General features: G+C 45.1%; 2 protein-coding genes and 1 long non-coding RNA gene across 7 annotated transcripts; 2 read left to right on the top strand and 1 right to left on the bottom strand.

Moving 5' to 3' along the window:
- The first annotated feature begins 48,108 nt into the window (after positions 1–48,108).
- LOC137371854 (tubulin alpha chain) lies at positions 48,109–76,263 on the top strand. The gene is made up of 4 exons (XM_068034805.1): positions 48,109–48,313; positions 73,268–73,490; positions 74,881–75,029; positions 75,132–76,263. The coding sequence occupies exons 1-4, from the start codon at positions 48,311–48,313 to the stop codon at positions 76,107–76,109; spliced, it is 1,353 nt and encodes a 450-aa protein (XP_067890906.1). The 5' UTR covers positions 48,109–48,310; the 3' UTR covers positions 76,110–76,263.
- stk16 (serine/threonine kinase 16) lies at positions 60,730–125,258 on the bottom strand. Of its 4 annotated transcripts, XR_010975290.1 has the most exons (10): positions 125,219–125,258; positions 118,633–118,743; positions 114,964–115,183; positions 107,040–107,173; positions 106,378–106,498; positions 104,921–105,016; positions 102,436–102,557; positions 94,812–100,417; positions 84,259–84,399; positions 60,730–61,038 (listed from the first exon to the last, which is right to left on the bottom strand). XR_010975290.1 is itself a non-coding variant. In XM_068034807.1 (8 exons), the coding sequence occupies exons 2-8, from the start codon at positions 118,716–118,718 to the stop codon at positions 100,279–100,281; spliced, it is 918 nt and encodes a 305-aa protein (XP_067890908.1). In that variant the 5' UTR covers positions 118,719–118,743; positions 125,219–125,258; the 3' UTR covers positions 94,695–100,278. The 4 variants fall into 4 exon arrangements, 2 of the variants coding, with proteins under 2 accessions (XP_067890908.1, XP_067890909.1); XR_010975291.1 differs by lacking the exon at positions 84,259–84,399; XM_068034807.1 differs by lacking the exons at positions 60,730–61,038; positions 84,259–84,399 and having other exon boundaries at positions 94,695–100,417.
- On the top strand, positions 125,015–184,569 carry LOC137371856 (uncharacterized). Of its 2 annotated transcripts, none has more exons than XR_010975292.1 (4): positions 125,015–125,107; positions 156,708–156,816; positions 157,893–157,972; positions 184,321–184,569. It is a non-coding gene; the product is annotated as an uncharacterized lncRNA (long non-coding RNA). The 2 variants fall into 2 exon arrangements; XR_010975293.1 differs by lacking the exon at positions 184,321–184,569 and adding an exon at positions 164,748–167,163.
- Positions 184,570–288,358: the final 103,789 nt, after the last annotated feature.

The raw sequence follows: 288,358 nt of genomic DNA on the forward strand, positions 1-288,358 counted from the left end.
TGCCTGGTGGTCAACCATTCCCTTCCTTCCTCAAGTCCCTTCAGCTGCGGTGTGACCACCTCTCTATATGCGCTATCCACGATGCTCTCAGACTCGCGGATGCTCCACAGTGTTTCCAGCCGCATTCCAGCTCTGAAACCCAAGCTTCCAGGAGCTGCAGCTGGACACACTTCCTGCACACACATGCTGGTCCCGGGGAATGGAAATGTTCCCGGATTCCCACATGCAGCAAGAGGAGCAAACCACGGCTTTAAGCTCTCCTGCCATGACTAAACCCTTTAAATTTAAAACTTTAGAAGACCATTATAATAAAAAATTCAACTACGTCTTGCTAAAACAATGACTTACAATTCAATCCAGTTTGAAAAATACCCACCAGGACTTACTCACCAGTCAGATGTGCTCTTTGGAAACTCTCAGCTCCCCTCATGCTCTTTGAGGACAGGTAGGAAATGAAAGGAGCTCCTTGCTCCCTCCTCACCGAACTCCCTCAGTCATGAAACTCCCACTTTAGCACTCTAATACAGCCCCAAGTCAGCACTCCAGTGCAAACGAAGTCAGCACTGTAAGATGGCCCACTTTTATACTGTCTGACTCTAGCCCCTGAAAACTGGTTTAAGCCAATTCTCTAATTAACAAGGTGCAGCTGCAAGCAGAGCCTAAGTGAACTCTGTTTAAAGCTGGTCTCAAACTCACCTTCTCCAACCCAAACAGCAACTGTTAAGTTAACCTCAGAGAAACAAAAAAAAGGGAGAGACTTTAATGGAACTTTAAATATATCTATGTGTTTCATATATGGGAACCTTTGGAGTGGTAGTTGGATAGAGAGACAGACTGGTCAAAAACAGAAACACATTTCAGCTCAAGCCCACCAGAATAGATAGACAGACACTTCCTCTGCAAGGAGGGCAGTGCCCGACCAACTGAACTCCAACCCAGGCAAACAGGGCTTAGCACAGCCATCCAATTGGAAAATTATTTACTTCCCCCAAATTAAAATTTACTTACTCCCATGTTTTCTCATCAAGTTCCCCCTTTACCACCCCACCCCACCCCATACCCTATTGGGGTTCAAGTCCCACTGCAGGAACTAGAGTACAAAAGCCTAGGCAGACACTTTGGGATGCAATATTTATCCAACATCAATAAAATAGATGATTTATCTCTGCCATTTCTGGGATCTTGATGTGTGCAAATTGGCTACCACGTTTCCTACATTACAAGAGTGACTATATTTCAAAAGATACTTCATTGGCTGTAAAGTGCTTTGGGATATCTTGAGATTATGAAAGGTGCTATATAAATGCAAGTCTTTCTTTCTTGAGATGGCTGTGTCTTAACTGGCACCAAGTCCCTTTCACCTATCACCCCTGTGCTCGCTGACCTACATCGGCTCCTGGTCAAGAAACATCTTGATTTTAAAATCCTAAGACAGTATATAAATGCAAATGTATCGTTGTTGCTTATTTAAACTTCCAAAGTAATGCATCTGTTAAAATTGGAATGATCTTTGTTCATTGTAGCATTGTGCTGTACAGTACTCATTGTCAGGTTCAACCCCTACGAGAGGGTTTGGGCAAGATTTTCAATACATAAACCATCAGGTAAATAATTTTTCTGAAGCGCCTTGGAACATTTTACTATGCTAAAGGCGCTATACGAATGCAAGCCATTGTTGTTGAGCCCTTTCTGCTATGACTTCAGAAAGCATGTTCGCAATGATTGCATTTGGAGACCCTCTGCTTTCGGTCTCTCCATTACTGGGAGCCTTCTTCCACTGCCTCACCCTTTCTCTCCAACTCCAGCACTCGCTCCATTCTCAGCCCTCCCACCACAGTCCCCCCTCACTCCCTCACCAGTCGGTTGAATATTTCAGGAGTATTTCCAGCTGTAAATGCTTTGCTTCACCATGTCTGACCTCCCCACCTCACGTTGTATTCCTCTGAGCTCAGACCCTGCTCTCTCACACCTCCCACCCCAGACAAAATAAGTTCTTTGTACCTTCGAGGCAGCTTTGCATAAAGCATGACAGGATCTGCAACTCATATTAATCTTTCACGGAGATTAAAAATGCAAATCTATTTTGCCAAATGCAAAAGATGTCACCCAGTGATCCCGAGCTGAGAGGGCAGATAAGGCCCTGGTCCAACAGTGCAGCACTCCCTCAGTACTGGCACTTTAATGTCAGCATTGATTTTTGTGCTCAATTCCTGGAGCAGGGTTTGAACAGAAACATCTGACTTAGAGGGGGCAGCGGTACCAACTGAGTCACAACTGACATCTGGTCAGGGCTACTAATCCAGAAGCCTGTCCTAATGACAGAAGCAAAATACTGCAGATGTTGGAAATCTGAAATAAAAACAGAAAATGCTGGACATACTCAGCAGATCTGGCAGTATCTGTGGAGAGAGAAACAGAGTTAACATTTCGGGCCGATGATCTTCCATCAGAAGGACTAGACTAATAACCCAGAGAAATGAATTCAAATCCCACCATAGCAACTGGGGAATTTAAATTGAGTTTATTAAATAAATCTGGAATATAAGGGTGGAGATGATCAATGACTTCAAGGGGAAGTTGGATGGCCACCTGAGAGAAATAGACTTGCAGGGTTACAGGGATCGAGCTGGGGAGTTGGACTGACTGCATAGCTCCATGGAGAGCCAGCATGGACTCAATGGGCTGAATTGCCTCCTTCTGTGCCATAAATGACTCTATGACTCCAACAGTAACGATGACCATTAAACTACCAGACTGTTGCAAAAACCCATCTGGTTCACTAATCTCCTTTAGGGAAGGAGATCTGCTGTCCTTACCTGGTCTGACCTACACGTGACTCCAGACCCACAGCAATGTGGTTGACTCTGAAATGCAAGCTGTCTCAAGGACAATTAGGGATGGGCAATAAATGCTAGACTTGTCAGCGATGCCCACATCCTGTGAATGAATAAAAAAATGAATTTACACACATATAATTTTAAAACATCAATCCCAAATGACAGTACAGAGTAGTTTGCAATAAAACTGAGAAAAAGGGCTTTTCCTCTTAAATGAAAATAATGTGATTCCTAAACTTATTAGAGATTTCAAAAATGACAAATAAAATGGGAATTTTTTGCTTGACCATGTGTCAGGAGCACACATCAGTGTATTGCTCCATTCCTTTGTTTATGAATTATATTAAAAGTGGAAAATCTCCCCTAAGTATAAAAAAATTTAAATTTTCTTCAGAAGGTATTTTCCCACTCCCCTCCCCCCCCCCAAAATATAAATCTGCTGCTTCCATCTACCTGTGTATTTCTTTTCCTCTCCAACATGAATTAATGAACATTGGTTATACCTACAATTTGAACTCTTTATCCCACTGCACTTTCAGTGTAATTACCTCTTTTTCACACCTTGTAGATTTATACTCACGGGTGTTTTGAGGTGGTAAATAGCTATTTTACGAGGTTGGTTGTGGAGATACACATTGAAAAAATAAATTTTGAGTCCATAAAGCGTGGGAAATATTTTTGTAGAGCAGAAAGCATTCTAATTTAATAAAATTTTCCAAGAACCATTCAAAAAACCGTTAATATCGATTCTCTCTTCCTCCCCTGTGCTTGTGGACCTACATTGGCTCTCAGTCTCCCAATGCCTCAAATGTAAAACAACAACAACAGCTTGCATTTGTTTGGTGCCTTTAACATAGTAAAGCATCTCAAGGTGCTTCACAAGAACATTAGCAAAAGTCGAAATCGAGCCACATTAGGGAAAGTGACCAAAAGCTTTGTCAAAGAGCTAGTTCCTAAGAACGGTCTTAAAGGAGATGAGAGAGGCAGAGAGGTTTAGGGAGGGAATTTCAGAGCTTATAGCCCAGGCTGCTGAAGATGGAATGATTAAAACTGGGAATGTGCAAGAGGCCAGAATTAGAGGAGCACAGAGATCACGGAGCGTGTGGGACTGGAGGAGATTACAGAAATAGGGAGGGGTGAGGCTATGGAGGGATTTGAAAACAAAGATGAGAATTTTAAAATCGAGGTGTTGTCAGAGTGGGAACCAATGTCACTCGGTAAGCACAGGGGCGATGGGTGAATGGGTCTTGTGAGAGTTAGGATACAGGCAGCAGAGTTTTGGATGAACTCAAGATTACGGAAGGTGGAAGATGGGAAACGCTCCAGGAGTGCATTGGAATAGTAGAGGTAACAAAAGCACAGATGAGAGTTTCAGCAGCAGATGAGCTGAGACAGGAGTAGAGACAGGCAAAGTTGCGGAGGGCGATGCAGGTGGTGATGGAGAGAATATGGGGTCAGAAGCTCATCTCAGGGTCAATATGATGGCACAGTGGTGCAGTGGTTAGTGGCGCAGTGGTTAGCACCACAGCCTCACAGCTCCTGTGACCTGGGTTCGATTCTGGGTACTGTCTGTGTGGAGTTTGCAAGTTCTCCCTGTAGCTGCGTGGGTTTCCGCCGGGTGCTCCAGTTTCCTCCCACAGCCAAAGACTTGCAGGTTGATATGTAAATCGGCCATTGTAAATTGCCCCTAGTATAGGTACATGGTGGGGAAATTGTGGGGATGTGGTAGGAATATGGGATTAATGTGGGATTAATATAAATGGGTGGTTGATGGTTGGCACAGACTCGGTGGGCCAAAGGGCCTGTTTCAGTGCTGTATCTCTAAATAAACAAAATGACACCAAGGTTGCGAACTGTCTGGTTTAGCCTTAGACAGTTGCTAGGGAGAACGATTGAGTTGGTGGATAGGGAACTCGTGGTGAGGACTGAAGACAATGGCTTCAAGTCTTCCCAATATTTAATTGGAGGAATTTTCCACTCCAGTACTAGATGTTGGACAAGCAGTGTGGCATTTCAGAGACAGTGGAGGGATTGAGAGAAGTCTTCTTTGGCCTCCTTGTCTCGAGAGACAATGGGTAAGCGCCTGGAGGTGGTCAGTGGTTATTGAAGCAGTGCCTGGAGTGGCTATAAAGGCCAATTCTAGAGTGACAGGCTCTTCCACAGGTGCTGCAGAGAAATTTGTTTGTCGGGGCTGTTACACAGTTGACTCTCCCCTTGCGCCTCTGTCTTTTTTCCTGCCAACTACTAAGTCTCTTCGACTCGCCACACTTTAGCCCCGCCTTTATGGTTGCCCGCCAGCTCTGGCGATCGCTGGCAACTGACTCCCACGACTTGTGATCAATGTCACAGGATTTCATGTCGCGTTTGCAGACGTCTTTAAAGCGGAGACATGGACGGCCGGTGGGTCTGATACCAGTGGCGAGCTCGCTGTACAATGTGTCCTTGGGGATCCTGCCATCTTCCATGCGGCTCACATGGCCAAGCCATCTCAAGCCCCACTGACTCAGTAGTGTGTATAAGCTGGGATGTTGGCCGCCTCGAGGACTTCTGTATTGGAGATACAGTCCTGCCACCTGATGCCAAGTATTCTCCGGAGGCAGCGAAGATAGAATGAATTGAGATGTCGCTCTTGGCTGACATACATTGTCCAGGCCTCGCTGCCATAGAGCAAGGTACTGAGCAAGGTATTGAGAGAAGTGATGGCGAGGTAAAGCTGGGTGTCGTCAGTGTACTTGTGAAAACTAACGTTGTACTTTTGGATGAGATCACCAAGGGGCACCATATAGATGAGAAATAGGAGGGGTCAAAGATAGATTCTTGGAATAGATTCAGAGGTAACAGTGCAGGAGTGGGAAGTGAAGCCACTGTAAGTGAAACTCTGGCTAAATCAGATAGATAAAAATAGAACCAGGTGAGAGGAGTCCCACCCAGCTGGACGACTGTGGAGAGGCGTTGGAGGAGGATGGTGTGGTCAACCATGTCACAGGCTGAACACAGGTCGAGAAGGACAAGGAGGGAAAGTTTACCTTTGTCACAGTCACAAAGGGTGTCATTTGTGACTTTGATAAAAGGATGTTTCGGTACTGTGGCAGGGGCAGAAACCTGATTGCAGGGATTCAAACATGGAGTTCTGGGAAAGATGGGCACGGATTTGGGTAATGACAGTATGGTGAAGGACTTTAGAGAGGAAAGGGAGGTTGGAGATGAGGGCGGTAGTTTGCAAGGACAGTGAACCCAAAGGTGGTTTTTTTTGAGGTGTGGGATGATGATAGCAGATTTGAAGGAGGGAGGGACAGGACCTGAGGAGAGAAATTGGAGGTTGGAGATTGGCATCCTTCCATCTACGAAAGATGATGGACACACAGGAAACAATCCATTTAGGTGGGAAAGGAGGAGAGAAAACCAGTAACAATATCAGCTAACATATTAACCAGGAAGGGAATTAGGCTGGTCAATAGTTTAATGGGAATGGGGTCGCGGGAGCAGGAGGTGGGTCTGATGGACAAGATGAGCTCGGTGTGGCATGAGGGGAGATCGGAGAGAAACTAGAGAAAGATGCGAGTTCAGGGCTAGGCCAGAGGGAGCTTTAGATGGAAATTTTGCCCAGTGAGTTAGTGGAGGGGTGGGAAGCAGCAGAGGCACCTGAATGGATGATCTCAATCTTAGTGACAAAGATGTGCATGAGCTTCTTCCTCTGATCTTTGGAGGTGAGGGTAGAGGAGACAGGGGAGAGGGGTTTAAGAAGATGGTTTGCTGCAGAGAGAAGAAGCCGGGGGCTATCCTTGCATTCCAGGATGAATAGTGAGCAGTTTTAGAAGTTTAGAACAAGACCAGATAGTGCTTTATGTGGTCCAGCCAGATCTGGTAATGAATGGCTAAACCAGTTGTCCACCAGAAATATTTGAATTGTAAAGAAAGAAGAACAAAAGAGTTTTACAGCCAATAAAGTGCTGTCACTGTTGTAATGTGGGAAAAACAGCAGCCAATTTGTGCACAGCAAGATCCCATAAAGCAATGTGATAATGACCAGATAATCTGTTTTAGTGATGTTAAGGGGTAACTATGGGCCAGGGCACTGGGGAACACTCCCTTGCTCTTCTTTGAAACAGTGGCCATGGGACCTCTTTTATGTTTCTGAGATGGAAGACGGGGCCTTCACTTAATGTCTCCTCCAAACACATGGCACCTCCAATGGTGTAGCACTCCCTCACATTGGGAGTGCTAGCTGGGATTTATACACTCAAGTTTCTGGCGTAGGACTTAAAACCCCACCCTTCTGGCACAAAGGTGTGAATACTATTCATTAGGCCAAGGCCAGATCGACCCATCTGAGTAGTGATGGGGGCCATACCAAGGTGAACAACCAGGCTTTTAAAAAAAACTATCACTGTCATGTTTAAATCCATCTCTGTAATCTCCTCCAGCCCTACAACCCTCCAAGATCTCTGTGCTCCTCTAAATCTGCCCTCTTGCGCATCCCCAATTTTAATCACTCCACCATTGATGGCCGTGCCATCAGCTGCCTGGGCCCTAAGCTCTGGAATTCCCTCCCTAAACCTCTCTGCCTCTCTGTCTCTTTCCTCCTTTAAACCCTCCTTAAAACCGACCTCTTTGGCCAAGCTTTTAGTCATTGTCCTAATATCTCCTTCTTTGGCTGGGTGTGAATTTTTGCCTGATTACTCTCCTGGGAAGTGCTGTGGGATGTTTTGCTATCTTAAAGATGCTATATAAATGTAAGTTGTTGTCAGACCTAGCCTATGCTAATGCAAACACAGAAGAGAACAAAGACGCAGATTTCATATCACAAGATTCTATTTGCTTGTGAAAATTATACTATCAATATGGTTGTTAAATAGATTTGCATGCATGCATGTACGTAAAAAGATTAGTGATAAAAGTTTCTATAGAGCAAGGATAGAACTTGGAATTCTCTAGTTGAAAACAATTCTTGAAGTAAAATCTTTTAAAAGCAGAATTAGATAATTACTCTAAATGCATGAATATTAACAGAGATTGAGGGTGGGGAGCGAATAGGAGAGTGGGATTACAAAGCAACTAATAAAGCACGTGGGATCCTGGGCTTTTTAAATAGAGTACAAAAGGGATGAAGGTTTGCTCAACCTTTATAAAACACTAGTTTGGCCCCAGTTGCAGTATTGTGTCCAATTCTAGGCACCACACTTTAGGAAGGACGTGAAGGCTTTGGAGATGGTATAGAAGAGTTTTACTAGAAAGGCTCCAGGGCTGAAGAATTACTGTTATGTGGATATACGGAAAAGCTGGGATTGTTTTCCTCCGAGCAGAGAAGACTAAGAGGAGAGTTGATAGAGCTGTTTAAAACCATGAAAGGTTAGATAGAGTTAGTAAAGAGAAAATGTTTCCAATGGCTGAAGGATCAATAACCAGACGGCAAAGATTTAAAGTGATTGGCAAAAGAACCAGAGGCAACAAGAGGAAACCCTTTATTATGCAATGAGTGGTTAGGATTCGGAATGCACTGCCTGATAGGCTGGTGGATACTGAGTCAATAATAGCCTTCAAAAGGGAATTGGATAGATACTTGAGGGAGAAAAGGTTGCAGGAATATGGGGAAACAGCGGTGGGGGGGGGGGGCGTGGTGGGACTAATTAGATTGCTCTTTGAAACAGACAGTAAGACTCGATGAGCCGAATGGCCTCCTTCTGTGCTGTACTGTTTCTGATTCTATGATTAGACTGCATGCTTATGTAGAAAAAAAAGGCTTGATGTGCATTCCAGATTGTAACAAATTGCTGCATTAAAAGAACTGAGAGGTGATTTGATAGAGGAATTCAAAATCATGAGGGGTCTGGACAGAGCAGATAGAGAGAAACTGTTCCCACTGGTGAAAGGATCGAGAACGAGAGGACACAGATTTAAAGTAATTGGTAAGAGAAGCAAAAGCGACACGAGGAAAAACTTTTTCACACAGCGAGTGGTTAAGGTCTGGAATGCGCGGCCTGAGAACGTGTGATTCTGTGAACCCCTCTTAATTTGCTTCCAGTTCTTTTGTCAATTATCTTAGATCTGTCCGTCCTTTCATTACCCGCCCTCCTACCAGTGGCTACAGCTTCAACTTATTTACTTATTTATTGTGTTAAACTGGAAATGCAAGCTGTGGCTCAGTTGGTAGCATTCTTACCTCTGAGTCAGGGGATTGTGGGTTCAAATCCCACTCCAGGGGCTGGATTTTACAGCACCCACCCCCCCACCCCCCCAGACGTTGGGGGGTCATGGTGCAGGTGGCTAGAAAATGTCTCTGGCAGAGGCCTGCCAGGGCCGGTGGCCGGCACTCCTGCACCTTCGGATACCCTTCCGGAGATCCGAGGCGTGACACTTGTTGGGAGGGGGAGCAGGTAAGATTTTCAGTGCAGGGGGGAAGGGGTGGAGGACTGGCATCGGAGTGATTTGATTGGAGTAGGGGATGGTGGGCAGGGGTAAAGATTAAAGGTTGTGAACTTTGTGGGGGTGGGGGGAAGGTCAGGTGCACAAGGTGTGTGTTTTGTGGGGGGAAGAGGGCAGGTACTTAATTCTATGATGATTGGTGGGGGGGGGGTGCTTGTGGGAGAGGGTCAGGATTAAGTTATTTAACTTTTTATAACATGTGTCCCTTTAAATATTAAATGGCAATGTAGGGCTCAAAGCCCTTTAAAATGGCCTGACGCCACTGCCAGGTACGGACAGCCCGCCCCCTCCTCGTCATCGGGGGTGGGGGAGGGGGCAGTCCACCCTGGCCACTTAAATAAGCCACTACGCTGAATATCGTGGCCACTCCGCGCAGGCGGACGGCCATTTTTGAAGCTTTAAAGTCCAGCCCCAGGACTTGAGCACAATAACCTAGGCTGATATTCCAGTACAGTACTGAGGGAGTGCTGCACTGTTGAAGGTGTTGTCTTTTGGATGCAACATTAAACCGAGACCAAGGCCATATCTAGTCTTTCAGGTGGATTCCATAGCACTATTTTGAGCAGGGTCATCAGACGTGGTCTCTTCAGACTACTAGCAAAGATTGGATGTCCACCAAAGCTACTAAGTATCATCACCTCATTCCATGACAATACGAAAGGCACAATTCAGCATAGCGACGCCTCATCAGACCTCTTTCCTATCCTGAATGGCGTGAAACAGGGCTGTGTTCTCGCACCCACAGTGTTTGGGATCTTCTTCTCCCTGCTTCTCTCAAACGCGTTCAAGTCTTCAGAAGAAGGAATATTCCTCCACACAAGATCAGGTGGTAGGTTGTTCAACCTTGCCCGCCTAAGAGCGAAGACCAAAGTACGGAAAGTCCTCATCGGGGAACTCCTCTTTGCTGACAATGCTACATTAACATCTCACACTGAAAGGTGTCTGCAGAGTCTCATCGACAGGTTTGCAGCTGCCTGCATCGAATTTGGCCTAACCATCAGCCTCAAGAAAACGAACATCATGGGACAGGACGTCAGAAATGCTCCATCCATCAATATCAGCGATCACACTCTGGAAGTGGTTCAAGAGTTCACCTACCTAGGCTCAACTATCACCAGTAACCTGTCTCTCGATGCAGAAATCAACAAACACATGGGAAAGGCGTCCGCTGCTATGTCCAGACTGGCCAAGAGGGTGTGGGAAAATGGCGTACTGAGACGGAACACAAAAGTCCGATTGTTTCAAGCCTGTGTCCTCAGTACCTTGCTCTATGGCAGTGAGGCCTGGACAACATATGTCAGCCAAGAGCAACGTCTCAACTCATACCATCTTCGTTGCCTCCGGAGAATCCTTGGCATCAGGTGGCAGGACTGTAACTCCAACACAGAAGTCCTCAAGGCGGCCAACATCCCCAGCGTATACACCCTACTGAGCCAGCGGCGCTTGAGATGGCTTGGCCATGTGAGCCGCATGGAAGATGGCAGGATCCCCAAGGACACATCGTACAGCGGGCTCGTCACTGGTATCAGACCCACTGGCCGTCCATGACTCCGCTTTAAAGACGTCTGCAAACGCGACATGAAGTCCTGTAACATTGACCACAAGTTGTGGGAGTCAGTTGCCAGCAATCGCCAGAGCTGGCGGGCAGCCATAAAGGCGGGGCTAAAGTGTGGCGAGCCGAAGAGACTTAGTAGTTGGCAGGAAAAAAGACAGAAGTGCAAGGGGAGAGCCAACTGTGTAACAGCCCCGACAAACCAATCTTATCTGCAGAACCTGTGGAAGAGTCTGTCACTCTAGTATTGGCCTTTATAGCCACTCCAGGCGCTGCTTCACAAACCTCTGACCACCTCCAGGTGCTTACCCATTGTCTCCCGAGACAAGGAGGCCAAAGAAGAAGAAGAAGAAGATTTTGAAGAGCAGGGGCGTTCCCCCCAATTTCCTGGTCAATATTTATTCCTCAACCAACATTACAAAACACAGATTATCTGCTCATTATCACGTTGCTATTTGTGGGAGCTTGCTGTGCACAACTTGGCTGCCATGTTTCCTGCATTACAAGCGACTACATTTCAAAAATACTTAATTGCCTGTGAAGTGCTTGGGGACATCCGGAAGTCATTAAAGGCACTATATAAATGCAGCAATCATTATTTTGAACACCTCTATTCCCCAGAGAGCATTTCTCAAGAGTAGGCAGCAGAGGGAGTTGGGGCATCGAAACATTGATGACAGAAACTCTCCCAAATATAAATGATGCTAAAATGGCCTCAAATGCTGCATTTGTAGAATTTGACCCATTTTCACTGTTTGGGTCCTGACAACATTCCGGCAATAGTACTGAAGACCTGTGCTCCAGAATTTGCCGCAAGCTGTTCCAGTACAGCTACAACACTGGCATCTATCTGGCAATATGAAAAATTGCCCAGGTATGCCCTGCACACAAAAAGCAGGAAGGTCCAATTACCGCCCCATCAGTCTACTCTCAATCATCAGCAAAGTGATGGAAGGTGTCATCGACAGTGCCATCAAGCGGCACTTGCTTAGCAATAACCTGCTCACTGATGCTCAGTTTGAGTTGCGGACAAAAGAGCTGAACTCAAGAGGTGAGGTGAGAGTGACTGCCCTTGACATCAAAGCAGCATGTGACTGAGTATGGCATCAAGGAGCCCTAGCAAAACTGGAGTCAATGGGAATCAGGGGGAAAACTCTCCGCTAGTTGGAGTCATACTTAGCGCAAACGAAGATGGTTGTGGTGTTGGACGTCAATCATCTGAGCTCCAGGACATCACTGCAGGAGTTCCTCAGGGTAGTGTCCTCGGCCCAACCATCTTCAGCTGCTTCATCAATGACATTCCGTCAATTATAAGGTCAGAAGTGGGGATGGTCACTGATGATTGCATAATGTTCAGCACCATTCGCAACTCCTCAGATACTGAAGCAGTCCATGTAGAAATGCAATGTTGGCGAGGGGCTGCAAGAAGTACTGAATCTGTTACAAACTGCTGGATAGCTTGTGAACTGAAGTAACCTGAGCTCAGACACTGCTGAACAGCTCGTGAACTAAAGTAACCTGAGCTCATTCACCGGCCTGTGCTGGTAAAAACCAGTTTGAACTAATTTTTAATGTGACAAGACAAGGAGAGAGATTATTTGAACACGGAGTGATACCGGGGTCTTTGGGCCTGGGCCAATAAGGAGAAGATACGAAAACAAGAAATGCTGGATTCACTCAGCAGGTCTGGCAGCATCTGTGGAAAGAGAAGCAGAGTTAACGTTTCGGGTCAGTGACCCTTCTTCGGAACCGAATGAGGTGAGCAGGCCGAAACCAACGGGAAAGAGACAGCACAGCTCGAAGAGATAAGAAAGAGAATAAGTATGGAGAATCTCGGGTATAGAGCCAGCGAGAAATTCCGGAGACCAACCATCACGGAAGTGGAATACCCTGCGTGAGCAACGCGGCGAAGACCTAAAAGAGAGAGAGAACGGAACGCCTGGCCAGTGTCAGCTCTCCCCTTTTTCAGGTATTATCCTTTGTTTTCTGTGACTAGGTCAGGGAAAGGTCAGAGGAACCTAGTGGGTGTGCTTATCAATTCCAGCTAGCTTTGTCATTAACTGTATAACCCAGTTTGAGTTGCATGCTTTTGTCTAAACAAGTGTATAAGCCTTATTCTTACATTGTACAACAATGTGAATAAAATAAATTGATAGTTAAAGAAAGGACTGAGTTTCCTCCTCTTTGTACTAAGCCATTAACCGTAGCCGGTGGATTAGGTGGAGGGTGGCTCTCCTGTAACCCCGACATCCCAAACACCCAGCCTGAGCCTGAATTAACAGGACTTAATCCCACGTGATGGCCAGGATCAAGTGGGTGAAGGGAATAAAGGGGCCAAAGGAGAGTTGACTCTGCGCCACGGTCTACAGCAGCAAGACCTGGACAATATCCAGGCGTGGGCTGATATGTGGCAAGTAACATTCGTGCCACACAAGTGCCAGGCAATGACTATCTCCAACAAGAGAGAATATAACCACCTCCCCATAGCATTTGATCGCTGAATCCAAGAACACAAGAACTAGGAGCAGAAGTAGACCATATGGCCCATCGAGCCTGCTCCGCCATTCAATACTATCATGGCTGATCTTGGGCTTCAATTCCACTTTCCTGCCCGTTACCCATATCCCTTGATTCCCTGCGAGACCAAAAATCTATCTATCTCAGCCTTAAATTTATTCAATGATGGAGCATCCACAACCCTCTGGGGTAGAGAATTCCAAAGATTCACAACCCTTTGAGTGTAGTAATTTATCCTCATCTCAATCCTGAATGATTGACCCCTTATCCTGGGACTGTGTCCCCATGTTCTAGATTCCCTGACCAGTGGGAACAATCTCTCAGCTTCTATCCTATCAAGCCCCTTCAGAATCTCGTATGTCTCAATTAGATCGCCTCTCAGTCATCTAAACTCCAGAGAGTATAGGGACCCAATTTACTCAGCCTCTCATCCTAGGACAACCTGCTCATCTCAGAGACCAATCTAGTAACATCCACTATCAACCTCTTGGGGTTACCATTGACCAGAAACTGATCTGGAGTAGCATATAAATACGGTGGCTACAAGAGCAGGTCAGAGGCTAGGAATTTTGCAGCAAGTAACTCACCTCCTGATTCCTCAAAGCCTCATCTACAAGGCACAAGTCAGGAGTGTGATGGAATACTCTCCACTTGCCTGGATGGGTGCAGCTCCAACAACACTCAAGAAGCTCGACACCATCCAGGACAAAGCAGCCCGCTTGATTGGCACCCCATCCAGAAACATTCACTCCCTCCACCACCGACGCACAGTGGCAGCAGTGTGTACCATCTACAAGATGCACTGCAATAACGCACCAAAGCTCCTTAGACAGCACCATCCAAACCTACGACCTCTACAACCTAGAAGGACAAGGGCAGCAGTTGCAGGGGAACACCACAACCTGCAAGTTCCCCTCCAAGCCACACACCATCCTGACTTGGAACTATATCGCCATTCCTGCACTGTTGCTGGGTCAAAATCCTGGAACTCCCTTCCTAACAGCACTGTGGTGTACCTACCCCAAATGGACTGCAGCGGTTCAAGAAGGCAGCTCACCACCACCTTCTCAAGGGCAATTAGGGATGGGCCATAAATGCTGGCCTGGCCAGTGACGCCCACATCCCAGGAACGAATAATAAAAAAAAGGAGTGCAGTCCACAGAATCAATCAGGCACAATCTTCCCATCTGTACGCTTGCTCCAAAGTGGCGATCTACAGAAGGAATATACTTGCATTAGAGGGAGTGCAACAAAGGTTCAGAAGACTGATGACTGATGACTGGGATGAGAGGGTTGTCCTATGAGGACAGATTGAGTAGAATGGGCCTATGCTCTTTGGAGTTTAGAAGAATGCAAGGCGATCTCATTGAAATGTATAAAATTCTTGGAGGGCTTGACAGGGTAGAATCATAGAATCTTGCAGCACCAAAGGAGGCCATTTGGCCTGACGTGGCAGTGCTGGATCTTTGAAAGAGCTGGGGGTTCGATTGGGATAGACGCTTAGGCTGAGAAGACTATAACTCAGAGTCAAGGTCTGAGAATAAAGGGTCAGCCATTTTGGATTGAAATGAGTAGAAACATTTTCAATCTGAGGGTTGTGAATCTTTGGAATTCTGTATCCCAGAGGACTGTAGATACTCAGTCATTGAGTGTATTCAAGACAATGATTGATAGGTTTTTGGACAGTCGCCAAACCCGTGACCTCTGCCATCTAGAAAGACAAGGGCCCGGAGCGGATGCAGGGGAACACTATCGCCTGCAAGTTCCCCTCCAATGACACACCATCCTGACTTGGAATTATATCACCGTTCCTTCTTTGTCAATGGATCAATATCCTGGAATAGCCCTATGGGTGTAACTACACCACATGCACTGCAGGGGTTCAAGAAGGTGCAATTTGGGATGGGCAATAAATGTTGTCCTTGCCATTGACGCCCACATCCCGTGAATGAATAAGAATACTAAAGTAATCTACTCAATAAGGAGATAGGGTGGGAAAGTGGAGCAGGGACAAACGTTTAACCATGATCTTTTTGAATGGCAGAATAGGTTTGAGGTGCTTACTCCTGCTCCTATTTCTTATGTTATTAAGTTCTTGCGTTGAGGAAATAGACTTGCAGGGCTACGGGGATCGAGCGGTGGGGTGGGACTGACTGGATTACTCCATGGAGAGCCAGCATGGATTCGATGGGCCAAATGGTCTCCTTCTGTGCTGTAAATGACTCTATGACACTCAACGGACAACCTTCTACAGGCCCTCTCCACAGGAAGCTCAGGGGCAACTGATGACCCAAGGAGCACCCCCCCCCCCACCCCCACCCCCTGAATAACTAATTCTCACCAGCTATTTATCTCAAGTTTTTAATTCCACTTACAGGTTTTAATTTATTTACCTGATGATTTACATATTGAACATATTGCCCAAGTCCTCTCCCAAGGTTTGACCCTGACAATGAATAATGTACAGAACGATGCGACAATTTACTAAGATCATTTCTGTATTAATACAGAAGTTTAAATAAACTTCCATTGATATAGCACTTTAAACATAGTAAAATTTCCCAAAGCACTTCACAGGAGGGATTATCAAACAAAATCTGGCACCCATCCACATAAGGCGAGATTAGGACAGGTGACCAAAAGTGAACAGAATGCCGGCATGGACTCGATGGGCCGAATGGTGACCTTCAGTGCCATAATCACTCTATGACTCTATGACATAAGGTGATAGTAGGGCAGGTGCCCTGAAGCTTGGCTGAAGATGTACATTCTAAGATGTATCTTCAAGGAGGAGAGTGAGGCGGAAAGGTTAGGGAGGGAATTCCAGAGCTTAGGGCCGATGCACCTGAAGGCACAGCCGCCAATAGTGAAGTGATTAAAATTGGGTAAGGCCAGAATTGGAAGAGCACAAAAATCTCAGAGGGCTGTGGGGCTGGAGGAGAGTTCAGAGATGGGGTAGTGGGGGTGCGAGGCCATGAAGGGATTTGAAAACAAGGATGAGAATTTTAAAATTGAAGCCTTGCTGGATTGGGAGCCAATAGGTCAGCAAATGAAAGGGGGGATGGTTGAATGGGACTTGGTGCGAGTTAGGACATGGGCAGCAGAATTTTTGGATGAGCTCAGGTTTACGGATAGTGCAAGGTGGGAGGCCAACCGGGAGAGCATTGGAACAGTTGGGTCTAAGTCTGAGGTAGCAAAGGCATGGATGAGGATTCCAGCAGCAGATGAGCTGAGCTGGAGTGGAGTTGGGCGATGTTACGGAGGTGCAAATAGCTGGTCTTAGTTATTGCACAGATATGTGATCAGAAGCTCATCTCAGGCGAATGGTCTGGTTCAACTTGAGACATTAGCCAGGGAGAGGGATGGAGTCAGTGACGAGGGAACATAATTTGTGGCGAAGATTGAGCTCAATGGTTTTGCCCTTCCAAATACTAAGCTGGAGGAAATTTCTGCTCAACTAATACTGGATGTCGGACAAACAGAGTGACAAATCAGAGACAGTGGAAGAGCGGAGAGAGCTGCTGGTGAGGTAGAGCTTGGTGTCATCAGCGTATATAAAAAAAAAGCTCATTGCCTTGCTCAGGATATCCTAAATGCATGTTAAACTTAATTAAGTACTTTTTATGAAATGCAGTCACTGTTATGATGGCAAGCATGCCGGCCATTTTGCACAGAAAGCAAAGCCCCACAAAAAGGGTCAAGATGGGTAACCAACTAATGCGCTTCATTAGTGCTAGCATTGGGTTGTGGGGGAATCTATGCCCATTGTGCAATAAGATAGGATTAACTGATGACCTCATAGTGAAGGCGCCCCTAGGCAGCAGTGATCACAACATGATTAAATTTTACATTCAGTTTGAGGGAGAGAAGAATGGGTCCAAGACCAGTATTTTAAACTTAAATATGAGGGCATAAAAGCAGAGTGAACTAAAGTGAACTGGCAAAGTAGGCTAAGGGATAAGTCAATAGTGATGCAGCGGCAGACATTTAAGGGGATATTTCAGAATAGATACATTCCAATGAGAAAGAAAAATTCCAAGAGAGGACCCACTATCCGTGGTTAATGAAAAAAGTTAAAGATAGTATTAAACCTTTTTTTAAAAAAGCATATAATTGTGCAAAGATGGGAGGCAGGTCAGAAGATTGGACAGAATATAAAAAAAAGCAAAGAATGACTAAAAGATAGATAAGGAGAGAAAAATTAGTGTATGAGAGAAAGCTAGCTACAAATATAAAAACAGATCGTAAGAGCTTCTATAGATATTTAAAGAAGAAAAGAGCTGTTAACAAAGTGAGCATTGGACCTGTAGAAAGTGAGTCTGGGTAATTAATAAGGGAAATAAGGAGATGGCAAATCTTCACTATAGAGGATACAGATAACATCCCAGAACTAGCTGTAAATCAGGATATGGGAGGAAGGAACTCAAGAAACTTACAATCACCAGGGAAGTGGTACTGAACAAATTGTTGGAGCTGTGGCTGACAAGTCCCCGGGTCCTGATGGACTTCATCCTAGGGTCTTAAAAGAAGTGGCTAGTGAGATAGTTGATGCGTTGGTTTTAATTTTCCAAAATTCCTTCGATTCGGGGAAGGTTCCATTAGATTGGAAAATAGGGAATGTAACTGCTTTATTCAAAAAGGGAGGGAGACAGAAAGCAGGAAACTATAGGCCAGTTAGCTTAACATCTGTCATAGGGAAAATGTTAGAAGCAATTATTAACGACAGTATAACAAAGCACTTAGAAAAATTTAAGATAATCAGACAGAATCAACATGATGTTGTGAAAGGGAAATTATGTTTAACCAATTCATTAGAGTTCTTTGAAGAAGTAACATGTGCTGTGGGTAAAAGGGAACCGGTGGATGTACTGTACTTTTATTTCCAGAAAGCATTTGATAAGGTGCCACATCAAAGGTTATTGCGGAAAATAAAAGCTCATGGTATATGGGGTAACATATTGGCAGAGATAGAAGATTGGCTAGCTAACAGGAAACAGAGAGTAGGCATAAATGGGTAAGAGTAGGCATAAATGGGTAAGATGTAATGAGTGGTGTGCCACAGGGATCTGTGCTGGGGACTCAACTTTTTACAATTTATGTAAATGACTTGGATGAAGGCACCAAAGGTATGGTTGCTAAATTTGCTGATGACACAAAGATAGGTAGTAAGTTGTAAAGAAGACATAAGGAGGCTACAAATGGATATAGATAGGGTAAGTGAGTGGCAAAGATCTGGCAAATGGAGTATAATGTGGGAAAATGTGAAATTGTCTGTTTTGGCAGGAAGAATAAAAATGAAGCATATTATCTAAATAATGACAGATTGCAGAGCTCTGAGATGCAGAGGAATCTGGGTGTCCTAGTGCATGAATCACAAAAAGTTAGTATGCAGGTTCAGCAAGTAATTAGGAAAGCTAATAGAAGGTTATCGTTTAATGTGAGGGGAATCGAATACAAAAGTAGAGAGGTTATGCTTCAGTTGTAAAGGGCATTGGTGAGACCACATCTGGAGTACTGTGGTCCAGATGTGGTCTCCGTAGTTAAGGAAGGATGTAAATGCATTGGAAGCAGTTCAGAGAAGGTTTACTAGACTAATACCTGGAATGGGTGGGTTGTCTTATGAGGAAAGGTTGGACAGGCTAGGATTGTATCCGCTGGAGTTTAGAAGAGTAAGAGGCGACTTGATTGAAACATATAAGATTCTGAGGGGTCTTGACAGGGTGGATGTGGAAAGGATGTTTCCTCCTGTGGGAGAATCTAGACCTGGCGGGTCACCATGTAAAAATAAGGGGTCACCCATTTAAGACAGAGATGAGGGGAAATTTATTCTCTCAGAGGGTCGTGAGTCTTTGGAACTCTCTTCCTCAAAAGGCAGTGGAAGCAGAGTCTTTGAATATTTTTAAGGTAGAGGTGGATAGATTCTTGAAAATCATGGGGATGAAAGGTCATTGGTGGTAGGCGGGAATGTGGGGTCGAGGTTACAATCAGATCAGCCATGATCTTATTGTATGACGGAGCAGGCTCGAGGGGCTGAGTGACCGACTCCCGCTCCTTTCTTAAAAGAAAAGGCCTATAAAGTTGCCAGAAATAGTAGTAAACCTGAGGATTGGAAGGATTTTAGAATACAGCAAAGGAGAACGAAGAAACTGATAAAGAAAGGGAGAATAGAATATGAATGTCAGCTAGCAAAAAAAACGGACTGTAAAAGCTTCTATAGGCACATAAAAAGTAAACGTTTGGCTAAAACAAATGTGGGTCCATTACAGGCAGAGTCAGGAGAATTTATAATGGCGAATAGAGAAATGGCAGAGAAGCTAAATGATTACTTTGTGTCTGTCTTCACTGAGGAAGATACAAGAAATCTCCCAGAATTAGAGATCCAAGGGATATGGGGGAATGAGGAATTGAAGGAAATTAGTATTAGTAAGAAGGTTGTTTTGGAGAAATTAATGCGGCTGAAGGCCGATAAGTCCCCAAGACCTGATATTCTACATCCCAGAGTGTTGAAAAAGGTAGCTATGGGGATAGTAGATGCATTGGTGATCATCTTCCAAAATCCTATAAATTCTGGAGTGGTTCCTGTAGATTGGAAGATCGCAAATGTCACCCCACTATTTAAGGGGTGGAGAGAAAACAGGGAATTACAGACCTGTTATTATAGAGTCATATAGTCGTACAGCATAGAAACAGGCCCTTCGGCCCACCGCGTCCATGCTGACCATAATGCCTATCTATACTAATCCCACCTGCCTGCATTAATTCCATATCCCTCTATGCCTTGCTCATTCAAGTACCTGTCCAGATGCCTCTTAAATGTCACTACTGTTCCTGCCTCCACCACCTCCTCAGGCAGCTCATTCCAGATACCCACTATTCTTTGTGTGAAAAATTTACCCCTTTGATCCCCTTTAAACCTCCTCCCTCTCACCTTAAATCTATGCCCTCGAGTTTTACTCACCCCTACCATGGGAAACAGACTCTGGCTATCTACCTTATCTATGCCTCTCATAATTTTATATACCTGTAACATGTCCCCTCTCAGCCTCCTTCGCTCCAGGGAAAACAGACCCAGCCTATCCAATCTCTCTTTATAACTCAAGCCCTCCAAACCAGGCAACATCCTTGTGAATCTTTTCTGCACCCTCTCTAGCTTAATCACATCTTTCCTGTAGTGCGGCGACCAGAACTGCACACAGTACTCCAAATGCGGCCTAACCAACATTATGTACAACTGTAACATGACGTCCCAACTCTTGTACTCAATGCCTCGGCTGATGATGGCAAGCATGCCATAGGCCTTCTTCACCACCCTGTCTACCTGTGTTGCCACTTTCAGGGAACTATGTACTTGCACCCCAAGGTCTCTCTGCTGAACAACACTCCCCAGGGCCCTGCCATTCACTGTATATGTCCTGCCCTGGTTTAACTTCCCAAAATGCATCACTTCACACTTGTCTGCGTTAAATTCCATTTGCCAATCCCTTGCCCACTTTCCCAGTTGATCTATATCCTGTTGTAACCTTAGACAACCTTCTTCACTGTCCACTATACCACCAATTTTGGTGTCATCTGCAAATTTACTAATCATGCCCCCTACATTCACATCCAAGTCATTAATATATATGACAAACAACAGAGAGCCCAGCACCGATCCCTGCGGCACACCACTTGTCACCAGCCTCCAATCTGAAAAACAACCCTCCACTAGCACCGTCTGCCTCCTATCATCAAGCCAATTTTGTATCCAATTGGCTAGCTCACCCTGGATCCCATGTGTTCAAACTTCTAGACCAACCTACCATGCAGGACCTTGTCAAAGACCTTGTAAAGTCCATGTAGACAACGTCCATCGCCCTGCCCTCGTCAATCCTCTTGGTCACCTCCTCAAAAAACTCAATCAAATTCGTGAGACATGATTTCCCATGCACAAAGCCATGCTGACTATCCCTAATCAGACTATGCCTTTCCAGATGCATATAAATCCTGTCTCTCAGAATCCCTTCCAATAACTTTCCCACCACTGATGTAAGGTTCACCGGCCTGTAGTTTCCTAGCTTATCCCAGCTGCCCTTCTTAAATAAAGGCACAACATTAGCTATCCTCCAGTTTTCCAGTACCTCACCCATGGCTAATGATGATACAAAAGTCTCTGCCAGGGCCCCAGCAATCTCCTCCCTTGCTTCCCATAGCATCCTAGGATACACCTGGTCAGGCCCTGGGGATTTATCCACCTTAATACGCTTCAAAACCTCCAACACCTCCTCCTTTGTAATGTTGATATGCTCCAGGATATCGCTGTTCCTTCCCTTGAACTCACTAGCTTCCACGACCTTCTCCACAGTAAATACGGATGAGAAATATTCATTTAAGACCTCGCCCATTTCCCGTGGCTCCACACATAGGTTGCCACACTGATCCTTAAGGGGACCTACTCTCACCCTTGCTACCCTTTTACTCTTAATATACTTATAGAATCTTTTAGGATTCTCCTTTATCTTATCTGCCAGGGAAATCTCATGGCCCCTTTTCGCCCTCCTAATTTCCTTCTTAAGTGTACTCTACATCCCCTGTACTCCTCGAGGGACTCGCTCAATCCCAGCTGCCTATACCTGACATATGCCTCCTTCTTTGTCCTGACCAGACCCTCAATATCCCTGGTCAACCAAGGTTCCCTAAACTTGGCAGCCTTGCCCTTCCATCTAACAGGAACATGCCGGCCCTGAACTCATCCTATCTCACTTTTAAAAACCTCCCACTTGCCAGACGTCCCTTTACCTGTAAACAGCCTCTCCCATTCAACTTTTGAGAGTTCCTGTCTGATGCTATCGAAATTTAAGACTTCAACCTGAGGACCAGTCCTATCCTTTTCCATAACTATCTTGAAGCTAATAGAGTTATGGTCACTGGTCCCAAAGTGCTCCCCCACTGACACATCAACCACCTGCCCAGCCTCATTTCCTAAGAGGAGGTCGAGTGTAGCCCCTTCTCTAGTAGGGTCATCCACATACTGCTTCAGAAAACTATCCCAGACACACTTAACAAATTCTTCCCCATCTGATCCCTTAGCACTAAGGCAGTCCCAGTCAATATTAGGGAAGTTAAAATCACCTACTATTACAACCCTATAATTCCTACACCTATCTGTGATTTCCCTACATATTCGCTCCTCCACTTCCCTCTGACTATTGAGGGGCCTATAGTATAATCCTATCAAAGTGATCACCCCTTTCTTATTTCTAAGTTCTACCCATATGGCCTCGCTGGACGTTCCCCCCGAGATATCCCCAATAAGTACTGCCATGATGTCCTCCCTAATCAATAGTGCAACTCCTCCTCCTCTCTTACCTCCACCTCTGTCATGCCAGAAAGATCGGTACCCCGGAACATTGAGCTGCCAATCCTGCCCATTCCTCAACTACGTTTCTGTAATAGCTGTAATATCACAATCCCATGTACCGATCCATGCTCTGAGTTCATCTGCCTTACCTGTAAGGCTTCTTACATTAAAGTAATTGCAGTTTAGCCTACCAGACCTTCCACATTCCCTGTCCTGCCCCTGCCCGGCCTGCCTACTAGACGTGCTTGCTTTAACCTCTACATTTGCCACAACTATCACATCGGAGAGACTACTACTTTGGGTCCCACCCCCCCGCAAGACTTGTTTAAACCTCCTGAGTAGTGCTAGCAAACCTCCCGGCAAAGATATTCGTCCCCCTCCAGTTTAGATGCAACCCATCCCTCTTGTACAGGTCACCCCTGAACCAGAAGAGATCCCAATAATCCAAGTAGCAGAAGCCCTCCTGCCTACACCAGCTCTTCAGTCACGCATTCATTTGCCTAATCCTCCTATTCCTACCCTCACTAGCACGTGGCACAGGGAGTAATCCTGAGATTACAACCCGAGGTCCTGCTTTATAACCTTCTACCTTACTCCCTATATTCACTTTGCAGGATCTCATCTCTCTCCCTGCCTATGTCATTAGTACCAATATGGACCACGATCTCTGGCTGCTCACCCTCCCCTTTCAGAATGTCCTGCAGCCGCTCCGAGACATCCTTGACCCTAGCACCAGGGAGGCAACATACCATCCTGGAGTCTTGTTTGTGGCCCCAGAAACACCTATCTGCACCCCTCACGATAGAATCCCCTATCACTATAGCTCTTCCAACCCTTTTCCTCCCCTGCTGTGCAGCAGAGCCCTCCGTGGTGCCACGCACTTGGCTGTTGCTGCCTTCCCCTGGGAGGTCATCCCCCCCAACAGTATCCAAAGCGGTGTATCTGTTTGAGAGGGGGATGACCACAGGGGACTCCTGAACTACCTGCCTGTGCCTACTACTCTGTCTGGTGGTCTTTTCTGCCTGTGCAGCCATTACCTGCGGTGTGACCACCTCACTAAACATGCTATGCACGACGTCCTCAGCATTGCGGATGCTCCACAGTGAATCCACCCGTAGCTCCAGCTCCATAATGCGGGTAGCCAGTAGCTGCAGATGGATACACTTCCTGCACACATGGTCGTTAGGGACACTGGAAGCGTCCCTGATTTCCCACATAGCGTAGGAGGAGCTTATCACGGGTACGAGCTCTCCTGCCATGACTTACCCTTAGGTTAATTAGTTACTCCCTTAATTTAAAAAAAAGATTCTTACATCAATTGTTGGGAAAATGCTAGAATCTGTTCTGTGGATTTGATAAATGGACACTTGGATAATAATGATCTGATTGGGCATAGTCAACACGGATTTATGAATGGGAAATCATGTTTAGCGAACCTGTTGTGGTTTTTTGAGGATGTTACTAACAGAATTGATAAAGGGGAATCGGTGGACGTGGTATACTTGGATTTTCAGAAGGCTTTTGATAAAGTCCCCCACTGGAGGTTGGTTAGCAAAATTAAAGCACATGGGATAGGAGGCAATGGATTAAGGATTGGTTAACAGGCAGAAAATGGAGAGTAGGAATAAATGGGTCATTCTCGCATTGGCAGGCTGCGACTAGTGGGGTACCATAGGGATCAGTGCTTGGGCCCCAGCTGTTCACAATATATATCAGTGATTTGGATGTGGGGATAACACAAAACTAGATGGGAATGTGTGTTGTGAGGAAGATGCAAAGCAGCTTCAAGGGGATTTGGACAGACTTAGTGAGTGGGCAACAACATGGCAGATGGAATATAATGTGGAAAAATGTGAGGTTATCCATTTTGGTAGGAGGAATAGATGTGCAGAGTATTTCTTAAATGGTAAGAGATTAGAAAGTGTAGATGTACAAAGGGACCTGGGTGTCCTTGTCAATAAGTCACTGAAAGCTAACATGCAGGTGCAGCAAGCAGTTAAGAAGGCTAATGGTATGTTAGCCTTTATTGCAAGACGATTTGAGTACAGGAGTAGTGAAGTCTTGCTTCAATTATATAGAACCTTGGTTAGACCACACCTGGAATACTGTGTGCAGTTTTGGTCCCCTTACCTTAGGAAGGATATTATTGCCATACAGGGAGTGCAACAAAGGTTCACCAGACTTGTTCCCGGGATGGTGGGATTGTCCTATGAAGAGAAATTGGGGAAACTGGGCTTGTATTGTCTAGAGTTTCGAAGAATGAGAGGTGATCTCATCGAAACCTACAAAATACTTAAAGGGATAGACAGGGTAGATGCAAGTAAGATGTTTCCTCTGGTTGGGGAATCTAGAACCAGGGGACACAATTTCAAAATAAGGGGGAAGCCACTTAGAACCGAGATGAGGAGAAATTTCTTTACTCAGAGGGTTGTGAATCTTTGGAATTCTCTACCCCAGAGGGCTGTGGAAGTTCAGTCGTTATGTTTAAAGCAGAGATTGACAGATTTCTAAATACAAATAACCTAAGGGGACATGAGGACAGTGTGGGAAAAAGGCATTGAAGTGGAAGATCAGCCATGATTGTATTGAGTGGCGGGGCAGGCTCGATGGGCTGAATGGCCTACTCCTGCTCCTACGTTCCTAATTCGTATGTCCGTGGGGCTCCATACTCCAAAGGTTCACGAGAATGATTCCAGGGATGAGGAATTTCAGTTATGAAGATAGATTGGAGAAGTTGGGACTGTTTTTAAGGAGAAGAGAAGGCTGAGAGGTGATTTGATAGAGGTATTCAAAATCATGAGGGGTCTGGACAGAGTAGATAGAGAGAAACTGTTCCCACTCATGAAAGGATCGAGAATGAGAGGGCACAGATTTAAAGTATTTGATAAGAGAAGCAATGGGGACAAGCGAAAAAGCTTTTTCACTCAGCGAGTGGTTAGGATCTGGAATGCACTGCCTGAGACTGTGGTGGAGGCAGATTCAATTGAGGCTTTCAAGAGGGAATTGGATTGTTATCTGAAAGGAAGAATGTGCAGGGCTACGGGGAGAAGGCAGGAGAGAACGGCACAAGGTAAATTGCTCTTGCGGGCAACCAGCAGACACGATAGGCCGAATGACCATCTCCATGCTGTAACAATTCTGTGATTCTTCTTCCATAGTTCCGTGGGATCATTCACATTGGCCTGAACCACTGGAGTAGGCAGATGTGGCACCATTTACTTGGGGAATTTCAGCCTGTTCTCCCTAGGCTTAATAGTAAGGTGAAATCTGCACCAGGCCAGTGGTAAAAAAAAAAATCCACAGCTGAGACAGTGAGCATTCAATATGTCTCGTAAAAAGTCAGTGTCAGGCCTGAGGAGGAAGAAAAATAGAGGGATTCAACTGGAGTGAAAAATTATTTGGATTTCGAAATTGAAACCTCTGCAACTGTTGTAATGTCTTATAATTGCCACCATGTGGCGCTCTAACAGCATGTTGTAGGACCTGGTTTCAGCCACTTGATGGCGCTGTGCTGTAGTGTCACTATCTTTAAACTTTAATCAAACCAACCCTGAACCTTGTAAATTCCGGGGAATACAACCCAGTTTGTGTAATCTCTCAATAGTGAGTTAATGTAGCAAGGAACCTGTAATGGACCATCCATATAAATACTGTGGCTACAAGAGGCAAGGAATCCTGCAGCGAGTAACTCACCTCCTGACTCCCCAAAGCCTGTCCACCATCTACAAGGCACAAGTCAGGAGTGTGATGGAATACTCTCCACTTGCCTGGATGGGGGGAGCTCCAACAACACTCAAGAAGCTCGACACCATCCAGGAAAAAGCCCGCTTGATTGGCACCTTCAACATTCACTCCCTCTACCACCGTCGTACAGTGACATCAGTGTGTACCATCTACAAGATGGAATGCTCACCAAGGCTCCTTAGACAGCACCTTCCAAACCCGTAACTTCTACCACCTGGAAGGACAAGGGCAGCAGTTACATGATAACACCACCACCTGCAAGTTCCCTTCCAAGTCACACACCATCCTGACTTGGAACTATATCGCCGTTCCTTCACTGTCACTGGATCAAAATCCTGGAACTCCCTTGCTAACAGCACTGTGGGTGTACCCGCACCTCATTGGCCAGGACACCGGGGAGAACACCCCTGCTCGCATAGGAACACACACATGCTAACGTGATTTCTCAGTCAAATTCAGCCTCATTCGTGATCTCATGAGAGGGCTCAGAAATCTCAGGATTTTTCTGCTGCTGACATTTGAACTGGATAATTATCTGAAAAGATTTGCCGGGCTACGGAGAAAAGGCGGGGAAGTGGGGCGAGCTGAATTGCTCTCTCAGAGAGCCAGCACCGAAACGATGGGCCGAATGGCCTCCTTCTGTGTTGTAACCATTCTATGATTTGCTTGGGGAGCTGGGCCAGGACTGGGTTACTGACTCTCTGTCTCCTAATCGGTGAACTGGTTACACAGAGCAACTCTGCACGACCCTGAAGCTGCTGCTAACTCTCCCCGTTCTTCCTAACAGTGATCGTGAGATCATTTACGTCTGCCTGACAGGGCAGACAGGGATTCGATTTAACATCTCAGCTGAAAGACAGCCTCTCCAACAGTGCAGCACTCCCTCAGTACTGCATTGGAGTCTCAGCCAAGACTCTAGTGGAACCCAAACCCACAATCTTCTGACTCAGAGGCAAGAGTGTGACCCATGGTACCAGAGCTGGCCAAACCATGGTGACCATGGTGCCACAGCTGGCCAAACCACGAGCAGGAAGGACATCTTAAAGAGTGATAAATGTTTTGAATAATCTGTCAGGTGGAGATAGAAAGGGTGGCTGTTGCAATGGATAAGTTACAGTACAAGAAGAGAGCCTTCATGGTTAAGTAGTCTTTGCTCACCTTTATGGGTTTTTTTTCCCTTTAACCAATAAGGACAAGTTGGAAAAAGTGCACAAGTTGATTTTGAGTGCGATGGGGGATTAGATATGATAAGCCCCTCCCTCCCCCATATGATGAAATAACCCTACTGACCCTGTCCATGACCTCTTGGGTAAGGTACCAGAGGGTAGCCATCATTATAGAAAGGCAACACAGCAAGAGCTATAGAGAAGCACAGAGCGGGTGGGGAGTAAGGGGAGAAACATGCAAACGAGCCTCGTGGTCTTTCCGTGTCCCTTTCCAGCCATTCAGGGGTGATGTCTGCAAGCATTTCTTCATCTTTATAAAGCACTAGTCAGACGCTATCTGGAGCACTGTGTTCAGTCTGGGCACTGTAACTCAGGAAGGATATATAGTCCCTGGAGGTGGTGTAATGAAGATTCATCAGAATGATACCAGGACTGAAAGGGTTAAAGTATGAGGAGAGGTTGCATAGGTTAGGCTCGTATTCCCTCGAGTTTCGGAGATTAAGTTGGGGGTGGGCGGGGTGGGGGGGGGTGGTGGAATCCCCTCATGTCCCCTCTGGTTCTTTTGCCAATCACCTTAAATCTTGATTCCGGACCCTTCTGCCAGAAGATTAAGGGGTGATCTAATTGAGGTGTTAAAGATGATTAAAGGAGTTGATATGATAGAAACAATTTCCTTTGGTGGGGGAGTCCAGAACAAGGGGGTATAACCTTAAAATTAGAGCCAGGACATTCAGGGGTGATGTCACACAAAGGGTAGTGGAAATCTGGAACTCTCTCCCCCAAAACACTGTTGAAGTTGGGGGTGGGGGAGGGGCATCGAAAATTTCAAAACAGAGATTGATAAATCGGTAATGGTGTAAGGGGATTAAAGGTTACAGAACCACGGTGTGTAAATCGGCCATAATTGACTGGTTAGACAGGCTAGAGGGGCTGAATGGCTTCCTCCTGTTCTAATGTATTTTTCAAATATAAATGAAGAGAGTGAAAGCTAGCTGTTGCAGAATTATTTACCGTCCATTGCAGACCCTTCATGTTCAGTGAATGCTCTCGCAACCTGCATAAGCTCAGGGGGGTAGTGGGGGGCAGGAATCTGTGTGCAGCACATTCTCCCAGACCAAAAGGAAGATTCCGGACTCCTCTTGTATTTCGATGCAAGGCTCCGTGGATTTGTGATTTCCCCAAAGAGCTGAAAGTTTGACATCTTGGTATGTGGTGAAGGACGGCTTGTAAACAGCTGCCTGACAGCCAGTCTGCAAACTAACCCTCACTCAATTACTGTCACACGCCAGCCCAGTTTAGCACTGTTGCTAGGCAGGCTTAACAGACAGGTGGTCTCCAACTGCAAGATCAAAGTCAAAGTCAATCATTCATCACTGGGGTTGATGGTGGTGTCTATATTTTGTCACCCTTTCTCTGCCAACCCCGCACCTCCCCCAACTTAATTCCCCACTTTCTTCCTGAAGCCACGAATGCGTCATTGGGTGAGGATGCACAGGTATACACATCGAGGGAGGCTCAGTGCCTAGCACTCTTGACTCTGAAGTTCCACTGCAGAGACGAGAGCACCTAATCCAGGCTGGCATTCGGTGCCAGTACTGAGCCAGTGGCTTAAACAAAGTTTCTGAGAGCATTTCCTTCTGTGACTTTTGCTGCTTGCAAGCAAAAACTGTGCATTGTCTGCCTGCACAGAGAGCAATTAGTGAGAAGGGCAGTTTATAGGATCAAAGGAACAGAAGGAGGCCTTTCAGCCCCTCAAGCTCCTACCGCAGCTGCTGTAAATTAGCAGATCAGTGCAATTTGGAGCAGTTTAAGCCGTGGGAAGTTGCTGCAAATTCGAGCACTGCTGATTGAGAAAAGCCACTCTGATTTTCCAGAAGTCCTACCCGAGCAGAGAGGGTACATTCTTCAATGGGTAAATAGACCCTTCTCATTACACTCTAATTGCACTTGTCATGGGAGGAAGCAGCAGAATACACCCATAAAACGAAAGACCTTGCATTTTATACGTGCCTTTCATGGCTTTGGGATGTCCCAGGGCATCCCACGACCAATTAACTATTTTTTGAAGTCTAGTCACTGTTGTAATGCAGGAAACTATTCCCAACACTGCCACCCATGTGATCTGTTCACATGCAGTCCTCATTCTCAGCGAGGTCTAGAGTTATCAGAATCCTAAGAGGTGTATCATCACATTTACAGCTTCCTCAAGGCAGTGAAACAAACACCAGGCAGCAGTGACGTTCCAACTCAAACCCACAACATTCACATTCACAACCTGAGGATATAAGTGGCCTACCATGGGGTTTGAACGCATTGTGCTGAGTGTTTATATGTCATTGGGGCTCCAGAGGAACATAGGAGCTGGAGGAGGCTATTCAGCCCATTGAGCTATTCAATTAGATCATGGCTGATCATCCATATCAACACCACTTTCCTGTGCTATCCCCATATCCCTTGATGTCATTAGTATCTAGATATCTATTGATTTCTATCCTGAACATGCTCAATGATTGAGCTTCCACAGCCCACTGAGGTAGAGAATTCCAAAGATTCACCACCCTCTGAGTGAAGAAATTCCTCCTCATCTCAGTCTTAAATGGCCTGCCCCTTATTCTGAGACTATGTCCCCAGTTCTAGACTCAGCAGCCCGGGGAAACGTCCACCCTGTCGTGCCCTAAAATATCACCTCTCATTTTTCAAAACTCTAGAGAATACAGGCCCAATTTTCTCAATCTCTCCTCACAAGACAATCTTGCCATCCCAGGGATTAGTCTGGTGAACCTCCACTGCACTCCCTCTATGGCAAGGATATCCTTCCTTAGATGAGGAGACCAAAACTGTACACAATACTCCAGGTGCAGTCTCACCAACACTCTGTACAATTGCAACAAGACCTCTTTACTCCTGTACTCAAAACCCCTTACGATGAAGCCCAACATACTATTTGCCTTTGTAATTGCTGTTGTACCTGCATGTTAGCTTTTAATGACTCATGAACAAGGACACCCAGGTCCCTTTGGACATTAACACTTCCCAACCTCTCACCATATAAGAAATACTCTGTCTTTCTGTTTTTTCTAACAAAGTGGAAAATAAAAATCATTTACATAGATTGTGAACAGCTGTGGCCCATGCACTGATCCTACCGCACTAGTAACAGCCTGCCATCCTGAGAATGACCCATTTATTCCTACCCTCTGTTTCTGTCTGTTAACCAATTCTCAATCCATACCAACATATTACCATTGTGTTGTGTGGCACTACCACTGTGCTAAATAGGATAGATTTCAAACAGATCTAGCAATGCAAAACTGGGCATTCATGAGGCGCTGTGGGTCATCATCAACAGCAGAATTGTACTCAACCACAATCTATAACCTCATGGCCCGGCATATCCCCCACTCTACCATTACCATCAAGCCGGGGGACCAATCCTGGTTCATTGAAGACTGGAGAAGGGCATGTCAGGAGCAGCACCAGGCATACCTCAAAATGAGGTGTCAACCTGATGAAGCTACAACCTAGGACTACTTGCATGCCAAACAATGTTAGCAGCATGCGATAGGCAGAGCTAAGCGATCCCATAGCCAACGGATCAGATCTTAGCTCTGCAGTCCTGCCATATGCAGTCGTGAATGGTGGTGGACAATTAAGCAACTAACTGGAGTAGATGGCTCCACAAATATCCCCATCCTCAATGATGGGGGAGCCCAGCACATCAGTGGAAAAGATAAGGCTGAAGCATTTGCAACAATCTTCAGCCAGAAGTGCCAAGTTGATGATCCATCTCGGCCTCCTGAAGTCTCCAGCATCACAGATGCCAGACTTCAGCCAATTCGATTCACTTTGCGTGATATGAAGAAATGACTGAAGGTACTGGATACTGCAAAGGCTATGGGCCCTGACAACATTCCAGCAAAAGTATGAAGACCTGTGCTCCAGAAATTGCCCCTCCCCTAGCCAAGCTTTTCCAGTATAGCTACAACATTGGCATCTACCTGGCAATGTAGAAAATTGCCCAGGTATGTCCTGTACACAAAAAGCATTTACCGCCCCATCAGTCTACTCTCAATTATCAGTAAAGTGATGGAAGGTGTCGTCGACAGTGCCATCAAGCAGTACTTGCTTAGCAATAACCTGCTCAGTAACATTCAGTTTGGGTTCCGCCAAGGCCACTCAGCTCCTGACCTCATTACAGCCTTGGTTCCATGAACGAATGTAAAAAAAATTACTCCCAATCCCTTGTGCTCTAATTTTGTTTACTAACCTCCTGTGTGGGACCTTATCAAAAGCCTTCTGAAAATCCAAATACACCACAACCACTGGTTCTCCTTTATCTATGCTACAAGTAACATCCTCAAAAAACTCCAACAGGTTTATCAAACATGATTTCCTTTTCATAAATCCATGTTGACTCTGCCTAATCATTATTATTATATCATTATTTTCTAAGTGTCTTGTTATCAAATCCTTTATAATAGATTTGAACATTTTCCCTACTACTGACGTCAAACTAACAGGTCTGTCGTTCCCTATTTTTTCTGTCCCTCCTTTCTTAAATAGTGGGGTTGCATTTGCTACTTTCCATTCTGCAGGAACCCTTCCAGAATCTATAGAATTTTGAAAGATAACAACCAATGCATCCACTATCTCTACAGCCACCTCCTTCAACACTTGGGATGTAGCTCATCTGGCCCAGGGGATTTATCAACTTTCAATCCAGTTAATTTTAGACTACTACCTCCTTATCAACACTAATTTCTCTCAGTTCCTCAGTTTCACAAGTCCCTTGGTTCCCGAGTATTTATGGGAGATTTTCTGTCTCTTCCTCCGTTAAGACAGACACAAAGTTTCTCAGCCATTTCCTTATTACCATTATAAATTCTCCTGTCTCTGCCTGTAATGGACCCACATTTGTCTTTGCTAATCTTTTCCTTTTCACATACCTAAAGAAGCTTTTAGAGTACACTTTTATGTTTCTCGCTAGCTTGCATTCATATTCTCTTTTCCCTTTATCAGTTTCTTGGTTATCCTTTACTGGATTTTAAATTGCTCCCAATCTTTGGGTTTACCACTTTTTCTGGTAACCTTATAAGCCACTTCTTTTGATCTAATACAACCTTTAATTTCTTTTGTTAGCCACGGTTGATTCGTCTTTCTTGTTGGGTTTTTGTGCCTTAGAGGAATGTACTCCAACTGAGTAGCAGCCCAGCATCGGATGGCAATAGATGGTATTTTCCTACATTACAACAGTGACTAGACTTCAAAAGTACTTCATTGGCTGTAAAGCGCTTTGGAAAGTCCTGGGGTCATGAAAGGCGCTTTGGAAATGCAAGTCTTTCTTTTTTAAGAAGAAAATATGAAAACATGGGACAAGGTGGTCCATCAGCTGACGTGGCCTGGCCCTTTAAGAGATGGTGTAGCTGTAGCCAGCCTCGGAAGGCATCTGGAATTAGTTCCAGCATTGACCACCAGCCTCGCGACATCGCTGTTGATTAGCCGTCTCACACTCTTACCCTTCCTCTCATAGAGCTGCTTGCTTCATAGCCAAGCCTAAAGGAGTATATCCAAGAGTCAAGCACCAGCTGACCATTTTGCTGGCAACTCTGCTGCTCTAATCAGTCCAGACTTGTCAAGACATTGCTGCAAGTGCCCAGTCTGTGGCTCAATGGCTAGTACTTCTACCTCTGAGCTTGTGGGTTCAAGTCCCACGCCAAAGACCTGAGTGAAAAAGACGAGGCTGACACTCCCATGCAGTACTGAGGGAGTGCTGCACTGTTGGAGGTACCCTCTTTCCAATGTGACCTTAAATTGAGGACCTATCTGCCCTTTCAGATAGATGTAAAAGATCCCACAGTGCTATTTCCAATATTTATTGCTGAATCAACATCAGCAAATTATCTGGTCAATATCACATTGTTGTTTGTGGGAGCTTACTGTGTGCAAATTGGTTGCTGTGTTTTCGGCATTACAACAGTGAATACACTTCCAAAATGCTTCGTTGTCTGGAAAGCGCTTTGGGATGTCCTGTGGTTGTGAAAGGTGCCATGTAAATGCAAGCCTCCCCTTTTTGGAAGTAGGGGTACGGTAGTGTAGTGATTATGTCCAGGACAAGCAATCCAGAAACCTCCATTAATAATCCAGAAAAGGTGAGTTCAGTTCCCACCATGGCAGTTTGAGAATTTGAATGGAAATTAATAGGCCAGTATTGGTATAAGTGACTATGAAACCATTGTTGTTTAAAAACCCAAATGGTTCACTAATGTCCCTTTAGGGAAGGAAACCCACCAGTCTATATGTGACTAGTCCTACACCAATGTAGTTGACTCTTAATTGCCCTCTGAAGTGGCCTAGCAAGTCACTCAGTTCAGGGTAATCAAGGATGGGCAACAAATGTCAGCTTTGCCGGTGACACCCACATCCCGAAAATGAATAAATAAAAATAATTCTGAATGTAGCATGAGCTTCTCAGCTTCTGCCTGTGCTCAGTAAAAAAGAATCATGAGCCACGGATTTAGTCTCCCTGATAACGTCTCTTCATTCTCCTTTAAAAATTTGGGCGTTAAGATGACCCGTGTGTTTCTACGTTGCTGGTCACATATCATCCCCATACTGGGGAGATGGTGGCGTAGTGGTAATGTCACTGAGATAATAATCCAGAGGCCCAGGCTAAGCCCCTGGGGGCAGGGGTTAAAATCCCTCCATGGCAGCTGATGGAATTTAAATTCAATTAATTCAAATAATTCATGATTTTAAAAAAACTCTGGACGTGAAAGCTTGTCTCGGTAATGGTACCATGAAACTATCATTGATTGTTGTAAAAATCCATCTGGTTCACTAATGTCCTTTTGGGAAGGAAATCTGCCATCCTTACCTGGTCTGGCCGACACGTGACTCCAGACCCACAGCAATGTGGTTGACTCTTAACTGCCCTCAAGTCAAGGGCAACAAATGCTGGCTTTGCCACTTACATCCCATAAAAGTGTACAAAAAAAATAAACAAATCCCTTTGTAATTTTACAAAGGACCAAATAATGGTATAGTAACAATTTCAGACAGGATAAGACATTCAGCCCATTGAGCCCCACCTATCCATAGTATTCCCATGGTGTATTTCTAATAACCAAAAGGACAATGGGATCATTTTTACAAGTTAAGTGAAACAAAAGATAATTGGAAATGCAGGAGTAGCATTTTTTGCTATTAGGGTGTTAAGTATGTGAAACATTACCAGCACGGGTAGTGGAGAAGGAAACCTTATTGGGTTTCAAGAAGGAATTAGGCATATATAGGAACACAGGAACAGGCGGAGGCCCTTCAGCCCCTTGAGCCTGTTCTGCGTTCAATGAGTTCATTGTTGATCTGTGATCGAGCTCCATGTACCTTGGCTCCATATCCTTAATACCCTTGGCTAGCAAAAATCTATTGATCTTAGATATAAAATTATTATCCAAGGTAATGTTAACCGCCTTTTGTGGGAGACAGTTCCACAATTCTAGCACCCTGTGTGTGAAGAAGTGTTTCCTAATTTGTCTCCTAAATGACTCTGATTTTAAGGTTATGTTCCTGTTACGCAGGCCATCACTGGCCAAGAATGAGGCACATTAATTTCTCAACATAAACATTAAATTTCAAATTGTTGCTGGGAAGAAGAGAAGGCCTGTTACAAGGGGTTGCCAGGCCCCTGGCTGGAAAGACATTTTTGCATATTAACAGACAGTGTTTGTAGACAAGGACCATTCCCTGACCTACACAATACACAAAGCCAGAAGTGGTTATACCAGTCGGTCACGTGACTCCCCTGCTTGCCAACTTGGGGAGTTTTAAATTGTAGAGACAGTGTTTGAACTGGCAAAAAGCTTTTTGCTCATGGATTGAAAAGATCTCTCCTGGCTGGCCCGCCACAGCCTCTCCTGCCTGCTCCCATCTCTTTCTCACGGAACTCCAAAAACCCACTGAAGACACATGAACCCCAAGAGAGAAAAGTCTCCTACAGTGAACAAGGTTTAAGAAGAATACTGGGCCCCAATGAAATGCAAGATCTACCTACAATCAAGGACTCTACAGTGAGCTTGAAGAACCGTAACCACAACTCTTCAGATATTGCCTCAATCCTTTCCACTTTAATTTTTCTTCTGCTCTTTTCTGTCTCTATTTGCATGTGTGTATCGCGTATGCATGCTAGCGTGGGCATGTCATGTATCCGTAGGCGTTAACCAAATTAGAGTTTAAGTTTAAAATTTAATAAAATTTCACATTTCTTCTTTAAACCTAAGAAAACCTGTTTCTTTACCTTATAATTGGAAAGCGGTGAACAAGGATTCACCAAGGGAGAGCTCAAAACATTTTGTGTTTAAAATTAAATCCTGTTACAAAAAGACCAGGTGAAGGCTGAAAGGGAACCCTAGACCTCTTTCTCACCCGGTCGTAACAGTCCTGTTGTCCTAGACTCCCCAGCCAGCGGATAAAGTTCCTTTCAAAATCCTAAAAAACCTCAGTCCATTCACACCTTAGCCTTCTATATTCCAAATAATTTAACCCTTGGAGCCCTGGAACATTCTGATGAATCTGCACTCCTTTCAACACCAATATATCCTTTCTAAGGTGCGGTGCCCAGAACTGCTCACATTACCCCAGGTGTGGTCTAACTAGGGCTTTGTATATCTGTAGAAACCTCTGCCCCTTTGTATTCTAGCCTTGCAGTTGTAAAGTCTAGCATTCCATTGGCCTTTTTGATCACTATTCTCACCTGACCTCTGCATTTTAGTGATAGGTGTACATGGACCCCTAAATCTCTTTGGACCTCCAATTTCCCTAGTTTTTCATATTTAAAAGATACATGACCCAAATATATATATGTTTTAAATTCTTCTTCTTCTTTGGCCTCCTTATCTCGAGAGACAATGGGTAAGCGCCTGGAGGTGGTCAGTGGTGTGTGAAGCAGCGCCTGGAGTGGCTATAAAGGCCAATTCTAGAGTGACAGACTCTTCCACAGGTGCTGCAGAGAAATTTGTTTGTTGGGGCTGTTACACAGTTGGCTCTCCCCTTGCGCCTCTGTCTTTTTTCCTGCCAACTACTAAGTCTCTTCGACTCGCTACACTTTAACCCCGTCTTTATGGCTGCCCGCCAGCTCTGGCGAACGCTGGCAACTGACTCCCACGACTTCTGATCAATGTCACAGGATTTCATGTCGTGTTTTCAGACGTCTTGAAAGCGGAGACATGGACGGGCGGTGGGTCTGATACCAGTGGCGAGCTCGCTGTACAATGTGTCTTTGGGGATCCTGCCTTCTTCCATGCGGCTCACATGGCCAAGCCATCTCAAGCGCCGCTGACTCAGTAGTGTGTATAAGCTGGGGATGTTGACCGCCTCGAGGACTTCTGTGTTGGACATACGGTCCTGCCACCTGGTGCCAAGGATTCTCCGGAGGCAGCGAAGATGGAATGAATTGAGATGTCGCTCTTGGCTGACATACATTGTCCAGGCCTCGCTGCCGTAGAGCAAGGTACTGAGGACACAGGCTTGATACACTTGGACTTTTGTGTTCCGTGTCAGTGCGCCATTTTCCCACACTCTCTTGGCCAGTCTGGACATAGCAGTGGAAGCCTTTCCCATGCGCTTGTTGATTTCTGCATCTAGAGACAGGTTACTGGTGATAGTTGAGCCTAGGTAGGTGAACTCTTGAACCACTTCCAGAGCGTGGTCGCCAATATTGATGGATGGAGCATTTCTGACGTCCTGCCCCATGATGTTCATTTTCTTGAGGCTGATGGTTAGGCCAAATTCATTGCAGGCAGCCGCAAACCTGTCGATGAGACTCTGCAGGCACTCTTCAGTGTGAGATGTTAAAGCAGCATCGTCAGCAAAGAGGAGTTCCCTGATGAGGACTTTCCGTACTTTGGACTTCGCTCTTAGACGGGCAAGGTTGAACAACCTGCCCCCTGATCTTGTGTGGAGGAAAATATATACATTATGTTTCTTCTCTTGGTGCGCCTTTGATGATGGCTGTGAAGGCCATTCCTTGAGAGGCAGGTTCTGCCACAAGTGCCACACGTGAAGCTGCAAAGTGACGCTGTGAGTTGTTGTTTTTGACGTTGGTGCCTGTTGCCAAGCTGCTGTAGCAACTGGTCATCGTGGTAGTTCACAGCAGTCCACCGAATGCATCACCATTTCCCTCTTTCACCAGCTCGTGACTCCCTGGTGCAATAGTTGATTTAAAAAAAAATTTCCATCATAAAATCTGTAAAAAATACATTGCCAAACAGTTTCACACAGCACCAAAAAAATACAAACATTGCAAGGGAGATCAGTTTCCTTCAATACAATCATGAATTGCTTCACAAGCCTTCCATTTCACATTTGTCATGCCAATTACATTTTTACATGTACAGCAAATGAAAATTTTCCCGATACAGTTCGAGGGGTTTCCCATGGATCCAGTCCCTCAGTTCAGCTTGGTGGGGGGACCTTACACTGTGGTCTTTCCCCATTGAGCCTTTGCTGCGGCTGCCCCAAGCTTTAGTGCGTCCCTCAGCACGTAGTCCTGGACCTTGGAATGTGCCAGTCTGCAACATTCGGTGGTGGACAACTCTTTGCGCTGGAAGACCAGGGCCTTCATGTCCTGCTTGCAAACATCCTTGAAGCGGAGCTTTGGGCACCCCACTGGTCGTCTGGCCCTGGCCGCCTCACCATACAGAAGGTCTTTGGGTTTGCGACCATCCTCCATCCTGCAGACGTCTCCGATCCACTAAAGCCGCCTCTGTTTGATTAGTACCAACACACTTGGGAGCTCTGCCTTAGAGAGGACTGCCACATTTGTGATTTTGTCCTGCCAGGATATACCCATAATGCACCGCAAGCAGCGAAGATGGAAATTATTGAGCTTCTTTTCCTGGGAGCTGTAAGTTCATCTTTCGTAGATGGAAGGATGTCAACCAATAAATATAAAATGCTTACCTGTGTTGAAAACTTATGCCCACTTACTTAATCTATCTTAATAAAGTAAAGGCTAATAAATGAAAGTCAGCATGATTTGTTAAAGGCAAATAGTGTTTGACTAACTTGATCAAGTTATTTGAAGAAGTAATGGAGAGGGTTAATGAGGGTACTGTAGTTAATGTGTAAAGGCACTTTCAAAAAGGCATTTGACAAAGTACCACATAATAGACTTGTTAACAAAATTAAAGCAGAGGAGATTAAAGGGCAGTGGCAGTATGGATACAAAACTAACAAGGAGGCAGAGTAGTGGTGAATGGTTGTTTATCATGCTGGGGGGAAGGTGTACAGTGGTGATCCCCACATGTTGGTATTCGAATTACTGCTTTTTAAAATCTATATTAATGACCTGGACTTGAGTTTACAGAGAATGATTTCAAAGTTTGCAGATGATACCAAAATTTGGAAATGTAGTAACAATGAGACAGTTAGTAACAGACTTCAGGAGGGTGTTGATAGACTGGTAAAATTGGCAGACACATGGCAGATGAAATTTAGAGCAGAGAGGAGTGAAGTGATATATTTTGGTAGGAAGATTGAGGAGAGGCAATATAAACTAAATGGTCCAATTTTAAAGAGGGTGCAGGAACAGAATCACAGAATAATACAGTGCAGAAGAGGCCCTTCGGCCCATCGAGTCTGCACCAATGCATTAAATACACCCGACCTGTCTACCTAATCCCATTAGCCAGCACTTGGCCCATAGCCTTGAATGTTATGACGTGCCAAGTGCTCATCCAGGTACTTTTTAAAGGGTGTGAGGCAACCCGCCTCTACCACCCTCCCAGGCAGGGCATTCCAGACCGTCAACACCCTCTGGGTAAAAAGGTTCTTCCTCAAATCCCCCTTAAACCTCCCGCCCCTCACCTTAAACTTGTGACCCCTCGTAACTGACCCTTCAACTAAGGGGAACAGCTGCTCCCGATCCACCCTGTCCATGCCCCTCATAATCTTGTACACCTCGATCAGGAACAGTGAGAGCGGGGATGAATGTACACAAATCTTTGAAGATGGCAGGACAAGTCGAGAAGGCTGTTAAAAAAAAACACGAGATCCTTGGCTTTATTAATAGAGGAATAGAGTACAAATCAAGGATGTTGTGCTGAACCTTTATAAATCATTGGCCTTGTTAGGCCCCAGCTGAGTATTGTCTCCAATTCTGGATATCACACTTTAAGAAGGATGTCAAGGCCTTGGAGAGGATGCAGAGGAGATTTACTAGAATGGTACCAGGGATGAGGGAGTTCAGTTAATGTGGAGAGACTGGAGAAGCTGGGATTGTTCTCCTTAGAGCAGAGAAGATTTGATACAGGTGTTCATAATCATGAATGGTTTTGATGCAGAAATGAAGAAGAAACGGTTTCCAGTAGCAGGAGAGTTGGTCACCGGAGGACACAGATTTAAAGTGATCTTTAAATCATGAGTGCATCCTGGTACTCAGCTCGTGACCATACCAAGATCTTAAAGGAACATTACTCTTAAAGACAATCACACAGCAGCTGAAAGAACCAGAGGGGGAGATAAGGATTTTTTTTTTAATACAGTGAGTTGTTGTGATCTGGAATGCGCTGCCTGAAAGGGCGGTGGAAGCAGATTCAATAGTAACTTTCAAAAGGGGATTGGATAAATACTTGAAGGAAAAAAAAGTACAGGGCTAGGGAAAGAGCAGAAGAGATGGATTAATTGGATAGCTCCAAACAGCTAGCACAGATTTGATGAGCTGAATGGCCTTCTTCTGCACTATATCATATGATTCTATCACTGTTTCTTTGTAAATTGTTGCTCCTATTTACACTACTTACTATACCAGCAAACTGAAGTGTCATCAGAAAATCTGGCTCTCCATTGTGTTATCTGAGACATTAATAAGTATGGTGAATAGTTGAGACCCTCAACACAGATCCTTGTGGGACATGACTAGTCACTTTCTTGCAACTCAATAAGATTCTTATTGTCCCTACTCTCTACTACTACCCTTGGCAAGGGCAAAAAATGTACTCTGGGTGGGGGACTTCAATGTCCATCACCAAGAGTGGCTCGGTAGCACCACTACTGACCGAGCTGGCCGAGTACTAAAGAACATAGCTGCTAGACTGGGTCTGCGGCAGGTGGTGGGGGAACCAACACGAGGGAAAAACATACTTGACCTCGTCCTCACCAATCTGCCTGCTGCAGATGCTTCTGTCCATGACTGTATTGGTAGGAGTGACCACCGCACAGTCCTTGTGGAGATGAAGTGCCGCCTTCACATTGAGGATACCCTCCATCGTGTTGTGTGGCACTATCACCGTGCTAAATGGGATAGATTTCAAACAGATCTAGCAATGCAAAACTGGGCCTCCATGAGGCGCTGTGGACCATCATCAGCAGCAGAATTGTACTCAACCACAATCTGTAACCTCATGGCCCGGCATATCCCCCACTCTACCATTACCATCAAGCCAGGAGACCAACCCTGGTTCAATGAAGAGTGCAGGAGGGCATGCCAGGAGCAGCACCAGGCATACCTCAAAATGAGGTGTCAACCTGGTGAAGCTACAACACAGGACTATCTGCATGCCAAACTGCATAAGCAGCATGCGATAGACAGAGCTAAGCGATCCCATAACCAACGGATCATATCTAAGCTCTGCAATCCTGCCACATCCAGTCATGAATGCTGGTGGAAAATTAAACAACTAACTGGAGGAGGTGGCTCCACAAATATCCCCATCCTCAATGATGGAGGAGCCCAGCACATCAGTGCGAAAGATAAGGCTGAAGCCTTTGCAACAATCTTTAGCCAGAAGTGCCGAGTTGATGATCCATCTTGGCCTCCTCCTGAAGTCCCCAGCATCACAGATGCCAGACTTCAGCCAATTCGATTCACTCCACGTGATATCAAGAAACGACTGAAGGCACTGGATACTGCAAAAGCTATGGGCCCATACAATATTCCGGCAATAGTACTGAAGACCTGTGCTCCAGAACTTGCCGTGCCCCTAGCCTAGCTGTTCCAGTACAGCTACAACACAGGCATCTACCCTGCAATGTGGAAAATTGCCCAAGTATGTCCTGTACACAAAAAGCAGGACAAGTCCAACCCGGCCAATTACTGGCCCATCAGCCTACTCTCAATCATCAGTAAAGTGATGGAAGGCGTCATCAACAGTGCCATCAAGCAGCACTTGCTTAGCAATAACCTGCTCAGTGACGCTCAGTTTGGGTTCCGCCAGGGCCACTCAGTTCCTGACCTCATTACAGCCTTGGTTCAAACATGGACAAAAGGGCTAAACTCAAGAGGTGAGGTGAGAGTGACTGCCCTTGACATCAAGGCAGCATTTGACCGTGTATGGCATCAAGGAGCCCTAGCAAAACTGAGGTCAATGGGAATCAGGGGGAAAACTCTCCGCTGGCTGGAGTCATACCCAGCACAAAGGAAGATGGTTGTGGCTGTTGGAGGTCAATCATCTGAACCCCAGGACATCACTGCAGGAGTTCCTTAGGGTAGTGTCCTAGGCCCAACCATCTTCAGCTGCTTCATCAATGACCTTCCTTCAATCATAAGGTCAGAAGTGGGGATGTTCACGGATGATAGCACAATATTCAGCACCGTTCATGACTCCTCAGATACTGAAGCAGTCCGTGTAGAAATGCAGCAAGACTTGGATAATATCCAGGCTTGGGCTGATAAGTAACATTCGCGCCACACAAATGCCAGGCAATGACCATCTCCAACAAGAGAGAATCTAATCATCTCCCCTTGACATTCAACAGCATTACCATCGCTGAATGCCCCAATATCAACATCCTAGGGGTTACCATTGACCAGAAACTGAACTGGAGTAGTCATATAAATACCGTGGCTACAAGAGCAGGTCAGAGGCTAGGAATCCTGAGGCGAGTAACTCACCTCCTGACTCCCCAAAGCTTGTCCACCATCTCCAAGGCACAAGTCAGGAGTGTGATGGAATACTCTCCACTTGCCTGGATGGGTGCAGCTCCAACAACACTCAAGAAGCTCGACACCATCCAGGACAAAGCAGCCCGCTTGATTAGCACCCCATCTACAAACATTCACTCCCTCCACCACTGACGCACACTGGCAGAAGTGTGTACCATCTACAAGATGCACTGCAGTAATGCACCAAGGCTCCTTAAACATCCAAACCCGCGACCTCTACCAACTAGTAGGACAAGGCCAGCAAATGCATGGGAACACCACCACCTGCAAGTTCCCCTCCAAGTCACACACCATCCTGACTTGGAACTATATCGCCGTTCCTTCACTGTCGCTGGGTCAAAATCCTGGAACTCCCTTCCTGACAGCACTGTGGGTATACCTACCCCACATGGACTGCAGCGGTTCAAGAAGGCAGCTCACCACCACCTTCTCAAGGGCAATTAGGGATGGGCAATAAATGCTGGCCTGGCCAGCGTCGCCCACATCCCATGAATGAATTTTTAAAAAAGAGCTTTAATTTTAGCTAACAGTCTCTTCTGTGGAAACTTATCGAATGCCTCCTGGAAGTCCTTATAACCTACATCTATAGATATGCCCCTATCTACTACTTTAGATATTTTCTCAAAAAGTTCAATTAGTTTTGTTACACATAACCTACTCTTTACAAAACCATGTTGGTTCTCTCTAATCAGCTTAAATTTCTCAAGATGTTCAGCCACTCTGAATTATAGATTCCAATAACTTGCCATCAACTTCCCCTCAAATGAAGCCATATGGGTAGAACTTAAAGCAAAAAGGGGGCAATCACTTTGCTGGGAGTGTACTACAGGCCTCCAAATAGTCAGGCAGAGATAGAGGAGCAGATATGCAGGCAAATCTCAGACAGATGTAAAAATAATAGTAGGGGATTTCAACTTCCCCAATATTAACTGGGATAGTCTTCGTGCAGAAGGCTTAAAGGGGGCGGAATTCTTAAAGGGCATCCAGGAGAGCTTTTTGAGCCAGCATGTAGAAAGTCCTACAAGAGAAGGGGCGGTACTGGACCTAATCTTAGGGAATGAAGCCGGACAAGTGGTAGAAGTGTCAGTGGGGGAGCATTTTGGGAATAGTGACCAAAACTCTGTAAGATTTAAGGTGGTTATGGAAAAGGATAAAGATGGACCAGAAATAAAGGTACTGAAATGGGGGAAGGTTGATTTCAATAAGTATAGAGTTATTTAAGTAAAGAAGTATTTAGATGAGCATTTGAAATACCATAGCATACAAGGCTACGGGCCAAGTGCTGGAAAATGGGATTAGAATAGTTAGGTGCTTGATGGCCGGCACAGACACGATGGGCCGAAGGGCCTGTTTCTGTGCTGTGTAACTCTATGACTCTATGTGTGTATAAGCACCAGAACAGACCTGTTGGGTCGAATGGTCTCTGCTGTAAATACTCTGTATTATCTTGACTTCAATTAAAAAGAAAGTACTTCATTGCCTGAAAAATGCTTTATGACTCTAATGCGATAAAACAGGATCTGGCCAAAGTGGACTCGGAGCAGTTACTTGTAGGAAAGTCTACATCAGACTAGTGGGATTCATTCAAAAAGGAAATAATGAGAGTTCAGGGCCAACATGTTCCCATAAAGGTGAAGGGTAGGACCAACAAGTCCAGGGAACCCTGGATGTCAAGGGATATAGAGGATTGGCTAAGGGAAAAAAAGGAGGCTTATGGCAGATTCAGAGGGCTGAAAACAGCGGTAGCCCTAGAGGAGTATAGAAAGTGTAGGCGGGGAGGTACTTAAAAACATAATTAGGAGAGCGAAGAGGGGGCATGAAAAACACTGGTGGGCAAGACAAAGGAAAATCCCAAGGCAGTTTATAAGTATATTAATGGCAAGAGGATAACCAGGGAAAGAATAGGGCCCATTAAGGACCAAAGTGGCAATGTGGAGTCAGAGGATGTAGGTGAGGCTTTAAATGATTACTTTTCATCTGTGTTCACTATGGAGAAGGACGATGTAGGTGTAGAGATCAGAGTACTTGAACAAATTAGCATTGAAAGGGAGGCGGTTTTAGCAGGCTTAAAAGCGGATAAATCCCCAGACCCAGATGAGATGTATCCCAGGCTGCTATTTGAAGCAAGGGAGGAGATTGCAGGAGCTCTGACACAAATTTTCAAATCCTCTCTGGCCACAGGAGAGGTACGAGAGGACTGGAGGACAGTGAATGTGGTACCATTATTCAAGAAGGGTAGTAGGGATAAACCAGGTAATTAGAGTCTAACATCAGTGGTAGGGAAACTATTGGAAAAACATCTGAGGGTCAGGAGTAATTTACACTTGCAGAGGCAGGGATTAATCAAGAATAGTCAGCATGGCTTTGTCAGGGGAAGATCATGTCTAACAAATTTGATTGATTTTTTTGAGGAGGTGACTAGGTGTGTCTTCTTCTTCTTCTTTGGCCTCCTTGCCTAGAGGTGGTCAATGGTTTGTGAAGCAGTGCCTGGAGTGGCTATAAAGGCCAATTCTAGAGTGACAGACTCTTCCACAGGTGCTGCAGATAAAATTTGATTGTCGGGGCTGTTACACAGTTGGCTCTCCCCTTGCGCTTCTATCTTTTTTCCTGCCAACTGCTAAGTTTCTTCGACTCGCCACTCTTTAGCCCCGCCTTTATGGTTGTCCGCCAGCTCTGGAGAACGCTGGCAACTGACTCCCACAACTTGTGGTCAATGTCACAGGACTTCATGTTGTGTTTGCAGATGTCTTTAAAGCGGAGACATGGACGGCCGGTGGGTCTGATACTAGTGACGAGCTTGCTGTACAATGCATCCTTGGGGATCCTGCCATCTTCCATGCGGCTCACATGGCCAAGTCATCTCAAGCGCCGCTGGCTCAGTAGGGTGTATATGCTGGGGATGTTGGCCACCTCGAGGACTTCTGTGTTGGAGATACGGTCCTGCCACCTGATGCCAAGGATTCTCCGGAGGCAACAAAGATGGAATGAATTGAGACGTCGCTCTTGGCTGACATATGTTGTTCAGGCCTCGCTGCCGTAGAGCAAGGTACTGAGGACACAGGCTTGAAACACTCGGACCTTTGTGTTCCGTGTCAGTACGCCATTTTCCCACACCCTCTTGGCCAGTCTAGACATAGCAGTGGACGCCCTTCCCATGTGCTTTTTGATTTCTGCATCTAGAGACAGGTTACTGGTGATAGTCGAGCCGAGGTAGATGAACTCTTGAACCACTTCCAGAGTGTGATTGCCGATATTGATGGATGGAGCATTTCTGACGTCCTGTCCCATGATGTTCGTTTTCTTGAGGCTGATGGTTAGGCTAAATTCGTTGCAGGCAGCTGCAATCCTGTCGATGAGTCTTTGCAGATACTCTTCTGTGTGGGTTGTTAATGCAGCATCGTCAGCAAAGAGGAGTTCCCTGATGAGGACCTTCCGTACTTTGGTCTTCGCTCTAAGATGGGCAAGGTTGAATAACCTGCCATCTGATCTTGTGTGGAGGAAAATTCCTTCTTCTGAAGACTTGAACACATGTGAGAGCAGCAGGGAGAAGAAAATCCCAAACAGTGTGGGTGCGAGAACACAGCCCTGTTTCACGCCATCAGGATAGGAAAGGGGTCTGATGAGGTGCCGCTATGCTGAATTGTGCCTTTCATATTGTCATGGAATGAGGTGATGATACTTAGTAGCTTTGGTGAACATCTGATCTTTGCTAGTAGTCTGAAGAGACCACGCCTGCTGACAAGTTCAAAGGCTTTGGTAAGATCTATGAAAGCAACGTAGAGGGGCATCTGTTGTTCGCGGCATTTCTCCTGTAGCAGGTGAAGGGAGAACAGCATGTCAATGGTCGATCTCTCTGCTCGAAAGCCACACTGTGCCTCAGGGTAGACACGCTCAGCCAGCTTCTGGAGTCTGTTTAAAACGACTCAAGTGAAGACCTTCCTCACTATGCTGAGCTGGGAGATTCCACGGTAGTTGTTGCAGTCACCACGGTCACCCTTGAGTGTAGATGAGGGTAAAGCAGTTGATGTAGTCTACATGGACTTCAGTAAGGCTTTTGATAAAGTCCCACATGGGAGATTGGTTAAGAAGGTAAGTGCCCAAGAGATCTAGGGCAATTTGGCAAATTGGATGCAAAATTGGCTTAGTGGCAGAAGGCAGAGGGTGATGGTTGAGGGTTGTTTTTGCGAGTGGAAGCCTGTGACTGGTGTTGTACCACAGGGATCGGTGCTGGGGCCCTTGCTGTTTGTATTGTACATTAATGATTTAGACGTGAATATAGGAGGTATGATCAGTAAGTTTGCAGATGACATGAAAATTGGTGGTGTTGTCAATAGGAAGGAGGAAAGCCTTAGATTACAGGACGATATAGATGGGCTGGGAAGATGGGTGGAGCAGTGGCAAATGGAATTTAATCCTGAGAAGTGTGAGGTGTTGCATTTTGGGAGGACTAACAAGGCAAGGGAATATACAATGGATGGTAGGACCCTCAGAAGTACAGCGGGTCAGAGAGACCTTGGTGTACTTGTCCATAGATCACTGAAGGCGGCAGCACAGGTAGATAAGGTGGTTAGGAAGGCACATGGGATACTTGCTTTTATTAGCTGAGGCATAGAATATAAGAGCAGGGAGGTTATGATGGAGCTGTATAAAATGCTAGTTAGGCCACAGCTGGAGTACTGTGTACAGTTCTGGGCACCACACTATAGGAAGGATGTGATTGCACTGGAGAGGGTGCAGAGGAGATTCACCAGGATGTTGCCTGGGCTGGAGCATTTCAGCTATGAAGAGAGATTGGATAGGCTACAGTTGTTTTCCTTTGAGCAGAGAAGGTTGAGGGGGGACCTGATTGAGGTATACAAAATTATGAGGGGCATAGATAGGTTAGATAGGAAGAAACATTTTCCCTTAATGGAGGTGTCAATAACCAGGGGGCATAGATTTAAGGTAAGGGACAGGAGGTTTAGAGGAGATTTGAGGAAAATCTTTTTCACCCAGAGGGTGGTTGGAATCTGGAACGCACTGCCTGAAGAGGTTGTTAGAGGCAGGAACCCTCACACCGTTTCAGAAATATTCAGATGAGCACTTGAAATGCCATAGCATACAAGGCTACGGGCCAGGTGCTGGAAAATGGGATTAGAATAGATTGTGCTTGATGGCTGGCATGGACATGGTGGGCCGAAGGGCCTGTTTCTGTGCTGTATAACTCTATGAACAGATATTGGACAGCATGTCTATAATTTCATGGTGTCTCTATCACCTTTCTTTAAAGTTACAGTTTCAATTATCCAATCAAAAGGGACTATTTCTGAATCCAGTGAGCGTTGGGAGATTGTCGCTAAAGCGTCTGCAATTTCCTCTCTTGTGTGGAAAGCATCAGATCCTGGCTATTTGTTCGGCTTTCATGCTGTTGTATTCTTATTTTGTATTTATTTATACCTGTTGAGTGGATCCCATTGATTTGGACACACCTGGTGAAGAGATCTTGGTTGGTTATGATACCTTATTTAAACACGAGCCTAATCCACATGACTCCTACACCACGTCAAAGGCTGGGCACGATTACATCTGATTGAGTGATCCATACCTGTGGGCGTGTGGGCGGCAGGAGACAAATCCAAGCTCCTCCTTTTCCCCCAGAGTGGCTCTGAAGGTTAAATAGGCAGACAGAGGAACAGTGTCCATAACCCAGCGCTCACAGAGACCCTTTATCGGTTCAAAGTGTGAGACCAGCGTGGAGAATTAACCCCAAAAATAAAATACACGCGAGGAAACTGAGAAAAGCAGATCGCCGGGATCATGGTAAGTCAGCCTGAACAGACCAATAACTTCGTAAAAATCTGAAATGGACGATAATTTAAAAAAAAAACCTCCTGCAAATAATTTTGGGTAAGGGTTGAAAATGTGGCACAGATACTGACTTCTGAATATCCATGTCGATATTTCCGTTCAGAAATCGAGCTGAGTTTGTGGTTAGAAGCGGCGGGAAATCGAACTTCGTACTTTTCGACAAGTTGGCGGATTTGTACAAAAATGTGACTTCGATTTCACTTAATTCCATTTGTTTTAATTTTAAAAAATAATATTGAATGTAGCGAGTGGAGGGGAAATGAATGCAGCGTGTTTATGAATGCATATGTTAGTGTGTGTGAGAGAGAGAGTGTTACACTGGGGAAGGAATTGACAAGCTGGGGAACTGAGTGAAATTGACACGTAGACATATAGAATTGACTTGTAGACGGGCTTGTTTATATATTAACATTGACACCATCTCGCCTGGGACACCTGCACAGCTGTTGGGGCCGGAGGAGACGCGGAGGGCCGATCATGGGCTTTATCCCAGGAGATACAGTAATAATTTGTATTGGTCACTATGGGGGGGGATCTCAGCCCTGTAACAGGAGCTGGTCTCTCAACTCCGCACCTGATCCCTCTGCGTCCCGTCCCCCCGCAAAAGTAGCCAGCTACCAAAATAGGTAATCGTTTGCATCGGAGATTCACAAGCCAGAGAGATATCATCAGAGACGGACTCTCCCTGCAACCAACACACACACACTCACTCTCTTTAAATAGATACAGCCACTGCAAAGACCTTGAGCCTGAACTCTTATGGGCTGGGTTTCACTTCATGACAGCCGAGATGACAACGCGCCGGATGACTGAAAGACCGTCAGACCAGGCTCCATTTCATCGTAGATGCATTTCTGCTGTAATTCCATCGGTTGCAAGATTCCCTGCCAATGGTGCAAGGATTCCTCTGGGCGCAAGTTGCGGCGCAGTCTATTTTCTGGTGGAAATTTCCTCTATTCCAGCCTCTAGTAGCGGCGGAATCATACGCCGTCCTTTTTTTTTTACCCAAAGGCGGGAATGGTAAATGGTTTCTCTTTGAAAAGCTGTGACATCCTTTCCAGAAGTAACGAACGAACAGAGGAAATCGTCACAACCCCATTTACGCTGCAACGACGCCGACGGGACTCCCTTCCCTCCTTTTTCATTCTCGACCTAGTGATTAAAGTGTCCGTTATTGCATCTAAATTTATTTATATGTTTTAATCACGGTTCCATGCAATATTGATGTTAAATGTAGGCGGGAATGTGGCGTTTTTAATGTTAAATGTAGAATTTGTGTAAAATTGGGTACAGGGGGCGGTTAACTGCAATGTACAGTATAACAGGGGAGGAACCAAATGTTCGTGGTAACTGCGACATTGACAGCCTCTGTTTATTTGAACTTCTTCAGGATCTGCCCTGTGTCCTCTATAGGGAGACCCAGAGGGCAAACTGAAAGGCCCAACTGCTGTTCTCTTCCTGGAGGCTTTACCCCCCTCAGTACAGCTGTGCTTACAGTAGCTCAACATCACACCAGGAGGGATCTGGAGAGCTCGTTTTATGTATGGAATGACACAGCACTGAGGGAGGCCATTTGGCCCATGAGGGCCTGTGCTGGCTATGAACTTGCGTATAAGGAGTAGGCCACTTGCACCGCCCCCAAGCCTGCTCGTCATTCATTACAATCTTGATTGTAACCTCAACACCATGTTCCTGCCTACCTCGATTAACCTTCCACCCCCTGGCTTATCAAGAATCTATCTACCTCTGCCTTAAAAATATTGAAAGACTCTGCTTCCACTGCCTTTTGAGGAAGAGAATTCCAAAGACTCACAACTCTCAGAGAAATAATGTCTCTGTCTTGAATGGGTGACCTCTTATTTTTAAACAGTGACCCCTAGTTCTAGATTCTCTTACAAGGGGAAACATCCTTTCCACATCCACCCTGTCAAGACCCCTTAGGATCTTATATGTTTCAATCAAGTCACCTCTCCCTCTTCTAAACTCCAGCAGATACAAGCCTAACCTGTCCGACCTTTCCTCATCAGACAACCCGCCCATTCCAGACATTAGTCTAGTAAACCTTCTCTGAACTGCTTCCAGTGCATTTATATCTCTCCTTAAATAAGACCAATACTGTACACAGTACTCCAGATGTGGTCTCGCCAATGCCCTGTATAACTGAAGCATAACCTCCCTACTTTGTATCCAATTCCCTTTGAAAGAGTAGACCCACCCCCTGCTCTTTCTCCATAGCCCTGTACATTTTTTCCCTTCATATTATTTATTCAATTCTCTTTTAAGAGTTCCCATTGAATCTGCTTCCACCGCCCTTTCAGGCAGCGCATTCCAGATCACAACAACTCACTGCATTTAAAATAAAATCCTCACGGTCACCTCTAGTTCTTTTGCCAAACACTTTATATCTGTGTCCTCCGGCAACTGATCTGGCTGCCAGAAGATTAAGGAGTGATCTAATGGTGATATTTAAGATGGTTTTAAAGGAGTTTATGCATTGGAGAGAAACTATTTCCTCTGATGGGTGGGAGTCCAGAACAAGGGCGAAATAACCTCTAAAATTCGAGCCAGGCCATTCAGGGGTGATGTCAGGAAGCACTTCTTCACACAAAGGGTAGCGGAAACCTGGAACTCCCTCCCCCAAAAACTGTTGAGGCTGGAGGTCCATTGAAAATGTTAATACTGAGATTGCTGGGTTTTTGTTGGGTAAGGTACCAAGGTGGGTAGCCGGAATTAAAAGATCTAGATTGGCTATGTTCCAGTTCAGGACAAGTTTGAAGGGCTGAATGGCCTCCTCTTGTTCCTCTGTTTGTTGCATTATCATTTTGTTTTTTTTTGGCTTGGAATAAAACGAGTTGAGACTGCCAGGATGAAATCCTCCTCCATTCTGTAGGGTCCAATGGAGAATGAGTGTGGTCTCTTCTCTCTACAGTTACCACTCGGGCTAGTTTTCAACTGCCCTCAAATGGTGCTAAATCGCTGGTATCAGTCAGGTAAACCACAAGCCATTGGAAGAGTTGCTGTAAGGTTAGGGTTGGTGCAGTGAGCTTCAGTCTTGTATTTGCTTAATGTTGGTAACCGTGTCAGCTGTGGCTCAGTGAGTAGCACTCTCTCCTCTGTCAGAAGATTGTGGGTTTAAATCCCACTCCAGGTACCTGAGTAGAGAATCCAAGCTGAAGTTCACAACTTGTTGAAGAATCTTCCTTTCTGATAAAGTGTGGCCCCATCTTCCTCTTCAGGCAGGTATAAAAGATCCCACAGCCACTATATGGAAGAAGAGCAAGGGAGTTCTCATGGGCTGGGCCAATATTTATCTCTCAACTAATAATTATATAGATTTTAAATAAAATCAAGCCACTATCACATTGGTTGCTGCTACTCATACATTACAACAGTAATGACACTTCCAAAGTATTTCATTGGCTATAAAGCACTTTGGGAAGTCCTGAGGTTGTGAAAGGAGCTATATAAATGCAAGGTTTTTCCTTTCCCTCCTTCCCTGTTAAAGTTCCTTACTTAACTGACATCCCCTCATTTCAATCCAAGTACAAAAATATATATTTTATATAATGAAATAAATGAAAGGTTATATTTATATGGAAGCTTATCACATCACTCAAACACTAAGCACTCGATGGCTGCAGTTTCCTCTTGGGTGCAACTCGGAAGTTAGACCCAAAAATATGCGCAGTGCACCCAGTTTACCGATGGCAAATATTCTCCGAATCTCATTGAATACTCCAAAACTTAAAATCGCTATAAATCAACGAACAATCAGGTTGCCTACTCTGGTTGTATATTATCCTGGAGATGTCATCACGTGATCTCCTGTCTCTGACTGCCCATCCCCGCACTCTTGCCATCAGTTTCCCAACATATCCATCCTTGCAGTGCTCGCCTACCCACAGCCCATTGGAAAGCAAACAGACTCTCCAAACTGATTGCATGATTGTTAACTCAAACAGTTAGACCATGCACCTCACACCGCCCCCCACACCCCCACCCCCCCAGTATTTTCATAATTCGTAAACAGGCTAGATGTAGGAAGGATGTTCCCGATGGCTGTGGAATCCAGTACCAGGGGGTCACAGTCTCCGGTTACAGGGTATGCCATTTAGAACCAAGATGAGGAGAAATTTCTTTCACAGGTTCACCACCCTCTGAGTGAATTCTCGACTGCAAAAGGCAGTGGAGGCCAAGTCATTAAATATATTCAAGAAGGAGATGGATATATTAATTCCAAAGTGATCTAGGAATATGGGGAGAAAGCAGGAACAGGGTACAGAATTAGACGATCAGCCATGATCTTCTGTTGAATGGTGGAGCAGGCCCGAATGGCTCCTGCTCCTATTTTCTATGTTTCTATGTAAAATTGTTCAAAGAATTGAATTTAGGAGTCTTCTCTCAGCAGTATCCTGGAGATTAATCTCTAATTCTTAGAGAATCCTGGAGGGTTGACAACACAAGAGCCCAAGAAACCTGAACCCATCTATTTCTTCTTTGTTAAAATTTAAATTTTTCAATTCATTTATCCATCATTTAGGCACACCATGTTTACGAATCTACAATTTGGGGATGCATTTCAATCTTACTTGCACGTAGGCCATAAAAATGTATTAAAAGAAACAAAACAAGGCTCAAAATTACAATGAAAAGACTAGGAAAATTACTGTTTGCTTCTACACCTGATCACAGTGTTGCTCCCAACATGTGCAATTAGACAACTCTCGCATTTGAGAGTCTGGGAGTGTGGTCAGTCTTGTGGGTGTAGAGTTGTTCTGACGTAGGGTTTGATAAACAGACAAAAGTTGAAGAGGTTTGGGCTTATTTTAGTTATATGTGTAACAAGCGACCTTTTAATTCATGTCAGTTTGTTTGTGTCCAGTGGAAATTCCAGGCCTGTATACATTGAATGACTTTGAACTGCAGTGGCTGTTATGTATGTAATCTAGGCTGGCACTCCTGGTGTGGTACTGGGAGAGTGTTGCAATGTTGCACATGCCATCTTTCGGATGAGACGTTAAACCGAGGCCCCGTCTGCCCTCTCAGGTGGACATAAAAGATTGTGTGGCACTATTTCAAAAGAAAAGCAGGAGAGTTATCCCTAGTGTGGTGGGCAATATTTATCCATCAATCAAAATAACTTTTATATATTTAAAAAAAAAAGATTATCTAGTCATTATCCCGTTGCTGTTGTGGGAGCATTTGTGGACAAATTGGCTGCCCTGTTTCCTACATTACAACAGTGACGCCAAAAGTATATAACTGACTGTGAAGCGCTTTGAGATGTCCTGAGGTTGTGAAAGGGGCTATATAAATGCAAATTCACCGCAGCATACTTACCCTGTTTTTTTTTATAATGTAATACCTGAGAATTTGTATTTTGCTCTGATAGTGCATACTATAGGGACTATCACCTCAATCTAATTTGTAAATAATTGGGAAATACTTAAGCGACAAGATACATTCCATTGCAGTGTTGTAAACACGAGCACCAGTCAGTTTGGATGTACCCAGTGACTGTTTGTATCTCTATCCAAGTGAAGGGCTTGTGTAAACGTGCATAGTTGAGTTTGCTTCAGCACTCCGATACAAGAACATTGTCATTCCAACATGGTGCAACTTTAATTTTTTTCACTCTATTTTCACAATTCCAATTTTTCCTTTGAGCACTTCCTGCCTTCTATCTGTCACGCCCTGTAGTACCAACAGTTTTTGGCTATTAATATTTGCAGAGAAAAATGGGATCTTGCACAAATCACTAGAAGCTAGCAAAATGAATGATCCAAAATAAGCACTAATTGAGTTGATACCAATTATAAAATTTTAAGGACTGAGCTTTAATATATGTAAACTTTTTTTTAAATTTGTACTTGGGATGTTAAACGTTCTGGCATTTATTGCCTATCCTAAGTTGTGGTGATGGTGGGCTGCATTCTTGAAATCGTTGTAGTCTGCATGGTGCTAGTGCTCCTATATCGGTGCTAGGAAGGGAATTCCAGGGTATTGACCCAGTGACAGTGAAGTAACGGTGATTGTATATTTCTAAGTCACGATGGGGTGTACTTTTTGGAGGGGAACATGGAGGTGATGGTCTTCCCATGTCATTGCTGCTCTTGTCCTTCTGTGTTGGAGGATGCAGGGCTGGGAGATGCTGCTGGCGTCTTGACTGAGTACAGGGCATTCCCACTGAGTTATTATACTGCTTGAGATATTATAGACCTGTTCTGTTAGTGTTTCTGCATCTGTTCTACAACTGTGAATATTATTGCAGTGACACACTATACATTATGATGCTATTAAGCTTTGCATTTTAACCTGTGATCATGGAGGAAAGACCATTTTGTTCATCAAAGCCCACCCATCTAGTACACTAACTCTCCCACTGTGGTTTTTCATCAGTTGTTTTACCCCCTTTCCTTGCTTGGTCGATTGTTCCAAACATTTCTCTCTTTTTAGTAATGAAGTGGTATCTTGAAAAAATTGCCCTATAATACTGTGATGTAACAAACTGAGGAAAATCAGAACCGTATACATAAAACATAAGAATCATAAGAAATAGGAGCAGGAGTAGGCCATTCAGCCCCACGAGCCTGCTGTCCATTCAATAAGATCGTGGCTGATCTGACTGTGGCCTTAACTCCACTATAACAGCCCCTGCAAGCCTTGACTCCCTTGTGGATCAAAAACCTGTCTAACTTCGCCTTGAACATATTCAATGACCCAGCCTCCACTGTCCTTGGGGGAAGAGAAGCAACATTTCTTGCATTGATGACAACATAAAATTGTATTTTTTTTTGGTACACATCTTTCAGACTATAGGAACAGGAGGAGGCCATTCAGTCCCTCTAGCCTGTTCTGCCATTCAATTGGCTGATCTGTACCTCAACTTCGTTTATTTGCCCATTGTTCCATATCCCTTGATACCCTTACCTAACAAATCTATCAATCTCGGTCTTTTAACATTTCCAATTGACCCCAAGCTTCCGCATTGTTTTTGGAGGCAGGAGCTCCACATTTCCACCACACTTTGTGTGGAAAAAGTACTTCCTGATTTCACTCCTGAGCATCTTAGCTCTAATTTTAAGATTATGCCTTCTTGTTCTGGACTCGTCCCACCAGGAAATAGAGGAACCAGTTCCTCTGTAACTACCCTACTGAATACTTTAACAACTTAAACACTTTTTGATTTGAGATAACGCCTCAACCTTCTAAACTCTAAGGAATACAAGTCACGTTTATGCAATCTGTTCTCCTAATTTAACATTCTAAGCTCCGGTATCACTGCTATTTGAGTTCCCTGTACTTGCCTTCCACTGTGAGATTGCTCAGATTAATGTGTTCCGTTTGCTGGCCATTAGAATTCTGAGGTAAGAACTTCCATTCTGCAAGATTGAGTTTAATGTGCCTTGGAATGTCTGTATAATAAAACACACCCTGATCTACTCCACTATATCTGATAGCTTTGTGTGCTTCTTGACACTGTGATACTGTGTAGGCTTTGAGACTGGCATCTGAGGACCTTGCTAAGGTTGTGTGCGGGGTGGGGGGAGAGGGGGGGGCGGGGTTGGTCAGCTAAGACATTTGGGGTTAATTTGTTACGAATTAAGTGCCAGTGGGGAGCTTCACCCCACTAGGTGCACATTTTGTGGATGTGCTCCCTACAATCCTGATATAATTGGCTGGTGGACCAGACTCCTTGCCAGCTTTCTGTGCTTGGCAACTCAACTCTAATAAAGTACTTCATTAGCTATAAAGCACTTAAAGACACGCTGAGGTTGTGACAGGTGCTATATAAATGCAAGTCTGTCTTTCAGTATCTCTAGAATTTTGTCTGTATTTCTCTCTTTTTTTTTTGACTTGCCAGTATCCTGGCCTGCACTGAGTGCTGCCTGTTGATCTACACCCCAAGTCCCTGTCCCCTAACTCCTCAAATTCTAAATCCACAACACCCTTCTTCAAATGCTGCCATGGTCTTTCCCCACCATATCTTGGTAGCCTTCCACACCCTGCAACATCCTTTGACATCTTTAGCTCTGGCCTGGTGTGTATTTCGCCCTTACCTTTGTGCCTCATCAGTGATGGTACAGCCTTCACCTGCCTCAGCTCTCAGTCTCCAACTCACTCCCAGGCCCATCTTGTCTGTCTGTCTGTCTAAAACTCATCTTTTTGACTAAACGTTCAAATCTTGCCTACCATCTCTCTGTGGTTGGGTATCCATTGGTAATGAAGAGCACTGGGTCATTTTCTATATTAAACCTGCTATGTAGATACAAGTTGTTACTTCATCAGCACATTACTCCTGTACTTGCTGCCACCATTTTCGTATGTTCCTTTCCCAGCAGTTACATGTCCTTTTAGAAGTCCAGACAGAATTGCATCAGCATTCACAGGGGCCTCTGCCCTGGGGTATTTGTCTGTATTTGCAGAGCAGCTCCAGGAGTGTGTCAATAATTACAAGGGGTGTAAACATAGCTTTGAAAACAACTAGTCCATAAGCTTGGCGCTGTAGACTTGATCCATATTGGGCTCTGCAGAAATAATCTCCTAGTATTACAGTTGTTTGTGTCACTCACTACTTCCTCATTACTGCAAGGTCGTTCCTCTTTTATATTACCATCTGCTCTGTCCCTTCACCATTGCTTAGAATGAAACGCTACAGTTCGATTTATGGTTGTTTGTTTTTAAAAAGCGTAATCTTCCTGTGTTTGCAAATTGCTTTATTCTAATGAGATTATTCATTGTATATCCTGGGTCAATAATCCTTTCTCATCAGTTGAATCTCACAAGCAACTTTTTTTTTAACCTAAAAAAAAATTGAACTTGCATTTATATAGCACTTTTTGCGACCTCAGGACGTTCCTCTATACAATGGGCACCATGCCCATCTGGGGCTGGGTGAGTGCACAATGTGCACACGAAATTGAGCAACGACAGGATGGACCTGGGACTGGGAGGCTAGGCAATAACAGCTGGGGGTCCCCAGGACTATGGTATTTGCAGGGATGTGGGTGGTATTCCCGGGAGTGGGTCAGTGTTTGTGGAGCTTGGGTCCCAGGGAGCGAGTTGGCATTTCCTGTTGGGTGGGGGGAAGGGGGTGGCGGGTTCAGTGTTATCAGGGGAGTGTGGGAGGTGTCAATATTTTATGACAAGAGCATCTATTTTTGTGGGGCTAGCAGTACAGCTGGGTAGTCCACTCCATGCCAGCGACCAACGGGCAGGTGTTGTATGCCCCCCTATCACCTGTTGCCACATTAGAATTGCGTTGGTGTCTTGCGTTGGACTTGGACCTGATTAGTTAAATAAGGCTGTTTCGGGTGGGAAGCACTGACTGTCTAATTCTGAGATCCTCTCCAGGATCACACTGGGAGCACCACCCTGCCCCCCACCTCCATACCCCCCACCACCACATTCTGGGTGGGGTGCAAGTCGCACTGATTTTTCATGCCACTGTTCACCCATGTTGTTGCCAAGAACAAGGGCTGACGGCAGGAGATAATCAACCTCAAGAAGTTCTGGGAGTGACTTCATTCGGAAAATATTTAGGATCATTAGAATGATTCAGTCCATTGTGCAGGTTCCATGAAAGAACTTTGCCCTTTTGTTTCTTACCCCACCCCCCCCCCCAACCAATAGCCTGCAATTTCTTTCCCTTTTTTTCAAATGTTTATCCAACTCCCTTTTGAAAGTTACTCTTGAATCTGATTCCACCAGCTTTTTTAGACTGTGCCTTCCAGATGAAGGCCATTCAGCCTTTCTTAATTCACCCATCCAGGGAAAGGACCCTCCATCATTGCATCTAATCGATTCCTAAATGATTCCAGGGTTCTCAACTCTGGCTCTCGAGCTGTGATGTCATGCGCTTTTGTTTTAGCAGCCTGACTCACAGGAAACCTTGAGGACTGACTGGTTGACATGGAAACCAGTGTGGGCAGGGCAGGCGGCCTAAATTTATCTGTGCAGAATCTTGTTTTGCAGAATGTGTTGACATTATGCAAGGGAGTGGGGGTTGGGGGGGGGGGGGGGATGGGTGGAATAAAAGGAAACCAGAGGAAATTATTTCTTTCTTTCTCGACGCCTATCAACTTTTTTAATCATCTTAAACACCTCCATTTCATCATCCTTTAATCGTCTATACGCGAGGGAATACAAATTTAGTCTATACAACCTACCCTCCTAATTTAACCCTCTTAGCACCAGTATCATTCTGGTGAATCTGCACTGCGCACTCTCGAATGCCAATATATTCTTCCTGAAGTGCAATGTCTGGAACTGAACACAGTTACTCCACGTGATCTAATTAGAGCTTTGCACAACTGTATCATCAATTCTTCCCTTTTTATATTCCAATGCCCTTGACAGAGGTCAATATTCCATTAACCTCTTTAAATTTTTTTTTTGTACCTGTCTGCTACCTTTTAGTGTACAGAGCCCTGAATTGGGCAAACAGCACTGACCATTTTTCGTTATCAATTACAAAGGAGGCAATTAAACCGTACTAAATGCGCCAGCTATGTCACGCAGTTCAGTCCTTTACTAATAGTCAGGACTTCGATCAGCTGTTGACAACAATAGGAGTCAGTCAGAAAGTGGAGACTTTGGGCAGCTTCATTTTCCAATGGTTTTACCATCAACAACATCTTTCATTAATATATCAACAGAGTTAACGTTTCGAGTCGGATATTACTCTAAAGAATTTCTCTCTCCACAGATGCTGCCAGATCTGCTGCGTATTTCCAGCACTTTCTATTTTTATTTCAGATTTCCAGCAGCCACAGTATTTTGCTTTTATTTTTGCATTTATATAGCACCTTTTTTCAATAGTATGATGTCACAAGGTGCTTCACCGGTGCCTTCTTGACACCGACCCAAAGAAGGAAACATTAGGACAGGTGACCAAAAGTTTGGGTGAAAGGCAGATTTTAAGAAGCGGAGAGCACTGGAGAGGTTCCAGGAGGGAATTTGAGCTTGAGGGCGAGGTAACTGAAGGTGTGTCTGCTGAGGGTGGAGTGGAGAAAGTGGGGGATGCTCAAGAGGCCAGAATTGATGGAGCTGGAGAGTTACCAGAGGATTGGAGGAGATTAGAGATAGGGAGGTGTGAGGCCATGGAGGAATTTGAACACCATAATGAGATGATTAAAGCAGAGGCATTACTAGACCGGATGGGAGCCAATATCCAGTGAGTACAGGGTACTTCAGGGATAATGAAACAGCTGAAACAATGAAACTGCACACCATACAGATGAAAAACCTGAAGCTAAAAGTGGCAACTGTAAACTTGCTGTAGTTTTTTTTTATAGTGAGTGCTTAAAGGTCAATAATGGTATGAAGAGTTTTTGAATCTGAGGCAGCCAAAACTGGTCTCATTAAAAGAAGGAGCTGTGAGAAAGAACTAAATTTTAGCCTATAAAGGTATGATTGAGGCAGATTTGGAAAGGACTCTGTGCAGAAATGAGAGCAGAAAGCAGGCTTTGATTTGTAAATGGAATGGTACATGAGAAAAACATACACTAAATATTGTGATCTTGTTGTGGCACAGTGGTTAGCACCACAGCCTCACAGCTCTAGTGACCCAGGTTTGGTTCTGGGTACTGCCTGTGTGGCGTTTGAAAGTTCTCCCTGTGACTGTGGGTTTCCTCCCACATGCCAAAGACTTGTGGGTTGATAGGTAAATTGGCCATTGTTTTTTTTTTAAAAATTGCTCCTAGTGTAGGTAGGTGGTAGGAGAATTGTGGGGATGTGAGAGGGAAACATGGGATTAATGTAGGATTAGTATAAATGGGTGGTTGATGGTCAGTGCAGACTCTGGGCTGAAGGGCCTGTTTCGGTGCTGTATCTCTCTCTGACTCTATCTGGAATGCGCTGCCTGAAAGGGTGGTAGAAGCAGATTCATTAATAACTTTCAAAAGGGAATTGGATAAATATTTGAAAAGGTGAGATTTGCAGGGGAGTGGGACTAATTGGATAGTTCTTTCAAACAGCTGGCACAGACATGATGGGCTGAATGGCCTCCTGTGCTGTAAGATTCTGTGAAATAGCATACACCTTGTCGACAGTGCCTTGGGGTGTGGGTGGCTTAAATTGGATTTGGCCCAGTTCCACCCAACACTAATTCTATAGAGTTTTGCTCAAACTTGCTTCACCAGATGTTTGGAGACTTGTTATTTGGAAAGGACATTCCTAAACATTAAAAACCCCGTGCTTTCTGATTTTTAAAGAGTATAAACAGGAAGATGAGATAAATACAGATGAGGATGTGGCTCATTCTTTCAGAGTGACAGTCCTCCCTCCCATCACAGTATCCAGCTGAATCGTGATCAATTGGAAGATTTTTCGCCCTCCACTATCCAATATGGAAGACTATTGCAAAGGCTTGATTCCTGCTTGTCTGGACAAATTCTTCCTGCTGTCCATCTAAATCCACTTTTCATCCAGTATCAAGGCTTACATGGAATGAGTGCTTTTTTAAAAAAAAAAAACATGGTTTAATATACTTTCTGTTGAATGGAATACTGTAGACTGCCACCCAGCTCTGCAAAAGAAGGGCTGGACTTCTCCACGGCCTTTGGGACCCCTACGTCGGGATCAAATGGGGGTCCCGAGTCCACACGCAGGCAGCGAGATTGTCTCAGCAAACTTGAGACGGTGCCTCCGAACTGGCCACCTCCGAGCTCACCATCCTATTAAAGAGTGAGAATTTATTATGTCAACAGTGAACACAAGGGAGTTTTGTTTGGAGGTAACTCTACAGTCCTTCCTTAAAAGCACTTTGCCTGTTTCTTATGAAATCATCCTTTTGTCTTCTGTTAGTACTTGGGAACAGGAGGAGACTGTTCAGCCCTTCAAATGCCATTCAGTTAGGTCATGGCTGATCTGTATCTTAACTCCACCTATCCTCTTTTGCTCCCCATTCCTTGATACCCTTTGCCCAAAAAAAAATCTGTCATATTCTTAAAATGTCAGTCGACTCTCAGCTGTTTTTCAGCAGAGAAAGAGTTGCAGATTTCTCCCAGCTTTTAGGTGCAGAAAGTGCTTCTGATTTCATGTTTAACTGAACTTATTCTAATTTTGAAGATTATGCCTCCTTGTTTTGGATACCCGAGGGGCGCAACTACCTATTGAAGCATCATTGGTAAGCAGCGCTTGACCTGGTTACCAAGTCTGTTGGTGAGAATGATTTCATGATCTTAGTCAATCTGTTGTGAACACAGAATATCGTGTATTAATTTAGTAAGTGAGTCATCAGCAATTGAAGCTCTGACCCAGTGGGAGAGCTACCGATTGAAGATTCAGTGCGAACCCCAGTACACTTGCCTGTCCTTCTGTTCATGTCTCACTCCGAAGAAATGAGCATAAAATCTAGGCCGACATTCCCAGTGCAGTACGGAGGGAGTGTGGCACTGTCATAGGTGCTGTCTTTCAAATGAAATGCTAGAACAAGGCCCCATCCGCCCTCTCAGCTGGATGTACAAGATCCCATGGTACTATCTCAGAAGAGCAGGGAGCATCTCACCTGTGACCTTCCCAGTGTTTACTTCTCAATCAATGTCACTAAAGCAGATTATCTGGCCATTATCACATTGCTGTTTTGTGGGAGCTTGCTGTGTGCAAATTGGCTGTTGCATTTCCTACATTACAACAGTGACACTTCAAAAGTACTTTATTGGCTGTAAAGCGCTTTGAGACATCCTGAGGTTGTGGAAGGAGCTATATATTTTTATGCAAGTTCTTTCTTTATCCTCCTGTCAGCTTTACATTTAGTTTGAAGAGCATGTTAAGAGGAAGGAAAGTCTTTCCTCATTGTGCTGGTCATGAGGACTGGCTCTCGGACACCTCCAGAAGCGAGCTCTGTTGACAATGGCCTGGGAACAGGTTGTCTCCCTAGCTTCTTGCACTGAGAATGTCAAATAGCACCTGAGATGTGGGTGGGGAGGGGGGGGGTGGGTGTAAATGTGAAGGCTTCACTGATGGCTTGTTTGGCTGGAGCCATGTGTAGTTGTACACCACAGCTCGGGAAATAGAGGTCAGTCCTTGTAAGGAAGACAAAAGGAAGGTCCTGCATTTATATAGCAGCTTTCATGACCTTGGACATTGCAAAGCACTTTACAGCCGATAAATTATTATTTTTTTAAGTGTCATCGCTGCTGCGTTTCCTACATTACAGCTAATTTTTGCACAGCAAGTTTCAACCAGCAATGTGATAAATGACCAGATCATCTGTTTTTAATGATCTTGGTTCAGGGATAAATATTGGTCATGACCAGGGGGTGCAGACCTGCTCTTTGAAATTGTGCCATGGGATCTTTTACATCCACCTAAGGGGGTAGATGGGATTTTTTTTTTGTATTCTTTCGCGGGATGTGGGTGTCGCTGGCTCAGCCAGCATTTATTGCCCATCCCCAATTGCCCTTGAAGGTGGTGGTGAGTTGCCTTCTTGAACCGCTGCAGTCCATGTGTTTTAGGTACACCCACAGTGCAGTATACAAAGGGAGTTCCAGGATCTTGACCCAGTGACAGTGATATAGTTCTAAGTCAGGATGGTGTGTGGCTTAGAGGGGGAACTTGCAGGCGGTGGTGTTCCCATGCATCTGCTGCCCTTCTCTTTCTAGGTGGGAGAGGTTGTGGGTTTGGAAGGTGCTGTCGAAGGAGCATTGGTGAGTTGCTGCAGTGCATCTTGTAGATGGTACACACTGCTGCTGCCGTGCGTCGGTGGTGGAGGGAGTGAATGTTGAAGGTGTGGATGGGGTGCCAACGAAGTGGGCTGCTTTGGCCTGGATGGTGTCGAGCTTCTTGAGTGTTGTTGGTGCTGCACCCATCCAGGCAAGTGGAGAGTTTTCCATCACACTCCTGACTTGGGCCTTGTAGATGGTGGACAGGCTTTGGGGAGTCGGGAGGTGAGTTATTCACTGCAGGATACCCGGCCTCTGACCTGCTCTTATAGCCACAGTATTTATATGGCTACTCCAGTTCAGTTTCTGATCAATGGTAGCTCCTAGGATGTTGGTGGGGGATTCAGCGATGGTAATGCCATTGAATGTGAAGGGAAGATGGTTGGATTTTCTCTTGTTGGAGATGGTCATTGCCTGGTACTTGTGTGGCGCGAATGTAACTTGCCACTTAACATCTGAAGGATGGCATTTCCAACACTGCAGCTCTCCCTCAGTACTGGCACTGGAAGTGTTGGCCTGGATTTTGTGCTCCAGTTTCTGGAGGGAGGATCTTGAACCTACAGCATTCTGACTTGGGTAAGAGTGCTACCCGCTGAGCTACGACTAACTTAATGGAGCCACGGCTGTAGGTATGAGGGTTTTTTTTTTAAAAAAAGAAACTGGACTTCATTACTTAATTTAAAAAGTAAGACTTTAGTTTCTTTTTTTTTGGGTTCCTTGCTGAGCCAGAACAAGGTCGTTGAAGACCTCATGTTGGAGGAGAAAGTGAGTCTTGCAGTCCCAGAATAACGATTGGGAACCAGCAGAGGGGGAGGGGCGGCAGCAAGTTCATGTGATATTTCTGTCAGCAGAATTTTTGTTTATTGCCTCGTGAGCAGCAGCTGATGAACAAGTTTTCCAAAGGAGTGTCCTCAGCCTGTTGGTGCAGCTGCTCTGGGTCTAGTTACACCCAACACTGTACATTCCCTCCGATTATCCTGTGATTGAATTTTCTTTCTGGATTAGGGGAGGTGGGTGGAGAAAGGAGTCATCAAAGTGATTGAGGGGCTTGGGCAGGGCTGAAGTGTTGCCACATGGTAGGGTGACTGCAAACTCTCATGAGCAATGAGTCAAACTGCTACAGCAGGCTTCCAAAAGCAGGTGTTTCCAAGCCTGTATTTTCACTCCCTAAGGTTGTTCCTGTGATCTTTAACTTTTTCACTAAATGGCACCATGAAGGCTCCTTACACAGCATGTTCCTGAAGGTTGCAAAATTCTGAGCTGCAGCCATTTTTTTATTAATTCATGGGATGTGGGCATCGCTGGCTAGGACAATATTCATTGCCCATCCCTAATTAATTGCTTTCGAGAAGGTGGTGGTGAGCTGTCTTCTTGATCGGCTGTAGTGATGTGGTCTAGGTATACCCAGAGTGCTGTAAGGTAGAGACTTTCAGGATTTTGACCCACGACAGTGAAGGAACGGCGATATAGTTCCAAGTCAGGATGGTGTGTGACTTGAAGGGGAACTTGCAGGTGATGGTGTTCCCATGCATCTGCTGCCCTTGTTCTTTTAGGTGGTAGAGGTTGTAGGTTTGGAAAGTGCTGTTGAAGGAGCCTTGGTGCATTGCTGCAGTGCATCTTGTAGATGGTACACACTGCTGCCACTGTGCGTCGGTGGTGGAGGGAGTGAATGTTTGTGGATGGGGTGCCAATCAAGCGGGCTGCTTTGTCCTGGATGGTGTCGAGCTTCTTGTGTGTTGGAGCTGCACCCATCCAGGCAAGTGGAGAGTATTCCATCACACTCCTGACTTTTGCCTTGATGTTGAATGTCAAGGGCAGGTGAGGGTGTGAGCTGTGGCTCAGCGGATAGCGCACTTGCCTCTTGAGTTAGAAGGTCATGGGTTTAAATCCTACTCCAGATGCTCGAGCACGGCTAGGCCAATGCTGCCAGTGCTGGGGGAATGCTGCACCTGTTGGAGGTGCCATTTATCAGATGTGACATTAAAGTGAGGCCCTCTCGGGTGGATGGAAAAGATCCATGGTACTATTTTGAAGAGGAGTAGTGGAGTTCTCACCTGTATCCTGGCCAATGTTTGTTTATCCCTCAACCAACGTTGTGAAAAACAGAATATGTGATCGTTAACACATGGCTGTTTGTGGGATCTTGCTGTGTGCAAACTGGTTGCCACTTTTCCTTCCATACAAAGTGACTATATTTCAAAAGTAATTTGTTGGCTGTGAAGCACTTTGGGATGTCCTGCGGTCATGAAAGGTGCTATATAAATGCAAGTCTGTCTTTCATCCACTTGGATGTAAGCAGTTGAATGCACGTTTCTTACCCATGTTACACAGAATCCTTTTGACCTTTTTATTTAATGTTTTATTTACATATTTTCTCCCACATTTTCCAGGTCATTAAAGCAGGTTAGCAGCAAGGGCATTGCATGCCCAGTGGAGCTGACTAGCCATGAATTACTATAGCTGTTAATCATTAAACAATTTGTGCTAACAAAAAGGTGAACAAAGTTTTGGGCCTTGGGGAGCTGGTATGTAGCTCCTCTGTGTAGTTCTGTGCTAGAGCTGCCAACTCTGCTTGGACCGAGTCCAGGATTGATCACATGACCAACTGTCCCATCCCCGCACTCTCATCATTGGTCAATTGACCTGTCCATCATCACGTGCTCCGCCTTCCCATGCCAATTGCAAAGTGAACAGAGGTTTCTTTATCTGATTGACAGTCAAGAATTATGCAATCAATTTTTTCCCCATCAATTTTTTTTTCACAAAAGAAAATAGAGGAAATAAAGCTTTTTCTGATGGCCTTATGATTTTTCTCCTGGGTTTTGTTTTTGCAGCAGTGGCCTGGAGATTATCTGGAGACATCAGGACAATTCTGGAGGGTTGGCGCCTCCATGACCGTAAAGTCTTCAGTGGGTAGCTGAGCAGATAATTAGGGCAGGTGGACTTTACCTTTTTTGTCCTCCCTCTCCTGACCACCACTCTCCAATAGTATAGCTAGTATCTATATGGCAGAAGGGTCTGGTCACAATTTCAGAATCAGTCATCTACAAATCCTTTCTACACTGCTATGATATCAAGGAACAAAGAACAGTACAGCACAGGAACAGGCCATTCGGCCCTCCAAGCCTGCGCCGATCTTGATGCCTGCCTAAACTAAAACCTTCTGCACTTCCAGGGACCGTATCCCTCTATTCCCATCCTATTCATGTATTTGTCAAGATGCCTCTTAAACGTCGCTATCGTACCTGCTTCCACCACCTCCCCCAGCAGCAAGTTCAAGGCACTCACCACCCTCTGTGTAAAAAAACTTGCCTCGCACATCCCCTCTAAACTTTGCCCCTCTCACCTTAAACCTATGCCCCCTAGTAAGTGACTCTTCCACCCTGGGAAAAAGCTTCTGACTATCCACTCTGTCCATGCCGCTCATAACTTTGTAAACCTCCATCATGTCGCCCCTCCACCATTCCGGTGAAAACAATCCGAGTTTATCCAACCTCTCCTCATAGCTAATGCTCTCCAGACCAGGCAACATCCTGGTAAACTTCTTCTGTACCCTCTCCAAAGCCTCCACGTCCTTCTGGTAGTGTGGCGACCAGAATTGCACAGAATATCCTTCACTTTCACATTCCCATATGTTTCCTTTTTTTGTTGTTTCATTACAGGGCCCTGTAATGAATCATTCCCAGTCTAAGGTTGCCAACCCCTCCCCACCGCCCTCACCAGATTAGGAACAGAAGGCCACCCTTTAATAATTTGAGCCTGCCTCATCGTTCAATTAGATTACGCCTGATCTGTATATCTACACCTTTTATCTGCCTTAGTTCCATGTTCCTTACCCATCAAAAATCTATTGACCACCATAACGAAATTTTCAATTGACCAATAGCTGTGAGAGTTTCAGAATTGTACAGGAGTCTCCCAGGATGGAAAATACATTTTCTGGGCTCAGCTGCTAGCAATCCTGAAGTAAAACCACTGGTTTGTGCTGACGTACTTCAACCCACATGCTCTTCCACCAAAACTCCTTGTACTTCACTCCCCATTGGACTCTTGCACAGCAGGTTTGGAGCACACCACTGCCTCTCTTTGCCTAACATGCAAAGGAGTTATGAGACGCAGGGATGATTGCTAAGTTAAAGCAGCAGCCATGACCTGACAGGACAAGGGCAGCAGCTGCATGCAAACACCACCTGCAAATTCCCCTTTTAAAAAAAAAACTAATTTCTAGGATGTGGGCTAGGTCTGCATTTATTGCCCATCCCTAATTGCCCTTGAGAAGGTGGTGGTGAGCTGCCTTATTGAACCGCTGCAGTGCATGTGGTGCAGGTGCATCCACAGTGCTGTTAGGAAGGGAGTTCCAGGATTTTGACCCAGCGACAGTGAAGGAACGGCGATATAGTTCCAAGTCAGGATGGTGTGTGACGCGGAGGGGAATTTGCAGGTGGTGGTGTTCCATGCAGCTGCTGCCCTTGTTCTTCTAGGTAGTAGAAGTCACAGGTTTGGAAGGTGTTGTCAAAGCAGCCTTGGTGAGTTACTGCAGTGCATCTTTGTAGATGGCACACACTGCTGCCACTGTGTGCAAGTCAGGAGGGACTGAATATTGAAGGTTGTGGATGGGATGCCTATCAAGTGGGCTGTTTTGTCCTGGATGGTGTTGAGCTTCTCAAATATTGCTGGAGCTGCACCCGTCCAGACAAGTGGAGAGTATTCCATCACACTCCTGACTTGTGCCTTTGTAGATGGTGGACAGGCTTTGGGGAGTCGGGAGGTGAGTTACTCACCGCAGGATTCCTAGCCTCTGACCTGCTCTTGTAGCCAAAGCATTTATGTGACCGCTCCAGTTCAGTTTCTGGTCAGTGGAAACCCCCAAGATTTTGATAGTGGGGGATTCAACACTGGTAATGCAGATTGGTTGGATTCTCTTTTGTTGGAGATGGTCATTGCCTGGCACTTAAGTAGCAAGTTACATTCACGCCACACATCAGCCCAAGCCTGAACATTGTCCAGGTCTTGTTGCATATGGATACAGACTGTTTCAGTATCTGAGACGTCGCGAATGGTGCAATATTGTGCAATCATCAGTGAACATCCCCTCTTCTGACCTTTATCACAGAATCATTAAAGTTGTTACAAGAGATTTATTTTTGTCCTAAAATCTTAGAATTCTGTGTATTGTAAAAAAACTGAAAAAGGGATTTTCAGTGGACATGGACACCTGTAAATAGCTGAAATTTTTGGACGTTAATTTTGATAAATGGGAGGATATTGAGAGGGGTAGAAGTGAGAGACCTTGGAGTTAATGTCCACAGGTCCCTGAAGGTGGCAGGACAGATAGATAGAGCGGTGAAGAAGGCATATGGAATGCTTTCCTTTATTGACCGAGGTATCGAATACAAAAGCAGGGGATGTGATGCTGGAACTGTATAAAATGCGGGTTGGGCCATAGCTGAGTAATGCCTACAGTTCTGGTCACCACATTTGAGAAAGGACATAATTGCTCTGGAGAGAGTACAGAGGAGATTTACAAGAATGTTGCCAGGGCTTGAAAGTTGCAGCTATGAGGAAAGATTGGATAGGCTAGGGTTGTTTTCGCTGGAATTGAGGAGGTTGAGGGGTGACTTAATTGAGGTGCACAAAATTATCAGGGGCCTAGATAGAGTGGACAGTATGGACCTGTTTCCCCTGGGGGTGGGGGAGGGGGGGGGGGTCAGATTTAAGGTGATTGGTAGAAGGATTAGAGGGGACATGAGGAAAACTTTTTCACCCAGAGGGTGGTGGGTATCTGGAATTCACTGCCAGGAATGGTGGTGGAGGCAGAAACCCTCAACTCTTTTAAAAGGTACCTGGACATGCACCTGAAGTGCTGTAACCTGCAGGGCTATGGACCAGGTGCTGGTAGGTGGGATTAGACTGGGTGGCCAGTTTTTTCAGCCTGCATGGATACGATGGGCTGACGGCCTCCTCCTTCTGTGCCCTAATTGTTCTATGACTTTTTGTACAAGAATAGGAAAAGCAAGAGGTTCCAAGGAAGCCAGCCAGAGGGTTTTTAACCTCCTCAGAGCAACACTTTGAATGACAGAGGAGACACTGTGTCTGGTCATGTGACTGGCTCAGGAAGGTTGACTTTCACCTTGGACCCTTTTTTTAAAAACTAGTGAGTTGGACACAAAGAGCAGGTATTTGAAACCTAGACATGACATGCTTGAAGACTCTGTAAAGGAAACCTGCATCTCTTGAAAAGAAATCCTGTATTTGATTCCTGTTGCCTCCTGTCTCTGAAGAATTCCTGCATCCAGTGTGGTTCCTGTTTTCTCCTGTGTTTGGGAAATCCTGGAACTTGAAGAAAGCTTCTGCTGCTGTATTGCTACTGTCAGTCCTAAGCAGACCTGTTGCTGCACCCCTGCTGAAAGACCTATGATGCCTTCTGTAGCCGAATTGCCTTGAACACCTACCCATCACAGACTGTTCATCAACCTTGCCTGGAGAGACAGAGTGACATCTGACCATTTGACTCTGGGATATTTCACCCAACCAAAGAATTTCCTACTGGAATGTGACAAAGTGAATTATTTTATTCCTTTTATTCATATGAAACAGCTGTAAACGAGAATCCTTTTTTCCCCCAGTTAACTTTTTTTTTGAATGTGTGAATGAGGGCTCGGGAAATAAGGAGCTTTTCATATATATAGATTTATCTCATCAGTAGCTAAGACTTATTATTTTTTCTAATAAATATTTAATGTTATTTAAAGAAAGCTGGTTTGGTGTGCTTTATTGTAGGACACAAATAGAGTTTCTAATTGGCTATTCTTCGGTAGGTGGGAAAATTCATTGTGCGGTGACCCGTGGAGAAGTGAGACTGAACTAACACTGCAGTTCTCCCCCCTTGGTCATAACACAGTGCAGATCCAACCACTCGATGTGTGAAGTTTTTCTTCATGTTGCTTTTGCGTTTTTTGCCAATCATTTTTAATCTGTGCCCTCTCGTTTTCAATCCTTTCATGAGTGGGAACAGCTTTCCTCTGTCCAGAACCCCCATGATTTTCAATACCTCTATCAAATATCCTCTTCTCCAAGGAAAACTGTTCCAACTCTCTGATCTGTCCTCCTACCTGAAGTTCCTCATACTTGGAACCATTCTCGTGAATCTTTTCTGTACACTCTCCAACGCCTTCACGTCTTTCCTAAAGTGTGGTGCCCAGAACTGGATGCAATACTCCAGTTGAGGCTGAACTAAAGTCTTACACAAGTTCAACATAACTTTCTCTTGTACTCTCTATTAATAAAGCCCAGGATACTGTATGCTTTACTAACTGCACTTTCCAACCTGTCCTGCCACTTTCAGTGACTTAGGCACATATACACCCAGGTCCCTCTGTTCTTGCACCCCTTGCTACCAAAATGAATGACTTCGCATTTCTCTGCACTGAACTTCATCTGCCACTTGTCCGCCCATTCCATCAGCTTGTCTATGTCCTCTTGAAGTTCTATACTGTCCTCCTCTCAGTTCACAATTTTTGTTATGATGGAGAGAAGGTCATTGAAGTAGCTGAAGATGGTTGGGCCGAGGATAACACCCTGAGGAACTCCTGCAGCAATGTTCTGGGGCTGAGATGATTGGTGTTACGACCGAGGTGCGAGGAGTACACTGTTAATTCAGTCCCACTTCTCCATAAGTCACATCTCAATAAAATTTCCCACTTACCAAAACAGCCGATTACATACTTTGTCCCCAGAATAAAGTACACTAACCAGGTTTCTTTAATAAACAAGAACATTATCCATTTATTCTAAAACCACATCTTTACCAATAATGAAGTAAATATGAACGCGAATTGAAATATTAAAGCCCTTTATTATTATCCTAGCCCTCTCTCTCTCTCTCTCACACACACACACACACACACACACACATGCATACAAAAAACGATTAACTTGGGGGGGGGGAAAAAGGGATTTTTGTTCACAGCTGTTATGAAGAAATAGAAGGAATAAAAAAATAATTTTTTTTTTACTGAAAAGAAATGGAAGGAAGTCCTTTGGATTCACAAGGTGTCCCAAAGTCGAATAGTTGACGGCCATTAGGAGTCTTTCCAGGCGAGGTTGATGAATAGTCTGTTTTGGGTAGGCGTTCGAAGAAATTCAACTGCAGAAGGCTTCAGATAGGTCTTCCATCAAGTGTGCAGCAACAAGTCAGTTCTCACACATTTGATACAATTTTTTTTTAAAGATGCAAGGTTTCTGTGAATATTCAGTGTTTCTTAAAATACAGGAGGCAAGAGTACCACTTCATACAAGCTTTTGCCTTTCAAAGCAGGTATTCTTCAAAGAGAGGCAATAGTTTTCTTCTGAACTCCTGGCAGGTCCATCTCAAATTCCAATTGCCTACCTGCTTTAGTCAGTTCAAAATGAAACCACTTTTCCAAGCAAGTCTCATGCTAATCATATATTCTCGCTTGTCACATCAAAGGTCTGCTCATAAGTCAACCCACCTGTGGTGTTTACTTGAAATCATCTGGTTTCTAGTATTTGTTTACTGGTTGAAGCCAGGAACCTCTTGTTGACTTTCCTTTTTTTAAAAAAAAAAATCCATAAAGTTCAGCTATCTCCAGATGTTTCAATATCCATGAAATCCTTTTTTAGTTTTTAGAAATATAGATTCCCAAGTTTTACACAAAAAAAAATGGCAATTCTGTAACATTGGTCTCCAACAACCACAACCATCTTCCTTTGTGCTAGGTATGACTCCAACCAGTGGAGCGTCTTCCCCAATTCCCATTGACTCCAGTTTTGCTAGGACTCTTTGATGCCTTACTTGGTCAAATGCTGCCTTGATGCCAAAGGCAATCACTCTCCCCTCACCTCTGGAGTTCAGCATGTTTGGACCAAGGCTGTAATGAGGTCAGGAGCTGAGTGGCTCTGGCGGAACCCAAACTGAGCATCAGTGAGCAGGTGTTTGAGTAAGTGCCACTTGATAGCACTGTTGACAACACCTCCCAATTTGTGAACCGTAAGGTCCTACAAAACCAAATAAATGGTCACTTAATTTCTGGTGATGGTAGTGAAGGGTAAGTGTTGGCCAGGATATAAGGAGAACTCCCGTCCTCTTCAAATGGCGTTATGGGGTTTTTTACATCAACCTGAACCGACTGATTCCGTTTCATGTATTTGACTAGAGGACAATAGCTTCAACAATGCAGCACTCCCTTCGTAATGCGCTGAAGTGATAGCATAGATTACATAACTTGTATTTATATAACCTCTTTTTTTAATGTAGTAAAATGCCCCAATGTGCTTCATGGTTGTGTAATCAAATAAAAAATTAACAGAGTTAAAGGAGATGTTGTAACAGTTGACCAAATGTGGCATTTAAGCAAAGTCTTGAAGGGGTGGAGAGGCTTGGGATTGGAATTCCAGAGCTTGGGATACTGACGGCTGAAAGCACAGCCATCAATAGTGGACCGGAGGAGGTGGGGGATGTGCAAGAGGCCAGAATTGGAGAAATGCAGGGATCTCGGGGTTGTAGGTCTGGAGGACGTTAGATACTGATAGGGGCGAGACCGTGGAGGGATATGGCCATGAGCAAGAGACTTTTTAAATCAAGGGACAGGTGGACTGCAAGATTAAATTGTGTAATGTGGTAATAAACCTATAACCTTCTAACAAGCTCTCTGTGTATAGACAGCAAAAGTTGAAAGGACAGTGGTTTTCCTCAATGTAAATGAACTGCGTAATAACTAGCTATCAAGCTGTGTATTTATAACTTAGCAAAGTAGTGTCATGTTTCCAGTCCTTTGAGCTGTTTTTTTCTTCTCTCTTGGGCTATGTTTAGTTTCCAGTAGTACATTGTTCATTTCACAGTTTTAAGCATCTTACAATCGGAGTCTGGGTGGACACCTCCATTCATGAAGTATTTGACATTTTTCCCCATAAGGGGATGCATTTATTGATTCATCTTGGTGGGATCGGGCTGTGCTCTTTCCCTCTGATCAGCCCCTCCACTGGCAGCACCTGTTGCCGTGGGAGACCAGAACTTGGACTGAACAGGGAGAACAGAGTGTAGGGCTGCTATAATTTCTAAAGAAAGGTGAGGAATGTAATGGCAGTGAGTAAATAGTAAACTACCATTTTGTGTAAAAGAAATGGCTGATGTAATTTCAGGGGCAAGGTTGTTCTGTTCATTTCTTCTTGTCCCTTTTTCATGTCTAATTGAGTTGTGATGTTTCCTGCTTATTCCCAGCGTGAGTGTATCTCCATCCATGTTGGCCAGGCTGGTGTCCAGATGGGCAATGCCTGTTGGGAGCTGTACTGTCTGGAGCATGGCATCCAGCCTGATGGACAGATGATGGGCGACAAGTCCCTTGGAGGCGGGGATGACTCCTACACCACGTTCTTCAGCCAGACGGGAGCTGGCAAACACGTACCCAGAGCTGTGTTTGTGGATCTGGAGCCCACTGTGATCGGTTTGTATTCTGCTGATTGAGCTTGGCTAATCCTTGTGTTCTCTTCCCAGATGTGTAAATGGCTCTGGACCTCTGCAATTACAGTGCTTGAAGCAGTCACTAGGAGTGGCCTAGCTCAGATTTAGCCTAGGTCTGAAATGAACAAGCTAAGACTGTTTGTTTGTTTGTTTCTATTAGAAAAGAGAAAATCTGAGCAGTGGCCGGGATAGAGCTCTTTAAAATTTTATGAAGTAGTAACCATAAATAAAAGATTGTCATTAAAAAATCCAGTAGAGAATTCAGGAGAAACTTCTTTCCAGAGTGGTGAGAATGTAGAACTCGCTGTACATGGAGTGATTGAGGTGAATAGCATAGATGCCTTTAAGGGGAAGCTAGATAAACACAAGGGATAAAGGAAGAGAAGGATAAGTTGAATGAAGGAGGGTGGGAAGAAGCTCACCTGGAGCACAAACACCCGCATAGACCCATTGGGCTGAAAGGCTGCTTAGTGCAGTAGACTATATGTAATTCTATGTTGATTCACTACTTTAAGTAACACTAAGTTCCTTCCACTACCTCCCCCTCCCCATAGAAGAAAATAAATCCAGCAGTGTCATTAATATCTCTCTAACTCTCAATTATCCTCCTCAACTGACCTTGACCAAGCATAATCTTCAAGGTGTTAACTAACCCCATGTCAACTATTTACTCTGGGACTCTGTTCCTCATTCGCATTATGCTATGTGTGTGGAATTTTTTTTTTTTTTTAAATCCCTAAATTTGCTCAAGGCCATTTTTTATGTGTGCTTTTTATTCATCCTCAGAATGTGAGCATTTATTGCCCGTCCAAAGTTGCCTTGAGAAGGTAGGGATACACATTTTTAAACCACTGCTTGTGGTTTGGTACAACTGGGGTGGATTGCTAGGCTAGAAGGGCAACTATGTTGGTGTGAGATTGACATCATATGGGCCAGACTGGGTAAGGATGACTCTCGTCCTCCCTAAAGGGACACTATAGAATCATTTTTGTGGTTTTACAACAATCCATTAATTTGATGGTCAGTTGTACCTATGGCACTTTTTATTTGCACATTTAAAAATAAAACTACTCAAATCCTCAAACTGCCAAGATAGTCTAGAGCAAGTGAGTTTGAATCCTTTTCAGTCAAGATCTCTGGGTAACTAGCTCAGTAGCACAATCGCTAACTATGCCACTTTAACGTGTGTTATCTAGTCTAATGCTCATTGTCCAAATTAAATAGTTTACTTCAACCTTTTTTTCCTTTTTGTGACCTTTTTTTTGAAGACCTTTTTATTGTCTCCCTTCAGTCTTCTCACCGGTGAGAGTACAGTTAGCTGTTCAAGGTTATTGGATTGTAAGCTGACCTCCACCTACTGTTCTGAATTCCAGATGAGATCCGTAGTGGTACCTATCGCCAGCTATACCACCCTGAGCAGCTCATCACTGGGAAGGAAGATGCTGCCAACAACTACGCCCGTGGGCACTACACCATCGGCAAGGAGCTGATTGATTCAGTCTTAGACAGGATCCGTAAACTGGTTAGTGAGCACTTCCTGCAGTAGCTACAAGTACATCAATAATCGTTAATTACTATTCCTTGCTATGACTGATGGTACTGCTACTTATGATCTCTTCCACAGGCTGACCAGTGCACAGGACTCCAGGGTTTCCTTGTGTTTCACAGCTTTGGTGGAGGCACTGGCTCTGGATTCACTTCCCTGCTGATGGAACGTCTCTCTGTTGACTTTGGCAAGAAGTCCAAGCTTGAGTTTTCCATCTACCCAGCTCCACAGGTCTCCACAGCTGTAGTCGAACCCTACAACTCAATTCTAACAACCCACACCACCCTCGAGCACTCAGACTGTGCCTTCATGGTAGACAATGAAGCCATCTATGATATCTGCCGCAGAAACCTGGACATTGAGCGCCCAACCTACACCAACCTTAACCGACTCATTAGTCAGATTGTATCCTCCATTACTGCCTCCCTTCGCTTTGACGGTGCTTTGAATGTTGATCTAACGGAGTTCCAGACCAATTTGGTTCCGTACCCCCGTATCCACTTCCCTCTAGCTACCTATGCCCCTGTGATCTCAGCTGAGAAAGCTTACCATGAACAACTGTCTGTGGCCGAGATCACCAATGCCTGCTTTGAGCCAGCCAATCAGATGGTCAAGTGTGACCCTCGCCATGGCAAATACATGGCTTGCTGTCTGCTCTACCGGGGTGATGTGGTGCCAAAAGATGTCAATGTTGCCATTGGTGCCATCAAGACCAAACGCAGCATTCAGTTTGTTGACTGGTGCCCAACTGGTTTCAAGGTTGGCATCAACTACCAGCCTCCCACTGCAGTACCAGGTGGGGACTTGGCCAAGGTGAAGCGTGCTGTGTGTATGCTGAGCAACACCACGGCCATCGCTGAAGCCTGGGCTCGCCTCGATCACAAGTTTGATCTGATGTACGCCAAGCGTGCCTTTGTGCATTGGTATGTGGGTGAGGGGATGGAGGAAGGGGAGTTCTCGGAGGCCCGTGAAGACATGGCAGCCTTGGAGAAAGATTATGAAGAGGTTGGCATTGACTCCTTTGAGGGTGATGAAGAGGGAGAGGAGGAGTATTAGTCAACACGTCATCCTTAACCAACGATGTATAATCTTTTTAGAATGAGTCTCAGTTTTATAACTTTGTAAAAGCTATCAATATTGTGTAACCATACTGGACTGATGTAATTATTGACTTCTGATCTGTTACTTAGTAAAACATGTCTTGAGCCAACACTTGTCGCAAACTTTCATTGTCTCATTTTGAATTATTGCAGTCCTACTGATCTGAAGGAAATTGGAGTGGAGTGACATTTTTTAAAAGAAAATGTAAGGGCTCCTCTTAAGAGCCTGGAGTTGAAACACATCGTTGAGGGAGGTTCACTCTGTATTTAACATGTGTGGTGTCACACCTGGAAACTTGATTCAATTCCCCAACTCCTGGCTTAGATAGTAGCAGGCTTGCATCTGAGTCAGAGGTTTGTGGATCTAAGCCTCACTCTACAGAATTGAGGACATAATCTAGGTCCACAAGCCGTGCAGTACAGGAGTAGTGCTGGGCTGTTGGAGCTGATGCCATTCAGAGATGAGGCCCTGCTTGCCCTGTTCAGGTGGATGAAAAGATCACATGGCACTTGAACAAGATGAATTTTCCTAGTATCCTAAAATTTATCCATCAACCAATACCACCAGAAACTGATTATCTGGTTACTTATGGCATTACTGTTTGTGGGACCTTGCTGTGTGCAAATTGGATGCCTGATTTCCTATTTTACTACAATAACTATATTTCAAAAGATCTTCATTGGCTGTGAATCATAGTGGGGTGCCATGAGGTTATGAATGCTGTTGTGCTGTATACATAGTCCTTTCTATAAAGAGGAGGGGAAATGTCATTCAAAACAAAGTGGAAATTACCCTTTGGAAGCTATGTACATGTTTATATTTACTCTGTGTTCCCTCAGTGGGTGTGTCAGTCTAGTTCATTTGGTGGCACGGAGTCAGAAGATTGTGGGTTTGAGTTCTACATGAAGACATGAGCACATAATCCAGACGACACTGCAGTACAGAGGGAGCGTTGTATTGTTTGGTGTACAGAACTTCTGGATAAGACTATCTGCCTGTTCCCCTGGTTCAGTTATGTGTTTTAAAAATCCCGTGGTACTATTCCACGAAGAGTAAAGGTTCCCTTCGTGTCCTGGACAACTTTCAACCGCTGCAGAAAGATGAGGCATTAAACTGAGGTCCTGTCTGTTCTTTTGTTTTTGAAAGTGTTAACTGGGAGACAGTAGGATTGGAATTCTGGAAGGATGAGATCAAATAGGCTAGAGGGACTTCCCACATCCCAAACAACTAATTTAAAAAAAAAACACTGCTTCCTATATCAATTGAACTGAAAGGGACACTTAGTGATTCACTATACCATATGTTGTGTTTGTAGCCTGACCTCCAATTACAATCAGTACAGAATTTCCAACTGTTCAGCATTTTCAGCTGCAGTAGCAAATGAGCTTTCCCTTAAAATAAACCTGTAATTTTGTGTGTAGCATGTTGGTACAGTGCATTGGAACCCCAATCTGTGGCCTCTAAGTGGTGTGGTCTGCCTTAAAATATGGTTTGCTAGCTTCGGCTCAGTAATATTGCACTCACCTTGGGGGAAGAAGTGTCACTTCAGAGGTTTGAGCGCAGAATCCAGATCGACATAGATTCATAGTTATACAGCACAGAAACAGGCCCTTCGGCCCATTCGTGGGATTCCAGTGCTGTTTTCAGGGCATCCCCGAGGGGGCTTGACAGCCAGTGAAGTTTGAAGTGTAAGCATTCTTTGTAACATGGGAAATGTGGCAGCCTATTTGCACACAGCAAGCTCCGACAAACGGCAACGTCATAATAACCAAGTAAATCTCTTTTTAGTGATATTGTTTGAGGGCTAAATACATTGGGGTGAACTCCTCTTTGCAATAATGCCTTGGGACCTATTACGTCTGCCTGAGAGGGCAGACAGGGGCCTTGGTTTAACGTTTCACTTGAAAGACGGCATCTCTGACAGGGCAGCACTCCCTCACCATCCATGTCAGTTTAGATTTTTTTTTTTAATGTTTTTTGTAGGGTAGGGGACTGAGCCATTAGGAATGTGCCATGTGTGATCTCTAGTCACCTACATTAACTAATTGATGTACACCACATGGTCTGGCCCTATCTACAGGAGGAAGATGGATATGAATACTAACTCCTTGTCCCAGTATCTCCAATAGTTCTGTCGGAGTGTCTGCTTTTGTACAAGTATAAGAAGCTGCACCTTGGAAGATGAAATTGGAAGTGAAGTCATTGAAACTTGCAGTAATTATTTACTTTCCCAAGGCTGACACTTCAACCTTTAAATTATCACAGAAACAACTCCTTCTGCTCTGCTGGTTTTATGTGTTTTCAGCACATTCATTGCCATTTTAAAACACAGAACCTAACTTTACAGTAATAAACCTACTCAACTGTGAAGTGGGCTTTACTGTAGTCATTTTTTATTCATTCATGATGTGGGCATCACTGGTGTTTATTGCCCATGCCTGATTGCCCTTGAGAAGGAGATGGTGAATACAACTAACTGGTTTACTTGGTCATTTCAAGGGTACTTAAGAGTCAACCAAATTGCTGTGGGTCTGGAGTCACATATTGAGCACCAGGTAAGGACAGCAGATTTCCTTCTCAAAAGAACATTACTGAACCAGATGGGTTTTCTTAACAATCCAGTAATTTCATGGTTACCATTACTGACACTAACTTTTTATTCCAGATTTATTTAATTAAACTGAATTTCAATTTCCCAGCTGCCTCGGTGGGATTTGAACTCATGTCTCTCGATCATTAGTCCAGGCCTCTGGATTAATAGTCCACTAGCATAACCACTATGCCACTGTATCCTTAATGTACTATAGCTTTAAAACAAGTACTTGATCTGCTCCTAACTCTCTCCCAGGTATCCATTGTTCTAAATATAAATCATAGGAAGTTTAAGGCACAGAAAGAGGCCACTTGGCCCATCATGCCTGTGAAGGCTGAAAAACGATCCACCTATTCTAACCCCAACTTCCAGCATTTGGTCCGTAGCCCTGCAGCTTACGACACTTGAGGTGCATATCCAGACTCCTTTTGAATGAGTTGAGGATCTCTGCCTCAACTACCCTTTCAGGCAGTGAGTTCCAGAACATCACCACCCTCTGGGTGAAAAGGTTTTGCCTCATCTCCCCTCTAATGTTTCTACCAATCACTTTAAATCTATGACCCCTCGTCACTGACCACCCAAGCTCTTTGACTAGATTCCAGTCTGTAACTCAATCCCAGATATTCATTATTCTATATATAAACTACCTAAACCCCTCAGTTAGATTTCAGATTGTAACTTACTCTAGGCTATGTAAAGCTGCATTTGCGTGTGCTGTTTTCACATTTGTTTATGGTTCTACTGTGTTTAATAAAATGTAGAACAAATCAGCTCTGGGACTGACGTGAGTTATTCAGGACAGCGGATCCATGTGAATATTTTCTAAGCATCTCCCCAAAGCATAGACGACTCAAATGACGGTGGTGGAGGGGCAGTGGTTATTGTGTCCTGTTCCTCTCTGATTCGCCCAACTGCATGTGGACTTTAATCTCCCACTCAAAACTGTACAACAAACAAACCTTTGGAATCTTTATTCAATCTCTTTGGACTTGTCTCCTCCATCTGGGTGTGTTGGGTAAAGAGTTTCAATATGAACAACAACTTGCATTTATATAGCACCTTTAAATAGAAAAACACCCCATGGTGTTTTACAGGAGTGTTAACAAACAAAACGACACTGAGCCACAAAATGTTACATCAGGACAGGTGACTGAAAGCCGTGGGTTTTTGCAGAGTGTTTTAAAAGGAGGGTAGAAAGGTGGAGAGGCAGATAGGTTTAGGGAGTGAACTGCAGAGCTTAGGGTCTGGGCTGCTGAAGACACAGCTGCCAATGATGGGTTGGAGGAAATCCAGGATGCGAGAGGGCAGAATTTTAAGAGTGCAGAGGAGGATAAGGTTGGAGGAGGTTATAGAGATGGGGAGGTGATGAGACCAGGAAGGGATTTGAACAGAAGCATGGGAATTTTTAAATTAAGGCATTGCCAGACAGCTTTAAAAGGTGTGCTCTAGCAACAAATGCTAACTATCTGCAAGTCTTTTAAAAAAAAATTACAGTTAACATGTTAGAAAAAAAAAACTCAAAGTAGATATATAGCCCAAAAAAACATGTTCCAGAGGCAGGTAGAATGGGTATGCTCGTGCCTCAACTGTGCAATGGTCTGCGATATGCCAGGGGAAAGGGAACATTGATGGATACCTGGGTGTGAGTTACAGGCTGGAATCTAAACAAGGGATTCGGATAAATAATGGATGCCGCGGGAGTGAGTTACAGACTCGTTAAGAGGTTCAGCTGCTTTATTTAAGTGCTTGTTTTAGCTAATACTGTAGTAAAGCTCTCTTTACAGTTAAGTAGTTTTATAACTGTTAGTGCACACACTGAAAAGTGTAAAACCAGCAGAGTGGGAGTTATTTTAATTCAAAGAGGAACGATCCCTAGCAAGGGCAATGTGATCAATTTGTGTAAAGTCGAGAATGTAAGTAAACACTATTTCCCCAGTAACACAGCAGTGACCGTATTGCACAGGCTGCAATACAGCCAGTTTCCCTGTTGCCTTTTACAAAGTATTAAAGTATTTACAGCACAGAGAGAGGCCATTTGGCTGTTAATCCTTGCTGATGTCTGTGCTCCACACGAGCCTCCTCCCAGCTGCCTTCATCTCACCCTAACAGGATATTCTTCTATACCTTTCTCCATCATGTGCTTATCTAGCTTCCCCTTAAATACATGGCACCTTCCACATTCTCACCATTCTCATACTGTTAAGCACAGTAGCTTAGTGGTTATGTTACTGCACTAGTAATCCAGAGCCAGGTGATCAAATTCAATCAAGGGAGCTGGAGAATTTAAATTCAGTTCACAGAACTGTTACAGCACAGAAGGTGGCCATTCGGCCCATCGTGTCTGCACTGCCTATCCAAAAGAGCTATTTATCTAGTACCACTCCCCCGCCTTCTCCCCATAGCCCTGCAAATTCTTCCCTTTCAGATAACAGACCAATTCCCTCTTGCATTCCTCAACTGAACCTGCCTCCAACACACACTCAGACAGTGCATTCCAGTCTTAACCACACGCTGCATGAAAAAGTTTTTCCTCGTGTTGCCATTGCTTCTTTTGCCAATCACCTTAAATCTGTGCCCTCTTGTTCTCGATCCTTCCACCAATGGGAACAGTTTTTCCTTACCTACCCTGTCCAGACCCCTCATGATTTTGAACACCTCTATCAAATATCCTCTCAACCGTCTCTTCTTTAAGGAGCCCCAGCTTCTCTAATCTATTCCTGTAACTGAAGACTTCAACCCTGGAACCATTCTCGTGAATCTTTTCTGTACTCACTCTAATGCCTAAAGTGTCGTGCCCAGAACCGGACACAATATTCCAGTTCAGGCCAAACCAGTGTTCTATACAAGTTTAACATAACTTCCTCGCTTTTCTACTCGATGCCTCTATTAATAAAGTAAAGGATACTGTATCCTCTATTAACCGCTCTCTTAACCTGTCCTGCCACCTTCAATGATTTATGAGCATATACACCTAGATCCCTCTGCTCCTGCACCTCCTTTAGAACTTTATTTTATATTGTCTCTTGCGTTCTTCCTATCAATGAAATTGATATTAGATCAATTGTAAATTTTAGATCTGAGATTGCTAGATTTATGTCATTCAAAGGTATTAAGTGATATGGGGCAATGACAGATGTGTGGAGTTAGTTTGCAGATCAGCCATGATCTCATTGAATGGCAGCACTGACTCGAGGGGCTAAATGGCCTCCCCCTATTCCTATGCCTGGAGACCACCCTGCAGTAAGTGACTGGGATTAATTTTATGCACATAATTTGTGTTATGTAGCTATCCTCCGCTCATTGCATTTTTCTGGTGAAATGATCCTACCGTTTTTTCCGTGGAAACTTTGCTGCAGTTTTGGTCATGGGTTCTTTTTGCTATTGTTTTGTAGAGTCTCTGTCTGAATAGACTGTTTGCTGCAAGTTTGGCCACAAGTCCTGCTCCACCTGCAGCTCATTGGCTGGCAGTTGTGTTCATGCACACAGTGGTATAAGATATGGTCGTGTCAGAGCTGAAGGGAATAGCAGGCAAAGCCATTAAGGCACACAGTCCCAAATTGTTTACATAGTTACATGCAACTCAGACTGAATTGTGGGTTAATAAAAGCAAAATACTGCGGATGCTGGAAATCTGAAAATAAATCAAGAAATGCTGGAAATACTCAGCAGGTCTGGCAGCATCTCTGGAGGAGAAGCCGAGTTAACATTTCAGGTCAGTGACCCTTCTTCAGAACTGGCAAATATTAGAAATTTGCAGGGGTGGGGCAAGAGATAACATAAGAGAAGGTGCTGACAGGACAAGGTCACAGAGAATAACTGACCAGAAGGTCATGGAGCAAAGGCAATCAATATGTTAATGGTGTGTTGAAAGACAAAGCATTAGTAGATAGGGTGTTAACGAACTGAAAACTGAACAGCCACAAGCACAAACATGAAAACAAACTGAACAAACTAAGATTAAAATAAAAGAAACACAAATATAAAAAAAGAACTAAAAGTAAAATGGGGGCCCATCATGCTCTGAAATGATTGAACTCAATGTTCAGTCTGGCAGGCTGTAGCGTGCCTAATCGGTAAATGAGATGCTGTTCCTCGAGCTTGCGTTGATGCTCACTGGAACACTGCAGCAATCCCAGGACAGAGATGTGAGCATGAGAGCAGGGGGGAATGTTGAAATGGCAAGCAACCGGAAGCTCGGGGTCATTCTTTCGGACTGAGCGGAGGTGTTCCACAAAGCGGTCACCCAATCTGCGTTTGGTCTCCCCAATGTAGAGGAGATCACATTGTGAGCAGTGAATACAATATACTACATTGAAAAAAGTACAAGTAAATCACTGCTTCACCTGAAAGGAGTGTTTGGGGCCTTGGATAGTGAGGAGAGAGGAGGTAAATGGGCAGGTATTACACCTCCTGCGATTGTAGGGGAAGGTGCTGTGGGAAGGGGATGAGGTGGTGGGGGTAATGGAGGAGTGGACCAGGGTGTCGCGGAGGGAATGATCCCTTCGGAATGCTGACAGGAGAAGGGAGGGGAAGATGCGTTTGGTAGTGGCATCACGTTGAAGGTGGCGGAACTGGCGGAGGATGATCCTTTTGGATATGGAGGCTGATGGGGTGGTAAGTGAGGACAAGGGGAACCCTGTCGTGATTCTGGGAGGAAGGGGAAGGGTTGAGGGTAGAGGTGCGGGAAATGGGCCGGACACGGTTGAGGGCCCTGTCAACCACAGAGGGGGGGGAATCCTACGTTGGCCAGACCAGCTAAGAGTGGCGGGTCCCTCCCTGAAGGACGTTTGTGAACCGGATGAGATAACGGCACAGGAACAACGTCAAAGGTATATAATACTGTTTTCAATTGGGTGAGGTCATAGAGGGAAACCAGCACCTGTGGAATCGTAACTCAGCAAGGTCCAGCATCTTGACCAGAATGATACTGGTGCTTAAAAGGGTTAAATTATGAGGACACGCTGCACAGACTATGCTTGCGTTTGCTCGTGTACAGAAAATTAGGGAGGGATCTGAATGAAGGGTTTAAGATGATTAAAGGATTTGATAGGGTACAGAGTGAAGAAACTGTTTGGTGGGGGAGTCCAGAACAAAGGGGCATAACTTTAAGATTAGAACTAGGCTGTTTAAAGATCACGGGTACATAACCCTTAATAACATTGGCTAACAAAAAATCTCAGTCTCAGTTCTGACATTTTCAATTGACCCCCAGCCTCAACAACTTTTTGGGGGAAGAGTTCCAAATTTCCACCATCCTTTGTGTGAAGAATTGTTTCCTGTCATCACTCCTGAATGGCCTGGCTCTAATTTTAAGGTTATCCCTCCCAGAGGAAATAGAGTAGATGGAGAGAAACAATCAAAACCTTTATTAGAGATCTCAATTTGATCACCCTTTAAGCTTCTACATTTAAGGGACTACAAGCCTAGTCGATGAAACATTTCCTTTTTAGTCCCTCTGAATTTAACCATTTTACAACAGTAAAATGTGCTCAATAGTTTTGCAATACTTACACCGAAAGCTGCTGATTCGCCCCGGGTAAATTTTCCACTGCTTTCTAAACTGGCTTGTTGAGTTCTGCACTTATTTAATTTTCCGTTTTCGTTTACAAGCCCATGCAGCTCCTCCCAGTCAGTGACAACTACGATAGCAGCCTGTAGACAAGGCAGCAGTGAAATAGCAGGGCATTTTACAAACAATACATCACAGAAGCACACACTATTGGATCTCACAGCAAGTCCAAGTACAGATGCAGCTCTTACCTATTTATGTGTTGCACTTGTGTCAACTATTTTCGCTGCCTCTCCTCTTCTGCTTCTTTGAGTCTTTTTGTTCTCTCTTTTTAAGTGGGGTTGGGGTGTCGTGTTCTGAAGAAGGGTCACTGAACTGAAATGTTAACTCTGCTTCTTAGTTTAGCTTAGTTTAGTTTAGAGATACAGCACTGAAACAGGCCCTTCGGCCCACCGAGTCTGTGCCGACCATCAACCACCCATTTATACTAATCCTACCCTAATTCCATATTCCTACCACATCCCCACCTGTCCCTATATTTCCCTACCACCTACCTATACTAGGGGCAATTTATAATGGCCAATTAACCTATCACCCTGCAAGTCTTTGGCATGTGGGAGGAAACCGGAGCACCCGGAGGAAACCCACGCAGACACTTACTGACCATTTTGAACAGTGTCTTTACTCAGTCCACATTTGCTGAATCGCTGCTTGCCCAGGGGGCAGTCTGCTTTCTCTTCCCTCATGATCACTGCTCCCTCCATCTGTTTATTGGCTTCCTGCTGTCTCTGTCCTACATTTCTCTCCGATTCCCCAATCTCTCTCCACAGATGCTGCCAGATCTGCTGAGTATTTCCAGCATTTCTTGTTTTTATTTCAGATTTCCAGCATCCACAGTATTTTGCTTTTATTATATTGGGGTGTCGTGAACTGTCCTCCCTCGCATGCATGGTAACTTTTGGTTCCCTGCATCTCGTCATTCCCATTGTTTCACTCCTGAAGACTTACTGACCATTTTGAACAGTGTCTTTACTCAGTCCACACTTGCTGAATCGCTGCTTGCCCAGGGGGCAGTCTGCTTTCTCTTCCCTCGTGATCACTGCTCCCTCCATCTGTTCATTGGCTTCTTGCTGTCTCTGTCCTACATTTCTCTCTGATTCCCCAATCTCTCTCTCTGCTGTTTGCAGTATCTTTATATTGCTAATGGATACATTCTGTGCGCCTGCCAAACAAATGTTCACCTCTCAACCAATAAGCCATGTTCTGTTTCTCCTGTAAACTTTCTTTCTCTGTTCTTGTTCTCCATCTCTCCCTGGTGTCTTGCCAAATTCGATATTGTTGTTTCTTTTCCAGATTGATCTCTCTTTCTTTGCCCCGAGGTCTCTCTCTCTCACCACCGCCCTGGCCCCGAACTACTTTCTGGCACACCTGTCTACACTGAGATATTACTCCGTATATTTTGTCCTCTCTTTTTCTTTCCAATCCTTCTCTCTCATCTCTACATTCCCGAGGCTGTACACACACCAGGATCTGGGAACGGTTTGAGAAAGGCCATACAGTGGGAGGGGTCAGGGAGGTGGCCGAACCGCGATGGTCAGAGGCTCAGGAGAAAGAAATAAAGAACTTGCATTTCAATAGCGCCTTTGATCATAAGACACTGCAAAGGGCTTTACAGCCAATTAAGTACTTTTGAAATGCAGTCACATATTTATTTTTTGATACAGCACTGAAACAGGCCCTTCGGCCCACCGAGTCTGTGCCAACCAACAACCACCCACTTATACTAATCCTACATTAATCCCATATTCCCTACCACATCCTCACCATTCTCCTACCTACACTAGGGGCAATTTACAATGGCCAATTTACCTATCAACCTGCAAGTCTTTGGTTGTGGGAGGAAACCGGAGCACCTGGCAGAAACCCACGCGGTCACAGGGAGAACTTGCAAACTCTGCACAGGCAGTACCCAAAACTGAACCCGGGTCGCTGGAGCTGTGAGGCTGCAGTGCTAACCACTGCGCCGCCCAATATAATATTGGGAAACGTGGCAGCCAATTTGCACACAGCAAGATTTCACAAACAGCGCGGTAATAATGGCCAGATAATACATTTTCATTAATCTGATGTTGTTTGAAGGATCAATATTAGCCAGGACACTGGGTACAACTCCCCTGCTCTTCTCCAAAATAGTGGGTGTGGGATCTTTTACATCCAGCTGAGAGGGCAGACGGGGCCTCAGTTGAATGTCCCAATGGAAAGATGATATCTCTGGCAGTGTAGTGCTCCCTTAGTAGTACACTGGGAGCGTGAGCCTAGATTATGGCCTCACGTCTCCAGAACGATATTCAAATGCAACACCTTTTGACCTAGAGGCAAGAATGCTAACAAACAAGTCACAGCAGAAGCCCAAGGCTGTCGCCGCAACACAGAAGAGTAGCCGAAAGCATCACAACAGAAGGCCTGGGAGTGATTGCAGGCAGGTCACAGGAGCAAATGAAAGTAGAGGGTAGCAGGAGACCCGGAAACAACTGTGGAAAATGAGGGGAGGGGCGGGGCGGGTAAAAACAGACACAGTCAGCAGGGCCAAGGAGATTAGCAAGACCACAAAAGCAGCAGATGGCCTGAGCTTGAGCGGTGTTGTGCCTAATCTGCACTTACTCTTAAAGAATTCACAAAAGCGGACTGGTGAAAGGTATGTTTTAGCCACACATTGAATCATTAAGTACAAGCTCTCACAACTTGCACGAGCATTGAAAGGAAGTATTAGCTGTTTTAGCGAGCTTAAAAGTGGATAAATCCCCAGGCCCAGATGAGATGTATCCCAGGCAAGGGAGGAGTTAGCAGGGGCTCTGACACAAATTTTCATATCCTCTCTGGCCACAGGAGAGGTACCAGAGGATTGGAGGACAGCGAATGTGGTACCATTATTCAAGAAGGGTAGCAGGGATAAACCAGGTGATTACAGGCTGGTGAATCTAACATCAGTGGTTGGGAAACTATTGGAAAAAATTCTGAGGGACAGGATTAATCTCCACTTGGAGAGGCAGGGATTAATCAGGGATAGTCAGCATGACTTTGTCAGGGGGAGATCATGTCTAACTAACTTGACTGAATTTTTTGAGGCGGTGACTAGATGTGTAGATGAGGGTAAAGCAGTTGATGTAGTCTACACGCACCTCAGTAAGGCTTTTGATAAGGTCCCGCGTGGGAGATTAGTTAAGAAGGTAAGATCCCATGGGATCCAGGGCAATTTGGCAAATTGGATGCAAAATTGGCTTAGTGGCAGGAGGCAGAGGGTGATAGTCAAGGGTTGTTTTTGCGAATGGAAGCCTGTGACCAGTGGTGTATGACAGGAATCGGTGCTGGGACCCTTGCTGTTTGTAGTGTACATTAATTATTTAGTCGTGAATATAGGAGGTATGATCAGTAAGTTCGCATATGACGTGAAAATTGGTGGTGTCCTAAATAGGGAGGAGGAAAGCCTTAGATTACAGGACCATATAGATGGGCTGGTAAGATGGGCGGGGCAGTGGCAAATGGAATTTAATCCTGAGAAGTGTGAGGTGATGCATTTTGGGAGGACTAACAAGGCAAGGGAATATACAATGGATGGTAGGACCCTTGGAAGTACAGAGGGTCAGAGGGACCTTGGTGTACTTGTCCATCGATCACTGAAGGTAGCAGCATTGGTAGATAATGTAGTTAGAAAGGCATATGGGATACTTGCCTTTATTAGCCGAGGCATAAAATACAACAACAGGAAGGTTATGATGGAGCTCTCTGAAATGCTAGTTAGGTCACAGCTGGAGTACTGTGTACAGGTCTGGGCACCACACTACAGGAAGGATGTGATTGCACTGGAGATTCAGTTCTAACCTGAGCTGGAGCATTTCAGCTATGAAGAGAGACTGATAAGGCTAGGGTTGTTTTCCTCAGAGCAGAGAAGGCTGAGGTGGGACCTGATTGAGGTATACAAAATTATGAGGGGCATTGATAGGGTAGATAGGAAGAAACTTTTTCCCTTAGCAGAAGGGTCAATAACCAGGGGCCACAGATTTAAGGTAAGGTCAGGAGGTTTAGGGGGATTTGAGGAAATGTTTTTTCACTGAGAGGGTGGTTGGAATCTGGAACGCACTGCCTGAAGAGGTGGTAGAGGCAGGAACCTTCACAACATTTAAGTATTTAGAAGAGCACTTGAAATGCCATAGCATACAAGGTTATGGGCCAAGTGCTGGAAAATGGGATTAGAATAGTTAGATGCTTGATGGTCGGCACAGACACGATGGGCTGAAGGGCCTGTTTCTCTGCTGTATAACTCTATGAGTACACTACCCCTCAAGACACGAGGTGATCAGTCTCAAACTTGTGGCTGCTCTTCTGTTCTCTGAGCCCTTGACTCAGGGTACCTTCTCGAGTGTTCTTCCCTGGGGTTCTCATGCTGTCCCCAGTTGCAGTTAGGGGTTAAATCTTGTTTCCAAGACCCTCCCCCCTTACTTAGTCAGTGGGGTCTGGTATAATGACATAATGATAATTCCTTATTTGGTTCAGCGAGAACCTGGTCAGCAGTTCTTGTTTCTTTACAATTTCCCATTGTCTACTGTGAGTCTAATCATATCTCCTGTCAATAGCAACACCTTTATCTGGTGCGTGCAAGGACACTGGTTGCATCTTTGTTGTTTCGTCCTGTATTTCTGTACTGTCTACAATTCCTTGGCCATCTGTGTGCTGTGGCCCCTTTCTACCCAGCCCCTCTATGGTTACACACACTGTGTATTGTTGCATGATTAGACCTTTGTAACAACTCAGTTCTTATGTTTTTACTGGGTCTACAGTTGCAGCAGGAAATCATAGGAACGTGTGGGATTCACATGAGAGAAAGGGAAGGAGAAACATGGGCAGCGTAGGGTGGAGAAATATTTTTAAATGGAAACAACTATTATAGCTCAGGTGAGCAACTGAAAGGGGGTAGAGACCTGGGGCTGGATTTTCAATGCCTTTTGGGAGCGGACACGGATGCAGGCTCGAATTGACGATTGCGTTACGGAAGGCATCTCTGGATCCGACACCACTAGAACACGTTGCAATTTTCAAAGAGAGGTTGGGGGCGGGGAGAACCAGGAACTTGCTCCTCTCCAATTAACGGCCTGTGAAGCTCCTTGAGGATTTTGTTGATGGGCAGATTGGCAATCCCAAACCCAGCTGTTGGGCGCAATGCAGGGAGCCATCAAGCAATGTTTCTCCTGAAGAAAACATTTTTGGCATGAAGGGTTTTCACCTCAGATCAGGTTCAGCACCTTTTAGTTGGCTCTTTGGCCACTTCTCTGCACCTTCAGCTGCTGGCCCTCCATTATCTTGCCTCCTCTATTGAGCAAGGCTGCAGCAAGCCCTGTGATGGTGGCCGTCTGCCTTTGAGGATCATGCTGAACAGGTAGCTCCCACCTCCTGGCAGAGCTCAGTGCCAGAAATTGGGCCTCTGGCCCAATTAGGGCATTTGAAAAACGAAGGTAGTGTTGCATGAGCGATGAAGAGTAAGATGAGCGAGAAGGATACGGAATTTATCCGGGTGTCGGGTTCCCGACCTTGGACTGAAAATTAAGCCCCTGCTGTTGAGTCCTTCTGCTTTGTGCCTGGGAACTAAGCCTCCTTCAGGTGCAGAGGGAAATTTAGTCTCCAAGTGCCTTCGATAGCTTTGAGATTCCAAAGGTAGTTCCAGGCCAAAGGAAGTGTGGATAGTGCTGATATGATGTGAGGGGAAGCCAACAGGTGCATCCTGCTGGGTGTTGCTTCTAACGCTCCTATGTATCACCATTGCAGAGGAAGATATCTGTTGAATACTCTGTAATCAAATGCTGAAGAAATTGAGGCTATGCTGCAGCCTGCAACCCAGCATTTGGGTTTGATGCTCCCTGCTTCACCTTTGCAACTCAAGTGTATCAAGGAAACAGATTGCTGGCCTCTTGTGCACCTTCTGCACTTCCTTTGCCCCATCATTGCCAACAGTGGATGAAGCGGTCTAGGCCCCAAGCTCTGGAATTTCCTCCCTAAACCTCTCTGTTCTCCTTTTAAGATGCTCCTTAAAACCTTTCTCATTGACCATCTCAATATCTCCCAATGTGGCTTGGTGTCAATTTAGAGTCATAATGGCATCGGAGGCCTTTGGGCCCAATGTGTCCACGTAGAGCAATCCAGTCAGTCCCATTCCCCCACTCTAGCCCTGCAAATCTATTTCTCTCAAACGCCCATCCAATTTCCTTTTGAAATCACTGATTGTCTCCATTTCAACCATCCTTGCAGGTAGTGACTTCCAGGTCATTACCACTTGGTGAAAAAGATTCCTGCCCAATCTCTTGCCCAAAACCATAAATCTGTGTCCCCTGGTCCTTATACCGTCAGCTAATGGGAACAGCTTTTCTTTATCTATCTTATTTAAAATTCATATTATTTATTTATATTAGAAATATATTTTCGAGCTGATAACACTCCTGTGAAGCATCTTGGGGCATTTTACTATGTAAATGATGTTTTATAAGTATTTCTCCTGAGGTGCACTGGAACTAATGCAATTTTCTAGTTCACAGCTACATATAAGGGGCAGTATACATGCAACCTTTTTTTTTAAATCCATGTCACATGAAAGCCTGTGATTTAAATGTGGACAAGACTTAGGAACATGTGGAGGCCATTCAGCCCTTTGAGACTGTTCTGCCATTCAATTAGATCATGGCCATTTTGTACCTCAACTCCATATCCCTTAAAACCCTTCCCGAACAAAAATCTATCAATCTCAGTTTTGAAATTTTCAACTGACTGTCTCCCCCACCTTGCCACAATCCGACAACACCACCCAGCCTCAACAGCTTTTTAGGGGAAGAGAGCTCCAGATTTCCACTAACCTTTGTGTGAAGAATTGCTTCCCAACATCACCCCTGAATGGCCTGGCCCTAATTTTAAGGTTATGCCCCCTTATTCTGGACACCACCTCCTCACAAGAAATACCGATCAACTCCCCTCATCATCCTGGGGTAGGCAGTGGCGTAGTGGTACTTTCACTGGACTAGTAACCCAGAGACCCAGGGTATTCCTCTGGGGACATGGGTTCGAATCCCACCACAGCAGAAGGTGGCATTTGAATTTAATTAATAAATCAGGAATTAAAAGCGAGTCTAATGATGGCCATGAAACCATTGTCGATTGTTGTAAAAACCTATCTGGTTCACTAATGTACTTTAGGGAAGGAAATCTGCTGTCCTTACCTGGTCTGGCCGACATGTGACTCCAGACCCACAGCAATGTGGTTAACTCTTACATGCCCTCTGAAATGGCCTAGCAAGCCACTCAGTTGTACCTAACCGCTACAAAGTCAATAAAAAAAGCAATGAAACCGGGCGGACCACCCGGCATCGACCTAGGCACCGGAAATGACAATGGCAAACCCAGCCCTGTCGACCCTGCAAAGTCCTCCTTACTAATATCTGGGGGCTTGTGCTAAAGTTGGGAGAGCTGTCCCACAGACTAGTCGAGTAACAGCCTGACATAGTCATGATCACGGAATCATACCTGACAATGTCCCAGACACTGCCATCGGTATGCCTAGGTGGCGGCACAGTGGTATACAGTAGGGAGGGAGTTGCTCTGGGAATCCTCAACATCGACTCTGGACCCCATGAAGCCTCATGGCATCAGATCAAACACGGGCAAGGTAACCTCCTACTGATTACCACCTACCGCTCTCCTTCAGCTGATGAGTCAATACTCCTCCATGTTGAACACCACTTGGAGCAAGCACTGAGGGTGGCAAGGGCATAAAATGTACTCTGGGTGGAGGACTTCAATATCCATCACCAAGAGTGGCTCGGTAGCACCACTACTGACCGAACTGGCCGAGTCCTAAAGGACATAGCTGCTAGACTGGGTCTGCGGCAGGTGGTGGGGGAACCAACACAAGGGAAAAACATACTTGACCTCGTCCTCACCAATCTGCCTTCCGCAGATGCTTCTGTCCATGACTGTATTGGTAGGAGTGACCACCGCACAGTCCTTGTGGAGATGAAGTCCCACCTTCACATTGAGGATACCGTCCGTCGTGTTATGTGGCACTATCACCATGCTAAATGGGATAGATTTTGAACAGATCTGGCAATCCCAAACTGGGCATCCATGAGGTGCTGTGGGCCATCAGTAGCAGCAAAATTGTACTCAACCACAATCTGTAACCTCATGGCCCAGCATATCCCCCACTCTACCATTACCATCAAGCCAGGAGACCAACCCTGGTTCAATGAAGAGTGCAGGAGGGCATGCCAGGAGCCGCACCAGATATATCTCAAAATGAGGTGTCAACCTGGTGACGCTACAACACAGGACTATCTGCATGCCAAACTGCATAAGCAGCATGCGATAGACAGAGCTAAGCGATCCCATAACCAACGGATTAGATCGAAGCTCTGCAGTCCTGCCACATCCAGCCGTGAATGGTGGTGGACAATTAACAAACTAACTGGAGGAGGTGGCTCCACAAATATCCCCATCCTCAATGATGGGGGAGCCCAGCACATCAGTGCGAAAGATAAGGCTGAAGCATTTGCAACAATCTTCAGCCAGAAGTGCCGAGTTGATGATCCATCTTGGCCTCCTCCTGAAGTCCCCAGCATCACAGATGCCAGACTTCAGCCAATTCAATTCACTTCGCGTGATATCAAGAAATGACTGAAGACACTGGATACTGCAAAAGCTACGGGCCCTGACAATATTCCGGCAATAGTACTGAAGACCTGTGCTCCAGAACCTGCCGCGCTCCTAGCCAAGCTGTTCCAGTACAGCTACAACACAGGCATCTACCCTGCAATGTGGAAAATTGCCCAGGTATGTCCTGTACACAAAAAGCAGGACAAGTCCAACCCGGCCAATTACCGCCCCATCAGTGTACTCTCAATCATCAGTAAAGTGATGGAAGGCGTCATCAACAGTGCCATCAAGCGGCACTTGCTTAGCAATAACCTGCTCAGTGACGCTCAGTTTGGGTTCCGTCAGGGCTACTCAGCTCCTGACCTCATTACAGCCTTGGTTTAAAAATGGACAAAAGGGCTAAACTCAAGAGGTGAGGTGAGAGTGACTGCCCTTGACATCAAGGCAGCATTTGACCAAGTATGGCATCAACGAGCCCCAGCAAAACTAAGGTCAATGGGAATCAGGGGGAAAACCCTCCGCTGGCTGGAGTCATACCTAGCGCAAAGGAAGATGGTTGTGGTTGTTGGAGGTCAATCATTTCAGCTCCAGGACATCACTGCAGGAGTTCCTCAGGGTAGTGTCCTGGGCCCAACCATCTTCAGCTGCTTTATCAATGACCTTCCTTCCATCATAAGGTCAGAAGTGGGGATGTACGCTGATGAGTGCACAATGTTCAGCACCATTCGTGACTCCTCAGGTACTGAAGCAGTCCGTGTAGAAATGCAGCAAGACCTGGACAATATCCAGGCTTGGGCTGATAAGTGGCAAGTAACATTCGTACCACACAAGTGCTAGGCAATGACCATCTCCAACAAGAGAGAATCTAACCATCTCCCCTTGACATTCACCAGCATTACCATCGCTGAATCCCCCACTATCAACATCTTAGTGGCTACCATTGACCAGAAACTGAACTGGAGTAACCATATAAATACCGTGGCTACAAGAGCAGGTCAGAGGCTAGGAATCCTGAGGCAAGTAACTCACTTCCTGACTCCCCAAAGCTTGTCCACCATCTCCAAGGCACAAGTCAGGAGTGTGATGGAATACTCACCACTTGCCTGGATGGGTGCAGCTCCAACAACACTCAAGAAGCTCGACACCATCCAGGACAAAGCAGCCCGCTTGATTGGCACCCCATCTACAAACATTTACTCCCTCCACCACCGACGCACAGTGGCAGCAGTCTGTACCATCTACAAAATGCACTGCAGCAATGCACCAAGGCTCCTTCGACAGCACCTTCCAAACCCACGACCTCTAGCAGCGAGAAGGACAAGGGCAGCAAATACATGGGAACACCACCACCTGCAAGTTCCCCTCCAAGTCACACACCATCCTGACTTGGAACTATATCGCCATTCCTTCACTGTCGCTGGGTCAAAATCCTGGAACTCCCTTCCTAACAGGACTGTGGATGTACCTACCCCAAATGGACTGCAGCGGTTCAAGAATGCAGCTCACCACCACCTTCTCAAGGGCAATTAGGGATGGGCAATAAATGCTGGCCTGGCCAGCATCGCCCACATCCCATGAATGAATAAAAAAAAAAATCCTAAACTCCTCTATTATCCCTGCTTACTTGGTTTACTGTATGGTTTCCCACTGTGCAACAGGAAAAGTCATTCTACAAAGATGTAAACACACTTTTTCTCTTCTTCGTAATGACACGGTTGTCACTGGATAAAAAAAGACAAACAATATTGAATAAAGTGCAAAAGCAACATTTTGTTTTAAATTTTCCATACTTCCAGAATGAAATACAGAAACTATGATTGAAATAAACTTTAAAAGGACTTAAAACAGATTTGAGAGAGAAAAATACCTGGTCGCATTCCACTCAGGTATGTAATCCCCAACAGTATTGTGAGTTAAAGTTAAATGGTACCGATGCTAAAACCACTTTGTCTACTACCGGACGCAGAGTGGTTTCAAGGGTGCAGAGAATTGCTCGGGTTATTACAGTAAACATACACACTGCAAAGGGGAAATGAAAGTCTAATCCACCCTGCTCAAGTGCAAAGATTACGTAATTAGTCCACTGTGCAGAGAGGGAGGTAATAGTGAGATTGTCATAAAAGGAAGTGGGGGTGGGGGGTCAGCAGTGTCACAAGTCATGCCGTTATCCTAAGATCTAGGAGGAAAAACTGACCACTGAATCACTTTCAAACTACCAAGACATACAGGGCAATTCTCAGCAAAGACCCCTTGTAGTATCGATCTATCGCGAATGAGATACTTACAATCTCAGATCCAGACAGACCCAGAAGATTGTGCAAAAATTCACGATAGATCCATTTAAGCTTTTGATACAATAGGTTAAAAATAAACACACAGAATTTTTAACAGATGAGATTCATGAATTTAAGATCTATGTTAAACCCTGGGTTTTTCTAACCACGCAGTTTTTTGTTTCTAAAGTTGAGGTAAACTTAACACACACACTTCGCAATCCACATAAAACCCAATGGCTGCCAGAAGTTATGGGATGCCAGTGCACAAATGCTTATTGCACTTGTTGACTCTCCGCTTTTTTGTTTTAAACGAGCTAACGCCCGAGGACAAAGTAATCCTGGACAAATGCAGTAAGCACACATACACCAGTAATACGCCTCGGAGCTTTAGTGCCTTCATTCAGGAAATCCCACAGCAAATCTAACAAGCCTGTTAAAAGGAGAAAAGACAGGTTAACGTTTTGGGGGACAGCCTCAGAATTTTCTGGCAAACGCTTGACCCTGAGGTTTCTCCTCCTTTTTAGGCGCTGACCAACCTGGTCTGTTTTTCTGCTTTTCATTGTGGATCTCACCTCACTTCACCTGCAGTTACCTAACAACACGGTTTGCACTTTAAAACATGCAAATAATTGGTGGGGGAAGGGGAATAAACCAAATCTCAAATATGAAATGGAGGAAGAGGTTTTCAAACAGTAAGATCGACAAACTACAGTGGGGAAGGGGGGGGGGGGGGGCGGGGTCAAAGGGCACACAGAGTAAAACAGGTAATTTCAACTATTCATTGTATCTTAAAAACATGCAAATGACCCAATAGCTGGATTGCAGACAGAGTACAATAATTATATACACAAGGTTATAACAGATGAAACAGTGAAAAAACAAGCACAAGGCATCGGTGGAGTGGGTGGGGAACATATAAGCCACAGAATGAGACCAAAGACCCATACATCTGCTCACCGATGTCACATCAAGTTAGTTTAAGGAAAGTGAAGGCTGTGACTATGGAATGAAATTAGATGCAAACTAATATGGGTAACTTATAATCAAACCTGCTCCCAACAAATGGACATACTTGAAACTACTGCATCTGATTATATCTCAAGTGTTTCTCACAATGAATTAAAAGCAGTGTTCCATCGGGCAGTGTGTGCTATTTTGTGCAGAGCAAAATCAACAAACAGCAAACAAATGCGACAAGACTGCACTTTGGCCTGTACTTTGCTGGACATATGACAGCATGTTTAAAAAAATATATGTTCTTGATAAATAACTGCACTGCACAATGCAGTACTGGACGGGCTTTTTTGGTATGGCTTGATTCTTGCCTTTCAAAGGAAAAACGGAAAGTCGAACTGAAAATATAAAGAAATTTAACAATGGACATATCCTCTCTTTCTCTGGAGCACATTCCTTGTTCCAGTCCTACTCAGGCCCCCTCCCCAACTCTTTTTCCGGTACATTGATGACTGAATCGGTGTCGTTTCCTGCTCCCGGCCCGAACTAGAAAACTTTATCAACTTTGTTTCCAATTTCCACCCTTCCCTCACCTTTACATGGTCCATCTCCGACATTTCCCTTCCCTTCCTTGACTTCACCTCTGGGGATAGGCTGTCTACTAATATTCATTAGAAGCCCACCAACTCCCACAGCTACCTCGACTACACTTCTTCACACCCTGCTTCCTCTAAGGACTCCATCCATTCTCCCAGTTTCTCACTCTCCGACGCATCTGCTCTGATGATGCAAACTTCCACAATAGCACTTTTGATATGTCTTCTTTTTTCCTCAACTGAGGATTCCCCCCCACTGTGGTTGACAGGGCCTTCAATCGTGTCCGGCCCATTTCTCGCATCTCTACCCTCACCCCTTCCCCTCCCTCCCAGAACCGCGACAGAGTTCCCCTTGTCCTCACTTTCCACCCCACCAGCCTCCACATCTAATGGATCATCCTCTGCCATTTCCGCCACCTCCAGCGTGATGCCACTACCAAACGCATCTTCTCCTCCATTTCCCTGTCAGCATTCCGAAGAGATCGTTCCCTCCGCGACACCATGATCCACTCCTCCATTACCTCGACACCTTCCCCTGCAATCACAGGAGGTGTAATACTTGCCCTTTTACTCCTCTCTCCTCACTATCCAAGGTCCCAAACACTCCTTTCAGGTAAAGCAGCGACTTACTTGTACTTTCAATTTAGTATACTGTATTCGCTGCTCACAATGCAGTCTCCTCTACATTGGGGAGACAAAACGCAGATTTGCAGAACACCTTCACTCAGTCTGAAAACATGACCCCGAGCTTCCTGTCGCTTGCCATTTCAACTCTCATGCCCACAGCTCTGTCCTGGGCTTGCTGCAATGTTCCAGTGAACATCAACGCAAGCTCGGGGAACATCTCATTTACTGATTAGGCATGCTACAGCCTACCGGACTGAACATTGAGTTAAATAATTTCAGAGCATGACTGGCCGCCCTTTTTTATTTTTATTTTATTTTAGCTGGTTTCATCATTCATTTTTTTACCATGTGCCTGCCCACTATTTTTTTTCACGTTTGTGTTTTTGGCCAAGGCGGCTGTTCATTATTCTGTCATTTAACACCCTCTCTGCACTAACGCTTTGTCTTTCACCACACCCTTTGCCTTTGCTCCATGACCTTCTTGTCAGTTATTCTCTGCGACCCTCTGTCCTATCAACACCTTCCCTTTTGTTATCTTTTGCCTCACCTCCATTTTATTTGCTTAAAACCTTTCTAACCTTTGCTAGTTCCGATGAAAGGTCACTGACGTGAAACGTTAACTCTGCTTCTCCCTCCACAGATGCTGCTAGACTTGCTGAGTATTTCCAGCATTTTTTGCTTATTTTTCAGATTTCCAGCATCTGCAGTATTTAGCTTTTATTTTAGAGTAAATTAACTGGATTGCTCTTCGAACTGACGGACTCGATGGGTCGAATGGCTTCCTTCTGTGCTGTACTATTCCAAGATAATGTCGGTTAAAAATAATATCCACCCTATAACAGACATTTTGTTTTCATTCCTTCCCTGGCCAACCACATCCCCTCCAATCAGTCTCTGTACTTGCTTAAACGCCACTGATCTCTAACACCTTCGAGTTCTGACGAAAGGTCATCAACCTAAAACGCCAACTCCAGCTTCTCTTTCTACTCTGCTTCCAGCACCTTTTTTTATTTCAAGTTTCCAGTTGCAGTACTTTGTTTTTGTTATAAATAACATGTGCGTACAAGTGTGCAAGCCCAGTCTTCTGACAAGGAACTGAAACATTACCACGACTAAAGATTTTGATTGAAGAGGTCTCGTGGTTTCATGTTTTTACTTGCGGAAGTGAAAAGGAAGCTTCACACAAGGTGGAGATTGGCAGTTTGATATTTTTTACAAAAAGGATTGTCCATTTTGAGGAGGCACAGTCAGGTGCTTGGAACACAGCAGGGAAAAGGTCTAAATAAGCTGGCGCAGAAAGAAATGGTCAGAGATGGAGCAGGAACTTAAAGGGTGGCAGGCACTCAAGAAAATATTTATTTGGTTTAGCTCTGACCTGCAGTTTTCGTTCCCTGTTTGGCTGTGGGCATGGGCGGGGGTGTGGTTTTAGGGTTCTTACCAGTTTGCTTGGACTGGGTTGATTTCAACTTGGTCACTCGCTCTACGTTAGTCCTCAATAGAAGCACGGTACTCTATCTTGGTGAGGGGGGAGTGATGAGGTAAAGGGGAAGAGAAGCAGAGCCTGTTCGGAACTGCCCAGTGTTCAACTGCGAGTGTCGCCGCACAACTTTGCAGGAATAACACTGGAAAAGATGGTCGGGGTGGACTCAGCTCTCTCATGATCCCAAATAAAGCACAGGTGAGATACAAAGTTCTACTTTGACTGCACATTTTAAAAGCATCACAAGCTGGGGTTGGGGATGTGGCAGGGCTGTGCTGCATGGGAAAGGTTAATAAGGTTTTTACACGTGCTGTTAAAACTTCTAATGATCATCAAGGTAGCTCTCTCAGTTGCATACATGAAAATAGAAGTTCAACAAGCTGTATCGGACTTTTCCCTTATAAATGCAATGTTTTAAAATGTGCCCTTTCTGCAGTGCAAGGCCACCTCTTCAACTGCACCTTGACAGTCCGGCAGCCCCATATAGGACAGCTGGAGTTGGTGCAGGGCAAAAGATCATGCAGAGTGAATATTAATACCATATGTCAGCCTATGAATTGGAAGCAGGGGCAGGACTTCAGTCTCCAAACTCTTCACCAACTTTACAACAGACAGAAGCTCCCAGGTACAGCAGGATTATTACTCCAGCAAGATGCCATGAGCCAGGGATAGTTACAGAATATGAATTATTTACGTAAAATCAATCCCAGTCATTTACAGTAGTGACTGATGGGGAATTACCCGATAATCTTCACTCTGGCTGGGACTTGTAGTGTCAGTACCAATACTGAAAGTCCAGAGTAAACTAGAGCAATACAAGTGATGGATCATGGCTACCTGCTGCCACCTGGCTACTGAGATTAGGATTGGGCTTCCTTATGGAGAAAGGTGATTGACATTTCCTATCAGATTGAAGGCAGCAGGTGAACAATGATTATTTCAGGCACCAGCAATCGCTATTCTCTAAAAATAAACACAGTGCATGACCAACCAACCCCCACCCGGCTTCTTTGCCTCAAAGACGTAAAACTGTCCAGGATTTTTCACCGTTCTTCAAAGCTTCAAAGGTACCTCTGGGTTTGGTGGGTAAATATCGATTCAAATGCAAGAACGTGAAAAAGCACAGGAAGAGGTAATGGAGCAAAACGAGCAGCCAATTGCCTTTGGAAAGAAGAAAAAATATGCAATTCTTTGTCCCCCTCCTCTCAACTGAAAATTTTAAAAAACTCGAGTCCATATGGTTTGGGAATACAATGAATACATGAGGTTCAGTCCTGTTGCCAGATCTGCTGATGGTATGATTTTATATGTTGTGTGTAGCAGCTTCAAAAGGTCTGAGAGCCGATAAACTCAAGGCGCTCCCAAGGATAAATCAAGCCACTCGTGTTTGCGGTGCCAAAATCAGATCATATTAGTCTCCTGGACGGCTCCTACCGGCAGCAGCTGTTTGGTCTGGTTCAACACCCAGGTAATATTTGGTCGCTCTTGGGGGTTAGTAACCATCGTAGAGGTCAGCAGATGTTGCAAGGACTGTGTGTATCTACGATATAAAGAAGCAGTGAATTCAGTTCACAACAGAAATTACATACAAAAATATATTTTGCATAGAATTTACAGCACAGAAACAGGCCATTCAGCTCATTATGCTAGTGTTTATGCTCCATGCTAGCCCCCTCCCACCCACTACTTTATCTAACCCAACCACCATATTCTTCTATTCCTTTCTCCCTCATGTACTTATCTAGCGTCCCCTTAAATACATCTATGCTTTTCACCTCAACCAATCCTTGGGCAGCGAGTTCCACATTCCCACCACTCTCTGAGTAAAGACGTTTCTCCTGAATTCACGATTGGATTTATTAGTGACTATCTTATATTTATGGCCCCTAGTTCTGGATCACAAGTGGAAACAACTTCTCTGCATCAACCCTATCGCATCCTTTCATATTTTTATTGACCTCTATTAGGTCACCCCAAATGTAAAAATATTTTTAGATGAACAGATCTATTTTCAGGACAGGACAACTCCATTGCAATGATCTGTCCTGGATTCAAATTCAAAAAACGTACCACATTATTAATAAAACATTTCTTTCACCAAAAGCTCTTTGCTGAATACATCACTAGTGGCAGATCTGTACCCATAAGTACATCTGTGGTATAGGTAACTACATTGTGGGTAATCATGGTCACCGGAAATTGGCATGCTTGCCTTTGGCAGTTGGGGAGAGTCATTTAAAGCACAGAATGAGGCCATTCAGCCCATCGCGTCCATGCCTGATCTCCATGGAGAAATCCAGTCAGTCCCACTCCACCACTTGATCCCCATACCCCTGCAAGTTTATTTCCTTCAAGTGTCCATCCAATTTCCTTTTGAAATCATTGATTGTCTCAGTCACTGCTTCCACCACCCTCGTGGGCAGCGAATTTCAGATCATTATCACACAGCATAGAAAAGCTCTTCCTCACATTCCCCCTGTCGTTTCTCAGAGCTTTGCCTGAAATTTTTTCTCCACCACTTCCATCTCCCACTCTAGAAGGCAGCATTTCAGCCAGACGGGGAGTGCGATGCACTAGTTTGCACAATCTAAAGAAAGAATTTGCATTTGTATAGCACCTTTCATGACCTCATGATGTTCCAAAGTGCTTTACAGCCAATGAAATACTTTCTGAAGCTTAGTGACTGTTATAATGTAGGAAACGTGGCACAGCAAGCTCCCACAAACAACAATGAAATAATGATCAAATAATCTCTTTTTTTTAAATGATGTTGGTTGAAGGCTAAATATGTCTTCGAAGTAATGGGTGTGGGATCTTTTACATCCATCTGAGAGGGCAGACAGTGCCTTGGTTTAATATCTCATCTAATGATACCCCCTCTGACAGTACAGTGCTCCCACAATTACTACACAGGGGTGTCAGTCTAGATTTTGCATTGAAGTCTCTGCAGTGGGACTTAAACCGAACACTTCTGACTCAGAGGTAAGAGCGCGACTCAGTGAGTCACAGTTGGATACGGTGACTGTCTGTTCTCACTTTTCTTCTCGGATGCTTTCTTGTTGCTTGACTCTGGTGTTAATGCTCTCTCCAGAGACAACCCATGTTGGCAAGGAAAGAATCTATCATTGTTGTTCACTCTTCAAGATTTTAGCGTATGGACATCCCACACGCCTCCCATTATAGTTTTACTGAAATCCGAGTGACCACACTGGAAATGGCAGCTACAAAATGCAGTCAATATTTGATAATGTGCACTTGTACATTGTGTCACACCACACAGTGATAAAAAATAGGTTTGTGTCTATGATGCATCAATCTTCAGCTGGAACATCTGGTAGAACACACCCCGCAACAAAGACAGTGCAAAACAATTACTATGAATCTATGGCACTCAACAGAGATGTGGAGAAAGCTGGAGAGAAGGTTAATTTAAAGCAGTTAAGTATTTTCACTTACGCCTTTTAAACTGTACCTCCCAAATCTTTACAACAGGTAATTCTCCCGACCAAAAACAAATGCTCGCAAAAAACAAACAGCAATTTACCAACTGATCCTTACCTGCAGTTTTCTGGAATGGTTATTGCATTCTGTACGGCCAATGCAACACAATCTCCCCTGTGAAAGATGCTATCATACGGCCCTTCCAGGAACATCATAGCATACAGCACACAGCCTAAGGACTGAAAATAAATAAATCAGTCACTGCAACACAGTGCAAGAGACCAGAGTTTATATTCTCTGGAGTTTAGAAGAATGAGAGGCGATCTAATTGAGAAATACAAGATTCTGAAAGGGCTTGATAGGGTAGAAGCTGAGAGATTGTTCCCACTGGTCAGGGAATCTAGAACACGGGGACACAGTCTCAGGATAAGGGGTCAATCATTTAGGACTGAGATGAGGAGAAATTACTTCACTCAAAGGTTTGTGAATCTTTGGAATTCTCTGTCCCAGAGGATTGTGGATGCTCCATCATTGAATACATTTAAGGCTGAGATAGATAGATTTTTGGCCTCGCAGGGATTCAAGGGTTATGGGGAGCGGGCAGGAAAGTGGAATTGAAGCCAAAGATCAGACCGTATTGAATGGCGGAGCAGGCTCGATGGACCATATGGTCTACTTCTGCTCCTATTTCTTGAGTTTTTGTACATACATCATGGCACAGTCGCACAAATCATGGACTGAAAACAAAGCAGTCAATAGCAGTAGGAACTGAATCCTACCTATATAGAATCATAGAATAGTATAGCACCAACAGGCCATTAGGCCTATCAAGTCTGTGCTGGCTCTTTTGAAGAGCAATCCAGTTAGTCCCACACCCGACGTCTCTGCAATTTTTCCTCCTTCAAGCATTTATCCAATTCCCTTTTGAAGGGTAACAATTGGATCCGTTTCCACCGCCCTTTCCAGGCAGTGCATTCCAAAACCTAACCACTCGTTGCCTAAAAAGATTTTTCTTCATGTTACCTCTGCTTCTTTTGCCAATCACCTTAAATCTGAGTCCATGGGTTATTGACCCTTCAGCCACTGGAAATAGTTTATTTTTATCTAAACCCTTCATGATTTTCAACACCTCTGTCAAATCACCTCTTAGCCTTCTCTGCTCTAAGGAGAACAACCCCAGCTTCTCCCAGTCTTTCCATGTAACTGTAATCCCTCAACCCTGGAACCATTCCAGTATACATTGTAGAATATGGACTAAATGACTCAGAAACCTCACACTTCCATGATGCTACTGCTTTTGGAGAACTGTGGGAGTGTGGGCGATGCATTTACAGAGGCATAACTCTCCAGGGAGAGGGTGTGGAAACAACACCTGGAGATGAGAGCCGTATACTTTCCATCCTTCACATCATCTGGCATCTTGTACTTGCTGTGTGGAGAGGACAGAACTGAAAGTAGTCCAGTACCTTCCTGATATGCAAACAAATTTTAGCTTGGACTGTTGATCAGCTCTGGCCACCCACACTTCAGTCTGAGTTGCATGTAACTATGTAAACAATTTGGAACTGTGTGCCCTAATGGCTTTGTCTGCTATTCCCTTCAGTTCTGATGTGACCATATCTGTGTCCACTGTGTGTGCACAGTACACAACTGCCAGCTAATGAGTTGGAAGTGGGGCAGGACTTATGGACGGACTTGTAGCAGTTTATTTTACAGCAGTCTATTCAGACAGGGACTCTACAAAACAACAGCAAAAAGAACCAATAACCAAAACTGCAGCAAAGTTTCCATATTAAAAAAATGCAGGATCATTTCACCAGAAAAATGCAATGAGCGGAGGATAGCTACATAACACAAATTATGTGCATAAAATTAATCCCAGTCACTTACTGCAGGGTGGTCTCCAGGCAGAGGAATAGGGGAAGGCCATTTAGCCCCTCGAGTCAGTGCTGCCATTCAATGAGATCATGGCTGATCTGCAAACTAACTCCACACATCTGTCATTGCCCCATATCCCTTAATACCTTTGAATGACAAAAATCTATCAATCTCAGATCTAAAATTTACAACTCATCTAACATCAATTTTCAGTGGTGGAAAAGAGTTCCAAACTTCTACCAAAAGGAATTGGATGGGCACTTGAGGAAAATAAACTTACAGGGCTGCGGGGATAGAGTCGGGGAATGGGACTGACTGGATTGCTCTACAGAGAACTGCATGGACTCAATGGGCTGAATGGCCTCCTACTGTGCTTTTCTGACACCATTACCCTGTATATGTAGAAGTGTTTCCTAATGTCACTCCTGAAAAGTCGTGATTGTTGAGGAAATTACCCAATCCTCTCCATTCTGGCGAGGGCTTGTGGTGTCATTACATGCAGGCATCATATCTAGGCCAGGCTTTTTTGGTGCCCTTATCGATCAGTTTTCAATTGGTCTAGCAAAGAACCAGCACAGACAGAACAGGCCAAACAGCCTCCTCCTGTGCTGTAAATCCTATGGTTCAAATCCATTCAGAATTAACTCCTGTGGTGATTGGGTTCTGGGGTGCCTGTTTAAAATCAACGGCGTTTGAACATAAGCACAGTAGTTTTGTGACATACCCATATGTCAGTGCGCTCATCTATGATGCAGTGACTCGCAACGCTGAAGAGCTCAGGAGCTCGGTACGATATGGTGCAACGCTGAGCTGCCCAGTCCTGGAACAGAACAACTAAATATCAACACAGCAGTGAGTTATATGGAATATACAGCACGGAAACATGCCATTCAGCTAAACAGATCCATATCCATCCAGTTTCTCCTAAATTCCCTAGTGGATTTATTAGTGACTACCTTATATTTATGGTCCCTAGGAACCATCTTCTCTATGTCTACCTTATTAAACCCCTTCATAATCTTAAAAGCCTCTATCAGGTCAGCCCCAGTGCCTCTGTATCCTTTTTATAACAAGGAGGCCATAACTATGTACAGTTCTCTCATGTGGTCTAACCAAGGTTCCCTACAAGTTTAACTTAACTTCTCTGCTTTTCAATTCTATCCCTCTGGAAATGAATTCCAGTGCTTTGTTTGCTTTTTACGGTCTTATTAACCTGCGTCGCTACTTTTAGTGATTTGTATATCTGTAACCCTAGATACCTTTGCTCCTGTCCCCAATTTAGACGCTTATTTTCCAAGGGGTATGTGGCCTCCTTATACTTCCTACCAAAATGCACCACCCCACACTTACCTACATCCACTGCACACTTAGCTACATTGAAATTAATTTACCAATTGCACACCCATTCTGAAAGTTTATTAATGTCTTCTTGTATTTTGGGACAGTCTTCCTCAGTTTCAACTATGTCCCCCAATTCGATGTCGTCCGCAAATTTTGAGAAGACAAGGTGGTTGCTGTGTTAGTACAAAGCTTTATGGCTGTGATACTCTAAAATCCTCAACAGTTCAGTTGATCTGGTTCTGCTCTGGGTACCAGAGGCATCTGGGCTTGAATCCTGACAGCTTTCATTTGATCATTCATCCATCCTAAGTGAATGAAATTATTTCATGTCTTAGGATGTGAGGAGACTGTAGGGACTTGTGTGCAAGTGCTTCCACACTGTCACAGTGTAAGCTTTGGACACTCAAGGCTTCTAACTATAGAAAAGGAGATCAGCGACTCTTCATGCTACCATTTGGTGGGCACAAGATTTCTGTCAACATGCTCAGGGACCAATACTGATTTTACACAGCGTACTTTAGAAGTATCATTCTTTTTTGCTCTGAATTGTTTCACTTCAAAGTTTGATCATCTTTGGCTCTAGTTTTCAGAAACTGCACACAATTTGCAGGGAGGTGGGGAAAGAGCAGGAGAGTGGGACTAATTGAATAGCTCTTGCAAGCAGACTGCATTGACATGACGGCTGAATGGCCTCCTTCTGTGCTGTAAGATTCTATGCAATCAAGTAGTTAGCAATTATAAGGGCTGGACTATACAATAAAATGCAAAACAAAATAATTGGCAAGGGGAGAAAAACAAGCCAAACAAAAATAATCCATTTCCTTCACCCGTCACTTTTACCTGGATTGTCATGGCTTCTCGTGACCCTTTGACCTCAATCCTTGCCTTATTCATTGACCCCAGGTCCATCAACACAGGTTGCTCATTGTCATCTAGGAGAACATTGGTGGGCTTCAAGTCCCTGAGAGAACGTAAATAATTGAGCAAAAGAAAAGAACTTGCATTTAAATAGCGCCTTTCACAACCTCAGGACGTCCCAAAGCACTTTACAGCCAATGAAGCACTTTTGATGTGCAGTCACTGTTATAATGTAGAAATGCAGCAATTGCGCAAAGCAAGATCCCACAAACAGCCATGTGGTAATGACCAGATAATCTGGTTTTAGTGCTGTTGGTTGAGGGAAAAATATTGAGCAGGACGCTGGGGAGAAGTCCCCTGCTCTTTTGCAAAATAGTGCGATGGGATCTTTGACATCCACCACGGGAGTTCAGACAGGGTCTCAGTTTAAATCTTGTATGAAGACGGCAGCTCTGTAAGTGCAGGACTCGCTCATCACTGCACTGGAAGTTTCAGCCTGGATTGTGGGTTCAATACTCTGGAGTGGGATCTGGATCCACAGCCTCTCGAGTCGGAAGCAAAAATGCTACCTGCTGTGGAATGGCTGTCACGCACACACATCTCCCTGACGTACACAGACCACCAACATTAAGAGGACTATTTACCTGTGAGCGTAGCCCTTGTCGTGGATGGCCTTCAGCCCCCTGCAGAGTCCATGGAAGATGTTGAGTATCCGTTCCTCAGACATGAAGCTGTTGGCGTCCCTGAGCTTCTCCAGCTCTGCCCACAGTGAGCCATTCTGTGAGGGGAAAATCCAAATGGTGTTACTCTCATTATTAAAATAATTCCAGGAATTAGGCGCACAATCCAGGCTGACTGTCTAATGCAATGCTGTTTTGTCAACCATGGCTCAGTGGATAGCACTCTCACCTGTGTCTGAAGGTTGTGGGTTCAAGTCCCACTCTAGAAACCTCAGCACATACTCTCGGCTGACACTCCTCTAGAAGTGCCGTCTTTCAGAAGTGACGTTAAACCGAGGTCCCATCTACCCTCTCAAGTGTAGAAAGAAGATCCCACGTCAACAAACGGCAGGGAGTTTCTCCCCAGTGTCCTGGCCAATATTCTTCCTTTAAACAACATTACTATAAAAAGATTACCTGGTCATTATCACGTTGCTGTTTATGGGAGCTTGCTGTGCACAAATCAGCCGTTGCATTTCCTACATTACAAATGGCTGTAAAGCACTTTGGGATGTCTGATGTTGTGAAAGGCGCTACAGAAATGCAACTTCTTTCTTTATTCTGAGGAGCAGTCTTTCAGGTGAGATATGAAACTGAGGCCCTATTTGCCTATGCTGGTAGACATAAAAGATCCAATGGCACTACCCAATCCAGAGCAGGGAGTTCTCCCCATATCCTTCACCAGCAATAACTAATCAGGTGCTCATTCGTCCTATCTCCTGCTTCTGGAATCTTTCTATGTGCAACTGGCTGCTGTGTTTGCCTGCATGCTTCCAAAGTAAATCAATGGATATGAAACGCTGAGACATAGATGATAGGATAGGCACTGTATAAACCCAAGTCATTCACATAAACATAGAATATACAACACAAAAATAGATTAACCAGCCCAACTAAGTCGTAATGATGTCTATACTCCATGAGTCTCTTCCCATTCTACCTCATCTCAGCCTTTCAGCATATCTTTCCTTTTTCTCTCATGTACTTGTCTAGTTTCCTTACTAGCAGTTCCATTACCACCAAAGCCTGAAGCTCTGGAATTTCCTCCCTAAACCGCTTTCCTCCTTTAAGACACTCCTTAAAACCTAAATTTTTGACCAAGCTTTGAGTCATCTCTTTATGTGGCTCAGTGCCAAATTTTGTTTAATGATGTTCCTGTGAAATGCCTTGAGATGTTTTATTATGTTAAAGGTGCTACATAAATTCAAGTAGCTGTTGTTTTGAAAACATCTAAACCATCTGCCTCTCGATTTATTTACTTATTTCAAATGATTATTGTTCAATTTTTTTTGTATTGATTTTTTAAAAAATCATCTCTTTATCATTGCTGTTACATTCACAAACACATTTTAGCACCGCTCCTGGTTTGAGTACTCGATGGCACAGTGTAAGGATAGATGCACAGCACCATCAGCGTTTGAAAACCAGTCACTTCAAAAATGCAATGGATGGGGAGATTAAAGAGAGAAACTGGAGTAACTGGAAATGTGCAACTAAAGGTTGGCAATGCCCAGTGGATCAGTCAGCACCTGCCTATTTTTCAGGAACAGACTCAGATGAGCCCCACCCGAGATGCTAATCCTGTCTTTCCACAGATTCTGACTGAAGTGCTGCACAACTCCATTGTGTATTTTGATAAAAAGATCTTGTATTTATATGGGTCCTTTCACAACCTCAGGACTTCCCAAAGCATTTTACAGCCAATGAATTACTGCTGAAGTGTAGCCAATGTAGGAAACGCAGCAGCCAATTTTCACACAGCAAGATCCCACAAAACAGCAATGAGATCAACAGAAACATAGAAAAATCTACGTCACAGAAGATTATTTCCCGATCAGTCTGCCACGCGGATCCTTATCAAAAGCCTTACTAAAATCCACGAAGGCTATATCAAATGTGCTATCCTCATCGACTCTACTTGTTACTTCTTCAGAAAATTATATCAAGTTAGTCAAACACAATTTTCCCTTAACAAATCCATGCTGAATGTCCTCGATTAATCCGTGTCTCTCTAAATGATGGTTTATACCGTCTTTCTGAATTTTTTTCCAATAATTTGCCCATCACCGAGGTTACGTTGACTGATCTGTACTCACTTGGGCTATCTCTTTCTAAACAACGGTACAACATTACCAGTCCTCTAGCACCATGCCTGTAGCCAGAGATGACTGGAAAATGATGGTCAAAGCCTCTGTCACTTCTTCCTTTAACAGCCTAAAATAGATTTCAATCTGGACCTGGTGATTTATCCACTTTTAAGGATGCGAAATATTTTAATATTTCCCCCCTCACTCTGTTTATCCCATCTAATATTACACACCCTCCTCAACTACACTGTATATTTCGTGTCTCCTTTGTAAAAACAGATTCAAATTATTCATTAAGAACCATGTCCACGTCTTGTGTCTCTACACAAGTTACCTTTTTGGTCTCTCATTGGCCCTAATCTTTCCTTAGTTATTCTCTTGCTCTTTATGTATTTATAAAACAAGTTTGGGTTTTCCTTGATTTTGCTTGCCAGTACTTTTTCATGCCCTCTCTTTGCTTTCCTAATTTCCTTTTTAATTTCATGCCTGCATCTTCTGTACTCCCCTAGGCTTTCTGCAGGATCGAGCTCTCAGTATCTGGCATAAGCTTTCACTTTTTGCCTTATCCAACTCTGTGTGCTCTTTCATATCCTGCAGGGGGGTGAGGGTGGTCCAGATTTGTGAGTCCGACCCTTTTTCTTTGTGGAAACGTATTTATTCTGAACCCTCTTCAGCATCTCCTTGAATACATCCCCTGACCTTCAAGTAGCTGCTTCCAGTCCACTTTCTGAGTAAGCTTTATTTTAACTAGTGAACTGTATTGATTTTTATTAGGATTATCAGTACTAGTAAGGTTTTATTGATAATTCTAAGGTGTTGTAGTATTGGTAAGATTTTTTTAGCAGTAGCAAAGGGTCAACTAATTATTAAAGGAATGGCAGGGGTGCTTCAACCTCAACAGTGCACCCCCTGTGCTATGTGGGAGCTCCAGGATGCTTCCCTTATCCTGGAGAACTATTTGTGCAGTAAGTGTTGTCAATTGCAGCAGCTTGAGCTCCAGGATTTGGAACTTGAGTGGCACCTGGCGACACTGCGGTGTATTCGTGAGGATGAGAGCTATGTGGTCACCCCACAGCTTAAGAGCATGCAGGAAGAGAGGGAATGGGTGACCCCCAGGCAGTCAAAAATAATCAGGCAGGTAGTGCAGGAGACCCCTGAGTGCAAGTCACTCTCCAACAGGTATTCAGTACTGAATACTGAGGAAAGTGATGCTTCACCTGGGAAATGCAGCCAGAGTCATGTCCATAGCACCACGGGTGGCTCAGCTGCACAGGGGGGTACAGGGAAGACTGGAAGAGCCATAGTGATAAGTGATTCAATAGTTAGGGGAACAGACAGGCATTTCTGTGGCTGCAGATGTGAATCCAGGATGGTGTGTTGCCACCCTAGTGCCAGGGTCAAGGATGTCACCGAGCAGCTGCAGAGCATCCTGAAGGGGGAGGGTGAACAGCCAGCAGTCACGGTCCACATCAGAACCAACGACATTGGTAGAAAGGGGGATGTGGTCCTGCAGTCAGAATTTAGGGAGCTAGGTAAGAAATTAGCAAGCAGGACCTCAAAAGTAGTAATCTCCGCATTACTCCCAGCGACACGTGCAAGTGAGTATAAAAACAGAAGTATAAGACAGATGAATGCGTGACTGGAAAGATGGTGCAGGAGGGAGGGATTTAGATTCCTGGGACATTGGGACTGACTCTGGGGGAGATGGGACCGGCTCTGGGGGAGATGGGACCTGTACAGGCCCGACGGGTTGCACCTGAACAGAGCCAGGACAGAGTTCCTTGCGGGACGTTTTGCTAGTGCTATTGGGGAGGGTTTATTTATTTATTTATTTAGAGATGCAGCACTGAAACAGGCCCTTCGGCCCACCGAGTCTGTGCCGACCAACAGCCACCCATTTATACTAACCCTACAGTAATCCCATATTCCCTATCACCTCCTTACACTAGGGACAATTTACAATGGCCAATTTACCTATCACCTGCAAGTCTTTGGATGTGGGAGGAAACCGGAGCACCCGGCGAAAACCCACGCAGACACAGGGAGAACTTGCAAACTCCGCACAGGCAGTACCCAGAATCGAACCCAGGTCCCTGGAGCTGTGAGGCTGCGGTGCTAACCACTGCGCCACTGTGCTGCTAAACTAGTTTGGCAGAGGGATAGGGACCTGAGGGTAGATTCAGTTGGGACAAAATCAGAAATGAAAATGGAAGGGAGAAAATTAATGGATGAGTCTGGAAGATTGAGGAAACAAAGGTTAGAAAATAAAACAAAGAGTTTGGCAGTGCACAAGGGTAGCTATTTCAATGCAAGGAGTACAGAAAAATAAAGCAGATGAGCTGAGGGCACAGATAGACATGTGGCAGTATGATATCATAGCTATTACAGAAACATGGCTTAAGCAGGGACAGGAATGGCAGCTCAACGTTCTTGGTTACAGGCTTTTCAGACGAGATAGGGAGGGGGATAAGAAAGGAGGGGGAGTGGCAAATTTGGTCAAAGAAACTATTACAGCTGTGAGGAGGGATGATATGTTGGAAGGTTCATCAAATGAGGCCATATGGGTTGAGGTAAGGAACAAAAAAGGGGCAATCACACTGCTGGAAGTGTACTATAGACCCCCAAACAGTCAGAGAGAGATAGAAGAGCAGATATATTGGCTAATCTCTGAGAAGTGCAAGAACAATAGGGCAGTAACAGTAGGGGATTTTAACTACCCCAATATTAACTGGGATAATTTTAGTGTGAAAGGAATTGAGGGAACAGAATTCTTGAGGTGCATTCATGAAAACTTTTTTACCCAGTATGTAGCAAGTCCAAAAAGAGAGGGTACAGTTTTAGACTTAGTTTTAGGAAATGAAGATGGGCAGGTGGAAGGAGTGGCAGTGGGAGAGCATTTTGGTGGTAGTGATCATAATTCAGTTTTAACATAATTATGGAAAAGGACAGAGATACAACAGGAGTTAGAGTTTTCAATTGGGGCAAGGCCAATTTTACTAAGTTGAGGAGTGATTTAGTGAAAGTGGACTAGAAACAGCTACTTGAAGGTAAATCAGTATCAGAACAGTGGGAGACATTCAAAGTGGAGATTCAGGGGGTTCACAGTAAACATGTTCCCACAAAGAAAAAGGGTACGACGGCCAAATCCAGAGCCCATGGATGTCAAGGAGCTCCCAGGGTATGATAAGGCAGAAAAGGAAAGCCTATGTCCGATACCGAGAATGCAATGCTGCAGAAAGCCAAGAGAAGTACAGAAAGTGGAGGGATGAAATAAAAAAGGAAATTAGGAAAGCAAAGAGAGGGCATGAAAGAATATTGGCAAACAAAATCAAGGTGAACCCGAAGATGTTTTATCAATATATTAAGAGTAAGAGGATAACTAAGGAGAGAGTAGGGCCCATAAATGACCAAATAGGTAACCTATGTTTAGGAGCGGAAGATGTTGGTATTGTTCTTAATGAATACTTTGTATTGGTCTTCACAAAAGAGGGGGATTATGCAGATATTGTAGGTAAGGAAGAGGGATGTGAAGTATTGGATGTGATAAACATAGGGAGAGAGGAAGTATTAGCATCCTTGAAAGTTGATAATTCACCAGGGCCAGATGAAATGTACCCCAGGTTGTTGAAAGAAGCGAGAGGAAATAGCGGTAGGACTGACCATCATTTTCCAGTCCTCAGTGGAAACAGGTGTGGTGCCAGATGATTGGAAAAATGCTAACGTTGTACCTCTGTTTAAAAAGGGAGCAAGTGATAGAGTGAATAATTACAGGCCAGTCAGTCTAACCTCAGTAGTGGGCAAATTATTGGAAGCTATTCTGAGAGGATAAACTGTCACTTGGAAAGGCAAGGTTAATCAAGGATAGTCAGCATGGATTTGTTAAGGGAAGAACTTATTTGACCAACTTGATCGAACTGTTTGAAGAAGTAACAAGGAAGATAGACGAGGGCAGTACAATTAATGTGGCCTACATGGATTTTAGCAAAGCTTTTGACAAGATCCCACATGGCAGACTAGTTAAAAAAATAAAATACCATGGGACACAGGGAAATGCACCAAGGTGGATACAAAACTGGCACAGTGGCAGGAAACAAAGAGTAATTGTTGACAGGTGTTTTTGCAACAGGAGGGCTGTTTCCAGTGGCGTTCTGCAGGATCAATACTGGGTCCCCTGCTTTTTGTGGCATATGTTAACGATTTGGACGTAAATGTAGAGGGCATGATCAAGAAGTTTGCTTATGACACAAAGATTGGCCGTGAGGTAGACAGCGAGGATAGCTGTAGGCTGCAGGAAGATATTGATGGTCTGGTCAGATGGGCAGAAAAGTGGCAAATGGAATTCAACCCGGAGAAGTGTGAGGTGATGCATTTGGGGAAGTCAAACAAGGCAAAGGAATACACAATTAATGGGAAAATACTGAGAAGTGTAGAGGAAGTGAGGGACCTTGGAGTGAATGTCCACAGATCCCTGAAGGTAGCAGGACAGGTCAATAGGGTGGTTAAGAAGGCACATGGAATCCTTTCCTTTATTAGCCAAGGTATAGAATACAAGAGCAGGGAGGTTATGCTGGAACTGGATAACTCATTGGTTAGGCCACAACATGAGTACTGTGTGCAGTTCTGGTCACCTCATGACAGAAAGGATGTAATTGCACTAGAGAGGGTACAGAGGAGATTTACAAGGATGTGGCCAGGACTGGAAAAATGCAGCAATGAAGACAGATTGGATAGGCTGGGATTGTTCTCCTTGGAACAGAGAAGGCTGAAGGGAGATCTGATTAAAATGTACAAAATTCTGAGAGGCCTGGATAGAGAGGAGGTGAAGGGTCTATTCAGCTTAGCGGAGAGGTCAGTGACCAGGAGGCACAGATTAGAGGGGAGATGAGGAAAAATATTTGCACTCAGAGGGTGGTGGGGGGTCTGGAACTCACTGCCTGAAAGGGTAGTTGAGGCAGAAACCCTCACCTCATTCCAAAGGAGTCTGGGTATGCACCTCATGTGGAGTAATGTGTAGGGCTGCAGACCAGATGCTGGAAGGTGGGATTAGAATGGGTGGATCATTTTTCGGCCGGCACAGACACGATGGGCCGAGTGGCCTCTTTCTGTGCTTAAACTTTCTGTGATCCTATGATTCCACTTTTGCCAAATCACATCTCAGCTTAATAAAATTAGCCCTTCCCCAATTTAAAACTTTTTAATCTTGGTCTATCTTTATCCTTTCCATAAATACTCTAAATCTAAATGAATTATCACTACCACTACAACGCTCTCCACAGATACCCTTTCCACCTGCCCAGATTCATTCCCCAAAATTAAATCCAGTACTGCCGTTCTCTTGTTGGGCTTGCTATGAGTGTAGTAATATTGCTTGAGGGACACATATTAATCACCAAGGAGGACTCCATAATGTTCTACGGGATCTATGGGAGGTAGATAAGGCATCAGTTTTAGGTCTCATCTGAAAGATGGCACCTCCGACAGTGCAACAATGAAGTGTCAGCCAAGACTATGTGCACAGGCCTCTGAAGTGGAACTTGAACCCATAAACATCTGACTCAGAGGCGAGAGTTCCCAACTGAGCTAAGGCTGACATTTATGTTAAGGGTTAATTCCATGATATGATGGAAACCTATACTTGCAGGGATACTGGGCTGGAGAATTAAAGACTATACTGTGTATCTCTGTCTCTAAGCCCCTTGCTGGGGTGCAGAGTCATCCTTACACAGAACTGTTTCTCTAAGTGGAGAAACAGCCAGACCCACCTTAATATAAGGCAGCAACAGCCAGCCCTCACACTTTGGACCTTTGTCCATGATGCAGTGCGCCTCCAAATGCAGGATGTTTGGGTGGTTGAACATCCGATGCATCTCCACCTCATTAAGTGCATTCTTGCAGTCTTCTTTGTCATGGCAGATGATGCGCTTCAGGGCGTAGAACTGGCCATTCTGAACGCTCTCCACCAGGTCCACATAGCTGAAACCCCTGAAACAGAAAGGGAGAATACAGCTGAGTGCGTTGACATAGTATTCAAAGTAACATTCTCCCCCTTCTTTAACATCTCCCTCAACAGAGCAAGCAGTAGGAGGCTGATACTCATTCCAAATTCAGAGAGATAATCAGTAGAGGAGAATATTCTACGATGAGCACATTGCAAATAATACTCATCCTTCTGTTGAAATCACTCCTCTAACACAGAAAAATATCCCAAGGTGCACCACAGCATCAGTCAGACAAAATTTGAAACTGTGCATTTTGGGGAGGTCAAACAAGGCAAAGAAATACACAATTAATGGGAAAATACTGAGAAGTATAGAAGAAGTGAGGGACCTTGGAGTAAATGTTCACAAATCCCTGAAGGTAGCAGGACTGGTCGATAAGATGGTTAAGAAGGCAAATGAAACCCTTCCTTTATTAGCCGAGGTACAGAATACAAGAGCAGGGAGGTTATGCTGGAACTGGATAACTCATAGGTTGGGCTACAACTTGAGTACTGTGTGCAGTTCTGGTCACCTCATTACAGAAAGGATGTAATTGCACTAGAGAGGGTACAGAGGAGATTTACGACAATGTTGCCAGGACTGGAAAAATGCAGCTATGAGAAAAGATTGGGTAGGCTGTGGTTGTTCTCCTTGAAACAGAGAAGGCTGAGGGGAGATCTGACTGAAATGTACAAAATTTTGAGGGGCTTGGATAGAGTGGAGGTGAAGGGCCTATTTACCTTAGCAGAGAGGTCAGTGACTAGGGGACATAGATTTAAAGTGATTGGTAGAAAAATTAGATGGAGATGAGGACAATTTCTTTCACCCAGAGGGTGGTGATGGTCTGGAATTCACTGCCTGAAAGGGTAGTTGAGGCAGAAACCCTCAGCTCATTCAAAAGGAGTCTGGATATGCATTTTAAGTGCCTTAATTTAAAGGGTTACGGACCAAATGCTGGAAGGTGGGATTAGAATGGGCGGATCGTTTTTCAGCCAGCACAGACACGATGGGCCAAGTGGCCTCTTTCTGTGCCTTGAACTTTCTATGATTCCGAGGAGATACAAGACAGGTGATGAAAAGCTGCCTATCTCTGTAACCTCTTCCAGCCCTACAACTCTCTAAGATCTTTGCACGCCTCCAATTCTGGCCTCTTGCATATCCTCGATTTTTAATTGTTCCACCACTGGCGGCCATGCCGTCAGCTGCCTGGGCCCTAAGCTCTAGAATTCCCTCCCTAAACCTCGTCACCTCTCTTTTCTCCTTTAAGAAGCTCCTTAAAACCTACTTCTTTGACCAAATTTTTGGTCACCTGTTCTCCTTGTGGCTTGGTCTCAAATTTGGTTTGTTAACGACTCCTGCGAAACACCTTGGAATGTTTCACTAGGTTAAAAGTGCCATATAAATGCAATTGTTGTCAGAATTTAGAGGGTGTAGATCTTCATGCTATCACTAACAGCACAGTGCGCTGAGTGCCCAACCCACTGTGCTACTGCACTGTCTGTATTTCATGCAGTACTGTCAAAGTCTTCTGCAAGTCTTTCTTTCATTCTTTATCAGGATGTATCTCAGCTGAAACTGATCCCGCCCTGATGATATGCTCAGAATGCATACTCTCCAGGAGACATCATTGGACAGTGGTCAGGAACTGAAACCATGGCTCAAGTAATGTCCCAAATGCTGCTCAAGGTGACTCATAGAAACACAGAAAAAGAGTAGGCCATTCGGCCCTTCGAGCCTGCTCCGCCATTCAATCCGATCATGGCTGATCCTCCAAACTCAGTAACCTGTTCCCGCTTTCACCCTGTATCCCTTGATCTCATTAGCCCTAAGAACTGTATCTAGCTCTTTCTTGAATATATTTAATGATTTGGCCTCACTGCTTTCCGTGGTAGAGAATTCCACAGGTTCACCACTCTCTGGATGAAGAAATCTTTCCTCATCTCAGTCCTAAATGGCTTGCCCCTTATCCTTAGACTGTGACCCCTGGTCCTGGACTCCCCCACCATCGGGAACATCCTTCCTGCATCTAGTCTCTCCAGTCCTGTTAGAATTTTGTAGGTTTCTATGAGATCCCCTCTCATTCTTCTAAACTCTAGCGAATACAAGCCTAATCTACCCAATCTCTCTTCATATGTCAGTCCTGCCATCCCAGGAATCAGTCTGGTGAACCTTCACTGCACTCCCTCCATAGCAAGAACATCCTTCCTCTGATAAGGAGACCAAAACTGCACACAATACTCCAAATGTAGTTTCACCAAGGCCTTGTATAATTGCAGCAAGACATCCTTGCTCTTGTACTTGAATCCTCTTGCTTTGAAGGCTAACATACCATTTGCAGGCCTGGGACTAAACCTCAGAGGACCCTGCTGGTCTGTACGGCTGAAATACATTTTATTTTTCAAATAATCTTGAAGGTGAAAGAGCACATGGACAATTTGAAAAGCCAGTTGAGAAAATATACAGTATATTTGGTTTTATAAATAGGAGTGTTTAATAAAAAAAGTCATGTTAAACGTTTACAAATCACTGGTGAGGCCTCAGCTGGAATAATGTGTCCAATTCTGGGCACATAGGAACATATGAATTAGGAGCAGGAGTGGGCCACTTGGCCCTTCGAGCCTGCTCCGCCATTCAATAAGTTCATGGCTGAACTGATTACCCGACATTTCCACCTACCCCTGAATAACCTTTCACCCCCTTGCTTATCAAGAATCTATCTACCTCTGCCTTAAAAATATTCAAAGACTCTGCTTCCACCGCCTTTTGAGGAAGAGAATTCCAAAGACTCACGACCCTCTGAGAGAAAAAAAATTTCTCCTCATCTCTGTCTTAAATGGGCGACCCCTTATTTTTAAACAGTGACCCCTAGTTCTAGATTCTCCCACAAAGGGAAACATCCTTTCCACATCCACCCTGTCAAGACCCTTCAGGATCTTATATGCTTCAATCAAGTGGCACCACACTTCAGAATGGATGTCAAGGCCTTGGATAGATTGTAGAGGGGGTTTACCAGGACATTGGGATTATTTCCTTACAGCAGAAAAGGTTAAGGAAAAAACTAATAGAGGTATTGAAGATTATGAGCAAGTAGGACTGCTTCTTCTGGTCATGGATTTAATATTAATTGGCAAATGAATTAGAGGGGAATTTAGGAGAAATTTCTTGACACAGAGAGGTGTTAAGATCTGGAATGCACTACCTCAAAGAGTGATAGATTTCATGGGAACTTTCACAAGGCAACTGGGCATGTACTTGAAGAGGGCTACTTTGCAGGTTTATGGGAAGAAAGCTGAAATGTCGGACTAAACGGAACAGCTCTTTCAAAGAGCCAGCACAGGCTAGATGATCGCATGGCCCCCTCCTGTGCTGTAAGAGGCTATTCTATGATTATAATCTTTCAGCGCAAAGTGAATCACAAGAAAACAAGACATATTAGTGGCCGAGATCACGTACCCTTCGTCCAGCTTCTGGATAAAGAAATAGCGCTTATTATCGATGGTGATTGTCCCACGTGAGCAGATGCAGACAGTTTGGCCCATGGTCCAAGGGACATCCTTTAGGTTGCTATGGATATGAAAAAAAGAATTATTTTCAAAACATACCGGAATCTAAATGTTCATGGATTATATTTCCTCCCCATCCCACCAAACCCAACCTACACGAGAGGATTCTGAATCATCTTATTGAGCCCCTGCTATTGCAGGTAAACCTCCTGACTGGGTTAGGGGGATTGCATGCCACAGCATAAGGAATTTGCACGGGTGATCCAAAACTTCATGGACAGATCAAGTAAAATATAACATAGGAAAAGGAGGAGCCCATTTCACTCCTTGAGCTTGTTATGCCATTCAACTAGAAAATGGCTGATCTGTAACTTAACTCCATTTACCTGCCTATGTTTCAGATCACTTAGCCAATAAACATCTATCTGCCTCAGTCTTGAAAATTTCAATTGACCTCCAGCCTCAACAGCCTTTTGGGGGAGTTCCAGATCCCCTTTAATCATTTTAATGACCTCAATTAGGTTGCCCCTCAACCGTCTAAACTCAAGTGTATCCAAGCTGTCCTCCTAATTTAGCCCTAACTTCAGTGTTCAAAATCAGGTGCCTCCAAGGTCTTTGACTATAGAAGTGTGTACGATAGAGCTTGAATCAGGCTGCTATTAATTTGCACACACCTCAAGTTGCTGATACGAATAGATCTTGGTGTTTTGATTTTGAATTTACCTACCAGAGAGCCAGCTTCACTAAAAACAGCCCTTCCCAAACCTCCAGGCTTCCATAATTCAAAAAGGATACACTAGTGATGTTGATGGAAGGACAAATATTAGCCAGGCCACCAGAGAGAATTCCCTGCTTTTCTGCAAACACTTGAGAGATTAGACAGGGCAACACTCAAGACAAAGGTAAGGGACAGAGTACGAAATATACCTTTAAACACCTTCCTCTTCCATAACACAGTCAACATTAGGGAAATATTAAGGGTCAGTTTTGTTAAAAGGTTAGACAAATTTCCCACATAATCATTACACTTTCCAGTCTATAAACCAATCTGAGATGCGGTAAAGCACAAAATAAATGACATTACAAAGATAACAAGACTTTGCACACAGATGAGCGAACTGACCACAGCACTGTCGTTCAGAGCGCCATTCAAGTGGGGAGAGAAAAAAGAAATGTAGCAGTAATAGGGGACAGCACAGTTAGGGAATTAGATACTGCTCTCTGCAGCAAAGACAGGGAGTCCCGAAGGCTGTGTTGCCCACCTGCTGCCAAGGTTAAGGACATCTCTTCTGGGCTGGAGAGGAACTTGGAGCGGGAGGGGAAGGATCCAGTTGTCGTGGTCCACGTAGGTACCAACAACATAGATAGGACTAGGAAAGAGGTTCTGCTGAGGACTATGAGCAGCTCGGGGCTAAACTAAAAAGCAGAACCACAAAAGTAATAATCTCTGGATTACTACCTGAGCACGTGCAAATTGGCATAGGGTAAATAAGATTAGAGAGGTAAACGAGTGGCTCAAAGACTGGTGTGGGAGAAATGGGTTCTGATTCATGGGGCATAGCACCAATACTGGGGAAGGAGAGAGCTGTTCCGTTGGGACGGGCTTCATTTGAACCATGCTGGGACCAGTGTCCTGGCGAATTGTATAACAAGGGTTGTAGGTAGGACTTTAAACTAATTAGTTCGGGGGTGGGGGTTCAATTGAAGGGAAGTTTCAAAAATCAAAAAGAAACGAGAGAGCAGAGGTGCAGGGTAGTGAAGAGGTGGACGGTAATCAAAGTGTGACAGGAAGGGGCAGAAAATATAAGCAGAAGAGTGCAGCAGAAATAAGAACCAGAATGAATAATAAAAAGTCAAAACTTAAGGCTCTTCATCTGAATGCACGCAGCATTTGTAACAAGATAGATGAGTTGACGGCACAAATAGAAATAAATGAATATGATTTGATAGCTATCACAGAGATGTAGTTGCAGGGTGACCAATGCTCAAGGGTATTCGACGTTCGAGAAAAATAGGCAAAAAGGAAAAGGAGATGGGGTAGCTTTGTTAATAAAGGAAGATATCAGTGCAGTGGTGAATAGCGATATAGGTGTAACAGATCGTGATGTGGAATCAGTTTGGGGGGAAATAAGGAATAGCAAGGGGAAGAAGTCACGGGTAGGAGTCGTCTACAGGCCCCCAAAGAGTTGCCTCACTGTAGGACAAAGTATAAAATCAGGAAATAACGGAGGCGTGTAAGAAGGGCGCTACTATTGTCATGGGTGATTTTAATCTGCATATTGATTGGACAAATCAGATTGTCAGAGGTAACATGGAAGACGAATTTATAGAGTGCATCACGGATTGTTACTTAGAGCAATACGTTGCAGAACCTACCTGGGAACAGGCTATTTTAGATCTAGTAATGTGTAATGAGGTAGGATTAATAAGAGATATTGTGGATAAGGATCCTCTAGAGGGTAGCGATCACAACATGGCAGAATTTCAAATTCAGTTTGAGGGCGAGCAACTCGCGTCTCAAACCAGTGTTTTCAACTTAAACAAGGGCAATTACAGAGGTATGAAGAAAGAGTTGTCTAAAGTGGGCTGGGAAGATAGACTAAGGGGAAGGTCAGTGGATGAGCAGTGGCAGACATTTAAGCAGATATTTCATAACGCTCAGCAAAAGTTTATCCTGGTAAAAAAGAAGGATATGATGAGAAGGATGAATCACCTGTGGTCAACAAAGGCGGTCAAGGAGAGTATCCGATCAAAAGCTAAGGCATACAAAGTGGCGAAAACTAGTGGTAGGCCAGAGGATTGGGAATTTTTTAGGAACCAGCAGCGGATGACTAAAAAGCTAATAAAGAGGGAGAAAATTGATTATGAAAGTAAATTGGCAAGAAATATAAAAACAAACAGCAAGAGCTTCTACCGGTATATAAAAAGAGAGTAGCTAAAGTGAGCGTGGGACCCTTGGAGGACGTGACTGGAGAATTGATAACGGGGAACAGGGAAATGGCAGATAATTTAAACTGATATTTTGCATCGGTCTTCACGGTGCAGGACACTATAAACATCCCACAGATATCAGATAAGCAAGGAGCTAATGGGAGGAAAGATCTTGTAACAGTCTCTATCACGAGGGACAAAGTATTTGACAAACTAATGGGACTAAAGGCAGACAAGTCACCAGGACCTGATGGCCTACATCCAAGGGTTTTAAAGGAAGTGGCTACAGAGATAGTGGAGGCGTCGGTTGAAATATTCCAGAATTCACTGGATTCTGGGAGGGTCCCAGTAGATTGGAAAACTGCTAATGTGATGCCCCTGTTCAAGAAGGGAGGGAGACAAAAAGCAGGAAACTGTAGATCAGTCAGCTTAATATCGGTCGTTGGGAAAATGCACAAATACATTATTAAGGAAGAAATAGCAGGACATTTAGAAAAGCTTAATGCAATCAAACAGAATCAACATGGTTTTGTGAAAGGAAAATCATGTTTGACAAATTTGCTAGAGTTCTCTGAGGATAAAACAAGCAGAGCTGATAAAGGGGAATCGGTAGATGTAGTATATTTGGATTTCCAGAAGGCATTTGATAAAGGTGCTACATAAAAGATTATTGCACGGTATTGGGTAATGCATTAGCATGGATTGAGGGTTGGTTAACACACAGAAGACAGAGAGTCGGGATTAATGGGTCCTTTTCAGGTTGGAAAGACGTATCTAATGGAGTGCCACAAGGATCCGTCCTAGGGCCTCAATTAATTACTATCTATATTAATGACTTGGAGGAGGGGGCAGAGTGTAATATATCCAAATTTGCTGATGATACAAAAATAGGTGGGAGGGTATGTTGTGAAGAGGACATAAGGAATCTGCAAGGGGATATAGATAGGTTGAGTGAGTGGGCAAAAACTTGGCAGATGGAGTTTCATGTAGGAAAGTGTGAGGTCATGCATTTTGGTAGGAAGAATCAAAAGGTAGACTATTATTTAAATGGAGAGAGACTCCAAAAGAGTGCAGCACAGAGGGATCTGGGTGTTCTTGTGCATGAAACACAACAAGTTAGCATGCAGGTGCAGCAAGTAATTAAGGCGGCAAATGGAATTTTGGCCTTTATTGAGTTTAAAAATAGGGAAGTCTTGTTACAATTGTACAGGGTGTTGGTGAGGCCGCACCTGGAGTACTGTGTACAGTTTTGGTCCCTGTATTTAAGAAAGGATATACTGGCATTGGAGGCAGTTCAAAAGAGATTCACCCAGCTGATTCCTGGGATGAAGGGGTTGGCTTATCAAGAACGGCTAAACAGGTTAGGCCTTTATTCATTAGAGTTTAGAGGAATGGGGGGGGTGATCTTATTGAAATGTACAAGATTCTGAGGGGGCTTGACTGGGTAGATGTTGAGAAGATGTTTTCACTAGTGGGGAAGTCTTGAACTAGGGGACATAGTTACAGAATAAGGGGACACTCATTTAAAACTGAGATGCGAAGGAATTTCTTCTCTCAAAGGGTGGTGAATCTCTGGAATTCTCTACCTCAGACAGTTGTGGAGGCTAGATCACAGGAAGTATTGAAAGAGGAGGGAGATAGATTTTTGAAATATCGGAGAGTTGAGGGCTATGAGGAGCTGGCATGAAAGAGCAGTTGAGGTCTTGAGCAGATCAGCCATTATCATTGAATGGTGGGGCAGACTTGAGGGGCCAAATGGCCTACTCCTGCTCCTATTTCTTATGTTCTTATGATATCTATGATATAGAATCACACAAATTCATGAAACAGAAGGAGACCATTTGGGCCAGAGTGTCTATGCCAGCCGAGAAAGAGAAATCCAGCTTAATCCTACTTTCTAGTTCAATCCCACTTTACAGCTCTTGGTCTATAGCCCTGTAGGTTAAGACATATCCAAGTACTTTTTTTAAAAAAGTGAAGGGAGTTTCTGGCTCTTCCACCCTTTTAGGGTAGTGAGTTCCAGACTCCCACTATGCTCTGGGTAAAAATAAAAATCAAATCCCCTCTCAACCTTCTACCAATGACTTTAAATCTCTTTCCCCTAGCTAGTGACCTCTCTGCTAAGGGAAACAGGTCCTTCCTATCCACTCTACCTAGGCTCTTCATAATTTTATATACCTCAATTAAATCTCCCCTCAGCCTCCTCTTTTCCAAAGAAAACAAACCCAGCCTATCCAACCTTTCCTCATAGCTACAATTCTCCAGTCCTGGTGACATCCTCCTAAATCTCCTCTGTATCGTCTTCAGTGTGATCTCATCCGTCCTGTAATCAGAGTTTTATACAGTACTTGAGTTGTGGTCTAACTATGTATTGCATCTTTAATGTAGAAAAATAAGGAACTTCACAAAAGTGTAATCAGGAAAAAAAAGGGCACTGGGCCAAAGACAGGAACAGAAAATCATTTAGCCCCTCGAGCCTATTCCGCCACCATTCACTGAGATTATAGCTAATCTGCAGCCAAACTCCATCTACCCACCATCGTCCCAGCACCTTTAATACCTTTGGATAACAAAAAAAAACTATCAATCCCAGTTTTAAAGTGAACAATTTCATCAACTGCCGTTTGCAGTTGAGTTCCAGCTCCTAGCACCCTTTGTATTTGGGAGCATTTCCTAATTTTACTCCAGAAAGATTTGGCTCTCATTCTTAGACTGCGCCCCCTGGTCCTAACAGACGTTAGAAGGATCAAAGAAGTGTGTGTTTTAAAGAGGTTCTGAAATCCAGATAACACAGAGTGTCAGAGTACAGCATAGGAGGCCATTCCGCCTCTCATGTCCATGCCAGCTCTCTGTACAGCAATCCAAACAGTCCCAATCCCCCAAGCTATCACATAGCACTGCAAGTTTATTTCCCTCAATAGTCCGTGCAATTTCCTTTTGAAATCATTGATCATCTCTGCTTCCCATCACCCTTGTAGGCAGTGAGTTCCAGATCATTGGCACTCAGAGTAAAAAAGTTCTTCCTCACATCCCCAAATACATCTCTTGCCTAAAACCTTAAATCTGTGTCTCTTACTCCTTGTACCATCAGCTAATGGGTACAGCTGGTCTTTGTCTACCTTATCTAAACGTTTCATAATGTTGCACACCTCTACCAAATCTCCACTCAATCTCCTTTACTCCTAGGAGAACCCAAGTAACTGTATTTAATTGTGTTTGGGAATATATAAAGGAGACCATACCTTTGAGCCTGAATGAGAATCAGAGGCAATCTCAAGGACAAACACAACTCCCCGCAGCGCACAACTGAGCATGCGCAACCTAGTCGCTTCGTTTGCATGCCCGAGGCAGAGCAATCTACGCATGCGCACCAGAATAGACGCCCCGACATACGCATGCGCCACCCCAGGTTCCGCTGGGAGTTGTAGTTCCCCATCTCGCCCTCCGCTTTAACCGAACTGTTGTCAGGACAGCGACGCATCTCAGAGCCCTCAGTAAGTACGAACCGAGCCAAGGTTGGCTGTGTTTTTAAAAAATCCCTTTCTGCTCCTCTCCCACTTATCAATAACCTTCCTTCAGCCTTTCCCGGCGACAATTTCACCTGCCTCAGAAACGCCGTCACTGCCACCTCAGCTGGGTCGTCAGATCTCGCGAGGGGAGGAACGGGTTTCCCACACCAGCCCTGTTAAGATCTCGCGAGAGGTGGGGCCTTGCTGCATGTGCTCCTGCTCTGCGGATCCTGGGGTTTGCAAGCTAAGAGATATCCTGAACACGGAGACACAAATCTCAAACTGTATCCTGACAGATGGGGATGCATTTAAGGTTACTGTTTGTTGGATAAAATTACCTGGAATCAACAGCACAGAAACAGTCTACTGGAGTCATTCTGTTTATAGGAACAGGAGTAGGCCATTCAGCCTGCCCCGTTAGTCAATATGATCATGGCTGATATTAGTCTAGTAAACCTTCTCTGTACTACCTCCACCACATTTACATCCTTCCTTAAGGACACCAGTACTGTACGCAGTACTCCAGATGTGGTCTCACTAATGCCCTGTATAGCTGAAGCATAACCTCTGTACTTTTGTATTCAATTCCCCTCGCGATAAACGATAACACTCTATTAGCTTTCCTAATTCCGTGCTGTACCTGCATACTAACCTTTTGCGATTCATGCAGTAGGACACCCAGATCCCTCTGCATCTCAGAGCTCTGCAATCTCTCACCATTTAGATAATGTGCTTTTTTATTCTTCCTGCCAATGTGGACAATTTCACACTTTCCCACATTATATTCCATTTGCCAGATCTTTGCCCACTCACTTAACCTATCTATATCCCTTTGTAGCCTCCTTATGTCCTCTTCATAAGTTACTTTCCTACCTATCTTTGTGTCATCGTCAAATTTAGCAACCATAACTTAGGCCCCTTCATCTAAGTCATTTATATAAATTATAAAACATTGAGGCCCCAGCACAGATCCCTGTGGCACACCACTCATTACATCTTGCCAACCATAAAATGACCCATTTATGCCTACTGTTTGTTTCCTGTTAGTTAGCCAATTTTCTATCCATGCCAATATGTTATCCCTACACCATGAGCTTTTATTTTCTGCAATAACCTTTGATGTGGCACCTTATCAAATGTCTTCTGGAAATCTTAAGTACAATACATACACCCATTCCCACTCTTCTCTCCCCCAAACTGAATGTAAAATTCAATTATATTATGGTCGCTGCTACCTAGGGGTGCCTTAACTATGAGGTCATTAATTAATCCTAGCTCTTTGCACAATATCAGGTCTAGTATAGCCTGTTGTTTGGTTGGCTCCAGAACATATTGTTCCAAGAAATTATCCCCAAAACATTCTATATACTCCTTATCTAGGCTACCTCTCCCTGCTCTCTGCACTCTTTTGAATGAAACCTCTCTGTGCTCTTTTCAATTAAGCCCCTCCCCGCTCACAACACACATTCCCACCTAGTTTTGTGTCATGCGCAAACTTGGAAAAGCTACATTTGGTCCCCACATCCAAATCATTGATATATATTGTGAACAGCTGGGGCCCAAGCACTAATCCCTGCGGTACCCCACTAGTCACAGCCTGCCAAAACGAGAATGACTCATTTATTCCTACTCTCTGCTTTCTGCTTGTTAACCAATCCTTAATCCATGCCAGTATATTACCTCCTATCCCATGTGCTTTAATTTTGAAAACCAATCTCCTGTGTGGGACTTTATCAAAAGCCTTCTGGAAATCCAAGTATACCACGTCCACTGACTTCCCTTTATTAATTCTATTAGTAACATACTCCACATAAGCCTCCTCCCACCCTACCTAACTCTCATCAGTAGAGCCTTTGCTTCCTCTCTCCCTCCTGTGTTTAAGAAGTTTTCTCTTAAATGTATCTGTGCTAATCGCCTCAATAACTCCTTGCAAATTCCACATCTCATCACTCTCTGGATAAAGAAGTTTCTCCTGAACTCCCTGTTGGATTTATTAGTGACTATCTTTTATTTATGGCCCCTGCTCTGAACTCTCCTGCAAGTGGATGCACTTTCTCTGTGTCTACCCTATCAAACCCCTTTATAATCTTAAAGCCCCTCGGTCTTCTCTTTTATAATAAAGAGTAAAGATGCCCAGCCTGTTCAGTTTTTCCTGCTAGACAAACCCGCTCAGTTCTATTAATAAAAAAAATGTTTCTAGATTGTTGGCAAGGATTAAGGAACGGTGATCTATGTCCAAATCAGGATGGTGTGTGACTTGGGAGGGGAATGTGGAGGGGATGAATATTTCCCCCAACGTTACTGCTCTTGACCTTCTTGCTGGTAGAGGTCACGAGCAAGGAAGGTACCATCGAATAACCTTGCTCCAGTGCATTCCGCAGATCGTACATAGTGCAGCCAAGGTACTAACAGCATGGGTTCAATCCCTGTACCGGCTGTGGTAGTTCATGGAGGCCTGTCTCCTCACCTTGCTCCACACTTATGGAGTGCTAACCCTCATGTTATTTGTTACCAACTGGCTCTCTCTAATGGGGAGAGATGCCTATGGTCCTTTGGCACTGATGCTAGAACAGCAACAACATAGTGCAGCCATAGTGTGGCAGTAGCGAAGTGAATGGATGTTGAGTTCAGTGGCAGGGGTTCCCAGCGAATGGATGCTGTGTCTTCTATGGTATTGAGGCTGCACTTAGCCAGGCAACTGGTAAAAGATCTATCACACTCCTGTCTTGAACTTTGTAGATGTTAGACAGGCTTTGAGGGATCAGGAGATGAGCCACTCTGTCCTGCTTTTCTAGCCAATGTGTTGATATGGCTTGTCTGGATAAGTTTTTGTTCTGCAGTGACCCCCAAGATGTTGAAAGAATGAAGACCTGCATTTGTATAGCGGCTTTTCGCAGCCTCCAGACATCCTAAAGCACTTTACAGCCTATTGAACACTTTTTTAAGTTGTTGAAACGTAGGATACGTGGCAGCCAATTTGCACATAGCAAGGTCCCACACATAGCAATGTGGTAATGACCAGATGATCTGTTTTTAAGGATGTTGGTTATTTGAAACCTGCACTGTTTATTATTTGCTGGATAAATATATTTCGGGACTTGCAGAATTCAAATACAATTTAGCTCTTCATGTTTGTAAATTTGTTTAAAACAAAACCAGGACAAGCATTTGTTTTGTTATATGATAGTGTCAGAAGCAAAAAGTGTGTAATCTATGGAAATTTTACACAGAAAGCTTGCTGGCTATATGGATCCAATTATATAGAATGGTTAACCATAGAAAAATTGCAGCACAGAAGGAGGCCATTCAGCCCGTCGTGTCCGTGCCAGCTGAAAGACTAGCTGCCCAATCTAATTCCACCTTCCAGTACCTGGTCCATAGCCTTGCAGGTTACAGCACTTCAGGTGCATGTCGAGGCACCTTTTAAAAGAATTGAGGGTTTCTGCCTCCACCACCGTTCCTGGCAGTGAATTCCAGACACCCACCACCCTCTGGGTGAAAAAGTCTTTCCTCATGTCCCCTCTAATCCTTCTACTAATCACCTTAAATCTGTGCCCCCTGGTAATTGACCTCTCTGCTAGGGGAAACAGGTCCTTCCTGTCTACTCTATCTAGGCCCCTCATAATTTTGTACATGTTTGGAGACCCTTGCGGACTGATTCAATCTTTATTATCTTAGGTATTGTACTTTGTGGCAGCTGTGGCTCAGTTGGTAATGCTCTCGCCTCTGATCCACAAAGTTGTAGGTTTAAGTCCCACTCCAGGGTTTGAGCACGAAAATCAAGGCTGACATTCCAGTGTAGTACTGAGGGGGTGCTGCACTGTCGGAGGTGCTATCTTTCAGATGAGATGTTAAAACCGAGGCCCCGTCTGCCTATTTCGATGAAGAGCAGGGGAGTTCTCTCCAGTGTCCTGGCTGATGAGGAGGATTGACGAGCGTAGTGCAGTGGATGTGATCTACATGGATTTTAGTAAGGCTTTTGACAAGATCCCTCATGGCAGACTGGTTAGAAAAATGAAACCCCATGGGATACAGGGGAATATGGCAGGTTGGATCCAAAATTGGCTCAGTGACAGGAAACAAAGAGTAGTAGTCGACAGTTGTTGTTGCGAATGGAAAACGGTTTCCAGTGGCTTTCTGTAGGGCTCAGTGTTGGGTCCCTTGCTGTTTGTGGTATATGTTAATGATTTGGACTTAAATGTGGGAGACATGATTGGGAATTTTGCTGATGACACAAAAATTGGCCATGTAGTTAATAGTGTAGCTGTAGAATGATAATCAATGGTTTAGTTGAGTGGGCAGAAAAGTGGCAAATTGAATTCAATCCGGAGAAGTGTGAGGCAATGCATTTAGGGAGGGCAAACAAAGCAAGGGAGGATATTGAGAGGGGTAGAAGAAATGACAGACCTTGGAGTGAATGTCCACAGGTCCCTGAAGGTGGCAGGACAGGTAGAGCGAGTGGTGAAGAAGGCATATGGAATGCTTTCCTTTATTGCCCAAAGTATAAAATACAAAAGCATGGATGTAATGCTGGAACTGTATAGAATGCTGGTTAGGTCACAACTGGAGTATTGCATACAGTTCTGATCACCACATTACAGGAATTACATAATTGCTCTGGAGAGAGTATAGAGGAGATTTACAAAAATGTTGCCAGGGCTTGAAAGTTGCAGCTGTGAGGAAAGATTGAATCAGCTAGCATTGTTTTCCCTAGAATAGAGGAGGCTGAGGGTTGACTTAATTGAGGTGTACAAAATTATCAGGGGCTTAGATAGAGTCGACAGGAAGAACCTGTTTCTCCTAGCGGAGAGGTCAGTTACCAGGGGGCACAGATTTAAGGTGATTGGTAAAAGGATTAGAGGGAACATGAGGAAAAACCTTTTCACCCAGAGGGTGGTGGGTGTCTGGAATTCACTGCCAGGAACAGTGGTGGAGGCAGAAACCCTCAATTCTTTTAAAAGGTACCTGGACATGCACCTGAAGTGCTGTAACCTGCAAGGCTATGGACCAGATGTTGGAAGGTGGGATTAGATTTGGTGGCTAGTTTTTTCGTCCGGTGCAGACACAATAGACTGAATGGCCTCCTTCTGTGCTGCAATTTTTCTATAGTTCTATGATATTTATCCCTCAATCAACATAAAAACAGATTGTCCGGTCATTATCACATTGCTGTTTCTGGGTGTTTGCTGTGTGAATACTGGGTGCTGCATTTCCTGCATTACAACAGGGACTACACTTCAAAAAGTACTTCATTGGCTGTAAAGTGCTTTGAGATGTCTGGTGGTCATGAAGGGAAATATGAATGCAAATCCTTGTTTCATTGCTTTTGTTTAGTTTAGTTTAGAGATACAGCACTGAAACAGGCCCTTCGGCCCACCGAGTCTGTGCCGACCATCAACCACCCATTTTTACTAATCCTACACTAATCCCATATTCCTACCACATCCCCACCTGTTCCTATATTTCCCTACCACCTACCTATACTAGGGGCAATTTATAATGGCCAATTTACCTATCAACCTGCAAGTCTTTTGGCATGTGGGAGGAAACCGGAGCACCCGGAGAAAACCCACACAGACACAGGGAGAACTTGCAAACTCCACACAGGCAGTACCCAGAATTGAACCCGGGTCGCTGGAGCTGTGAGGCTGTGGTGCTAACCACTGCGCCACTGTGCCGTTTTGTGTGTTATTCTACTGGCAAATAAATCTGACTGTTGGTTTTAGACTGACCACTTTGGTCTAGTGGTGTGATATATAGTGCCTTTCAGAGCAGACAAACGAAGGTGATCCAAATAATTTCCAGTCCTTAAGAATCTTCAAACATTATTCTTACACACCTTAATGAAGGCTTTAGATAAAACAGTTTTTCGTAGACCATCACAATGCAAAGAGTGAGGGTATGCAGTTGAGAAGAGACATTTGCCAGTGTGAATTTGGTACACGTGGGAATTCGGTGCAGAGGGGGAAAGAGGGGCTCCTTTTCCGATCTTTTTCTGGATAGGGTTTGTGTAAAGGGAAATTTAGGAATCCGAAGAGAGAGGTCAGGGCATTGGAGCAGGATAGTGATGTGGGTAACTCCCAACAGAATGGGACAGGAAGGGACAGAGAGTTTAACAAAAAATTGTACTTTGGCAAATAAGGTCATTGCTGGGAATAGAGGTAAAAAAATGAGATTGAAGTTCCTTTATCTGAATGCACAAAGCAGCAGTAGTAAGATAGATGAACTAGTGGCACGAATAGAGGTAAATGATGTAGATCTAATTGCCATTACCAAGACCTGGTTACAAGGAGATCAAGGTTGGGAAATGAATATTCCAGGGGACACAGTATTTCAAAGAGACAGACAGAATGACAAAGGAGAAGGATGGCATAGGGACATTAATAAGAAGGCATCTGTCCTCAGACAATCATGAAGTCGAATCAGTTTGGGTGGAAATTAGGAATAACAGGAGTCAGAAAACACTGGTGGGAGTAGTTTACTGGCCCCCTACCAGTAGTTATATTATTGGACAGAACATTAAATGGGAAATTAATTCAGCATGTAAAAAAGGTAATGTATTAATTGTGTGGGACAATCAAATTGGCCACAGTGGTCTGGAAGATGAATTTGAAGAATGCTTTTGTAACAGTTTCTTGGAGCAATATGTTGTAGAACCGACGAGGGATAAAGCTATCTTAGATCTCGTATAGTGTAATGAAGCAGGGTTATTAAGCAACGTCATAGTAAAAGATCCACTGGGAAACAGTGATCGTAATACCGCAGCACTTAAAGCAGCCAGAAGTACTGCACAAAGAACAGCTAGGCGTTGCGCAAACGACTACTGGCAACACCTATGCAGTCATATTCAGCTGGCCTCAGACACCGGAAACATCAGAGGAATGTATGATGGCAGATGGCATGAAGAGAGCTCTTGGGCCAACCATCAAGAAGATCGCCTCCCTCAAATCTAAATCGGGGGACATAATCACTGACCAACGCAAACAGATGGACTGCTGGGTTGAGCACTACCTAGAACTGTACTCCAGGGAGAATGCTGTCACTGAGACTGCCCTCAATGCAGCCCAGCCTCTACCAGTCATGGATGAGCTGGACATACAGCCAACCAAATCGGAACTCAGTGATGCCATTGATTCCCTAGCCAGCGGAAAAGCCCCTGGGAAGGACAGCATTACCCCTGAAATAATCAAGAGTGCCAAGCCTGCTATACTCTCAGCACTACATGAACTGCTATGCCTGTGCTGGGACGAGGGAGCAGTACCCCAGGACATGCGCGATGCCAACATCATCACCCTCTATAAAAACAAAGGTGACCGCGGTGACTGCAACAACTACCGTGGAATCTCCCTGCTCAGCATAGTGGGGAAAGTCTTTGCTCGAGTCGCTCTGAACAGGCTCCAGAAGCTGGCCGAGCGCGTCTACCCTGAGGCACAGTGTGGCTTTCGTGCAGAGAGATCGACCATTGACATGCTGTTCTCCCTTCGTCAGATACAGGAGAAATGCCGTGAACAACAGATGCCCCTCTACATTGCTTTCATTGATCTCACCAAAGCCTTTGACCTCGTCAGCAGACGTGGTCTCTTCAGACTACTAGAAAAGATCGGATGTCCACCAAAGCTACTAAGTATCATCACCTCATTCCATGACAATATGAAAGGCACAATTCAACATGGTGGCTCCTCATCAGAGCCCTTTCCTATCCTGAGTGGTGTGAAACAGGGCTGTGTTCTCGCACCCACACTTTTTGGGATTTTCTTCTCCCTGCTGCTTTCACATGCGTTCAAATCCTCTGAAGAAGGAATTTTCCTCCACACAAGATCAGGGGGCAGGTTGTTCAACCTTGCCCGTCGAAGAGCGAAGACCAAAGTACGGAAAGTCCTCATCAGAGAACTCCTCTTTGCTGACGATGCTGCTTTAACATCTCACACTGAAGAGTGCCTGCAGAGTCTCATCGACAGGTTTGCGTCTGCCTGCAATGAATTTGGCCTAACCATCAGCCTCAAGAAAACGAACATCATGGGGCAGGACGTCAGAAATGCTCCTTCCATCAATATTGGCGACCACGCTCTGGAAGTGGTTCAATAGTTCCCCTACCTAGGCTCAACTATCACCAGTAACCTGTCTCTAGATGCAGAAATCAACAAGCGCATGGGTAAGGCTTCCACTGCTATGTCCAGACTGGCCAAGAGAGTGTGGGAAAATGGCGCACTGACACGGAACACAAAAGTCCGAGTGTATCAGGCCTGTGTCCTCAGTACCTTGCTCTACGGCAGCGAGGCCTGGACAACGTATGCCAGCCAGAATACTTGGCATCAGGTGGCAGGACTATATCTCCAACACAGAAGTCCTTGAAGCGGCCAACACCCCCAGCTTATACACACTACTGAGTCAGCGGCGCTTGAGATGGCTTGGCCATGTGAGCTGCATGGAAGATGGCAGGATCCCCAAAGACACATTGTACAGCGAGCTCGCCACTGGTATCAGACCCACCGGCCGTCCATGTCTCCGCTATAAAGACGTCTGCAAACGCGACATGAAATTGTGTGACATTGATCACAAGTCGTAGGAGTCAGTTGCCAGCATTCGCCAGAGCTGGCGGGCAGCCATAAAGACAGGGCTAAATTGTGGCGAGTCGAAGAGACTTAGTAGTTGGCAGGAAAAAAGACAGAGGTGCAAGGGGAGAGCCAACTGTGCAACAGCCCCGACAAACAAATTTCTCTGCAGCACCTGTGGAAGAGCCTGTCACTCTAGAATTGGCCTTTATAGCCACTCCAGGCGCTGCTTCACAAACCACTGACCACCTCCAGGCGCGTATCCATTGTCTCTCGAGATAAGGAGGCCCAAAAGAAAGAATAGTAAAAGATCCACTGGGAAATAGTGATCATAATACCACTGAATTTCATGTTAAGTTTGAAAGTGACACATTTGTATCACAAACAAGAATCTTAAACAAAGCCAATTACGAAGGTATGAGGGGAGAACTGGCTAAGGTTAATTGGGTAAATAGACTGGAAGGTATGGCGGTAAATGAACAATGGGAAACATTTAAAGAAACAATTCAAAGGGTTCAAGAAAAGTACATTCCGTTCAAAAACAAAAACTTGTCTGGAAAGATCCATCCATGGCTCACTCAGGAAGTTAAGGAGAGTATTAGACTAAAAGAAGAGGCTTTTGCAAAAAATAGGAGAAAGTCTGAGGATTGGGAGTGTTTTAGAAACCAGCAAAGGGCCACCAAAAAGTTGATGAAAAGGAGAAAAAATAGAACATAAGAGTAAACTAGCCAGAAATATAAAAACATTGTAACAGCTTTTATCTTCTTCTTCTTTGGCCTCCTTGTCTCGGGAGACAATGGGTAAGCGCCTGGAGGTGGTCAGTGTTTTGTGGAGCAGCGCCTGGAGTGGCTATAAAGGCCAATTCTAGAGTGACAGACTCTTCCACAGGTGCTGCAGAAAAAATTGGTTGTCGGGGCTGTTACACAGTTGGCTCTCCCCTTGCGCTTCTGTCTTTTTTCCTGCCAACTGTTAAGTCTCTTCGACTCGCCACACTTTAGCCCCGCCTTTATGGCTGCCCACAAGCTCTGGCGATCGCTGGCAACTGACTCCCACGACTTGTGATCAATGTCACAGGACTTCATGTCGCGTTTGCAGACGTCTTTAAAGCGGAGACATGGAAGGCCGGTAGGTCTGATACCAGTGGCGAGCTCACTGTACAATGTGTCCTTGGGGATCCTGCCATCTTCCATGTGGCTCACATGGCCAAGCCATCTCAAGCGCCGCTGACTCAGTAGGGTGTATAATCTGGGGATGTTGGCCGCTTCGAGGACTTCTGTGTTGGAGATGCGGTCCTGCCACCTGATGCCAAGGATTCTCCAGAGGCAGCGAAGATGGAATGAATTGAGACGTCGCTCTTGGCTGACATACGTTGTCCAGGCCTCGCTGCCGTAGAGCAAGGTACTGAGGACACAGGCTTGATACACTCGGACTTTTGTGTTCCGTGTCAGTACGCCATTTTCCCACACTCTCTTGGCCAGTCTGGACACAGCAGTGGAAGCCTTTCCCATGCGCTTGTTGATTTCTGCATCGAGAGACAGGTTACTGGTGATAGTTGAGCCTAGGTAGGTGAACTCTTGAACCACTTCCAGAGCGTGGTCGCCGATATTGGTGGATGGAGGATTTCTGACGTCCTGTCCCATGATGTTCGTTTTCTTGAGGCTGATGGTTAGGCCAAATTCGTTGCAGGCGGCCGCAAACCTGTTGATGAGACTCTGCAGACACTCTTCTTTGTGGGATGTTAATGCAGCATCGTCAACAAAGAGGAGTTCCCTGATTAGGACCTTCCGTACTTTGGTCTTCGCTCTTAGATGGGCAAGGTTGAACAACCTGCCATCTGATCTTGTGTGGAGGAAAATTCCTTCTTCTGAAGACTTGAATGCATGTGAGAGCAGCAGTGAGAAGAAGATCCCAAACAGTGTAGGTGCGAGAACACAGCCCTGTGTCACGCCACTCAGGATAGGAAAGGGGTCTGATGAGGTGCCGCTATGTTGAATTGTGCCTTTCATATTGTCATGGAATGAGGTGATGATACTTAGTAGCTTTGGTGGACATCTGATCTTTGCTAGTAGTCTGAAGAGACCACGTCTGCTGACGAGGTCAAATGCTTTGGTGAGATCTATGAAAGCAATATAGAGGGGCATCTGTTGTTCATGGCATTTCTCCTGTCGCAGGTGAAGGGAGAACAGCATGTCAATGGTGGATCTCTCTGCTCGAAAGCCGCACTGTGCCTCAGGGTAGACACACTCAGCCAGCTTCTGGATTCTGTTTAAAATGACTCGAGTGAAGACTTTCCCCACTATGCTGAGCAGGGAGATTCCACGGTAGTTGTTGCAGTCACCGCGGTCATCCTTGTTCTTATAGAGGGTGATGATATTGGCATCGCGTGTGTCCTGTGGTACTGCTCCCTCATCTCAGCACAGGTAAAGCAGTTCATGGAGTGCTGAGAGTAAAGCAGGCTTGGCACTCTTGATTATTTCAGGGGTAATGCCAGGGGCTTTTCCACTGGCTAAAGAATCAATGGCATCACTGAGTTCCGATTTTGTTGGCTGTTCGTCCAACTCATCCATGATAGGCAGAGACTGGGCTGCATTGAGAACGGTATCAGTGACAACATTTTCCCTGGAGTACAGTTCTCGGTAGTGCTCAACCCAGCGGTCCATTTGCTTGCATTGGTCAGTGATCGTTTCCCCTGATTTAGACTTGAGGGGGGCGATCCTCTTGATAGTTGGCCCAAAAGCTCTCTTAATGCCATCATACATTCCTGTGATGTTTCTGGTGTCAGAGGTCAGCTGAATATGACTGCATAGGTGTTGCCAGTAGTCATTTGCACAGTGCCTGGCTTTTCTTTGTGCAGCGCTTCTGGCTACTTTAAGTGCTACGGATGTTAACTCGCTGGGGGCTTTCTTTTAGTTCAGCAGTGCAGTGCACTTAGCGGCTATGACAGGTTCTAACTCTTCAAAGTGAGATTGAAACCAGTCTGCATTCTGCTTCTCACGTTTGCCATAGGTGGTCATTGCTGAGCCATAGATGGCGTCTCTGATGTGGGCCCACTTGGTCTCTGCATCCCCTGCAGGAGTGTTTTGAAGGGCTTTTTCAAGTGAATTTAGAAACTTATATAACAGCTGTGGATAAGAAATTCTGTTAGTGTTGATGCACGGGCGGCCCTTCTGCTTGGAGTGATGCAGCTTCTTTGGTTTGAGTCTAACCTTGCTGCACACCAGGGATGGTTGGTGTCGCAGTCTGCACTGTGGAAGCTGCGTGTGATTTGAACGCTGTTTAAAGAGGCTCGCCTTGTGACGATGAGGTCCAGTTGGTGCCAACGACGTGATCTTGGGTGTCTCCATGAAACCTGGTGACAGGGTTTAGTATGAAAGAACGAGTTGGTGATGCAGAGGTTATGATAGGTACACAACTCAAGCAGTCTCTGTCCATTCTCATTCATCCTTCCAATGCCATAGCGCCCAAGGCAGGAGGGCCATGAGTCATGGTCTGCCCCAACCCTGGCATTAAAGTCCCCCAGCAGGAACAAATGTTCGGTATTAGGAATGCTACTAATGTTATGATGGAGTTCCTCGTAGAACTGGTCTTTAACTTCAGGTGGGGAGCAGAGGGTTGGAGCATAGATGCTGAGTAGGTGTACTGGATCAGAGGCAGTGAGCAGTCGGATGGACAGTATGCATTCCGAGCCATTTGAAGGTGGCTCTATCATGCTGAGCAAAGAGTTTCTGATGGCGAAGCCCACTCCATGCTGTCTTGGTTCTTCAGGATCCCTCCCCTGCCAGTAGCAGGTGTAGCATTGCTCTCTTAGAGATCCGTAATTCATCCATGGGCTCTTTAAATGCTATCCATTGCCTATCCACTGTCAACCCTTTAAGTAACGTTCCCCAATCTATCATAGCCAACTTGCGCCTCATCCTTCATAGTTTCTTGGAATCAACTCTCTCACTCTCCATCTTAATGAAGAACTCTATCATGTTATGGTCGCTCTTCCCCAAGGGACCCCACACAACAAGATTGTTAACTAATCCTTTCTCAGTACACAATGCCCAGTCTAGGATGGCGTTTTCTCCAGTTGGTTCCTCAACGTATTGGTCCAAAAAAGCAATCACATATGCACTCCAGGAATTCCTCCTCTATAGTATTATTGCTAATTGTCCCAGGAATCAAATCCCTCCCTCCTGCCCCATTTCTCCAGCCAGACATTCATGTGGTCTATTCTCCTGTTCCTATACTCACTAATACATGGCACAGGAAGTAATCCTGAGATTGCTACCTTTGAGGTCCTGCTTTTTAATTTAGCTCCTAACTCCTTAAGTTCATCTTGCAGGACCTCATCCCTTTTTCTACCTATGTCGTCGGTACTGACATGTACCACGACCACTGGCTGTTCACCCTCCCCCTTCAGAATGTCCTGCATTCGCTCTGACACATCCTTGACCCTAGCACCAGGGAGGCAACATACCATCCTGGAGTCTCGTTTGCGGCCACAGAAACATCTATCTGTTCCCCTTACAATTGAATCTCCTATCACTATGGATCTCCAAGTCTTTTTCCTGCCCTGCTGTGCAGCCGTGCCATCTGTGGTGCCACAAACTTGGCTGTTGCTGCTTTCCCCTGGGAGGCCATCCCCTCCAACAGTATTCAAATTGATATATCTGATTGAGAGGGGGATGACCACAGGGGACTCCTGCACTTGCTGCCTGCGCCTACGGCTCCGCCTGGTGGTCACCCATCCCTTTTCTGCCTGTGCAGCCATTATCTGCGGTGTGACCACCTCACTAAACATGCTATTGATGATGTCCTCAGCATCGTGGATGCTCCACAGTGAATCCACCCACAGCTCCAGCTCCGTAATGCGGGTAGCCAGTAGCTGCAGATGGATACACTTCCTGCACACATGGTTGCCAGGGACACTGGAAGCGTCCCTGATTTCCCACCATAGCGCAGGAGGAGCTTATCACGGGTACGAGCTCTCCTGTCATGACCTACCTTTAGATTACTTAGTTACTCCCTTTAATTAAAAAATACTAATTATGCTAGGGGCCTTGTTCTACGTCAAACACTACCCACTACAGTCTAAAGTCCTTAATAAATTACGCTAATTTAAAAAAAACACACTTTAGTAGTACTAGCCTTATCACTTATATGGTAGGTTTAAAAAAAAGAACTTTCCCCTGATTTTTTTTTAAGCTATTTCCAGGCACTAACAGCTGTTACTCACCAACCTTGCAGCTTTCCTGTGATGTCACTGTTGACTTTTTTTCAAACTCTGACGCACCTGGACTGCTCTCCGCTCCGCTCCTGGAAGGTAGGTGACTGGGCCTCGATCCTTGGGCTCAGTTTATCCTCTTCTCTCGCTCGGCTTGGATGAAGAGACAGAGAGTAAATGTATCTAAGTTTGCTGATGATACAAAGCTCGGTGGAAAGGCAAGCTGCGGGGAGGATGTAGAGAGGCTGCAAAGAGATAGAGACAGGTTCAGTGAGTGGGCAACAAGATGACAAATGGAGTATAATGAAGTGTGAAGTTGTTCACTTTGTCGTAAAAATAGAAAAGCAGAATATTTTTTTAAATGTGTGAAACTGGTAAGTGTTGATGTTCAGAGAGACTTGGGGGTACTCGTACAAGGAATGCAGAAAGTTAACGTGCAGGTGCAGCAGGTTATTAGGAAGGCAAATGGCATGTTGGCCTTTATTGCAAGGGGATTGGAGTACAGGAATAAAGAAGTCTTACTAAAATTGTACAGGGTTTTGGTGAGACTGCACCTGGAATACTGTGTGCAGTTTTGGTCCCACATTTAAGAAAGGATATACTTGCACTGGAGGCAATGCAGTGAAGATTTACTAAATTGGTCCCTGGGATGAGGGGGTTGTCCTATGATGAGAGGCTGAGTAAATTGGGCCTATATTCTCTGGGGTTTAGAAGAATGAGAGGCGATCTAATTGAGACATACAAGATTCTGAAAGGGCTTGATAGGGTAGAAGCTGAGAGATTGTTTCCGCTGGTCAGAACGCGGGGACACAGTCTCAGGATAAAGGGACTGAGATGAGGATAAATTACTTCACTCAAAGGGTTGTGAATCTTTGGAATTCTCTACCCCAGAGGGTTGTGGATGCTCCATCATTCAATACTTTTCAGGCTGGGATAGATAGATTTTTGGTCTCGCAGGGAATCAGGGGATATGGGGAGCGGGCAGGAAAGTGGAATTGAAGCCCAAGATCAGCCATGATCTTATTGAATGGCGGAGCAGGCTCAATGGGCCATATGGTCTACTACTGCTCCTAGTTCTTGTGTTCTTGTATCCATATGGTGCAAATTCCCAATCTGCTGAGTTTAGATCTTCAGACAGCAGCAAAGCTAAATATCTGGAGCTGTGATGTGGTGCAGTGGGAATCTGGTCGCATAACAGCCATGAATTTGAAGTCACTATGTACAGTAACTAAAGATAATAAGGTAGATCGAGGAAAAGCTATTTCCACTGATTGGGGAGTCTAGGAATTAGAATCAGGCCTTTCAGGAGGGAAGCACTTCTACACACAAAGGGTGGTAGAAGTATGGAACTCTCTTCCAGAAATGGCAATTGTTAATTTTAACTCTGAGATTGATATATTTTTGTTAACTAAAGGTATTAAGGGATATGGAGCAAAGGTGGGTATGTGGAGTTAGGTCACAGATCAGCCATGATCGCATTGAATGGTGGAACAGTCTCAGGGGGCTAAATGGCCTACTTTTGCTTCTGTATATCCCATCCTATCCTACAGAACTCTAACCAGTTATGGTACAGATAAGGACATCGCTTTCAGTCAGTCGAGAAACACGACCCATCAAAAAATAGAAACAAAAAACAGGAAATGCTAGAAACACTAGGTACATTCCAACGGTTCACATATAGTCCATACATGTAAAATTGTGATAGTGGCTTGTTACCCTTCCACTATTGCAGCACACCACATTTGAAGCAAATGGCACATCCTAGTATTTGTACATTTCAACACACTACATTTTCTAACGATTTATAAACTGGGAAAGGGGGGGGGGTGCAGGGATGGAGGGGTTGTGGGGGAAAGAGAGACACAACACCAAGGAAGAGACAAAGAATAAACTGTGTTTTGCTTTATGTTAAAGGCACTATACAAATTCAAGTTGTTGATACCTTCACATATTCTGTATCTGCTAAAAGACATTTCATCAAAACAATTTTAAAGGCAGCCAGAATCATTGCGCGTGCTCCATCTTGTGGTCAAACTTTGCACAGCAGCTTCACAGCACCACCTGATCAGGATTTTGATTGAAGAGGGGTCCAAATGCAAATTGGTTCCCTCTGAGGGGCTGGTGGAGAATAGGAGATGGTTAAATGGTGTGAGACAAAAAGAGGCACAATGAGAAAAACGTACAAGAAAGAACTTGAAGTTATATATTTATGTACTTAGAGCTTTTAACTTATGCATTTGTATAACTCAAACATCTGTATATTTTTGTACAAATATAGATTTCATATACTTATAACTTTTAACTTACACATTTGTATATTTATATACATTTATATAACACCTTTCACAACTTCAGGATGTCTCAAAATGCTTTACAGCCAAGGAAGTACTTTTGAAATTTAGTCAGTGTTGTAATGTAGGAAATGCACCAGCCAATTTGCATAGTTCCACAAACATGAATGAGTTAAATGGCCAGAACATTTCTTTTAGTGATTTTGGTTGTGGGATTGGCTGGCTAACTAGAGAGAACTCCACTGCTAATCTTTGAAATAATACCATGGGATCTTTTACTTCAACCTGAGAGGTCCGGAGATGGAGGGAATGGGGTGGAGAATTGAAGCGACAGGCAGCTCGGAGGGAAGCGGTCCGGCAAAGCACCCACTTAATTTGCATTTGGACCCCTCTTCAATCAAAATCCCAATCGGGTGGTGCTGTGAAACTGCTGTGCAAAGTTTGACCACATGATGGAGCACGCGCACTGATTCTGGCTGCCTTTAAAATTGTTTCGATGAAATGTCTTTTAGCAGATACAGAATATGTGATGGTAACAACAACTTGAATTTATATAGTGCCTTTAAGATAAAGGGTAGCAAAGTGCTTCATAGGAGTATTATCAAACAAAATTTGACACCACCCACATAAGGAGATATTAGGACAGGTGACATAAAGCATGGTCAAAGAGGTAGGTATTAAGGAAGAGAGAGGCGGAGAGATTTAGGGAAGGAATTTCAGAGCTTAGGACCCAGGCAGCTGAAGGCACGGCCGTCAATGGTGAAGCAATTAGAATCAGCAATGTGTAAGAGGCCAGAATTAGGAGCGCGGAGATCTCGGAGGCGTTGTAGGGCTGGAGGAGATTATAGAGATGGGGAGGGATTTGAAAAAAAGGATGAGAATTTTAAAAGTGAGGTGTTGTCCAACCTGGAGTCAGTATGGTCAGCGAGAATAGGGATGATGGATGAACGGGACTTAGTGCAAGTTAGAATACAGGCAGCAGAGTTTTGGATGAGCTGATGTTTTCTGAGGGTGGAAGGTAGGAGCCCGGTCCAGTGTGGCCAGGAGAAATGTGACAAAGTGGAGTTCTCAGCTGGAGAAAACTATTACTGCATTTCCCACCAGAGGTTATTCTTCCTTCATTTCCCAAAATCAGGGCTTTCTTATTTAATTGATTTTCCCTGTTTAAATTTCTGAAGTATAAGCCACACATTTAAGGTTAAATCATTTAATGCGCTTGCTTTTGAGGTTAGAGAGTATGGGCTGAGGCAAACGCAAGATCTGCACAGATAGAAAGCAGAGGAAAGAGAGAGAACGATTGTGTATAGGAGGTCCTAAGCTCTGGAATTCCCTCCCTGAACTTCTCTGCCTCTCTTTCCTTCTTTAAGATGCTCCTTAAAACCTAGTTTTTTGACCAAGCTTTTGGTCACCTGCCCTGATATAGTATCAAATTTTGTTAAACAACACTCCTGTGAAGGACCTTGGGATGTTTTATTCTGTTAAAGGCGCTACGTAAATGCAATTTGTTGTTGCTGATGCGTTCGCAATGGCGCGTCAGGTTCTGTTATTGGTGAGAGGAGAACTGATGGGAACCCGCAGGTGAGAGGCAGGCACCTGAATTTCAGGATGCAGAACAACAATTAAGAAGGAGGATGTAATCGAAAAAGCAACATAGCTGTAAAGGGGCGGTACTGCAATGAGAAATAAAAGAAACATTTTTTGATATGGGGACAGAAAGTAGGAAGGTCCTGCATTTGTTTCTAGAAATCTAGAGATGCAACGATACTGTATGAGAAACTTGTCACTGATGGGAAGGTCAGTAACCAGTGGATACAGATTTAATTGGCAAAAGAAACAGAGGGGGCAGATGAGAATTTCTTGTATGCAATGAGTTGTTGTGATCTGGAATGCGCTGTCTGAAAGGGCGGTGGAAGCAGGTTCAATAGTAACTTTCAAAAGGGAATTGGATAAATACTTGTAAAGGAAATATATGCAAGGCTTTGGGGAAACGACAGGGGAGTGGGACTAATTGGATAGCTCTTTCAAAGAGCCAGCACCAGTATGATGGGCTGAATGGCCTCCTATGATTTAAGATTCTGTTTCTGACTGCTCTTGAAGCATTTCTTTGGCTGCAAAGTTTTTTGGACAATCTTGAGGGTGTGAAAGATGCTATATAAAACTCCTTAACATCCCATCTGCAGGATGGAAGCCTCTGACAGTGCAGCTTCCCTCAGTACTGCACAGGAGAGCCAACCAACATGCATTAACCAGCTTAAGGAAGAATAACCATTGCTAATAATCCATAGCTTCTCAGACCACATTATGTATCAATACCACCAAAAGGGTGCCACTGCTGGCAGTGAAAGTCATAGAATCTTACAGCACTGCAGGAGGCCGGCCATTCACTGTGTTAAAAATATCTCTCCTCATCGCTGCCAAGTACTTTTGCCAATTATGAACATACGAATTAGGAGCAGGAGTAGGCCATGCGGCCCCTCAAACCTGCTCCGCCATTCAATAAGATCATGGCTGATCTGATTATAACCTCAACTCCACATTCCTGCCTACCCCGATAACCTTTCACCCCCTTGCTTATCAAGAATCTATCCGCCTCTGCCTTAAAATTATTCAAAGACTTTGTTCCCACTGCCTTTTGAGGGAGAGAGTTCCAAAGACTCATGACGCTCTGAGTGAAAACATTTCTCCTCATCTCTGTCTTAAATGGGCGACCCCCTGTTTTTTAAACAGTGACCCCCTAGTTCTAGATTCTCCCACAAGGGGAAACATCCTTTCCACATCCATCCTGTCAAGACCCCTCAGGATCTTGTATGTTTCATTCAAGTCACCTCTTACTCTTCTAAACTCCACTGGATACAAGCCTAGCCTGTCCAACCTTTCCTCATAAGACAACCCGCCCATTCCAGGTATTAGTCTAATAAACCTTCTCCAAACTGCTTCCAACGCATTTACATCATTCCTTAAATAAGGAGACCAGTACTGTACACAGTACTCCAGATGTGGTCTCACCAATGCCCTGTATAACTGAAGCATAACCTCCCTACTTTTGTATAATTATCTTAAATCTGTGTCCTGTGGTTACCAACTTGCCTGCTAGGGAAAGATTCTCCTTACTTACTCTACTTAAACCGCTTACACTGAGGTAATAAATCATTGTGCCCATGCCTTTGTGTCCTGTCTGTAGAATTGATAAAATTTAAATCACCACAGAATTATACAAATTATAGCACAGGAGGAGGCATTCACTGCAAATTGTAAATCCCCGCAGCGGCAAATCACACCTCCACGGAACATGAACTAATTCCCCTGAACCAACCCCCCTCTCCTGAATATACCCGACCCCCGAGATTTAGTTGCATGGGAGTCAGTCTCTCCTGAGTATCTTTCACGTGAAAGATGGGGAAAATTGGGGCCTTTTTTCCCTTTCGACAAGCGATACCAAGAAAGACTTGCATTTACAAAGCGCCTTTCATAGACTCAGTATGTTCCAAAGCACTTTATATCCAATGATGTGCTTTTTGAAGTGTAGTCGATGTTGTGCGCTCTGGAAGTGGTTCAAGAGTTCACCTACCTAGGCTCAACTATCACCAGTAACCTGTCTCTCGATGCAGAAATCAACAAGCGCATGGGAAAGGCTTCCACTGCTATGTCCAGACTGGCCAAGAGTGTGGGAAAATGGCGCACTGACACAGAACACAAAAGTCCGAGTGTATCAAGCCTGTGTCCTCAGTACCTTGCTCTATGGCAGCGAGGCCTGGACAACGTATGTCAGCCAAGAGCGACGTCTGAATTCATTCCATCTTCGCTGCCTCCGGAGAATACTTGGCATCAGGTGGCAGGACCGTATCTCAAACACAGAGGTCCTCGAAGCGGCCAACATTCCCAGCTTATACACACTACTGAGTCAGTGGCGCTTGAGATGGCTTGGCCATGTGAGCCGCATGGAAGATGGCAGGATCCCCAAAGACACATTGTACAGCGAGCTCGCCACTGGTATCAGACCCACTGGCCGTCCATGTCTCCGCTTTAAAGATGTCTGCAAACGCGACATGAAGTCCTGTGATATTGATCACAAGTCGTGGGAGTCAGTTGCCAGCGTTCGCCAGAGCTGGCGGGCAGCCATAAAGGCGGGGCTAAAGAGTGGTGAGTCGAAGAGACTTAGCAGTTGGCAGGAAAAAAGACAAAAGCGCAAGGGGAGAGCCAACTATCTAACAGCCCCGACAAACAAATTTTTCTGCAGCACCTGTGGAAGAGCCTGTCACTCTAGAATTGGCCTTTATAGCCACTCCAGGCGCTGCTCCACACATCACTGACCACCTCCAGGCGCTTACCCATTGTCTCTCGAGATAAGGAGGCCAAAAAAAAAGAAGCGTCGATGTTGTAATATAGTAAACACAGCAACTAATTTGCACATGGCGAGATCCCCTCAAACAGAAATGAGTTGATGACCAGATAATCTGTTTTGGTGATGTTGTTTGGGGGATGAATATTAACCAGGAAACAGGGTAGAACTCCTCCACTCTTATTCAAAATAGTGCCTTACGTAGCTCTACCTGAGAGAGCAGATTGGGAAAATTAAAAACAAAGTGCTGCAAATACTGAGGTCTGTCAACATCTGTGAAGAGAGAAACAGAGTTAACGTTTCAGGTCTGTGACCTTTTATCAGAACTTTTGCCTTTGTATTGGAGCAAATGGAACCTTGGTTTAACGTCATCGAAAAGACAGTAGTGCAGCACCCCTTCAGTACTCATTGGCTCTGTTTCCATAGATTTTTGTGATCAAATATCTGTAATGGGACCTTTTTTTTTATTCATTCATGGGATGTGGGCGTCGCTGGCCAGGCCAGCATTTATTGCCCATCCCTAATTGCCTTTGAGAAGGTGATGGTCTTCTTGAACTGCTGCAGTCCATTTGGGGTAGGTATACCTACAGTGCTGTTAGGAAGGGAGTTCCAGGATTTTGACCCAGTGACTGTGAAGGAACGGTGATATAGTTCAAAGTCAGGATGGTGTGTGACTTGGAGGGGAACTTGCAGGTGGTGGTGTTCCCATGTATTTGCTGTCCTTGTCCTTCCAGTTGGTAGAGGTCGTGGGTTTGGAAGGTGCTGTCTAAGGAGCCTTGGTGCGTTGCTGCAGTGCATCTTGGTACACCCTGCTGCCACTGTGCGTCGGTGGTGGAGGGAGTGAATGTTTGTAGATGGGGTGCCAATCAAGCGGGCTGCTTTGTCCTGGATGGTGTCGAGCTTGTGTTTGTTGGAATGAACCTACAATGTTCTGATTCAAAGGTGAAAGAGAAACCCACTGAGCAACAGCAGAGAATTATAGGAAGAGACCTGATAGGAGATGTTTAAAATTATGAATGAGTAGATATGAAGAGAATGTTTCTAGTTGTGGGAGAATCCAAAACTAGGGGGCATAAATACATGGGGGGGGGGGGATTTTCTGCTCAACGCTGCGGTGGGTTTGGAGACAGGTAGAGCGTGCAATCGGTGGGCTGGCTGCTGAGTGGGACCCCACCACCTTGCTGCCTCCGCCAAAAGTAAGTCTGGGGCGGGAAGGCCATTCACAGGCTGCCAATTGAGGCCCTTAATGGGCAATTAATGTCCAATTAAGGATCTCATCCCTCCACTGCCTCAATTGGCCAAGCGGCCCTGTTGCCACACAGGAATCATGTCATGAAAAACTGTGCGGGCTGCTTGTGGCTCCGGGGGGGAGGGGGTGCGGGGAAGAACCCCATTAGAAGGCACTTAGTGCCTGAACAAGGGATCCAGCATTGGGAACAGGTGGGGAGCCCACTGAGAGCCACCCCCCTGCTGTTGCTACCGACCCCCCCCCCCCCCCACCCCGTTCCCCTGCGACCCCCCCCCCCCACCCCGCGAGACCCCTCCTGCCCTGACCTACCTGTGGCCTGGGTCCAGTCCTCTCCCAGGCCTCAGGGGTGGGTGCTCCACCGGCAACAGACGCCAACTCCACAGTGGCACTACTCAGTTAAAGAGCTGCCGGCCTCTGACTGGCCGGGAGCTCTCAGGACGGGACTTCCATCGCTGGGGTTCTTGATCCCGTGGAAGGCCCGCCGCAGTCCAGTTAAGTACCTAATTGGCACTTGATCCGGTGGGCCTCCCGCAGAACATGTGACACGGGGCTCTCGGTGTCGCTTATGCTGGACGTCGAGACCACTGTCCCCCGGATAAAATCCCACCAAGATATTTATTGATAAATCCAGTCGGGAAATAAGAAGAAATGTCTTTACAGAACATGGTTAGAATGTGGAACTTGCTACCATAGGAAGCAGTTGAGGAAACCAGTTTAGATTCTTTGAATAGGAAACTGGATGAGTACATGAGAGAAAAGGGAGCAGAAAGATATGCTGAAAGGCTGAGATGATGTAGATGGAATGGGAGGAGGCTCGTGTGGACTATAAACACCAGCACAGACTAGTTGGGCCAAATGACCTGTTTCATAGTATCATAGAATGGTTACAGCACAGAAGGAGGCCATTTGGCCGATCGTGCCCACGCAGGCTCTCCGCAAGAGCAACTCAGCTCGTCCCGCTCCCCCGCCTTTTCCCCATAGCCCTGCAATTTTTTTTCTCTTCAGTTAATTATCCAATTCCCTTTTGAATTGAATCTGCCTCCACCACACTCTCAGGCAGTGCATTCCAGACCCCAACCACTGTCTGAGTAAAAAAGGTTTTTTGTCGTGTCACCTTTGGTTCTTTTGCCAGTCGCCCTCTGGTTCTTGACCCTTCCGCCAATGGGAACAGTTTCTCTCTACTCTGTCCAGGCGCCTCATGATTTTGAACACCTCTATCAAATCTCCTCTCAACCTTCTCTAAGGGGAACAGGCCCAACTTCTCCAATCAATCCACATTACTGAAGTCCCTCATCCCTGGAACCATTCCCATAAATCTTTTCTGCACCCTCTCTAAAGCCTTCACATCCGTCCTAAAGTGTGGTGCCCAGAATTGGACAAAGTACTCCAGTTGAGGCTGAACCAGTGTTTTACACAGGTTTATCTGTGCTGTATGTTCTATGTAATTCATTGTGCAAGGTGAAACTAAGTGCATCACCTGGATAGTGAACCATGGAGGCAGCACATCTCATTTGGTATCACTGAGCAGTGATCAGGAGGGGGGAGTCCTGGCCCATTTCATTACACACACCCCCACCCCTCTGCTCCTTTTCCATAAACCTGGTAGGCGTTGAACCCAACTTCACCTCACCCATCACCAACCTGGCACAAGAGGCTGGCAATTAAACTCGCATCCCTTACTGCATAAACTTGCATGGGGTATTGGAGAAGCTGAGAGCAGACTCCAGTAACTGGCAGCACTCCTGATGAATCCCATCTGTAATTAAGCAGAGTGCATTTTCATGTCTCCTGTCACTGTAACAGATGAATTAAACAGCCACCAGGTGTCCTATAAATGCTTTTCAGTAATTGGATAGCAGAATCACGCTGTTCGAAAGAGCTTAGATAGATTTAAAAAACACTTTCACACAATCAGGCTGGTTTTAGTGCCCTTATTTCTTGTGGAGAAAACTCCCAAATTCCCGTTGATGTTAACATGGACAAGACACGTGAAAGGTTCTGTCTAAATGGCCGACCTCCCATCCTCCATCCTCCATAAACTGGAACCTATCCAAACCTCTGCTGCTCCGTATCCTAACTCGTACCAAGTTCCTGTTCCCCCATCACCCGCTGTGCTCGCTGACCTACATTGGCTCTCAGTCCTGATCTTAAAATTCTCATCCTTGTTTTCAAATCCCTCCATGGCCTCACCGCCCCACCCCTCCCAGTTTCTGTTATCTCCTCCAGCCCTACAACCCTCCGAGATCTCTGCGCTCCTCCAATTCTGACCTCTTGCACACCACCGATTTTAATCACTCCACCATTGGTGGCCGTGCCTTCAGCTGCCTGTGTCCTAAGCTCTGGAATTCCTTCCCTAAACCTCTCCGACTCTCTACCTCAGTCTCCTCCTGTCAGGTGCTCTTCAAAACCCACCTTTTCGACCAAGCCTTTTGCAACCTGTCCTGATATCTCTCAGTGGGGTTCGGTATCTGCATGCGCACCTGTGAAGCTCCTTGAGAAGTTTTACTACATTAAACACACTAAATAAATACTAGTTTTTCCTGTTAGAATCATAGAATTATAAAATGGTTACAGCACAGATGGAGGCCATTCGACCCATTGTGTCTGTGCTGGCTCTCTGCAAGAGCAACTCAGCCAGTCCCACTCCCCCCACCTTCTTTCCGTAGCCCTGCAAATTTTTCCCCTTCAGATAATTATCCAGTTCCCTTTTGAGAGCCTCGAGTGAACCTGCCTCCACCACACTCTCAGACAGTGCATTCCAGATCCTAAACACTCACTGAACCTGCCTCCACCACACTCTCAGACAGTGCATTCCAGATCCTAAACACTCACTGAACCTGCCTCCACCACACTCTCAGGCAGTGTATTCCAGATCCTAAACACTCACTGAACCTGCCTCCACCACACTCTCAGGCAGTGTATTCCAGATCCTAAACACTCACTGAACCTGCCTCCACCACACTCTCAGGCAGTGTATTCCAGATCCTAAACACTCACTGAACCTGCCTCCACCACACTCTCAGACAGTGCATTCCAGATCCTAAACACACACTGAACCTGCCTCCACCACACTCTCAGACAGTGCATTCCAGATCCTAAACACTCGCTGAACCTGCCTCCACCACACTCTCAGACAGTGCATTCCAGATCCTAAACACACACTGAACCTGCCTCCACCACACTCTCAGACAGTGCATTCCAGATCCTAACCACTCGTGTGAAAAATGTTTTTCCTTTTACTGCCTTTGGTTCTTTTGCTAATCGTCCTAAGTCGGTGTCCGCTGGTTCTTGACCCTTCTGCCAACAGGAACAGTTTCTCCCTATCTCCTCTGTCCAGTCCCCTCATGATTTTGAACAACTCTATCAAATCTCCTCTCAACCTTCTCTTCTCTAAGGAAAACAGGCCCAGCTTCTCCAATCTATCCACATTACTGAAGTCCCTCATCCCTGGAACCATTCTCGTAAATCTTTTCTGTACTCCCTCTAAATCCTTCACATCCTTCCAAAAGTGTGGTGCCCAGAATTGGACACAATACTCGTTGTCGGGAGGCTCCACAGTAAAGTTGAGGACATAAACTGTCTTATCGACTTACTTGTACAGGAAAGTTAAACATAAAGTTATCAATCTATTAGAAGGTTAAAACTACACAAGGCTTCTTTTTATATGACGACATTCAGTACCAGCCCTTCAAAGGAACCTTGGTGGTTTGAGCTATCTACAAGTGACATTCCACCGATTCTTTAATTACAATATGGGGTCCAGAACATAAAATGGACTTTTGAATGAAACTTTTCCTACCATTGTTTCTGACTCTTGACTCTCGCTTCTCCCTTCAGTGTGACCTTTACATTCTCTCTGTTCGATCAGTAGCACAACATCTGAAGGTGCAGATTCCTGCTGAGGCAATTTTTAAGGGGAACAGTAGAGGGAGCTTTACTCTGTATCTCACCCCATTTTTTTTCCTTTTCCGAAGGTGGCCTTTATACCCCAGGCCCTTTTTGTATATTTTTTGTTGAGGGGGCCCTTATTCCTCATGCCCCCTTTATATACATTTTATAGAATAACTTCGTTAAAATTGCTGTACTTGCCCTGGAGTGTTTTATAGGACAGTGTAGAGGAAGCTTTACTCTGTATCTAACCCCATGGTGTATCTGTCCTGGGAGTGTTTGATAGGACAGTGTAGAGGGAGCTTTACTCTGTATCTAACCTGTGCTGTACCTGTCCTGGGAGTGTTTGATGGGACAGTGTAGAGGGTGCTTTACTCTGTATCTAACCCGTGCTGTACCTGTCCTGGGAGTGTTTGATGGGACAGTGTAGAGGGAGCTTTACTCTGTATCTAACCCTGTGCTGTACCTGTCCTGGGAGTGTTTGATGGGACAGTGTAGAGGGTGCTTTACTCTGTATCTAACCCGTGCTGTACCTGCACTGGGAGTGTTTGATGGGTCAGTGTGGAGAGAGCTTTACTCTGTATCTAACCTGTGCTGTATCTACCCAGGGAGTGTTTGATGGGGACAGTGAAAAGGGAACTTAATTCTGAATATAACCCTGTGCTGTACGTGCCCTGGGAGTGTTTGATGGGGACAGTGTAGACTGTATCAGGACACACTCCATATTCAAATACTTAGCAAGATCCCTTTTAAATGATACTCCAGTCTCTGCCCAAACAACAAGTTGTGGTGAACCTAATAACCCTCAGTGTGAATACAGTACGAGATAAAGAGGAGTGTGGGAGGCGAGGAGAGTCACAATTTCTCAGGTAGTTGTAGAGATTGTGTCAGAACTTACTCCTTATACTTAGGACTGTCGGACTGAGTTTGGGGTGACTGCCTGAGAGGGCGATGGAGGCAGATTCGATTGTGGCACTCGGAAGGGAATTGGATAAGCACCTGAAGGGAAAAGTTCAAAGGCCATAGGGAAGGGGCGGAGGAATGGGGCCAGCTAAATTGCTCTTGCAGAGAGCCAGCATGGACTCGATAGGCCAAATGGCCTCCTTCTGCACAGTAACCATTCTGTGATTCTACCCATCGAGTCTTGTGCTTAGCCCAACACTGAAGAGCTGATAGTGAGCAGGCTTCCTATCATTCACTGCTCTGTCTAATGGATAACAATTATGCCAGGCCCATTAGAACTGTTTAAAATTCTAGGTTTATTTTTGAGTGCATTTTTTTTTTCTTTCATCCTCTGATATGTCAGCCACTCTCACCCCAGCCCTCCCTAGTTTCTCACAGAGCCTGCTCTGCAGTCAGTCTTGTAAGTTCCATCCTCGGCATGACGCAGGTCAGTGTGTGTAATAATGTTGCTGGGTTCTGCCAGGACAGGCATCTCCAGATTAATTCAATCTGTCGAGATCTGTTGTTAATTGAAACCTGTTTGGGGAGTGACTGGGTATAAATTATCCCAGCCTCTCACCTCTCCAGTCAGAATGAAGAATTAGTTTCAATTTCTGAGCTCAGTTTAATTTGCGAAGCGTCTCCTAGCTAATTTGGGAGCACAGGAGACTCGGAGCAGCAATAACCCTTGTATTAAACCTGACACAACTTCACTCCTTATAAATTTCACTTTAATTAACAGTTTACAAATCAAAACTGCCAGTGAGTAAACTATGGAAATCTCCAACCGCCCCCCACTTCCCCCCCTCCTCCCACCCACCGACCTTCCTCCATCCACCGGTTGTAAAGAAGACTGAACATAAATAACCTTTCAGTTTACAATTTGTCATCCAAAACTCTGCTGCCCATCTCTTAACTCGCACCAAGTCCTGTTCACCCATCACCCTCTCTGCTCGCTGACCTACACTGGCTTCCGGTCAAGCAACATCTCCGTTTTAAAATTCTCATCTTTGTTTTCAAACCTATCCATGGCTTCACCCCTCCCTATCTCTGTAATCTTCTCCACCCCCACAACCCTCCAAAATACATGTGTGCCTCCAGTTTGGGTCTGTTGTACATCCCTAATTTCCATCGCTCCACCATTGGTGGCTTCACCTTCTGCTGCCTGGGCCCAAAACTCTGGAATTCCCTCTCTCAACCCCACAGACTCTCTACCTCTCTCTCCTCTTTAAAGATAACCCTATAAACAGACCTCTTTGACCAAGCTTTTGTTCACCTGTTCTGATATCACCTTCTGTGGCTCGATGTCGTATTTTGTTTGACAATGCACCTGTGAAGTGCCTTTTTACTATGTTAAAGGCACTATATAAATGCAAGTTGTTTTGTTATTATTGCGCAATTTCAAAGAAGTCTTTCAATTCACACAAAAAGCAACTCCTTTTGTTCTTTTCCTTCCTATGTATCCACTCCCCGCCACACTTTCCCCTGAAACCGCTGTCTCACACTGCACTGCAGTTTCATTGCCATACGTGACCTTGGTTGGTGAGTAGATGCCGGTTACTTCATCACCAGGGGCCATCATGTCAGAAGATCTCAACTTGACACTCGCCCTCCAAACAGGAATCATCAGCTGGAGGTTGCAAGTCAGGCTGACTTTATTGATATTATTGTTCCCCCACTGCCATATTCTTCCATAAAAAACCAAGGAAAAGTGCTGCCTTTTTGGGGAGCAGGGTTTCATGGGTGATGCCAGTCTCCACTAGCTCACCCCTGAGCAGTTGTGTCAGTGAGGTACACGTGATCCTCTGAGAAGATTAAAGGTTCTAATCTAGTACTGAGGGAGTGCCGCTGCACTGTCGGAGGTGCCAGCTTTTGGATGAGACATTAAACCGAGGTTCTGTCTGCCGTCCTGGGTGGCCACTAATTCGGAGAAGAGCAGGAGAGTTCTCCCCATTGTTCTAGCCTATAATATCCCTCAAAATAACATCAGATTATAATTTGTCACATCACTTTCTGGGAGCTTGCTGTGCGCAAATTGGCTAGTATGTTTCTGACATTGCAACAGTGACTACACTTCAGAAGTGCTTCATTGGTTGTGAAGCACTTTGGGATATTTAGGAGGTTGTGGCAGTTTCTATGCTGCACTCCCTCTTGTCTTTTATTTCGAAGATGCTGGCGTTTTGCCTCAGGGAATCATTTTCACTTCACAACAAATGGTGAAAATAGGAGAGCTAAGAAGTGAGTGAGAATAAGTGAGGAGGAGGGGAGGGAGCCTGATTGGAAACCTGTCCTGTAATCGAAGGGGTGACCTAACGCTACACAAGGTTTCAATCACTGACAACGCAAGCTCGGCAACTGGGCCTCAGCAAGACATGATTTATGGGCGGACTTTTCAATCAAACGTCCCTTTAAACTCTCCGCCTCTGCTACTCCTCATTAAGCTGTGATGGGTTAACAGATTTCAGTAATGAAGTGGTGATGTTATCGGCGCTCCCCAGGGGTACGACCCTGCGGAACAGGGAAAACCAACTGATTTCCCCCCCACTCCGCCCACTCCGTCACCACCCCCCCAACCCCGTTTTATTTACACAGCAGGGTGATGACAATCCATCCAGCCTCGTAAAATCAGATGTGAATGTGCTGAGCACAGTAAAAGATAAACACGCATCGTATGTTCAGAGATAAAGTGGGCACGAAGAGGCATCAGCAGCAGAAATAAGACACTTGGAGGATGAGATTGGACCTACACACGCTTGTTGACGTGTTTCTGTCCGTGTATTGGTTAATATTTCTCTCTGTGTACCACATAACCTTTGTGCACTGGCTAATTTATTCACATCTACCTACTGCATAATATCTTCCCCTCTGTGCACCCATTAACATCTTTCCCTCTACCCACCAGTTAATGTATTCTCATTTGTACCGTAAGCTCGAATTCCCTCCCTAAACCCCTCTGCCTCTCCACCTCTCTCCTCCTTTAGGACATTCCTTAAAACCCACCTCTTTGACCAAGCTTTAAGTCACCTGTCCTAATATCTCCTTATGTGACTCTGGCAAAATTTGTTTGATAACATTCCTCCAGAGCTCCTTGGAATGTTTTACTTTGTTAAAGGCAGTATATAAATGCATGTAGTTAATGTTTCTATCTGCACTCTGGTTATGGTTGCTCCACTTGGATACTGGTTTGCACGTTTCATTCTGCGCTATTTCTGTGGTCAATTGTTTGTGGGATCTTGCTGTGTGGAGTTCAGCTCACATGTTTCCCTACATTGCAGCAGCAGCTACACTTCAAAAGTACTTTGTTGGCTGCAAAGTGCTTTGGGACATCTTGTGGTGGTGAAGGGCTCTTTAGAAATGCAAGTCTTTCTTTACTCCATTGTCTCAGAGTCCCATACCTATGTCCTCCAGCACCTAGATGAACAAGGGCAGAAGGCGCATCAGGATGTCATCACTCTCAGGTTTCCCTTCAAGTCACACATTTGGAACTATATCACTGTTCCTTCATTGTTGCTGGGTCAAAATCCTGGAACTCCCTCCATAACAACACTGTGAGTGTACCCGCACCAGACAGACTGCAACGGTTCAAGCAGGCTGTCACCAAGACTGTCGTTACAACCTTCCACCTGAACAACTCGAAGACCAGGGAAGAACTTCACGTCCAGTCCTGTGGCCGACCACTCACCTACGACCCAACGCCAAAATATCCTGGCATCACTCTCGACTGTACATTGACCTACTGGCAACACCTCCAGAACACCGGAGCCAAGGTCAAGACGAGAGTGAATCTCAAGGAAACTGGCAGCTACCACCTGGGGCAGCAGAGCCAACACACTACACGCTGCGTCTCTCGTCCTGGTCTATCCAATAGCACAGTACTGCTGCTCAACCTGGCACAGGAGCCGCCACACAAATCTGGTAGACATCCACCTCCAGGAAATCATGAGTATTATTTCTGGAAAGCTGAGACTAAGACCGCTCCGGTGGCTTCCTGTGCTAGCACGCATTGAACCTCCTTACGTCCGCAGGAAAAACATTCTCCTCAAAGAATGCTACTGCCTGACAGCTAGTGAAGCACTCCCACTGATAAAGGACCTGAAAAAAACTCAGACCACACCCCCCTGAAATCTCATTGCCTCTGCTAGAACACAGTCCATACCCTATAAACGGATGACAGCCTCAACTCTTGATGGTGCACCTCCTGGTTGACTGCTAATATCACCAACTGCAACCTGGTAACTGACCCATGCAGTGGAGTCCTATGTTTCAATGTCCCACAGAAAATCTGGACAGCCCTCAACCACTTGAGGTCGGGCCGGGGAAGATGTGGCCACTTGCTCCACAAGTGGAACATGAGGACCAGCTCAAATTGTAACTGTGGCCATCCAAGTCAGACCATCGCCGCATATTGAACTCCTGCACTGAGAGATCCATTCCTGGTGGAATCACAACCATTCACACTGCATCAGCCGAAGCTGTTAAATGGATTGTTAACCTCAACATCGAACTATAACTGCGTCCCCACCCCTATGAATATATATACCGACACCTTCTCGAGGGGCAACTAGGGGTGAACAATAAATGCTGGCATTGCCAGCCAAGTCCACATCCTGAGAATGAATAGAGTAAAAATAAGCACAATTTCTGTTTACGCTTCTGTGAGGTGCCTTGAGACAATTTTTCATGTTAAAGCGCTATGTAAATACAAGTTGTTGTTGCACAGGGGCCGCTTTATTGCAGTGAGTGATCATTGGATGACACTGAGGGAGTGCTGCACTGTCAGGTGCTGACCTTCGGATGAGGTGATAAACCGAGGCCCCGTCTGCCACCTCAGGGTATTATTCGAAGAGCAGGTTATTTATCCGTCGGCCATCATATTAAAACATTGCTGTATGTGGGGCCAACCAACATTTAAAAAAAAAAGGATGATCTGTTCATTTAATTCATTGCTCTTTTTGGGATCTTGCTGTGCACAAATTGGCTGTTGCATTTCCTACAATACATCAGTGACTACACTTAAGGACTTCATTGGCTGGGACGTCCTGAGGTCCTGATATAATTCCAAAGTCTCTCCTTTTAAATATTAGTAAATTGCATTTATATATCATTTGTCTACAGCTATCCAAGAGGGATCAACTACACTGACGAGTGTTGGAATAATTCTTCTGCCTCCCTTCAGTTAGAAGGACGACACCAAGAAATGGTTTGGTCAGATTGATCCTCGGAGGTTAGTTGGCAAAGGCTGTACTAATGAGAGCACTCAGGAACCTTGTTTGTTAAACTAGGTTTATTTTTATTTTGTGGTGATACTAATGGGATAAATTGAGACACGACAGGTCCCAGGTGCCTCCCTGGATCTCTCCCGGGGATCACAGACTGACAGATGCAATGGCCTTGGGCTGATCAGTCCAGCCCAGCTCTTAATGAATCCATTGTGGTGAGCTGACAGGCACTAAAGGTGCAGTCAGTCACTAAGAGAGGCTGCAACACAGAGCCTTCTCTGAAAAGCAACCCTGCATTCAGAATTCTCTTCCAACCAAAAAACCCAACACTTTCCCTTTATTGCATTTTTTCCCTTTCCTTTCTTTGCAAATTCCCCCTTGCAATCATACAGCACAGAAGGACACCATTTGGCCCTGCATGCCTGTACTGGCTCTTTGAAAGAGTCCCACACCCCTACTCTTTCCCAACAACCCTGCAAATCTTTCCTTTTCAATTATTTATCCGATTCCCTTTTGAAAGTTACTATTGAATCTGCTTCTGCCGCCCTTGCAGGCAGTGCATTCCAGTTCACAACAACTTATTGTGTAAAAGAAAACTCTCATCTCATCTTTTTCCAATTATCTTAAATCTGTGTCCTCTGGTTACTGACCCTCCTGTTAGAATAAATAAAGAGAAAATGTTTTTACTATGAAAACCCTTCATCTCATCATTTTGAACACCTCTGTCAAATTTCCCCCTAACCTTCTCTGCTCTAAGGCGACCAATCCCAGCCTCTCCACTCTCTCCACTGCCCATTTTTTTTTTAAATTGGCTTTTGGGATGTGATTATCACAGCCGAACCAATATTCAATGCCTGTCGCTTGTTGTGCTGGGGACATTTAGAAGGCAATTTTAAACCCCCAAAAATGGGTGCGTTTGTTTTGGGTGGGATGTTAAAAATATAGAATCCCAATTCCGAGGCCAACCCAGCTCCAACAAACTCACTTCCGCTTTAATCAAGGAAGGGGGCAACTAGGAAGGAGTTTGGCTATTTAAGTATTATAATGAGGTCACGTTCATCTGATTTAACTTGTTTTCCAGGCTTAACCATGGCTGGCCAGGTTTTCTGAGCCTTGGGAAACCTGGAAGCTAAAGGGAGGGACCGACACCTTCACGAAATGGTAAGTGCCTTTCTAGCACTGCTTGTGGGTCAAAAGGAGCAGGAGTGCTTCCTCCCAGTCCCCCCAAGCTAATCTTCCTCCAGCCCACCGTCAGATTCCTTCCCCACACTGGGATCCAAAGACCCCGCTACCTCACAATCGCCCTTCCACCTCAGATTAGGGATTGGACCCTTCCCCAGCACTCAGCAATCAGCCGACCTCTCCTCCCCCATTAACATCTGCACCCACATGCCCACTAACCCAGCTGCAGCAGCCCTGCCTCCTTTTGGCTTGTGGCCTCTTCCACAATATTTCCTGCCCGACAGGGAGGCAAACCTGTCAATCAGGCTGGCTTCCCTGGCGGGGAACTTGCTTGAGAAAATAATGCGCACTGTAGAGTCAAAGCTCTGAGACTTCTGGGTTCCCCGACCAAAGCTCTTCCCACCTCACTGCACAGTAGACTCGCTCCAGTAAATATAGGGGTTTAGGAGTCAACCAAATAGCATGGGACCAGAGTTGCGTGCAGACCAGACCTGGTGGGGGTGGCAGAGTCACTTCCCTGAAAGCCTTTAGGGAATCAGTTGGGTTTTTACAACAGTTGGGTAGCTTTCCTGGCCCTTTGCTGGCGCCAATTCACAAACTGCTGATAAGAATTGAATTCCATAACTTGTCATGATGGGATTTGAATTGACAGTCATAGCCAGCAGGCCGCAATACCTAGGCAGTAGCCCTACCCTGAATTTTGTTTTATTCGTTCATGGGATTTAGGCATTACTGGCGAGGCCAGCATTTATTGCCCATCTCTAATTGCCCTTGAGAAGGTGGTGGTGAGCTGCCTCTTGAACCAGTGCAGTCCATGTGGGGTAGGTTCACCCACAGTGCTGTTATGAAGGGAGTTCCAGGATTTTGATCAAGCGACAGTGAAGGAATGGTGATATAATTCCTAGTTAGGATGGTCTGTGGCTTGGAGGGGAACTTGCAGGGGTGGTGTTTCCATGCATCTGCTGCCCTTGTCCTCCTAGGTGGTAGAGGTCGCGGGTTTGGAAGGTGCTGTTGAAGGAGCCTTGGTAAGTTGTGGCGGTGCATCTTGTATATGGTACACATTGCTGCCACTGTGCGTCAGTGGTGGAGGGAGTGAATGTTGAAGGTGATGGATGGGGAGCCGTTCAAGTGGGCTGCTTTGTCCTGGATGGTGACAAGCTTCTTGAGTGTTGTTGGAGCTGCACCTATCCAGGCAAATGGAGAGTATTCCATCACTCTCATGACTTGTGCCTTATAGACGGTGGATAGGCACTGGGAAGACAGGAGGTGAGTTACTCACCGCAGAATTCCCAGCCTCTGACCTGCTCTTGTAGCTACAGCATTTATGTCGCTGGTCCAGTTCAGTTTCTGGTCAACGGTAACCCCCAGGATGTTGATTGTGGGGATTCAGTGATGGTAATGCCATTGAACGTCAAAGGGAGATGGTTAGATTCTTTCTTGTTTGAGAAGGTCATTGCCTGGCGCCTATGTGGTGCGAATGTTATTTGCCACTTATCAGCCCAAGCCTGGATGTTGTCCAGGTCTTGCTGCGTTTGAACATGGGCTGCTTCAGTATCTGAGGAGTCGCGAATGATGCTAAACATTGTACAATCGTCGGTGAACATCCCCACTTCTGATCTTATGATGGAGGGAAGATCATTGATGAAGCAACTGAAGATGGTTGGGCCTAGAACTCTACCCTAAGGAACATCTGCAGTGATGTCTGGGACTGATGATTGACCTCCAACAACCACAGCCATCTTCCTTTGTGCTAAATATGACTCCAACTAGCGGAGTTTTCCCCCTGATTCCCATTGACTCCAGTTTTGCTAGTGCTCCTTGATGCCATACTCGGTTAAATGCTGCCTTGATATCAAGGGCAGTCACTCTCACCTCACCTCTGGAGTTTAGCTCTTTTGTCCATGTTTGGACCAAGGCTGTAATGAGGTCAGGAGCTGAGTAGCCCTGGCAGAACCCAAACTGAGCGTCAGCGAGCAGGTTATTGCTAAACAAGTGCCGCTTGATAGCACTGTCGACGACCCTTTACATCACTGCTGATGATCAGGAGTAGACTGATGGGGTGGTAATTGGCCAGGTCGGACTTGTCCTGCTTTTTGTGCACATTGCCGGGTAGATGCCAGCGTTGTAGCTGTACTGGGACAGTTTGGCTAGGGGCGCGGCTAGTTCTGGAGCACAAGTCTTCAGTACTATTGCTGGAATGTTGTTAGGGCCCATAGCTTTGCAGTATCGGGTGCCTTCAGCCGTTTCTCGATATCACATGGAGTAAATCAGATTGACTGAAGACTGGCATCCGTGATGCTGGGGACCTCAGGAGGAGGCCGAGATGGATTACTTGGCGCTTCTGGCTGAAGATGGATGCAAATGCTTTAGCCTTGTCTTTTGCACTGATGTGCTGGGCTCCCCCATCGTTGAGGATGGGGATATTTGTGGAGCCGCTTCCTCCTGTCAGTTGTTTAATCGTACACAACCATTCATGACTGGATGTGGCAGGACTGCAGAGCTTAGATCTGATCTGTTGGTTGTGGGATCGCTTAACCCTATCTATTGCATGCTGCTTCCGCTGTTTGACATGCAAGTGGTCCTGTGTTGTATCTTCACAAGGCGGACGCCTCATTTTAGATATGCCTGGTGCTGATCCTAGCATGCCCTCCTGCACTCTTCATTGAACCAGTATACACTGACTTAGGTTTGATTACTGCGAGCAGTTGTCTGGCCTCTTCCCTGAGTGACAGCAGGCTCTTAGCCTGTCTAAACTGCACATCCAAACCTGGTTTTGCTCTCATCCAATGTTCAGGTAACACACCATCTCCTTCCCTCTTTCTTTCCTTCCCTCTTTCTTTCCTTCCCTCTTTCTTTTCCTTCCCTCTTTCTTTTCCTTCCCTCTTTCTTTTCCTTCCCTCTTTCTTTCCCTTCCCTCTTTCTTTCCTTCCCTCTTTCTTTCCCTTCCCTCTTTCCTTTCCTTTCCTTCCCTCTTTCCTTTCCTTTCCTTCCCTCTTTCCTTTCCTTTCCTTCCCTCTTTCCTTTCCTTTCCTTCCCTCTTTCCTTTCCTTTCCTTCCCTCTTTCCTTTCCTTTCCTTCCCTCTTTCCTTTCCTTCCCTCTTTCCTTTCCTTTCCTTCCCTCTTTCCTTTCCTTTCCTTCCCTCTTTCCTTTCCTTTCCTTCCCTCTTTCCTTTCCTTTCCTTCCCTCTTTCCTTTCCTTTCCTTCCCTCTTTCCTTTCCTTTCCTTCCCTCTTTCCTTTCCTTTCCTTTCCTTCCCTCTTTCCTTTCCTTTCCTTCCCTCTTTCCTTTCCTTTCCTTCCCTCTTTCCTTTCCTTTCCTTCCCTCTTTCCTTTCCTTTCCTTCCCTCTTTCCTTTCCTTTCCTTCCCTCTTTCCTTTCCTTTCCTTCCCTCTTTCCTTTCCTTTCCTTCCCTCTTTCCTTTCCTTTCCTTCCCTCTTTCCTTTCCTTTCCTTCCCTCTTTCCTTTCCTTTCCTTCCCTCTTCCCTTCCCTCTTCCCTTCCCTCCTTTCCTTTCCTTTCCTTTCCTTTCCTTTCCTTCCCTCTTTTCCTTTCCTTTCCTTCCCTCTTTTCCTTTCCTTTCCTTCCCTCTTTCCTTTCCTTTCCTTCCCTCTTTCCTTTCCTTTCCTTCCCTCTTTCCTTTCCTTTCCTTCCCTCTTTCCTTTCCTTTCCTTTCCCCTTTCCTTTCCCCTTTCCTTTCCCCTCTCCTTCCCCCTCTCCTTCCCCCTCTCCTTCCCCCTCTCCTTCCCCCTCTCCTTCCCCCTCTCCTTCCCCCTCTCCTTCCCCCTCTCCTTCCCCCTCTCCTTCCCCCTCTCCTTCCCCCTCTCCTTCCCCCTCTCCTTCCCCCTCTCCTTCCCCCTCTCCTTCCCCCTCTCCTTCCCCCTCTCCTTCCCCCTCTCCTTCCCCCTCTCCTTCCCCCTCTCCTTCCCCTCTCCTTCCCCCTCTCCTTCCCCCTCTCCTTCCCCCTCTCCTTCCCCCTCTCCTTCCCCCTCTCCTTCCCCCTCTCCTTCCCCCTCTCCTTCCCCCTCTCCTTCCCCCTCTCCTTCCCCCTCTCCTTCCCCCTCTCCTTCCCCCTCTCCTTCCCCCTCTCCTTCCCCCTCTCCTTCCCCCTCTCCTTCCCCCTCTCCTTCCCCCTCTCCTTCCCCCTCTCCTTCCCCCTCTCCTTCCCTCTTTCCTTTCCTTTCCCCTTTCCTTTCCTTTCCCCTTTCCTTTCCTTTCTCCTTTCCTTTCCTTTCTCCTTTCCTTTCCTTTCTCCTTTCCTTGCCTCTTTCCTTTCCTTTCCTTTCCTTCCCTCTTTCCTTTCCTTTCCTTTCCTTCCCTCTTTCCTTTCCTTCCCTCTTTCCTTTCCTTTCCTTCCCCTTTCCTTTCCCCTTTCCTTTCCTTCCTCCTTTCCTTTCCTTTCCTTCCCTCTTTCCTTTCCTTTCCTTTCCTTCCCTCTTTCCTTTCCTTTCCTTTCCTTCCCTCTTTCCTTTCCTTTCCTTTCCTTCCCTCTTTCCTTTCCTTTCCTTCCCTCTTTCCTTTCCTTCCCTCTTTCCTTTCCTTTCCTGCCCTCTTTCCTTTCCTTCCCCCTTTCCTTCCTCCTTTCCTTTCCTGCCCTCTTTCCTTTCCTTCCCCCTTTCCTTTCCCCTTTCCTCTTTCCTTTCCTTTCCTTCCCCCTTTCCTTTCCTTTCCTTCCCTCTTTCCTTTCCTTTCCTTTCCTTCCCTCTTTCCTTTCCTTTCCTTCCCTCTTTCCTTTCCTTTCCTTTCCTTCCCTCTTTCCTTTCCTTTCCTTCCCTCTTTCCTTTCCTTCCCTCTTTCCTTTCCTTTCCTGCCCTCTTTCCTTTCCTTCCCCCTTTCCTTCCTCCTTTCCTTTCCTTCCTCCTTTCCTTTCCTGCCCTCTTTCCTTTCCTTTCCCCTTTCCTCTTTCCTTTCCTTTCCATTCCATCCCTCTTTCCTTTCCTTTCCATTCCATCCCTCTTTCCTTTCCTTTCCATTCCATCCCTCTTTCCTTTCCTTTCCATTCCATCCCTCTTTCCTTTCCTTCCCCCTTTCCTTTCCTTCCCCCTTTCCTTTCCTTCCCCCTTTCCTTTCCTCCCCCCTTTCCTTTCCTTTCCTTTCCATTCCATCCCTCTTTCCTTTCCTTTCCTTCCCCCTTTCCTTTCCCTCACTCTTTCCTTTCCTTCCCTTCCCTCTTTCTCTCGAGGCATTGAGTACAAAAGCAGGGAAGTTATGCTGAACCTATAAAAAGCTCTGGTTAGGCCCCAACAGGAATACTGCATCCAGTTCTGGTCACCACATTTTAGGAAGGATGTGAGGGTCCTTGAGAGGGTACAGAGGAGATTTACCAGAATAATTCCAGTGATGGAGGATTTTAGTTACACAAGGTTAGGTTGGAAAAGTGTGTTTGTTCTCCTTAGAATAAAGGAGATTGAGGGGAGATTTAATAGAAGTGTAGAAGATAATGATGGGCTTAGATAAGTTAGACAAGAAAAACTGTTCTCATTAACTAATGGTACAAGGACTAGGGGACGCAGATTGAAAGTTTTGGGCAAGAGATGCAGGGGGAATATGAGGAAGCACTTTTTTAATGTGGGTGGTAATGACCTGGAACTCGCTGCCTGGAAGGGTGGTGGAAGTGGAGACAATCAATGACTTCAAAAGGAAATTGGATGGTGACTTGAAGGAAATAAACTTGCAGGACTAGGAGCATTGAGCTGGGGAGTCGGATTGACTGGACAGCTCTTTGGAGAGCCGGTATGGACTCGATGGGCCGAATGGCCTCCTGCTGTGCTGTAAATGACTCTATGACTCACACTCTTTCCCTCTTTTCTCTCTCTTTCCTTCCTTCTCTCTTTCCTCTCTTTCATTTTTGAGATTGTTAATTGTTTGTGCGATTATAGTCACATACCTGCATGGCGTAGCAAATTACATGGAGGGTGGCAGAAAAACAGTGTGATTCACGTTTGCAGAAGAACAGTGTGATTTACAAATGTGCTGATACCAATGTATCACACAAGGATGTGGCACAGACACTGACTTAATTAGGCGCAACGGTGCATAAATATATTCAGTTCAAGAAATCGGGGACGATTATTGTTCCGGCCCCTAGATTGGCACAACATTGATACAGCAGGGATCGGGCTGCCTAGCCTATAACCAATTTCCACTGGTCAGGCAAAGTTGTAATATTCTTTGGATTCAGGATTCCCAGCTGTGTTGGGGGAGGAAGAAATCACCGCTGATTGTCTCGAGAGCAGAAGGCATTTTACACCGATTTAAGGTGATTGGCAAAAGTTGATATGAGGAAAAACTTCTTTACACAGTGAGTGGTTGGGATCTGGAATACACTGCACGAGAGTGTGGTGGAGGCAGGTTATATCCAGGCTCTCAAAAGAGAGTTGGATAAGCACTTGAAAGGAAAAAAATATAGGGTTTCAGGCAAAGTGGAGACTAACTGAATTACTCTTGCACAGAGCCACCACAGACTCAATGGTATTACTTTAAAGAAGATCCCATGGTATTATTTTAAAGAATTGCAGGGGAGTTCTCTCCGTTGTCCTGGATGATATTTATCCCTCAATCAACATTACAAAAACAGATTATCTGGTCATTATCACATTGCTGTTTGTGAGATCTTGCTGTGCGCAAATTGGCTGCTGTGTTTCCTACATTACAACAGAGATTACACTTCAAAAGTGCTTCATTGGCTGTAAAGCACTTTGGGCTGTCTAGTGGTTGTGAAAGGTGCTATATAAATGCAAGTGTTTCTTTTTCTTTCAGAGGAAGATACAGAACTTGGGAGTAGGAATAACTTTAAAAGTCGCTCACGCAAAGAGCTGGCACGGACGCGATGAGCCTTCTTCTGTGCTGTCAGTCTCTAGAGATCCATGAGTGAAGGTGGAAGATATGTTGGGGATGAGGATTAAAAATTACATCGACTGTACAGCACAGAAACAGGCCATTTGGCCCAACTAGTCTGTGCTGGTATTTTTCTTCCACATAGAAAAGAAAGAAAGACGGACATTTCCCCAGCACCTCTCACAATATCAGGATGTCCCAAATGCTTTACATCCAATCAAGTACTTTTTTGAAATGTAGTCATTGTTGCGATTTAGGAAACACAGCATCCAATTTGCGCACAGCAAGCTCCCACAAACAGCAATGTGATAATGACTGGGAGATCAGTTTTAATATTGATTGATGGATAACTATTGGCCAGGACACCAGGGAGAACTCCCCTGCTCTTTAAAGTAGTGGTACGGGATCTTTTACATCCAGCTGAGAGGGTCGATGGGGCCTTGGTTCAATGTCTCATCCAAAAGATAACACTTCCGACAGTGCGGCACTCCCTCACTACTGCACTGGCGTTCCTGCCTAGATTTTGTCTCTATTGTGGGGTTGCACTCAGCACCTATAGTCATTTCTACTATTTTATGATTACAAAAAAATCACACAGAATCTACAGCAGAGAATAAGGCCACTTAGCCCTCATGGCCTATGCCAGTATCTGTCTGCTACATGAGCCTTCTCCTGTTCTAATTACCTCTTCCTATTCTGTCCCCTACCCCATATCCCTCTAGTCTCTTCCACCTTATGCATGTACCTAGCCTCCCCTTAAATCATAGAATCACAAAACGATACAGCACAGACGGAGGCCATTCAGCCCATACTGCTTGTGCTGGCTTTTTGAAAGAGTTACCCAATTAACTCCACTCCCCCTGCACTTTCCCCAGAGTTCTACAAATTTTTCGCCTTCAAGTATTAATCCAATTCCCTTTTGAAAGTTACTGTTGAATCTGATTCCACCGATCTTTCAGGCAGCGCATTCCATATCTTAAATGCGGCAATCTGCTTCTACTACGCCATGTGACTGCGAAGTCCACGTTCTCCCTATTCCCTGTATAAAGATATTCCCCCTAAATTCTTTTTCTGATCTATTAGTGACTATCTTGTATTTATGCCCATAAATCGCTCAGATTTATGAAAGAGCAAAATGCCCAGTTTCTAAGGGTATTTTGACTTTTTATTTAAACTGTTTCTCTTGCCTCTGCTTTGACACAGACCCTGTGACACCATTAAACTGGCTTGTACTCCACAAAACTGGGCATTTATTTTTCATCGGTGCTTCAATTTGCTCTTAAATATCCTTTAATAAACAGCGCTGCCTCTTTGACGGTTGAGTCCGCCTGTACTTCTGTAATAAAAACACACCCCAAGCTGTAAAGTGGACATAATGAATCAATTAGTTAATTGATTAAATGAGCAAATAGCTGTACAGTTGATGGATGGGCTAGCTCCTGGGTGGCAGGCATTAGCTTGTTGCATTCTCTGTGTGACATGCAAGAAGTCTTCATCAATTTGTTCCAATTTGCATCTCAATGGAGGTGAACAAAGGGAACATCTGTACTGACATGACCAGCCCCCTCAACCCACACCTCCCTCCCCCCACCCCCAACCTCCTCCAACCCCACCATCTCACCCCTTCTGTTTTATCTCACGGTTCACATCTGCAGCCCAATCTGGGAGAGATTGCAAAACTCCCTTGTTTGTTATGTATGCTTACGCCTCCATTAGAGTTGAAAGCCAGCAGTCCCTTCCTAGGGGAGAAATGATAGGATTCTCCCACCCAGCCGCAAAATCACACTATTTTCTGACTAAACTGAATTAGAAATGTTAGTGTAGAAGGAGACCATTCAGCTCATCGTGCCTGTGCTGGCTCTTTAAAAGTGCTACCCAATCAGTCTCACTTTCACTGCTTTTGCATTTATACCCGATTGGATTAAAATACACTAAAGTTTTTCTTCATTTATTCATTCACGGGATGTGAACGTCAAAGCAAGGCCAGCATTTATTGCCCATCCCTAATTGCCCTTGAGAAGGTGGTGGTGAGCTGTCTTCTTGAACCGCTGCAGTTCATCTGGTGCAGGTACATCCGTAATGCTGTTAGGAAGGGAGTTCTAGGATTTTGATCCAGCAACAGTGAAGGAACAGCAATATAGTTCCAAGTCAGGATGGTGTATGTTGCTTGGAGGGGAACTTTCAGGTGGTAGTGTACCCATGCATCTGCTGTCCTTGTCCTTTTAGGTGGTAGAGGTCACTGGTTTTGGAAGTGCTGTTGAAAGAGCCTTGGCTTCATATGTACATATGGGACATATGTACATTTCCTTCCCTTCCTTCTACAATCCCAACTATAAATTCAGCGTTGCCACTTCTCAAACTGCAGTTTCTGCAGGTGTGATGGCCATTTTGCACACAGCAAGATCCCAATCTAACAAATGGCTAGCAAATCGGTGCTGATGCTGTTGCTTGAGTGAGAAATGCAGGTCAGGAAGACCGGGAGTACTCCCTGCACCCATTCGAGTAGTGGTGCGGGATCTTTAGAGGCTACCTGAACCACTTGAAAAGGGCAGCATGGTTTGACATCTCACCTTGGCACTGCGTCATCAAACTGCTTCTCTCGTGTCTTCTACACTTTCCAACCTCTACTTCCAGCTTAAGGCGCTGACCGTTCCTCATTGATTAAAAAATGTGAAGTACAGTTTAATGAATGTCAAGGCTGGGGCCTCTTTCCCTAGAAGAGAGAAGGCTGAGGAGTGACTTGACAGAGGTCTTTAAGGTTACGAAAGGGTTTGATTGGGTAGAAGTAAAGAAGATGTTTCCACTTGTGGGGGAAACTAAAACTAGGGGTTAAGAATATAAGATAGTCGCTAATAAATCCAATAGGAAATTCAGGAGAAATTTCTTCACCCAGGGAGTGGTGAACCACATGGAGTAGTTGAGAAAATAGCATAGATGCATTCAAAGGCAGGTCTAGATAAACACACATGGAGGAAAGGAATAGAAGGATATGTCAATAGGATGAGAGGAAGTAGGATGAGAGGAGGCTCATGTGAAGTATAAACAACATGTACCAACTGGGGCGAATGTCTTCTTTCTGTGCTGTGATATTCTATGTAATTCCATATAATATCAACTTTACAATGCAGCCTAACCCTGGGGACTGGTTCTGGAGAGTAGTTGCAGTGTTTAGTAACTGCACTTCAAAAAATACTTAATTGGCTGTAAAGTACTCTGGGTTGTCCTGTGGTTGTGAAAGACGTCATATAAATGCAAGCTTTTTTTTGTCTGCTGCCAAGTTTCCCCCCCCCAACCCCCCACACACAACAGGTGGATGCAAATGGGCCCCACAGCCAACCCAGAAAGAATTTAGTTTTCACAAAAAAGAAAGACAACAAATCGCTAAATTGGAAACAAAACTGTAGTATTATTTCTGGGTCAATAAAGTCACTATTCTCACTGATTCAAAGGTGAACATGTCATTTGGTGGGAAATGTGCTATTTTGGGGCTGCTACACTGTTGGATTCTATCTTCTCAATGGGACATTATTCAAAATAGCACAGTGGCGCAGTGGTTAGCACCGCAGCCTCACAGCTCCAGCGACCTGGGTTCAATTCTGGGTACTGCCTGTGTGGAGTTTGCAAGTTCTCCCTGTGTCTGCGTGAGTTTTCGCCGGGTACTCCGGTTTCCTCCCACCACCAAAAGACTTGCAGGTTGATGGGTAAATTGGCCATTATAAATTGCCCCTAGTATAGGCAGGTGGTAGGGGAATGTGGGGATGTGGTAGGAATATGGGATTAGTGTAGGATTAGTATAAATGGGTGGTTGATGGTCGGCACAGACTCGGTGGGCCGAAGGGCCTGTTTCAGTGCTGTAACTCTAAATAAAAATAAAAACTCAGCCTGTCCATTCTAGTGGATATCAAAGATCTCAACTGTCTAAAATTGGTCCTTGTGGGTAAAATAAAACAGTCAATAGCAAATCGGAAGCCCCATTTCAGCACCCCAGTCGATTTTAATTCCCTTTGTTTTTTTTCTCCATTTTCCAGGAAGATAATCACTGCACTTTTCCACTCACGATCGCTCTCCAGTGTGGATGTTGAGTGAGGAAAAGAGTGAGCTTGGCTGTGATGGCTGCTATGACCAAATAGCTTGCCAAATACTGAAGGCAATGCTGCATCTCCCACTAAGTGGTACGTTTAAGAAAGGAAGGCTTACATTTTCAACAGCATCCCTCTAAGAAACACCCCACAGTGGTTCCCATACAGTGAGCTACTTTGAAGCAAAGTGACAGCCATGTGGACAAATGCAGCAACTGTCTTTTTGCACAGCACAGCTCCACAAACAATCAAGGAACGAATGACCATGCAGTTGTTGAAGTTGGGTTACGGGATTAATGTTGATCTGGACAGTGGGAGCATGCCCTTGCACTTCTTCCAATCGAGATACAAAAAGCAAGGTTGTATTTCTATAGCGGCTTTCATGATGTCAGGATGTCCCAAAGCACTTAACAGCCAACGAAGTACTTTTTGAATGTAGGAAATGCAATATAGGAAACGCATCAGCCAATTTGCGCACAGCAAGCTCCCGCAAACACTAATGTGATAATGACCAGATAATCTGCTTTATTGACATTGGATGATGGATTAAATATTGGCAGTGAAATCAGGCAGAACTGCCCCACGCTTCCTCAAAGTAACACAGTGGGATATTTTACATCCACCTGAGAGGGCTGACGGGGTCTTCATTTAATGTCTCATCTGAAAGATGGCATATCTGACAATGCAGCACTCCTGTGGTACTGCATGGGAGTGTCAGCCTAGATTTTGCGCTCAAGTCTCGAGAGCAAGGTTTGAAACCACAATCCACTGAGCCACAGCTGACAGTTGAGATCTTTGATATCCACCACAATGGAGGAGAGGATAGAGTCCAACAGTGTAGCAGCCCCAAATTAGCACATTGCCCCACCAAATAACATGTTCACATTTGAATCAGCGAGAATAGATCCAAGCAGAGTGAGTTTATTGACCCAGAAATAATAATATTACAGTTTTGCTTCCAATATCTGGGCTAACTATTGGTTGTCTTTTTTTTAAACTAAATTCTTTCTTGGGTTGGTTGTGGGGCCCATTTGCATCCGCCTGTTTAACGTAGAATTTTGTACATTGTGTAATTATCTACATTGTAAGTGGCCAGCAGATGTCTTGGCTTTCTGGAGTGTGTCTCGTATTTGAATATTCACAGGACTCCTCCTCTTGCTGTTGTTCTGGGTCTTTTTTATTGGCAATGCACATGACATTCAGCGAGAGGCCAGCAGCCCCTCTCCCCTCTCCCTTCGTCCTGGGTCACAGATGCATGTGTGTGTGCGCTCACATGAAGACAAGTACGGTACAAGAGAAAGTTTTGGTCTTACAGGGATCGGGAGGGGAGGAGCGATGCAGGTGGGGGAGAGAAGGAGTTACAGCCACTCCCAGCAACAATGGACTTCGGAAGCTCAGCAAAAGTATAGATGGCTGTCATGGTTAGGACAAGGGTGGCAGGCACGGTGAGGGAGGTTGGTGTCCCACTTTGCACCCTCCAAAACTCAGCTGCCCACTAACTCGCACCAACTCCCATTCACCCATCACCCCACTGTTCGCTGACTTACAGTGGCTCTCTGTCCAGCTGCACCTCAAATTTAAAATTCTCTTGTGTACAAATCCCTCCAAGGGCTCACTATGTCTGCAACGTTTTCCAGCCCTATGACTCTGAAATATCTGTTCTTCTCCATTTTGCCGATTTTATTCACTCCACCATTGGTGGCTGTGCCTCCAGGTGCCTGGGCCTAAACCTCGGCATTCCTCCCCAAACTTCTCCAACCCTCCCCCTTTTAAGATGCTCATTAAAAACTACCTTTATGGTCCTCTGTCCTAATATGTGGCTCTATACCAAACTTTCTTTGATTCTGCTCTTATGAAGTGCCTTGAGACGTTTTACTATCTTAAAGGTGCTACATAAATGTAAGTTGTTGTTGATAAGGTGCTATGCAATGCATGTATCTCTAAACAGCAAGAAAGTGGTGTAAATGTTGTAAATCTGCTCTGAATTTTCTTTGCAGGTTGATTTGTCCACATATCCTAAGACAGCCCTCTTGCTGTTAATATACTTTCCATCCTCAGATTGTAACAGGAAGGGTCATCCCCATCCATTAACCAAGCAATAATTGTGATTGGGAAGATCCTTAAATATTTGTATGAGTTAATTGGCAGTGTAAATCATTTTGTCACTAATAGAGTGAATGAATGAAACGGTTTTATCTCCAGTAGGCTAATTACTCTCTGCATTGTGAGTGCGCACAGATGTTGGATCAGGTGCGGTTTAAGGGAGGGGGGGTGGGGGATGAGTGGAGGGTGGCAATTTTTAAACACAGCTGGGGAATTCATAAAAGAGAGGAAGGGAGACGGTGGGTGGGAGATGGGCGAAAGTGAACATAGATGGGCCAGAGTAGGGTACATTCTTGACCCAGGTTAGAATCCAGGTTGAGAAGCAAAGGGAATTCAGTCTCCTGTCTGTGAGTTTCTGAATTCAGACCCTTGGACTGTTCAATGGGGAAACACCATTAGGTCTAGTTTGGACAGGGGGACAGGGAGATAGTGAGTCCTATTAGAATTTAATTAAGTCAAGCCCATGGATTTTTTTACATCAGTAAAAATTAAAAGACTTTTCGAACCACTTTAATTTTAGAATCATACAGCACAGAAGGAGTCCATTCTGTCCATCATGCTTGTGCTGGCTCTTTGAAAGAGCTAACCAATTAATACCTCTCCTTAGCTCTTCCCCATAGACCTGAAAATATTTTTTTATCAATAGTATATTCCAATTCCTTTTTGAAAGTTACTGTTGATTGTTCCACCGTTCTTTCAGGCATTGCATTCCAGATCATAATAACTGTCTGCATGAAAATATGTCTCCTCATCTCCCCCCCGGGTTCTATTGACAATTGTCTTAAATCTCTATGCCAGTGGAAACAGTTTCTCCCTATCTACTCTGCGAAAATCCCTCATAATTTTGAACATCTCTATTAAAGCTCCTCTTAACCCTCTCTGCTCTAAGGAGAACAATCCCAGCTTCTCCAATTTCTCCCTACAACTGAAGTCATTCAGAACCATTCGGGTAAATCTCCCCTGTACCCTCACCAAAGACTTCATATCCTTCCTAAAATGTGGTGCCCAGAATTGTACACAATGGGCAATAATTTCCTGTGGGCTTCGGAACTCTAACATTGGGTCCCAAACCCGCATTTGCCAGCAGTGAGACCAGTGGTGTAATCTTCCCAAGGCAGTCTCCTAATTGGCCATTTCCATCCTATCACAGACCTTCCTTTCTGGTCTTTTTCCACCTTCCCCCATTTCACCTGCTTAAAACCAATACATTTCTAACATTTCCCAGTTCAGTTGCCCTTGAGAAGGTGGTGGTGAGCTGCCTTCTTGAACCGCGCAGTCCATGTTGTGTAGGTACACCCACAGTGCTGTTGGGGAGGGTGTTCCAGGATTTTGACCCAGCGATGATGAGAGATTATTCACCTGAAACATTAACCCTGTTTCCCTCTCCACAGCTGCTACCTGATCTGCTGAGTATTTCCAGCATGTTTGTTTTTATTTCAGATTTCCAGCATCCACAGTATTTTGCTTTTCCTTCCAGTTCCTGGTATTGACTCGAAAGGGTTTTTCTGATCCTCTCCTCTTCTTTCTAATTCATTCTTGGGAATTGTTGATAAAGCCAGCATTTACTGTCCATTCTCTGTTGCCCTTGAGAAGGTGGTGGTGAGCTGCCTTCTTGAACTGCGCAGTCCATGTGGTGTAGGTACACCCACAGTGCTGTTAGGGAGGAAGTTCCAGGATTTTGACCCAGCGATGACGTAGGAACAGCGATATAGCTCCAAGTCAGAATGGTATGTGACTCGGAGGGGAATTTGTAAGGTGGTGTTGTTCCCTTGCAGCTTGCCTTGCCCATCTAGGTGATAGAGGTCATGGTTTGGGAAGTGCTGCCGAAGAGGCCTTAGTAAGTTGCTGCAGCGCATCTTGTAGATGGTACGCACTGCAGGCACGGTGTGTGAGTGATTGTTTAAGGTGGTGAATGGTGGCAGTGGTGGGGGAGGGGGGTTTGCACAATGTCTATTGACATTCTTTCGATTCTTGGAAGATTTTATTCATTTGATTAACTCTGCGTTAATTATAATAGTTTAAATATTATTGACATTTCTGATGACCGGTATGACAGATATAGTTTAATGGCATCCTTGTTCCCGATAGTGAAGTCATTCATTATGAAGCATTAAGGATTGGATATTCTAAGAAATTTGTTCATCGTTGTTATCATTTGGCTTTTTGTAATTCAGCTAACTGCAGTCCATGAGGTGTGGCGTACAGCAATAATCGATACTGGAGCAGTGTAAACATACTTGTGCTATTAGTTTAGCACTTGGATTTCACTCAAAAGATGTGAAAATTCAGCTATGTTCAGCCCATCAAAGTTCATTCAGCTTTGTTCAGAGTTCAGAGGACTTTGAACTCTGCTGATATTGAAACTGAATAGAGGACATTGCCAGGTTTATGCACAAAAGTGGGATATTCATTGAAATTTCAGCACAGAAGGCCATTTGGCCCCATTTTCTATGCCAATGCTAGCTCCACAGTAGAGTTGACTACTCTAATCCCATTACCCTGCTCTTTTCCCATTCCTTTCAATGTCTTTTCTTCCTTCTTGAGTCTAGTTGACTCAGCACTAGTCACTTGTGTGACCTGTTCCAATGACACTCTGTTTAAAACACATTGTTCTAATCACCCGCCTTAGGCATCTAAAATTTATAATCTGTATTCTCTGCTCACAATGCGATCTCCTCTGCACAGGGGGAGACCAAACATAGATTGGGTGATTGCTTTGCGGAACACCTCCGCTCAGTTCGCAAGCGTGACCCTGAGCTTCCGGTCACCTGCCATTTTAATTCTCCATCCCACCTGCACTCTGCTCTCTCCCTCTTCATCTTTCAAGGAGACACTTTACAGCCTTCCGGACTCCACATTGAGTTCAACAATTTCAGACCATAACCACGACTCCTATTTTTTTTGCGCAGCTGGTGATGGCAATGATTCTACTATTGCATTTATACCTCCTCTAGACCATCTTTTGTTTACTTACATGTCCCATTACCATCCCCTTTTGCACCATCATCCTTTTGCCATTTAATCTCTCCTGCCTTCCCTCTATCACAGACCTTCCCTTCTGTTCTTTTCTCCTCTTCCCCTTTCCCTGCTTCTGTATTTGTTTACATCTCTAATCTTTGCCAGTTCTGATGAAATGTCATCAATCTAAAACGTTGGCCAAAATTTTACACCCTCCAAAGAGCAGGAAGGTAGTGGGGTGGGAGGTGCGTAAATTGGAGCAGGAGGCTTGGGGGTCCCTTCCTGACCCCTCACTCCTCTGCTGCCACTTTACACAGGGCAGCGGCAGCCGAAAATGGCCTGCCCACCCCAGGCTAATCAAGGCCCTTTAGTGGCCACTTAACGGCCTGGGGATGCGGGGGGCCCTCATGATCAGGCACCTTGTGCCAGCGGAGGGCCACCCCCACTGCCCCAACCACCCCCCCCAGCACCCAACACACTCCACCACCCCCCCCCCCCCCAACCCCCCAGTCAACCACACTTGCCTCGCTAGGGCCCGACTGATCACCCCTGGCGAGGCAGCAAAAACTTACCTTGCTTCTGGGGCTCCCCAACATCATCTTTACGATCGCTGGGTTGCAGTCCCAGCAGTGGTCACTGCTCCCAGTGGTGCTGCTGGGACAGAGAGCTGCTGGCCCTCTGGCCGGCAGCTCCATTAGGCAGGACTTCCTGCCTCAATGAGGTGGAAGTCCCGCCTCAGACCAGTTGAAGGCTTGGGGACCATAAAATGTGGTTCAGATTCTCAAGCCAGGGTTTGCCACAGACTTTTCAGTGAGCGGATGGCTCCCGTCCACCCAGGGTAAAATTCCGGCCGTTAACTCTGTTTCTCTCTCCACAGATGCTGCCAGGCCTGCTGAGTATTTCCAGCATTTTTTCTGCTTTTATTTCAGATTTCCAGCATCTGCAGTATTTTGCCTTTTGTAAAATTTATCTGGTGTTTTGTTACTGTTTTATCAACCAGTGGAAATAATCTTTCGCTATTTGCTTTCTCAAATATTTTCATCATATTGAACATGTGTTAGATCCTTTTTTGACTTTCTCTTTAGTGAAATCAGCCCTAGAATTTTTAAGTCGTTCATCACAACTTGCAGTAAGGTATCAGTTCTGACTGAGTAGGTAACACTTTCTCACCTCTGCGTGAGGAGGTTGTGGGTTCAAGTCCCATTCCAGTGACTTGACCAGAAAATCAATGTGTCGCTCTGACTGTCGGAGGTGCTGTTTTTCAGACAAGACGTTAAACCAAAGGCCCATCTGCCTTCCCAGGTGGACATACAACATTCCATGGTACTATTTTCAGAGGAATTATTTATCCCTCAATCAACATCACTAAATCCGATGACAAAAAAGCAAAACACTGCAGATGCTGGAAATCTAAAATAAAAACAAAAAGTGCTGGAAATGCTCAGCAGGTCTGGCAGTATCTGTGGAGAGAGAAACAGATTTAACGTTTCAGGTCAATGACATTTCATCAGAACTGGGATAGTTAGAAGTGTAATAGTTTTTAAGCATGTGAAATGGGGAAGGGTGGAAAAAAGAACAAAAGGGAAGGCCTATGATAGGGTGGAAGGCAGGAAAGATTAAATGGCAAAAGGTTTGGTGATACAATGCCAAAGGCTACAAATGATGATCCATTATCCATTATCGCATTCCTGTTTGTGGGAGCTTGCTGTGCGCAAGTTAGCTGCCGTGTTTCCTACATCATAACAGTAGCTGTAAAGCGCTTTGGGACTTCCTGAGGTCATGAAAGGCGCTATAGAAATGCAAGTTCTTTCTTTACATACCTTGTAAGACATACCGTGTGTGCAGATTCTACACCAGCCCTGTGTTCTGTGTTGTTCCTACCCAATGCTGTTATGATAGTTCAAAAGCTGAGTTCTAATCTAAAAGCTGTAAATTTATCAGTTCTTTGTATGAATTTCTGATAAGTTTATGAAACTAATGACCATTGAGAGGATGTTAGTTTCGACATATGGGACTGTCCTTCCATAGTCAAAATGGTCAGGAATACAATCATCTATCTTCTTCATTATATTCTAATCTTCATTATACACTAGGGTTGGAAAGGTAATGAGTACTGGCAATTAAAAGCAAACAAGCAGATAAGGACTCTAAATTACAGCATAAGCTTCTATGGCACTGTAATTACTTAGCAATCTGGTGATACAGTAGGTCGTCAAAACAAAGTGTATAAACACGGCAATGGAGGGTCAAAAGTACAGCGCAGTGTGGGGGTATGTTTCATGGGAAAAAAGGCACTATTCATTTCGAATGAATCTGTTATCAGTTGTGGCGGAGAGTTTGATATAGGTTGACTGCCTTGATTATCTAGGTCTCATTTTTCTCATTGCTGGTAGGGATGGAAAGGTTGCTTGTTTTCTGGGAGAATCTTTCCATTAACTTGTATTTGGGGGACACTTACGCTCTGGTTACCTTGTGCACATTCATTTAATTCAGAAGTTGTTATGGCACTCCATTGATTGAGGAGGCTCTTGGGGCGGGGAGAGGGGTTAGTATTTTATGGGGTAGGTGTTGGGTATCTTACACCTGTAGCCTCCAATATTTTCTCTCCATTAAAATCTTCTTTGTCTTTCAGTCCCACTTTAGCCTTTGTTCCTCTGAACCTTTCTCCCTTGGATCTTCAAATGTTGTGTCGGCTGTGGCTCAGTGGGTAGCACTCTCACCTGAGTCAGACGGTTGGGGGTTCGAGTCCCACTCCAGGGACTTGAGCACAAAACCCAGGCTGACATTCCATTGCAGTACTGAGGGAGTGCTGCATTGTTGGAGGTGTAACTTTCAGATGAGACGTTAAACCAAGGGCCTGTCTGGCGCCTCAGGTGGATGTAAAAGATCCCATGGCACTATCTTGAAGAAGAGCAGGGGAGTTTTCCCCAGTGTCCTAGCCAATAAATCAACATCACGAAAATAGATTATCTGATCATCGCATTGCTGTTTGTGGGAGTTTGCTGTCCATAAAATTGGCTGCAATGTTTCCTACATTACAACAGTGCCTACACTTCATTGGCTATAAAGCACTTTGGGACATCCTAAGTTCGTGAAAGACACTATAGAAATGCAAGTCTTTTCTTTCTATATCCACCTTTCATCCACATTTGTTAAAACCAAGAATCACCACACTGCTAAAATTCTATTAAAATTTTTAGAAAATTATCTCACTTTTCCTTTCTGTCTCTTTTAATCCAGGCTTTCCTTCCCTCTCTTTATTTCTCTTTCTGTACCTGATTGGACTTTAATTCATCCTATTCCCTGCTCCATCATTCCCTGTTTCTTTCTCAACTTTAAACCTCATTTGTTTAAGAAGATAGACATAGCAAGTTATGGTGCGTATCACTTTCGATCAGAAGAGGGAATCCCACCCCCTGGGCCATTTTCCCAGAGGTGGGATGGGGGTTGGCAGGGCTACCTGCCTGCGATGGGCAGGTAGCCAATTACGGGAATTAAATGCCCTATTCCAGTCGGCCTGCGGGCCTCCGAGGAGTCTGGCATTAGGCCAGCTGCCTGGAGGCGGCCTCCCGGTAGCAGACCAGGGAGCCAGTACTCCAGGCAGGCTTTGATGACCTCCTGGCCTGCCTGGCCACCCCTCCACAATGGTGGCCCGAGTGTATTTTTAAATTTAAAAGTTTAAAAAGTTGGGGACAAGGTGCTGAAGGTGCAAGTGCTCTCTCTCTCTTACCTGTATTGCAGGCTTCATCTCCTTCGGAACTGGAGGGCCTCTTCTTGACCCTCCAGCTTCAAGAGCCCGCCCCCGCCAGTCATCCTTAATTGGATGGCAAGCCCTCATTCTGGCCACTAATGTCAGGTGACTGCTTCCCACACACTGCTGTGTTATGACCCCCATTTGACCCCAACGTTGGGTCCCAACGCAAAATCCTGCCCAAAGTTTCGCCCACCGCCTGAAAACGGTGGTTGTACAATAAATTATTCATGAGGTAGTCAGTCTTCACCACCAGCAAGAAGGTGATCTCTATTTTATGATTTCACTTTCGAGTCACCCTGTAAAAATGCCCACAAATACTAACCAGTAACTAGCGAATAAACTCTTTATGAATTTCACATTAATCCTTGATGGACCCACCAGTACAACACACAAACTACATGCTCACAAATGGTGCTGTAATCTTAGGCCCGCCCACTGGGTAAATACTTGATGTGTCCGCCATTTCTTCTGATATCATAGATAGGAAGATACCAGCACCTGGATTGGTGTTACAATCAACAAACGTGGCAGGAACTGGGTGTGAGGTCTTTAGGGTACCTGCTCCACACCTTGGTACAGTTACAGCTTGGTTTTCCATTTGCCTTTTACCTTTTATTCGTCCTTCAGATGGGATGTTAAACCGAGGAGCTGTCTGCCCTCTCAGGTGGATGCAAAAGATCTCACAGCCACTATTTCCAAGAAGAATTGGGGAGTTGTCCCTCGGGTTCCATGCCAACATTTATCCTTCAATCATCGTCATAAAAACATGTTATTTTGTCATGATCACATTGCTGTTTGTGGGAGCTTGCTGGGTGCAAATTGGCTGCCACATTTCCTACATTACAAAAGTGACTACACTTCAAGAGTACTTCATTGGCTGTAAAGCCATTTGCGAAGTCCTGAGGTTGTGCAAAACGCTATATAAATGCAAGATTTTGTTTTACTTGCTACTCGATGAACCGGCTTTTGGGGGGAGCTGCTTTCCCATTGGCGGTTGTAATGTGCTTTTTTTTTTACAGAGGAAGATCCCAGGCATAGCTAAGATGGAAAGAAAAGGTGAGGTCAGTCATAATGTAGCAATCAAGCGATGGCAGGCTTGGGTTGTAAAAGCCTGTAGATTTTAAGAGGGAAGGCTGAGGGAAGTACACTCTTTTAATAGGGAGATAGGAACAAGAGAAGGCCATTCAGCCCCTCACGTCTGTTTTGGCATTCAGTTGGCTCATGGCTAATCTGCATCTTAAGTCCACCTACCCGTACTAGTTCTATAACACTAACCCTTGCCCAACAAACATCTACCAATCTCAGTTTTGAAATTTTCAGTTGACCCCCAGCCTCAACAGCTTTTTGGGGGAGAGAGTTCCAGATTTCCACTACCCTTTGTGTGAAGAAGTGCTTCCTAACATCATCCCTGAAGCACCTAGCTCTAATTTTAAGGTCATGCTGCCTGTCTGGACTCCCCCACGAGAGGCAAAAGTTTCTCTCCACCCTATCAAATCGATTAATCATCTTAAACACCTCTATTAGATCACCCCTTAATGTTCTGTATTTAGCAAACTGAGTTTGTGCCCCCTGTGCTCCTAATTTAACTCTGCATCATTCTGGTGAATCTGCTCTGCATCCCCTCCAAAGCCAATATATCCTTCCAAAGGTGTAATGTCAGAACTGAACATAGTACCCAGATGTGGTCTGATCAGAGTTTTATATAACTTTAGCATAACTTCCTCCAGTTTGTATTCCAGCCCTCTTGAAATGAACCATCCCATGCTGAGGTGAACTTCACTCTCTGTTGATCACCACTTGTTGTGAATGTGCCAGAAGATTCTTGTATGTTTCCAAATCAAGCAATAGAGCATAATCCTGCTTTAATGCAAAAATAAATTCAAAGCGATAGTTAAACCAATAAATGGGAGAAATGGACTTGTCTCAAAAATTGGGATTTTATGATTGGTGTTCTTTTGATGCTGGAGGTATAATCCATTTATAATAAATAAATTGTTCAAATTAATGGGTTACCACTGGTATTAAACTAATATTGATCGGAAAATCCAGGCTATGCTCTCATAAAAGTAAATTAATCATTGCAGCCACAGCTTGTTAATTGATACCAAATCTGCCTGTATCATTCTAATAAATCAAGGATCAAACAAGTTCCCTGGCAAAATGCCCGATAAAAGGCTGGTGCCTTTATTGACCTCAGGATGTCACAGAGCTTTACAATGAAGTACATTTGAAGTGTAGTCACTGTTGTAATGTAGGAATCAGCAAGGCCACACAAACAGTAATAAGATAAATGGCCAGATCATCTGTTTTTAATGATGTTGATTGAGGGATAAATATTGGCCAGGGACACTGGGGAGAAGCCCCACCCTGCTCTTCTTCAAAGGTGCCGTGTTTCAGGTGAGACATTAAACAGGGGTCCCGGCTGTCTTCTCAGGTGGACGTAAATGATCCTACGGCACTATTGGAAGAACAGCAGGGGAGTTGTCATTATTTATCCATCAACCAACATCACTAAAACAGATAATCTGGTCATCGTCACATTGCTGTTTGTGGGAGCTTGCTGTGTGCAAAATTGGCTGCCGCGTTTTCCACATTACAGCAGTGACTGTACATCAGCAAAGTACTTCATTGGCTCTAAAGCACTTTGGGATGTCCCAAGGTGATGAAAAGGGCTATAGAAATGCAAATTCTTTCTTTGTATTTTACTGATCCCGGGAAGCATCGGGGGAGGAGGTATCTGCCTTTTCGAAAGAGAATCCTGGTGGAGGTTCTCTCGTTGAGAGCAACATTCAGTCAACAACAATAAGATAATTGCAAATAGTGTGTGCCTCCTGTTATGCCTCCTGGTCTCCTGCTCTACGGGCGCAGAGAACTGCTTGGAAATGAAAAGCGTGCGAACCAGGGCTCAAAAAACAAGAAAAGAACAGATGGAAACTGATCTTTATCTGCTCTGTCAACAAATGGATCATCTCTGATAATCTCAATGGACTCTGCTCAGGGCATTTTATGAAACTGTCATTTTACAGTTTATTACAGGGCTAGTTGACCCAATTGCTGTGTAATTTAAGCATTAAGGCAGATTGTTCATCAGATCACTGCAAAAAATTGGGGTGAGATTTTCAATTCATTGAAATCCAGTGTAGCAGATTAACCAATAAAATAAAAGCAAAATACTGCGGATGCTGGAAATCTGAAACAAAAACAAGAAATGCTGGAGTCACTCAGCAGGTCTGGCAGCATCTGTGGAAAGAGAAGCAGAGTTAACGTTTCGGGTCAGTGACCCTTCTTCGGAACGTTCCGAAGAAGGGTCACTGACCCGAAACGTTAACTCTGCTTCTCTTTCCACAGATGCTGCCAGACCTGCTGAGTGACTCCAGCATTTCTTGTTTTTGTTGTAGCAGATTAACCACCTGTTACAGAAACAGCCCGATTTTCATTTCCATTTTAACTGAATTAAGCATCAGCCAAGGCTCAGTACCTCTGAGTCAGAAGGTCCTGGGTTCCAATCCCACTCCAGAGACTTGAGCTCAAAAACCTAGGCTGACACTCCCAGTGCAGTACTGAGGGAGTTCTGTCAGCGGTTAAAACAATGCTTTACAGCCAATAAAGTACTTTTTGAAGTGTAGTCACTGTTGTAATGTAGGAAATGTGGCAGCCAATTTGTACACAGCAAGCTCCCACAAACAGCAATGTGATAATGGCCAGATCATAAGTATTGGCCAGGACTTTGGAGAGAACTTCCCTGCTTTTCTTCAAGATAGTGCCAAGAGATCTTTTACGTCCACCTGTGAGGGCCACAGTCTATCATCTCAACTGAAAGATGGTACATCCGACAGTGCAGCTTTCCCTCCGTACCACATTGAAGTGTCGGCCTAGATTTTTCTGGTCAAGTCCTGGACTCATTACTGGAGTGGAGGGGGTGCCAACCAAGCGGGCTGCTTTGTCTTGGATGGTGTCGAGCTTCTTGAATGTTGTTGGAGCTGCACCCATCCAGGCAAGTGGAGAGTATTCCATCACACTCCTGACTTGTGCCTTGTAGATGGTGGACAGGCTTTGGGGAGTCAGGAGGTGACTTACTCGGCACAGGATTCCTAACCTATGACCTGCTATTGTTGCCATGGTAATTATATGGCTTCACCAGTTCAGTTTCTGGTCAATGGTAACCCCCTGGATGTTGATAGTGGGGGATTCAGCAATCGTAATGCCATTGAATGTCAAGGGGAGATGGTTAGATTCTCTCTTTGAGATAGTCATTGCCTGGCACTTATGTGGCACGAATGTTACTTGCCACTTATCCCAAGCCTGGATAGTGTCCAGGCCTTGCTGCATTTCTACACGGACTGCTTCAGTATCTGAGGAGTCGTGAATGGTGCTGATCATTGTGCAATCATCAGCAAACATCCCCAATTCTGATCTTATGATTGAAGGAAGGTCATTGATGAAGCAGCTGAAGATGGTGGGACCGAGGACACTACCCTGAGGAACTCCTGCAGTGATGTCCTGGAGCTGAGATGATTGACCTCCAACAACCACAACCATCTTCCAACCAGCAGAGTGTTTTCCACATGATTCCCATTGACTCCAATTTTGCTACGGCTCCTTGATGCCATATTCGGTCAAATGCTGCCTTGATGTCAAGGGCAGTCACTCTCACCTTACTTCTTGAGTTCAGCTCTTTTGTCCATGTTTGGACCAAGCCTGTAATGAGGCCAGGAATTGAGTGGTCCTGGCAGAACCCAAACTGAGTGTCAGTTGCTGGTTATTGCCAAGCTAGTGCCGCTTGATAACTTCCATCCCTGCTGTCCCAGGGAAAAGGCAGGTTTTCCAACTTCTCTAGGTTGAGAATTTTGGGGCCACCATGCTTTTATGGGATTCTGGGATTTAAAAACAACTGTCTCTTACATGTGTAGAATATCTTCAAAACAACAACAGCTTGAATATATATAGTTCTGTTAATGTAGAAAAAGGTAACAAGACGCCTCACAGGAATGACTATCAAACAAAATTGAACTGAGCCATATTAGAAGAGGATTAGGACAGGTAAAAAGGTAGGTTTTAACCTATTCTATTTCTAAGTTTTCCCAATTCGATGAAAGGAAACATGACATGATCGAGGTTTACAAAGTTATGAGCGGCATGGACAGAGTGGATAGTCAGAAGCTTTTTCCCAGGGTGGAAGAGTCAGTTACTAGGAGGCATAGGTTTAAGGTGAGAGGGGCAAAGTTTAGAGGGGATGTGCGAGGCAAGTTCTTTACACAGAGGGTGGTGAGTGCCTGGAACTTGCTGCCGGGGGAGGTGGTGGAAGCAGGTACGATAGCGACGTTTAAGAGGCATCTTGACAAATACATGAATAGGATGGGAATAGAGGGATACGGTCCCCGGAAGTGCAGAAGGTTTTAGTTTAGGTAGGCATCAAGATCGGCGCAGGCTTGGAGGGCCGAATGGCCTGTTCCTGTGCTGTACTGTTCTTTGTTCTTTTATTAACTCTGTTTCTCTCTCCTACAATTAGGGCTGCTGCTTTAATTCATGTTCCCACACAGTTGTTGGTGAAAGAGGAGAGTTCTTTTTGAGATTCCCATTTTTTTTTAGCCTTGATCTTTCTGATCTTTTTCTTGTAAATTTTTCACTCTTACTGCCCCTAAACTCCAAAGACATCATTCTGCTGTCTCCAACATCCTCACATTGTCTCCTATTCTTTCCCAGTACTGGGTACAGCATCATTGTAGTTATGTTACAAAGGACCCAGACTAATGATCCAGAGACATGAGTTCAATTCCCACCATTGCATGTTAGGGAATTTAATGTCAGTTAATTAAATAAATCAGGAACAAAGTAAAACTAGTCTCAGTAATGGTGACCAGTAAACTACCGGATTGTCATTAAAAATCCATCTGGTTCACTAATGTCCTTTAGGAAATCTGCCATCCTTACCCGGTCTGGCCCATATGTGACTCCAGACTCTCAGCAATGTGGTTGGCTCTTAACTACCCTCTGAAATGACCTAACAAGCCACCCAGTTGTCTCAAGGGCAATTCGGAATGGGCAGTAAATGGTGACCTCGCTCGTGACTCCTACATCCCTTGAATGAATAAAAAGATACTGTCATGCTGTTTTTATTACCCAGAGATTGTCCTTCTTAGTGAAGCTTACAGCTGTCAGCCTTGGCTCAGTGGGTAGCACCCTCACCTCTGAGGGTTGTGGGTTTAATGCTCCACTTTGGAGACTGGAACACAGGATCTAGACTGATCTGTCAGTGCAGTACTGTGGGAGTGCTCCACTGTCGCAGTTGCTATATTTTAGCGGGAGCTTAAACCAAGTTCCTGCCTACTCTATCAGGTAAACGTAAAAGGTCCCATGGCACTATTTCAAAGAACAGACAGGGAGTTCATTACCTCACAGCCAACACCAATTATCTGGTCATCATTACATTGCTGTTTTTAGTAGCTTGCTGTGCGCAAATTGGCTGCAGTGCTCCCTACATTACAACAGTGACTACACCTTAAAATCACTTCATTAGTTGTAAAGCGCTTTGGGATATCCTGAGTGAAAGGCACTACGTAAGTGCGAGTCTTTCTTTCTTTTGCCCCTCACCTTGTTTTAGCAGGTGCGGGCTTCCACAGTTGTGAGGGCTCATGAAAGGCTGCGATTCAGTAAGAGCTGGTACAATGAATTCTGATTTCATCTGGATGAAGATGCCAAGAGGAAGAAGAGTGTCTAGGATAGAATATTTGGACTTGCTAAATTAAACTGTGTAACAATTACATAGTGTTTGTTTTTGAATAATACACTCTGTTAATGATACCTTAATATCCTTTTCACTGTATACCTTTCTTTTGTTAGTTTTGGATATTCTGTAGCTGCTACATTATCTAAGTAAACAATTTAAAAAGAGCAAATAATGGCCACGGGCAATTTATCCAGTAACTAACTGAGCTGAAACTAGCCTGAAGATGCCAGATTCAACCTCCCGTTGAGTTAGCTGCTTTAGGCAGTGAGTAAGGCAATGGGCCCTAATTGGTGCTGCCATTGGTTCCCAGCTGGTCTTGGGTTGTGATGGGCCAGGCTGTCTGTCCTCATTGTGGTCTGGCAACTCCTGCTAGATAAGGAGGAAAGGATGAGACTTGGATTGTGATGCCTCACATAGTCGAATTGCCTGCCAACAGAAATCACTGCTGAAATAGTTGGGACAAACGGCCAGAGTACACCAAGTTGCAATTTTATTTGTGTTGTGAGCTAGAGGTGATGCGCTTTAAATCATATTTAAATACTGCTGACAATCTGATGTGAAGAAGTAATTGTCCTAAACCTAACACACGTATTTTTTTCGAAGAAGGGTCACTGACCCGAAACGTTAACTCTGCTTCTCTTTCCACAGATGCTGCCAGACCTGCTGAGTGATTCCAGCATTTCTTGTTTTTATTTCAGATTTCCAGCATCCGCAGTATTTTGCTTTTATATACATGTATTTTTTTATTTATTTTGAGATACAGCACTGAAATAGGCCCTTCGGCCCACCGAGTCTGTGCCGACCAACAACCACCCATTTATACTAACCCTGCAGTAATCCCATAATCCCTACCTACACTAGGGGCAATTTACAATGACCAATTTACCTATCAACCTGCAAGTCTTTGGCTGTGGGAGGAAACCGGAGCACCCGGCGAAACCCCACGCGGTCACAGGAAGAACTTGCAAACTCCACACAGGCAGTACCCAGAATCGAACCCAGGTCCCTGGAGCTGTGAGGCTGCGGTGCTAACCACTGTGCCACCCTAGGGGCAGATTTTCCTGTTTGTTCTGTTTGGGTGTAAAGGATCACCTGATGCAGCACCTAGGAAGAGGTTGGGTAGGTAGGATTCCATGACCATAATGCAGGCGCCCACGACCTCAATCTTCCTTGATGCACTGCAACCAAATGATCATTTGATCAAATTTGGTACAAATGTGTTCTTGGTTTCTGTGGCTTAGCTGATAGCATTCTGAGTTAGAGGGTTCTCAGTTCAAGTTCCACGCCAGAGACTTGAGCACAAAATCCAGGCTGCTGCTCCCAGCAAAGTACTGAGGGAGTGCTGCACTCTCCGAGGTGCCGCATTTTGTCCTTTCGGGTGAATCCCATGGCACTATTGTGAAGAAGAGCAGTGTCCTGGCCAATGTTTGTTTATGAACCAACATCAGCAAAAAGCAGATGATCTGGTCATTATCACATTGCTCTTTGTGGGACCTTGCTGTGCACTAGTTGGCTGCTGCAGAGATGGCGGGGATCAGATGCATGACAGTAATCTAATCTCGGGGTGTTGGCAATAAACAACTTAAGCTTCATAACATTGTCTGAACCTCTTGACTAAGTGACAGACTGGTAGTTACTCCTACATAGACATTATTCTCTATTTAACTCAAATTCATTGAGATTTGCATCTCGTGCCAAGTGTTCAGTGCTGCCAACTTTCAACTTGCTTGGTTGAGATGGAGACACCCGTTTTGTCAACAGTGCAGGAACCGCACCCACTTCAGAGAGGGGCACAAGGTTGGGGGTGGGAGAGCATGGCAGACACGCAGTCCTGCAGTGTCCTTGTTGGATCACTGTGTGTACTCGCTGTTTCAACTCGACACCAGACAAGATTGGGAAACAAATCCATTTGGCAGTCTTTAAACCGCTTTACTCAGAGCAACAGAATTACATGGCCAACTCAGAACGTTGTCAGTTCAAATCCACTGTACGTAGGCCAGGCTGATAGTCCTACTTCAGTACTGAGGGAGTGCTGCACTGTTGGAGGTGCCGTCCTTTGGATGGACATTAAGCCATGGCCTCGTCTGCCCTCTCAGCTGGACGTAAAGGAACCTTTGGCCACTGTATTGAAGAGGGGCAGGGGAGTTATCCCCAATGTCCTGGGGCCTATATTTATCCCTCAACCCATATCAGTATAACAGTTTACGGTAATTTATCTTGCTATTGTTTGTGGAAGCCCACGGTATGAAAGTTTGGCAGCGATTTTTCATGCAACGGTGATTATACTTCTAAGGCAATTAATTGGCTGTGAAGCACATTGGGACATTGTGACATCATGAAAGACACTATATAAATGCATATGCTTTCCATTTCTTATATTCTGTCCTGTGTTTGGAAAGATCAGTGTAGCTGATATAGTGTCAGAGCGAGTCTAGGAACCCATGGTTTTACATGGTATGATTGGATTACCAAGCTCAGCTCCATTCATTCCCTCTCCGGTTTGTTCCCATCTCTTTTTCTTCCAAAGAGATTGACCCTCCTTTACAGCAACAACAGCAAATTGCATTTATATAGCATTTTTAACATAGTTAAACATCCCAAGTCGCTTCAGAAGAGCGTTAACAAACAACATTTGACACCGATCCATATAAGGAGAGAGTAGGACAAGTAACCAAAGGTTTGGTCAAAGAGGTAGGTTTGTCAGGAGCATCTTAAAGGAGAGAGAGTGAGGTACAGAGAGGCGAAGAGGTTAAGTGAGAGAATTCCAGAGATTAGGATCTGAAGACATGGTCACCAATGGTGGAGGAATTAAAATTGGGGATGAGCAAGAGGCCAGAATTGAAGGAGCGCAGAGATCTTGGAGGGTATAGACATAGGGCTTTGAAAACAAGGGTGGGAATTTTAGAATCAAAGCATTGCTGGTACGTGTACCAATGTAGGTCAATGAGCACAGGGGTGATGGGTGAACGGGACATGGTGCGAGAAAAGGCACAGGCAGTAGAGTTTTGGATGAGCTCAGGTTTACAGAGAATGCAAGGTGGGAGGCCAGCCAGGGAGATGGGTGAGCACTGAAAATGAGTCGGGGAAATATAACTTTAAATAGGGGAACTGACTCTGAAGAAGGTAGAGGATTTAGAATGTGGCAATGTTCTCCTTTATTTTTTGGCCTTTCTCCGACCTTAGATAGATGTTTTTTTTAATTTCCAAAATATACTTTATTCATAAAAATCTGTAAAAAATACATTGCCAAACAGTTTCAAACAGCACCAAAAAATACAAACATTGCAAGGGAGATCAGTTTCCTTCAATACAATCATGAGTTGCTTCACAACCCTTCCATTTCACATTTGTCATGCCAATTACAGTTTTACATTTACAGAAAATGAAAATTTTCCCGATACAGTTCGAGGGGTTTCCCATGGATCCAGCCCCTCAGTTCAGCTTGGTGGGGGGACCTTACACTGTGGTCTTTCCCCATTGAGCCTTTGCTGCGGCTGCCCCAAGCTTTAGTGCGTCCCTCAGCACGTAGTCCTGGACCTTGGAATGTGCCTGTCTGCAACATTCAGTCGTGGACAACTCTTTGCGCTGGAAGACCAGCAGGTTTCGGGCAGACCAAAGGGCGTCTTTCACCGAATTGATAGTCCTCCAGCAGCAGTTTATGTTTGTCTCGGTGTGCGTCCCTGGGAACAGCCCGTAGAGCACAGACTCCTGTGTTACAGAGCTGCTTGGGATGAACCTCGACAAAAACCACTGCATCTCTTTCCACACCTGCTTTGCAAAGACACATTCCAGGAGGAGGTGGGCAACCGTCTCTTCCCCACCACAGCCACCGCGGGGACATTGTGCGGAGGGGGCGAGACTTCGGGCGTGCAGGAAGGATCTGACGGGGAGGGCTCTTCTCACCACCAGCCAAGCTACATCTTGAAACAAAAACAAGAAATGCTGGATTCACTCAGCAGGTCTGGCAGCATCTGTGGAAAGAGAAGCAGAGTTAACGTTTCGGGTCAGTGACCCTTCTTCGGAACTGACAAATATTAGAAAAGTCACAGATTATAAACAAGTGAGGTGGGGGTTGGGCAAGAGATAACAAAGGAGAAGGTGCAGATTGGACCAGGCCACATAGCTGACCAAAAGGTCACGGAGCAAAGGCAAACAATATGTTAATGGTGTGTTGAAAGACAAAGCATTAGTACAGATTAGGTGTGAATATACTGAATATTGAACATCAGCAAGTGCAAACCTGAAGAAAAACAACCTGAAAAAAACAGTGGGTGAGCAAACTGAACAAACTAAGATGAACTGAAATAAATACAAAAAAAGATTGTAAAAAATGTAAAAAGGAATGCCAAAAAAAAAGGAAGAAAAAATAACTAAAAATGAAAGTAAAGTGGGGGGCTGTCATGCTCTGAAATTATTGAACTCAATGTTCAGACCGGCAGGCTGTAGTGTGCCTAATCGATAGATGAGATGCTGTTCCTCGAGCTTGCGTTGATGTTCACTGGAACACTGCAGCAATCCCAGGACAGAGATGTGAGCATGAAAGCAGGGGGGAGTGTTGAAATGGCAAGCAACCGGAAGCTCAGGGTCCTGCTTGCGGACTGAGCGGAGATGTTCCGCAAAGCGGTCACCCAGTCTGCGCTTGGTCTCCCCAATGTAGAGGAGACCACACTGAGCAGCGAATACAGTATACTACATTGAAAGAAGTACAAGTAAATCGCTGCTTCACCTGAAAGGAGTGTTTGGGGCCTGGGATGCTTGTTTGAAAGTTCTGGTGATGAGGCATTCCGCCAAATGATTTTGGCGGTCTGCTCGGGGAGCCATCCGACAGGATCCACCGTCTCCTTTTCCCGTAGGACCTTGAGGACGTTCCGTGCAGACCACTGCCTGATGGATCGGTGGTCAAAGGTGTTTTCCTGCAGAAACTGCTCCACGAAGGATAGGTGGTACGGCACGGTCCAACTGCATGGAGCGTTCCGCGGCAATGTGACCAGGCCCATCCTTCGCAACACCGGGGACAGATAGAACCTCAGCCCGTAGTGACGCTTGGAGTTTGCGTACTGGAGGTCTACACACAGCTTGATGCAGCCGCACACGAAGGTAGTCATCAGGATGAGGGCGATGTTGGGTACATTTTTCCTGCCCTTATCCAGAGGTTTGAACATCGTGTCCCTCCGGACCCGGTCCATTTTGGATCCCCAGATGAAGCGGAAAATGTCTCGGGTGACCGTCACAGCGCAGGAGTGGGGTATGGGCCAGACCTGCGCCACGTACAGCAACAACGTGAGCGCCTCGCACCTGATGACCAGGTTCTTACCCACAATGGAGAGAGATCGCTGCCCCCACATGCTCAGCTTGTGTTGTACCTTGGCTACTCGCTCCTGCCAGGTTTTGGTGCATGCCCCGGCCCTTCCGAACTATATCCCAAGCACCTTTAGGTAGTCTGACCTGACGGTGAAGGGGACTAAGGATCGGTCAGCCCAGTTCCCAAAGAACATGGCCTCGCTCTTGCCGTGGTTAACTTTGGCTCCCGAGGCCAGTTCGAACTGGTCGCAGATGCTCATCAGTTTGCACACTGACAGCGGATCCGAACAGAAGACGGTGACGTCATCCATGTACAGGGAGGGTTTAGCCTGAGTGCCTCCACTGCCTGGGATTGTCACCCTTCTTATGCTCGCATCCTTCCTAATAGACTCGGCAAAGGGTTCAATACAGCAAACAAACAAGACCGGGGAGAGAGGACAGCCCTGTCTGACTCCAGATTGGATCGGGAAACTTTCCGAATCCCACCCATTGATTGAGACTGCGCCACTGACCTTAGATAGATGTGCTTTGATCTTCTGCTTTATCAGCTCAGGTCAGAGGGTGTGAACAGCTTTAACCTTTTAATGGCCACCTCCTTGCCAGCACTTTAAAGTGAAGATACCCTTTTTCTGACATAGACAAGGCTCTCAAGCCACACTTAATCAACCCCTGATCCCTGGGAACGCATGGCTGATTTAGGAGCAGTCCCATCATTACATGGATTGTTGCACAGAGCAAGAGAAAAGATATCCAAAAAATAACATACCCGGCAGTGAATTACAGGCTGGAATCTAATTGAGGGGTTTGGGTGGTTTATATATAGAATGATGGATACCCCAGAGTGAGTTACTGGCTGAAATCCTAATTGAGGGGTTCCGGTAGTTTATATATAGAATAATGGCTACCCGGGAGTGAGTTACAGGTTGGCATCCTTCCATCTGCGAAAGATGACGGACAGGCTGCAAACAATCCATTTCAGTGGAGTGTCTTCTCTTGGTGCACCTTTTGATGATGGCTGTGAAGGCCAATCCTTGAGAGGCAGGTTCTGCCACAAGTGCCACACATGAAGCTACCAAGTGGTGCCGCAAGTTGTTACTTTTGACGTTGAAGCCTGTTGCCAAGCTGCTGTAACAACTGGTCGTCGTGGTAGTTCACACCAGTCCACAGGATGTGTCGCCTTTTCCGTCTTTCGCCAACTAGTCACTCCCAGGTACGATAGTCCACATTTAAGGCCTTCATGTCATGCTTGCAAGCATCCTTGAAGCAGAGCTATGGGTGCTGACTGGTCGCCTGGTCATTGCTACTTCATCATACAGAAGGTCCTTGGATATGCAACTATCTTCCATCCTGCGGACATGTCCAATTCACCGAAGCCGCCTCCGTTTGATTAGTGCCAACACACTTGGGAGCTCTGCCTTTGAGAGATCTGCCACTTTTATGATTTTGTCCTGCCAGGATATACCCATAATGTGTCGCAAACAGTAAAGATGGAAATTATTGAGCTTCTTTTCCTGGTAGCTATAAGTTAAGCTATATATTTCACAGCCATAGAGCAAAGTGCTGAGAACACAGGCCTTATAAACCATCAGCTTGGTCCTAAGGGTCAGCTTGGTGTTATCCCATGCGCATTTTGCAAGTCGGCCAAAGGTGGTAGCTGCTTTCCCTATGCGTGTATTGAGCTCTGCGTCAAGGGACAGATTGTCACTGTGAACCCAAGTTAGCAGAATTTGCTAACCACTTCCAGTGGATGTTATTTAGTGTGATCAGGGGTGGAGATGCAACACCTTGTCCCATGAGCATGGTTTTCTTGATGCTTATAGTCAAGGAGAACAAGTTACAGGCACAGGAGAGACAGTCCATGAGTTCTTGGAGCTGAGTTTCTGTGTGAGCGACTAGCGCAGCATCATCAGCGTAGAGGAGTTCTCTGATGCGGACGTGATGTGTTTTCTCTTTGCTTTCAGTCTTGATAGATTATAGAGCTTGCCGTCTGACCTAGTGTGCAAGTAGATTCCTTCCATACCTGCAGAGAAGGCGAAGGTCAGGAGCATGGAGAAGAAGATGCCAAACAGAGTGGGGGCTAGGACACAACCCTGTTTTTCACTCATTCTTCACTCCAAAACTGTCGGAAGTGAAGCCATCAAACTGTACAGTGCAGTGCATGTTGTCAGGGAAAGAGCAGATGAGATTGAGGAGCTTCGGTGGACAGCCAATTTTTCCCAAAATCTTCTATAGCCCTGCTCTGCTGACAGTGGTGAATGCCTTAGAATATCTGAAAGTTAATTGAGGGATCCGGGTGGTTTATATGTAGAAAAATAGAATCAACGATTCAGCCCTTCAAGAATGTTTCACCATTCAATGAGATTGTGGCTGATCTGTATCTCAACTATGGTGAGTAACACACCTCCTGACTCCCCAAAGTCCACCATCTACAAGGCACAAGTCAGGAGTATGATGGAATACTCTCACTTGCCTGGATGAGTGCAACTCCAATGACACTCAAGCAGCTCAACATTATCCTGGACAAAGCAGCCCACTTGATCGGCACCCCATCCAACACCTTAAACATTAACTCCCTCCACCGCCAGCACACAGTGGCAGCAGTCCATCAATGAGATGAACTGCAGCAACTCACCAAGCCTCCTTCAACAGCACCTTCCAAACCTGCGACCTCTACCACTTAGAAGGACAAGGGCAGCAGATGCATGGGGAGACCACCACCTGCAAGTTCCCTTCCAAGCCACACAACATCCTGACTTGGAACTATATCGTCGTTCCTTCATTGTTATGGGATTAAATTCCTGGAACTCCCTTCCTAACAGCACTGTGAGTGTACCTATACCACACAGACTGCAGAGGTTTAAGATGGTGGCTCACCACCACCTTCTCAAGGGCAATTCAGGATGGGCAATAAATGCTGGCCTTGCCAGCAATGCCCACATCCCATGAATGCATAAAAAAAGGTACAGTCATCTTATTCAGCTGAAACATGCACTGCCTGCGATGGTCGTGAATTTACCAGTTGCTGGAGAACCATGATTATTGATTATTGCCCTGCTCATGACCACTTTGGCATGCCCAGGGTCTAGACAGTAGGAAAGATACAGTGAGACACATACAATTAGTGGAGGATTGGTGCAACTGATTACCATGATGCTGAAACAAAGGTTCAAACTGCCTTCACCATCAGCCACGGTCTTGCTGGACAAGCCAGCCAAAGTATCCCGGATCACTGCAGTTGCACCTCATACATCTTCACCCGACAAAGGACCATGAAGAGGAAGGGAAGGAGATTCAGCCACTGCCAGCAGAGAAAAGAAGAAAGAACGATTTGCATTTATGTAGCGCCTTTCAGAATGTCTCAAAGCACTTTACAGCCAATTAAGTACTTTTAAACTGTAGTCACTGTTATATTAGAATCATAGCTTAAACCATGTTTAAGGTACAGAAAGAGGCCACTTGGTAATGTAGGAAACACGGGAGCCAATTTGGAACAACAAGCTCCCACAATAACCAGATAATCATCTTTAGTGATGTTAGCTGAGGGACAAATATTGCGAGGACACAGAGGAGAACTCACCTGCTCTTCTTTGGAATAGCGGCCATGGGATCTTTTACATCGACCTGAGAGAGCAGACAGGGCTTTGGTTTAACATCGCATCTGAAAGATGGCACCTCCAACAATGCAGCACTCCTTCAGAGACCTTGCTGTGTGCACAATGGGTGCTACAGTTCCCTATGTAACAGCAACAATAGTTCAAAGTCTGTTCTGTGTGCTGAAAAACTGAACTAACAAATGACAGATATGCACAGTTCTGATCTTCATATCCCAAAAATGATACTCAAACTCTGGAGAAAGTGCTGCAAAAGATTTACAAGCATGGTACCAGAACTGAGAGGGGGTATCTGGAAACACTGAACAGGTTTTCTCTAAGGAAAGAGAACACTGAGCAGTGACCTAATAGAGGTTTTTAAAATTATGAAGGCATTCAATAGGTTAGTCGTAGAGAAGCTGTGTGAGCCGGAAACTGAGGGTCATAAGTATAAGACACTCATGAATAAATCCAATAGGGAATTCAGGGAGAAGCTCCTTTGCTGAAAGTGTGATGAGAAAGTGATATCTACTGACGCATGGAGTGGTTGAGGTGAATAATATAGATACATTTCAGGGGAAGCTAGAAAAACACATGAGGGAGAAAGGAATAGAAGGATATGCTGATAGGATGAGATGAAGTAAGGTGGGAGGAGCTTCCTTTTTTTTATTATTCATTCATGGGATGTGGGCGTCACTGGCCAGGTCAGCATTTATTGCCCATCCCTAATTGCCCTTGAGAAGGTGGTGGTGAGCTGCCTTCTTGAACCGCTGCAGTCCATGTGAGGTAGGTACACCCACAGTGCTGTTAGGAAGGGAGCTCCACGATTTTGACCCAGTGACAGTGAAGGAACGGCGATGTAGTTCCAAGTCAGGCTGGTGTGTGACTTGGAGGGGAACTTGCAGGTGGTGGTGTTCCCATGCATTTGCTGCCTTTGTCCTTCTAGTTGCTCGAGGTCGCGGGTTTGGAAGGTGCTGTCTAAGGAGCCTTGGTGCGTTGCTGCAGTGCATCTTGTAGATGGTACACACTACTGCCACTGTGCGTCGGTGGTGGAGGGAGTGAACGTTTGTAGATGGGGTGCCAATCAAGCGGGCTGCTTTGTCCTGGATGGTGTCAAGCTTCTTGAGTGTTGTTGGAGCTGCACCCATCCAGGCAAGTGGAGAGTATTCCATCACACTCCTGACGTGTGCCTTGTAGATGGTGGACAGGCTTTGGGGAGTCAGGAGGTGAGTTACGGGCCGCAGGATTCCGAGCCTCTGACCTGCTCTTGTAGCCACGGTATTTATATGGCTACTCCAGTTCAGTTTCTGGTCAATGGTAGCCCCTAGGATGTTGATAGTGGGGGATTCAGCGATGGTAATGCCGTTGAATGTCAAGGGGAGATGGTAAGATTCTCTCTTGTTGGGAGATGGTCATTGCCTGGCACTTGTGTGGCACGAATGTTACTTGCCACTTATCAGCCCAAGCCTGGATATTATCCAAGTCTTGCTGCATTTCTACACGGACTGCTTCAGTATCTGAGGAGTTACGAATGGTGCTGAACATTGTGCAATCATCAGCAAACATCCCCACTTCTGACCTTATGATTGAAGGAAGGTCATTGATGAATCAGCTGAAGATGGTTGGGCCTAGGACACTACCCTGAGGAACTCCTGCAGTGATGGCCTGGAGCTCAGATGATTGACCTCCAACAGCCACAACCATCTTCCTTTGCGCTAGGTATGACTCCAGCTAGCGGAGGGTTTTCCCCCTGATTCCCATTGACCTCAGTTTTGCTAGGGCTCCTTGATGCCAAACTCGGTCAAATGCTGCCTTGATGTCAAGGGCAGTCACTCTCAGCTCAGCTCTTGAGTTCAGCTCTTTTATCCATGTCTGAACCAAGGCTGTAATGAGGTCAGGAGATGAGTGGCGGAACCCAAACTGAGTGTCACTGAGCAGGTTATTGCTAAGCAGGTGCCGCTTGATGGCACTGTTGATGACACCTTCCATCACTTTACTAATGATTGAGAGCAGGCTGATGGGGCGGTAATTGGCCGGGTTGGACTTGTCCTGCTTTTTGTGTACAGGACATACTTGGGCAATTTTCCACATTACAGGGTATATGCCAGTGTTGTCGCTGTACTGGAACAGCTTGGCTAGGGGCGCGGCAAGTTCTGGAGCACAGGTCTTCAGTTCTATTGCCGGAATATTGTCAGGACCCATAGCTTTTGCAGTATCCAGTGCCTTCAGTCGTTTCTTGATATCACGCGGAGTGAATCGAATTGGCTGAAGTCTGGCATCTGTGATGCTGGGGACTTCAGGAGGAGGCTGCGATGGATCATCAACTCGGCACTTCTGGCTGAAGATTGTTACAAATGATTCAGCCTTATCTGTGAAGCATAAACACCATCATGGACCAGTTGGGCTGAATGGCCTGTTTCTGTGCTGTAAATTCCACGTGTTTGAATTATCAGGAGCAGACTGCATTCAATCACTTTTGGGTATTTGAGAGAGAGATATTAATACAGCACCTTTGATGAAGTAAAATGTTTCAAGGCGCTTCACAGGAGCATTATCAAACAATATTTGACACCAAGCCACAAAAGGAGGTATTTGGACAGGAAAGGGGTAGGTTTTAAGGAGTGTTTTAAAGGAAGAAAGAGAGGTTTAGGGAGTTTGCTCTTTCATTTGATAGGGTGTGGGCTGTTATTTCAAGCCCAACTTTAATAAGGCAATCCTTTAAACCCAATGAAAACACAATCAAGTAAAAATTACCAATAATGTTTTTCTTATTCTCCAGGAAAGGGAGTTGACCTGTTGGTTAATGCCATTTTCTTTGTATACATTGGTGTGTGACAGTTATATACTATTCCCATTGTTTATTCTAACATGTTTGCGCTGACGTATATGAGCTGGAGCACAATCAGGCCTTTGATGCTATAAACTCCTGGCCAAACATTCCCGGGGACTTCTTCAGAAATACACCAATTTGCTTCAACAGTTCAGGATCATTTAGCCTCTTAAAAGTCTCTTAGCCCAACATGGGCATGGTGGCTCCAGAGTCTGTTTGCCTCTGTAACACCTGAATGGAGTCATGCCTATATGCCTTCTGATATTCTAGCCTGGTGCCAGCCATTGGCTTAAACATCCAATGGTTCTGGGTTGGACCCATAGAGCTGACTGGTGCTTAAGTCACACAGTGGCTTCTATCCTCAGTCTGCTAACTCTGGCGCAGTCCCAGATAGGAAATTGATTTTATCATTTGCTTTTCCTTTCTGGTTGCTTATTGTATCTACATTCTTTTTTTATCTCCTCACTTCTCAACTGGCTCTCTGCCTTATCTCTGGTTCTGTGCCTTCTCTCTGGCTGGCTGCCTTCTCTCTAGTTTATGATCCTCTCTCTCGCATCTTGCCTTCTCTTTGGTTTCTAGTCTTCCCTCTGGTTCCTTGCCTTCCCTCTGTTTCCTCGGCTTCTCTCTAGTGCCTTGACTTCTCTCTGGTCCCTTGCCATCACCTTGGTTCCTTGCTTTCTCTCTGGTTCTTTTTTTATTTGTTTTTGGGACGTGGGCATTGTTGGCAAGGCCAGCATGAATTGACCTTGAGAAGGTGGTGGTGAGCCACCTTCCTGAACCACTGCAGTCCATGTGGTGTAGAAAAACCCACAGTGCTGTTCTCGCTGATTCCTTGCTTTCTTCCTGATTCCTTATACAATGTAATGCAATATCTACTGTTTTGTATTTATTACAACAGTGACTTCACTTCAAAACGTAATTCATTGGCTGTAAATCACTTTGGGACATCCTGAGGTCTTGAAAAGCGCTATGTAAATGCAAGTCTTTTCTCACCCTTTCAGCATATCCTTCTACTCCTTTCTCCCTCATGTGTTTATCGAGCTTTCCCTTCAATACATCTATGCTATTTTTTTTATTCATTCATGGGATGTGGGCGTCACTGGCTCTGCCAGCATTTATTGCCCATCCCTAATTGCCCTTGAGAAGGTGGTGGTGAGCTGCTGCCTTGAACCGCTGCAGTCCATTTGAGGTAGGTAGACCCACAGTGCTGTCAGGAAGGGAGTTCTAGGATTTTGACCCAGCGACAGTGAAGGAATGGCGATATAGTTCCAAGTCAGGATGGTGTGTGGCTTGGAGGGGAACTTGCAGGTGGTGGTGTCCCAGGTATTTGCTGCCCTTGTCCTTCTTGTTGGTAGAGGTCGTGGGTTTGGAAGGTGCTGTCTAAGGAACCTTGGTGCATTGCTGCAGTGCATCTTGTAGATGGTACACACTGCTGCTACTGTGCGTTGGTGGTGGAGGGAGTGAACGTTTGTAGATGGTGTGCCAATCAAGCGGGCTGCTTTGTCCTGGATGGTGTCGAGCTTCTTGAGTGTTGTTGGAGCTGCACCCATCCAGGCAAGTGGAGAGTATTCCATTACACTCCTGACTTGTGCCTTCGAGATGGTGGACAGACTTTGGGGAGTCAGGAGGTGAGATACTCGCCTCAGGATTCCAAGCCTCTGACCTGCTCTTGTAGCCACGGTATTTATATGGCTACTCCAGTTCAGTTTCTGGTCAATGGTAATCCCTAGGATGTTGATAGTGGGGGATTCAGCGATGGTAATGCCGTTGAATGTCAAGGGGAGATGGTTAGGTTCTCTCTTGTTGGAGCTGGTCATTGCCTGGCACTTGTGTGGCACGAATGTTACTTGCCACTTATCAGCCCAAGCCTGGATATTGTCCAAGTCTTGCTGCATTTCTACACGACTGCTTCAGTATCTGAGGAGTCACGAATGGTGCTGAACATTGTGCAATCATCAGCAAACATGCCCACTTCTGACCTTATGATTGATGGAAGGTCATTGATGAAGCAGCTGAAGATGGTTGGGCCTTGGACACTACCCTGAGGAAATCCTGCAGTCATGTCCTGGAGCTCAGAGGATTGACCTCCAACAACCACAACCATCTTCCTTTGCGCTAGGTATGACTCCAGCCAGTGGAGGGTTTTCCCCCTGATTCCCATTGACCTCAGTTTTGCTAGGGCTCCTTGATGCCATACTCGGTCAAATGCTGCCTTGATATCAAGGGCAGTCACTCTCACCTCAGCTCTTGAGTTCAGCTCTTTTGTCCATGTTTGAACCAAGGTTGTAATGAGGTCAGGAGCTGAGTGGCCCTGGCGGAACCCAAACTGAGCGTCACTGAGCAGGTTATTGCTAAGCAAGTGCTGCTTGATGGCACTGTTTATGACACCTTCCATCACTTTACTGATGATTGAGAGTAGGCTAATGGGCCCGTAATTGGCCGGGTTGGAGTTGTCCTGCTGTGTACAGGACATACCTGGGCAATTTTCCACATTGCAGGGTAGATGCCAGTGTTGTAGCTGTACTGGAACAGCTTGGCTAGGGGCGCGGCAAGTTCTGGAGCACAGGTCTTCAGTACTATTGCCGGAATATTGTCAGGGCCCATAGCTTTTGCAGTATCCAGTGCCTTCAGTCGTTTCTTGATATCACGTGGAGTGAATCGAATTGGCTGAAGTCTGGCATCTGTGATGCTGGGGACTTCAGGAGGAGGCCGAGATGGATCATCAACTCGGCACTTCTGGCTGAAGATTGTTGCAAATGCTTCAGCCTCATCTTTCGCACTGATGTGCTGGGCTCCCCCGATTTGAGGATGGGGATATTTGTGGAGCCACCTCCTCCAGTTAGTTGTTTAATTGTCCACCACCATTCACGGCTGGATGTGGCAGGACTGCAGAGCTTCGATCTGATCCATTGGTTATGGGATCGCTTAGCTCTGTCTATCGCATGCTGCTTACGCAGTTTGGCATGCAAGTAGTCCTGGGTTGTAGCTTCACCAGGTTGACACCTCATTTTGAGGTATGCCCTCCTGCACTCTTCATTGAACCAGGGTTGGTCTCCTGGCTTGATGGTAATGGTAGAGTGGGGGATATGCCAGACCATGAGGTTACAGATTGTGGTTGAGTACAATTCTGCTGCTGCTGATGGCCCACAGCGCCTCATGGATGCCCAGTTTTGCATTGCTAGATCTGTTCAAAATCTATCCCATTTAACACGGTGATAGTGCCACACAACACGATTGACGGTATCCTCAATGTGAAGGTGCGACTTCATCTCCACAAGGACTGTGCGGTGGTCACTCCTACCAATACAGTCATGGACAGAAGCATCTGCAGCAGGCAGATTGGTGAGGACGCGGTCAAGTATGTTTTTCCCTCTTGTTGGTTCCCCCACCACCTGCCGCAGACCCAGTCTAGCAGTTATGTCCTTTAGTACTCGGCCAGCTTGATCAGTAGTGGTGCTACCGAGCCACTCTTGATGATGGACATTGACGTCCCCCACCCAGAGTACATTTTGTGCCATTGCCACCCTCAGTGCTTCCTCCAAGTGCTGTTCAACATGGAGGAGTACTGACTCATCAGCTGAGGGAGGGCAGTAGGTGGTAATCAGTAGGAGGTTACCTTGCCCATGTTTGACTGATGCCATGAGACTTCATGGGGTCCGGAGTCGATGTTGAGGAATCCCAGGCCAACTCCCTCCCTACTGTAGAGCACTGTCCCGCTACCTCTGGTGGGTCTGTCCTGCCGATGGGACAGGACATACCCTGGGATAGTGATCGCAGTGTCTGGGACATTGTCGTTAAGGATAATTCCGTGAGTATGACTATGTCAGGCTGTTGCTTGACTAGTCTGTGGGACAGCTCTCCCAACTTTGACACATGTTAGTAAAGAGGACTCTGCAGGGTCGACAGGGCTGGGTTTGTTGTTTCCGGTGCATAGGTTGATGTCCGGTGGTCCGTCCAGTTTCATTCCTTTTTATTGACTTCGTAGTGGTTAGGTACAACTGAGTGGCTTGCTAGGCCATTTCAGAGGGCATGTAAGAGTTAACCACATTGCTGTGGGCCTGGAGTCACATGTCGGCCAAACCAGGTAAGGACAGCAGATTTCCTTCCCTGAAGGACATTAGTGAACCAGATGGGTTTTTACAACAATCGACAATGGTTTCATGGCCATCATAAGACTAGCTTTTAATTCCAGATTTATTAATTAAATTCAAATTCCACCTTCTGCTCTGGTGGGATGTGAACCCATGTCTCCAGATCAATACCCTGTGTCTCTGAATTCCTTGACCAATGATAATACCACTATGCCACTGCCTCCCCCTGTCTCTCTGGTCCTCTGCTGTCTCTCTGCTTCTTTGCTGTTTCTCTGCTTCTTTGCTCTCTCTCTGGTTGTCTGCTGTCTCTCTGGTTCTCTGCTCTCTCTCTCTGTCTCTCTGCCTTGTTTCTGCTGTCTCTGGCTATTACCTATTTGCCTGTTTTTAATGATGTGCCCAGTTATTTGCTTTATATGTTGTCTCTCTGTATCTCTGCCGTCTCCTTTCCAACATCATTCAAAATGTTTGAATGGCATGTTATGTTCAAGGTGAAAGATACTAATATTAGGCGACATTCTCGCAGTGTGCAGTGTCAGCAATAAGCACTCCCAGTTTGTTGTAGTTAGGTACAGAGTAAAGCTTTCTACAAAATGATTCAAATTATGTGCTTCAATCACAGAGGCCTCCCTTCACTACAGTGAAGTGACATTTCCATTTCCAACTCCAGTCTTCATCATGACCTTTCTTTGTTAGGTTGTCAATTCAGTGCCAATCTGAAGTGAATTATAGGCAGCTTTATGTGACATTTCATACCAGGAATGATGCCAAACCCACTTCATGTTGAATCGTTCAGCCAGCAGAAAAAGCTGATTTTTCATCAGTCAAGGTTGGTTTTCAAACCCATTCTCAAATGGCAGGGGAATGATCCAATGATCCAACCATTGGATCATTCCAAGTCAGTCAGTTTTAGAGTCATAGAGTCATACAGCACAGAAACAGGCCCTTCGGCCCATCGTGTCTGTGCTGGCCATCAAACGCCTATCTATGCTAATCCCATTTTTCAGCACTTGGCCCATAGCCTTGTATGCTATGGCATTTCACGTGCTCATCTAAATACTTCTTAAATGTTGTGATGGTTCCTGCCTCTACCACCTCTTCAGGCAGTGCATTCCAGATTCCAACCACCCTCTGGGGGAAATTTTCTTTCCCTCAAATCCCCTCTAAACCTCCTGCCCCTTACCTTAAATCTATGCCCCCTGGTTATTGACCCCTCCACTAAAGGAAAAAGTTTCTTCCTAACTAATCAATCAATGTCCCTCATAATTTTATATACGTCAATCAGGTCCCCCCTCAGCCTTCTCTGCTCTAAGGAAAACAACCCTAGCCTTTTCAGTCTCTCTTCATAGTTGAAACGCTCCAGCCCAGGCAATGTCCTGGTGAATCTCCTCTGCACCCTCTCCAGTGCAATCACATCCTTCCTATAGTGTGGTGCCCAGAACTGTACATAGTACTCCAGCTGTGGCCTAATTAGTGTTTTATACAGCTCCATCATAACCTCCCTGCTCTTATATTCTATGCCTCGGCTAATAAAGGCAAGTATCCCATATGCCTTTCTAACCACCTTATCTACCTGTGCTGCTGCCTTCAGTGATCTATGGGCAAGTACACCAAGGTCCCTCTGACATTCTGTACTTCCTAGAGTCCTACCATCCATTGTATATTCCCTTGCCTTGTTAGTCCTCCCAAAATGCATCACCTCACACTTCTCAGGATTAAATTCCATTTGCCACTGCTCCGCCCATCTTACCAGTCCATTTATATTGTCCTGTAATGTACAAAGGTCACAATCGTAGTACACTTCTGACCGAGGCACCTAATTCCAAATATCCAAGCTAAGAAAGAAAGAATGGAAGGAAGGAAGGAAGGATTTGCATTTATATAGCACCTTTCATGATCTTAAGATGAAGATGAAGTACTTTTAAAATCAGCAGGGCAGGTATCTGTAGAGAGAGAAACAGACTTAACATTTCTGATCAATGACCGATCATCAGTTCTGGCTCAATGTTGAGTCCAACAATTTCAGATCATAACCATTGCTCCCAGTAGCTGCTGGTAATGATTCTGCTGTCACCATGACAAGGAGCATGAGTTTTCCCTCCGGCCCCTTAAACAATCCTTCCGCCAATCATGGACTGTCCTCACTGCCATGATCTGCCGACCTCTCCCCCAACCTGTGATGTTTCCTTGACTCCAGGTTGCTAGTCCAACCCCCAATATCCTGGCTGTGGCTTTCTACCGCTGGTTTTCTGAGCTTCTCAATCCGTCTGGCTGCCAGGTGGGAAACAAAAGGAACTTCAGTAGGTCATACGGCCCCTCGCGCCTTCTCCCCATTTAATAAGTTCGTGGCTAATCTGATCTTGATCTAAACTCCAATTTCCCGCCTGTTTCCTGTAACTCTTAACTCCCCTATACTTCAAAAATCTATCAATATCAGCCTTGGGAGGCAGTGGTGTCGTGGTATTGTCACTGGCTGACTAACCCAGGAAACCCAGGGTATTCCTCTGGGGACATGGGTTTGAATCCCACCACGGCAGAAGATGGAATTTGAATTAAATTAATAAAATAAAATCTGGAATTACAATCTGGACCAGTGGTGACCATGAAAGCATTGCCGATTGTTGTAAAAGCCCATCTGGTTCGCTAATGTCCTTTAGGTAAGGAAATCTACTGTCCATACCTGGTCTGGCCTACAAGTGAATCCAGACCCACAGCAATGTGGCTGACTCTAAATACCCTCTGAAATGGCCTAGCAAGCCACTCAGTTGTATCTAACCATGACAAAGTCAAAAACGAATGAAACTGGACAGACCACCCAGCATCGACCTAGTGCGAAAGTTGGGAGAGCAACAGCCTGACATAGTCATACTTACCAAATCATACTTTATAGACAATGTCCCAGACATCACCATCCCCGGGTATGTCCTGTCCCACCGGCAGGACAGACCCAGAAGAGGTGGTGGCACAGTGTTATACAGTTGGGAGGGTGTCGCCCTGGGAGTCCTCAACATCGACTCCAGACCCCATGAGGTCTCATGGCATCAGGTCAAACATGAGGAAGGAAATCTCCTGCTGATTACACCTACTGTCCCCCCCTCAGCTAATGAATCAGTACTTCATGTTGAACATCACTCGGGGCCCAGAATGTACTCTGAGTGGGGGACTTCAATGTCCATCACCAAGAGTGGCTCGGTAGCACCACTACTGACTGAGATGCCTAATCCTAAAGGACATAGCTGCTAGACTGGGTATGCAGCAGATGGTGATGGAACCAACAAGAGGGAAAAACACACTTGACCTCGCTGTCACCAATCTGCCTGGTGCAGAAGCATCTGTGCATGACAGTATTGGTAAGAGTGACCACCGCACAGTCCTTGCGGAGATGACGTCCCGCCTTCACATTGAGGATACCCTCCATCGTGTTGTGTGGTACTACAACTGTACTAAATGGGATAGATTTCAAACAGATCTAGCAATGCAAAACTGAGCATCCATGAGGCGCCTGTGGGCCATCAGCAGCATCAAAATCGTATTCAACCACAATCTGTAACCTCATGGCCTGGCATATTCCACCACTCTACCATTACCATCCAGCCAGGGGGACCAACCCTGGTTCAATGAAAAATGCAGGAGGGCATGCCAGGAGCAGCATCAGGCATGCCTCAAAATGACGTGTCAACCTGGTGAAGCTGCAAAGCAGGACTATCTGTGTGCCAAACAGCGTAAGCAGCATGTGATAGACAGAGCTAAGCAATCCCATAACCGACGGATCAGATCTAAGCTCTGCAGTCCTGCCATATCCAGTCGTGAATGGTGGTAGACAATTAAACAACTAACAGGAGGAAGAGGCTCCACAAATATCTCCATCCTCAATGATGGGGGAGCCCAGCACATCAGTGCGAAAGATAAGGGTAAAGCATTCGCAACAATCTTCAGCCAGAAGTGCCGAGTTGATGATCCATCTCGACCTCCTCCTGAAGTCCCCAGCATCACAGATGCCAGACTTCAGCCAATTCGATTCACTCTGCGTGATATCAAGAAATGACTGAAGGCATTGGATACTGCAAAGGCTATGGGCCCTGACAACATTCTGGCAATAGTACTGAAGACCTGTGCTCCAGAACTAACAACGTCCCAAGCCAAGTTGTTCCAGTACAGCTACAACACTGGCATCTACCTGGAAATGTGGAAAATTGCCCAGGTACGTCCTGTACATAAAAAGCAGGACATGTCCAACCCAGCCAATTACCGCCCCATCAGTCTACTCTTGATCATCAGTAAAGTGATGAAAGGTGTTGTCGACAGTGCTATCAAGCAGCACTTGCTTAGCAATAACCTGCTCAGTAACACTCAGTTTTGGTTACGCCAGGGCCACTCAGCTCCTGGCCTCATTACAGCCTTGGTTCAAACATGGATAAAAGAGCTGAACTCAAGAGGTGAGGTGAGAGTGACTGCCCTGGACATGAAGGCACCATTTGACTGAGTATGGCATCAAGGAGCCCGAGAAAAACTGGAGTCAATGGGAATCGGGGGAAAGCTCTCCTCTGGTTGGATTCATACCTAGCACAAAAGAAGATAGTTGTGGTTGTTGGAGGTCAATCATCTCAGCTCCAGGACATCACTGCAGGAGTTTCTCAGGGTAATATCCTCGGCCCAACCACCTTCATTTGCTTCATCAATGACCTTCCTTCAATCATAAGGTCAGAAGTGGGGATGTTCACTGATGATTGCACAAAGCTCAGCAAAATTGGCGACTCATCAGATACTGAAGCTTATTCCATTTAGAACTGGAGCAAGACCTGGACAATATCCAGGCTTGGGCTGATAAGTGGCAAGTAACGTACACGTCACACAAGTGCCAGGCAATGACCATCTCCAACAAGAGAGAATCTAACCATCTCCCGTTGACATTCAATGGCATTACGATCGCTGAATTCCCCACTATCAACATCCTGGGGGTTACCATTGACCAGAAACCGAACTGGAGTAGCCACATAAATACCATGACTACAAGAGCAGGTCAGAGGCTAGGAATCCTGCGGCGAGTAACTCACCTCCTGACTCCCCAAAGCCTGTCCACCATTTACAAGGCACAAGTCAGGAGTGTGATGGAATACTCTCCACTTGCCTGGATGGGTACAGCTCCAACAACACTCAAGAAGCTCAACACCATCAGGACAAAACAGCCCTCTTGATTGGCACCCCATCCATAAATATTCACTCCCTCCACCACCGACGTATAGTGGCAGCAGTGTGAACCATCTAAAAGATGCACTGCAGAAACACACCAAGGCTCCTTAGACAGCACTTTCCAAACCCATGTCCTCTACCACCTAGAAGGAAAAGGGCAGCAGATGCATGGGAACACCACCACCGCAGGTTTCCCTCCAAGCCACACACCATCCTGGCTTGGAACTATATCGCCGTTCCATCACTGTCGCTGGGTCAAAATCCTGGAACTCCCTCGCTAACAGTAATGGGGATGTATCTACCCACATGGACTGCAGCATAGCATCATAAAAATTTTATGGCACAGAAAGAGGCCACTTGACCCATCGTGTCTGTGGCGACCCGAAAAACGATCCACCCATTCTAATCGCACCTTCCAGCATTTGGTCCGTAGCCTTGCACATTACGGCACTTCAGGTGCATATCCATACTCCTTTTGAATGAGTTGAGGGTTTCTGCCTCAACTACCCTTTCAGGCAGTGAGTTCCAGAACATCACCACCCTCTGGGTGAAAAAGTTTTTCCTCATCTCACCTCTAATTTTTCTACCAATCATTTTAAACCTATGCCCCCCTAGTCACTGGCCTCTCTGCTAAATTGAATAGGCCCTTCACCTCCACTCTATTCAGGCCTCTCAAAATGTTGTACATTTCAATCAGATGTCCCCTCAGCCTTCTCTGTTCCAAGGAGAACCACCTCAGCCTATCCAATCTTTCCTCATAGCTGCATTTTTTCAGTCCTGGCAACATCCTCGTAAATCTCCTCTGTACCCTCTCTAGTGCAATTACATCCTTTTTGTAATGAGGTGACCAGAACGGCACACAGTACTCAAGATGTGGCCTAACCAATGAGTTATCCAGTTCCAGCATAACCTCCCTGCTCTTATATTCTATACCTTGACTAATAAAGGAAAGGATTCTATCTGCCTTTTTAACCACCTTATCGACCTGTCGTGCTACCTTCAGGGATCTGTGGGCATTCACTCCAAGGTCCCGAACTTCCTCTACACTTCTCAGTATTTTCCCTTTAATCGTGTATTTCTTTGCCTTGTTTGACCTCCCCAAATGCATCACCTCACAGTTCTCTGGGTTGAATTCCATTTGCCATGTTATATATACCACAAAAAGCAGGGGTGAGCCCTGCGGAATGCCACTGGAAACAGCCCTCCAGTCGCAAAAACATCCATCAACAATCACCCTTTGTTTCCTGCCACTAAGCCAATTTTGTATCCACCTTGCTGCATTTCCCTGGATCCCATGGGATTTTATTTTTTTAACCAGTCTGCCGTTTGGGACCTTGTCAAAAGCCTTGCTAAAATCCATGTAGAACACATCAACTGCACTACCCTCATCTATCTTCCTTGTCACTTCTTCAAAAAATTCAATCAAGTTGGTCAAACAAGATCTTCCCTTAACAAATCCATGGTGACTATCCTTGATTAACCTGTGCCTTTCTAAGTGACAGTTTATCCTGTCTCTCAGAATCAATTCCAATAATTTTGTCCACTACTGAGGTTAGACTGATTGGCCTGTAATTATTCGGTCTATCCTTTGCTCCCTTTTTAACGGTAGCAGTTCTCCAGTCCTCCGGCACCACACCTGTATCCAGTGAGGATTGGAAAATGATGGTCAGACCATCTGCTATTTTCTCTCTTGCCTAGGGTACATTTCATCCGGCTGAATTTGGCCTAACCATCAGCCTCAAGAAAACGTACATCATGGGGCAGGACGTCAGAAATGCTCCATCCATCAATATTGGTGACCACGCTCTGGAAGTGGTTCAAGAGTTCACCTACCTAGGCTCAACTATCACCAGTAACCTGTCTCTAGATGCAGAAATCAACAAGCACATGGGAAAGGATTCCACTGCTATGTCCAGACTGGCCAAGAGAGTGTGGGAAAATGGCGCACTGACACGGAACACAAAAGTCCACGTGTATCAAGCCTGTGTCCTCAGTACCTTGCTCTATGGCAGCGAGGCCTGGACAACGTATGCCAGCCAAGAGCGACGTCTCAATTCATTCCATCTTCGCTGCCTCCGGAGAATACTTGGCATCAGGTGGCAGGACCGTATCTCCAACATAGAAGTCCTCGAGGCGGCCAACATCCCCAGCTTGTACACACTACTGAGTCAGCGGCGCTTGAGATGGCTTGGCCATGTGAGCCGCATGGAAGATGGCAGGATCCCCAAAGACACATTGTACAGCGAGCTTGCCACTGGTATCAGACCCACCGGCCGTCCACGTCTCCGCTTTAAAGACATCTGCAAACGCGACATGAAATCCTGTGACATTGATCACAAGTCGTGGGAGTCAGTTGCCAGCGTTCGCCAGAGCTGGCGGGCAGCCATAAAGACAGGGCTAAAATGTGGCGAGTCGAAGAGACTTAGTAGTTGGCAGGAAAAAAGACAGAGGCGCAAGGGGAGAGCCAACTGTGCAACAGCCCCGACAAACAAATTTCTCTGCAGCACCTGTGGAAGAGCCTGTCACTCTAGAATTGGCCTTTATAGCCACTCCAGGCGCTGCTTCACAAACCACTGACCACCTCCAGGTGCATATCCATTGTCTCTCGAGATAAGGAGGCCCAAAAGAAAGAAAAGAAGGTGATCTATCAACTTTCAAGGATGATAATTGCATTAATACTTCCTCTCTCCCTATGTTTGTCACATCCAATACTCATCCAGCAGTTAAAGAAGGCAACTCACCACCGCCTTCTCAAGGGCAATTAGGGATGGCCAATAAATGCTTGCCTAGCCAGTGACGCCCACATCCCAGGAACGAATAAAAAAAATTCAATGTCCCAGCCTTCACTGCTCGCTGGTGAAGAGAATTCCAAAGATTCACGGGCCTCTGCATGAAGAAATTCTTCCTCATCTCAGTCCTAAATGGCCGACACCTTATCCTGAAACTGTACCCCCTAGTTCTAGATTCCCTCATAAGGGGAAACATCCTCTCATCATCTACCTTGTCATGCCCCTTCTATGTTTCAATTAGATCACCTCTCATTCTTCTAAATTCCAATGAGTATAGGCCCACCCTCCTCAACCTTTCCTCATAAGACAATGCCTTCATCCCAGGAATCAACCTAGTGAGCCTTCTCTGAACTGACTCCAATGCAAGTGTAACCTTCCTTAAGTAAGTAGACCAAAACTGTACACAGTACTGTAGGTGTGGTTTCACCAATGCCCTGTACAGTTGTAGCAAGAATTACTTATTTTTATACTCCCTTCCCCTTGCAATAAAGGCCAAAATTCCATTTGCTTTCCTAATTACTTGCTGTATACCTGCATACTAATTTCTGTGTTTCATGAACAAGGACACCCAGATCCTTCTGTACCGCAGCATCCTGTAGTTTCTGTCCATTTAAATAATATTTTGCTTTTCTATTCCTCCTACTAAAGTGGATAACGTCACATTTTTCCACATTATACTCCATCTGCCAAACTTTTACCCACTCATTTAACCTATATATATATATATCCCTTTGCAGACTTTTGTGTCCTCCTCACAACATGCTTTCCCACTTTGTATCGTCAGAAAATTTGGCTACAATGCACTAGGTCCCTTCATCTAAATCATTAATATAGGTTGTAAATAGTTGATAGGCCCATCTTTTTACTTGTCCCATTCCTGGCTCTTTTTTCCTTGCACCTTCAACACTTTGGTCATTTAATCTCTCCTATCTTAGACCTTCCCTTCCATTCTTTCCTCTCCTCCCACTGTACTTTATTCAAAACTGTTAGATTTCTAACTTTTTCTGGTGAAAGGTCATCAACATGAACTCTGTTTGTCTTTGTACAGTTGCTGCCAGACATGCTGAGTATTTCCAGAATTCTTTTTTATTTCCAGCATCTGCAGTATTTTACTTTTCTACATTTGTGATGTTGGTTGAGGGTCTCAAGCATCTCCTCAGTATTGCACTGAGCTATCAGCGTGGATGGTTGATGCTTTAAGTGTTTGGAGTGGGGCTTGAACCCACAACTGCTAACGCAGAGTTAAGAATACTTAAACTGAGCTAAGGCTGGCTCTTCCTTAGCTGCTTCTGCTGTGTAGAATTCCAGGACACAGGCATCTCCGACTGCTGATAATGCCAATGGACCAAATCAATTCCTACTCACTCTTTTCACATGGGGCATCAAACCAAGGCTTTGTCTGTCTGTCCTGGTGATTCAGGTAGATCCACGGCAGAAGGCCAGAGATTTTTTCGTGTCCTTGCCACCATTCTTCCCATGCTAGCACCACCAAAAGCAGATATTTATTTAGAGATACAGCACTGAAACAGGCCCTTCAGCCCACAGAGTCTGTGCCAACCATCAACCACCCATTTATACTAATCCTACATTAATCCCATATTCCTACCACATCCCCACCTCCCCCTACCACCTACCTATACTAGGGGCAATTGATAATGGCCAATTTACCTATCAACCTGCAAGTCTTTGGCTGTGGGAAGAAACCAGAACACTCAGCGAAAACCCACACGGTCACAGGGAGAACTTGCAAATTCCACACAGGCAGTAGTACCCAGAATCGAATCCAGGTCGCTGGAGCTGTGAGGCTGCAGTGCTAACCACTGCGCCACTGTTGGTCATTTATCTCATTGCCATATGTGGGATGTTGCCATGCACAAGACAACACTAAATTTGCCAATATAAAGAGAGAAAGAAGGAAGAACTTGCATTTATATCATGCTTTTTCATGACCTCAGGAGATCTCAAAGTGCTTCATGATCTTATTGAATGGCAGGGCAGGCTTGAGGGGCTGAATGGCCTACTCCTGCTCCTATTTCATATGTTCTTATGTTCATATCTAATGGGAGTGCATTTTGAAGTGTAACCACTGATATAATGTAGTCACAGCTGTAATGCACAGCAGCAATCACTGCATTACATTGTATGTGAGGTACCTTGAAATTCCATAAGGTTTGATATAAAAGCTAGTCTTTGCTTCAGTGTCAAACTCGAGTTTGCTTGAGTACCTGCATGGCTATATTGCTCAGTGCACCAAATGCAGTCAACTCATTGTCAAACGTCTCCTTGATAGACCAACACCTTTTAGAAATCCAATCACTTTCTGTGTGAAATGGATGCCCTGGTTAAGTGTTTCCTGTGATTATAATTGTGTGTGATTGAATTGCTGCGTGAATGATTACATGGAGTGTGAGACAGCGAACCTGCTATTTTTATCCGGAGACATATCCCAATAAAAACCCTGATTCAGGCATGAAAACTCTTTGCTGTAATCTCCTTTTTCAAGGGGGAGTTGGGAATTACTGAGTTGTGATTCTTTTTTATATTCGTTTCATGGGATGTGGGCATTGCTGGCAAGGCCAGTATTTGTTGCCCATCCCTAATTGCCTTTAACGAGGTGACGGTGAGCTGCCTTCTTCAACTGCTGTAGTCCATCTGGTATGGGTACACCCACAGCGCTGTTTGGGAGAGTGTTCCAGGATTTTGACCCTGCAACAGTAAAGGAACGGCGATATATTTCCAAGTCAGGACGGTGTGTGGCTTAGAGGGGAACTTGCAGGTGGTGGTATTCACACGTCTGCTGCCCTTGTCCTAGGTGGAAGAGGTCGCGGGTTTGACAGATGCCGTTGAAGGAGCCTTGGTGAGTTGCTGCAGTGCATCTTGTAGATGGTACACACTGCTGCTACTGTGCATCGGTGGTGGAGGGAGCACTCACAACAATTTGCTTTTCTACCTTGCTATTATACATCATAAAACATGGAAACTTATAGCACACAAGGAGGCCATTCAGCCCATCATGCCTGTGCTGGCTCTTTGAAAGAGCTGTCCAGTTAGTCCCACTCCCCTGCTCTGCTTTTTCCCAATAGCCCTGCAAATTGTTCTTTTTTCAATTCACCTTTGAAAGTTTCTATTGAATCTGTTTCCATCACCCTTTCAGGCAGTGCATCCCAGATCGTAACAACTCGTTGTGTAAAAACATTCTCTTTATCTCCCCCCGGCTTTTTTTATTTTATTATTATTTTAGTTTCGGTGACTGCAGCTTGGATAGCAACGGAGGTGCGTGAACGGGCTTACAGCTGTGAAGTCAATTTCAGGGTAAGTTTAAAAGTGAATTCCCTTTTGTTTTCGGAGGACCAGGGGACTGTTGGGTAAGGAAAAAGGTATATATTTGTGTGGTTTAGAATCTCTTTCTTTTAGTTTCGGTGACTGCAGCTTGGATAGCAACGGAGGTGCGTGAACGGGCTTACAGCTGTGAAGTCAATTTCAGGGTAAGTTTAAAAGTGAATTCCCTTTTGTTTTCGGAGGACCAGGGGACTGCTGGGTAAGGAAAAAGGTATATATTTGTGTGGTTTAGAATCTCTTTCTTTTAGTTTCGGTGACTGCAGCTTGGATAGCAACGGAGGTGCGTGAACGGGCTTACAGCTGTGAAGTCAATTTCAGGGTAAGTTTAAAAGTGAATTCCCTTTTGTTTTCGGAGGACCAGGGGACTGCTGGGTAAGGAAAAAGGTATATATTTGTGTGGTTTAGAATCTCTTTCTTTTAGTTTCGGTGACTGCAGCTTGGATAGCAACGGAGGTGCGTGAACGGGCTTACAGCTGTGAAGTCAATTTCAGGGTAAGTTTAAAAGTGAATTCCCTTTTGTTTTCGGAGGACCAGGGGACTGCTGGGTAAGGAAAAAGGTATATATTTGTGTGGTTTAGAATCTCTTTCTTTTAGTTTCGGTGACTGCAGCTTGGATAGCAACGGAGGTGCGTGAACGGGCTTACAGCTGTGAAGTCAATTTCAGGGTAAGTTTAAAAGTGAATTCCCTTTTGTTTTCGGAGGACCAGGGAACTGCTGGGTAAGGAAAAAGGTATATATTTGTGTGGTTTAGAATCTCTTTCTTTTAGTTTCGGTGACTGCAGCTTGGATAGCAACGGAGGTGCGTGAACGGGCTTACAGCTGTGAAGTCAATTTCAGGGTAAGTTTAAAAGTGAATTCCCTTTTGTTTTCGGAGGACCAGGGGACTGCTGGGTAAGGAAAAAGGTATATATTTGTGTGGTGGCTGTACCCGAGACACTACACGTGTAGTGTCTCCCACCCACCCTCCTCCTCTAACCAAAAAAAAAGGACTCTGGTGTGTTGATAAGGTAAGCTTTTTATTTAGGAAGTTTTGTCCGTTGGATTGCTAACCTAACAAGTTTTGACTTTTTGTGTTTTTTTTGGTTTTTCAGTAGATTTGTTGGAAATTTGGAATAGTGGGAATGGAGGTTAAGGCAGTTGTATGTTCCTCCTGCAGAATGTGGGAGGTAAGGGTCGCCAAGAGTGTCCCTGCTGACTGCATCTGTGGGAAGTGCACCCAACTCCAGCTCCTCGAGAACCGCATTAGGGAACTGGAGCTGGAGCTGGATGAACTTCGGATCATTCGGGAGGCGGAGGAGGTTATTGAGAGGAGTTATGGGGAGGTAGTCACACCTCAGGTAAAAGAAGTAGGTAGATGGGTTACCGTCAGGGGAAGGAGAGGGAACCAGCAGGCAGTGCAGGGATCCCCTGTGGCCGTTTCCCTCAACAACAGGTATACCGTTTTGGATACTGTTGCGGGGGACGACTTACCAGGGGTAAGCAATGGGGTACAGATATCTGGCACAGAGTCTGTCCCTGTTGCTCAGAAGGGAAGGGGGAAGAGGAGCAGAACATTAGTCATTGGGGACTCCATAGTTAGGGGAACAGATAGGAGGTTCTGTGGGAACGAGAGAGACTCACGGTTGGTATGTTGCCTCCCAGGTGCCAGGGTTCGTGATGTCTCGGATCGTGTTTTTGGGATCCTTAATGGGGAGGGGGAGCAGCCCCAAGTCGTGGTCCACATAGGCACCAACGACATAGGTAGGAAGAGAGATGGGGATTTAAGACAGAAATTTAGGGAGCTAGGGTGGAAGCTTAGAGCGAGAACAAACAGAGTTGTTATCTCTGGGTTGTTGCCCGTGCCACGTGATAGCGAAGCGAGGAATAGGGAGAGAGAGGAGTTGAACACGTGGCTGCAGGGATGGTGCAGGAGGGAGGGTTTTGGTTTCCTGGATAATTGGGGCTCTTTCTGGGGTAGGTGGGACCTCTACAAACAGGATGGTCTTCACCTGAACCAGAGGGGTACCAATATCCTGGGGGGGAGGTTTGCTGGTGCTCTTCGGGGGGGTTTAAACTAATTCAGCAGGGGAATGGGAACCTAAATTGTAGTGCCAGTGTACAGGATGTTGAGAGTAGTGAGGTCAGGGATATGGTTACAAGGACGCAAGAGGGCACTGGCAAGCAAGAACCTGGTTTAAAGTGTGTCTATTTCAACGCCAGGAGCATCCGGAATAAGGTGGGTGAGCTTGCAGCATGGGTTGGTACCTGGGATCTCGATGTAGTGGCCATTTCGGAGACATGGGTAGAGCAGGGGCAGGAATGGATGTTGCAGATTCCGGGATTTAGATGTTTCAGTAAGAACAGAGAAGATGGTAAAAGAGGGGGGGGTGTGGCATTGTTAATCAAGGAGAGTATTACAGCGACAGAAAGGACGTTTGAGGACTCGTCTACTGAGGTAGTATGGGCTGAGGTTAGAAACAGGAGAGGTGAGGTTACCCTGTTGGGAGTCTTTTATAGACCTCCGAATAGTTCCAGAGATGTAGAGGAAAGGATAGCGAAGATGATTCTCGACAGGGGTGAGAGTAACAGGGTAGTTGTTATGGGGGACTTTAACTTTCCAAATATCGACTGGAAATACTATAGTTCGAGTACTTTAGATGGGTCAGTTTTTGTCCAGTGTGTGCAGGAGGGTTTTCTGACACAGTATGTAGACAGGCCAACCAGGGGCGATGCCACATTGGATTTGGTACTGGGAAATGAACCCGGCCAGGTGTTAGATTTAGATGTAGGTGAGCACTTTGGTGATAGTGATCACAATTCGGTTAGGTTTACCTTAGCGATGGGCAGGGACAGGTATATACCGCAGGGCAAGAATTATAACTGGGGGAAAGGGAATTATGATGCGATTAGGCAAGATTTAGGATGCGCAGGATGGGGAAGGAAACTGCAGGGGATGGGAACAATCGAAATGTGGAGCTTATTCAAGGAGCAGCTACTGCGTGTCCTTGATAAGTATGTACCTGTGAGGCAGGGAGGAAGTTGTCGTGCGAGGGAGCCGTGGTTTACTAAAGAAGTTGAAGCGCTTGTCAAGAGGAAGAAGAAGGCTTATGTTAGGATGAGACGTGAAGGCTCAGTTAGGGCGCTTGAGAGCTACAAGCTAGCCAGGAAGGATCTAAAGGGAGAGCTAAGAAGAGCAAGGAGAGGACACGAGAAGTCATTGGTGGATCGGATCAGGGAAAACCCTAAGGCTTTCTATAGGTATATCAGGAATAAAAGAATGACTAGAGTTAGATTAGGGCCAATCAAGGATAGTAGTGGGAAGTTGTGTGTGGAATCAGAGGAGATAGGGGAAGTGTTAAATGAATATTTTGCGTCAGTATTTACAGTAGAGAAAGAAAATGTTGTTGAGAATACTGAGATTCAGGCTACGAGGCTAGATGGGATTGAGGTTCACAAGGAGGAGGTGTTAGCAATTTTGGAAAGAGTGAAAATAGATAAGTCCCCTGGGCCAGATGGGATTTATCCTAGGATTCTCTGGGAAGCCAGGGAGGAGATTGCAGAGCCTTTGTCCTTGATCTTTATGTCGTCATTGTCGACAGGAATAGTGCCGGAAGACTGGAGGATTGCAAATGTTGTCCCCTTGTTCAAGAAGGGGAGTAGAGACAGCCCTGGTAATTATAGACCTGTGAGCCTTACTTCGGTTGTGGGTAAAATGTTGGAAAAGGTTATAAGAGACAGGATTTATAATCATCTTGAAAAGAATAAGTACATTAGAGATAGTCAGCACGGTTTTGTGAAGGGTAGGTCGTGCCTCACAAACCTTATTGAGTTTTTCGAGAAGGTGACCAAACAGGTGGATGAGGGTAAAGCAGTGGATGTGGTGTATATGGATTTCAGTAAGGCGTTTGATAAGGTTCCCCACGGTAGGCTATTGCAGAAAATACGGAAGTATGGGGTTGAAGGTGATTTAGAGCTTTGGATCAGAAATTGGCTAGCTGAAAGAAGACAGAGGGTGGTGGTTGATGGCAAATGTTCATCCTGGAGTTTAGTTACTAGTGGTGTACCGCAAGGATCTGTTTTGGGGCCACTGCTGTTTGTCATTTTTATAAATGACCTGGAAGAGGGTGTAGAAGGGTGGGTTAGTAAATTTGCAGATGACACTAAGGTCGGTGGAGTTGTGGATAGTGCCGAAGGATGTTGTAGGGTACAGAGAGACATAGATAGGCTGCAGAGCTGGGCTGAGAGATGGCAAATGGAGTTTAATGCGGAAAAGTGTGAGGTGATTCACTTTGGAAGGAGTAACAGGAATGCAGAGTACTGGGTTAATGGGAAGATTCTTGGTAGTGTAGATGAACAGAGAGATCTTGGTGTCCAGGTGCATAAATCCCTGAAGGTTGCTAACCAGGTTAATAGGGCTGTTAAGAAGGCATATGGTGTGTTAGCTTTTATTAGTATGGGGATCGAGTTTCGGAGCCACGAGGTCATGCTGCAGCTGTACAAAACTCTGGTGAGACCGCACCTGGAGTATTGCGTGCATTTCTGGTCACCGCATTATAGGAAGGATGTGGAAGCTATGGAAAGGGTGCAGAGGAGATTTACTAGGATGTTGCCTGGTATGGAGGGAAGGTCTTACGAGGAAAGGCTGAGGGACTTGAGGTTGTTTTCGTTGGAGAGAAGGAGGAGGAGAGGTGACTTAATAGAGACATATAAGATAATCAGAGGGTTAGATAGGGTGGATAGTGAGCGTCTTTTTTCTCGGATGGTGATGGCAAACACAAGGGGACATAGCTTCAAGTTGAGGGGTGATAGATATAGGACAGATGTGAGAGGTAGTTTCTTTACTCAGAGAGTAGTAAGGGCGTGGAACGCCCTGCCTGCAGCAGTAGTAGATTCGCCAACTTTAAGGGCATTTAAGTGGACATTGGATAGACACATGGATGAAAATGGAATAGTGTAGGTCAGATGGTTTCACAGGTCGGCGCAACATCGAGGGCCGAAGGGCCTGTACTGCGCTGTAATGTTCTAAAAAAAAAATCTGTGTCCTCTGGTTACCAACCCTCCTGCCAGTGGAAACAGTTTCTCCTCATTTCCTCTATCAAAACCCTTCATAATTTTGAAGGGCTCTTTTAAATCTTAACCTTCTCTGCTCTTAAGCTTCTCCAGTCTCTCCACATAACTGAAGTCCCTCATCTGTGATACCATTTGGGTAAATCTCCAGTGCCTCCTCTCCAAGGCTTTTTTTCAGAAGACTTTACAGAGCAGGACTGAAGAGTGAACTGGAGCGAGGAAAGAAAAATATAAAAGTGAGACAATGTGACCTGAAAGCTTGGGAGAAGAAAAGTGTCTGTGAGTGCGTGCGTGCGTGTATGAGTTAATATGAATGAGTGTGTGTGTGTAGAAAAGTGTGTGCGGGTGTGTGTGTGTAAGTGTTAATGTGTGGTTGTATGAGTGTGTGTGTGTGTGTGTGTGTGTGTGAGAGAGAGAGAGTGAATGTATGCATGTATGTTAGTGTGTGTGTGGGTGCACGCATGTATATATTAGTGAGTGCATGTGCGTGGGAGGGTCCACTTGAACATGCAAACAGGACCCCAGTTCAACACCTCATCTGAAGGCTAGCCCCTCAGCCTCTCCTCAGTCAGCTGACAGTAGACTCAAAAGTTCCAATGGGAGGGTTCAATTTTACTGGGGGGCAGGTGTGATGTGCTTCCATTCTCGCTGTTGCGATCCTGATGATTTTTAGGCATGCTCAGGGCGCAGTGTTGTGGGAAGTATGTCAATGGATGTTTCTCATAACAGATAAAGTACATCTACAGAAATTAACTTGTATACTGCATTTCCATATAGACTTGGAGTACCATCATCCATATAAACCTTTCAATCCTCCTGAAGCATTTAAGGGGCCTCAGCTTATTATCTCATCTAAAGGCCGTCTGCAACAAAGCAGCACTCCCTCACTGCAGCACTAGAGTGTCGCCAGCTGTGGCTCAGTAGATCCCACTCTCACCTCTAAAACAGGGAGTTTTGAATTTAATTCCCTACTCCAGAGACTTGAGCACATAATCCAGGTTGACATTCCCAGTGCAGTGCTGTTGTTCAGATGAGACGTTAAACCGAGGCCCTGTCTGCCTTCTAAGGGGTCGGGGGGGGGGGGGGGGGGGGGGTGTTAAAGATCCCATGGCCACTATTTCAAAGGACAGCAGGGGAGTTCTGCCCTGTGTTCTGGCCAATATTCATCCCTCAACTAACCTTGCTAAAACAGATGATCTGTTTATTATCACATTGCTGTTTGTGGGAGCTTGCTGTGTGCAAATTGGCTGCGGGTTCCCCACATTCCAACAGTGACTACACCTCAAAAGTACTTCATTGGCTGTAAAGCCTGAGGTCATGAAAAATGCTATATAAATGTAAGTCTTTCTTTCCTGGAGATTGATCTTGGCCCTGTGCTCTGTGTTAGAAACATTAGGGACAGAAAGAGGCCATTCAGTCCCTCAAGTCTATTCTGCCCTCCATTTAGATCATAGCTGACCTGTACCTCAAATTCCATTCCCTCCAAATCCCTTGATACCTCTACCCAACAAAAATACTCGATTTAATCTTGAAAACTTCAAATGTATCCACAGATTTTTGGGGCAGAGAGTTCCAGAATTCCACTACCCTTTGTATGAAAAAGTGCTCCCTGATTTCCCTCCTAAATAGACTTGTTCTACGTTTCAGATTATGACCCCTTCTCATCCTTGATTCCCCCACCAGAGGAAATATTTTCTGCATATCTACTCTGTATCGCCCAGTCAGATGCTACCAGGGAGTAATTGGTAGTGTTCCTTTGCCCTCTTAGCTTTTGAATCTTGCCCATATCCAACTGGTGAAGATTTGTATTCTTTTTAATATCTGCTTTGTGAGTTTCAGGGGCATGGCTGGGTGAGAATTCACTGACAAAACTGGATTCTCAATGATAAGTAACCCCATACGGTCAGGAACTCAACAAGCAGAATTAATGTGCCAGTGAGTAGTCCAGTTAAGTGTGCATCGCTGACAAATTAATAATAAAATCGAATTGAGCAGGTTATTTTTTACATCTGGAATTGACTGCACTGCCTGGTTAGGGTCACCTCAGGGATAGGCACTTTTTATCAGCAATCATATTGCGCCTTGCCAATTTCGCCTTGTAAATATCACGCTACTGTGCTTCCAGGGCTAAAGGTGATATTCATCATGGGGTCTAATTATAACGGTATTATAGCGTCTACTTTATCCATCGACCCCTGCTGCACAACTCCTGTTTAACACGTCCAATTAATGAACTGTCTTATTCATTATTGTATATTAGTCATCCTTGCACTCTCTCCCGCTCTCTCAACGTTAAGTGTGGTGAATGGATGGGGTGTGTGTATGTATGTGTACATGTGGCTCTGTGACTGTACGCATGCATGTGTTCAAGCACATGGGCGTGTGTATGTACATGCGCGTCCACGTGTATGTGCGTGCAGGTGTGCATGCCTGCGTGTATGCAGGTCTGTGTTTGTGTATGCGCATGTGTGTGCAGGTGTGCATGCCTATGTGTATGCAGGTATGTTTGCCTATGCCTGTGTGTGTGTGTGTGTGTCTGTGTGTGTGTGTGTGTGTGCAGGTGTGTCTGCGCGGGTGTGTATGCCTCTGTGTGTGTGTGTGTGTGTGTGTGTGCAGGTATGTGTGTGTAGGTGTGTATGCCTGTGTGTGCATGCGAGTGACTGAAACCGACATCTGGCTGTTACAGCTCAGTAACTATACATCTCTTTGTGTCTCGCTTTGCTGTCCTTTCTTGTCCAAGCTTTGCCAGAGATTGCTGAACATTCCTCACCCCAAGCTAAATTAGTACCAATTTAAAAAAAGTTATTTGACAGCAGTGTTATACATTATAATATTAACATTATGTAAAATGATAATATGAAAGGCACAATTCAGCATAATGGTGCCTCATCGGACCCCTTTCCTATCCTGAGTGGCGTCAAACAGGGCTGTGTTCTCGCACCTACACTGTTTGGGATATTCTTCTCACTGCTGCTCTCTCACGCATTTAAGTCTTCAGAAGAAGGAATTTTCCTCCACACAAGATCAGATGGCAGATTGTTCAACCTTGCCCGTCTTAGAGCGAAGACCAAAGTACAGAAGGTCCTCATCAGGGAACTCCTCTTTGCTGATGATGCTGCCCTAACATCCCACACAGAAAGGTGTCTGCAGAGACGCATCAACAGGATTGCGGCTGCCTGCAACGAATTGGGCCTAACCATCAGTTTCAAGAAAATGAACATCATGGGACAGGATATCAGAAATGCTCCATCAGAAATATCGGCGTCCACGCTCTGGAAGTGGTTCAAGAGTTCACCTACCTAGGCTCAACCATTACCAGCAACCTGTCTCTCGTTGCAGAAATCAACAAGCGCATGGGAAAGGCGTCTGCTGCTATGTCCAGACTGGCCTAGAGAGTGTGGGAAAATGGCACACTGACACAGAACAGAAAAGTGTTTCAAGCCTGTGTCCTCAGTATTTTGCTCTATGGCAGCGAGGTCTGGACAACGTATGTCAGCCAAGAACGACATCTCAACTCACTCCATCTTCGCTGTCTCCGAAGAATCCTTGGCATCAGGTGGCAGGACCGTATCTCCAATGCAGAAGTCCTCGAGGCAGCCAACATCCCCAGCATGTACGCCCTACTGAGCCAGCGGCGCTTGAGATGGCTTGGCCATGTGAGCCACATGGAAGATGGCAGGATCCCCAAGGACGTATTTTACAGCGAGCTCGTCACTATTATCAGACCCACCAGCCGTCCATGTCTCTGCTTTAAAGACGTTTGCAAACGCGACATGAAGTCCTGCGACATTGACCACAAGTCGTGGGAGCCAATTGCCAGCGATCGCCAGAGCTGGTGGACAGCTATAAAGGCGGGGCTGAAGAGAGGTGAGTCGAAGAGACCCAGCAGTTGGCAGGAAAAGAGACAGAAGTGCAAGGAGAGAGCCAACGGTGTAACAGCCCCGACAACCAACTTCACCTGCAGTGCCTGTGGAAGAGTCTGTCACTGTAGAATTGGCCTTTATAGCCACTCCAGGCACTGCTCCACAAACCACTGACCACCTCTAGGTGCTTACCCATTGTCTCTCGAGACAAGGAGGCCAAAAAGGAAAAAAAGGAATGTAAAACGCTATTATTCCGCTTGCCCTCGTTACAACAGCAACCACAATTTGAAAGTACTTCATTGGCTGTGAAGCATTTTGAGATGTCCTGAGGTGCTTCATAAATGTAAGTTTGTTCTTTCTTTCAGTGGGTGGTTTATTGTCTGTAGCTGAGAGGCCAGTTGGTGGGATAATTAGTCTCAAGCTCTGGAACAAGGCCATAGCAGGTGTAGCATCAGCTGTGGCTCAGTGAGTGGCACTCTTATCTCTGGGTCAGAAGGTTCTGGGTTGAAGTCCCACTCTGGAGAATTAAGCACAAAATCTAGGCTGGCACTCCCACTGCAGTACTGAGGGGATGCTGCACTGTCAGAAGTGCTGTCTTTTGGATGAGATGTTAAATCGAGGCATGTTCTGCCCTGTCAGGTGGATATAAAGGATCTCCTGAAGAAGCGTAGGGGAGTTCTCCCTCATGTCCTCTCAGTAAGGCTTCAATGCAATTACTTGTGTAGATAAAGGTAGTTATTCATGGCAGCAGCTCCAAGTGGGAGTAGGTTAATATTAGAGTCTGCAAATATTAAATTCTCATCTTCTTGTTTAAATCCCTTTATTTCCTTGGCCCTCCCGATCTCAACTTCCAACAGCCCTTCTTGAGGTGAATTCCTTTCCTAAACCTCTCTGCCCCTTCACCTCTCTCTTCTCCTCAAAACCCACCTCTTTAACCAAACTCTTGGTCACCCAATCCTAATATCTCCTTCTTTTGGCTAGATGTTATTTTTTTCAATGACACTCCTGAGAAACACTTTTTTCTCAATGTTTTGCTTCTTGGTGACACGGTGGCAGGGTTGGGGCTGGCATGGAGGAGATGTTTAGTCACGTTCCTCCGGACATATGGTGTGGGAGCAGGCTTGATGAACCAGCTGGACTTTCCCTGCCTGTTGAACTTGTAGGTTCGTATTAGAGGTGCAATGTAAATGCAGTGTTGTTAGTGTTGAGCCCTGCAAGGATTTGATGTCAGGGCTGTAACTTTTCACCATCATCAATGTAGAATGTAGATGAGGGCATCAGAGAGCTGATTCACAAGGTTGTGCGCAATACAACAACAAAAACAACAACTTGCATTTATATAGCGCCTTGAATGTAGGGAAACGTCCCTAGGCGCTTCACAGGAGTGTCATCAGACACAGGCTACACCCTCTGAGATTTTTGTGCTTCTTCAATTCTGGCCTCTTGCGCGTCCCCAATTTTAATCACTCCACTATTGGTGGCCATGCCTTCTGCTGCCTCGGCCTTATGCTATGGATTTTCTTCCCTAAACTTCTCCGCCTCTCTACCTCTCTCTCCTCCTTTAAGATGCTCCTTAAAACCTACCTCTTTGACCAAGCTTTTGATCACCTGCCCTAATATCTCTTTATGTAGCTCGGTGTCAAATATTTGTTTGATAGTTGCTCCTGTGAAGTGCCTTGGAACGTTTTACTACATTGAAGGTGCTGTATAAATGCAAGTTGTTGGTTGTTAACTAGCCAGTCATCTCGTTGGTAAAGTGTTGGATCATGCTGTGCACAAAATGCTACCATGTCTACCCAGCGTAACAACAGCTATTGAGCAACCTGACGAGGTTCCATACAAATGCTGGTCGATTTTCTTACTCCTGTCTCGACAAAGACCTATGAGTATGTGTGTGTGTATATATATATATATATATATATATATATAAATGTGGACACATATCACTCCTGCTATTCTAAAGCTCTATCGGTAAGTAAAAGGTTCCGACAAGCTGGTTATTTACGATGCAGAAACGTGCGGTGACTTATGCTACACGTATTCTTGGTGAGCGTGTTTTAACTTCAATTTGATTTCTGATCCCATTTTGAGCAGGGGAGGGCAAAAATTAAATGCATGGAGCTAAAACGCCTGGTGGTTTAAGGAATTGGACACTGTCAAGGTGTGGCTGACTGGAGCTTAGTGAATGATTAGAAGTGGTTTAATTTGCGTCTCTGTCAGTGGGAGCTGATAAGCCCTAAGTGGTCCTGTCAGGGAAACGCATTCGTCTTCTGATCAGGGTCTTACACGGAAATTCATTCCCTAATTAGAAACTCCCTCGGCGGGGGGAAAGCAAAAAACATTATCTAAATAAATACTTCCATTAGGGACATTGTGGCCACAGGCAGCTTGAACCGGTGTGTTATTAATGGAGGACGGCCAACCAATGAGTAAGATGGATGATTTATTAACAAATGGGCCTGATTGGATCATTTCTCTGAGGCAATGTCTTTTCGAAGGTCACCCTGATCCATATTCACCCCACCCCTCCACTCCTCCCCACCCCTTACAAAACGGCGGAGGTACCTTGAATTCACAGTCCATTTGGTTTTAGCAAATCACTGAGCACATCCTTTATTGTTGTTGGTGTACTCGCTGGCTTTCCTTCTGGTAACGCTCTATTTTGAAATTCTTATCCGGGTATTCCTATCCCTCCATGGCCTTGCCCCCTCCCTATCTGTGTAACCTCCTCCAGCCTCTCTCCGGGCTCTCTGCACTCCTCCAATTTCGGCCTCTTGCGCATCCCCAATTTTCTTTGCTCCATTGTTCACGGCCATACCTTCAGCTGCCTGGGCCCCAAGCTCTGGAATTCCCTCTCTAAACTTCTCCGCCTCTTTACCTCCCTTTCTCCCTTCAAGGCATTCCTTAAAGCCCACCTCTTTGACCAACTGTCCTAATACCTATTTATGTGGCACTGTGCCAAATTTTATTGATATCGCTCCTGTGCTGTGCCTTGGGACATTTTACTCCATTAAAGTTGCTATATAAAAGCAAGTTCTTGTTGTTGTGATGTACAGAGTTCGTGCAATATGTCTGTAATAAGTGAGGCTGAAAACCTACCAAGGCTCATCCTGCTGCATGTGCAGCGAGCCCTAGCGGACTTTCCAAGGTGGAGTCCATCCTTTACATACCAACAGCAAGTGTCAGCCAATGATCAGTGGGTAGTATTTTAGCCTCCGAATCCCACTCTGGGGATTTGGACAGTAATCTGAGCTGGTTTCTGGTGCAGTGCTGAGGGACTGCCTCAGTGTCAGAGGTGCTGTCCTTTGGATGAGATGTTAAACCAAAGCCCCCTCTGCCCTCTCAGGTAGGTGTAAAAGATCCCACGGCCATTATTTCAAAGAAGAGCAGGGGAGTACACCCTGGTCCTCAGGTCCCTAAAAGTGGCAGGACAGGTAGATAGAGTGGTGAAGAAGGCATATGGAATGCTTTCCTTTATTGGAATTAGAATTAGAATATTACAGCGCAGTACAGGCCCTTCGGCCCTCGATGTTGCGCCGAGCTGTGAAACCATCTGACCTACACTATTCCATTTTCATCCATGTGTCTATCCAATGTCCACTTAAATGCCCTTAAAGTTGGCGAATCTACTACTGCTGCAGGCAGGGCATTCCACGCCCTTACTACTCTCTGAGTAAAGAAACTACCTCTCACATCTGTCCTATATCTATCACCCCTCAACTTGAAGCTATGTCCCCTCGTGTTTGCCATCACCATCCGAGGAAAAAGACGCTCACTATCCACCCTATCTAACCCTCTGATTATCTTATATGTCTCTATTAAGTCACCTCTCCTCCTCCTTCTCTCCAACGAAAACAACCTCAAGTCCCTCAGCCTTTCCTCGTAAGACCTTCCCTCCATACCAGGCAACATCCTAGTAAATCTCCTCTGCACCCTTTCCATAGCTTCCACATCCTTTCTATAATGCGGTGACCAGAACTGCACGCAATACTCCAGGTGCGGTCTCACCAGAGTCTTGTACAGCTGCAGCATGACCTCGTGGCTCCGAAACTCGACCCCCCTACTAATAAAAGCTAACACACCATATGCCTTCTTGACAGCCCTATTAACCTGGTTAGCAACCTTCAGGGATTTATGCACCTGGACACCAAGATCTCTCTGCTCATCTACACTAACAAGAATCTTCCCATTAGCCCAGTACTCTGCATTCCTGTTACTCCTTCCAAAGTGAATCACCTCACACTTTTCCGCATTAAACTCCATTTGCCATCTCTCAGCCCAGCTCTGCAGCCTATCTATGTCTCTCTGTACCCTACAACATCCTTCGGCACTATCCACAACTCCACCGACCTTAGTGTCATCTGCAAATTTACTAACCCACCCTTCTACACCCTCTTCCAGGTCATTTATAAAAATGACAAACAGCAATGGCCACAAAACAGATCCTTGCGGTACACCACTAGTAACTAAACTCCAGGATGAACATTTGCCATCAACCACCACCCTCTGTCTTCTTTCAGCTAGCCAATTTCTGATCCAAAGCTCTAAATCACCTTCAACCCCATACTTCCGTATTTTCTGCAATAGCCTACCGTGGGGAACCTTATCAAACGCCTTACTGAAATCCATATACACCACATCCACTGCTTTACCCTCATCCACCTGTTTGGTCACCTTCTCGAAAAACTCAATAAGGTTTGTGAGGCACGACCTACCCGTCACAAAACCGTGCTGACTATCTCTAATGTACTTATTCTTTTCAAGATGATTATAAATCCTGTCTCTTATAACCTTTTCCAACATTTTACCCACAACCGAAGTGAGGCTCACAGGTCTATAATTACCAGGGCTGTCTCTACTCCCCTTCTTGAACAAGGGGACAACATTTGCAATCCTCCAGTCTTCCGGCACTATTCCTGTCGACAATGACGACATAAAGATCAAGGACAAAGGCTCTGCAATCTCCTCCCTAGCTTCCCAGAGAATCCTAGGATAAATCCCATCTGGCCCAGGGGACTTATCTATTTTCACACTTTCCAAAATTGCTAACACCTCCTCCTTGTGAACCTCAATCCCATCTAGCCTTGTAGCCTGAATCTCAGTATTCTCAACAACATTTTCTTTCTCTACTGTAAATACTGACGCAAAATATTCATTTAACACTTCCCCTATCTCCTCTGATTCCACACACAACTTCCCACTACTATCCTTGATTGGCCCTAATCTAACTCTAGTCATTCTTTTATTCCTGATATACCTATAGAAAGCCTTAGGGTTTTCCCTGATCCGATCCACCAATGACTTCTCGTGTCCTCTCCTTGCTCTTCTTCGCTCTCCCTTTAGATCCTTCCTGGCTAGCTTGTAGCCAAGGTATAGAATACAAAAGCATGGATGTAATGCTGGAACTGTATAAAACACTCATTAGGCCACAGTTGGAGTATTGTGTACAGTTCTGATCACCGCATTACAGAAAGGACATAATTGCTCTGGAGAGAGTACAGAGGAGATTTACAGGAATATTGCCAGGGCTCGAAAGTTGAAGCTATGAGGAAAGATTGGATAGGCTAGGGTTGTTTTCCTTAGAACAGAGGAGGCTGAGGGGTGACTTTATAGAGGTGTGCAAAATTATGAGGGGCCTAGATAGAGTAGACAGGAAGGACCTGTTTCCCCTAGTGGAGAGGTCAATTACCAGGGGGCACAGATTTAAGCTGATTGGTAGAAGGATTAGAGGGGATATGAGGAAAATCTTTTTCACCTAGAGGGTGTTGGGTGTCTGGAATTCACTGCCAGGAACGGTGGTGGAGGCAGAAACCCTCAATTCTTTTAAAAGGTACCTGGACATGCACCTGAAGTGCTGTAACCGGCAAGGCAATGGACCAGGTGCTGGAAGGTAGATTGGGTGGCTAGTTTTTCCATCCAGCACGAACATGATGGGCTGAATGGCCTCCTTCTGTGCTGTAATTTTTCTATGGTTCTATGGTGCCATGGCCAATATTTATCATGGAATCATAGAATGGTTACATCAGTGAAGGAGGCCATTCAGCCCATCATGTCTGTGCCAGCCCTCGTCAAGAGCAACTCAACAGGTCCCACTCCCCAGGCCTTTCCATGCAGCCTTGCAAATATCAAATTCCTTTTTGAAGGCCTCAATTGAACCTGCCTCCACCACACTCTCAGGCAGTGCATTCCAGATCCAAATCACTTGCTGCATAAAAAGGTTTATCCTCACGTCGCATTTGGTTATTTTGCCAATCATCTCAAATCGGTGTCCTCTGGTTCTTGACCCTTCTGCCAATGGGAACAGTTTCTCAATATCTACTCTGTCCAGACCCCTCATGATTTTGAACATCTCTATCAAATCTCCTCTCAACCTTCTCTTCTCTAACCATCCAACAGCAACCAACAATACTAAAACAGATTATCAGTTATTATTTACAGTTACTATATATACTCTCGCAAGCCACCTAACCTAGCATTTTCCGTGCTGCTATACCTTATTCTTCTCAAGCCTATCTCATGTGACTATTACATCATTGCTCATAGAGTGGGAGGGGACTCTCTCACTGTCTTTGGTATTAACCCTTTACAACCTTATACTACATCTCCCCCCAAGTCTCTGACTTTACAAATTCGGTCTCATCAGAGGTTTGACAACGCTCCCTGATCTGGTTGTAATCTGTCTAGGACAATCAGTAGCTTTTGTAGGAAGTCTGAGTTGCTGACATGGTTTTTCGTTTCTATGGGTTGTAATATTCCATTCGGCTTGGGTTTGTTTCTCTTCTCTGGATCTTGCAGATGGATTACTGGCTGTTGCTTTTGCGTAATAGGAAGGATATTCCTCCGATTCATTCGGATGTTCCTTTGTTCATTCGTATAACATATGATCGCTGATAGTCCTCATGTTGATGGATTGCTATACCTTCTCGTTCTATGTCACGTATCCAAACTTTTTCACCTTTGTTTAATTTGGGTAAGCTTCTCAGTTGAAATCGCCCAGTGTAATTCCAGGTTTTTTTCCTCCTGTAGGAGTCTTCTCTTTCTCAAACTTTCTAGTAGTTTTGAGTCCTCAGATACTGAAGCAGCCCATGTCCATATGCAGTAAGACCTGGACAACATCCAGGCTTGGGCTGATAAGTGGCAAGTAACATTCGCACCACACAAATGCCATCTCAAACAAGAGAGAATCTAACCATCTCCCCATGACGTTCAGTAGCATTACCATCGCTGAATCCCCCATTATCAACATCCTGGGGTTCACCATTGACCAGAAACTGAACTGGACCAGTCCCATAAATATTGTGGCTACAAGAGCAGGTCAGAGGCTGGAAATTCTGCGGCGAGTAACTCACCTCCTGTCCTCCCAATCCCTGTCCACCATCTACAAGACAGAAGTCGGGAGTGTGATGGAATACTCTCCACTTGCCTGGATGGGTGCAGCTCCAACAACACTCAAAAATCTTGACACCATCTAGGACAAAGCAGCCCGTTTGATTGGCACCCTATCCACCACCTTCAACATTCATTCCCTCCACCACCGACGAGCAGTGGCAGCAGTGAGTACCATATACATGATGCAATGCAGCAACTCACCAAGTCTCCTTCGACAGAGCCTTCCAAACCCGTGAGCTCTAGCACCTAGAAGAACAAGGGCAGAAGATGCATGGGAACACCACCACCTGCAAGTTCCCCTCCAAGCCACACACCATCCTGATTTGTAACTACATCGCCATTTCTTCACTGTCACTGGGTCAAAATCCTGGAACTCCCTCCTAACAGCACTGAACAAAGAACAAAGAACAAAGAAAATTACAGCACAGGAACAGGCCCTTCGGCCCTCCAAGCCTGCGCCGATCCAGATCCTCTATCTAAACATGTCGCCTATTTTCTAAGGGTCTGTATCTCTTTGCTTCCTGCCCATTCATGTATCTGTCCAGATACATCTTAAAAGACGCTATCGTGCCCGCGTCTACCACCTCCGCTGGCAACGTGTTCCAGGCACCCACCACCCTCTGCGTAAAGAACTTTCCACGCATATCCCCCCTAAACTTTTCCCCTCTCACTTTGAACTCGTGACCCCTAGTAATTGAATCCCCCACTCTGGGAAAAAGCTTCTTGCTATCCACCCTGTCTATACCTCTCATGATTTTGTACATCTCAATCAGGTCCCCCCTCAACCTCCGTCTTTCTAATGAAAATAATCCTAATCTACTCAACCTCTCTTCATAGCTAGCGCCCTCCATACCAGGCAACATCCTGGTGAACTTCCTCTGCACCCTCTCCAAAGCATCCACATCCTTTTGGTAATGTGGCGACCAGAACTGCACGCAGTATTCCAAATGTGGCCGAACCAAAGTCTTATACAACTGTAACATGACCTGCCAACCCTTGTACTCAATACCCCGTCCGATGAAGGAAAGCATGCCGTATGCCTTCTTGACCACTCTATTTACCTGCGTTGCCACCTTCAGGGAACAATGGACCTGAACACCCAAATCTCTCTGTACATCAATTTTCCCCAGGACTTTTCCATTTACTGGATAGTTCACTCTTGAATTGGATCTTCCAAAATGCATCACCTCGCATTTGCCCTGATTGAACTCCATCTGCCATTTCTCTGCCCAACCCTCCAATCTATCTATATTCTGCTGTATTCTCTGACAGTCCCCTTCACTATCTGCTACTCCACCAATCTTAGTGTCGTCTGCAAACTTGCTAATCAGACCACCTATACTTTCCTCCAAATCATTTATGTATATCACAAACAACAGTGGTCCCAGCACGGATTCCTGTGGAACACCACTGGTCACACGTCTCCATTTTGAGAAACTCCCTTCCACTGCTACTCTCTGTCTCCTGTTGCCCAGCCAGTTCTTTATCCATCTAGCTAGTACACCCTGGACCCCATGCGACTTCACTTTCTCCATCAGCCTACCATGGGGAACCTTATCAAATGCCTTACTGAAGTCCATGTATATGATATCTACAGCCCTTCCTTCATCAATCAACTTTGTCACTTCCTCAAAGAATTCTATTAAGTTGGTAAGACATGACCTTCCCTGCTCAAAACCATGTTGCCTATCACTGATAAGCCCATTTTCTTCCAAATGGGAATAGATCCTATCCCTCAGTATCTTCTCCAGCAGCTTCCCTACCACTGACGTCAGGCTCACTGGTCTATAATTACCTGGATTTTCCCTGCTACCCTTCTTAAACAAGGGGACAACATTAGCAATTCTCCAGTCCTCCGGGACCTCACCCGTGTTTAAGGATGCTGCAAAGATATCTGTTAAGGCCCCAGCTATTTTCTCTCTCGCTTCCCTCAGTAACCTGGGATAGATCCCATCCGGACCTGGGGACTTGTCCACCTTAATGCCTTTTAGAATACCCAACACTTCCTCCCTCCTTATGCCGACTTGACCTAGAGTAATCAAACATCTGTCCCTAACCTCAACATCCGTCATGTCCCTCTCCTCGGTGAATACCGATGCAAAGTACTCATTTAGAATCTCACCCATTTTCTCTGACTCCACGCATAACTTTCCTCCTTTGTCCTTGAGTGGGCCAATCCTTTCTCTAGTTACCCTCTTGCTCCTTATATATGAATAAAAGGCTTTGGGATTTTCCTTAACCCTGTTTACTAAAGATATTTCATGACTCCTGTTTGCCCTCTTAATTCCTCGTTTCAGATTGGTCCTACATTCCCGATATTCTTCCAAAGCTTCGTCTTTCTTCAGCCGCCTAGACCTTATGTATGCTTCCTTTTTCCTCTTAGCTAGTCTCACAATTTCACCTGTCATCCATGGTTCCCTAATCTTGCCATTTCTATCCCTCATTTTCACAGGAACATGTCTCTCCTGCACGCTAATCAACCTCTCTTTAAAAGCCTCCCACATATCAAATGTGGATTTACCTTCAAACAGCTGCTCCCAATCTACATTCCCCAGCTCCTGCCGAATTTTGGTATAGTTGGCCTTCCCCCAATTTAGCACTCTTCCTTTAGGACCACTCTCGTCTTTGTCCATGAGTATTCTAAAACTTACGGAATTGTGATCACTATTCCCTAAGTAGTCCCCTACTGAAACTTCAACCACCTGGCCGGGCTCATGGCCCCTTCCCGAGTTGGACTATTTACATACTGCTCTAGAAAACCCTCCTGGATGCTCCCTACAAATTCTGCTCCATCTAGACCTCTAACACTAAGTGAATCCCAGTCAATGTTGGGAAAATTAAAATCTCCTATCACCACCACCCTGTTGCTCCTACATCTTTCCATAATCTGTTTACATATTTGTACCTCTATCTCACGCTCACTGTTGGGAGGCCTGTAGTACAGCCCCAACACTGTTGGTGTACCTATACCACATGAACTGCAGCACTTCAAGAAGGCAGCTCAAGGTCTATTAGGGATGGGCAGTAAATGCTGACCTAGCCAGTGACTCCCACATCCCATGAACGAATGAAAAAAGGTCTTCAATCCAGGGATTAATTGTTGAAACAGTACTGGAAACTGTGTTCTTAACTTCCTTCCCATTAGTAATTCTGCTGGTGATAATCCGCACAGCAGTGGCATTGAATGATAAACTAGGAGTGAGATGGGAAGATCTTCATTTTTCTTGAGTAAAGATTTTATGGTTCTCACACCTTGTTCTGCCTCGCCATTGGACTGTGGATATCGCGGTGAACTCATAAGATGCTGAAAGTCCATCTGCATGGCAAACTGGGTAAAACATTAATTCGCAACCTGTGGTCCGTTGTCTGATAATATTTAATCCGGAATCCCATGTATCGCAAAGATATCCGTAAGGATTCTGACAACTACATCAGTGGTTGTAATCGTCAGACTTCTATCCACCTGGAAATGTAGTTGATAACGATGATATATGACTTACCACCAAATGTGAATAAATCCATACCTAGCCTTTGTCAAGATCTAATTGGAAATTGGGAGGTCAACAGTGCTTCGTCCTGTTCTGTATCACGCATGTCTCTGCCTTTAGTTTTCCAAGCCCTGTGAACAGCTTCAGGGATTCTGTTTACCTTTGTTTGCTGGACTTCGGCTTCCTTTTTAATGCACTGCAGTTGGAAGCATGCATTCAGGCTCAGTAAAGAAAATTCTTGATTATGTAAGGTGGATAAGGTCTCTACCAGTTGTCTTCCTTTAAGCTGAAGAGTTGCTTGGAGATTGGCTTTTATTCGCAGTTGTGTCCCGCCTGAACCATACAACGGTATATCTGTCGGTTGTAGGTAATGTCTCTTCGCGAAAGGCTCTTGGTCAGACAAGACCATGACACTAGCCCCTGCGTCAAGCTTAAAATTCGTGAGGCGTCCATTCATGTAGATGTCTGCTGTCCAGAAATCTTGGTCTGGATTACTGATTTCTCCCAAGAACTCTCCTGGTTCTTTCTCTTCTGGATATTGCTGTACTTGGTTCACTGCTGTTTGCGTGAAAATCTTGTGCTTTGTACCTGAAGCGAAGAAATTTTGCTGTGGCACATCTTCCCATAGTGTCCAGTTTTTCCACAATTAAAACATTCAGTTTTACTTGCTGGGCACTGCTCTTGTCTCTTGCCTCCACAATGTTGGCAAAGTTTTCCTGTGTCATGTGCCTTCTCACCTGTATGTTTTTTCTGTTCCTCAAAGTGTTTCATTGGTTTTGGCTTAACCAGTTAGACAGGAATTGGACTCCATCCCATCTCATCCACAGCTTGTCTCAAGCTTGTAGGATGTCCCTATTCTGTTTGTGAACTCCAGTCTGTCTTACAATTTGAATGGCCTTTTCCAGTGTAAGGTCTTCCTTGGATTGCAACAGGTCTGACAAGGAGTCATCTGCTCTGCCGATGACTATCCTGTCTCTGATTAGTTCTGCCTTTAAACTGCCATATTCGCAACCTTCTGCCAATCTATTCAGGTCATTAATATAGGAGTCTACAGATTCGCCAATCATCTGCACTGGCTTATTAAATGTGGCTCTTTCCAAGATTTTATTGATGCAGAGATTAAAATATTTATCAAAGGCTTGAGTGCCTTTTCGAATTTATTGGTAGCCTTGTTGATCCATAGTCGGACAATTGTGTTGTCTGTAATCATCCCTACTGAATATAGAAGGGTGTTCACTTATTCCACTTCAGATTTTACATGGAGTTGCGAAGCGATTCTAAACCTTAGGAACCTTTATCTCCATGGTAGCTAATTTTGAATCTGATTTGGTTCCTCTTGATTCTGGAAATTCTCAGTCATTCACAATTTTGGATCTAAATTGCTTTCTTGCACTCCCTTGGTACTGCACTGACTGGGAGGGCTCTGCCTATATTATGTTTCTGGAGTGTGGCTTGACCCGCATGACCTTTTGATTCAGTCAGAGGTGAGAGTGTTACCCACTGAGCCAGGGCAGACGCCTGGGCCCAATGCTACATTTCCTGCTTCAGATGGAATCTGACCAACTGGACTAATGATACAACCTATCGTGTAGCCATGTCTCCTATTGCCACAACAAACTACCTCAACGCTAAGCAACCAAAATCGCTCACTTCAATCCCTGCTAACGGCCTCTGTTTACACTCATTACTTTATGTCCACTTGTTGCAATCCAACAATTCTGTCCTTGTAATTTATAAATGAAGAGGCATCAATATAGATTCCTCTACTGTTCTACCTTCTGATAACTCTTCCTCTGACTTCCCTCAGTCAGATTGATTCTGGCTTGCAATCAATTTAATTCCCCAAGCAGCTTTCAAAATCGCCTGTCCTTCAACTCAATAATGAAGCAGAGAACTTAGAATTGTTCATTTGTGCCACACTCACATAATGATTGTCGATTGTTCAGATACAGGGCACCACGGCCACACCAGCAGTAAATTTGGAGTGAATTTGATTCTTTTTGCTGCTTTGCAAAGCATGTGGGCAGCATAAATTATGGGGCCTAATTTCCTGTTCTGTTAAATTGGACTAAATAGCCCAATATCACCAAAATCACCAATCCCTTAATATATACTTCACCTTGTTGCTTTGGTTGAGTTTGACATGGATTCATTCTCAGCAACTCCCCACCCTCCCAACCTGGGGTTTCATTTTCATTGCTTGTCCTCTCCTTCATTATCTCTTTTCCTCTACTCCATTTCTCCTCCCCTCTTTTCATACTCCAGAGAATTGAGCACAAAATCTAGGCTGCATTGTCAGAGGTGTTGTCTTTTGCATGTGACCTTCCCCAACCTGCCTTCTCAGGTAGATGCAAAAAATCCCATGGACTCTATTTGAAGAAGAACAGAACGTTTGATCCCTTGTCCTGGACAGTATTTATCCCTCAACCAACATCACTAAAAAACAGATTATCTGGTCATTATCATATTGTTTGTAGGACCTTGCTGTGCATATATTGGCTGCTGCCATTCCGAAATTAAACACTTCATCATGTTAAATATGCCATTGGCTGTAAAGCACTTTAGGATATTCTGAGGTGGTGAACGGCGCTATATAAATGTAAATTCTTTCTTCCTGGAGATTGAAGTGATGCAGAGACCTGATGCACAACAAGGAGGAGGATGGTGCAAAGAAATTGAAACAAGTTCAAAAGTTAAAAACAGCTTGATTTTAACAGTGAATCAATACTGGGGGAGGAGGTGTGGAGAAGAAGGAAGGAGGAATTTTATTTTAACCGGAAGCAGGTTAGCATTGACCTCCCGGTGAATACTATTTTCACTGTCAGCGCTTTCGTGCAGATTCCAACAGAAGGTTATTAGAGGGTCTGGCTTCAGTTAATCTCACATGACAGTCTCCAAGGTGCCTGCTCAAGCAGAAGGACAACTGATTACTGCCTTGAATTTTATTAGGCCACCACCACAGCTCCTGCCACTGCCCCTCACCCCAACCATGGTTCCTGCTCCATCAGACGCTTTACAACCCATAATAAGCCACAGTAATAAAGGTGTCTTTCATCCAATCTTATGTGGCGATTTTTAATATTCTTTATTCTTTCATGGGTAACTGCCAGGTATCCACGAGTGAGAGAGAGAGAGAAAAACAGAGGATGATCCCTTCATATAAGTATGGGTGAAACCATTGGTAAATGCTTCATTAAAGTATCATGAAACTGCAGCTTCCCCTCCTCCAAATCTTTCCTCTTTTCTTTCCTTTGTATTAAACATTCCTGATTAATTCCTGTAAACTATTACTTGTCAACGAGCTCCTGTGGCTTTTGTCAAAACACAAATGATGTCATCTCAGTCCTTAATGATCCCATCTGTACCCAATACAGGCTGCATGGCAGAACACGACTCGTACTGGGCTAAAAGCAACAGGACTGAGACATAGGGCCATTCGTTAATGGCCATTACCACCTGCTCTCTTAATGCCCACCAGTAAAAGTCATTGATTAATTCATCAAACACACACTATGTTCGAGAGAGGACACAATTTACAGAAAGCAGCAGTCTCATTGCTGCTCTACTGTGCACTCATAATCCCTGTGGCAGAGATTGTTCAAACAGCCACTTGATGCCAATCGAAGAATAGATACTTAGAATCACAGAATCTTACAGTACAAAAGGAGGCCATTTGTCCCATCACGTCTGAGCCAGCTCTTTGAAAGAACTATCCAAATTAATTCCACTCCCTTGCTCATTTAAATAGCCAGGGTGGCCCGCCCCGCCCAATCACATGGAGGAGGGGGGGTTGGGCTGTCTGACGCTGGCAATGGCATCAGCTGCCTGTGCACAGGTGCTGCCGCCATTTTTAAAGGGCAGCCAGCCCTGCCGTCAATTTGAATTTTTAAAGTAGTATCCCCCCAAGATCTACCAAATAAAATTATAACACCCCTTTCCCACCCCCCAATAACAATTACATTAACAATTTGCCCTTCGCCCCCAAAACACTTACCTTTGAAATCTGACCTTCCCTCCTCCAGACTGTACAAAGTTTAAAGTTCACTCCTTCCCACCATCCCCTATACTCATTATGGTTTATTTCACCCTGTTTCCACCCCCCACTCACCCGGCACTAAAATCTTAACCCCACCCCCCCCCCCCCCCCCGACCAGTGTCACGCCGGCTTTCCTCAGACAAGGAAGTGAAGGCATGGGAGTGCAGACCACCGCACTGAAGATCGCGGTGGGCCTGGAAGATTGGAGGTGAGTATATTTAAATTTATTCATTTTATTGATTTACATATTGAAATTCAGATCCCATTGCCCAGCGGCAGGTGGAGAGGCCGCCACAGAGTCCCACTGCCGCTGGGAGGATTGGGCTGGGCCCTCCCGGCGTCAAGCTCCGTAACGGGCCTCTGCCAGAACCATTTTCTATCACCCCCACACCCCCACCATGGAGCCCAATATTGGGGACCCAATAAAATCCCAGCCATGGTCTCTAGATCACTAGTCCATTGAAATAATCACTACGCTACTATAGCCTGAGGTTTTTTTTATATAGAATAAGAGTGAGTTACAGGCTGACATCTAATTGAAGGGTTCATATGGTTTATATATACAATAATGAATACCCAGGAGTAAAGGACTCTCAGAAAGAGGTAACTCACTGAAAGTATAATGCACTATGTGCAGCAGTAGGACATAAACGAACTAATTCTTGGAATATACATACCTAGAGGGATTGAATGTAAATTCCAGAAGGGGACATTGAGTCTTTATGAGGCACTGGTAAGTCCACACCTGGAACATTGGTTACGGGTTTGGTCACCCAACTACAGAAAGAGCTTCCAGCCATTGAAGGCAATGCAAAAAGGGATCTAAGCTCTGAGGAGAGGTGAAAAAACTGAGGGTTGTTTATGAGAGAAGGGAAAACTCAGGGGAGAGATTATACAAGGATTCAAGACCCTTGAGGGATTAGACAAATTGAGCCATGGTAATATATTTGAGATTGTCCCAGACTTTGGAAACATAGTCCCAAGCTTAGAAGAGGGAAGGGGCAGAGACAGTTTAGATTGAAGCACGTTACACAGATGATGGTGAATATGTGGGACAGACTGCTCAGGGAGGGAGTAGAGGCACAAAAAGGAGAATTGGATAGATATTTGAGGGTGGGGCAACCAATGGATGTAGTCCCTATCTCTGTGACCTCCTCCAGTCTTACAACCTTCCATGAATTCTGCGCTCCTCCAATTCTGGCCTCCTTTGCATTCCCTTCTCCCAGCCATGCCTTTAACCATTTAGACCCTAAACTCTAGAATTCACTGCCTCTCTCTCCCATCTCTCTCATCCTTTAAGATCCTTCTTAAAACCTACCTCTTCAACCAATGTTTTAGTTGCCCATCCTAATATCTCCTTATAAGAGCGTAAAAATATAAGAAATAGGAGCAGGAGTAGACCATTCGGTCCCTTGAGCCTGATCTGCCATTTAATATGATCATGGCTGATCTTCTGCCTCAAATCCACTTTCCAGTCTGGTCCCCATATCCCTTGATTCCCTGAGAGATTAAAAAAATCCAGCAATCTCAGTCTTGAATATACTCAACAATGGAGCATTCACAACCCTCTGGGGTAGAGAATTTCAACGATGCACAACCCTCTGAGTGATGAAATTTCTCCTCATCTCTGTCCTAGGATTGCTGCAGTCTTCCAGTGAACATCAACACAAGCTTGAGGAACAGCATCTCATTTACCGATTAGGCACGCTACAGCCTGCCGGACTGAACATTGGGTTCAATAATTTGAGAGCATGACGGGCCCCCCCCCCTTTTTATTTTTATTTTTAGTTATTTTTTCTTCTATGTGTGTTTATTTTATTTTAGTTTGTTTCTTTGGTGCCTACCCACTGTTTTTTTCATGTTTGTGCTTGGGGCCAGGCTGTTCAGTTTTCTGTGAATTAACACCCTCTCTGTACTAATGCTTTGTCTTTCACCACACCATTAACATACCGTTTGCCTTTGCCCCATGATCTTCTGGTCAGTTATTCTCTGTGACCTTGTCCTATCAACACCTCTTTTGTTATCTCTTGCCCCACCCCTGCTTTACTTGCTTAAAACCTATTACATTTCTGGCTACGCCAGTTCTGATGAAGGGTCACTGACCTGAAACGTTAACTCTGCTTCTCTTTCCACAGATGCTGCCAGACCTGCTGAGTATTTCCAGCATTTCTTGTTTTTATTCCCTTCGCAATCTTGTATGTTTCAGGGACATTACCTCTCATTCTTCTGAACTCCAAAGAGTATATGTCGAATTTACTTATTTGACTTTTAAGAGCTACTAAAAGGGTTTATGAAAGGAAACTTGCAAGGGACATCAAAATCAATAAGAAGAAATTTTATAGTTACATAAAGGGAAAGCGGGTGGTCAAGCACAATGTAGGCCCACTAAAAGCTGAAAATGGAGATATTGTCATTGATAATGGGGAAATGGCAGACATGTTAAACAATTACTTTGCTCAGTATTTACAGTTGAAAAGGAAGATAACTTGCCGGAAGTCCCGAAAAATTTAATAGCCATTGGGGAAAAGGGACTTAATACAATTCTTCTTTTGGGCCTCCTTATCTCAAGAGACAATGGATACACGCCTGGAGGTGGTCAGTGGTTTGTGAAGCAGCGCCTGGAGTGGCTATAAAGGCCAATTCTGGAGTGACAGGCTCTTCCACAGGTGCTGCAGAGAAATTTGTTTGTTGGGGCTGTTGCACAGTTGGCTCTCCCCTTGCGCCTCTGTCTTTTTTCCTGCCAACTACTAAGTCTCTTCGACTCGCCACAATTTAGCCCTGTCTTTATGGCTGCCCGCCAGCTCTCCTCTGTCTTTTTTCCTGCCAACTACTAAGTCTCTTCGACTCGCCACAATTTAGCCCTGTCTATTGGGGAAAAGGGACTTAATACAATTAACGTAAATAAAACATCAGTAACAAGGAAATAAATGGAACTAAAGAGTGAGAAATCCCCAGGACCTGACGGTTTCCATCCAAGGCTGTTAAAGGAAGTAGGGGAGCACATTGTAGATGCCCTAACTATAGGCTTTCAGATTTCCCTAGATTCAGGAGCGGTCCCTCTGGATTGAAAAGTTGCACATGTCACTCCACTTTTTAAGAAGGGTGAAAGGGGGAACCAAAGAAATTACAGACCAGTTAGCCTGACATCTGTGGTGGGCAAGTTGCTGGAGTCTATAATCAAGGATAGGGTGACTGAACACCTAGAAAAATTTCAGTTAATCAGGGACAGCCAGCGTGGATTCATGACGGGAAGGTCATGCCTGACAAATCTCATTGAATTTTTTGAAGAGGTGACTAAGGTAGTGGACAGGGGAATGTCTATGGATGTTATTGATATGGACTTCCAGAAGGCATTTGATAAAGTCCCACATAAGAGACTGTTAACTAAGGTAGAAGCCCATGGAGTTGAGGGAAAATTATTGGCATGGTTAGGAAGTTGGTTGAGTGGTAGGTGACAGAGAGTGGGGATAATGGGTAAGTACTCCGATTGGCAGGATGTGACTAGTGGTGTCCCACAGGGATCTGTGTTGGGGGCCTCAATTATTAACATTATTCATTAACGACTTGGATGATGGCATAATAAGTCATATATCCAAATTTGCTGATGATACAAAGTTAGGTGGCATTGTAGACAGTCTAGATGATAGCATAAAATTGCAAGGACTAGGTTAATGGGCAAAACTGTGGCAGATGGATTTCAATGCGGGCAAGTGTGTGGTTATCCATTTTGGACCAAAAAAGGATAGAGCAGGGTATTTTTTAAATGGGAAGAGGTTAAGTACAGTGGATGTCCAAAGAGACTTGGGGTTTCAGGTGCATAGATCTTTAAAATGCCACGAGCAAGTGCAGAAAATAATCAAAAAGGCTAATGGAATGCTAGCCTTTATATCTAGAGGATTGGAGTATAAAGACACAGAGGTTATTCTGAAGCTGTACAAAACCCTGGTTAGACCCCACTTGGAGTACTGTGAGCAGTTCTGGGCACCGCACCTGAGGAAGGATATATTGGCCTTGGAGGGAGTGCAACGTAGGTTTACAAGAATGATACCTGGACTACAGGGGTTACGTTACGAAGAGAGATTACGCAAATAGGCTTGTTTTCACTAGCATTTAGAAGAATAAGGGGTGATTTGATCGAAGTCTTCAAGATATTAACAGGAAAATACAGGCTAGATAAAGATAAACTATTTCCACTGGTTGGAGATTCTAAAACTTGGGGCATAGTCTAAAAATTAGGACCAGACCATTCAGGAGACATGTTAGGAAATACTTATTCACGCAAAGGGTGGTAGAGGTTTGGAACTCTCTCCCACAAACAGCAGTTAAAGCTAGAACAGTTGTTAATTTTAAATCTGAGATAGATTTTTGTTAAGCAAAGATATTAAGGGATATGGGCCAAAGGCAGGTATATGGAGTTAGGCCGCGGATCAGCCATGATCTCATTGAATGGCGGGACAGGCTCGAGGGGTTGAATGGCCTACTCCTCTTCCTATCTTCCTATGTTCCTAGTGGCAATTTTAGTCCAACTGCACTCCTACGAAGCACCTTGAGATGTGTTCCTACATTGAAGGAGCTATATAAATGCAAGATGTTGTTTACTGTGATCATTAGATTCTTTCCTAGTGCTGTACTTTCCTATGTTCCCACATGGGGACAGATGTATAAGAGTCCAAGTGCACATCGGGTGTATGACGTAAGGTTAAATGTCAACATCAACTCTGTTATTCTCTCTCCACAGATGCTGGCTGACCTGCTGAGTATTTCCATCATTTTCTGTTTTTTATTTCAGATTTCCAGCATCTGCAGTATTTTGCTTTTGTCTACATTTCGAGCATTGACGGTAGTGGAAAAGAAACAATTCCAATATCAGTTTTCTGTAATAATGAGGGTCAGTGGTAAGGTAGCTTTTCTTCAGCTAGATTGTGGAACCATGTGCAATCTATTCCCTGTCGAATGCCTTGACATCAAGGCTTCTGACCATTGGCTTGTGATCCTTTCGCATGTTTGGTTTCAAATGCCTTACTCCTATTATTTTAACTGAGGCATTAATCCATTTAAAATACACGGGTTAGACCTCTTTTAAAAGCGGACAAAGGAATTTCTTTCAAACACATTACATTTTAATATGCTAATATTCAATAATGAAAGATTACAGAGTGCTATGGGAACTATGAGTGCTAGTGCTGTTGGGGAGGATTTAAATTAGAATGGCAGGGGGATGGGAGCCTGAGCGGGGAGACTGAGGAGGAAGAAACAAGGATAGAAACGAAAGACAGGAAACAAAAAGGCAAAAGTGGAAGGCATAGAAATCAAGGGCAAGAAATAAATAGGGCCATAGTGCGGAAAAATGCTAAGATGACTAAGAATGTTAAAAAGACAAGCCTAAAGATATTGTGTCTCAATGCGCGGAGTATTCGCAATAAGGTAAGCGAATAGATGTAAATGGATACAATATAGTTGCGATTACGGAGACATGGCTGCAGGGTGACCAAGGATGGGAACTGAACATCCAAGGGTATTCAATATTTAGGAAGGGCAGGCAAAAAGGGAAAGGAGGTGGAGTAGCATTGATAGTAAAAGAGGAAATCAATACAATAGTTAGGAAGGATATTAGCTCAGAGAATCCTGATGTGGAATCTGCATGGGTGGAGCTAAGAAACACCAAGGGGCAGAAAACATTGGTGGGGGTTGTAGATAGACCCCCAAACAGCAGTGGTGATGTAGAGGATGGGATTAAACAGGAAATTAGAGACGCATGCATTCAGGGTGCAACTGTAATTATGGGTGACTTTAATTGACATTTGGTTGGGCAAACCAAATTAGTAATAATACTATAGAGGAGAAATTCCTGGAGTGCATATGTGATGGTTTTTTGGACCAATACGTTGAGGAACCAACTAGAGAACAGGCCATCCTAGACTGGGTATTGTGTAATGAGAAAGGATTAGTTAACAATCTTGTTGTGCGGGTCCCTTGGGGAAGAGCGACCATAACATGATAGAATTCTTCATTAAGATGGAGAGTGAGAGAGTTGATTCCGAGACTAGGGCCATGAATCTAAATAAAGGAAACTATGAAGGTATGAGGCGCGAGTTGGCTATGATGGACTGGGGAATGTTACTTAAAGGGTTGACAGTGGATAGGCAATGGCTAGCATTTAAAGAGCACATGGATGAATTACAACAATTGTTCATTCCTGTCTGGCACAATAATAAAACAGCGGAGTATTCGCAATAAGGTAAGCGAATTAACCACGCAAATAGATGTAAATGGATACGATATAGTTGCAATTACGGAGACATGGCTGCACGGTGGCTTAACCGTGGCTTACAAAAGAAATTAGGGATACTATAAGATCCAAGGAGGAGAAATATAAATTGACCAGAAGAAACAGCAAACCTGAGGATTGGGAGCAGTTTAGAATTCAGCAAAGGAGGACAAAGGGATTCATTAAGAATGGGAAAATAGAGTATGAGAGTAAACTTGCAGAGAACACAAAAACTGACTGTAAAAACTTCTATAGATATGTGAAGAGAAAAAGATTAATGAGGACAAATGTGGGTCCCTTACAGTCAGAAACGGGGGAATTTATAACGGGGAACAAAGAAATGGCAGACCAATATACCTACTTTGGTTCTGTCTTCACAAAGGAGGACACAAATTACCTGCCAGAAATGTTGGGGAACATAGGGTCTAGTGAGAAGGAGGAACTGTATGAAATCAGTATTAAGGGGAAATCGTGTTAGGGAAATTGATGGGTTTGAAAGCCAATAAATCCCCAGGGCCTGATACTCTACATCCCAGAGTACTTAAGGAAGGGGCCCTAGAAATAGTAGATGTATTGCTGGCCATTTTTCAAAATTCTATAGACTCTGGAACAGTTCCAACGGATTGGAGGGTAGCTAATGTAACCCCACTATTTAAGAAAGTAGGTAGAGAGAAAACAGGGAATTATAGAACGGTTAGCCTGACATCAGTAGTGGGAAAAATGCTAGAGTCCATTATAAAAGATGTAATAACAGAGCACTTGGAAAACAATGACAGGATCGAACAAAGTCAACATGGATTTACGAAAGGGAAATTATGCTTGGCAAATCTACTGGACTTTTTTGAGGATGTAACTAGTAGAATAGATAAGGGAGAACCAGTGGATGTGGTGTATTTGGACTTTCAGAAGGCTTTCGATAAGATCCAACATAAGAGATTAGCATGCAAAATTAAAGCACATGGGATTGGGAGTAAGGTACTGACACGGATAGAGAACTGGTTGGCAGACAGGAAACAAAGAGTAGGAATAAACAGGTCTTTTTCCAAGTGGCGGGCAGTGACTAGTGGGGTACCGCAGGGATCAGTGCTAGGAGCCCAGCTATTCACAATATATATTAATGATATGGATGAGGGAATTAAATGAATGTATACAAGTTTGCATGATGACACAAAGCTGGGTGGGAGTGTGAGCTGTGAGGAGGATGCAGAGAAGCTCCAGTGTGATTTGGACAGGTTGAGTGAGTGGGCAAATATATGGCAGATGCAGTATAATGTGGATAAATGTGAGGTTATCCACGTTGGTGGCAAAAACAGAAAGGCAGATTATTATCTGAATGGCAATAGATTGGGAAAGGGGGAGGTGCTGTGAGACCTGGGTGTCCTTGTGCACCAGTCACTGAAAGTAAGCATGCAGGTGCAATAGGCAGTTAAGAAGGCAAATGGTATGTTGGCCTACATAGCAAGAGGATTCAAGTCCAGGAGCAAGGATGTCCTGCTGCAATTATACAAGGCCTTGGTGCGATCAAATCTGGAGTATTGTATGCAGTTTTGGGCTCCTTATCTGGGGAAGGATGTTCTTGCTATGGAGGGAGTGCAGCGAAGGTTCACCAGACTGATTCCTAAAAATGGCAGGGCTGACGTGTGAAGAGAGATTGGGTCGATTAGGCTTGTATTTGTTAGAGTTTAGAAGAATCAGAAGGAATCTCATAAAAACCTACAAAATTCTAACAGGACTGGACAGACTAGATGCAGGAAGGATGTTCCCGATTGCGGGGGAGTCCAGGACCAGGGGTCACAGTCTAAGGATAAGGGGTAAGCCATTTAGGACTGAGATGAGGAGAGATTTCTTCACCCAGAGAGTGGTGAACCTGTGGAATTCTCTTGAGGCCAAATCATTAAATATATTTAAGAAAGAGCTAGATATAGTTCTTAGGGCTAATGGGATCAAGGGATACAGGGAGAAAGCGGGAACAGGTTACTGAGTTTGGATGATCAGCTTGAAGGGCCGAATGGCCTACTCCTGCTCCTATTTTTCTATGTTTCTATGTTTCTCACTCGAAAGGAGCAAAACTAATCTATAATATATCTATTATGCTTGAACTTTTCCCCAATGCCTTGACAATATTGTAGTTACAGTCCTGGACTAGTAACATGATCATAATCCCACCAAGACAATTGAGAAATTCAGTTCAATAATTCTAGTTATTTATGGAGTAACACCCAAAAATGATGACCACAAAAGTTGCCAAATTTTCGTAAAAAGCCAAATGATTCACTAAAGTACTTTACTGTGGATGTAAAAGATCCCATGACACTATTTTGAAGAAGAGCAATGGAGATCTCCCTGGTGTCCTGGCCAATATTTATCCTTCAAACATCATTAAAAACAGACTATCTGGTCATTATCACATTGCTATTTATGGGAGCTGGCTGTGCGCATTGGCTGCTTAGATTATAGCAGTCACCACACTCCAAAAGTGTTTCATTGGCTGTAAAGCATTTTGGGACATCCTGAGGTCATGAAAGGCACTAAATAAATGCAAGTTTTTCGTCTCTTGCCCCTTAATGGATCACAGATCAAAAGGAATTCCTATTTTTCTTGCACCATGGGTTGCCTCCCAACCTTTCACTTTGCCCCTCTGTAAGAAAATATCCATCATTAACCCCAACCACTTAAAGCTGAATAAACCTAGAGCTGGAAATTCCTATCTTTAGAAACAACATTAAAACATGCAAATACAAATTGAACATTACCGGAGAAGGAGGGACATCAGTCTCCTGTTGAAATTGTAGATAAAAATGTCACATCACTGCTGAATGCAGAAATGTGTCAGAAACTAAACCTTCTGAAGGTGCGACACAGCAACAATGTGTAAGTACCATTAACAAAACAGCTGATGAACCATTGACTTGTGAGAAAATTATGAACATGTCTGCTTGTTGCCTACAAGGAAACCACACAAACCAGTTGATTAGATTACTGCTTTTTAATGACTCCCTTGTGTCTATATTAAAGAGAGCCTCTTCATACACAGAGCAATGTTGTTGACAAATTGGGTCTCATCTTGTTGCTTCAGAAGAAATATTTTAGAAGAATTTCCATTTGAAGCACGATTAAAGGGCAACAGTTTTACAATAGCATGTGACATTCCACAATACCATTAACACCATAGTTTGTGCCTATTATGCCAGAAACAATAACTTGCATTTATATTAGTGCCTTTAATAAAATAACATCTCCCAAGACACTTCACAGGACCATTAATCAAACAAAATTTGACACATAAAAAGAGAGCTTGACAGGTGTCAAAAGCTTGGTCAAAGAGGGAGGTTTTAAAGAGTATCTTAAAGGAGAAGAGAGAAATAGAGAGGACGAGAGACTTAAGGAGGGAATTCCACAGTTTGGGCCTCAGGCAGTTGAAGGCATAGCCACCAATAGTGGAACAAAGGAAATCAGGGATGTGCAAGAGACCAGAATTGGAGGAACGCAGAGATCTGGGGAATTTTGGCCAAAAGATAATGGGGAATATGAGGAAGCACTTTTTTATGCAGCAGGTGGTAATGACTTGAATGAAACTCGCTGCCCACAAGGGTGGTGGAAGCAGAAATATTCAATGATTTCAAGAGGAAGTTGGATGGCCACTTGAGCAAAATAGACTTGCAGGGCTACGGAGAGCGAGCTGGTGGGTGGGACTGACAGCATAGCTCGGTGGAGAGCTGGCATGAATTAGATGGGCTGAATGGCCTCCTTCTGTGCTGTATTTGACTCGATGACTATATCTCGGAGGGCTGGAGGAGATTACAGCATGTCCGAGATGCAGAGCAAAGTTCTGTTTTGCCCCAACAATGAGCATCAATGTCAACCTCACCAGAACATCTACTGCTCCAGCATGGCATATTTGCACTTATTAGAACAATGTTATCCAATAAAAATTGCAGACCAGCTCCAGGTGTGGTTACAATAGCACACTTTTAGCAACTTACACTAATTTCAATAGAAGACACCTAACACACAATACAGATAAATGGACCTCACATTTGTGTGTATATTTACATCTACCCTCATTCAGTGCGAAACCTTGCAGTGTTTCCCTTTCACCAATGTTTGGAATTCTGGTTGTGAATGTATCAGACACAAAACATCTTACAGCAGCTCCTTGGAATTTTGTCCAGCAATTGCAAGCAGTACTTTGATTTCATCCGAATGAGCACTGAGAATGTTCATTCTCGACTTGCCCCTAACCCCACTCAGCCACCGTATCACTTCCCCCCATCACCTCCATTTCCATCCAGACCAGCCCCCACTCTCCATGCAGACCCTCCCTCACTCTCTATCTGGACCCACACCCACTCTCCGACTAAACCCACCCTCACACTCTACCCAGACCCTCCCCCACTCTCCATCCAGACCGTCCCCACTCTCCATCTAGACCCTCCCATGCTCTCCATCCAAACCCTCCCCCCCTTCCATCCAAACCTACCCCCACTCACTATCCAGACCCTCCCCCACTCTCCATCCAAACCACCCTCACTCTGCATCCAGACCCTTCCCGTCTTCATCCAAACTCACCCTCACCTCCATCCAGACCCTTTCCCACTTTCCATTCAGACCCTTCCCCACCCTACATCCACATCCGTCCCTGCTGTACATCCAGGACATGGTTGGATGCTCCTTGCCCATTGCCATGACATCCCTGCTGAAGCTGCTGTTTGCTGGTTGGCTTACTTTCTTCTGCTGGTCAGGAATGATGATTCCGAGTGGTCGATCTGATCTCATTAACATCTCCCCTCTCCAGACCATGGTGCTGGTATTTCCATTGTACTAAAATTAAGCAATTTTGCTCGTGTTACTCACCATTTTAATAGCTAACCAACAGGCAGTTACCAAGGAATTAAAACACTTGCACACTTTGCATCGCATCTCATCATTTTACCAATAAATACACACAGGTTGAAGTTTAAATGCAAACATGTTTAACTTTAAGTACTGATATTACATGCCCAACACTTGCTGTATTACTAATCTTAAAATACAATTAGTCATATCTTGATTTGCAGTTAGCCACCGTCATAGGCCAGTACTATTACTTCTTAGGGATTGTCAATTTAGTACTTGATCAGTGCCAAATTTGGTGCAAGTGTCTGCTGTGGAGCTGGGACCGTAAGGATCTGACTTGACACTTCCACAAAGTCCTTAAAATAGGACGTTCCAACCACCTTGAGAGATGGAACTTTCCTCTCATTCTATGTTTTTACAACAACAACCTTCACTTATATAGCACCTTTAATGTAGTGAAGCACCCCAAGATGCTTCACGGGAGCATAATCAGAGAAAATTTAACATCGAACCACATGAGAAGATATTAGGGTGGGTGACCAAAAGCTTCGTTAAAGAGGTCGGTTTTAAGGAATAACTTAAAGGAGAAGAGACAGGTGAAGAGGTTTAGGGAGGAAATTTCAGAGCTACGGGCTTAAGCAACTGATGGTAGGGTGATGGAAATCGGGAATGCACAACGATCAAAAATTGGAGAAGCGAAGAGATCTCGGAGGGTTGTAGGGCTGGATGAGGTTAGAGAGGTAGGTAGAGAGGGGGAAAGCCATGGAGGGATTTGAACACAAAGATGAGAATTTTAAATATGGGGCATTGCCAGACTGGGGAGCCAAAATTTGTAGTAATTTCTATAAGAAACAAGCAAATTGTTAATTGCCTTTGACAAATGAAGAGGTTGTTGAGGGAGGGACAAGGCTGCAGAGCACTGTCCTTGTGGACGTAGTCCAAGCTGATTAGTAAGTTTATGCTCGTAGAAAAGGGCTGAAGATGAGCTATGAGTCGTCCTGATCAAGCACCTAAATTGAAAAGATTAATCAGTAGATTGGTTTCGCAAGAAGCACCAGAGCAAGCCTGTAAGAGACAAGCACATCATTGAGGTATTAATGTAATGTAAGCTGTACGATGTAATGTTTATTTAGAAGATACAGTAGCCTTTATCACAGACAAGGTCATTGTTAATGCCCCATCCAGCCATTGGAAATTCAACATCTCAAGCTGATGAATCTTTAATTGTAACGAAAGGCTTAATTGTATGCATAAGATGGCTCACTTGGGAAAATGAAAGCTTCCATTCGAGGAGCCAATGTGTTGGGTGACATTTTTGCTTATCTACCTGGCTGTAGAAGAGGTCAGTCTGAAAGTGTCAGAGTTCCATATGGTTTATACATAAAGAATAATGATGGCCACCTGGAAGTGACTTCTGGACGTGAACCTGATTGAATAGATACCCGGGAGTGAGTTACAGGCTGGAATCTAATCAAGGGGATTGGGGGTCTTATATATAGAATAACAGATACCCGGGAGTGAGTTACAGGCTGGAATCTAATCAAGGGGATTGGGGGGCTTATATATAGAATAACAGATACCCGGGAGTGAGTTACAGGCTGGAATCTAATCAAGGGGATTGGGGGGCTTATATATAGAATAACAGATACTCGGGAATGAGTTACAGGCTGGAATCTAATTGAAAGATTTGGATGTTTTATATATAGAATACTAAACTTCCTGTGGCTCTACTTATGGTGAGCCAGGAAAATGCTCATTTTACCTCTGTCTGTCATCTTTGCCTTGATAATTCTCCTTGTCTGTTTTTATTTTCTGTTCTGTTTTATTCCTTCCCTAAACCTCTTTCCCTCTCCTCCTTTAAGATGCTCCTTAAAACCTACCTCTTAGACCAAGCTTTTGGTCACTTGTCCTAATATCTCAATCTACAGTTCAGTGTCAAATTTAGTTTGATAAAGCACCTGTGAAGCGTCTTGGGATGTTTTACTATGCTAAAGGTGCTATATAAATGCAAGTCATTGTTTATATATGCTACCATGTATTTCTGTTCGTAATGTATCTTCTCTTTTTCTAGGTGTATGGTACATTGTGTTTGAAGGGAGTTAAAATGAATAAAGGCCTTTGAACGTATTAAGAGTTTTTACTTCCTGCCTGTTACACATTATCTCACCTATCCAGTCATATTTGAGCCCTGCTCTCTTCTCCCACTGTGCTGATTCATACTTACACCTATGTCTTTTCATCCATACTTTGACACAACCATCACCAGTATGGAATACTGTTGTCAACCCTATCTAACCATCGCGGTTCCCCTGTCTTCTACCATCACCTCTTGAATTTTTTTCCTTGTGCTGTTACCAGCTGCCAATTTTGAGTACAGCAAGATCCCACAAACAGCAATGAAGTTAATAACCAGATAATCTATTTTCTGTGTCAGTTGAGGGACAAATGTTGGTCACAACTCCCCTCCTCTTCAGATCCTGTCTTATATCCACCTGAGAGGACAGATGGGGGCCTCAGTTTAACATCTCATCCAAAAGGCCGCATCTCCAATAGTGCAGCATTCCCTCAGCACCACACTGGAAGCAGTAGCCTGGGTTATATACTCAATTCTCTGAAGTGAGACTTGAACGCAGGACTTTATAATCCAAGGCCTGAGTGTTACCCACCTAGCCATGGCTGACAGCTAAGCATAAATAAGATTATTTGTAGACTGACAGATTTCCCTGGAGGATTCCATTTTTTTGGAAAGCAAACCTAAATCCAGCTAGTTTGAGTTGTTGATGTATTTACTTTCTGAGCTGTGTGCCCATTCATTTTTAATCCTCGGAGTTATCTGCCCAGTTTAACCTTCAGTGTTGAACATAAGAACATAAGAAATAGGAGCAGGAGTAGGCCATTCAGCCCCTCAAGCCTGCCCCACCATTCAATAAGATCATGGCTGATCTGTCTCAGTCCTCAACTTCTCTTTCGGGCCTGCTCTGCCTAACCCTCGACTCCCTGAGATTTCAAAAATCTATCTACCTCCTCCTTAAATACATTTAGTGACCTGGCCTCCACAACTCTCTGAGGTAGAGAATTCCAGAGATTCACCACCCTCTGAGAAAATAAATTCCTTCACATCTCAGTTTTAAATGTGTGTCCCCTTATTCTGTAATTATGTCCCCTAGTTGGAGATTCCCCCACTCGTGGAAACATCTTCTCAACATCTACCCTGACGAGCCCCCTTAAAATCTTATATGTTTCGATAAGATTACCTCCCATTCTTCTAAACTCCAATGAATGAAGGCCTAACCTGTTTAGCCGTTCTTGATAAGACAGCCCCTTCATCCCAGGAATTAGCCGAGTGAACCTTTTCTGAGCTGCCTCTAATGCTAGTGTATCCTTCTTTAAATACGGGGACCAAAACTGTACGCAGTACTCCAGGTGTGGCCTCACCAACACCCTGTACAGTTGTAACTGGACTTCCCTATTTTTAAACTCTAACTACCTGGCAATAAAGGCCAAAATTCCATTTGCCTTCCTAATTACTTGCGGGACCTGCATGCTAACCTTTTGTGTTTCATGTACAAGAACATCCAGATCCCCCTGTACTGCAGTATTTTGTAGTCTTTCTCCATCTAAATAATAATCAGCCTTTTTATTCTTCCGACCAAAGTGGATTACCTCACACTTTCCTACATTGAACACCATCTGCCAAATTTTTTCCCACTCACTTAACCTATATCTATCCCTTTGCACATTCTTTGTGTCCTCATCACAACATGCCTTCCCACCTATTTTTGAATCGTCAGCAAATTTAGATGCACTACACTCTGTCCCTTCCTCTAAGTCATTAATATAGATAGCAAATAGTTGAGGCCCTAGGACCGATCCTTGTGCCACCCCACTAGTAACGGCTTTCCAACCTGAAAAAGGCCCATTAATCCCAACTCTCTGCCTTCTGTGTGTTAGTCAATCCTCAATCCATGCCAACACATTACCCCAATACCCTGAGCTCCTATTTTGTGCAATAACCTTTTATGTGGCACCTTATCAAATGCCTTCTGAAAATCCAAATACACAACATCTACTGGTTCACCTTTATCCACTCTGCTTGTTATATCCTCAAAGAACTCGAACAAATTTGTCAAACATGATTTCCCTTTCATAAAACCATGTTGACTCTGTTTGATTGCATTATGTTTTTCTAAATGTCCTGCTATTTCTTTCTTAATAATGGACACAAGCATTTTCCCAATGACTGATGTTATGCTAACTGGTCTATAGTTTCCTGCTTTTTGTCTCCCTCCTTTCTTGAGACAAAAAGCAGGAAACTATAGAAGACGTATTTCTGCCTGCCCTCCATTCTGAATTCTCCCCCATTTATACATCAAATGGATTCACCAGCAGCAAGAGTAGAGAAGTGCGGAAACTTTGCCTAAATTCCTGTTGGAGAGAGGAGACTTTCAGTGTGAAATTTGGACAAATTGGATACAAGTCAGCTTTTCTGTCATTCACCATAAGAAGGACTTTTCACTTTTCATAACCACCAGATGTCTCAAAGTGCTTCCCAGCCAATGAAATACTTTTGAAGTGTAGTCACTGTTGTAATGTAGGAAATATAGCAACCAATATGTGCATAGCAAGCTCCCACAAACACCAGACAATCTGTTTTTGTGATGTTTATGGAGGGATAAATATTGGCCCAGGACACCAGGGATAACTGCCCTGCTGTTCTTCAAAATAGCACAAGGGATCTTTTATATCCACCTAAGCAGGCAGATGGGGCTTTGATTAATGTCTCATCCGAAAGACGGCACCTCTGACAGTGCAGCAGTCCTTCAGCCCTGCACTGGGAGTGTCAGCCTGGAATTTTGTGCTCAAGCCCTGGAGTGGGACTTGAACTCAGAAAATTAAAGAAAGAAATAATCACCTTTTTTGACCTCAGGATGCCCCAAAGTGCTTTACAGTCAATTAAGGACTTCTGAAATTTTGCAATGTAGGAAACATGGCAGCCAATTTGCAAACAGCAATTTGATTAAAAAAAACAGACTATCTTTAAAGAAATAAGGATGCTGGCCTGGACACCAAGGAGAACTCCCCTGCTGATCTTTGAAACAGTGTCATGGGATCATTTACATCCATCCCAGCAGGCAGAAGGGGGCATCAGTTTAACATCCCTTCTGAAAGATGGTACTCTGACAGTACAGTGCCTGCTTAGATTTTGTGCTCAAGTCTCTGAAGTGGGACTTGAACCTATGACCCTCGCTTCCAGGAAGCAAAAGTGCTACTCACTGAGCCATAGCTGCTGTTACTCTGCTGCTTTATTTTCCTGGGGCCAAGTTTGCTCTTCCTTCTTCCGAATCAAATCTGGCTCCAGTGTGATCCACCGCAGTCATTTGGGCAAGCTGGGGTGGGGGCTGGGCTTATCCAACCTGAACAGAACTACACTGCCTGATGACAGCTCGGCTATTGTGTCTCCTCAGAGACGGAGGGTGAAGGGAGAGTGGTGGGTGGGAGCTCGGATAGCTGCGAGGTCAATGAGGGCCGCCAATGAATTGCTTCTGTTGAATGAATTCGCTGAATTGAATGCTTCCTAAACAGTTAAGGTGACGACATATGGAAGTGCCTGTTTAATTAAACAGATGAAATGGAGACATTAGCACAAAGAGGGCAACAGGAGCCTTTGAAAGACTCCCAGCTGAGCAGGTCAGTTAGCTACAATAGGAGCATCAGCGTTAGATTAATGTTGGGGAGTGTTCTGTTGTGTTTGGGGCTGGTTTGTGCTCTCATTGTATCTAACAACTTTATTATAGTGACACTCCCTGAAAGTCCTGTGGGGGCTGTTCGCTTCTTTTTGTTCTTCCTTGACAACACTTCAAAACCACAAGGGCGCTTTGTTCTGGAACAACAAGAACAGATCAGCAGAGCCATCTGTAAAGTTTTACATGAAACATGAAACCCATCCTTTCTGCCTAAATCCAGCACTTTTTGTTCTGAATTTCTGCCGCTCTTATAGAAACATGAAATGATACAGCACAGAAGGAGGCCATTCAGCCCATCATGTCTGTGCCAGCTCTTTGAAAGAGCTAACGAAAGAAGGATTTGAATTTATATAGGACCTTTCATGACCTAATGATGTCCCAAAATGCTTTACAGCCAATGAAATATTTCTGAAGTGTCGTCACTGTTGTAATGTAGAAATTGTGGCAGCCAAAAGCATGTCAATGTCCCATAAACAGCACTGTGATAATGACCAGATAATCTGATTTTTTTCAAGGATTGAGGGATAACTATTGGCCACAACAGAACTCAATCTTTCTTCAGTGTAGTAGCATGGGATCCTTTACGTAGACCTGAGAGGGGCTGCAGTTTAACATCCCATCTACGAGACAGCACTCCAACGATGCAGCATTCACTCACTACAAGCACTGGGAACATCAGCCTAGAGTTTTGTACTCAACTCCTGGAGTGGGACTTAAACCCACAACCTTTAAGACTTAGAAGCAAGAATGCTACCAACTGAGCCGTAATGACAGCATTGACACCCCTATTCTTTCTCCGTAGCCCTGTATAAAGTCTTCCTCTTTGAGTATTTATCTAATTCCCTTTTGAGAGTTTCTCTTGAATCTGTTTCCATCGCCCTTTCAGGCAGTGCATTCCAGATCATGACACCTCACTGCTTCAAAAAAATTCTCCTCCTCTCCCCTCTGGTTCTTTTGCCAATTACCTTAAATCTGTCTCTCCTGCTGACTGATTCTCTTGCCACTCGGATCCTTTACTCCAATCCAGGCTGATCAGCACAGTCCAAAAAAGACCCGTAAGAGATTCCCGCCAGGCTTGGATACTCCTATTTCTTACTTCTTACTCAGAAGCTGATTAAAATTCATCATTTTCTGAAGTCCGATCCCAATGCTACAGAGGGAATCTGAACTGGAATTCTCTCACTGAATCGCTCTGCCTCCTCATCTCTCTCTCTCCTCCTTTAAGACACTCCTTAAAACCTACCTCTTTGACCAAGCTTTTGGTCACCTGCCCTAATACCTCCTTATGTGGCTCAGTGTCACATTTCTTGACCAAATATGCTCTAGTGAATGACCTTGGGATATGTTACTACATTAAAGGCGATATATAAATAAATGTAAGTTATTGTTGAACACCAGGGCCATAGGACGAGGCATAATGGATTGGGGTGTGAAGGGAAAGCTTTAGGATAGAAACCTGTTAGAATTGCTTTAAGCAGAGAGTAAACAACAGGTTCTCAGGAAGGGCGATTGAAATCAGCACATTGGGCTTGTCTAAGACACAGTTGTGTGCTGCAATGGGTAAACAGGAGGGTTGGTACCCTGGAAGAGAGAGGTCAAGTGGGCCAGATATCCATAGAAGCCATTATGCCCATTGTGCCATTTGAGAAGAGGTTGAGTGGGACTGAATTCTGCCCCATGTGTTGCGTTTCCAGCATCGTGGTGTCATGCCAAGCCCCCACCTGCCAAGAATGAGGCACATTAATTTTGTCATGAACATTGATTTCAAACTGGAGTGAAGAAAGGACTTGTTAAACAGATCAGCCATGGCTGGAAAAGATATTTGCATATTAACAGACAGTGATTGGATGCACAAAGGAACATTCTCTGACACATTCAACCCACAATGGACATTGATCACCGTGTATTGTGTGTAAGAGGAGCATTCCAGGGACTGCGAAGGTGATACAATCCAAGATGTGGTCAGACCAGTTAGTCACATGACTACAAAAACAAGAAATGCTGGATTCACTCAGCAGGTCTGGCAGCATCTGTGGAAAGAGAAGCAGAGTTAACGTTTCGGGTCAGTGACCCTTCTTCGGAACTGACAAATATTAGAAAAGTCACAGATTATAAACAAGTGAGGTGGGGGTTGGGCAAGAGATAACAAAGGAGAAGGTGCAGATTGGACCAGGCCACATAGCTGACCAAAAGGTCACGGAGCAAAGGCAAACAATATGTTAATGTAGTCACATGACTAACCTGCTTGGCAACCTGGGTTTTTCAGAATTGTACAAACAGTTTAAACAGAGAGTGTCTTTTTGATCCTGGACTGAGAAGATCTCTCCTTTCTGCTCTTTACAGTTGAAAAGGAGGATAACTTGCTGGAAATCCCGAAAAAATTAATAGCCGATAGGGGACAGGGATTTAATACAATTAACGTAAGTAAATCATCAGTAACAAGGAAATTAAAGGAACTAAAGAGTGAGAAATCCCCAGGACCTGACGGTTTCCATCCGAGGCTGCTAAAGGAAGTAGGGGAGCACATTGTAGATGCCCTAACTATAGTCTTTCAGAGTTCCCTAGGTTCAGGAGTCGTCCCTCTGGATTGGAAAGTTGCACATCTCAGTCCACTTTTTAAGAAGGGTGAAAGGGGGAACCAAGTTACAAACCAATTAGCCTGACATCTGTGGTGGGCAAGTTGCTGGAGTCCATAATCTAGGAGAGGGTGACTGAACACCGAGAAAAATTTCAGTTAATCAGGGACAGCCAGCATGGATTCATGACGGGAAGGTCATGCCTGACGAATCTCATTGAATTTTTTGAAGAGGTGACTAAGGTAGTGGACAGGGGAATGTATATGGATGTTATTGATATGGACTTCCAGAAGGCATTTGATAAAGTCCCACATAAGAGACTGTTAACTAAGGTAGAAGCCCATGGAGTTGAGGGCAAATTATTGACATGGTAAGAAAGTTGGTTGAGTGGGGATAATGGGTAAGTACTCCGATTGGCAGGATGTGACTAGTGGTGTCCCGCAGGGATCTGTGTTGGGGCCTCAACTATTCACATTATTCATTAACGACTTGGATGATGACATAGTAAGTCATATATCCAAATTTGCTGATGATACAAAGTTAGGCGGCATTGTAGATAGTCTAGATGATAGCATAAAATTGCAGAGAGATATTGACAGACTAGGTGATTGGACAAAACTGCGGCAGATGGATTTCAATGCAGGCAAGTCTGAGGTTATCCATTTTGGACCAAAAAAGGATAGAGCAGGGTATTTTTTAAATGGGAAGAGGTTAAGTACAGTGGATGTCCAAAGAGACTTGGGGGTTCAGGTGCATAGATCTTTAAAATGCCACGAGCAAGTGCAGTAAATAATCAAAAAGGCTAATGGAATGCGAGCCTTTATATCTAGAGGATTGGGGTATAAAGACACAGAGGTTATGCTGCAGCTGTACAAAACCCTGGTTAGACCCCATTTGGAGTACTGTGAGCAGTTCTGGGCACCGCATCTGAGGAAGGATATATTGACCTTGGAGGGAGTGTAACGTAGGGTTACAAAAATGACACCTGGACTACAGGGGTTAAGTTACGAGGAGAGATTACACAGATTAGGCCTGTTTTCGCTAGAATTTAGAAGGTTAAGGGGTGATCTGATTGAAGTCTTCAAGATATTAACAGGGAAAGACAGGCTAGATAAAGATAAACTATTTCCACTGGTTGGAGATTCTAAAACTAGGGGGCATAGTCTAAAAATTAGGACCAGACCGTTCAGGAGAGATGTTAGGAAGCACTTCTTCACGCAAAGGATGGTGGAGGTTTGGAACTCTCTCCCACAAACAGTAGTTGAAGCTAGAACAGTTGTTAATTTTAAATCTGAGATAGTTAGATTTTTGTTAAGCAAAGATATTAAGGAATATGGGCCAAAGGCAGGTATATGGAGTTAGGCCGCGGATCAGCCATGATCTCATTGAATGGCGGGACAGGTTTGAGGGGCTGAATGGCCTACTCCTGTTCCTATATTCCTATGCTCCCACCTCTTTCTCACATGCCTCTGAATCTACTGAAGATACATGAACCCCAAGAGAGAAAAGTCTCCAACAGCGAACAAGGTTTAGGAAGAATACTGGGCCCCAATGAAAAGCAAGATCTACCTACAATCAAGGACTCTACAAGGACAGCATGGAGTGGGCTTCGCCATCAGAAACTCCTTGCTCAGCATGATAGAGCCTCCCTCAAATGGCTTGGAACGCATACTGTCCATCCGACTGCTCACTGCCTCTGATCCAGTACACCTACTCAGCATCTATGCTCCAACACTCTGCTCCCCACCTGAAGCTAAAGACCAGTTCTACGAGGAACTCCATAATATCATTAGTAGCATCCCCAACATCGAACACCTGTTCCTGCTGGGGGACTTTAATGCCAGGGTTGGGGCTGACCATGACTCATGGCCCTCCTGCCTTGGGCACTATGGCATTGGAAGGATGAATGAGAACGGACAGAGACTGCTTGAGTTGTGTACCAATCATAACCTCTGCATCACCAACTCGTTCTTTCACACTAAACCCTGTCACCAGGTTTCATGGAGGCACCCAAGATCACGTCGTTGGCACCAGCTGGCCCTCATCGTCACAAGGCGAGCCTCCTTAAACAATGTTCAAATCACACGCAGCTTCCACAGTGCAGACTGTGACACCGACCACTCCCTGGTGTGCAGCAAGGTTAGACTCAAACCAAAGAAGCTGCATCACTCCAAGCAGAAGGGCCACCCGCGCATCAACACGAGCAGAATTTCTCATCCACAGCTGTTACAAAATTTTCTAAATTCACTTGTAAAAGCCCTTCAAAACACTCCCACAGGGGATGCTGAGACCAAGTGAGCCCACATCAGAGATGCCATCTATGAGTCAGCTTTGCCCACCTATGGCAAATGTGCGAAGAGGAATGCAGACTGGTTTCAATCTAATTTTGAAGAGCTGGAACCTGTCATAGCTGCAAAGCGCACTGCACTGTTCAACTACAAGAAAGCCCCCAGCGATTTAACATCCGCAGCACTTAAAGCAGCCAGAAGCACTGCACAAAGAACAGCCAGGTGCTGTGCAAATGACTACTGGCAACACCTATGCAGTCATATTCAGCTGGCCTCAGACACCGGAAACATCAGAGGAATGTATGATGGCATTAAGAGAGCTTTTGGGGCAACCATCAAGAAGATTGCCCCCCTCAAATCTAAATCAGGGGACACAATCACTGACCAACGCAAGCAAATGGACCGCTGGGTGGAGCACTACCTAGAACTGTACTCCAGGGAAAATGTTGTCACTGAGACCGCCCTCAGTGCAACCCAGTCTCTGCCAGTCATGGATGAGCTGGACGTACAGCCAACAAAATCGGAACTCAGTGATGACATTGATTCTCTATCCAGCGGAAAGGCCCCCGGGAAGGACGGCATTACCCCTGAAATAATCAAGAGTGCCAAGCCTGCTATACTCTCAGCACAAGGGCAGCACAGTGGCGCAGTGGTTAGCACCGCAGCCTCACAGCTCCAGCGACCCGGGTTCGATTCCGGGTACTGCCTGTGTGGAGTTTGCAAGTTCTCCCTGTGTCTGCGTGGGTTTTCTCCGGGTGCTCCGGTTTCCTCCCACAAGCCAAAAGACTTGCAGGTTGATAGGTAAATTGGCCATTATAAATTGTCACTAGTATAGGTAGGTGGTAGGGAAATATAGGGACAGGTGGGGATGTGGTAGGAATATGGGATTAGTGTAGGATTAGTATAAATGGGTGGTTGATGTTCGGCACAGACTCGGTGGGCCGAAGGGCCTGTTTCAGTGCTGTATCTCTAATCTAATCACTACATGAACTGCTTTGCCTGTGCTGGGACGAGGGAGCAGTACCTCAGGAGATGCGCGATGCCAATATCATCACTCTCTGTAAAAACAAAGGTGACCGCGGTGACTGCAACGACTACCGTGGAATCTCCCTGCTCAGCATAGTGGGGAAAGTCATTGCTCAAGTCGCTCTAAACAGGCTCCAGAAGCTGGCCGAGCGCGTCTACCCTGAGGCACAGTGTGGCTTTCGTGCAGAGAGATCGACCATTGACATGTTGTTCTCCCTTCGTCAGATACAGGAGAAATGCCGCGAACAACAGATGCCCCTCTACATTGCTTTCATTGATCTCACCAAAGCCTTTGACCTCGTCAGCAGACGTGGCCTCTTCAGACGACTAGAAAAGATCGGATGTCCACCAAAGCTACTAAGTATCATCACCTCATTCCATGACAATATGAAAGGCACAATTCAGCACAGCGGCACCTCATCAGACCCCTTTCCTATCCTGAGTGGCGTGAAACAGGGCTGTGTTCTCGCACCCACACTGTTTGGGATTTTCTTCTCTCTGCTGCTCTCACATGCGTTCAAGTCTTCAGAAGAAGGAATTTTCCTCCACACAAGATCAGGGGGCAGGTTGTTCAACCTTTCCCGTCTAAGAGCGAAGACCAAAGTACGGAAAGTCCTCATCAGGGAACTCCTTTTTGCTGACGATGCTGCTTTAACATCTCACACTGAAGAGTTTCTGCAGAGTCTCATCGACAGGTTTGTGGCTGCCTGCAACGAATTTGGCCAAACCATCAGCCTCAAGAAAACGAACATCATGGGACAGGACGTCAGTAATGCTCCATCTATCAATATCGGCGACCACGCTCTGGAAGTGGTTCAAGAGTTCACCTACCTAGGCTCAACTATCACCAGTAACCTGTCTCTCGATGCAGAAATCAACAAGCGCATGGGAAAGGCTTCCACTGCTATGTCCAGACTGGCCAAGAGAGTGTGGGAAAATGGCGCACTGACACGGAACACAAAAGTCCAAGTGTATCAAGCCTGTGTCCTCAGTGTCTTGCTCTATGGCAGTGAGGCCTGGACAACGTATGTCAGCCAAGAGCGACATCTCAATTCATTCCATCTTCGCTGCCTCCGGAGAATCCTTAGCATCAGGTGGCAGGACCATATCTCCAACACTGAAGTCCTCGAGGCGGCCAACATCCCCAGCTTATACACACTACTGAGTCAGCGGTGCTTGAGATGGCTTGGCCATGTGAGCCGCATGGAAGATGGCAGGATCCCCAAAGAAACATTGTACAGCGAGCTCGCCACTGGTATCAGACCCACCGGCCGTCCATGTCTCCGCTTTAAAGACATCTGCAAATGCGACATGAAGTCCTGTGACATTGATCACAAGTCGTGGGAGTCAGTTGCCAGCGATCGCCGGAGCTGGCGGGCAGCCATAAAGGCGGGGCTAAAGTGTGGCGAGTCGAAGAGACTTAGCAGTCGGCAGGAAAAAAGACAGAAGCGCAAGGGGAGAGCCAACTGTGTAACAGCCCCGACAAACAAATTTCTCTGCAGCACCTGTGGAAGAGTCTGTCACTCTAGAATTGGCCTTTATAGCCACTCCAGGCGCTGCTTCACAAACCACTGACCACCTCCAGGCGCTTACCCATTGTCTCCCGAGACAAGGAGGCCAAAGAGAAGAGACAGTGAGCTCGAAGAACCGTAACGAAACTCTCCAGATATTGCCTCAAACTTTGCCACTTCATTTTTCTTCTCTTTTCTGTCTCTGTTTGCATGTGTGTATCGCGTATGCATGCTATTGTGGGAAAGCCTGTTTGTGCTGGTTTCTTTGCCTTATAATTGGAAAGCGGTGAACAAGGATTCACCAAGGGGGAGCTAAAAATACAGTGTGTTTAAAATTAAACCCTGTTACAATAAGACTAGGAGAAGGCTGAGAGGAAACCCTAGACACTTTTCTCACCTGGTCGTAACAATAGGAATGGGAATTGGGGGAAAACTCTCCATTGGTTTGAGTCATATCTAGCATAAAGATGGTTGTGGTTGAGGCCAAACATCTCAGCACCAGGACATCACTGCAGGAGTTCCTCATGGTAGTGTCCAAGGCCCAACCATCTTCAGCTGCTTCATCAATGGCCTTCCCTCCATAATAAGGTCAGGAGTGAGGATGTTCACTGATGATTGTATGTTGTTCAGTTTCATTTGCAACTTCTCAGACACTGAAGCAGTTCGTGCCCATATGCAGCAAGACCTGGACAACATTCAGGACTGGGCTGATAAGTGGCAAGTAACATTCACGTCACACAAGTGCCAGACAATGACCATCTTCAACAAGAGAGAGGCTAACCATCTCCCCTTGACAATCAACTGCATTACCGTCACTGAATCTCCCACCTTCCTGGGGGTCACCATTAACCAGAAACTTAATTGGAGCACCAATATAAATACTGTGGCTCCAAGAGCAGGTCAGAGGCTAGGAATTCTGTGGAGAATAACTCACCTCCTGACTCCCCAAAGACAGTCCATCTTCGACAAGACACAAGTCAGGAGTGTGATGGAATACTCTCCACTTGCCTGGATGGGTGCAGCTCCAACAACACTCAAGAAGCTCGACACCATCCAGGACAAAGCTGAGCCAATTTAATGGCTCAAGGTTGTGGGGGAGGGAAGGGCGGGGTGGGGACGGGAACCGAACTATGGACTAAATTTTCCAAATGCACATCGGCGATAAGGAACCTTGTCTATACCCTGCGATCAGACAACACATAGTGCCAGCATGGTACCCCAACTACCACCTTAAATATTCATTCCCTCCACCACCACAGTGGCAGCAGTGTGTACCATCTACAAAATGCACTGCAGCAACTTGCCAAGGCTTCTTCAACAGCACCTTCCAAACCTGCGACCTCTACCACCTAGAAGGACAAGGGCAGCAGGCGCATGGGAACACCACCATCTGCAAGTTCCCATGTAAGTACTGTGGGTGTACTTACACCAGATAGACTGCAGCAGTTCAAGAAGGCAGCTCACCACCACCTTCTCAAGGGCAATTAGAATGGGCAATAAAAGCTGGCCATGCCAATGATGTTTACTTCCCATTAACAAATATAAAAAAGCATGAATCGAAGTGTGCCCAGAATGAGGGCATAATTCTGCACCTCATTTTTAAAGATAATTTAAATAGAAGGGATTTCTGTCACCTCATCCCTTCCTCCCCCAGCTCTGCCCCAACCCCAAAATGGAAACATGGGCTACAATAAAAGGGAAAAAATGCATGCCTTTCTTTCTTTTACAACATCTGGAGTATGTAGGAACATTCCCCCCTCTGCTGCTGATCGCAGGGTGTAGACAAGGTTCCTTATCGCCGATGTGCATTTGGAAAATTTAGACCATAATTCGGTTCCCACACACTCCCCCCCACTTCCGTCCCCCCCACAACCTTAAGCGATTAAATTGGCTGGGCGATTCAACGACAAGATTTAAGCGGACGCACCACGAGGGCAGCCTGTGGGATGAGTGTGTACAGTGGGGCGGCACAGTGGCGCAGTGGTTAGCACTGCAGCCTCACAGCTCCAGGGATCTGGGTTCGAGTCCGGGTACTGCCTGTGTGGAGTTTGCAAGTTCTCCCTGTGTCTGCGTGGGTTTTCTCCGGGTGCTCCGGTTTCCTCCCACAAGCCAAAAAGACTTGCAGGTTGATAGGTAAATTGGCCATTATAAATTGTCACTAGTATAGGTAGGTGGTAGGGAAATATAGGGACAGGTGGGGATGTTTGGTAGGAATATGGGATTAGTGTAGGATTAGTATAAATGGGTGGTTGATGTTCGGCACAGACTCGGTGGGCCGAAGGGCCTGTTTCAGTGCTGTATCTCTAATCTAATCTAGTGGGAGAAGGTAAAAGTCTCCTGGGTGGGTGGTCCACTGTGTGTTTGTGTGTGTGTATGGCACAGTGAAGCAGATGTGGGATGGGAGCAGGAGGAGCAGGACACGGGATAACAAGCTGACAAGTGGCCCCAGGGTCAGGCAAAGTCATCTGAATACATCTCTGCTGGCCCTCTCTAAATCAACCACTTGTGCAAATTTCTATTTGATCACAAAGGATAAACAGCTTTTGCCTAATTGCTATTGCATCCTCTTAAAGAGGCTGCTACTGAGCAACACAGCTCTAAGAAATAGCAAGACAGAGTTGACCGATATGTTAGCCACATGTGGCATGTTGTATTTTCTGATTGAAGTGAGTAATAGACACCATCATTGAGCCTGTGATTTCAATACTCATATTCGCACAGCGTGCTTGTACGTAAACTTTAACCATTCTGTGCATTTGTTGGTAAAATGGTAAGACCCAAAGCAGAGTGTGGCAATGCTTTGTGGTCATTGATGAGTCAACACTCAGCGATTACTCTGAAGAGGTCAAGCTACCCCTTGCGACGGCTGCACCAAAAACTGTAAAAAGTTCTTCCAAATTGTAATAAATGCATGCCAGGTTTCCAAACTTTGATGAAAGAGAAAGTTTGCCACTGAATGATCACTGATGTTTGCTCAGTAAATATACATGTGTTAAGACCATTTACCTGTATTGCACGTAAGAAGTTTTCTACTGAAATGGGGCTAAACCACTGTGGCTGTGACCACATCCGTGGCTAGTCAGCGATTTCCTGTTGGATAACTGTGTGGTTAAATGAATCAAAACTTTATTTGACCTGCCTGTGTTCTGCCCCAGAGGCACTGCACATAACTGGCCAGCATTACTCCATACTGAATGTCAACTGTTAATCTATTAATTGTATATCAATGCTTTCATTATATTTTTTTATTCGTTCATGGGATGTGGGTGTCACTGGCTAGGCCAGCATTTATTGCCCATCTCTAATTGCCCTTGAGAAGGTGATGGTGAGCTGCCTTCTTGAACCTCGAATGGGACACCCCCGTTGCTGTTAGGAAGGGAGTTCCAGGATTTTAACCCAGCGACAGTGGAGGAACAGCGATATAGTTCCAAGTCAGGGTGGTGTGTGACTTGGAGGGGAACTTGCAGGTGGTGGTGTTCCCATGCATCTGCTGCCCTTGACCTTCTAGGAGGTAGAAATCACGGGTTTAGAAGGTGCTGTCGAGGGGCCTTGCTGTGTTGTTGCAGTGCATCTTGGAGATGGTACACACTGCTGCCACTGTGCATCGGTGGTGGAGGGAGTGAATGTTTGTGGATGGTGTGCCAATCAAGCGGGCTGCTTTGTCCTGGATGGTGTCAAACTACTTGAGTATTGTTGGAGCTGCACCCATCCAGGCAAGTGGAGAGTATTCCATCACACTCTTGACTTGTGCCTTGTAGATGGTGGACAGGCTTTGGGGAGTCAGGAGGTGAGTTACTCAAAGAACAAAAAACAAAGAACAAAGATAATTACAGCACAGGAACAGGCCCTTCGGCCCTCCAAGCCTGCGCCGATCCAGATCCTCTCTCTACACATGTCGCCTATTTTCTAAGGTTCTGTATCTCTTTTCTTCCTGCCCATTCATGTATCTGTCTAGATACATCTTAAAAGACTCCATCGTGCCCGCGTCTACCACCTCCGCTGGCAACGCGTTCCAGGTGCCCACCACCCTCTGCGTAAAGAACTTTCCACGCATATCCCCCCTAAACATTTCCCCTTTCACTTTGAACTCGTGTCCTCTCGTAATTGAAACCCCCACTCTGGGAAAAAGCCTCTTGCTGTCCACCCTGTCTATACCTCTCATGATTTTGTACACCTCAATCAGGTCCCCCCTCAACCTCCGTCTTTCTAATGAAAATAATCCTAATCTGCTCAACCTCTCTTCATAGCTAGCGCCCTCCATACCAGGCAACATCCTGGTGAACCTCCTCTGCACCCTCTCCAAAGCATCCACATCCTTTTGATAATGTGGCGACCAGAACTGTACGCAGTATTCCAAATGTGGCCGAACCAAAGTCCTATACAACTGTAACATGACCTGCCAACTCTTGTACTCAATGCCCCGTCCGATGAAGGAAAGCATGCCGTATGCCTTCTTGACCACTCTATTTACCTGCGTTGCCACCTTCAGGGAACAGTGGACCTGAACACCCAAATCTCTCTGGACATCAATTTTCCCCAGGACTTTTCCATTCGCCACAGGATTCCCAGCCTCTGACCTGCTCTTGTAGCCATGGTATTTATATGGCTACTCCAGTTCAGTTTCTGGTCAATGGTAACCCTCAGTATGTTGATAGTGGGGGATTCAGCGATGGTAATGCCATTGAATGTCAAGGGGAGATGGTTAGATTCTCTCTTGTTGGAGATGGTCATTGCCTGGCACTTGTGTGGTGCGAATGTTACTTGCCACTTATCAGCCCAAACCTGAATATTGTCCAGATCTGGCTGCATTTGTACACAGACTGCTTCAGTATCTGAGGAGTCACGAGTGGTGCTGACATTGTGCAATCATCAACGAACATCCCCACTTCTGACCTTATGATTGAAGCAGCTGTAGATGGTTGGACCTAGGACACCACCCTGAGAAACAGTGATGTCCTGGAGCTGAGCTGATTTTGACCTCCAACAAGCACAACCATCTTCCTTTGCTCTAGGTATGACTCCAGCCAGCGGAGAGTTTTCCTCCTGATTCACATTGACTCCAGTTTTGCTAGGGCTCCTTGATGCGATACTCGGTCAAATGCTGCCTTGATATCAAGGGCAGTCACTCTCACCTCACCTCTTGAGTTCAGCTCTTTTGTCCATGTTTGAACCAAGGCTGTAAGGAGGTCAGTCGCTGAGTGGCCCTGGCGGAACCCAAACTGAGCATCACTGAGCAGGTTATTGCTAAGCAAGTGCCGCTTGATGGAATGTCGACGACACCATCCATCACTTTACTGATGATTGAGAGTAGACTGATGGGGCGGTAACTGGCCGGGTTGGACTTGTCCTGCTTTTTGTGCACAGGACATACCTGGGCAATTTTCCACATTGCTGGAGAGGTACCAGTGTTGTAGCTATACTGGAACAGCTTGGCTAGGGGTGCAGCAAGTTCTGGAGTACAGGTCTTCAGTACTATTGCTGGAATGTTGTCAGGGCTCATAGACTTTGCAGCATCGAGTGCCTTCAGTCGTTTCTTGATATCACACGGAGTGAATCGAATTGGCTGAAGACTGGTATCTGTGATGCTAAGGACTTCAGGAGGAGGGCGAAATGGATCATCGACTTGGCACTTCTGGCTGAAGATTGTTGCAAATGCTTCAGCCTTATCTTTCACACTGATGTTCTGGGCTCCCCCATCATTGAGGATGGGGATATTTGAGGAGTCTGTTTAATTGTCCACCACCATTCATGACTGGATGTGGCAGGACTGCAGAGCTTAGATCTGATCTGTTGGTTATGGGATCACTTAGCTCTGTCTATTGCATGCTGCTTACGCTGTTTGGCACGAAAGTAGTCCTGGGTTGTAGCTTCACCAGCTTGACACCTCATTTTAAGGTATGCCTGGTGCTGCTCCTGGCATGCCCTCCTGCACTCTTCATTGACCAGGATTGGTCTCCCCGGCTTGATTTCATTGGTAAAGTGGGGGATATGCCGGGCCATGAGGTTACAGATTGTGGTTGAGTACAATTCTGCTGCTGCTGATGGTCCACAGCGCCTCATGGCTGCCCAGTTTTGCATTGCCAGATCTGTTTGAAATCGTTACCATTTAGCACAGTGGTAGTGCCACACAACCCGATGAAGGGTATCCTCAATGTGAAGATGGGACTTTGTCTCCACAAGGACTGTGCGATGGTCACTCCTACCAATACTGTCAAGGACAGATGCATCTGTGGCAGGCAGATTGGTGAGGACGAGGTCAAGTATATTTTTCCCTCTTGTTGGTTCCCTCACCACCTGCCACAGCCCCAGTCTAGCAGCTATGTCCTTTAGGACTCGGCCAGCTTGGTCAGTAGTGGTGCTACCGAGCCAAGTGAAGCATGTTCATTGGGATCTTAGTTGAGCACTTATAAGCAGACACTTACTGAGACTGGTGGAGGATTTTGAGTGAGGAGCTACATGTTTGTAATCCTTTTATTCTGCACAATAAATGTGAAATTGAGTAAATATAGGCTCCAGCATTATCCTTCCATAGTCAGCTTTCTGAAGTTTAACATCAACAGGCTATTTGATCCACCGGGGATGGTTCATTATGTCCTCAACAGACTTTCTGGCAGGTTCACTGGATCGCTGGACACAGTTGGAACCCTGGCTGACTTCCCCCATCCCGTGTGCCCCACTTCTCCCAACGACCCCACTTACCAAAATGAGTTGAGGCTAACTAGAATATTCCTGCCCCAGCTGCAATCAGGCAATCCAGCATGGAGAAAGAATGGAACCTGACACCTCCCTCGTTATCTAACTCAACCCCAAATGTTAAATTACAAGGATAGGTTGCACAGACGAAGCTTGTACTCCCTTGAGAATCGAAGATTGAAGGGTGATTTAATTGAGGTGCTTAAGATGATTAAATCTATCCCTCTCTTCCTATCTCTGTAACCTCCTCCAGTCCTACAGGCATCCAAGATCTCTCAGCTTCTCCAGTTCTGGCCTTATGTGTATTGCCAATTTTAAATCGCTCCACCATTGGCGGCTGTGGCTTCAGCTGCGTCGGTACTACGTTCTGGAATTCCCGACATAAACGTCTCCAATTCTCTACCTCTCCTCCTTTAAGATGATCTTAAAACCTACCTCTTTGACCAAGCTTTTGGTCACCTGATCTAATATCTCCTTTTGTGGCTTGGTGTCAAAATTTGTTTGATAACATTCCTGTGAAGCCACTTGGGATGTTCTACTGTATTAAAGGTGCCATACAAATGTAAGTTGTTTTAGATGATAAAAGGAGTTTATTGGGAAGATAGAGACAAACTATTTTCTCTGGTGGAGGGAGTCCAGAGCAACTGGACATCACCTTAAAATTAGAGCCAGGCCATTCAGGGGTGATGTCAGGAAGCACTTCTTCACACAAAGGGTAGTGGACATCTACAACTCTCTCCTCCCAAAAAGCTGTTGAGGCTGGAAGTCCATTGAACATTTCCAAACTAAGATCAACAGATTTTTGTTTGGTAATGAGGTTAAGGTACAGATCAGCCATGATCTAACTGAATGGAGGAACAGGCTCAGGGAGCTGAATGGCCTTCCCACCCCCCCATTCATAATGTTCCACGCTGCTATATCCTGGTCGCCCGAATGATCGAATCGCATTTACCATCTGGTTCATGCTCAAAGAGGATCGATTGAACAATTAAAAGTATTTTTGCATCAGAACAGCCTGAGAGTGATTCAGTACACAATGAGGTATCTTATCACTTGGCAGTAACTTGCTACATCCTTGGCCAATTGTGGTTTATCAAGGCACGTCCGCTTTAGAATTAGCTTTCTCTTTGGACCAGATTGGCCGTTGGTAGAAAAATGTTGCAGGGTAAAAATTTCCAACTGCCTGCTCCAGAGGTAGATCCCTTGCCTGTGGTGAGCAATATTGGCCCCATATGTTCATATGAACATGTGAGAGACAACATAAAGCAGCATAATATTATTAATATTTTAGAAGCAGAAAAGCTATCATGCCTATTATTAATCTCGGTGTGACTCCTCATTAACGATTAGTTTTGTAAATAGTATCAAGCAGGTGGTATGGTGTTAATTGATTTTTTTGTTAAATGCTATCGCCTTCTGGCCATATCAAGCTCAGCTGCTGCCAAAAGCGAGAACAACCCTGGCCTGCCTGGAGGTTTTTGGCTCCAGATGGATCAGGCCACTGCCATGTGATAAGACGTCTGCAGCCTGATGAGGAGTGAGCCACTCCTAGGGTGTAAAGCACCGCTGCTACTTTGCTTGTTCGATCGATTTCCCCTCTTGGAGCTTTGTGCAGATGGTAAATACAACCTTGCCCCGTCAGGCAGACAGGATACAGTGAACTCCCAATGGTGGGTGCAGTTTTGCAGTCACTTTCGTGTCAATGTGGCATAGCTTGCACTGGTTACCAACCTGCCACTAGCCGACCTGTTCACCTCCAGCAAGCAAAACCCAGTGGTGTGCAATTCATTCTCAGGAGGGGACAGGCAAGACCCCACACACCTTTCCTCATATCAGCTGCAGTAAAGAAAGACTTGAATTTATTTAGCCACCTTAGAAGGTCCTATCCAGTCAATGAAGTACTTTTGAAGTATAGTCACTGTTGTAATGGAGGATATGCAGCAGCCAATTTTCACACAGCAAGATCCCACAAACAGCATTGAGACCAGGCTACTATGGTGATGTTGGTTCAGAGATAAATATTGGCCAGGGCACTGGTGAAATCTCCTCTGCTCTTCTTGAAATAGTGGTATCAATCGTATCCACCTGAGAGGGCAGAGAGGGCCTCGGATTAACATCTCTGCATCCTCTAATTCTGGCCTCTTGAGCATCCTCATTTTCCATCACGCCACCATTATCAGCCATGCCTTCAGCTGCCTGGGTCCTAAGCTCTGGAATTCCATCCCTAATCCTCTCTGCCTCTCCACCTCTCTTTCCTCCTTTAAGACACTCCTTAAAACCTACCTGTTTGAACAAGCTTTTGACCATCTGCCCTAATATCTCCTTATGTGACTCGGTGTCAAATTTTGCGTTATAACGCTCCTGTGACGTGCTTGTGATGTTTTATTAAATTAAAGGCTCTATATAAATACAAACAGCTTGAAGGATATTATTATTGAAGAATAGCATCTGCGACAACGCAACAGCAGTAGTTTTGCTACAAGACCAATAATTGAGAGGCCTGGATATATAATCCAGGGAACGTGTGTTCAGATCCCACCATGGCGACCTGTGAATTTGAATTTACTTTTTTTTAAAAACCTGGAAATAAAAATCTGGTATCGGGAAGAGTGACCATGAAACTGTTGGATTGTCGTAAAAATCCCAACTAATGTCCCCTTAGGGAAGGAAGCCTGCCTTCCTTGTCAGGTCTGGGCCTATATGTGACTCCAGCCCCACATCAATATAGTTGACCCTTAACTTCCCTCTGAAGTAACCTAGCAAGCCACTCAGTAGGATCCAACTGCTTAAAGAAGACACTACTACCTTCTCAGGGGCAACTAGGGATGGGCAGTAAATACAGACCTTGTAAGTGACGTGCACATCCTGAAAATGAATTTTTATAAGTACTGCTCAAATGTCCGCCTAGATTTTGTGCTCAGGTCCTGGACTCTCCAGATTCAGATGGCAAGAGAGTTACCAACATAGCCAATCCTATAAATATTATTGCTTGTAAAGATAAGGTTGTGCTGTTCAATTAATACAGAGCACTCATTGTAGTCCCCACCTCTGTAAACACTCAGCTTATGGGAAAAGCTTTTGCTTCGTGGTGTTCAGGACTTTTTTTCATAGGATGAAAGTTGCTGTATTCCCTTGAGTACAGAATATTAAGAGTGATCTAATTCAGGCACTTTAATTTTAAAATTCTCATGCTTCTGTTCAAATCCCTCCATGCCTCCCTGTTCATAATCTCTGTAACTGACTCCAGCCCTACAACCCTCTGAGATCTTTGTGCTGCTCCAATTCTGGCCTCTTATGCATCTCCAATTTTAACTACTTCAGCTTTCTAGGCTCTAAGCTCTGGCATTCCCATCCTAAACCTCTTTGGATCTCCACCACTCCCTAAATTGCTCTGGAAAAACCTACTTTGCTTTTTGGTCACCTTTCTTAATATCTGTTAATATCTGTTGATTATGTCTCGTGATGTTCCTATGAAATGCCTTTTTATTGTAAAGGTGCAATATAAGTGCAAGTTGATGTTGTTGTTCAAGATGATTAAAGGATTTGATAGGGTAGATAGACAGAAAGTATTTCCCTGGTAGGGGTGGCCGGAACAAGTGAGCACAACCTAGAATTTAGAGCTAGCCCATTCCGGGGGGATGTTAGGAAGCACTTCTTCATGCAAAGAGTAGTGGAAATCTTTTGAGGCTTGGGGAACAATTGAAAATTTCAAAACTGAAATTGATAGATTTTTATTGCATAAGAGTATTAAAGGATATTGATCAAAAGCATGTAAATGGAGTTAAGATACAGAACAGCCATGATGGAACAGAATGGCAGAATAGGTTCGAGGGGCTGAATGGCCTCCATCCGTTTCTGTGTTCCGATGAGAACCATAGAACCATAGAACCATTGAAAAATTATGGCACTGAAGGAGGCCATTCAGCCCATCGTGTCTGCGTCAGCCGAAAAAGCTCGCCGCCCAATCTAATCCCACCTTCCAGCAGCTGGTCCGTAGCTTTGCAGGTCACAGCACTTCAGTTGCAGCTCCAGGTATCTTTTAAAAGAGTTGAGGGTTTCTGCCTCCACCACCGTTCCTGGCAGTGAATTCCAGACACCCACCACCCTCTGGGTGAAAAAATATTTCCTCATGTCCCCTTTAATCCTTCTACCGATCACCTTAAATCTGTGTCCCCTGGTAATTGACCTCTCCGCTAGGGGAAAAGGTCCTTCCTGTCTACTCTATCTAGGCCCCTGATAATTTTGTACACTTCAATTAAGTCACCCCTCAGCCTCCTCTGTTAAAATAGGCCCAGATGAGATGTATCCCAAGCTGTTATGTGAGGCAAGGTAGGAGATAGCAGGGGCTCTGACACAAATTTTCAAATCCTCTCTGGCCACAGGAGAGGTACCAGAGGATTGGAGGGCAGCAAATGTGGTACCATTATTCAAGAAGGGTAGTAGGGATAAACCAGGTAATTACAGGCCGGTGAGTCTAACATCAGTGGTAGGGAAACTATTGGAAAAACTTCTGAGGGACAGGATTAATCTCCACTTGGAGAGGCATGGATTAATCAGGGATATTCAGCATGGCTTTGTCAGGGGGAGACCGTGTCTAGCTAACTTGATTGAATTTTTCGAGGTGGTGACTAGATGTGTAGATGAGGGTAAAGCAGTTGATGTAGTCTACATGGACTTCAGTAAGGCTTTTGATTAGATCCTGCATGGGAGATTGATTAAGAAGGTAAGAGCCCATGGGATCCAGGGTAATTTGGCAAATTGGAACCAAAATTGGCTGAGTGGCAGGAGGCAGAGGGTGATGGTCGAGGGTTGTTTTTGCGAGTGGAAGCCTGTGACCAGTGGTGTACCACAGGGATAGAAGCTGGGACCCCTGCTGTTTGTAGTGTACATTAATGATTTAGACGTGAATATAGGAGGTATGATAAGTCATAAATAGTGAGGAGGAAAGCCTTAGATTACAGGATGATATAGGTGGGCTGGTAAGATGGGCGGAGCAGTGGCAAATGGAATTTAATCCTGAGAGGTGTGAGGTGATGCATTTTGGGAGGACAAACAAGGCAAGGGAATATACAATGGATGGTAGGACCCTTGGAAGTACAGAGGGTCAGAGGGACCTTGCTGTACTTGTCCATAGATCACTGAAGGCAGCAGCACAGGTAAATAAGGTGGTTAGGAAGGCATATGGGATACTTGCCTTTATTAGCCAAGGCATAGAATATAAGAGCAGGGAGGTTATGATGGAGCTGTATAAAATGCTAGTTAGGCCACAGCTGGAGTACTGTGTACAGTTCTGGGCACCACACTATAGGAAGGATGTGATTGCACTGGAGAGGGTGCAGAGGAGATTCACCAGGATGTTGCCTGGGCTGGAGCATTTCAGCTATGAAGAGAGACTGAAAAGGCTAGGGTTGTTTTCCTTAGAGCAGAGAAGGCTGAGGGGGGACCTGATTGAGGCATATAAAATTATGAGGGGCATTGCTAGGTTAGTTAGGAAGAAACCTTTTCCCTTAGCAGAGGGGTCAATAACCAGGGGACATAGATTTAAGGTAAGGGCAGGAGGTTTAGAGGGGATTTGAGGAAAATAATTTTCACGCAGAGGGTGGTTGGAATCTGGAATGCACTGCCTGAAGGGGTAGTAGAGGCAGGAACCCTCACAACATTTAAGAAGTATTTAGATGAGCACTTGAAACGCCATAGCATACAAGGCTACGGGCCAAGTGCTGAAAAATGGGATTAGAATAGTTAGGTGTTTGATGGCTGGCACAGACACGATGGGTCGAAGGGCCTGTTTCTGTGCTGTCTAATTCTATGACTCTATAACCTTAGCCGATCCAATCTTTCCTCATAGCTGCAACTTTCTAGCCCTGGCAACATTAACAAGTTGCCCCTCAGGAGTCACTGAATGGCTGGTTTTGTAGCTCACTGAAAGGGCACCATATTAATTTTAGTGAGTGGCCCCTTACCTGAAGGAGAGTCTCAGAGATTCTTACAAAGAGGAAGAGGAAGCCACCTGGTAGTTGTTGGGACAAATTAGGGAAAATGGTTAATTAAAGACACCAGGCACAATTCTCTGTGTTTCCAGCTGGGTTTGTTGGGAAATGGCAGTTTGCGAGGGCCTAAATATTCCCAACCCGTTGAAACAAATGGATGGAAAAATGGTGGACACCAGATCTGAGTTCTCCTGCCTCAAGGTCAGGATTTCACCCCTTTAGAATTTTTTAAGAGGCTTTTGAAGGGAGATACATCATGAGACAGAACAGTTGTGGGACAGAGCTGCACAGGGCAGGAGAGTAGAATGGCTGAAAGATCAGCCAATGATGTTGGAGCTGAGGGAAAAAAGGAACAAGCAGGAATCCAAAACAGAAGGGTGTGGGCTTAAGATGTATGGCTGGAGAAGCAAAGTTCATATATATTTTTTGATATATTTATGTATATATATATATATATATATATAATATATAGCATACCCATATTGAAAAGTATAAGTGTGACTCGTAGCTCAGTGGGTAGCACTCCACTCAGAGACTTGAGTACATAATCCAGGCTGACACTCCCACTGCAGTACTGAGGGAGTGCTGCACTGTCCGAGGTTCCAACTTTCAGATTAAATTGGAGCCCCGTCGACCCTGCCAGGTGAACATAAATGATCCCACAGCATTATTTCGAAGTAGAGGGCAGGAGTTCTCCCTGGTGCCCTCGGACAATGTTTAACCCTCAACCAACATTAATAAAACATATGATCAAGTGATTAACACATTGCTGTTTGTGGGATCTTGCTGTGCACCAATTGGCTGCCGTGTTTCCCTACACTACAAGAGTGACTACGCATTGAAAATACTTAATTGACTGTAAAGAGCTTTGGGATGTCCTGAGGTCGTGAAAGGCACAACATAAATGCAAGTTTTATTCTTCATTTTGATTACAATTGTAGAATTGGTCTGACAGTCCATGATATTGGAAGTGAAAGTAGCGAGTAACTTTCCCAGTTGGAATTTAGCACACCTAAACTTCTGATTTGAGCTCCCAAAAGGCGAGACATCCCACCGGAAGCACAAAGTCGGAAAACGACCTTACCACACCTCCATCACAGCCACCATCGCGTGAAGTGACAGCTCCTGATAAACGTGGAATATTTTATGGCCAAATAATAAATTACCCGGGGTAGTCTCAATGTGTCATAAGGTGCTTTATTAGAATAGGGAGACTGAGAAAATTCCACGCTTTCCACAGATCCCCCTCCCCCAGCCTCCTCTCTACCCCCGTGAGCACTGACTGTTTCATATTCTTCTGGAGCATCAGCTTGTTTAACCCCTTTCTCAGAGTTCTTCAACAACAATAAGGCCTCATTGTTCTCAACTTAGGAAAGTTGGCTCTGCGTCAACTCACTCAGCTCCTGCCGAGGCTGTTTCTGAAGGAAGTAGAACAAACAAAGAACAAAGATAATTACAGCACAGGAACAGGCCCTTCGGCCCTCCAAGCCTGCGCCGATCCAGATCCTCTCTCTAAACATGTCGCCTATTTTCTAAGGTTCTGTATCTCTTTTCTTCCTGCCCATTCATGTATCTGTCTAGATACATCTTAAAAGACTCCATCGTGCCCGCATCTACCACCTCCGCAGGCAATGCGTTCCAGGTGCCCACCACCCTCTGCGTAAAGAACTTTCCACGCATATCCCCCCTAAACTTTTCCCCTTTCACTTTGAACTCGTGTCCTCTAGTAATTGAAACCCCCACTCTGGGAAAAAGCCTCTTGCTATCCACCCTGTCTATACCTCTCATGATTTTGTACACCTCAATCAGGTCCCCCCTCAACCTCCGTCTTTCTAATGAAAATAATCCTAATCTACTCAACCTCTCTTCATAGCTAGCGCCCTCCATACCAGGCAACATCCTGGTGAACCTCCTCTGCACCCTCTCCAAAGCATCCACATCCTTTTGATAATGTGGCGACCAGAACTGTACGCAGTATTCCAAATGTGGCCGAACCAAAGTCCTATACAACTGTAACATGACCTGCCAACTCTTGTCCTCAATGCCCCGTCCGATGAAGGAAAGCATGCCGTATGCCTTCTTGACCACTCTATTTACCTGCGTTGCCACCTTCAGGGAACAGTGGACCTGAACACCCAAATCTCTCTGGACATCAATTTTCCCCAGGACTTTTCCATTTACTGTATAGTTCACTCTTGAATTGGATCTTCCAAAATGCATCACCTCGCATTTGCCCTGATTGAACTCCATCTGCCATTTCTCTGCCCAACTCTCCAATCTATCTATATTCTGCTGTATTCTCTGACAGTCCCCTTCACTATCTGCTACTCCACCAATCTTAGTGTCGTCTGCAAACTTGCTAATCAGTCCACCTATACTTTCCTCCAAATCATTAATGTATATCACAAACAACAGTGGTCCCAGCACGGATCCCTGTGGAACACCACTGGTCACACGTCTCCATTTTGAGAAACTCCCTTCAACTGCTACTCTCTGTCTCCTGTTGCCCAGCCAGTTCTTTATCCATCTAGCTAGTACACCTTGGACCCCAAGCGCCTTCACTTTCTCCATCAGCCTGCCATGGGGAACCTTATCAAACGCCTTACTGAAGTCCATGTATATGACATCGACAGCCCTTCCCTCATCAATCAACTTTGGCACTTCCTCAAAGAATTCTATTAAGTTGGTAAGACATGACCTTCCCTGCACAAAACCATGTTGCCTATCACTGATGAGCCCATTTTCTTCCAAATGGGAATAGATCCTATCCCTCAGTATCTTCTCCAGCAGCTTCCCTACCACTGACGTCAGGCTCACCGGTCTATAATTACCTGGATTATCCCTGCTACCCTTCTTAAACAAGGGGACAACATTAGCAATTCTCCAGTCCTCCGGGACCTCACCCGTGTTTAAGGATGCTGCAAAGATATCTGTTAAGGCCCCAGCTATTTCCTCTCTTGCTTCCCTCAGTAACCTGGGATAGATCCCATCCGGACCTGGGGACTTGTCCACCTTAATGCCCTTTAGAATACCCAACACTTCCTCCCTCCTTATGCCGACTTGACCTAGAGTAATCAAACATCTGTTCCTAACCTCAACATCCGTCATGTCCCTCTCCTCGGTGAATACCGATGCAAAGAATCTCACCCATTTTCTCTGAGTCCAAGCATAACATTCCTCCTTTGTCCTTTAGTGGGCCAATCCTTTCTCTAGTTACCCTCTTTCTCCTTATATATGAATAAAAGGCTTTGGGATTTTCCTTAACCCTGTTTGCTAAAGATATTTCATGACCCCTTTTAGCCCTCTTAATTCCTCGTTTCAGATTGGTCCTACATTCCCGATATTCTTTCAAAGCTTCGTCTTTCATCAGCCGCCTAGACCTTATGTATGCTTCCTTTTTCCTCTTAGCTAGTCTCACAATTTCACCTGTCATCCATGGTTCCCTAATCTTGCCATTTCTATCCCTCATTTTCACAGGAACATGTCTCTCCTGCACGCTAATCAACCTCTCTTTAAAAGCCTCCCACATATCACATGTGGATTTACCTTCAAACAGCTGCTCCCAATCTACATTTCCCAGCTCCTGCCGAATTTTGGTATAGTTGGCCTTCCCCCAATTTAGCACTCTTCCTTTAGGACCACTCTCGTCTTTGTCCATGAGTATTTTAAAGCTTACGGAATTGTGATCACTATTCCCAAAGTAGTCCCCTACTGAAAATTCAACAACCTGGCCGGGCTCATTCCCCAACACCAGGTCCAGTATGGCCCCTTCCCGAGTTGGACTATTTACATACTGCTCTAGAAAACCCTCCCGGATGCTCCTTACAAATTCTGCTCCATCTGGACCTCTAACACTAAGCGAATCCCAGTCAATGTTGGGAAAATTAAAATCTCCTATCACCACCACCCTGTTGCTCCTACATCTTTCCATAATCTGTTTACATATTTGTACCTCTATCTCACGCTCGCTGTTGGGAGGCCTGTAGTGCAGCCCCAACATTGTTACCGCACCCTTCCTATTTCTGAGTTCTGTCCATATTGCCTCACTGCTCGCGTCCTCCACAGTGCCCTCCTTCAGCACAGTTGTGATATCCTCTTTGACCAGTAATGCAACTCCTCCACCCCTTTTACCTCCCTCTCTATCCCGCCTGAAGCATCGATATCCTGGGATATTTAGTTGCCAATCATGCCCTTCCCTCAACCAAGTCTCAGTAATAGCAATAACATCATACTCCCAGGTACTAATCCAAGCCCTAAGTTCATCTGCCTTACCTACTACACTTCTTGCATTAAAACAAATGCACCTCAGACCACCAGTCCCTTTATATTCATCATCTGCTCCCTGCCTGCTCTTCCCCTTAGTCACACTGACTTCATTATCTAGTTCCTTACAGGCTTTTGTTACTACCTCCTTACTGTCAACTGACCTCAATTGGTTCCCATCCCCCTGCCACATTAGTTTAAACCCTCCCCAACAGCGTTAGCAAAAGCACCTCCAAGGACATTGGTTCCAGTCCGGCCCAGGTGTAGACCGTCCAATTTGTAATAGTCCCACCTCCCCCAGAACCGGTCCCAATGTCCCAAAAATCTGAACCCCTCCTTCCTGCACCATCTCTCAAGCCACGCATTCATCCTGACTATTCTTTCATTTTTACTCTGACTATCACGTGGCACTGGTAGTAATCCTGAGATTACTACCTCTGAGGTCCTACTTTTTAACTTGGCTCCTAACTCCCTAAACTCTGCTTGTAGGACCTCATCCCGTTTTTTACCTATATCATTAGTGCCTATGTGCACAATGACAACTGGCTGTTCACCCTTCCCCTTTAGAATGTTCTGCAGCCGATCTGAGACATCCCTGACCCGTGCACCTGGGAGGCAACATACCATTCGGGAGCCTCGTTTTCGACCACAGAACCGCCTATCTATTCCCCTTACAATCGAATCCCCTACGACTATAGCCCTTCCACTCTTTTTCCCGCCCTTCTGAACAGCAGAGCCAGCCACGGTGCCATGGACCTGGCTACTGCTGCCTTCCCCTGGTGAGCCATCTCCCTCAACAGTATCCAAAACGGTATACTTGTTTTGGAGGGAGATGACCGCAGGGGACTCCTGCGCTGCCTTCCTGCTCTTTCTCTGCCTTTTGGTCACCCATTCCCTTTCTCCCTCAGCAATCCTAATCTGCGGTGTGATCAATTCACTAAACGTGCTATCCACGACCTCCTCAGCATCGCGCATGCTCCAAAGTGAGTCCATCCGCAGCTCGAGAGCCGTCATGCGGTCTAACAAGAGCTGCAGTTGGACACACTTCCTGCACGTGAAGGAGTCAGGGACATCAGCCATGTCCCTGAGCTCCCACATTGAGCAAGAGGAGCATGACACGGGTCTGAGATCTCCTGCCATTTTTAATCTTAAGCTTAACTTAGTTAAATGAAAAAGGAACGAAAAGTTTTTACCAATCACAATAAAACCAGAGAAATCGAAAAAGCCTTACCTTATAAACACCCCACCGAGTCCTTTTTTTTTGGTTAGAGGAGGAGGGCGGGTGGGAGACACGACAAGTGTGGTGTCTCGGGTTCAGAAACCGCCCAAATATATAGTGTTTTACTTACCCAGCAGCCCCCTGGCCTCCGCCGAAAAACAAAAGGAAATTAAATTTACTTTCAAACTGACCTTCCCAGCTGCTCACTCGCTCACACTCTGCTCCCGAAAAAGCTGCTGCAATGAAAGGAAAGTTATTTTAAACCGCCCAAATATATAGTGTTTTACTTACCCAGCAGCCCCCTGGCCTCCACCGAAAAACAAAAGGAAATTAAATTTACTTTCAAACTGACCTTCCCAGCTGCTCACTCGCTCACACTCTGCTCCCGAAAAAGCTGCTGCAATGAAAGGAAAGTTATTTTAAACCGCCCAAATATATAGTGTTTTACTTACCCAGCAGCCCCCGGCCTCCGCCGAAAAACAAAAGGAAATTAAATTTACTTTCAAACTGACCTTCCCAGCTGCTCACTCGCTCACACTCTGCTCCCAGAAAAGCTGCTGCAATGAAAGGAAAGTTATTTTAAACCACCCAAATATATAGTGTTTTACTTACCCAGCAGCCCCCTGGCCTCCGCCGAAAAACAAAAGGAAATTAAATTTACTTTCAAACTGACCTTCCCAGCTGCTCACTCGCTCACACTCTGCTCCCGAAAAAGCTGCTGCAATGAAAGTAGGTGGGGTCAGGTGCTGCATCCAGTTTAAAAGTAAGCTGTTCAACATTATGCAGGGATTTTAGTAAAGTAAATGGTGAGCAACTGTTTCCACTGGCAGGAGGGTGGATAACAGATGGCACAGATTTAAGATAATTGGCAAAAGAACCAGAGGGGAGATGAGAAGAAATGTGTTAACGCAGTGAGTTGTTGTGATCTGGAATGCGCTGCCTGAAAGGGCGGTGGAAATAGATTCAATAGTAACTTTCAAAAGGGAATTGGATGAATAATTGAAAAGGAAAATTTGCAGGGTTCTGGGGAAAGAGCAGGAGAAGAATGGGACTAATTGGGTAGCTCTTTCAAAGAGTCGACACAGGCACTATGGGCTGAATGGCCTCCTTCTGCGCTGTATCATTCTCTGATTCTATTCTGATTGTGAAAGCACCTTGAAAGTGAGGGTTGAGCCCCAGAATTCTCAGCCTGCTTGCCATTTTTTCACACCATTTCTTTTTCATGAACTTGTTCAGAGCCCATCCTTCATTAGACTAATTCTCCTGCATTTCGAGCAGGGAGATATATCAAACTGTTGTCGAGTGGCCTTGCCACACTAATTAACGTCACCTCATTAATGTGATAATAGTAATTTATTATTCCAGTGCCTCTCCCACCACACCTCCCCCCCCCCCCCCCCCACCCACCACCCCCAGTTCCTCTGCCAAATTACAGACTGACAGTGTAAACCTGAGATACATACAAACATACGAATTAGGAGCAGGAGTAGGCCACTCGGCCCTTTGAGCCTGCTCCGCCATTCGCTAAGTTCATGGCTGAACTGATTACTCCACATTTCCACCTACCCCCGATAACCTTTCACCTCCTTGCTTATCAAGAATCTATCTACCTCTGCCTTAAAAATATTCAAAGACTCTGCTTCCACCGCCTTTTGAGGAAGAGAATTCCAAAGACTCACGACCCTCTGAGAGAAAAAAATTTCTCCTCATCTCTGTCTTAAATGGACGACCCCTTATTTTTAAACAGTGACCCCTAGTTCTAGATTCTCCCACAAGGGGAAACATCCTTTCCACATCCACCCTATCAAGACCCCTCAGGATCTTATATGTTTCAATCAAGTTGACAAGGTGTGGCCTTTACTTGGTCACTGGTGGTAGGGGAGGGGGCTTGGGAAAGCAGGGAAGGGTCATTGGAGTCAAGTGTTCATAAAGAGCCACTTCATAATCACCTCCAAAAGACAGGTGCTAGTGCTCAGCTCTCAGAAACCATTAATGGTTCTCACTGCTTATTCTCTACTATTCTCTACCAATTCAGGATCCTCTCAGGACCCCACTTCATGCTTAATCATTCTGTTGATACTGATTTATTTATAGAATACTATTCTTTTAATATTTGTCACATTCTTTCCTCATACTCCATGTTTACCTTCTCCGTTTCTTAACCTCTTTCCTTATTTTCTTGCATCCTCTTTTATTTTAACATAAAAGGCCTCACCTACCCTGTTACTCAATTTTACTTTGTTTCAAACCTCTTTACCTGTCCACTGCATTCCCTTTTTATAGATACAGTAGGAGGCTATTCAGCCCCTCGAGTCCATTCCACCATTCAGTGAGATCATGGCTGATCTTTATCTTAACTCCGTCTACCAATTTTGGTTCCATACCCTTTGCTAACAATCTATTAATCTCAGTTTTGAAATTTTCAATTGACTTCCAGCCTCAAAAGCTTTTTCCAGGGAGTTAGTTCCGGATTTCCACTAACCTTTGTGTGAAGAAGTGCTTCCTGATGTTATCCCAGAATGGCCTGGCTCTAATTTTAAAGTTACACTCCTTGTTCTGGACTCCCTCCACCAGAGAAATATTTTCCCTGCAGCTACTTTATCAACTCCTTTAATCATCTTAAACATATCAATTACATCACTCCTTAATTTTCTATACTTGAGCGAATCCAAGCCTAGTCTATGCAACCTATCCTCAGAATTTAGCCCCGAGTACTATATATTTGTTTTGCACATTTGCAATCTCCTTTTTGAAGATATTCAATTGTTGATCTAAGATCCTGTGTGTCAATTTGTCTTTCCTTTGCCTCCGCTATCTCACTCCTCAATTTTCTAAAAACTGCCCTACTCCAAAATGGTGTCCTTGATTTTATACTAATATTTTCACATTGTGCTGGTACCTAAAACTTACCAAATTATGATCGCTATTCCTGAAGTGTACACCAGCATTTAACTCATCTGCCTGATCTGTTTCATAGGACTATAATGAATGGGAAAAGAAGAAAATTACATTTAGATGGTGCCTTTCATAACCTCAGAATGTCCTAAAATGCTTTACACCAAATGAAGTAGTTTCAAAGTCCAGTTACTGTAGTAATGTAGGAAACATGGGAGACAACTTGCACACAGCAAGCTCCCAAAAACAGCAATGTGATAATGACCAGATGATCTGTTTTAGTGATGGTATTTGAAGGATCAATATTGGCCAGCACACCGGGGAGAACTCCTCTGCTGTTTTTCAAAATAATGCCGTGGAATCTTTTACGTTCACCTAGAGAGAGCAGATGTGGCCTTGGTTTAACACCTTATCCGAAAGATGGCAGCACTCCTGAGTATGACATTGGAGTGTCGGCCTAGGGATTTGTGCTCAAGGAGCAGGCCATTCAGCCCCTCAAGCTTGCTCTGCCTTTCAATTAGACCATGTCTGATCCATACCTCAACTCTAGACAAATTGATTGCTCATAACTAGATTTAACAGCACATCTTCCTTTGTAGACTTATGATCATAAAGTTTGAGGAAGGACTCTGGCATTAGAAATTCCATTCCCTTTCTTTCCATTTACACACTCTCTGTCCTAATCAATGAGCTAGTAATTAAAACTCCCCTCGAACAATAATTTTGATTTAATTACAAATTAATGCAGCACAGAACAGGCCATTTGGCCCAACAAGTGTTTTGCGCTCCACACAGGCTTCCTCACACCCCCTTCCTTCATCTATTCCCATTAACATATCCTTTTGTTAGACAACCAGCGGGCATTCAAAGCTCCGCTTCAAGGATGCTTGCAAACATGACATGGAAGTCCTAAATGTCGACTATCGCACTTGGGAGTTACTAGCTGTCGAAAGAGGGAAATAGCGACACATCCTGTGGACTGATGTGCACTACCATGACAACCAGTTGTTACATCAGCTTGTCAACAGGCGCCAACGTCCAAGTGTCACTTGGTAGCTTCAGGTGCAACAGTTGTGGCAGAACCTGCCTCTCAAGGATTGGCCTTCGCAGCCATCAGCAAAGGTGCACCAAAAGAAGACACCCCCACCTCAATGGATTGTTTGCTGTGTGTCCGTCACCTTTCATAGATGGAAGGATGCCAACCATCCGTCTATTCCTTTCTCACTTATGTGTTTATCTAGATTCCCCTTAAATGCAACGATGCTATGCACTTCAACCTACGGTAGTGAGTTCCACATTCACAAACTCTCTAGGTAAAGAATCTCCTGAATTGGATTTATTACATAGAATTGCATAGAACATGCAGCAGCACAGAAACAGGCCATTCAGCCCGACCAGTTTATGCCGGCATTTATGCTCGATTTTGAGCCTCCTCACATCCTTCCTCATCCAACTTTATCAGCATAACCTTCTATTCCCTTCTCCCTCATGTTCTTATCTAGCCTCCCCTTAAGTACATCGATACGATTCACCTCAACCACTCCCTTTAGCAGCAAGTTCCACATTCTCAGCGCTCTCTGGGTAAAGACTTTTCTTCTGAATTTCCTATGTGATTTCTTGGTGAGTATCTTATATTAATGGCCCCTAGTTTTGTTCTTCCCTACAAGTGGAAACACTCTCCGCATCTGTTAATAATTAATAATAATTCATAATTAAATACCTCTTAGGGTACCCCTCAGCCTTCTCTTTCCATGAGAAAGGAGACCCAGCCTGTTAATTTTTTCCCCAAAAATATACTTTATTCATAAAAATCTGTAAAAAAAAAATACATTACAAAACAGTTCAAAACAGCACAAAGTTGACATTCCAGAAAGTGCAAAGGAAATCAGTTTTCTTCAATAAGGGAGTCAGTTGCCTCACAACCCTTCCATTGCATTTGACATACAATGTACATTTTACAGCAAACCTATATTTGGTGTATACAGCCCGAGGGGTTTTCCATGGGTCCAGCCCCTCGGTTCACTATAGCGGGAGGACCTTACACAGTGGTCTTTCCCCATTGAGCCTTTGCGGCGGCTGCCCCAAGCTTTAGTGCGTCCCTCAGCACGTAGTCCTGGACCTTGGAATGTGCCAGTCTGCAACACTCGGTCGTGGACAACTTTTTGCACTGGAAGACCAGCAAGTTTCGGGCAGACCAAAGAGCGTCTTTCACTATATTGATGGTCCTCCAGCAGCAGTTGATGTTTATCTCGGTTTGCGTCCCTGGGAACAGCTCGTGGAGCACAGACTCCTGTGTTACAGAGCTGCTTGGGATGAACCTCGACAAAAACCACTGCATCTCTTTCCACACCTGCTTTGCAAAGACACATTCCAGAAGGAAGTGGGCAACCGTCTCTTCCCCACCACAGCCACCTCGAGGGCAGCGTGCGGAGGCAGTGAGATTCCAGGTGTGCAGGAAGGATCTGACGGGAGGGCCCTTCTCACCACCAGCCAAGCTACGTCTTGGTGCTTGTTTGAACGTTCTGGTGATGAGGCATGACTTTGGCAATCTGCATGGGGAACCATCCGACAGGATCCACCATCTACTTTTCCCATAGGGCCTTGAGGACATTTCATGCAGACCACTGCCTGATGGATTGTGGTCAAAGGTGTTTTTCTGCACAAACTTTTCCATTAAGGATAGGTGGTACAGCACGGTCCAACTGGATGGGGCGTTCCGCGGCAATGTGACCAGACCCATCCTTCGCAACACTGGAGACAGATAGAACCTCAGCACGTCGTGACATTTGGTGTTTACGTACTGGGGTTCTACGCACAGCTTGATACAGAATTATAGCTGGGGGAAAGGAAATTATGATGCGATTAGGCAAGATTTAGGATGCGTAGGATGGGGAAGGAAACTGCAGGGGATGGGAACAATCAAAATGTGGAGCTTATTCAAGGAGCAGCTACTGCGTGTCCTTGATAAGTATGTACCTGTCAGGCAGGGAGGAAGTTGTCGAGTGAGGGAGCCGTGGTTTACTAAAGAAGTTGAAGCGCTTGTCAAGAGGAAGAAGAAGGCTTATGTTAGGATGAGACGTGAAGGCTCAGTTAGGGCGCTTGAGAGTTACAAGCTAGCCAGGAAGGATCTAAAGGGAGAGCTAAGAAGAGCAAGGAGAGGACACGAGAAGTCATTGGCGGATAGGATCAGGGAAAACCCTAAGGCTTTCTATAGGTATATCAGGAATAAAAGAATGACTAGAGTTAGATTAGGGCCAATCAAGGATAGTAGTGGGAAGTTGTGTGTGGAATCAGAGGAGATAGGGGAAGCGTTAAATGAATATTTTGCGTCAGTATTTACAGTAGAGAAAGAAAATGTTGTCGAGGAGAATACTGAGATTCAGGCTACTAGGATAGATGGGATTGAGGTTCACAAGGAGGAGGTGTTAGCAATTTTGGAAAGTGTGAAAATAGATAAGTCCCCTGGGCCAGATGGGATTTATCCGAGGATTCTCTGGGAAGCTAGGGAGGAGATTGCAGAGCCTTTGTCCTTGATCTTTATGTCGTCATTGTCGACAGGAATAGTGCCGGAAGACTGGAGGATAGCAAATGTTGTCCCCTTGTTCAAGAAGGGGAGTAGAGACAGCCCTGGTAATTATAGACCTGTGAGCCTTACTTCGGTTGTAGGTAAAATGTTGGAAAAGGTTATAAGAGACAGGACTTATAATCATCCAGAAAAGAATAAGTTAATTAGCGATAGTCAGCACGATTTTGTGAAGGGTAGGTCGTGCCTCACAAACCTTATTGAGTTTTTCGAGAAGGTGACCAAACAGGTGGATGAGGGTAAAGCAGTGGATGTGGTGTATATGGATTTCAGTAAGGCGTTTGATAAGGTTCCCCACGGTAGGCTATTGCAGAAAATACGGAGGTATGGGGTTGAAGGTGATTTAGAGCTTTGGATCAGAAATTGGCTAGCTGAAAGAAGACAGAGGGTGGTGGTTGATGGCAAATGTTCATCCTGGAGTTTAGTTACTAGTGGTGTACCGCAAGGATCTGTTTTGGGGCCACTGCTGTTTGTCATTTTTATAAATGACCTGGAAGAGGGTGTAGAAGGGTGGGTTAGTAAATTTGCGGATGACACTAAGGTCGGTGGAGTTGTGGATAGTGCCGAAGGATGTTGTAGGGTACAGAGGGACATAGATAGGCTGCAGAGCTGGGCTGAGAGATGGCAAATGGAGTTTAATGCGGAAAAGTGCGAGGTGATTCACTTTGGAAGGAGTAACAGGAATGCAGAGTACTGGGCTAATGGGAAGATTCTTGGTAGTGTAGATGAACAGAGAGATCTTGGTGTCCAGGTACATAAATCCCTGAAGGTTGCTACCCAGGTTAATAGGGCTGTTAAGAAGGCATATGGTGTGTTAGCTTTTATTAGTAGGGGGATCGAGTTTCGGAGCCACGAGGTCATGCTGCAGCTGTACAAAACTCTGGTGAGACCGCACCTGGAGTATTGCATGCAGTTCAGGTCACCGCATTATAGGAAGGATGTGGAAGCTTTGGAAAGGGTGCAGAGGAGATTTACTAGGATGTTGCCTGGTATGGAGGGAAGGTCTTACGAGGAAAGGCTGAGGGACTTGAGATTGTTTTCGTTGGAGAGAAGGAGGAGGAGAGGTGACTTAATAGAGACATATAAGATAATCAGAGGGTTAGATAGGGTGGATAGTGAGAGTCTTTTTCCTCAGATGGTGATGGCAAACACGAGGGGACATAGCTTTAAGTTGAGGGGTGATAGATATAGGACAGATGTTAGAGGTAGTTTCTTTACTCAGAGAGTAGTAGGGGCGTGGAACGCCCTGCCTGCAACAGTAGTAGACTCGCCAACTTTAAGGGCATTTAAGTGGTCATTGGATAGACATATGGATGAAAATGGAATAGTGTAGGTCAGATGGTTTCACAGGTCGGCGCAACATCGAGGGCCGAAGGGCCTGTACTGCGCTGTAATATTCTAATTCCAATTCTAAAACACACTAAGGTGGTCATCAGGATGAGGGTGACGTTGGGTACGTTTTTTCCACCTTTATCCAGAGGTTTGAACATCATGTCCCTCCAGACCCGGTCCATGTTGCATCTCCAGATAAAGCAGAAAATAGCTCGGGGACCGCCACGGCGCAGGAGTGGGGTATGGGCCAGACCTGCCCCACATACAGCAACAACGTGAGCACTTCGCACCTGATAACCAGGTTCGTACCCACAATGGAGAGAGAACGCAGCTCCAACATGCTCAGTTTATGGTGTACCCTGGCTACTTGCTCCTTCCAGGTTTTGGCACAGGTCCCGGCCATTCCGAACCATATCCCCAGCACCTTCAGTACTCTAACCTGACAGTGAAGGGAACAAAGAATCGGTCAGCCCAGTTTCCAAAGAGCATGGCCTCGCTCTTGCCGTGATTTACTTTGGCTCCCGAGGCCAGTTTGAACTGGACGCAGATGCTCACCAGTCTGCAAATGGACAGCAGATCCGAGTAGAAGACGGCAACGTCATCCATGTTCAGGGAGGCTTTTACCTGAGTGCCTCCACTACCTGAGATTATCACTCTTATGCCCGCATCCTTCCTAATAGACCAGCAAAAGGTTCAATCCAGCAAACAAACAAGACAGGGGAGAGAGGACAGCCTTGTCTGACTCCAGATTTATTTGGGAATCAGAAAGTTTCCCACCCATTGATTGAGACTGCGCTACTGTTGTTTGTGTAGAGCAGTTTGATCCAATTGTGGATTCCCTCCCCAGGCCCCATTTTGGAGAGCATGACCATCATGTATGTGCGTGATATCCTGTCAAAAGCCTTCTGGTCCAAGCTGATGAGGCAGGTGTCCACCCTCCTGTCCCATACATAGGTGATCGTATCCCTGAGTAGCGCGAAACTATCAGAGATCTTCCTGCCGGGTACAGTACAGATCTGGTCAGGGTGAGTCACCAACTCCAGAGCAGACTTGACCTGACTGACGATGACTTGGACAGAATCTTGTAGTCTACATTAATCAATGAGATGGGCCGCCAATTTCTGATTTCCGCCCTCTCCGCCTTCCGCTTGTAGATGAGGGTGATGATGCCTTTCCTCATGGATTCTGACATGCTGCCAGCCATGAGCATACTCTCGTATACTTCCCACAGGTCTGGGCCGACCCAGTCCCACAGACCCAAACACAACTCAACCGGTAAGCCATCGCTTCCGGGAGTTTTACTCGTCTCGAAGGACCTGACGGCCTTTGTCAGCTCGTGTAGAGTTAGCAGCTTGTCCAGACTCTCCCACATGCTGTCATCTCAGGCCTCCATGATACATGACAGGAAGGACTGGGAGGCCGTGCTGTCCGTGGGCTTCACGTCATACAGCCCAGCATAAAAGAATTTGCTAATCCTTAGCATGTCAGAGTGTGAAGACGTTACCGAGCCATCCTCTTCCTTCAGGCTGCTGATCACAGAGCTCTCTCTCTGTGTAACCTTTTGGAAGAAGAAGCACGAGCACATCTCATCCTGCTCAACGGAGCGGACTCTGGACCAGAAGTTGATCCTGGAGGCCTCCGTTGCAAAGAGTGAGGCCTGCTGGCTCTTCACCCCTTGGAGATCCTCCTTGACCTTGACCACCCATCAACTGTAGCCAGAGCAGATTTTACATTCTTTTCTGGAGTTGGGACATTTCCCTCTGTCTCTCTCTCACCCTCTGAACACCTTTGAAGATAAGGAACCTCTTGATGTTCGCCTTGATAGTTTCCCACCAGTGAACCGGAGACTCAAAGAGGGGTTTCACGGTTCTCCAACCTTTGTAATCTCTTTTGAGTTCCTCAATGTTCTCTGGGATTAGCAGTGTAACATTCAGTTTCCATGTCCCCCTGCTAACCCGCTCGTCATCCTGTAAGTGACAGTCAGCCAGTAAGAGGCAATGGTCAGAGAAGAATACTGGCTTGACATCAGTGGATCTGACCGTGAAAGCACGGGACACAAACAGGAAGTCAATCCTGGAACGGGCAGACCCGTCCGGTCTTGACCAGGTGTATCTACGCTGCGCTCCATCTGCGGGTTTACTGAAGACGTTGGGCAGCTTGGCATCTTTCCATCAGGAATCTGGACGTAGCGTCCAGTTTGCTGTCGTCACTGATTAATGATGCAGTTGACGTCACCGCCAAGAATGACTGGCATGGAGTGGGAGCTGCTGGAGGACGGTCAGCCGCACGTTGCATTGAACTGGGACGTACACGTTGATTAACCAGAGCAGAGCATTGTTGTGCATTACATCTGCTACGGGGAGGCGACCGCCCACCACCTCCTTAACTTCGGAGATGGTGAAGTTGCTTCCCCGCAGCAGAATACACAGGCCGGAGGAACAGGAATCATTACCCCCTGACCAGATCGATGGCCCGTGGGACCACCATCGCGACCATTGCCTGTAGGTGCTGAGGTGCGGGATTCCACACTCCTTAGAAGCAGCAGGTCGGCTTTGACCTTGGCGAGGTAGTCCAAGGTGGAAACACATCGCGTAGTGGATTTAATGTTACACACATTAATCGAAGCAATCTTTATACCCCTTTTAAAGTTGGGTGTTGTTTACCACACCAAGTCCTTGCTAGTCCCAGTCCTTGGGTATGTTCCTGCATAAGCTGTTTCATATTCGTTGGGCTCAGAAA

The sequence above is a fragment of the Heterodontus francisci genome, chromosome 7 (assembly GCF_036365525.1).
Source record: "Heterodontus francisci isolate sHetFra1 chromosome 7, sHetFra1.hap1, whole genome shotgun sequence".
In the NCBI taxonomy this organism is placed as follows: domain Eukaryota; kingdom Metazoa; phylum Chordata; class Chondrichthyes; order Heterodontiformes; family Heterodontidae; genus Heterodontus; species Heterodontus francisci.

Bases quoted from the DNA above. Each gene is read 5' to 3' on its own strand.
- LOC137371854 (XM_068034805.1), top strand. The intron at 73,491-74,880 runs GTTTGTATTCTG...TCTGAATTCCAG, and splicing joins TCTGGAGCCCACTGTGATCG to ATGAGATCCGTAGTGGTACC. The intron at 75,030-75,131 runs GTTAGTGAGCAC...TCTCTTCCACAG, and splicing joins TAGACAGGATCCGTAAACTG to GCTGACCAGTGCACAGGACT.
- stk16 (XM_068034807.1), bottom strand. From the start codon at position 118,718: ATGGGCCAAACTGTCTGCATCTGCTCACGTGGGACAATCACCATCGAT. The intron at 106,499-107,039 runs GTAAATAGTCCT...ACGTTCTCTCAG, and splicing joins GACAAGGGCTACGCTCACAG to GGACTTGAAGCCCACCAATG. The intron at 102,558-104,920 runs GTATGTCACAAA...ATTTATTTTCAG, and splicing joins ATGAGCGCACTGACATATGG to TCCTTAGGCTGTGTGCTGTA.